Raw genomic sequence first — 256,068 nt, forward strand, 5'->3', positions numbered from 1 at the left:
CATGCTTCAGTGTCCATGTGCTCTGGTGTGGTCTTGTCCTCAGAAATCGACTCGGGCGTGTCTGGTCTAGGAAGCAGAGGAAGAGGTGTCACCTGTGAACTGCGCTTCACAGAGTTCCTTGAACCTCTACGGCGTCGAGAGCGTCGCTTTCTGACGACAGCAACAGCTTCCCGAGGAGACGAACGGTCTCGCACCATCTTCCTCAGGATCTCGTTTTCCTTCTGTTTCTTGGGGCACTCATTTGAACCCGCGGCAATTGCGGCACTTGAGGACCGTGGCACCTCAGGAGTCGGCAGCGTGTGGTTCGGCGCAGCGCGAGCAAATTATCGTGCTCTGACACACGGCGCTAACGTGTCAAAACCTCACACATTTGTGGCATTGGAGTGGCCTTGGAATGAACGGTCCGTACAGGATGCCGAAAGTGGCCTACCTTGACATGCGAGGGCAGAGATTCACCCTTGAATGTTAATTTTATACAGCGAGATGTGCCCATGCGCGACATATGTATTATAGCGATGCCATCTACTGCTGGCTTCACCAGACTGAGCAAGTCTGTGCTGGAAACAGAGACGTCCACATCTTAGATGACACCAGTAGTGGTACCACTGCCCAGTGAGATGTACGAGCGAACTTTTATGCCATCAAGTTCCGTAATTTTGCTCAATGTGTTCAGTGCAGTCGCATGTGCAACGTCGACAGCCAGGACATTTTTTTTCGTGAGTTGACTCTCACGTCCCTTACTTCATTTGGCACCGCCGCTTCGAGAAGCACCGAGACCGACTGTCTCTTGAGTGGTCTCAGGTTGTCGGTAGCGAGTTCTGGTACGAAAATAATCGTACCGACTGCGGTCTTCCGAGTAGACTTCAGGGTTGACTTGCCTGAAGACCCCCTGTCTTCAGTGTCTTCAAGGGGGACCCGGTGTTTCTTCGCTTCGCCTTACGGCTTCGTACGAGCTTAAAGTCGTCATCGGACCACTCCTCACTGCTGAGCGAGTAGACACTGGTTTCGTCGCTGTCCGCAGCACTATGGAGCCCAGTGCGCTTCCTTGAGACCGCCGCCGCTGACGCCGCCATTCCCGGCAGTTCCCGGGGATGTTTATACTTGCATCGGCGCCAGAGACGAGGCGGAGATGCAGCGGTGCAGGCGGAAATATTAAGAAACTAGCGGATCGGTAGTACTTATGCTAATAATAGTGGCCCTATATCTAACCCACGCAGTTTCTCCAAAAGTTCCTTACGGGCTCCCTCCTTATTTTTACAATGTAGAGAAACATGTTCTACGTCTTCTTCAGCCTCTTTAAATGAGCATGTAGCGCTCTTATTATCTCTTATCCTATACTTTTTCACGCTATTGTAGTATTGTGAATGGATCGAGTTGTCATGTGCTGCAAAGGAGTACAATGGTAATGGTGTCTGACAAGCTCGTCAAGATGCTAACGGCGCTTTCTTTCCTTGGCCCTCCCTGTGGATTCAATGAGTAAATAAAGAAATTTCAAACTCACCCGGGTAACAATGAGACAGAGGGCTTGCCCCTTGTGATCGTTGGCGGCTGTGGCGGCTCAGGTGACTTTCTGAGACTGAAGGACCTTTATATATTGCGCTTAAACAAGGAACTGCTTTGCACTGTGTACGTCCCAAAGGTGATACAAAGTACAATAGAAGCTATTTTGCTTGTTTGTTTGTTTTTTTTACTTTTTTAGACAGCGTGCACTCCTGTGGGTACTGTGTTTACAGGATTGAAACAATGGGCAAATGTGTGCTTTTAACACGCCACCGCACAGCAAAGTCTTTTGTGTGTGCGTTGCTGGGTGGAAAGTCCGTCTAGAATGGGGGCGAACAGGTTCGATGTAGCAGTGACTGCTATGTGCTTGTGTTGTTCATATATTGCTTGTTCGTACTAGGATAACAGCTCGTACCACTCTTGGGAAATTATGAAAGAATGGGAATGGATGAAGGGGTTCGTTCCTTTTTTTTAGACACATACTAATAAAGCCAACAGACTGCGATGCTGTGGAAAGCATAGGGAACATTAGTTGCAGCTTTCTATCTGTAGTGTGGTAATTAGGACATAAGTGAAAAGTTTTATTTTGTCGTTGTATCGCAAAATGAAACATGCACAAATACAGAACACTAGCGCGTACCATATAGACCGCGTGGTGTTCGGTAGTGTGTTACTTATTTTTGTTCGTTTTATTTCGCGCTACAGTGACTTCCTTAAGCGAAAAATAAAGCATAATAATTCATCCTGAAACAGTGCACAGTATTGCCTCGTGTTATTAATCACAAAGGCCAAGTAAAAGGCAGAATACATATTGAATCAACGATGAAGCTAGGAGGAAATAAAAAGATACCAGAACAGAACACACCTTTTAGTTGATACATTTGCACATATTGCGTAACGATAGCGTAAACAAGAACTCGGAGTGGATGAACTGCAAGGTAACCAAATGCAGTAACCGAAATTTAAAAATGCGAAGCTTCATGCCCTTGAAAACGCTTTTACATCCCACCCTCAACAACTAACAAACAAAACCTTCAGGGCTTATAAGCACGTTACAAGTGACAAGACCTCGCTCGTATTTAACTAAAAATTTTAAAAGTTGACAGGGTTCTTTGTGCCTTCGCCTAAGACTCGCTGGAGTCGTCTTAGGCATTCGCCTAAGAAGCTTCGAGTTGTCTACTCCATCGGGCCACACCGGATAGCGAAAGCCATCCGGTGTGGCTATTTTACCGCGCCTGCTATATCAATGTCCAACATGCACTAATTAACTTCCACTAATTAACTCAGTGCACCCTTATTTGTTTTCATTATCATTATACATATGCACAGTCATGCCTTCACTCGCTTTTTTATGGCTTTCGCTCCCTTCACGTCACGTGACCTTCTTTGCTTCACTTATCTCGCGCTGGCTTTTCGTTCAAGACCACGTTTGCATGAGAAATATGCCAAGTTTGCGTACTAAATTTGCCATGTGCGCGTATTAAGTATGCCAAGTTTGCGTATTAAGGCTTTCGCCTTAATACGCACATTTGGAACCCTCTCGCCGATGTTTGATAAATACGCATTATGTCGAGGAGTCGGCCCCTCTATCCTGCCATAATGTAGTTCAGCGCAAAAAACAGGCAATAGACGAGCGAGAGGACAAGGGCACAGCGCAGCCCTCTATCCTCTCCTAAATTCATTGCAAGAAGAGCTGACTACTCCAGACGTAATTTATGCGTTTTCCTTCATATTCAGTGCTGGCACGTGCAGTTCTGACTCCTTGTATAGCGTTATGTATAGTTGATATCACACGTCGTAATACTCCATGTAAGTGTGTCTTTGGTGGGTTTTTTTTTCTTCTTTTTTCTGTCTGCAACCGCCCCCGTGATAATGCGCCCTGCAGTTACCACGAGATTGAGCTGATGATGACCTTCGCGATAAAAATTGTAACATCACAGGGGAAAATGACCTAAAACAAAGCACAAAAGGGCAGATCGTTGTGTCACATCCGTCAGTAATACGGCGCAATCGATATAGGTATTTCGAAAAATGTAATGAAAGCCATCGCACCCGCTATCACGATTCATACAATTATGTGGGATAACGATAAAGAAAATTAAGCATGCTATTGTTTCGTGCCTGACATAGCTCAGATCTAAAAACGCTTTCGACACGCGTCGTCAACTTACCGAAGCGATTGCTCTTCTCAGTTATAACTCTCGTGCCGGCGTACACAGAGGCTGTCTTCTTCGCTAACCATAAGGTCCGACAGATAGAGCGGTGAGTTTGCGTAGTCCTTAGTACGCAACGTGTAGCGTTAGCACGCTAGACGTGTCGATTGCTTCATGTGCAGTTTTGCCTGCAGCCTTAATCACTTCTTCAAGTTTCATAGAAATGTCTTCTGAATAGCAACAAGAGCCACTATTACAGTCTACGTAGTGTAAGAACATTAAAAACGCTCTTGAAAAGCTTTAAGCTCTTGAAATTTTTTAAACTTTTCAAGTGCTTGAAAGGCTAAAAACCGGCGTTTACGGGCTTCATACGTTCACAGCAATTTCCCCTCATTTTTATCTAAACAGACAGAGAATGCGGTTCGGGAGTCACTAGGCTCTTATAGAAAAAGCACTGTTTTTGACATTTTGCCAAGAGTTCTAGCCTTTGCAAATGGAGTTTTCTCGCGGATTGAAGTGACACAGACATGCCACGTATCACTGCTTCGTCATCATCAGCCTCACTAAGCGCTAAGCAGGAAGACCTCTCCAATATTTCTCCCATGTTTCTCCCATGTGGGCATGCTGCGGCTGCGTTAGCCCCGCAAACTTCTTAGTCTCAGTAAAGTGATGACTGGGGCTAAATAGTTCATGTCGAAGTTCTGATTATGTGCTAAGTGAAAGCATATCACAACGAAGACAATCAGACGGACACAGGTTAACGGCAATTGAAGGTTGAAGAGTTGAAAGTTGCGCTTTGTCCCGTTATCCTCCGTCCGTCTGAGTGTCTTCGTTGTGATTCTTTCAATCAGCGCATAGCCAAAACTTTATTCTTAGTCTCATCTGCGCATCTAAGTTTCAGTCTCGCCCTCCCGCATTTGCATTCTCTTGGAATGCAGCCTGTTACTCTTAATGACCGGCGGTTATCTTGGCTTCTCGGTACATGCCCTGCCCGTGCCCATTTCTTCTTCTTGATTTCGACTTGTCCCCTAACGTTACGCCTACCATTTTTCTTTCCATGTCTCGTTGCTTCAGTTACATTAGCTTCACCTGCATAAGTTGTACAAGAAGCCAGAAATCTCCCGTTGTTACGTTCTTCACACTGCAGCGTAAATGATGTGGCCGTCACGCAACCACGACTGCTTGTCTACAGAGATACATTTATGTCACATCCTGTACTTCAGCCACGCTTAGCTTATGCAGAATTACTCGCAGACTAGAGAATAGAAAGAGCACGTATTGCGTCCTAGAAGGAGGACTTACGAAGATCAATGCAATCACGAACGTCCACCAACTAGTTCCGTGCATTGTTATGAGGACCGTTGATAAGCAGTGCCACTCATCTTCCCTGTGTTGGCACAGCCTCCCCTACAACAGCATGCGCGCATTCCATTAGGCTGTGTTTCGATGCAAACCCAGCACCGGGTCCATTTTACTGCTCGATAACTTTTTTTAATGCACTTTTATTGCGACGTTACGCCCAAACGCGATGCCCGAGAGTCGTGCACGATATGTATACCGGGTGTTTCAAGAAATGTGTCCGAAAATTCTCAAATAAAAGAATAAAAAAGTATATTCTCAGGCTGCCTTCATAATTATATTTTCTGTGGTGGCAGGCATCTTAAGATGAGTAGAGGCATAAATTACGACAGTAATTAAAGAAATTAAGTTAATTAACTTTTGAATTAGTGGAGACAGGTGGTCGGTTCAAGTGGGGAAATCGGAGCTCCTGCTACGGAGATCCTGTTGCCGCTTTCAAAAGTTCACAAAAGTAGCGGCTAGCAATTACTAGCGAGTAATGAAATCTGACAAATATCGCCGGAGAAACCGAAACCGAAACTCAGAAGAGCGCAAATGCGATACTCTTCTGAGACGTTCAGTATGAGCGAGCGTCGTTCTGTCAACCATCGAGCGTCTTCGCTTCGTGGTTGTGCGGGTTTCGTTTGCTTCGTGGTTGTGCGGGTTTCGTTTGCTTCGTGGTTGTGCGGGGTTCGTTTGCGACCGTATGGCGCACGTACGTTAAAAAATGCAGACCTAGTACCACTGTAATCGCCGTTGTGAACAGTGACGTCATCCTGGTCGTCTGCTAGTTGTGCTCGTCGGAGCCTCGGTTTCGGTTTCGCCGGTAAATATGGTTGTATTTCATTGCTCCGTAATAATTACCACCGGCCGATTTTTCGACATATAAAAGTGGCAATCGCCACATCGCAGGAAGCACAGCTTTTTTCCCATTTGACATGAACGCCTCTCTCCGCTTATTAAAAAGTTAATTCATTCATTTTATTTTGTCACTGTCGTAATCGCTGTATGTAGACATCTTAAGATGTCTCCCATCACAGAAAAAGTATTTATGAAGGCAGCATACGCGCTTTTCTCTAAAATCAATCTCACTTTCGCCCAAGAAACACGGTGGATATGTTCTCCTGGTTGTCGTAGTGGCCTAAAATCTCTGCACAAGCTTAGAGGATAGCGATTTAGTCAGATTGCTCGAGGTGTCCAAAAATTTATGTTCTTTTCTAACTGTTTTGCTGTGGAGAGGTTGAGGTCCATATTACCTCGGCTACTCCATATCACGAAGTTCTGCAGCGAAAAAAAAAGAATAATACTGAACGGTACCTAAACATGAACAATCACTGAAACCACTTCAAATATCATACCAATACACAGTTTGCTTGCAGCAGTTCACACTGTCATAAACTGTTCACCCGCACACCTTCCTTTTCTACTATCAGTATATGCACTAACACATTTCATATAAATCAATCCCTGGCTGTCTATCACAGGCGCTTATCCAGTCCGGTCTCCACTAACAAATCTGTCAGGAAGATGTTCGCCTTTTTCTGAAGATGCATCTCAGGCCATGGTCCAAGTAATTTCTTTAATGTGAGGGGCCGTCTGTCCAAACTTGCTAATTTTTTCTTTAATTTTTCTCTTTCATTCGCGTATTTAACGCACTCCAAAAGGATATGGCAAACATTTTCTTCTGCTTGACCACAATGGCATTCCGGGGAGTTGGATCGATGTATCTTGTGCAGGAAGCTGTTTGTGTAAACTACTTCCAATCGAAGTCTGTGGATTAAAGTCTCTAAGTGTCGTGGGAGATCTGTTGCTATGAAAAATTTTCTGTGTGGATCAACTTCATAAAGTACTGATTCCTTTGATTTAGGGCTATCAAACCACTTCTCCATCGAACAATGGTTAGCTCCTTGCGTTATGAAATGTCGAATATCCGCCCCAGACACAGGGATTGCGCAATTCCGTCCTTCGTTCAATGCTTTCTTCGCGAGGCTGTCAGCCTCTTCATTTCCCTTTATTCCAATGTGACTGGGTATCCATTGGAATGCGATGTTGTGGCCCTGCGCTGAGGCATATACCACTGTTTCTGCAATACATTGTGCTATTTCACCATTTTTGTAAAATGATCTCGCATTTCTGATTAGCTGAAGGGCAGGTTTGCTATCCGTGCATATCACCCACTTTCGTGGCTCAGAATTCTCGCAGATAAGCTTAACTGCTTCAAAGATAGCCACCAATTCTGCTGTCGTCGATGAAGATTTGTGCGATAATTTGTACATTCTCTTTTCCTGTATTTCGGGTATAAGAATTTATGTTGAATTGCTCGTCCATTTTTTACCACAGCTCAAACACCATGAACGCCTTCCCGATCCTGGTCCTCCTAATCCTGGGACATCTGTGTCGTGAGTAATCACACTGCATATCGTATACACAGGATATCTTCTTCATTTGATAAGTGAGACGCCTCAAGTATTAATGTGACACAAATAATCTGTGACAGCGTAAGCCACGCAAACGAGCCACCAACTAAACTTCATAGCAATTATGTGTATTTTTATTTTTAGCTGCCCCTTAAGAACACTCGACGGACGGGTACATGTGCGTCCAGGCTATGCATTAGCAGACCGGATAATTGGGCTGGTGGTGATGCAGAATCTCAGACTACGAGCTGAAGGTTTATTAAGGCGAAAGCCTTATAAATCTCATGCGAACGTGGCCTTGTACTAGTACGCTCTGTACTTGCACGAAAACTGCGGCAACGACACGAAACTGCTCGAAAATTATCACGTGACCACACGAGCTGCGTGCTCACTTCGTATTTGCGAAAGCGTGAAACCGAGACGATAAAAAAGAAGATTAAGAAGGCGATCCTCTGGCGCAGGTAGGTAGGTAAAAACTTTATTTTTCCTTTTAAAAGGAAAGGGGCAAAGGGATAGAGATAGGGGGAGGTTGCTACACACGGTAGTCCTCCGCAACCTTCTCTGCCCAACCCAGGATGGCCTCCTGGACGTCGGGTTTCGAGCTGCGCAAGGCAGCCTCCCACTGCTCCTCATTATTTAATATGTTTCGGAAGGACGGGGGAGGGGGGTGCTGATCTCACGGAAGGCTTCCATGGATCGGCGCCGGCTGCTTGAAGAGTACTAAAAAGAAAAAAAAAACGAGTGACATACGTATGACTCAGCCTACTGACAGCTACGAAAGGGCGCGCAATGGAAGATACTGAGCTGCGGCCTAGTGGACTCTGTGGTACGCCGAAAAGGTATGCAATGCCAGAGGAGGCACGAAGTGAGACGCGATGAACCAAACGGCTCGTCGGATTCTGACGTGGCGCTTCAGTCTTTAAAGGTACACTAAAGAGCAAAACGATTATTCTCGCATTGGTAAAGTAGTCTTCCACGATACCAAAAACACCACGCTTGCTGCGAAAAGACGCTTAATAAGCGAGAAAACGCGCAAAAAGAAAATACAGGTGGCGACGCCACCTTGGAACTCCCGCACCATTTGCCGTGACGTCACATATTTTTGACGGCGCCTGCTTGGGCCTACGTAGTTCCTAATCGGTTAAATCGGAGTGCATTGTCCTCTGAGGGGGCCAGAGACTTGACATAATGAGTTTGTGGAAATTTCGTCGAGGCAGTGGCGCCAAAATACGTTGAATGCTCTTTGAAACCTTTTACGTCACGAATTACAAAGTTCGGCGCGAAATTTAAAAATGAAACCTTGAACTTTGTTTTCTCCTCTAATAATAAACCTATGGTAATGAAATAAACTACAAAAGAGTTCTCCGAGCACACTTTATCAATCTAAACCAATTCATTGTTTCTCTTTAGTGTCCCTTTAATGCGTCGCCACTAAGGCTTTTGCCTTCGAGCCGTCTTAGCGATACATAGTGTGAGCCTCGAAATTTTTATTCCCAGCATACATTAGGCGTATTGTCATTAAACCTTCGGTTGGTAGTCTGCTCTTTCCCTTATTTCACCATCATGCACGTTCAACTTTCGCGCTGTACACCTAAACGGAGATTTCCTTACGATGAGTAGGAAACTTGTCATCAGAAGACGCACACGTACAGCGCTAAACTCCTTGTGTCCAGTTTTGACTCGCGCTAAGGAAAGCCAGTCAAGACGTTGTATCAGCAAGCCCACATTGCCACTCCAGTAGACCTAAGGTTAATTTTATTCTATCCTTGTGAGCTATTTGCAGTCATTAAAATAAAATAAGCTTGCCTCTGTTGTTACTATAAAGTTTGCTCAAATTGTTTTTGCACCATTCCTCTCTCTCCGTATTGCAGAAATTCAAGCTGCGACGTTGAACAAGCCTCCAAACAATGTGGACGCCCTGAAGAAACATCTGGTGGAAAAGATTGTCCAGTCTCTCGTGGACGGACGAGAAGACCACGGCGAAACTCTAGAGGCGCTGAAGACGACGCTTAGCGCCGTCATCGACGAAACGGACGAACAGTCCATCACTGTCATAGCTATCCTCATTGCTGCGGGAATCGCAGGTGGCCTCATAGGTGGTGCCGCAGGCGGCGCTGCTACATCTGCCGTGGCGGAGGCAATTGGCAAATAGGCATCACAACGAATATCCCGAACTGGTTTGGTTGTTACGGCGTATATGCTCCGAAGGTCCGTTGGCGACCATATAGTCCGTGGCCTCTTCCATAAACATTCTGTAATGGGTGCGAAGTTCAGTTCCTGACAAAAGTCATGGGCCAATCACTCACGCTATGCAACCTAACAGAACGTCTCGCTAAGTCACGTGGCTACAACTACCGTGTTTGCTTCATACAACCACCGTTCGTTCGCAGTGATTCGACTGAGAATAAAAACAAGAAGATGGCTTTCGCCTTCGAGTCGTCTTATTACGAACGATTGCCACCTCAATCTATATTTTTAAGTCCCTAATTATGATGATCAGGGTCGGCTGGCAAGAGTTGGCATTGGGGCTTCCTAACGCTTGAGAACAAGACGCACCCAACTTCTAAAATATGCCTTATATGTACGCTTACATACGATGAATCAAAATGATACTGTCCCCGCATAGCCCACATCGACAACTCGCGCTGTCGACATATATTATGCATGTCGATGCTTAACAAGCCTGGCGATCTAGTGGTCATTGTGCTCGACTGCTGACCCGAAGGTCGCGGGTTCGAATTCCGGCCGCGGCAGCCGCACCTCGATGGAGGCAATAATGCTACAGGCCCGTGTGCTTAGACTTACGGGCACATTAAAGAACCCCAAGTGGTCGAAATTTCCGGAACCCTCCACCACGGTGTCTCTCATAATCAAATCGTGGTTTTGGGGACGTAAAACCCCAATCGTTGCTATTATTATTTCGCAGTATCAAGTTCGATTTGATTGACACGTTTTATTCTTTGCGTCATACATAACGCTTAGTCATTTGACGCGATCAGCATAATAAATCGCTTCTATGCGGTATCGGAGACATATGTGAACTGTTGTATTCAAAGGAAAAACAATTATGGCACATTTGCTAACATGCAGCTGCCTTCAGTGATCCTCAAACCAATGTTCAGGTAATTCTAAGCAATTAGAGCAGCTACAGGGGCTAGTTGGTGTTGCATCTTGGAAATTCGCGCTTTTTTATCGTACGAGGACGGACTGAGTACACACACAAACACAGAGCGCAGATCGCAGATTGTGTGTGTACTCAGTCCGTCCTCGCACGATAAAAAAGCGCGAATTTCCAAGATAAAATTCTAAGCGTTATTAAAGCGTTCTGTGCAATGAGGGAATGTTACGCACGGGCACGCAAAGAACGCATTATCTTCTGCGTAAGCATGTTGTAGGCTATTGCACAAGAAAAACATTTGAACTCAATAAATTACTAAATAAAACAACTTAAAACAGCAATAAAACAACTGAAAGAAATGAGGTCTGCGGAAACCGTCTTGGGCGATAACACCTTGACTTCAATATGGCTCCTTGGGGCAATATACTTGTTTTCATTTTTTAATATTCATAAATTTAATGTGTAATATATCGAGAAAAATTCATGCTTTTAGCACATTCAGGAGACAGACGTGCTCCACATCTTAGTATCTGCATAAGAAAAGTATTGAATAATGTTCAAGCCATTGATTGATTGATTGATTGATTGATTGATTGATTGATTGATTGATTGATTGATTGATTGATTGATTGATTGATTGATTGATTGATTGATTGATTGATTGATTGATTGATTGATTGATTGATTCAACTTTATTTAGATTCGGCGGGACGTGCCCTAGCGCACAGCGGGATATAGCGCTGCCATAAAACAATTGCATAAAATATTTGCACAAGCTATACGAACATAACGAAGCACTAATTAACACACAGATTTGAAAAGCTGCAAAAATTGTGGTCCGTGCTCTGCTCTGCGCGAAAGGTTAATTAGGCCGCCAATAACAATCATCGATGAGGAAAAATAGAAGCCGAGGCAATGAGCACCTTGTTATATTCAATGTCACCATCATAATCATCATCATCGTGTTCCAATTCCTATGCTTAGGCACGTGCCGTTCGGTCATTGTTATTTTTTTACAAAAGGTTGTTTGTTTGTTCTATATATATTTTGTCGAGCTCTAAGATTTCCTCCATAATTTCGTAAATCTTCTACTCTATAAATTACCCTACATGTAAGTGTTATATAAATTTACAAAACCACTCAATTCTTGGTCATTCCCCACAGTGGGTGGGAGCCACAGTTAATAGGTGAACAAGAACAAGGGTCATCCAGGCACTGCGGCCTCAACAATAAACGGCAGCAGCTGCGTTGCGTAAGTACCAGATGAGTGTGTAATTGAGTATCTCGATTGTCAATACTGCCGTAATATCGCGTCAGCTGCTCCTCGTCGGTCTGTCTTCCTTACTGAATTATAACCTCTGAAGGTTGAGCAGGAATCGGGATTTCGCCGTGCATCGCACGAATATTACTTCATCACTTCTGGCGCTGCGTAAATCAGAACGCATTGAAATGGTCAGCTCTTCGTGTTCCACGTAAAGCAACGCAAGCGTATTTTACACCTCGTGCCTTGTATCCTGTATTTTCACATCGCCTCCGTACTCTTTACGCCCTGTGTGGGCTCGCCCCGTCGATTCCGTGTCAAAGTGTAAGAAACTGCGCGTGTGTAATCACGGTGAAGACGGTCTGTGGTAGAGGCATAGCGGTGATGTAGAGAGGATATGTAAGAGGTAAGTGCTAAATTAAAGCATAAGTGAGCCCAGGCCCGTAGCCAGGGGGGGGGGGTCTAGCCCCCCCCCCCTCCGAAATTTTGGTGGAGTAGGTGCTTTTACCAAAAATAAATAATAAAAATAGGTGTTTTTCTCAAAACGTCAGGGTTTTCAAGAAGTGGGCCGTCCCCGAAAAAAAATTCCTGGCTACGGGCATGAGTGAGCTTAATTGCATGCATTAAGTTTAGGATTCTGGGTGAAAGAAAAGTGCCGACCGGAGGTAGATTTATAGAGAGTCAGCTGCCAGCCCAAGTGGTCAGGTGTGGTTGAGATCGTAAATTGTGAAACAGAAGTAAAGGCTGGAAATGGGTACCCAGTACCCAAAGAAATACAAGAATGTAAAGATAAGAAATGGGTACACGACGGACTCGAAGTGTTACAGCGATAGTTGGGCATGAACCGGAATTCACGTGACAGAAGTGGGAGGTAACATCAAGGGGTAAATGTAAGTTTGAAGTGAGGTAACGGAATCTAAAGAGGCGTGACCTAATGCTAAGCGTATTTGCCGTTTATTCAGCACAGATATTTTACTTTGTCGCGTTATGAAAGAGGTTACGCTGATGGCCGCACGCCGTTCGCGTCCAGGAAGTAGCAGGCACACGGCGATAACGCAATGAAAGCACGCGAGACGATTATCACTGCGTGGCAGAAATGCGCCCCGAATACGCCTTTATTGTCTTAGAGTGTGGGCAAACGCTAATGCTTTACGTGCTGCGATTGACATAAAATTATCAGCGGAAACATGTCCAAACATAATCAGCAAATAAAATGTCAATAATTGCAATTTTTATTTACTGGTGGTATTTTTTATAGTAGTCCAGAACTTTTGCGATCGCTAGTGCTGTGGAGCTATAGGCAATGCTGCAATGTCATTATTTTATTTTAAAATTTTCGGGGTTATAGTCTAATGCAAGCTGGCATAATCGCATGGCCTGGCAATGTTTGAACTTTGAAGTAACCATTCTTAGTGTTATAAGTTTTGTTCCTTTTTCTATTTTACTTGATTGTGGTGCTCAAACCCGCCACGGTGATCTAGTGGTTATGGTGCTCGACAGCTGACCCAAAGGTCGCGGGATGGAATCCCATCCGCGGCGGCCGCATTTCGATGGAGGCGCTATGCTCGACGCCGAGTGCACCAGAATTAGGTACATGTTAATGAACCCAGATAGTCGAAATTTCCGAAGCCCTTCAGTACGGCGTCCCTCATAACCATATTGTGGTTTTGGGACGTAAAACCCCAACAATTATTATTATATCAGTGGTGCTCAAAAATGTGGCGCGCAATGCGTCTTCATTCTCAACTGTGTTATTGCCTCCTTTTGCAGGTGAGCACCGACACCCTGAACGACTTTCGCCGGAGCTTCCCCGTCGATAATTTTGCAAGAACGAAGCGTCCTCATAATCAGTCCAACGACCCTGTTCATGGCGAGACGCTCGCACCTTCTCACGTTTTTGTGCGTTTCGCTAATCCCCCTGGCGTCCATTGTCTGCATCGTGACCTTCCAAGGCCCCGTGGGTACGTATGCTGGAAAATCAAGCCTTCAATGAAACCTACTATACGTGGGCTGAACCGTGTGCCCGAGATCTGAGCCCAGGCCGCGTTTTTCGTTATTGTGAGGCTGACGTCATATACATAAATACTGGAACTTGAGGAGTAACAAGATCTCACGCTCTCACTGGCCATGGTTTATTTGCTGCCCTAGTTCAACAAATGTGTTAACGCACCGAGCAATAGGCTCGGTGCGTTAATCGTGTATCTGCCCATTCGTATATTACAAGGAACATATAAATCAGTTCTTTACTGTTTAGACAGAGCCAGTACATGGCAGAGTAACTGCGGATCGTCGGGATTGACCTTTCGTCGTGTAGTAGCCATAGAGACGACGACGATGCAGGAGCATGAGGATCATTTGACGCGTATATTTCAAGTGACCATCTCCATCAGTCGCTTCTTATTTTTTTCATCTTAGTTAAGACACGGTCCCATTGAGAGTATTGCGCACAGTTCAGTTAACGACGATGTTCATGATATCGTTGCTCAGCACTTGGGTACAGCTTTTTCCCAAAATAAACGAGGCTACTAAACGCGTGAGCGTTGCTGAGCTCTGGCCACATCATTATGCCCACTAAATGCGTACCGATGCGGTTGAAGCACGTTGGCGGGATAGCTTCATATCAGTGGCGTAGCGCCAGGAGGGGTGGGCGCACCGGGCCCGTGCCCCCCTCCTGCAGAGCCAAAAATGACACTTGGCCACACCTGCCTGCCCGACCCTCACTTCAAGTCAATAAGGTCCCCCCCCCCCCTAAAAAAAAATTTCTGCCTACGCCTCTGTTGCATATCTCCCCGATGTACTCCCCGAACTATGCTGCGCGACTATCGCACCGTATGTTTGCATTCACTTCTTCCGGTGTCATCGATTAGTCGTGCTACACATTTTAATGGTGGATCCGTTAAGGCTGTAGAGTGTGAGAGTGACGACACTTCTACTTACGTCTTCTTCATATAGAGAAATTTTGCTTCTTGTAACACTACACTTGCTAGATGGCCAGACGCAAGATCTCATTTAGTGTAAAGAAACTTCCTTTCTCTTGGCACACGCTGCACTTTGTTTTTGCAGACGTCACAATACCGACGACACGTTTTTCGAACGAACGGATGAGGCCGTCCACACATGACAGGCCTGCAATCGAAGAAGTCCCAGGTGGCAACACAACGGGTGGGTCTTTCCGTGTTCATCTGAACCCTAAAAATTGATAGATCGAGCGCTTGAAACTGTGACAGGAATTCAGTCTACCACATTTCACTAGACTTTTAGGATTTCTTGTACTCCCCGATGAAATGTGTTGCAGACTTCTATGCCTACTTTCTCTTAACTTCATCTGCATTTGAACTCTACTTCATCAACGTGCGTTTGGAGGCCAACTACCATCAATGATTGATCAGGCACTGACCTGAGGCATAGTGACCAAGGTAAAGTCGAAAGCAAGTTCACTTGCCAAGTAAATTCGAAATGTGGTGGTAACATCAAATAAATTTAACCAGCACTACACACTAGGCTAAAGTTTTGTTGGTTTTCTTTGCGATAACTGTATGCTGAAGTACTGGATGCACTGTAGTGGGGACCTAGGATTAACTTTGACCTAGTGATGTACACCTAAACCTATAGCAACGAGGGTATTGCTATTCTTGCCTAAATTTTGCTTGATTCATCATCATCATCATCATCATCATCAGCCTGTCTACGCCCACTGCAGGGCAAAGGCCTCTCCCATGTTCCGCCAATCAACCCGGTCCTGTGCTTTCTGCTGCCACGTAATACCTGCAAACTTCTTAATCTCATCTACCCACCTAATTTTCTGTCTCCCCCTCACGCGTTTGCCATCTCTTGGAATCCAGTCAGTTACCCTTAATGACCTTGCTTGATTAGTACATAGAAATTGATGTCTATGTATAGCTATAGAACTAGGCGGCCAACACAAGTTGACCTGGGTGCTTCCTTTCCCAACAGGCTACTTCTGGCACTTGACTGACCTTCATCTGGACAGGGACTACTCGACGCGGGGCTCTCGCAAGCTCTCATGTCACCGTATCGATAAGGGCCCAACTGGCTTGAGGACTGTCGGTCCTTACGGAGACTTCCTCTGTAACACGCCCAAACTACTGGCGGCGTCCACTTTTGCTGCCATGGAACGAATCAAGCCCGACGTAGATTTCATACTGTGGACAGGGTAAGCCTACTTTTGAATACAGCACATTTTAGTAATACAGCACTTTTTTCGTCCTCGCTACTTAGACGCATTGGGCTAACTAAGGTTTTGATTGATTGATTGATTGATTGATTGATTGATTGATTGATTGATTGATTGATTGATTGATTGATTGATTGATTGATTGATTGATTGATTGATTGATTGATTGATTGATTGAATCTGCCCTAGGCAACCTAGAAATTGTCTTATCTGTAAAATATAGGGCGCCACGCTTTAGTATGCTCTTGATTACGGCGCGTTATTTTTCCTGACGCCTCAATGATGAATCTTTTTTACCACGGCTGACAGAAATATCATTCGACGGTCGGCGCCTTCGTGCTGCCGTTTGCGCTGCCTGACAATCTTGAGACAGTCGTACGGTGTACATTGTTACGCGCCACTACCACGTCACAGGGACAACATGCCCCACGCGAACGGAATCACGTGGTCAGCCCTGTACAGTCAGACAGACTGGATCCGAGCTGTACTGTCACGCCACGCAATGCGACATCGTGCCCTGCTCGTGCCCACCTTGGGAAACCACGACTGGGTTCCGGCAAACGCTCTGGATTCTGAGGACGCGGTGCACTACCGGGCGTTTCTTAACGAAGCCGGCTTCAGACAACTGCTTCCCGTAGATGGATGGAGCACATTCGAGCGCGGTGAGCGATTAAGTCCCGAATTCCTTCTGGTCATTATGCTTCTGTAAGAGTACAGTCTATTGGGCTAGTTGGGAGAGACATTTACCATGCAGTGGGTGTAATCAGGATAATGATGATGATGATGATTGGGCTAGTTCGTTTAAAGCTTTTACCGATGAAATTAGCACGAAAATGAAGCGCGTGCACAAGTATAAACTGGGAACGAGTACAGGCGTTACTGCGAACTGTTTGTTCCGATCGACGCAACCTACGACAAAAAAACGATTCAAGAACGTCTGCCCCTTCCCCATGTGAAAGAAAAAAAAATACACAAGGCTGTTGCGCATTTCAGACATCAAAGTCCGAGAAGCCGACTCTGTTATCGTTTCTGCTTGGGACGGTGTCCTAATTTTCGCACTTCTTTCATTGGTAAATTTAGTGTCGTAAACACTAAAAGATTTTTCATAAAACTTGTAACAAGTCAGTTCTATGGAAGCTCGCGAGATTGATGAAAGAGAAACTTTTTCATCCACCCGTTTGTCGTACGAAGCTAAAAAGGAAATCAATGTGGATTTCTGATAAAGTTGTTAGAAAAGCGCGCATTACAACGCAGGTAATAATGAAAGGGCACCACCACAGTACTGAGCTTACAACAATTTTTGGAAAGCAATTCAGATATTTATATGTTCGCAACCACATCATTGCGCATGTGACTGCCTTAACGCTCTTGATCAGTTCCTAAACCTCGGAGGAAGCTGATTAAGAGCGTTAACTGACATGCGCAATGATGTGGTTGCTAACATATAAATATATGAATTGTTTTCCAATAAAGTTGTAAGTTTGACGTTATGATGGTGTCATCTTTTTCTTGTATGCGTCGTGATGTGCGCTGGTTTTTTTTTTTTTTGGCAGTGTTTAACCAACAACGCCAAGTTTTCGACATCTTGAAAGAAAGTTTTCTTCCTGAGACATCCGCATGCGACACCTTTGGCTCGCTGCTCGCTGTTCCAGGCGCGCGATTATAACCGAGTGGTCAGCGACTGACTCAAAGGATACCGCACACGCGTGCTAATATTATTATTTTTTGGCCGATTCAGCAGTACATTGACAAACAGGGATACTTCTATGAAGACAAAAGAACAATCATGCATCCGTTCGTAGCGTATAGCTACGAACGGAACGAATACGGGATCTCCAGGAAGAAAAGCTCCTTGTTGACAAAATATTTGTCCTGATCCGGGATTAGAAACCATATGGATATACTTCGTAGTTTCGGGCGGCACGCTGGTGGATTACCATTCCTCCCTTTCACAAATATCCCTGTACCTTGCAAGCTTAAGTCGAAATGATTTAGCACAATTGTCTTACGTAGCGTGCACGTTTTCCACGCAGGCGGCTACTACAGCCGGTCGCTCTCGAAGAATATTCGGCTGGTATGCATCAACTCGGCTATCTGGTACAGCATCAACAAGGGCCAGCGTCCTGGACCCAATGATCCCCAGATGGCTTGGCTGAGAGAACAATTGCACGACGCGCAACGTCTAGGACAGAAGGCACGGACTGCAGTGCTACACGAACCAATGATGGTCTTGCTTAGTTTAGGAATCATACTATTATGGTAGAGGCCCCGCCACGGTGGTCTAGTGGTTATGGCACTCGACTGCTGATCCGAAGGTCGCGGGATCCAATCCCGGCCGCGGCGGCTGCATTTTCGATGGAGGCGAAAATGTCTGAGGCCCGTGTACTTAGATTTAGGTGCACGTTAAAGAACCCCAGGTGGTCGAAATTTCCGGAGCCCTCCACTACGGCGTCTCATAATCATATCGTGATTTTGGGACGTTAAACCCCAGATATTATTATTATTATTATTATTATTATTATTATTATTATTATTATTATTATTATTATTATTATTATTATTATATTATTATTATTATTATTATTATTATTATTATTATTATTATTATTATTATTATTATTATTATTATTATTATTATTGTAGAGGTAGTTCACTGATGAGGCCGTCACGTTTTAAATTCTGTAAACTTAGCAGTTGTGGGAGCACACCACCGCGCTTGAACAACTCCCGCAGGTATAGTTACCATGTGCACGGCCGACTCGAAAGCTGCCAGGGCCGTCCTTACCTATGCACTCCTACATCGCAACGAGACTTATTGAGGTTCACGTCAACTGTCCTAAAGGGCCCCTAAACCACCTCCGATAATTTTCTAACATTTCAAGTAAACGCGCGCATCGAGTTCGGAATGCCGTCACGATCAACAATGCCAAACGCGGCAGCGCTACGATGCGTGGGCGCGCCACAAAATAACAAAAAAACAATCCTTTGTCTTCTCCGGGCCTTTCGGTATCCCCAGCGTTGGCCGTGACGTCGCCCCTCGTGTCTGGTCACGTCAGCAACAAAAAGAACCTGTTTTGTTTGCTCCCAGGCACGCGCGCTCGCCGCTCTTCCTCCTCGCACGGTGAGGAGGAGCGCTCGGCCAGGAGGAGAGACGAGCCGACGAACGGAGCGTAGCGAACTAAAAAACGAAGCGAATGAGGGCCGCTTTAGGATCATCAAACGCGTGTAACTCCGCTATTACGGCATCGTTTAAAAAAAGTTCTCGCAACTGCACGTTCGTTGAAGATTCGTGCACAACTGCAACACCTCAACTAAATTTCGACCTCTGGGTGGTTTAGGAGCCCTTTAATGGCATTAAAGCTGATCCCCATAATGAAGCTCTCCGTTTCTTTCGCAGGTGTTTATATCGGGACACATTGGACCTGGTTTCTTTGTCCGATCTATTGCCGACAAAGCCGCAAGCACAGTGCTGTTCGATGACATCAACGACAAGTATCAGGACCTGATCGCCGAGTACAAGGACGTCGTAGCCGGACAGTTTTTCGGCCACCAACACAGCAACACCTTCGTCCTCTTGTCCGACAGGAATGGTGAGCGCGACCCTCGTGTCAAAGTGTCCACGCTTGATACACTATAATGGGGAGCCCTATTATGGATCAAGTATAGGGAAGTTCCCTAAGCGGCCGATCGCGAGACAAAGCTTGCCGCACCGTGCAATCTAAGCAGCATTTGTTCTTCTTGAACAGCTTCATTGTGACTATGTCGGGCACAATTATTGTTAAACAACTTGTATGCGATTTGCAGCGCACAGTGGCGCGGCCACCACGCCTAGTTTGTCATATTTGACGCGTTATAGCTTGTTAACAACTCAAATTAGTGCAACCTTTTTTTTTTATTCAGAATGAGAGACAACGCCCTTGAATTCAATCGAGAGATTTTGAAAAAAATTAGAAGTGGCCTTTTTGAAAAAACTATTTGCAAACTTCGGCATTCTTGTTTGTTTTTTTTTTTTTTTTCTAGGAAGGGTAAACCACATGCGTTTCAGTACAATATTGAAGTATAACGGGGAGTGCAAAAGTATCTAAAATTATTTTAAAATAAAGTGAAAATATAAAAGTCATTCGCTACAGAGTTTTATTATCCTCAGTTGAACTCGTCCACAGCAATAAATTCCTAAAATACCGGTATTTGGCGCATTTTACCATGTCTCATATTTTTCCCTCAAAAGTCTTTCCCCAGCAAATGGAAATTAAACACTCACAATGTTGAATTTCACTTGGTCTTTGTTGGGAATAACTATTGTGACCCATAAGTTCGCCGTTCTTTTGCCAGGTGTGCTCAAAGTTCGGAAATTGTGAAATTGGTGGAAAAGATTTTTTGTGACCAAAATTTATATACTGTAAACGCTCGTTAATTAATTCGAATCTCACGGGACCGGAAAAAACATCCGAATTATCCGAATTCTGAATAATCGAAATTAACAAGACAATAAACAAGTGTATATTACATCAAAGCATTTTCATTTTCTTGAACAATACGTAGATCCTGTACTTATTTTGCATAATAGTAGAGTAAAAGCCGCAATTTTTGTCATTGGCGACTTCGTTCACAATATGACCACGGCTCGAGACCCCTCTGTCTTAAGGTGAAATGTGCTCTGCACCTCTCCCTTATTACGTGCCGTCACCAACAACACGCGCACGTGATGATAATTTTTTCGCCGGAAAAATGGCCGGCAAGTGATTGTTCGTCCATCACATTGTAGCAAGCGAGTTTTGTGCTAGAAAGCGGACCGTGGCTGAAGCTCATCTTTACCAGCTTCCACCGTGCTTGAGTTTTGCTACATTGCGCGCGCATTGCCCGAAGTCAAAACGAAGCTACTGAGGGCCGCATCCGCTGCATAAGTACGCGATCATAGCGCCCACACAGTTCTCAATGCACGCGCACGGCCTACATCCAGAGTCGGAACGAAACTGCTGAGCCCTGCATATCTGGTACTGAATCAATCTGGCTCACTAAAGCACAATCATGGACAGTGGCGTAACCAGGGAGGGGGGGTTGGGGGGGGGGGGGGGCAAACCGGGCCCGTGCCCCCCCCCCCTCCGAATTTTTTTTTTTTTTTTGCCATGGCATAGAGAGCACAAAATGGCACTCGATCACATCTGCCTGCCCGACCCCCACTTCAGATCAAAAAAGTCACAGTTTCGCCTTAACGGCGAAGCAATGAATGCGATAGCAATAAATTGGAATGTAACGCGAAGAACGGAAAGCAGCTCGACATTGCCAGCGCGTCGCTAGAGCCCAAAGGACGCACGAAAAGAACGCACACAGGACGAGCGCGAACTATCATGCGTCAGAGCTCGACACTGGAAGCGCACTGCTCAAACATAAAGCAGGACGCAACTGTCCCAGTTGTTACTTATTTCTGTTTGAACAGCGCGCTCCTTTCGCAAACGCGGCCGCTGCAGCGAGCGAAGCGACCTTCGTACGCTCTGTGACTTCAGCGCGGACATCGCGGGGAAAGCACAAGACATACAACCCCCGCTCCCCCCCGCCAGCCGCCCCCTTCTTTCCTCTAGATAAGCGCACGAAGGCGACCACGCCCTGTAGGTCGAAGAGCAACGGCGTTCGCAGTTACGGGGCGACGATCTTTAAAGCGCGCCACGCGTGCACATCGCGCCATCTGTGTGGTAACTAAGAAAGCAGGCTGATGTAAGTGGTTTATATAAATAGCTCGCCGTTAGCAGGCTGAAAGACGGTGCTGTTGGTGGCCTAACCATCTAACGCGGCGCGCTGGAAAGCGGGAGGTCGATCGTTCGATTCCGCGCGTCGGAAAGTTTTTCTGAATTATTTTTTCTTTGTGGCTTTGATTATATATATATATATATATATATATATATATATATATATATATATATATATACGGCGCATGACGGCGGCGACGGCAAAAATCAGCCGAGACTGTCCATATAATTGCTATCGCAATAAACGTGACCCCCCCCCCCTCACCGAAAAAAGCTTCTGGCTACGCCCCTGATCTTGGATGACAATTACGCAATTCTGAAGGTACGCGGCGAAAACGAAACTACCGCTTGCAACAGCTTTTACCCGAGTCGCTATCAACCCGATGTAGAAACCACGCAGTTCGCGCGCACCGCGTAAATTCGAAAACGAAGCAAGTTTGCCACAGCCGATGAAAAAATGGTCACCAACAACGCGATTATGTTAAGACTGGATGGCGACCATTCCTTTCTGAAGGGCTGTGGCCGTTTCGGTTGTTCGCTCCTTTGTGTCGTACATGTGCGGCGCTTCTTTCTTGGCGCGCTCCGAGGATCGTCCGAATTAACCAGGTCGCGGCCCGATATGACCGAATTAACGAGAGTTTGATGCCATTAATGCTTGCCGGGACCACAGAACACATCCGAATTATCCGATTTTCCAAATTGACGGGGGTCGAATTAGCGAGGTTTCACTGTGCTTTTCTTAGGCAAACAATTTTTTTTTTTCACAAAACTAACTACGAAATCATTGCTCCGGGTCTAAAACCTGCGCCTAAATTTCATCAAAATCGGGAATGGCGACCGGGACCTCGTGTTGGTTCTTATCTGGACACACCCGCTTATATTTGGATTGTTGTGTTCATTTCTTCTTTTCACCCGCCACGGTTTTCTGGTAGTTATGGCACTCGATTGCTGACCCGAAGGTTGCGGGATCGAATCCCGGCAGCGGCGGCTGCATTTTCGATGGATGCGAAAACGCTTGAGGCCCGTGTACTTAAATGTGCACGTTAAAGAACCCCAGGTAGCCAAAATATCCGGAGCCCTCCACATACGGCGTCCCTCATAACCATATCGTGGTTTTTGGACGTTAAACCCCAACAGTTATTATTATTTCTTTTCTGTTTGCCTTGTTATGGAGCTATAGGCTCCTGTGAATGGCGACGTGGGATGTCTTGCATGCTATATTTGTACGTAGGTACTCCGGTGAGCTCTGTCCAACTTGCTGGATCTGTGACGCCGTGGGGCAGCAGCCATCCTATCTACCGTACCGAGTCGGTGCCTACGAATCCCTGCGTGCGACTATACACCTACCGCCGCAACACTGGCGAGCTCCTCGACTACACTGTCTACTACCTAGACTTGGAAAAGGCCAACGTAGATGCCCTCCGTCGGGTAATTCACTTGTTGCTTCACCAAATGTTAAAGGACACTAAATATAAAACCGATTTTTCTTGCGTTAGTAGTCCGCCGCGGTGGTATAGCGGTTACGGTGCTCGGCTGCTGACCCCAAGGTCATGGGTTAGATCCCAGCCGCGGCGGTCGCATTTCGATGGAGGCGAAATGGTAGAGGCTCGTGTACTGTGCGATGTCATTGCACGTTAAAGAACACCAGATGGTCGAAATTTCCGGAGCCCTCCACTACGGCGTCTCTCATAATAATATCGTGGTTTTGGGACGCAAAACCCCAAATATTAGTATTATTATTAGTGTTAGTACATTAAAATTTCATATTATCGAAAGCACCACTCTTACCGCGAGAAGACGCTTGGTAAGCGAGAAAAACGCGAAAAAAAAAAAACACTAGTGGCGGCGCCACCTTGCAATTCTCGCACCAACTCGCCTTGACGTCATACAATTTGACGGCATCTGCTAGGGCGTACATAATCGTTTGTCTCTAAAAATGATTTACATTATGCTGTAGAGGACACAAAGCCTTAACGTAGCAAGTTTCAGAAATATTCATTGAACCAACGGGGGCAAAATGCGCAAAAAAGGCTGTGAAATTCGTGAAGTCACACTCACGTTCACGTGCCGAAGTTTCGGCGCGAAATTCGAACATGAAGCTTTTGCCTTCATTTCCTCTTCTAATAATTAACCTGTGGTGGCGAAATTGAAAACAAGCTAATTTAATGTTTCTAATTATTCTTCCTGTAAATATTTCAGCGAAGACTGTAAAGGTCGGGCCCCTGGCCAAATTTTGTCATTACAAACCTTATCGGTGCGCAGATGTCCTGGGGACGATTGTGTCCGCAAGTTATAACGCAGCTGGACCTTCAAATGAGAGCGGCCGCTTATCCTTGTTTTCGAATCTGCCTATTTCCCACTCCAGAAAAGAGTCGCATCACAGCTTTCGCTTACCACGTCACAGGTCTCAGCTGAAGCCCCCAAAAAGCTTGATGCGACACATTTTGACCGCTGTTTTCAAAAGGTTCTGCCACATCCGCCGCCATTGCGATGAGCGGTACTGGATAACGCACCACGTGGTTATAAATCTTCAGAAAAACACAAATACCCAAAAATACGGACGTGCGAACAGCCGCCGTCGTTGCGAAATCGGTAGAGCACGTGTCATGCGAAGTGTCTCGGTTCGGCTTCCACCCATAAGCGTGCGCAGGGTTCCCCTTCAGGGGGGGGGCGAAGGTTCGTCGCAGCGCCCCCTCCCTATTATGTCAATGTATGCGGCTGCCTTTGCGCCCCTCTTCTCGCCCCCCCTACAATGTATTGGCCTCGAGGAGTTACGGAGTCGCCCTCTATCGGACGCGCCTCGATTGCGTGCTAGGCAGGATGCCGCCGGCGCGCTCCCCATAGGTTTTGCTGTCGGCGCTCTACAAAAACACCTCGCGGAAGCCCTCCAGGGCATTTCTGTAAGTACTGTCGAAATGAACTGTGTTCTTTACTGTCAAGATAATCATTTTCGACGAACTGAAAGCACAAGAGTCTACAGTCGCTGTCTCTTTGCAGAAAACCGAGCACCCGCTTCACGGTGTCACCGCGTTGGAGACCCCTGAACCTGCTTCTTGCGTGGAAGGTAGTCACTCGCTGAGTGCAAACTATGTGAAATATCTCGTTAGAGTAGACTGCCTGTATAACCAAACGGAGCATAACAGAAAGAAGCCTCAAGCCAGCGATCGCACGGGTTCGCGACGACTGACGGTGCCTCTACATGTATGAGCGTCTGCATGTATGTTCGTACTGATGGTTTCGCTTTTGCTACGAGCGCGTTTTGGCACCGCGCCGCAAAACATGAGAATTTGTGAGTAAACAAACAACTACTGTTGCGCGGACGCTATCAGAGCAGTTCAAAAACAATTTCCTTACAACTGCGGCTTCGGTGCGCATGACAACTTTGTGATCTGCCGTCCCGACGATTCAGTGTTTTTTTTTCTTCTTCGGTCTAAATTCGGGTACGTTTCAATGTCATTTGACAAGTTGTCTCGCACTGCGTATTGATCGGTCTTCTCAGCGGGCAAACGCCGCTGCTTCTGTTTCTTTATTCAGCGCATTCGTTTCGTTTGGTGCTCACACAAAACGTGAGCAAATGCGACGCCTTTTTTTTTAATGCTCCTTAATTATCGTTCCGTTTGCATTTCAGTGAACTTGCCGCTCTCTGTCATCAACAAATTCATAGACCAAAGCTTCACCACTTCGAGATTGCTGGTGGAAGGAGAACCAGTCTACGAGACCGAGCATGTAGTAGCATGCGACGCCTAGGAAAAGAAAGAAAATACAGTAACGCGGGAGAATCAGTACATCGACTGACAAGAAGAAGATGGCTTTCGCCTTCTAGTCATCTTTAACGAATGCATAAGGAACCCTGTGCGTTTTTTAATTCAACGTATCTAAACAATGACTTGCGCATCTGCAGCCGATTTTGTGGACGCTGAGCGCGGGGCCGACGATCACGAGGTCGCATTGGAGGGTTCTGAGATGGCATCGCACGTGGTAAAATGTAGCGCTTTTACCATCCTGTGGCAGATAAGCATCATTTGCCGGCGGGAAGCGCGCGCGAGCCATCGTCTCAGTGCGCGCTGTCTGCTACTCACCGAACATCGCAGGCCCGACGCAGTAACAAAAGTCTTCGTCGCGGAAGTGCATGTTGCACACAAGACTCGTAGCGCATGGCTACTTGCCGGTTCTTAGCTTTACAATCCATGCTTCACGCTGTTTCTTGTCCTGCGGTTACCCGTGCAGGCTGACACTGGGCTCCTTTGCGTAAGCGCGGCGCTGCGGCACCGAGCGGTAGAGCCCCATGTTCGTCGCCTTCGGAGGCAGTCACTCCATTACAATGGTTTCAATTGAGTAGAGAATGAGAGAAAACTTCCGAATTTGAACAGACCGCAGCGCATGTGGGACTTGAAACTCGTTTCAAAGCACGCGGCAGTGCGCCACAAGCAGCCGACGCGGCCGCGGAGACCACGTGATCCTGCCAAGTACGTCACGCCGACGGTGGCGCCGGCGTTTCCAGTGGTGGGCCTCGAGGCCAATAGGGCTGACTTTGCGCCCCCCCTTCTCGCCCCCTTGCCCCCCCCCCCCCCCCTGCGCACGCCTATGCTTCCACCGTTGTTTTTTGTCCACGTTCATTTCTCTTTGCCTCGGCATTCGTACACTTCAACCAACAACTAATAATTTTCTTGTGCTTTTCTTGGATTCATTAACTGTTAACTTCATATGATTATGCAAAGTTATGACGAGATAATGCTCTAGGCAATAACTGAAAGAACGAGAAATCGTTGAACAAAGAATGTCGGTAGAGCCAACGTTTAGATAAGAGGCTTGTTTTCTTCAGCAGCAGGCATATAGTTGTGCGCAGGGTTCCCCGTCAGGGGGAGAGGGGGGAACGTTCATCGCAGCGCTCCCCCTCCCTACTAAGTCAAAGTATGGGGCAGACATTGCTGGTAGGGGGGTGGGGGGAGGGTGGCTATGTGTACAGAGAGTTTTCAGAAATATAGAGTGCTAAGCAGGGCTTTTTAGTACACTGAACTTTGGTTGAACTGTGCGAAGACGGAAGGAAGTAAAGTGACAAAAAAACTCGAGTTTTCTGTGTCTGCAGTCTTCTGGAAAAAATATGGGGGAAAGGGGTTGGGAGGTGTCAAGGTTCGGGGTGTAGGAATAAGTTATAAAGCGAGATGCACTGCAGAAGCACATACTTGCTGCGGCAAGACTAGGAAGATGACGGACCATGGGTTTTAAGGGAATGTGAAAATGTCCACCCGGCAGTATCCTTAGGCACTAGACCACATGGATTTTAGAGATAGCAGCGGTAATGTTAGCAGGTCCGCGATAGAGATCAGTAAAACACGGCTGCAGGATTTATGGCGGAAAAGTAGGGAGGAAGACGGAAAACGATATAGCCAGAAAACCAAATTCACTCTACCGTGAAGCGCGGAAAGTAAAGCTATTACTTCAGTCTTTTTATTCTTTAGCAAAAATATTTCATTCATGTAGTCAGGGTATCAGGTCAAATTCAAATTTGAACATGGTGCTTGAAAGACGTGGTGCAATGTTACAAACGACAAAGGAGCCATGCGGCGCTCTGTTTGCCCTCTTTTTTTCTTCTCGTTCGTAATGTTGCGCCACGCCAGCCCAACACTGCGTGTTGTTGAACTCACAGGCCACCGCCCTTTTATAAAGGAAACGCTCATATATTCATCCCTTGTCGAAATGTTGGCTCAGGTGGCTTTGGTTGTTAGACTATTTCTCACATAACTTCAAGCCTCAGCCTGACACTGAGCTTCTGTCTTGTTAGGAAATCACTGAGTTGTTCAAATGTGTCTACATTCTGTCTCCATCGGGCGTCCAGGAGGAGCCTCAGTGGGAACTACTCTACTCAGCGAGGAGTTACCTCGGCGTACCCGACCTGAGCACGGCCTCGATGATCGATCTGGCCAATCGAATCGCCCGTTCGCCGGACCTGCTGTCGCGCTACATCGCTCTCAGTTCGTCCCTCAAGGACTCCGGGCCGTGCGGCAAAGTGTGCCGGCGAACCATGTTGTGCGCCGCCCTCGCATCGCGATTGGATTTTCACGCGGCATGTCTCGCCCAGAGAGACAGTTCCCTTCGAGTTCGACTTCGGAAGACGAACCGCGCCGAAGCAGCCATCCCCACGTGTTTGGACGTGGCCATCCTGTTGTTAGTAACGGTCACCGGACTCGCTTTTATCGCGATCGTCAAAAGGAACAGCATGATACGGTTGTATCCGCGATATGCCAGATTCTGGTGATCACGTGCCGTATACGTTTGGTCACGAACCCTTCTAACGTGATCACAAAAACGCGCGTTTTCTTTTGTTTGTACTACTCTCACGCGGTTTTGCCGGATGCACATATTTGTGTTTCCTGATTTTTTTTTTTTTTTTGCTCGAATTACATCCTTATTGCTATACACGAATGTCAGCTTTTAAATTCGGCAACTTTTGTCTGTTGCTGTCATATGCCATCAGTTGATACGAGGGCAGTCACACCATCGAGCCTGCCTCAAACCTCACCGAGAAAGCCTCAAAGCCAGCCTCATCACTGCCAAGAAACTATTTTTGAGTGTTCAACTTTGCAGAGCTGCGCTATCCTGTCATACACCCGACTATCTTGCTGGCTCTTTTCGTCCTGGGAGATAGCCCCAGCGATCGAATTTGGCTAGTTTTATTGACGAACAATAATCAAGACATTGGCATTGTATATATAATAAAAATAAGCGAAAATTACAAGTGTGTCGTAGTAAACTACTATGTACGGGATATCCTTCAATATATTGTCGCACGTATGCGCCAGTGGCAACGACAGTGAAGCAGCGCGAGTGCCCTTGGTCCAGAGCAGGGACGAGGAAGATGTTGCTGTCCTTGCAACGACTAATAAAATGTATTATTGCGATAGCAATTATATGGACACTCTAGGCAAACTTTTGCCATCGCCGTCATGTCCCGAATATGTATATGTTGTAGGGTTTTGCGGCTGCGGTTAGCCCTGAACCCTTAAGAGGTGAGACCAAGACCCAAAGAGATATATCTTTACTGCATCGAGCCTCGGCCGCAACTGCCAGCTGCCGGCAGCTGCCGCGTGACACGAGCGCACACGCGATAGTCGTCGTCTTCTACGCGCTCACAGCCGCCGAGCGCCCCCATACTGCCCCCTCCCTTCGGAATGAAGTGAGCGAAAAGTACGGGAACTTCACAACGGTAGCCCGCGCAAGTGTCCTGGCTATCCTTGGCCACGGCGGACTGCGCGTGGCACACAGGACCACCTGCCAGCACTGTCCGTCCACAAATGCTTGTAGGACCTCATGGGCTGTCGGATGTCATAACCGCTGACTTGTGCAGCGGTTGTGCCGCTGACTTGTGCAGGCTCACCGGACTCACTCAGGTTGACGACCACGTTCACTCGCGAGAGCAGGACCGCGAGAGCCCGGTGCAGCGCCACACCCACCGAGCGAACGGGCACAGAGTAGTCACGGTAGACCTCCTGGCGCTGACGTTGTTGCTTGGTGCTGGTGCCGTTGTCGTAGATGTTTCGCTGTGTCGCTCGCTGTGTCGTGTTTTTCCGTTGTAGCCGCCAGGACCAGTCACGTCGTGGTGGCGGCCACTCCTCCAGGTGGTAGTCGTTAAATGCTGGCGACCTCAGTTTCTTGAGCTCGTTCTGCCGCATTCTCTCAGAGCTTGCCGCATTCACTCGCTTGCAGAGAGAGAGCTGTTTTATAGGCGCTTTCCAGAACCGTTCCTGGCAGGACTGGCAGAAGTGGTGCTACGCGAATCTAGGTCGCAAAGAAAAGAAGCCCAACCGCAAGTTGACAAGGCCAAAGTTTCCGTCATCCTCTACCTGCATGGCGTATCCCACCGGGTGAAAAAAGCGGCTGAGCGAGCGGGAGTAATTGTGGTTTAAAGCTCTCTCTGCAAGCGAGTGAATGCAGCAAGCTGAAACCCGCGTGCCAGAAGAAACAAGCAACTCGGTTTGTTCCCTGCAAAACAGGAGTGGTGTACGAGATCCCGACGTCCTGTGGAAGATTGTACATCGGTCAAACAGGCCGGTGTGTGAATGACCGCCTACGTGAACACGCCAGCAATCTTGGAGCGAAGACCGGCAGCAACTTGGCAATTCTTTGCGCTAGGTGCGGGTGTAGCCCCGATTTCCAGCAGACGCGCGCATCGTTCGCAGTTATCGGGATTCCCGAGCCCGAGCAATCTACGTATGAAGCCTTCGAAATGCATAACGTCGGGTCAGCATGTGTCAGTTCACCTTCGATAGCGTTAACAGACAAAGAGATTAGCTATCTGCACCGTTAATTTCATGCGTTGTATAGGGTAGGGCGCGTGCGTTTTTCAATATCACTCCCCCTCCTCTCATGTCTCTCATGTGAAAAGCTATTCGTGTTCACACAAATAGAAAGCATTGTTGGTAGTCAGCGCCTGGTCCTGTCTGTTTCTTTCTGTGTCCTCGTACTTTACGCGCTGTTTCGAACCATGACACCGAAAACGGTTTTCAGGTCGGAGGCAGCGCGAAGGAACGTAAGCAACTTTATTATTATTTATTATTATTATAATTATTATTATTATTATTATTATTATTATTATTATTATTATTATTATTATTATTATTATTATTATTATTATAAATAAATATTCCAAATCAACATAGTTTTCTTGCTGGCCGCTCAACTACCACAAATCTTGCTAGTTTCATGACGCAGATCTCCACACCTATTTCTCAGAGAGGACAGGTTGACGTAATCTACTGTGACCTGAGCAAGGCTTTTGACGTAGTCAGCCACACACTGATTATGGTTAAACTTGCGAACTTTGACGTTGACTTGTCGATTGTGAATCTCTTGCACAGCTATCTGCTCAATAGGTCTTGTTATGTTGCCGTAAATGGCCAAACCTCTTCTTTGTATAAAGTGACTAGTGGGGTCCCTCAAGGGTCGGTATTAGGCCCACTCCTATTTTTAATTTACGTTAATGATGTTTCTTTTGCCATTCGTAATTCTTCTTTCCTCTTGTATGCCGATGACATCAAGATATTTAAGGAAATTCATTCAGTTAACGACTGTCGCTTGCTGCAGTCAGATTTGTGTTCTTTTTCCGAATGGTGCAACGGCAATAACCTTTCTCTAAATACCTCAAAGACAAAATTCATGCCTATCACTCGCAAAACATCTAGCGTGTCATTTCAATACTTTGTCAATTCTGTGCCATTATGCAAGGTTTATGAAATCAGTGATCTTGGTGGTGTTGTTGACAGTGCGTTCAACTTTTCTTCTCACGTTAAGCGTGCTGCTATGCGGGGCCTTCGTTCTCTCGGATGTGTTTGTAGAATATCTCGAGAATTCAGGTCTCCCATGGCCCTACAAAAATTGTACACGGCAATATGTCTTCCGCAACTTGAGTATGCGTCCGTGATATGGAATGGCGTTGCTCAATCCAGCGGTAACACCATTGAACGAGTCCAGAAAAAATTCCTCAGCATATATAACCATCGTTTTGCTAAAAATGACTCTGGATCTCGTTCAAATACTGCTGAATCATTATCACTGCCATCACTTCACTGCCGACGAAATCGTTCTGATCTCTTATTTCTCAACAAGCTAGTCCACGCTATCATATCCTGCCCTGTACTTCTCAATTGTGTTAATTTTCGAATTCCGCGTAAGTTAACCAGAGAGAACAGACCGTTTCATGTACCCGCCTGCTTCTTCCAACACTCTACCGTTCACAGAATACAAAGTCTTTATAATATTAACTTTCTTGATCTTGACGTTTTTCATAGTCCACATTCATTGTTTTTATCCGAGCTTTGCACTGTTTTGACATAGTATGGCACAATGTACAAAGTCTTACCTTCTCCGTCTTTCCGCATAGTTGTATATGTGCAATCTAATTTTTTATTCCCCTTCAATATTTCTCATATTGTCTTATTTTACTCCTCCCCTTTTGTGTTCATTTCTCTTTGTCTACGTGTTTTTGCTCTTTTTATTTCTGAAGACTGTCTGTATTGTATTGTTTTTTTTTTAATGATTTTTTTTTGCGTGCGCCTGCACAAAGACCTCACGGTTGTTCCTGGGCACGTTAAATAAATGGATTGATTGATTGATTGATTGATTATTATTATTATTATTATTATTATTATTATTATTATTATTATTATTATTATTATTATTATTATTATTATTATTATTATTAAGTACCAAAGTCCACTCCGCCATAGTCATAAGCGAAGATCGACGCGAACGCCGAAACGCTTCGTGCCTTTTACGACTTTATTGCCTTTAATCTAGCGCTGCGTTAGCCGCGTACCTTCAGAGCTCGTAGTAACTATCGATGATCATGTCGATAGCGAGCGCGGTTTTGTGCGCGGCGGTGCAGCAAACGGTAGTTCAGTTTTCAATCCACGTGCGCTGGTCGCGCACGTGCCTTCAAAACTACGTCGTTTGTTGCTATTTATGATCGCATCTGCCACGGTTTGTCCACAGCGTTTGCGGAAAGCAGCGTCGCTTTGACTGGGTGAGCGTTGGACTCGCGTGTACTTTCGGAGTTCCGTCAGTTTCGTCGTCGCCGTACATGATCGTGTAAAGATCAACCGCGGTTTTGCCGACAGCGGTTGTGGCAAACGATAACCACAGTTCTGACAGTGTGTACGCTGGCCGCGTGCGTACATCCGAAGCTTCCAGCACGCTGCTCTCGGCCGTCACTCGACGGTTTCGGCACCAAGTTCGTATCACCCGCCGCGATGCGGAAAAGTGTTCGGAACATCCGACTGGGGAATTTCACGAATCCGTGTCAGCCTCGCAAAAAGCCTGGATCGGATTGGGTTGGATTTCTGTCAATGTGGCCATATCACGCACAGGAATTCCGATTTCCAGGAGATTTTCCTGCCAACCGTACAAACGTGAGAAATTGTCGAAATCCGGGAGTCTCCCGGAAAATCCGGGAGACTTGGCAGGTATGGAAATTTCTTTCCGTTTCACGTAAAGGCTGCGAACTTTTTTTACACGGGATATAAAGTATGTCCAGGTCGCCAGAACCGTCACAGCATGACAACATTTTGAAACTTGTGCAAACAATGACATGTAGCGACACGGAACTGATATAACGTATTGACAAGAAAGAAGACACGAGTGCACAACAAGGGCCGATATGAGCGCCAGCTTCGTGACAAGGCTGGATGGCCAGAAGTACCTAACTGTCACCTGGAAGGCATAGAAAAGGGATACAAATAAAGCTATCTAAAGAATTAAAACGCTCCGAAACGTATTCGGTACAGACAACACAGCGCGGTCAGAATGATTTTGTAACTTCCATTGTTTCCTAGTTTTCTTTCGTTCAGTAACTTCTGTTGGAATGCCTTGTCAATAGACATATATGGCACAACCTGTATGCCACAATTTTCCATTTTAGAGCACAGCTCTTAGGTGCCTGTCCTGCGTTGAGCGTCAGCGTGCCTTGTCCGTCGTGGTAGCAAAGAAAACACAGCGAAAGATGAAAGCAGACGTGGAGAGGGTGGTGAAAGGGTGAGAAGGAAGAGTGCCGCGTGAGACTACAAAACGGCGCCTAGTATTTGCAATATGTGCTGCCGAAGCAGAAGTTCATCACCACTGCCATTAGGGGGCCCTGCAATTTGCACTGCTTAAACTGCAGTTATGCACCATCGCTGAGAAGACTGCGGTGTTTTCACCGTCGAGTCCGAAGCTTATTGTCGCCTCTGCCAAAGTACCCAAGAAAAAAAAAAAGAAATGCGTGCAGATGCACTTGAGTATCACACTAGGGAGTATCACAATCGTCGGCAATTCTTCCGCCTGCACAAGGCCAATCTGTTTACGATCTGAAAGAAAAAAAAAGCTGCAAAAGATGTCATTTGGAATGTCACACCAGGACCAATACTTGCATTCACAAGTCATATGTTTATAAAACAAAGACTAAATTACATTGTCCGCCGCATAAAACAGCATCATAAATGTACAAACATATGCCACTGTTAATGAATGCTCACAGTATTTTTACCAACAAACATGAAAAAAAAAAAGTCATTTGGGGCAATTCTAGCAAGGGCTAATTAAAACCACAAAGCAGTTTGGCAAAATTTACAGAAACCAACGACGACTAGCTTCAACAACTGGCAGGGGTAGTACCCACCCTAGCGGGCATCCACAGCAACCCACTATTGCATCAGTATACACATATCAGAACATTATAAATATTCCCGGACAAATCAAACAAGTTTTTGTTGTTTCCTAACAGTTTAGAAAGTCCTACAACTGTAATGCACTCCGAATGAGAAATGCCTGCTATCAATGTACAGAAATTAGAACAACTGCTTTGCCTTCCACATAGGCAGAAAACAATAACTACTGTATATCCGTGCATTTACAGTCTGAAAATACAGCTCTCAAGCACTCCATGTCACTATCAAAGGATGCGAGCTCCCCAAATTCATTTGGGCAATAATGTTCTCATCAAATGATATAAGTCCCTTCATGCAGGAGCCAACTGATAGCACTAAGTTCACACATGCATTGCATTCTATATTTCTTTGTCCTGTCTGCACTGTTTACTCTGCTATACACCAGAAAAAAAACTAGCTCGGTTTTGTACAGTGACATTAAATGCAAGTGTTACACTATACAAATGGTACTGAATCTTCCCATGTCACGTGGCTATAAATAACTCATCACTTGAACATCTAGCTGCAAGTCCAGCTAGCTACAAGACATCTTAGATCAGTGTTAAATGGCAAATCAACAATGTTCATGCGCTAACTACTCCAGAGTCTACAAGTATGCATGCAAGTCTTGCCACTAAGATAATAAACGTATTGCAGTACTAGCGCACATCTTAAAAAGGCACTGGCACAATGACAAGGCTGAAGCCTTACGTGTGTGATGGAATATCCTGACATTACAAGTGTGCATGACAATCAACTCTCACTGTCATCGCTGTAGATCGTTTAGCCGCACAGCTGCAACAAATGTAATAGTGCCATCCCAGCCCTCGCACGACTTTGTTGTAGCCCTTGCACAGCCAGCAACGCAGTCAGCCAATTATCCATTATTCTGAAATATTCAACAGGGATGCAACAGCCAAAATAGGATTTGGAGCAATTTTTGGAGCAGGAAAATCTCTCTTTTGGAGCAGGAAAATCCAAATTTGGTGCAGGTTACGGGAAAGAAAACTCTGTTTTGGAGCTCAAAATTCCAAATTTGGAGCAGCTTCACAAACAAAGCTTGCTTTTGGAACAGTAACAAAAAAATATATGCAAACATTTCGATGTCACCACCACAATCTTGTTTTCAGTGCATAACATGCTGAACCTTGTGCCTTGGCCTTGTGCATTGGTGAATTTGCACCAAGGTCCTTTACACCTGGCCTACGCCACTGGCTGATCACGTCACTGTTGCAATCCACTTCATTCAGCACCGATGCGCTGAATTTTGTATTCCGCCCTGCTAAGAAGATCTTAAGGAGAAAGTCCATTTTAAAGAGAGCCGCCATATGTGTATATAGTTCAAGAGAAAAGTCTTAAGTCCGGTGTTTATATGTCATGCAACGTCTAAGACAAACCAGCCAATAAGTACAATCTTCATAAGTGCGTCCTCCCCCTTATCTTTATTATATATATATATATATATATATATATATATATATATATATATATATATATATATATATATATATATATATATATATAGAGAGAGAGAGAGAGAGAGAGAGAGAGAGAGAGAAAGGGAGGGAGGGAGGGAGGGAGGGAGCTATGCACAGCGAAAGTCGGCATCGTTTCATTGAACGCAGTGCCTGTCGCCGCGTAGAGCCGAACCCTTCCTAGTTTCGTGCAGCGCGTCTCCAACAAAGCTGACACCATCACTCACGGGTCGGACGCGTGCTCTACCGTACGACAGCTTTTCCCGAGGAGTATTCCTACCCGCTCCGCTCGTGACCGCATGTAGGGATACGGCAAAGATTTCATTGGGTTAACAATGGTGAGCTGCTTTCGTTTCTGCAAGTGACACGCAATCTGCGTTTCCGCTCAGGTGGCGTCAGCCAACGGCATACTTGGGTTCGTCGCCTATATTATGCGTGCAATATATTAACAGTATAGTACCAATAGCGCTATGCCGCACGTGCTACTGAGCAGATATAAAGATCCTGATTGCGATAAGGTTGCTGGCGATAACTTGTACTGACGTGCTCGTTGGTATCTGCCATGAAGCATTCGCACCAGGAAAGCGGTGACCGCACTCGCGTCGCCGTCTAAATGATTAGTCGACCAATGTCCACATTTCCAAAAAAACGGAAGGCCTTTTTCGGCACATTGTGGTGTCGGCCTCACCGCGACCGGGGGGGAGCAAGTACCTTGATGAACTCTTTCGGCTAAGGCGGTCAGTGTTTTCGCGTGTAGTACTTCTCTAAGCAAAACTTTACTCGTCATCAAGTAGAAAACAGCGCTACGAGACGGGACAAAGAAAGGGCACAAACACGGCGCTGACTATCAACCAAATGTGCTTTTATTCCACCAGTCCGCATATTTATACTCCTATCAACCAAATGTGCTTTTATTCCACCAGTCCGCATATTTATACTCCACCATGACTATGGTGGAGTATAAACATGCGGACTGATGGAATAAAGCACATTTGGTTGATAGTCAGCGCCGTGTTTGTGCCCTTTCTTTGTCCCGTCTCGTAGCGCTGTTTTCTACTTGAAGTCATGCACCAACCAGCCCAAATCCGTACCCTACTGCAGTTCATTACTCGTCAGTAGATTTAAAAAGACTTTACCGTATACAACCCGCGAATTCGTGCACGTGAGTACTGCTATTTGAACAAAGGCAACGTTGAACCGGATTCCACCAAACAATAACGACATCCCCACTAAGATTTGCAGCACGTGTTAAACGGCTCGTTTGTCAGTTAACTTTCTTTATGCGGTGCTTCCACATAAATGGGCGTTCACCTTTGCTCATGCTGAATGACCCTGTAAAGCAGCGTTTGAACCAGCAGTAAAAACTTCATTTACGCCCACCGGCCCACCAGCAAACACACCGGAACAGATTAACGTCCTGTTTGAGTCAAGCGCCACTGGGTCGAATTGGATTGGATGAAAGTGCCTCTGGTGCTTCTTTCAACATTAGGTCGCCAATACGGGCTTCGTTTTGCGTTAAAACGAGGCTAAAACTAGCGCAACCGAAAAGTTTTGCTTTTACCGGGGGCGTTTTGGCGCAGCTCGGCGAAGAAAAATGAAATTGTATCAAAATGGCGCAATTGGCGCAGCTGTTGCATCCCTGTATTCAATCAAAAATACGCAAATTGGCATCAGAAACTAACTTGAACAAGAGGAACCGCCAACACATAAAAGCAGCAGCACATCCACAAATATGTTTAGTTAATCAGATGACAAGGTCACCTCAAAATAAGAGTGAGAATGTACATTTATGTGACGTCATCTACACTTGGGGCAGACACAGCTCGGTATCTGAACACCAGACGCACATGTGCCCGACTGTATGTCCATGCATCAAACCAGCAGTGTCATCGCATTGCGCAGCTTCTGGCATATTCCATCTGCAGTGGGATAGAATGCCACGGTGCACGACGACAGCAATCATGCCATGCCGATTCTTAACTGCACACCGACTGTCACATATGAAACAAGCGGCAGTGTGTTTTCTTCAAAGTGTAGATAGCATGCGTCAAGCTGTTATGCTCGCTACATCCAAGCCGACCAATAATGCCAGTGGCTGTCAGAAAGTGCATGTGAACACTTGCATTGTTTGCATTACCTTGTGTTGCCTATTCAAATGCTACTAAAACCTTGAAGCATCCATGAACTCTATCGACCTGCTTATTGATAACACATTCAGGTAGCAATGCATGCCCCCTTTTCACTGGGAATTTATCTTTACAATATTCAAAATCATCCTGACAGTGAATTATGAAATGTGTCAATGGTGATAGGGCTGGCACAAATTTTCAATCACAGCTATCCAGCAACACCTGCTACTGATGGTGGGGTATCTAAATTTCTTACAGATACATATCTCTTAAATGTGCACGATATTTTGTATTACAAGTTCATTACAATGAAGTGCTACTAACCCAAGAAATCATCCAATTTCAGCAATTACTTTGAAATACTTAGTGTCTTGAAATCACTAGTATATTGAAATATTTTTACATTGAAGAATAGGCTTTCCACTAGAAACTTTTCCAATGTTCGTTAATACGGCCTCCTTCGTTATAGCAAGATCTTAATATACATACTATACTGCTTGAATTTTTCTTTGCAATAACCTTACTTCTATACTTTTGTCCTTTTACACATAATTTTCTAGTTACTGAATTCTCAAAACAAAGGTCAATAATAAAATAATAATAATAATAATAATAATAAGCTGGTCGTGGATGCTGGGATTTGCAAACATTATTCTTAAGTAGCCAGGCTGTACAAAGCACACAACCACATGCTACTAATCTAGAAAAATATATCATGAAATCAAAACATCACTCCAGAAATTGTCCCCAAAAAATGCAGCCATAATAAATGTGAATTAAAATGTCTGCATGCCTTTCAACTACAATGTTGGCAAGTAAGCTGGCAAAGGTGAGCCAATATCATATCACTCTTCGCTTGATCACAGTTCCAGAAGGTTCACTTCCCTTCAGCTAGTACACACACAAGCATTTGCAACATACCAGTGCACCACAATATCCCATCTAAAAAAGAGTAGCATACTGCCAACGTGCCAAGGAAAAGACCTTAGCTAATAAATGTCCAGCACAAATGTAGCAATGAATCCAACACGGATGTTTTAAATGACCAAGACACAGGCAAACTTGATCAGAAGCCGCGATGTCAGCAGCAATAGGAGTGCAACTTTGAAGGCTTCCAACAGGCGCGGTAACAACAAAACACAAACCTCAACAGTCTACTGCTGCGTACGCATCACCTGAAGCGTCCGTAGCGTGGTCCCTGCATCATGCGTGCCCTTTTGGCACGCACCACAAGCACGATGCCTGCCACAATTACAATAGACACCGACAGGCCGACAAGCACGTCACGAACAGTTGTGGTGCTCCTGCCATGGTCATCCGTCTGCACGGCAAGAGTGTGAACTTTGCTTTCCTGGGAAAGGCAGGCAGTGTGCGAATCATGGCGGGATCCCAGAATGGCGCAGAGCATTGTCTGACGGCAGGTGGCATCGCACGGGCTGGTGTCCTTGAGTGCTGAGCTGAGGTTGATGTACCGAGAGAGTAGTTCTGGCGAGGTGGTAAGTCGGTGCGCCAACTCCACCATAGATGCCGTGCTGAGATCCCGCTGCCCAAACTCCTTGCTAGCCGAGTACAGGAACTCCCACTCGGCCTGTTGCTGCATCAGAAATGGAGACAAGCACGTGAGTGTGGCTTACCTTAAGGGGCCTTGAAACGTGTCTCTAGGTTATCATAGGACGAGCTTACTACTGAACTCTGGTGCCCGGTACATACATGAAGTGAACCATTCGTAAAGAGTATTTGAAAACGCGTATGATAGTGGACACAAACACGTATGATGCTCTGAAAATAGACTATGGATGCCTCCATTGCACAAAGCAGCACAGTCCACATAACACATAAGGGGCAGACGGGTACATAACTTTTCGTGATTCTGTTTAAGTGGTCTCTAGGAATGGGCGAATATTCAGGCGTTTCGAATATTTGAATGAATATTAAAGTATTCGAATTCGCTTCGATACGAATTTATATTATTCGAAATTTCGAAGTATTCGAAATGAACGAATATATGTATGTTTGACCGCACATAAGCCCCTGTAAAGGTGGTTTCACTGCAGCGTCGGGTTGCTTTGCCGTGAAACTACCCATCCAGGGGAAATCTGCCCTGCCGCGAAGCCAAACTTCAAGGTTAAGTGTACATATTTTTTTTAAGTTTAAAAGCGTATTATATGGGCTTATATGCGCCAAGGATAGTAATTTTTAAATTGCAACATATTGTACCCCTTATAACTTGCACTCTACTGCTATTTAAATCTTGATAATATTGAAACTTGCTTCCACTTCATTTCAAACCAAAAAAGTGACATTCACTAATGCCTAGTTCCAATCCTTAAAAATATTGTGCAAGGGTCATGACAAAAATGCTCATTTTTCTTAATAATATGCGGTAAATACTATTCGAACTATTCGATTCGAAATTATTCGACCAAATCGCTATTCGCTTCGAACCTCAAATTCACTATTTGCCCATCCCTAGTGGTTTTCTTACATACTGGACAAGCCATTTCGGTCCAATTTTTTCGACTGTGCAAAGAACACCTGACTTCTTTGTACCAAATATGCAAATGACATTGTCCTCATTGTGAATTTATTTGTTCACATCTACCCATTGTGCACCTAGTGCCTGTACCGTTGTTGTCCCCACTGCTCAGGCTCAGTCTGGCAGCACAGTTGTGGTCACAGTTGTCCCTAATGCCATCCAAGGCATTAGACATGCTTTTGATTTTAAGGGTAATATCAAACTGGTAATTGACTGAGGGTGCACAATCGACCAACAATGGTGAATGAAAGCTACTCACAAGGTGAGTGACCTTCTCATCAGCTAGCACGATCAGCTTTTTGCCACACTAGAACATCTCATGATTGGTGGAAGTCACATTACAGCATGCAGAAGTCGTAGTGATAATGATAACAGGTCTGTATTGCATCGCACATACGATGCAAGAAAAGGTGCCGCAGCAGTATGATTTCAAAGCCAAGGAGGTCAGAAACAAGTTGCCGAATGATAAACTCAGATGGAAGAATCTCGCGAAACAATGACAACCTATAACTGCCAATAGACGACCAGTGCATGAGCACATTGTCGCAGGCAGTCACCTGAGAAGCAGCAGCTGCATTGGCCTTGTCCAGGTCGAGATAGTAGACGCTGTAGTCAAGAAGTTCTCCAGTAGATCGGCGATACGTGTACAGTCGCACGCAGGGGTTTGTGGGCTCGGAGAGAGTGCGGTAGACAGGATCCTTACTGCCCCATGGAGTCACTGACCCACCCAGATGCATCGAGCTGACCGGCGAGCCTGCATGCGTGCCATCGTTTAAGATTGCCTCTTACAGAACTTTGCACTTTTCACAACGAATATTTGCAGATTCGAGAATACAGAAAATGCCAGTGGCCGGCAAGAGGTGTTAAACTGTTCACCTGACCTCACTTTCTACATGTGTCTCAAGGGCAGAATACAGGAAGGAAGCTTTCTTGATTAACTGCACGAAGCATGGCAGCATAACAAGGAATTTTTGCTGGTTCGCGCTATATTGTTAAATGAACTGATGAAGAAGCAGACGCTACCAAACATTCTCCCCATTGCTGCGACTTCAAAAGGTTAGCTTTTAATCGTTAGACATTGAAAACCTTGAGATTAAAATTACCATGTTGTCAGAGCTTTTATTCAGCCACAATGGCCCTAACATTTGAAAACACTTTGCAATCCACACCAAAATCAGTAGTTGACTGGTCTCTGTACTTACAGAAGAGACAGAGGACCTGTTCAGGGATGTTGCGGCATTGGCGACATAACAAGTTGACAAGTGCAGTTAACCTTTATGTGACACTACAGCTTTAGCGGTTGGCAAATACATTAGGCTCTATGGAAGCTCATAAGAGAATTCATAATCGTTGTCCATCAAAAGTGGGTACATATAAATCAGGCTTTATTGTATATATGTAGTGCAATTGCCAGTTGAATGAGTAGTGTTCAAGTTGCAAACACAACACAACCACGTTTGTTTTGACAAGTGCAATTTGCCATTCAGGCAGGAGTCCCAATGTCTGTTCACTTCAAACTGTTTATAGCACACACCCCTTCTTTTTCCTTCTATATTCAAGAAGCTGCACTCAACGCTGCCACACAAATTCAAGATGAGACACAGTTTTGAAAGCATAACACTCGGCATGTTACAAAACCTATACAGTCGAACCTCGTTAAAACGTACCCGCTTTAAGCGTACTAACGGTTAAAACGTAGTTGCGACGAATCCCCGACCGAGTCTCATAGAGCCTAATGCATTCGCCGACCGCTTAAGCTGTAGTGCTTCGCCCTACGCCTACCGGTTAGTGCGTACCCTGCGTACCGCAATAACGTTTTGTGCCATAAAATTTTACTGCACCGCTGAACTTCCTGACGCCACAATGTGCCGCCAAAGATTTTCCATCATTTCAAAGAAGTGCGTATATCGGTCGATCGCTGATTCCGACTTCCGCGCGATTGCGGCGACGCCTTTGCGGGTAAGCATCGGGAAAGAACGAAGGTGAGGCGGCGGCCACCGACGAACGCACCAGCATGACTTATCGCCGACAACCTTATCACAATAAGTATCTTCAGATATCTGCCCGGGCACACGTGCGGTGCAGCACTGCTTTAAGCATACTGCACGCTTTTAATAGGCGACAACCTGAACGTGCTGGGCCGCCGATCTCTGCCGCCTCGTTGTGCGGGGCCGTGTTCAAGCGCGCGCCACTTTGTAGAAACGAAAGCACCTCGCCGTTGCGGAGTTGCGCGTTGCTAGTCGTGGGCGACGAGAAACCTCTTTGCATAGACGCTATCACGCTAAACGCATGCGTATGGTACAGCAAGCGTAGCGCTGTTGTAACCATACTGCACGCTTTTATTGGGCGAGCACCCAAACGCGCTTCCGTCCGCTGCCAGGACCGCTTGAGCGTCGCGGAGTGCGCATCGCTTGCAGGAAGTTCGTCATCGCCGTATTAACCGAACAAGCTCATCTGCGCTCATCACCGCATCTGTGCACGGTCTGGGGCGAAGTGGGTACGAAGAACACTCCCACGACAAATGCGCGCGTGCAATACAGCAAGCGGCGCTGCAGTGACGGCGTGAGCCGAGAAGGCGACACGCTGCACGCAACTAGCCAGGAGACGATCGGCTCCACGCAGCCGTACAGCGTTTCACTGGAACTGTGTCAGTTTTCATTTAGTAGCAGATCACGGTACAGACGCACACACATATATTGCGGAAAGCCGACAATGTCCGTTCTGTCGCTACGTCGGTCACTGCGTATACCAGACCCTGTAATAGTTCCGAAATGCTCCTTGGCGTCGCCACCGCGCGCTATCGGCACTATCGGACGGTCGTGTGAGAGTACCAGAATCTTTTCTCCAGTTTGGCAAAAAGAAAGAAAAGGCTTTGCAGTGGGTACTTTAGGCAATATTTGCTGTGGCACTGTATTTATTTCTTTGCTGGCGGCGATGGCGTACGCGAGGAGATGCAAATTTTTACTTGGTGGTTAATGCGTACTACCGTTTAGTGCGTAGTTATGCGGCGTTCCCGGCAGGTACGCATTAACGAGGTTCCACTGTACTTAGGTCTGAATTTCTGTAAGTGCTAATATATAACAAAGAACTGTAGAACTCTTTGTGAGACACCCTCTGATTTCACTATGATACACAAAGTGGTACAAGCTTATTTTGAAAATTACACAAGGAAACACTTTTAAGCACACTTCACGAGTCTCTTCTCAGGGGAAAAAAAAGAGAAATACATAGGATCCCTAAAGAACATCTAAGGATAATATGGCATCAGCAAAAGCACTTGCCATTCTTGTCTGAAATGATGACAAAAGCATTCATGTGCTGGTGGCCAAAGAACTGCCCAGCCACAATGTCCTTGTACTGAGCGATCAGGTCCTGGTACCTCTCGTTGATGTCCTCAAAGAAGACCATGGACGCAGGCTGACCAACAAGGGAGCGGCTGTAGTAGCCCGGTCCAACGTGACCCGATATGAATACCTGTCAACACACGGTCAGCAAGAAAATGTGTCTATTACCTCTAAAATATTGTCTGCTCGCTGTCAAGTAAAAAAAAAACATGCTCAAAACAAGATAAGTAGGGGTGTGCGAATATTCGAAATTTCGAATATTTTTCGAATAGTGTTTGCTATTCGATTCGATTCGCACTGAAATTTTACTATTCGAACTATTCGAACTTCCCAAAGACAAATGCAGTCAACGTCCGGTTGAAAGTGCCCCTTCAGATTTTTAATATGCTTCACCTCTTTACACTGTCGTACTGCGGCAAAGCTGCTTTTCAAGCTCCGTTACGGTCGAACTTGGCCAAGAGACAAAGTCTGATTGGAAGTGGTCCCTAGATTTTCAATATGCTTCACCTCATCACACCCCCGTATTGCGGCAAAGCTGCCTTTCAAGCTCCGTTACGGTCGAACTGAGGCAAGAGACAGTCAACGTCCGATTGGAAGTGGTCCCTAGATTTTCAATATGCTTCACCTCCTCACACCTCCGTATTGCGGCAAAGCTGCCTTTCAAGCTCCGTTATGGTCGAACTTAGCCAAGAGACAGTCAACGTCCGTTTGAAAGTGGTCCCTATATTTTCAATATGCTTCACCTCATCACACCCCCGTATTGCGGCAAAGCTGCCTTTCAAGCTCCGCTACGGTCGCAAATGTATTAACTCAAGAAAACGCTGGTTCCAATATAGAGATGAAAGATGTGGCAGAGTTGGGGGCTCAATTAATGCTGTTTTGGACCTGAAATTTGGGCAGGAAGTCCGAAAAATCGGACGCCGAAGCTTTTTAGCATCCAAAATTTCAGATGTTCTTATATATCGACGTCTACGAGGCAGATTTGGAACTCCGGACTTGAAGGGAGCACACCCTTGTCTGCCACATCAGTTGGCCTTCCACAGCAGTTGAAAGAGGAGGAGAGGCTGAGGAAATGGCATCTTTGCCTATCACGTGTAAAATGTTGTCGGCAACACTTTGGTCGCACCAAATCATGTACATAAATACAATTCGGCCTCTACATTGCCTCATTCTTGATAAGAAAGACAACTATGAAATATGACCCCACCAGCGCTTCATCAACCTAGCGAAAAGAAACACTTTCATGTTGCTATCTCACAAGAACATACTTAGGGATTCTCTGCAACTTTTTCTGTAATTTCACTTTGAATTATTCGAAAAATGTTTGAGAAATATTCGAAAATTATTCGATTCGATTCGCACTCAATCTTTATTATTCGAATTCGCTTCGCACCCAAAATTTTGCTATTCGCACAGCTCTAAAGATAAGGCTTAATACTGACCACAGTGCATAAAGTTTGTAATAGGACACAAGTGAATGCTTCTTTTTCTTCCTCTTCTGATCGGGTCTATTTATATTTGATCTATTTATGCTCCCCCAACACCATATGACATTACAGAGGAAATTCTAGTAAGAAGTACAGACACCATGGTACATAAAATTAAACAAATATGTGCCAAGCTAAAAATTCTTTTCTAATAGGCAACATTATTTTCATTGCAACTGCACAAACTAAGCTAACCTGAACATTCTCAGTCGGTGCCATGAGGTGTGAATTCTGGTGCTTAAGAATATTGCATTAAGTCCTATGGTGCAACAATAAAAAATTATTCCAATAGTATGTTGCTATTCTGTATCCGCCATTAGCAAAAACTTCAAGGCCCATGCTCACTGCACATATTTGTCGCTGGTTGCAATGAAAGCAACGGAAATGCCTCATTAAGTTACTGAGCCAAACGGAGTACTGATATGCTGTATAAAACAAACTTTTTCAGAATAGCTGGAGAATGCCCCATTCCAAATGGAAGATGGCTGCCCGCTGATCATTCTGGCACTGAATACTTGAAGCTGGCGGCGAGAACCAATTTATTTGCATGTAATTATACTTTGCATGGCTGTTTAACAGCCATCGTGCCATTTCTCTTCTTTCAGAACAGAATTTTCCGCCACTTTCTATACCATTCTGGAACAGAATTTTCTGTTCTGCAAATTTTCAAGCTTGTCAGGCAGATTTAGCATAATCTCTGCACACTCATCATTTTAACATCACAGGTCTAAACAGTTTCCAGTCACCGCTTGATTGACAAGTGAAATGGGACTGGGACAGTCGGCAAGTTTTCAGCCAGCTTGACTAAATCATGGGTGTAGGAAGCTGGAGGGGGGGGGGGGGGGGGGGGCAATGGCTGATTTGGAAAAAAGAAAACAGAACATAGTTATGTTATAACAGCCCTGGAATGAACAAATGATATGCAATATGATACTATACAGTCGCCGACCGTTTATTCGGACGCCGAAAATTCGGACATGTTCGTTTATTGAGACACCTTCGCGGCACCGCCACTCGTCCCATTGAAGTAATATAAACTCACGACCGAAAATTCGGTCGCCCCACAGTCCACCATTCGATTTTTCAGACTCCAGCTGGCTGATCGAGTGCGACGTTGAACGCCATGACAAACTGTCAGCAATGTTGCACTGGCTTTAACTGGAGATTGTGCCAGTGTCAAAAACCACGCAGAAATTACTGATCTCGAAGGCTATGTTTGTTGGCTACACGTAATGGTTGCCTTTTGGCTTTAGCCAGTCAAGTATCCATTGAACGGCTACCACGGCCAAACAGCAGGCCAAGCCAAGCCAAGATTAGAATCTGCTCGATGCGGCGTTTGAGGTGAATGACAGTGCGTACGAGTACAACGCGGATTCTAATTCGGACAAAGAGAGTACAACAGATTACAGAAGCGCTGCAACATCAACTAGCCCATAGTCGTTTCCTTTTGGCGTGTGAGGGTTTGCGTTGTCATATGTTTTGTGGCTAGGCCTGATCTAATGAAATTGCTCCGACGCTGCCCGTTCCATGTGCGCCGTCGGAACTAAAGAAACGCGGCAACTACAAGGCCCCGACGATGGCGAAAAAAGCGGTGATTATTCACCAGGTGGAAGTTGCTTTGGAGTTTTCACCGAGTTGGGCGATGAGATCATCCGTCAGCTACTCGAACCAGCGCATGTGGACAGTGATTGCCGTGACGACGCACCTCATACACCACAGCCATCAAATGCGGATTTAGCTTAGGCCGTTGCAGTGCTAATTGCCGACCATCAGGGGTGGCCAAACATTGGCTGAAATACAGGCCGACTTCGTCGCGCGTAAGCATACATGTGTACAGACGCGTACTAACAAGTTTTTTCCGGCCGCTGGGCCAATAAAAGTGTTTTTTTCTGGTGAATCCTTTTTTTTTTCGGACTCGCGATTATTCGGACTTTTCGGCGGTTCCCGCCGAGTCTGAATAAACGGTCGGCAACTGTATATCTATTTTGAGCAAGCAGTACAGTGATGGTGCTGTGTATCCAACATTTTCTGTACATAATTTTCGGTGCAGTATACTACGTACTTGTTTAAAATGTACCTCCTCCTGCTGCTTGGACAACCCATGAGTGGCCTGTTGAACTTAGTACATAAATAAATGAAATGAGCTATTCCTCTTTGGCTCTCTATCGTCTGTCCATATCAAAACGTCTTTGCAGCCAAGACTGATCTCGTAAGCAAGACAATACTAATGTGGCGAGGTGTACAGCAAAGTGAGACAAGCGTAAGTGTGTTGCTTGTCTTCCACAACACCTTTTGTCCTTGTTGATGAGCGTCGTGCAGTTGGTCTCGCAGCCAGGCCATCTGGGGGTCACTGGGTCCCGGTCGCTCCCCCTTGTTTGACGAGTACCACAGGACCGAGTTGAGGCACACCAGCCGGATTTTGTTGGACAGCTGTCGGCTGTAGTAGCCGCCTGTACACGCGACACATGGTCCCAGTTATTAGGGCGAAAACCTTAGATGCGTCATCAAATGTGAAAATTGACTGTCAGCGGCGTCCACACAAGTGGTGCAAAAAAACGCCATCACGAGATAATGTCACGATATGACGTCATCATGACGTCACAGACTGTCGAAGTTTTGTGATGTCACCAAGACGTCATCACATGACATCACCGCTTGGTAAAAGGTGGGTCGATCACGGAGGCAGTGCAAAACCAGGTGGTGTACACAAAGCTAGCAATGCCTCCAATCCTGGAGGCAGTGCAAAACCTCGTTAAGAAATTTTTCAGAGGGGAGCAGGGGAGCATCAATACATCGACCAAGAAGAAAAAGATGGCTTTCGCTTTCGAGTCGTCTTAGGTGAATGCATAAGAGACCCTGTGAGTTTTTAAACATACAGGCCACCAGGATTGTACAGAGGTTACAATGCTTGGCTGCTGACCCAAACGACGCGGGTTCAATCCCAGCCACAGCGATCACATTTCATAGCCCTTCACTACAGCGTGCCTCATAATGAAATTGTGGATTTGGGCACGTAAAACCCTTAAAATCGTTCTTAGTTATTAAACATCTGGAACCTACCTTTGCTGAGGCCAGCAATGCTGCATCGTATTTGTCTGTGTATAACCTTAAAAGGACACTAAATCAGTTTACACTAACAACTTATTCCTTGAGAACTCTGTTCTCACTGATGTTGTCATCACAGGTTCATTATTAGAAGACAAAATAAAGAACAAAGTTTCATTTTTGAATTTCACGCCGAAACTCCAGGCACCCGACTGTCACTGTGATGTCATGAATTTCAAACTTCTTTTTTTTTTTCAATTTTCGCCACTTTCGCTCTATTAAACTTGCTGTAAGCCTCCCTTGGAACACATTGTGTTTCATTTTTATTGATAAAGAATTACATAGGTCTTTGCAGATGCCATCAAATTCTGTGACATCACGGTGAGCTGGCACGTAAAAGAGCATATTAGCGTATTCACACTGGCATTTTGAGCGCTCTGAAAAGTGGTTGCACGTTCAGTTAGTAGAATTCGAGCACTCGAACTACCTTCAGTTGGTTCTTTCAGAGCGTCAGCCTCCGACTCAGAGCGCTCCTGACCCGACTACTCTGACTTCAACGTGAGAGCGTGGTGCCATCTGGCCGGGAGGGCGGGTCACGTGACAGTAGATGCCCCGTTTACCGGCAAGTGACAGGGTAACAGCGCGAGCGTGCATTTTGGAAGGGGACAGCATCAGACGTGTAATACTTCGTGCACGTGTGTTGGATTGTGTTCGTGGCATTTTTGAACGTTTGTGTGGAGAGTTCGCATCTACCAAGCCATAGCTGCACCATGTCGCAACGGAGGCGCCTGTGAACAACTGAAGAGACGCACAACAGCGGAAAAGATTTTTTGTGTCCGTGTTTGTACGCCCTGTCTTTTTAGAATGAAGCCAATAAGTTCCAAATCAGTTCCCTAATTGCTTAATCCATGAACAGCAACCAAAGCTAACCTTAAAATGTATAAAAAAAAAGAACTTGTAAAGAAGCGGTTCCAAGACGAGCACAAGAATGCATGCAAACCAATTAAGTAAGAGGCATGTACACAAACATGTGCTTCTATCATACTGGAGTCACCACCAAGACAGACAGATCAGTCAGGTTAGCAGTACAAACAGCATCGCATGTGTAAACCATAAGTAATTAAGCAAACAGCCTTGCCTTGTTCAAATGTTGCCCAGGCATCCTCTGGGAGCAACTGGTTGAAGCCACCATGGGTAAGGAAGGCTCGGTAGAGGGTATTGTTCTTAGCCTCCATAGCGTTTGCCGGAACCCAGTCATGGTTCCCCAAGGTGGGCACAACGAATGACTTGTGTCGCTGTACCCAGTGCCACAGGAGCTCTCCGATGTAGCGTGTCTCGTTGTACATGTCGGCCCAAGTGACGCCGCTCACGTGAGGCAGGTTGTCACTGTAAACATGAATAACATGCGTGACATCAGGGGCCACAAAAAACTGTACATTTACTCAATAGAAACGGGGAATTTTGAAAGAAGATTATGAGGACACTGCAATTACGCCAAAAACCAGACGGTGATGTCCAATGCCCTTGAAGAGTACATTGTGTCCAATGAACCTGTGATAAACTGGGAGAACGCCTTCATCATAGACACAAAAAAGAAACTTCTTCTGCACCTGCATTTGTAATCTTTCAATATTCTAATCACTGTGCACATAACAAACAGGAGCACCAGTAATCTGCCCCAATACATGCGCACTTCTTGCAACAAGTAACCATTTTAAATGAGTGTGCTGACCGTTCCTGCTGTTATCATGAACAAGGTTCCTGTGCTGAAGCTAAAACGTCTTTTAAGTGAAAATATTTTGACCTTGGTTGGTGCTGTGTGTTTTCTTCGTACAGACGCTTCGAGTTGTCCATTATTTCGCCCTCACGCTGCCAACTGCTAGCCTCCTGGTTGGCTCAATTGGCAGAGCGACCGCCCCAGAAAGGCATTGGCCCCGGGTTCAATCTTTGGACCAGGACAAGTTCTTCGGCAACTAAGAGCTTTGTTTCTGCGAAATCCGTATGGATTTTCCTATGGCTTCGTGCTACAAACGGGTAGCTGTCAATTTCCCTTATAGATACATTTACTGAAACAAAAGTACTCCTCCTCCATCTCCCTTTTATCTTTATTTTTTTCATGTGTATGATGGCCCGAGTATCAGAGGCTGCTTAGAGTCAAAGCTCATAAAAAATCGTGCAGATCCCATGCATAGGGGGGAAGTGGTGTAAGTGTAGTGCTGGTAAGATGGCAAGATGAACCGACGCATCGAAATAACAGAAGCGCAGAGCCAAGAGATGTGCAAGGTTGACCTCTATATCAATCAAGTTGCACTTAGTGCATGGCGAAGAATTCCCATTTCCTCATACCTGCCATCAATGAGTAACACCTCAGGTTGTCAAGTTAGGTGAAATGAGGCTTACCCTGTCCACAGCACAAAATCTGTTGAAGGATGTATCCGTTCCATGGCCTCAACGGCCGACTGAGCCAGCAGTTTTGGAGCATCACAAAGGAAGTCACCATACGCCCCAATGTCATCCAAGATAGTATGGTTGGCGACAAGGTGGCATGCCTGGTCACGACTTCCTCTTGTCGTGTAGTCCTTGTCCACATGGAAGTCAGTCACATGCCAGAAGTAGCCTGCAACAAGATAAAGGTGGCGGCACTTTATATACAGAAAGATGACAAACCTTTATGTGCATTTGTGAATCTGTTTGTATGTGTCTGCATATATACACACATGCAAAATTGAAAAATTTGGGGAGGAAGGGGTTTAACCCCCCCTGGCTACATCAATGTACTGTACGACTTGTAGGAATGAGAACTGAGTCACGCCGAGGAAAGTATAGGGGATGTTATTTGTAGTAATTATGATATAAGTGTGAAGAAATTAAAGTGTAGAAAAAGGACAACTTGCTGCCACCAGGCAAAAAAAAAAGTGTCATGGCTACGAGTGGCGTGACTAACACACCCAGATTTAAATGCACAGATATAGTACGGGAGGATGACCACTGCCATTGCTCAACTGTTAGAACGTAGGACACGTTATTCAAAGGCTGCAGGTTCGGCCCCTGCCAGCGGCAAGTTATCATTTCGTACACTGTAATTCCTTCACACTTATATCGTAATTGCTATAGATAATATCCCCTATACTTTCCTTTGCTTGATTGTCTGTGAGTTCTCATTAGCGTTGTGTCTAACAAAGAAAGAATGAGCTCTTAAATTCCCCTTCTTTCGTTCATTTGTAGGAATGAGGTAACCAGAAATACAAGCCCATCACAGTGAATTCTATCACAATTTCCATCACATTGAATGCCACCTCTCACTATCAGAATGTTGTGAGAAACCCATTTGGCACTGTAATTTACAGAATCCTTATCTATTCCACCTTTATCACTAACTGGCAACACCGAAAGAAACATCACTTAAGTGGCTTACAGAAGCATTGTGAAAGGGAGGAAACGTGTAATCTACTTATCACCACCACCAGCAAGGGTAAAACAAGAAGGAAGGAAAAAAATCAATCTTTTTAGCTATGGCTTGCACTGGAACCTGATAGGCAATGCCCTTGCATAAGCCACTTATCTTTCCATCACTTATCGCCAACAGAGCAGTGGAGGCCACGTATAGCGCTCTGAAAAGCGGGATGTTTAATGCTATGCGTACCATTAGCATGTACACATTGAGCTTAACGCATGTTTCATCGTTCCTTCTACTCTCGGTGTACCTTATGAACAATGCTATACGTGCTAATGGCACACCAACAGGCCCAAGTAGTAACTCTATGTGTACATCTGCTATACTAGACATTAACATCAGTGCAATACGCATGCATTCTACTGTTATTGCGAAAGCGCTGCATTCATTATTCCGCTGAAGCCACCCATGTGATTCTCATAATTTAGGTTGTGGCATGCAGTTCTGTGCTGTGCTTTTTATCTTTCCTTTTGTAAGAGCGAAAGTACTACAACTTTGAGTTCCTGGCCAGTTCGGCGCGTAAGCAACAGTAGCGCTGAGCCGTTATAAAATGATTTACAACGTGCAGTTTAATGAGAGATCTCTGCTACCAGCTCAACTTCAGCTTTGAGTGTGCAAAAGCTTCTTCATTCGTTTTCCTCGTATAAATGACTCATAACCAAATGCTATGGGGGATTGGCCACGATTCAGGAAGATATGCTTCACATTTTGGAAAACTTCCGTTCTACGCATCCGAACTTTATCATCTACGAGCCTTCAATATTTAGTGCCTGAGGGCACTGACGATTTCAGACGCGTGTGTGTGTGTGTTTCTTGAGACTTCAAACACCGTCATGGCATTAAATGAGCCTTAAGGCTGAAGAACAGACGGGTATCTACGCAAGCACTCACACTTAGGCACTGTTGCCAAATGCTTTAGACTACATGGAGCTCTGGTCTGTGCGGTCATCATCTCGACTAACGCGACTACTCACAACAAGCGCGAACTTGAGTATCTGCCATGACAAGCGATGATAGAATTTTCCATGCGAGCGAGCGCCTCGAAACTGCGCACGATCGCACGTATATTAAGTTTCCGTTCACGCATCTCCTGTCGGATTTCCTTCTACCAGGCATAGAGGAAGATTACGCGCGTTATGCGGTGCTGGTATATTCAATTACAATAGTACAAGGGAACGTTACAACTACGCTACGTTACAACCACCCCTTGACCTTTCAGCGTTTTGCGGACGATGACAAAGCCAACAAAGCAGCGATCGTTTAGGTACGGGGTGACGGACACCGACCGTCTTTCCGAGACATGTTACTACGTACGCACCAACATCGTCTTGAGGTCTTGTCACGTACACTGTAGACGCAAGCCGCACCAACGCGACGCAGAAAAACAGCAGGAGCACAGCTCTGATTGCCATTGTATTCCTCACAGCGGCACCGACGATGAACCGCCGTAGTCGACTTGTTTGTCGACTGACAAATATTTTGGCCATGCGCCAACTCTCGCCGTACTTCAGCACCACCACCCCGCGCGGCGAAGCCGCGCAAAGGCGCAGACTCTAGCAACAGCTGGCGTAAAAAGGCCACGACACAGGTCATCGAGCAGCGCGTACGGCGCCCTACACGTTTTGGAGGCTAGGAAGTCATGATTTTATTGTCATGGTGATAAGTCTGTGGGGAAAATCACTCTATCCCCGCTCGAACGCTCGAAAACCACCTTGAGGGCGCACTGCAAAGCCTATCAAACGTGTTAAGGCCTCCAGAAGAATCAACTTTCCAGAATTTTTAATTATTTAGAACATGCTGGATGCCTTAATATACGTATGTCTAAACTCTGCAGAAATAGTTGTAGCCTCCGAGATTCTACCAGTGACTTGTTTAATCTCAGAGGCTTAAAGTGTCTTTTAAATCCGCTAGGTGTCGTTAAGCGCTATTCCGGAAATGGTTGTAGCCCTCACGGGCCTCACTTCCGTCCCATGGCGGAGGAGTGAGCAGAGAGCGAGCGATCTGACAGGAGTAGAGTGACCTAGAATAGGGGGAGTGTCCAAAGCGCGGCGCGAATACATGGGAGGAGCGAGGGCCTTTTGCGGTGAACTTCCGCGCCGCGGCGCTGCCGTGCCGGACCCGTGGGCTTTCTCCGCGGCGGAAGCCGCGGCAAAGCGGCGAACGTCTGCTACGCGCGTGATATTTTGGCCGCTATTAGCTAAAATTGTGGAAATTTGGGCAACATTTAATACTGGGTCACTGAAACGTAATACTGCAGCGACTTATCACACAGAGAACGCGTTTGTGTGTTGTGAAACGGGGTTTTTGTATATATCCTTTCAGCCGGTATGTCACCGCATTGCTCCACACTTCCGCGGCTGTTTGAGGAACGCATCCTGCGCGCACATCATCGTGAGAAAAGGCTCTTAACTTACTTTCGTGTGGAATGACGAACGTAAACTTGCTGCAGGAGAGAATAAACTGGAGATAAACAGGAGAACGTAGCACATATGCACGTATACGTAACTAGCTCATGCATGCTAACGCGTTTGCACCCTTCATATCCTATCTTTTATTTCGTGCATACGATTTGTTTTACAAGGCTGCCTCCGGCGCTCTGCTGTTTCAAGCCATTTCATGCGAAGCCAAATGTGTCAGTCGGCGTGGCCGCGGTACGAAAAGTAAAAAATTACTCGCGGAACTCGCGTCTCGTTCACTTGGTATACACGAAAATTGGCACGGAGGGGCACGAATGTACGCATGCCCAACACGACCGATAGGTCATGGCATCACAAATTTTACATGCTTGCCATTTGCGTAACGACTAGCAATAATAATATGGTGTATGGCGCGCAAACCCGCTTTCAGCCAGAAATAATTCTGACGATGTGTGGTCTGACGATTTGTTTCCGTCAGGTTATAAAAAACGTCGTGGTCACCAATATCGATGTCAACATGTTACACTTACACATACATATTGAAGAACTGACAGCGTAGGTAAAATGTATGCGAAAAAATTACATGAAAAAATGCATTCGCCTTATGCATTCGCCTGAGATGACTCGAAAACGAAAGCCATCTTTTTCGTCAGTCGATGCATTGATCCTCCCCCGCACCTCTCCGAAAGCTTTCTGCACATAACGTGGTTTCGGACTGCCCACAGGATCGAAGGCATTGCAAGCTTTCTGCACCTCACCTGCTTTTACATTGCCTACATCGGGGGCCGATCACGGAGGCAGTGGAAAGCGACCATGTCATGTGATGGCGTCATCATATGACGTCACGTTGAATGACGTCATAGTGACGTTACAAGTTCTGTCGACGTCATCGCGTGATGATTTTGTGCATCACTCGTGTTGGCTACGCAGGATGCCGACGGTCAATTTTCGTGTTCGATGAGGCATCTAAGGCATTAGCGTTAAAAAAAAAAAGACAAACCAAAGACAATGAAACGATAACAGTGCAACATCGTGTATGCCTCACTTCATGTTACGAGCGATCGCCCGAAAACAAACGTGATTCTCAGCTCAGAGCAGCTGATTGCACGCGTCTGCGGGACAAAAGAGGCTTGCTTTATCCGTCTGGTCATCTCTTTATATTTATTGAAGAGATGAGCAGACTCGCTATTTAAGTACTCCGGAGCTTCAGCACGAAATTGTGGTGGACGGTATATTGAGGTCATCAGGAAAAAGCGGGAAATTGCGGTCGGGTGCCCTATTGGCGCGCACTCAACTGCCGCAGAAACTTTTATTTTATGTAACTACTCGTCCACATCTTTTCGTAATGTCTCTGAACCGGGCGAACGCTAACCTCCGAGAACCGTGAAAACATCTGAAGTTGAGAATGAGTTGTTTGAAACTGTTTTCATTTCGTATGGCGAAGGCTTGAAGCAATGCACGCATCTCGCGCGAACGATTCATACTGACGTTCAGCGATGCAGTGCAACATGCGATTTTTATATATATATATATATATATATATATCTTCTTGCCGTATTATCGTTCAGGCAGCTTGTACAGCAAGGATGGGGGCATTTGCAACTTTGTTTCATGATATCTGGATATTTGTAAAGCATTTTCTATATTACGCCTTTTATTCAAAAACTTGTGGACTAAAGTTAGATTACCTGGCATTGCTTTTCTTTCAATTGTTTGCGCACGGTGAGCCTTGTTGTACGCTACCTCAGAAACAAAAATAAGCCAACAGCATTGCGGTCGTATGGCCGTCTCTACTCTTTCTTATCTTTTTTTTTGTTTCCCTTGCGTCTTCCCGGTGTGCTCCGTACATAATAAAGAGCTTGTGGAGGCTAATGAATTGTCAAATAAAGCGGTGCGCATATATGGCTAGCAAACCAGTGGCTACTATGAGTAAAAAGCTCGTGAAGTCACTGCGCGCAACTATTTCAGCTGACTGCGCGTGCAATTTACTTTTTTTATTAATCTTATTTCGTTCATGCGTGATGCTATTGCCCGATTACTCGTGCGAATAGGTTTTTTTGTTTTCGTTCTTTGCGTGTGCGTGTCCGTTTTGCGCGTTTTTACACACGCACCAACGTTTTCGAACTCTGTGACCGGAACTAGGCCACGCTGATGCCGCTTGACACATGATTTTTTTTCCAATCTGTTGTTGCCCCAGCACTAACACAACGCTTAAAGATGGATAAGCTTCATTCCGCACCGCATTACTAAAGTTAAGTAGACTTCAAGTGCCCTGTGTAGAAACGCGGCGCAAAAAAACTACAGCGCGTAGCAGACGCCCCTCGCTTTCCGCGCGCTTCCCGAGCGCGGAAAGCCCACGGGTCCGGCGCAGCAGCGGCGCGGCGCGGGAGTTCACGGCAAAAGGCCCACGCGGGAGCCGGCGCTTTGGACACTCCCCCTGTTCTAGGTCACTCTAGACAGGAGGAGTCGCGAGAGTTGTTGCAGACTGCAATAACAAGTCAGCTTGTAGTTTGGCAGTGGTACTCGAGAGGTTGGTGCTCGCTAAGGGCTTCAACCTTTGATATTTCTCCACCTATGTGGAAGCAGCGAACTGTACAGATGCGAAGTTCTACAGTGGGACAAGCCGGGTGTTGCTGCCGTGAGTGATGGATTTGATGCCTCCGCACTCGGGACATCACCGGTCACGTCAGGGTAAGATGCAACAGCCGCCCTTCCACGTTACATCCGTTGGCTGGCAAGCTGTGGATACCCGCGGTCGCTCGCACACTGGTCAATGGAAGAGCAGTGTCTCCGACATTGCAGTTTCATCGACCTCGCACGGTCCGTTCAGGAACGAGCCGTGTTGGCCGTGCGCTAAATCGATTTCGGACAGCTGTAGCCGTTTTGGCCTTCGCCGTACTCAGCTGCCGCCTCCTCCCGTTGCCTTCGCGCGTCGCATTTCCTTCAGAGAATTGTTGGCTCAGCTGATGACTTCGCGATGCTGTATGGTTTGGAGTACGGCCAGCAGTGTTTACACGCCGTCGGTTCCACAAACGCCCGCGTCTGTACAAACATGCGGTTGCTCGATGCCTCGACGCTGGCCATGGCTGTTGCCCCCATCTCTGTTCTCGAACAGTGGGTCCCGACTCTAATCAGAGGATTCACTTTCCGTAAAGGAAGCTCTGGCGCGATTACGCTCGAGTGGGAGTTCACGACCGCGCCTTTCTCGAGGGAAAGCACACGCAGATAGTGGTGCGGAGATATTTCTCGGAGATAGCAACTTGAAGGGTCTCCTCTGTGCTGCGTGCGCGCTACTCGTCCCATCGCTTGTAGTTGCAGTACTCTTGAGCTTCTGTCTGCCTACTACGTCTTTTGACTCTTCAGGTATTGTGTACAACCGCCACCGCCGTTGCAATGCAAATGTTACTCTGCGTTCTTATTTGCGTAACCGCTGCTCTAAATTCTTGCGGTTCCCAGTTGTGCGCTGTCCGCAAACAAACGATGGATCGAAGGAGAGTCTCACGTTACACTTGTTGCATTGTGGTGTTTTGTATTTCTAGCGCTCACAGGTTTTCGACGGTACAACTGCGCTTCTATGCAGTGGGACGAGTTCATATACCAGTCAAAAGCGCAGCGCGAGAAGGAGACAGTCCCTTACAAGCAGTCCTTTACAGCCATGGGTATTGCGTTTTGTTGTTAGCTACATGACCATTTATAAGTCTGTCTGTTTTTCTTTCCATTGACCAAGATACATCAAGCCACTAGTTGTTCATGCTTTCACACACTAATATGGGTGCATGTTTAGGCGCTCCAGATGGTTGAAATTAATCAGGAGTCGCTCAGTTGAGTCATCTCCTTGATAATGGGGTTCTTTACTTTTCCCTCTTTTTTTCCTGGCATAGAAGGCGACAATTCTTTTTTCCTCGTATGATCTGCAAGTGAAAGCTTCGAATCTTGTGTTCTGTTGTTTGTTCTCCCCTGCAAGAGTGCTTACAGTTCCAAAGTCTCATGTTCTACTAGAATGTACGAATACTAAAATACAAATTGATAGTTTTCACTCTTTAATCCACAAATTAACTCTTCCTGAAAGATGAGAGCACTTACATTATCCTAGAAAAGGAAAGACCCATGCTAGTTGTGGCTGTTTTAATGAAGCAGTTGTTCCTTGGAGGCACAGATATTGGATGAGGCTGATGAGGCATGAGGCTGATGACTAGTGCTGAATAATATTAATTCGTTCAAAGGTAATGCTTTGTATTTAGGCAGCTATGAACTTGTTCTCTTGATTTAGGCACAGCAAATTATTATTTGGCAATCTTGCCATGTTTGCATCCTTTTAAAGCAATGTCTGTTGCTCTAATCCCCTTCAACAAACACAGCTGCTGACACCCTGTTTGATTACTTTAATCCAGAAGTGCACAAGGGGACTGAAAGCAATTAGTCATTTACAGGGCTCTCACTTGGCTGGATGTTCAGTTGTAAGTGGCATAACAGCCATTTATAAAATTATATAAATATGCCTTTTCTAACCATATGGACAGCACATATATTTTAGAAAATATTCCTATTTGGCTCAAAAGTTTCACCGTCTGGAAACAGAGTAATAATAAAATTCATACTTATATGCAGCTTGCCCATATTCCCATTGAGGTTTCTCATAATTTTCACAAAAAGAAGTTTAGTAGCATTGTTAGGTTGGAGAGAAAGTAGATATCTCTGCTGGCCTGTGCCTTCTATGGCCCAGTGGTACAAGCTTACATCTAGGAAGTGGGCTGCCTAGAAATCTGCTAAGTACATACTGGTCTAAAACATTGTAGATGCATTCATCAGACATGGGTATTGGAAGGCAGAGCATCCAGTCTACACTGTATGTTCTTGTTTGCTATAACTGTGACCAGCAGACCGTTAGAAAACCTTTGATATCTTGGTGAGGCCATGGGGATTACCTGGATGATGTGTTGTTCACAGGTATTTTCAAGAAATTTGGGTTAGCTGTTTGGCATGGCTCCTTGCAACCACCTATTTGGTGCTTACAGGAGGTGAATTTTGCAGGATCCTGTAGTGGTGTTCAGCACAGTTTTGAGTCTTGAAAGTGTGCCAGCTTTTCCTGTTTTTTTTTTTTTTAAGTGTGGCCTATTGCTTCTTTGTGGGGCTTTGTGTAATGTGTAAATGTGGTCAAGGGCTCTGTGGTGGCCAACAGTTTCGAACTGCCATTGCACATTACTGCTAATTCATGCCTTGAAGCATGTCATTTTGACTTCAGTAAGCCATACAAGCAAGAGTTGCAAGCTCTTTGTACTTTAGAACCCCTTCATTGGTTTCCACAAGCACTTCATCACAAACTGTCACAAGTAAGTTGAGTGACTATGTTACTGCTTGCTGAACCTTCCGCCCCTCTCAACACAGGACTCGGGGACCTCCCTTGGCTGGCAAGGTGGCAGCGGGCACGTGGGCGTCGTGGTCAGTGATGGCAGCCTCCGTGCACGCCTGCTGCCCGACACCGCTGCAGCCACGAGAGCGGAGACTGTCTGCCCAAGCTGAGCTTGGTGCTGGGGCACACCCACGGCCACCCAGGCCACGCAGTCATGCATCAGCTGAGCAGCAAACTCCCGGTGAGCAATTGTTCTGCACTAGCTTCTCAACAGTGCTTTTAAAGAAGTGCTGAAATGACATATCAAACATTTAATTCTTTGCAGTAAATAAAGGTCTTCTACTTTGAAAGCCTAGAATGAGTGCTCACAATCCTGAAGGTATTCTTCAAGCAAGTCCACCTATGAGCTAGTGATTGGACAGACGCTTATAATCAAAAATAACAAATTTATTCGCACCTCACTGAGCATTTTAATGACACAGCAGTGGCTGAAAAGGGCTTAATGAGTTTCATTCATATGTCCATATGTATGTGTTTGTGTGTATATGCACATGCATAATTGGAAAGGTTCGGTGGGGGGGAGCTTGAATTCTCCCACCCTTGGCTACACCAGTGATGAGTTTGTCACTTTCCTTGCACCGGTGCTGCAAACACAAACTTCAAGAGAGGTCAGGACATCCAAACACCCCTACTGGATCCGCACATGGTGTCATAACATGGGAGGTGGTAATGTAGGAACAGTTTTGCAATTGTCAGGCTCTCTCACTCATTCTGCTTGCACAGACCATTCAAACTGCAGTCAGTGTCAAAACTTCCATGTGTGGCTTGTCCCATCGTCTCGTACTCCTCCAAAGGTTTCAAAATGTACACCATTTTGTGGTATTATGGTTTTGTCGCTGAGGTCACGGTGTGAGCCAATAAGGAGCATGAGCTTGCAAGTTTGTATGGTCTTATACTGTATTTCAGTAAGTATCCCTCTCATTTGCTTCATCTCAAGATCCAGAGTATGGTCACGCAGCTTCAATTTAATACCGAATATAGAGTTGTTCTTGTTTGTTTCACACTGTGCATGAAGATGCTGAATTACAATCTTACTGAATCCTCCATCTGTGTCTTGCATAGCACCGTCTCATGTTGTTTCACATTTGTCAGTTGCTTAACGCTACATGTGAACAGAGCGTGTATGACACACTAAAATCTACCAGAAAACAGGTGCTGCATGTGTAGCAAGCCTAGGAAGTTGACTTGTTGCACTTGCATTGTACTCATTTGCGAGTAGCTCAGAGAAGCATAACTGGACGAAAATACAGTAGCAGTGCAGGCAACCTTTTTTGCCATATTTCCTACAATAGTGTATTCTGGCGCAGTTCAATACCACTAAACAGCAACTAAACCATTAATTATGTCGAGCCTTTGTATAGTGACATGCTTTCAATCGATTTTTGTACCCTTTTTGATGTTTCAGAGGTGCCAGTTTGCATTGGGAAAATGCAAAGGAAGTGTGATTGTTAATTAACCACATGGTTCGTATTTGGAGATATTGAGGTTTCTCTGAGGTGTCAATATGATGAGAATGCATAGCATCTTTCACAGTTTCCTACCCATTTCCTTCTCCAATACTCTTGCCACTGTTTGTTGCTGTGATTGACTGGTGCTGCAAAGTGGGCTCCATGTGGAATGGAAGTAGAATAGAAAGTGAGGGATGCCTGAAGAGACCCTCACAAAAGCTACATTGCAAAATTTGGTTGCACATTGGAAGCGTGAGGCGCTATCTGGAGAATGGTTTACCAAAATAAAATTTCGAATCAGTTCATTTTCGGAGAAAAAATTTAGCTGTCCCGTTGCCTTGCTTTCAGGATGCGAGAGCCACCTCAAAAGAGACACTTTCCCCTTTTCCTCGGCTAGCGTTTACAAGTAGCATTTTTCAATGTTCTACAGCTGAGAGTGCATACGTAATATTCGCGTGGTCAGCCACCATCCTATTCTCTTTCTCTGTCTATTTTGCTTCACGATGTATTTCCAGTGGCACCATTGCCTGTTGCACGTTGGATGACAAACCAAAGTCATGTGCCATGGTCAGTGATGTTCCAAGTAATGTGTGTTGCGTAGTGCATTTGTGCATGTGACTGTCACTCTCAGTAGAAGTGCAGCTTCCTCAAAAAAGAGGACATGTGGCCTTCTTTTTAAAATTTCAACCATTTTCACACACACCACTCTGTCATTTCATACTTTGCGCGATCACCGCTGTGCAGTCTGCATGCCATGTGTTTTTGTTTGCACTGCCCAAACTTGCGGAGGGCCCTTTTGTTGAACATTATGGATGTTTGTCTGGAAGCAGGTATACTGCGATAACTTCAAATTGCAAGTATAATTGTAATAATTTACACACTGCAGGGTCACAGGCACAGCATGCAAAACACACCGTAACCTGTAGCATGCAAGCAAATCACAGTACCTCATCGAGACCAGTGTCTCTTGGAAGGGAATGTCGCCCAGGCAAGCTGGTAATAGCAAAGAAGAGTGCAGTAAGGACAGACATGCAGGGAGGATAATGGTGGTTTTTGCTCCTGTGTGCACTCTTTCTTTTTTTTCCAAGGGTGTAAAGGTTCTCCTGCCTTGTTGCTAAGCACTGCATATTGGGCCAGGCAGTAAAATGAAATCATTTATTGGCCGACTGATTTGTTAAAGAAATGGTGAGACGGTGGAAAAGGGCGGAGCATGGTGGTAATGTGGCTACACCATTCTGCTACCTTCAAAGCGTGCTTGGCATAGGCTATTGTGACTGCGATGACATCATTTTATATATGCAGTTGTATCTAGTGTTCAGTGTGTGCAAGCTGTGCCAGTGTGCTTTATATATGTCCCTAATATTTTGCAAAACCTTTCATGATATTCAGTGGCGTAGCCAGAATTTTTTTTCGTAGCCAGAATTTTTTTTTTCGGGGGAAGGTTCATCCGTACTTTTTGCATGTTCGTGCATGGGTTTTTATGTGTGCGTGTATATACACCCATGCAAAACTGAAACATTTTTGGGGGGTTAGAATACCCACCCCTGTGGCTATGCCGTTGATGAGATTTGGGCATTTGTGTTGACAGAAAACAGGCTTTCACTGTCATAGATCGGCAAAAGGTGTGGAGCTCACTCGGACTCAGGCTCACGAAAATTTCCTTCAACCGGACTCACTCGGACTTAGACTCACTGAAATTTTTGTCAGCTGGACTCGCTTGGACTCAAACTCACCAAAATATTACTCACCCGGACTCGCTCAGACTCACGGCTCTATCCGAGTCTGAGTGAGTCAACTCACGAGTGAGTTTGCCGACCTATGTTCACTGTAAATGAGCCAATGCATTTGCACTGCCTGGTACCCTCAGTGGAAATAATTGAACATAGCCCCGGCACAATTCTTTGCTACTCTTTAAAAAAGAGAATTTTGCTAACCGGAACGCGGTTATTCTTTAGCGCAAATCCGTGAAGCCTTAATCTCGGTCAAAGAAAGCATTGTAGGACCCTCGTTAACCGTGTCACCGATTTCATAGAAAAACACGCGTCGGTGAATCCGAGCCGGCGCCATGCGCTACGTCCCAGCGTGAATCCGATTAGCCGGTCGCCACTTGTCACAGCTGAGGTGAATGCCTGCGCGTTGAAAATAAAATAGACAGTCGTCGCGGCCTCCGTTCTTTCGTGTTGCCGGACTCGAAAAGCCTCGCGAATTCAACGCGGTCAGCTGGATCGCCGCGCGGTAGGGCCCTTTTTTTTATCCCCTTTTTTGCTCCATTGTTATAAAGCGGGGGTCCGGCGACGCGCGCGCCCGCGTTGTTGGCGCTTCTGCGCTGCGCTCGCGTTTGCTCGCTTCACGGCACGCGATTGTCGCGGCGCCGGCAGCAGGCAGACACGCCGGCTCTCGCCGCTCCTCATAGTGCAAATGGCGTGTTTAATTTTTATTCTTTCTTCCTCTCTCTCTGGCCCGCTTGACGTTTCCCGGAGTGCCGACAAACTCCCGGCAGCGTACGCACTGTTTGCTGCTACCTCGTGGGGAGCTGGCGGGAGCGCTGGACCGAAGCGACGGCTGCGTACGCTCGCTTCATCTCGCGCAACTTCTCTCTCTCTCTCGTTTTTCTCAATAGCATTTCCCGGCTAGAACGGTGCAAGTTGCCGAGAAAGAAAAAAAAAAGCTGCAGAAAAGCAAAACGAGGAGTCGTAGTAAAACGGCGTTATATGCTGGTTGCGCGCCGCACAAGAAAACTTCCCTTTCCGTCGTGCGCGCAATCGCGCACATTCCGGGATCGGCGACTTGGGCAACGACTTTTTTGTTGTTGGGTGAAAAAGACCGATTACTCGCGTTTTACCGGCACCGGTCGCTGCAAACGACCCTTCGGAGTATAGAGGAATGGGCCGGGAAAGAAATAACAAGAACGTTCGAGCACGTGTGACCTCTCACACCTGTCTAATGGAGCGCCAGCCGATCACCGACTCCGTGCAGCTTATTTCGCCTCTGCGCGTGCCGGCTAGGCGCACATATATGTCGATCGTCTGCCGTGCTTCGGGCGAACTAGGCCGCGTGGCGTCCTTTAGGCAGCGAACCTAACGAGGCGTGCCTTTGGGTCGTCCCGCGCGCTTTTGCGCCGCAAATGACTACCAGAACGGTGCAGAAAAAGACGTTCCAGTTGCCGGAGACCGCGAATGCACGCGCGGCATCTTGAAGCGTCCACAGCCGAGCTCGGGCGTTACGAGGCCCGGCACGCGAGCCTGGCCGTCAGTAGGTGTAGGTGGTTCCGACGGCACCGTGCATGGTACCGTAGGCCAGGCAGACTTCATTCATTTATTCTTTTAGGGTCACGAGAAATGCGTGCGCTTCCAGATGCCGCCATACTTGGTAGAATTATGTGCTCCTCATTCCATCTCATTGTATTCGCTGCACTGTCGAATGCCAGTGAAGTTTCCACTACGGTAATTACCAAATAGCTGAGCTCTACAAATATGCAAATGTAGCGCAACGTTTGTCGCACAGTGTCCCACAACCAGGGCCGTACGCAGGAATTTTTTTCGGGGGATGTTTGTGTGTAGAACGGCCAACTTTGGCAACACGTGGTAGCTGTGAAGGCATGCAAATATTTGACTATCACCCGAAAAGTTAAAGAATGAAAAAATTTCGGGGGGTGTCAGAACCCCCTTAGTTACAGCCCTGCCCACGACCCAAGCATCAGAAATGCAGCTGTTTAAAAGGGCTCCTCACCAGGCCCCATTGCGAATTTCAATTGCACATTTTAAGGTACTGTCTCGTGGGGGGGAGGGGTCTTATTGAAATAATTTTTCAAACCTGTTCATTATTGTACAGGTTAGAAACTTTTAACTGCGTTTTACCATGACTCGAGAAGGTAGGCTTCCAGGACAGACACTTTATTTTGCCCACAAGCGCTGTGCGCTGCCAGCTGAAGGAGGCATGGAGCGCATCATACTCATGTGAAGAACTCTGGCCCATCTCTTCTTTTTTTTTCCTGTACTCAGTGGCTACCTAGGTATTTTGTATAAACACTGTCTGCAAAACGGCACTGCAACTAACGTCTGTGCTTGCATGCTCCCAATCCTCAAGAGACGGCAGTGCTGACAGTTTACCTCTACACTGATGTTGCAGAGGTAAGCAAAAAAAAAAAAAGAAATTGGGGCAGCTACGCGTTAGTGGTGAAAAGACTGAGGAAACAGCGGAGCTGGTGGCTTTACCCTCTTCCTTTCCCTCCTCCTCACTTCTCTTTCCCTCTCCTTGCTATATCATCGATTAACGTGAGTGTTTGCGCGAGTTGATAGTTCATCGTGAAGGAAATTTCAACAGCGCGGGATTGAACACGAATGCACGAAAAGAGAGCTGACACGGACAAGCGCTGATTATACTGTACTATACATGGCTATACATGGCCATCACCCTCCTCCTGTCTCTCCTTCTCACCCTCACATCCCTTCCCACCCCCCTTGCACTGTACATGGCTGTGCAATGCTTCACTCTCTCCCCTCCTCCATTCTGTCCTTCCTGCCCTCACATCTGTCCTCTTCACTTCCCTTTGCCACCACATTTCCCAGTATGCAAAGCAAGGCACAGCTGTGCCAAGTGGTTGCAAGGCAATGTGTAGTGATGTCATATCCAGGTGCCATTTCTGGTCTACGCTATACAGAAAACAAAAAGCGTAAATGGCTCCACTGTTAAAGAATGTTTGACTGGTTCATCTACACAACTTCCCTTTGAGATGGACGTTGCCATTTTTGCCATTGCATTCTTTGTCTTAAGAATGAAGCTTACAGCTGCCATGCCGTCCAAGAGAACTATTTAAAATACCACACTGCAGAGCAGTTACAGCAATCTTATCTCAAAGAGTGTGTGTACATGATAACATTGGCACCACCATCGGTCTACACTGCATAAGTTCAGTACGATATTTCTCAACAATAAATTGAGGGGCCAGATGGTTCACTTTTCTTCTATCTTGCAGTATCTTTGCATCATAAAACTGCTTTTTGTCATTATATGCTACGGCTGGCCTTGTGCCCAAGGTCGCTAAGTGCATGATGTTTGCCATGGTGGCTTGCAGGGGAGCAGCGACGTAGCGCAGTGGAACGTCTGGAGGAGACCAAGGCGCAGTACGTCAAGTCGGAGCGGGTGCTGGACAGCCGCCAGGGGCTGCGCAGCCGTCGTTCCGAAGGGGCCACTTTTGAGCCGCCGTTGCTAGCGCGGTCGCCCTCAGCCTACGAGCTTGTCGAGCGCCTGAGGGCCTCGCCACCAGCGGCACTTCTTGCGCGAGCACCGTCGCTGAAACTCCGGCGAGCCCCGTCACCACCCATGCGTGCACGTGCATTGTCAGAGACGCAGGCAAGGCGGCTACTCCGGCCATCCAGGTGAGAGAAGCGAGACCTGACAAACAACCCTCGTTGACGGAGTTCCGAACTGTGGTGATTTGGGCCTGTTGGTTGTACATTCGAAACATTGGTAGTGCAGAAAACACAGATACGAAAGAAGACAGGAGACGACATACGAGCAACATAGGTTCTGTGATGGAGAATGTTTAGAGCATGAGAGAGTTGATGAAACAACTTTTATTGAAAACAGCAAATGTCATCAGAGGAGTTTCTCCCCTCCCTTAGATGGCAGCTAGAAGTCCTTTGGTCCTAGAGGCACCTTTAGCTTGTCTCATGACTTGTAGTCTGTCCTGGCTGTGGGAGCTAAGCATTGCGGTCTCCCACTGCTCCGGATTCAATATGTGTGGTTTGGCCCCTTCACTATGTTGGGACAAGCCCATATTATGTGTCCAAGGTCAGCCCACGGATTTCAGTCTTTACATATAATCTGAGTAGAGTTTTGGGTAACAATGACTATAAGCGATCAAGTTTGGGAAGGTGCAGAGAAATCAACATTTATTAAGATCAGGTAATAATCTGTAGGGTGTCACACCCTACCGGTTCATAGTGATGCCGGTTCATAGTGATGATAATTTTCTATCTACGACGCACAGCAAACCTCGACCATAACAGCTCTGCTGTAAAAAAAATTGAAATTCCTGCCAGAATGCCCCACGTTCATCGTATCATTAAACAGGGTACTGCCTTCACCAAGGCCATCTTGTGTAGAAAACTATATAAAGGAACCTTAGGCAAGAACAATGCATAGTTTACCAATAGCTCAGTGTTTGCAGACTCTTCCTTGCCAATAGTGCACAGAAATGGCAAGTCGCATCTCCAAATGAGGACACCTCGTTGAAAGGGTTAATTCAGGCAGTTACAAACATTTCATTCCGTGCACACTTGGCTGAGTACATCAGAGTAAATCTAGGACGTGTCAATAATAATCAACTACATTCTTTGATGCCACTTGTACCATAGGGTCCTCGACATTTACAGGCCATACGAAACGGAGTACAGTCAACTGCCGATTTTTCGGACTCCCTAGAGACCGCGAAATCGTCCGAAAAATCGGGCAGTCCGAAAAATCGAATTCATGCTTTTTTATTTAGCTGAAGCGGTCAAATAGCCCCAGCCACGTCCGAAATAGCTTTAATGCCTCCCAGTACAATGATCAGGCATTTTGGTGCGCGCCCAGGCTCTCGCAAATACATTCGGTACCTGCCGCGAACCCCGCTTAACTACGTACGTGCCAACCGCCACTTTTGCATCTCGTGATGAGCGCCGCTGATAACAGCAAGCGCGGAATAGATTACGGCTATGTGAATAGATTACGGCTGTGTGCGCATGTAAACGATGCGCACACACATCGCCGAATCGCCACCGATACGCAGCATTTGCTGCCGTGTCAAGCCGATCGTTTCTAGTTGTGTGCAGCACATCGCCAACTAAGCTGACGCCGTCACTTTACTGTTGCTGTATCGTACGCACGCATTTATCATGAAAGGGTTCGTGATGCGCACTTAGTTCCTGACCGCACACGGGCGCGGCAATGGCGAGCTGGTTTCGTCCGCGAAGACAACGCGTCTGTGCGGCGCACGACGCAGCAGGAATGGCGGCGCGGCGCATTTGGGTTCTCGTGCAGTACGCATGCAACTGCGCTAGGCCACGTGCACTACGGAGCAGTTAACTGAAGATGCTTATCGTTAGGGTTGTCAGCGATTAAGCCGTACTGGCGCGTTTGCCTGCTGCGGCCATCACGCCTCCGTGCATTTTCGCTGCTTATCCTTAACATCACCGCACGTCGCCGCGATAGCGGCCCCTTTGAATTTCTGGTCTGCTTCACTCCATAACGCTTCGGCATTGCGGCAAAGCTGACTTTCGGACTCTGGTACTGTCTCTAACAGATCGACTCGCGAAAGCGCTGGTTCGAACCTACGAGATAATAGACGCGGCAGAGGTGGGGGCTTTAAATAATGCCTTTCGGACCTGCAATTTGGGCAGAAAGTCCGAAAAATCGGACGCGAAATAGCTTCAGCGTCCGAAATTTCGGACGTTCTAATACATTGAAGTCTATGGGGCTGGTGACGGTGCCGCGAAAGCGTCCGAATTTTCGAGCATGTCCGGAAAATCGGGCGTCCGGAAAATCGGCAGTTGACTGTATTCGGGACTGGACAGAAGGTGCACAAGTTATTGCAGGTGGTAGCTACATTTCAAAGAAATAAGATGCCGTGAACGTGGCTGTTGGTTTGCAGCTTGTGGAGGTTTATGGAATCTTCTAGAAAGAGGTTTATGAGGAGACCTTGATTACTGCCCAAACAATCACTCATAACTTAGTTGATTAAGAATATATTATTTTTTATGCTGGGTACATTCAACACAAGTGAAAACTAATGCAGCTCTCTTAGCTTGCTGTATAACCGTAGCATAAAAATTCTGTGAAAATACCGTCATACTATTGTACAGTAAAAGCTCGTTAATTCGAATTCCACGGGAACGCTGAGCAATTTCGAATTAAACAAAATTCGAAATAATGAAAGTGAGCAAAAATGGGTGGATTTCGGGGGTGGGGGCACGAAAAATATTTATTGGCCAAAAAAGTCGGTGATGACCATCTGCTTCTTTTCTCTGAATGCCACAGCTGCGGCTCTCTGTTCCAGCGCGCGGACGCGGCGCAGGGAATCCTCTTCACCCTCTTCAAAGCTGAAGAAGAGACGCGCCACATTAAGTGCCTCCATCACCGCAGAAGCTGACGGGCGCACAGGCGCTTCGTCATCTTCGTCTTCCTCACCTTCTGGCTCTTCAGCAACAGGCTGCGCACCGGCTACTTGAGCGATAATGTCCTCATCAGTAAGGGCACCACACACCGATGCACCGGTGTCAACTTCAACATAATCGGCAAAACGTACGCCCCGAAGAGTGTCGCGCAATGCCACTGGCATGAGCTCCTCAGCCCCGTCCACGTCGACGTCACAACTATCCTGCGCACTTCCAGCTGCAAATCCACTGTGGCGGAAACAGTTTGCGATTGTGGTCGCGGTCACCTGTTCCCATGCGCGCACCAACATGTGCATGGCAGTGAGCAGCGTAATGCCGAAGTCCTTCCTGTCGCCCGCGCACAAAATCATTCTCTCCAGCATGTGACGCCTATAAAAGCACTTGATGTTCCTTATCACACCCTGGTCCATTGGCTGTAGAGCCGCAGTCGTATTTGCTGGAAGGAACACTAACTTTGTTGCTCTCAGCTCAACGTCGACTTTGTGCGCCGAACAGTTGTCGACGACACGAAGAACGCGTCTGCCGCCCAGTTCCATTCGCCTGTCGAATTTCAGTAGCCACTTCCTGAATAGGTCACCTGTCATCCAGGCTTTCTTGTTTGCGGCGTACTCCGTCGGCAGTGACCGAATGTTTTTGAAGCGCCGTGGCTTGAGTGCTTTGCCAATCACAAAAAGGGGGACCTTTTCCGTACCGGTCATATTTGCGGCGACCAGAACAGTGACAAGCTCTTTGCTGCGCTTGCCGCCGGCACAGCTGTCTCCCTTGTAGGTGATCGTCTTGTCTGGCTGCAACTTGAAAAATAACGCTGTCTCGTCAGCGTTAAACACATCCTGTGGTGAGTAGCTCTCCAAGTACTGCTGCAGGGTGTCGCTTCTCCAAGTAGCGCATGTTTCGGCGTCCACTTCCTTTGCCTCGCCGGATAACGTGCGGAATACGAGATTGTGCCGCTCCCTGAAACGATGAAACCATCCCTCGGAGGCGACAAAGTCTTCAATGTCCAAGCGCAGGGCGAAATCGGCTGCCTTGGCCATGATGATAGGGCCGCTCAATGCGATACTCTGGGCTCTCATTTCTTTAACCCAGATAATCAAAGCCGACTCCAGTTCCGGGAACTTCGCTGTCCTTAGCCTTTTTCGACTGGCGCCAAAATCCTCGGCTTCATAGGCGTTTTCAATGGCCGTCCTGTTGCGTATGTAGGTTGACAACGTGCTCGGAGGTATGCCGTGCTTCCTCGCAATTTCGTATTTGCTCGAGTTCCCTTGGTCAACCTCTCGCAAAATCTCCACCTTCTCCTTGACAGTCTTCGTGCAGTAGTTTCCCCGCGGCATCTTGCAACTTCGATGCGGAATAAGACGGCTTGACGGCGTGAACGAACAACGTGCTTGAGGAACAAAGTGACGCTGCCGGGTGCGGCCTAGGACTGCTAGGACTACTCCGCCGACTCCTCAGCGTCCCTCGGGTCCCGCGTATACAAGTGGCGCCAGGCGCTGAGATAGCGGGAGGGCTACGGAAAAAAAAAAAAAATTGCTCCCTGGATTTCGGAGGCCATACTTTGCTCACCCTTTGCTCGGAGGCCACTTGAAGCTCGAAAAAACTGGTCGTGCCACCTATCGTTCGGCCGTAAAAGCTCCACTAGTGTTTGACGATGATGACGCTCGGCGGCGCGCGCTTCGAATTATCCGTAGAGGCGGCAATTTCTGTTCGAATTAACGAATCGTTTTACACATGGTCTCCTATGCACTGCGGACCGGACTGCGGCGACCATTTCGAATTATCCAAAATTTCGAATTAATGAGGTGTGAATTAACGAGCTCTCACTGTGGTAGTGTGGCCATAGAAGTCACGAAGAACTTTTTTTTTTCATTTACTGTTCGGCTCCCTTTATTGCATATATGTAGTAGAAATTTAACCGTGAAGTATTCAGACAACAAGGGTTCAAGCTCCTCGAAAGCAAAAACCCAATACTATTGCAGACTGCTCATTGTGTGATTCCTGGACTGTCCATTGTAGCATAGCGGAAAAAGACAGGGATAGACAGATGATACAGATAGCAATGTCCACTTGCTTTTAAGTATTTACGGCATGACTAAACCCACATTTTATACTGTGAACAGTGCTTAGCAATCGATACAAACAAAATTTTAATTTCATATTGCTGTGTGCACACCGGTTCACTCTTTGTCATTGGTTGCTTTCACATGTTATGTTGCCCCTCACACGTAGGTCAGCAAAAAAATTGGAGCTCACTCAGACTCACTCACGAAATATACTTTGCTCTGAGGGCTCACTCGGACTCAGACTCGCCAATGTTTTCCTCACTTGGACTCAGACCAACTAAAGTTTTCTTCGACCGGACTCACTCGGACTCAAGCTCACCAAAATATTACTCACCTGGACTCACTGAGTCTGAGTGAGTCGACTTATGAGTTTGCCGACCTATGTCCTCACACATGCTGTATTAGAAGATTAGTGAGTTTTGCTGCTACATGGACTGTAAGGAGGTCCAGGCTAGTCGAGTACATATGCACTGAAGGTACTGTAGCTCATTCACACTGGGGAATCCACAGTCTACAGCGAATGGAATTCCCCTGCCGTCGAAATTCTGCTTGTGTGAACGATGCAGACTTTTGGCTTCATGTCACAGCAACAAAACCTATGTATGCAGATCCAGTACACACGTTTATTTTCATCCTATGCAATGCAGTCTCCTGAAATGTGTATACAGTCGAACACAGATATATCGAACTCGAAGGGTATCGCGAATTAGTTCGATATATCAAAAATTCGACATAAAAAAAATACAGGCCCTGAGACCTTACCAGTGGCGGACGATCACCTACAATCGGCGCATTCAAGAATGACAACTAATTCCACACACAAAATGCAACAGAATATTTTATTTGCGCGAATAAAAATCGCTTATCTTGTCCTGCTTCTTCGTCTTCGAAATGAGGTTGGAGATGCTGGCCTCGATCTTATCGAGGCTGTCCAGGTGTGACAGCCCGGTTCACTCCATGTCGGCTAAAAAACGGCGAATCGAGCCGAACGCTGCCGCCACTTCAGCGGCGGAGATGCGCGTGTAGCCGCCGCCTTGTCCAGACGATCTTCGTCGCCACTTGAGCTGCCAGCCTGGGCATCCTGGGTCCCTGCGACCGCAGCTACAATGTCCTCGTCAGCGAGGCTCGCAACAGCCTGAGCATTGCAGTCCGCTTCCTCAAAATCGTACGCAGACACTTCGGGTGGAATGGCAGCCGGGAAGAGGGACGATAACTCGTGAAATGCGTCGTCTACGCACTTGTCGTCGCTGTCTTCACCGGTTTCTGCAAGTTCTGCCGTCACGAAGCCTGCCTTCCGGAAGCAGTTGGCCACTGGGTCTGTCTTCACGTCTTGTCAGGCGCCCGCCACCATTTGAATGGCACCAAGCAGGTCAACCTTCAGCTTGGTGCCCATGCGGAGGTTGACCAGCAGCCTATCAAGGAGTCGCCTCCTGTAGCCCACCTTGAAGGACTCGATGATGCCTTGGTCAAGCGGTTGCAGCTTCGCTGTCGTGTTGACCAGCAGAAACTTCAGTTCGATGTTTTTGAGCTCGCAGGGGAGCACGTACGCAAAAGAGGAATGCGGTGGTATGCGACAACTTACGGAAGTGAACTTCGCCAACAAAGCGCTCACGATCAGTCGCGATGACGGCGATGGCTACCCGGGCACCCGGGCTACCTGCAACGGCAGCAGCGATGTATAAAAGGCACGAGCTGTGGTTGGCTGAAGAAATACGAAAGGGGCAGGCTGTGGTTGGCTGATCAAAACTCAAAAAACAGCAACAAAAAAAAAAAAGGCGAAAGGAGGAGGCCGCTGGCTCCTTCGTTCCTGCTCTCCGAGCCGACGGTAACACAGAAAAGGCATGAGAAAGAGAGAAAAAAAATTTTTAAAAAGCCGTTCCCCAAGTTTGGAGAACGTGCCCAAGAGGAGTACAGTTCGAGCCCTCTTGCCCTCACGTTTTTCTAGCGTTCGGGTGTCGGCTGAGGCGCGGTGCCGTGAAGGTCGCGGGGCTCAGTGAGTGCTGAAGCGCGCCTTCCAGCTCGCGCGGCGTTCAATATATCCGATGGAGGGTAAAAATACCATTTGATATAGCCATGTGAATTTCTATACTCTTACAAAATATTTTCAAGGGGATTATTTACGAGTTCGATATAGCCGAAAATTCTATATATGTGGGTTCAATATATCCGTGTTCGACTGTATTTATACCTATATGATTGGCAAGCTATCCCAATATGCAAGCAGAAAGGAAGCCTTGCTTTAAAGTTGAGCCCATCAGTTCTCCCTATTTTTATTACTAGTTCCTGCTTAATGCACAATTGTTATTTCCAGATAAAGGCATAATTGAAAAGGTCACTGTAGTTGTTCCATTGTTTCTGCATTTCAGAAGCCATGGTACCCACTCACGTGCTCTGGTGCTTTTCTCATTCACAGCAGCGGTGCACTTGTTAATTTATAAGCCTAATCTTCCAATTCTCTTGGCTAAACTTGTGCATAAAACTACTGTTCTGGAGGTCCTCATGGAAAGGGGCTTCAGTTGATAGTCAGCATTTGTGTTGTCTCATTCCCTTCTCCTGTGTCTATGTTTGCACACCCACCATCCTTCATGATGAATACTTACTAACTAGCTCAACTTCGTCATGCTATACTGGAGGTCTCTGGTAGAACTGATAATAAGAACTGTGTAGCATTGCTGTAGTTGGTGCAGGATAGTCTTACAAAAAATAGTAATCTATGCAATACACCGAACCAACTGAAAGTGGGGTGATCACGATCGTGACAAGACTCTAGAGCACTGAAGGGAAAAATGTTTGTTTCAGGACTGACCAAGATGTCCAGCACCAACTGAGGCGACTCATTGCTGGCGACACTCCACCATCCCTCACTCAGTCATCAGGTCTAGCCGTGGTCCATAAGAGCCTACCCGATCTCTCGCCATCCCGAACGCGTCGCGCCAGCACAGAGCTTCGAGCGGCGGTCGATCTGTACGGTGAGCCATCTCCGGTTTACGGCAGAGACCGCTACTGTCGCAAGCCCCGGCCTTCGTCGGAGACCGTGGTGGGCCGCAGCCTCTCGTTCCGGCCCCTCGACCTACCGAGCCGAAACTGCATTCTCGGAGGAGAGGCGGCCTCTTCTTCTCGGCGGCCCGTGCTACGGTCCAAGTCCGACGTGGCGCACCGTAGCCAACCGGATTTGGGGACGGGAGTACGGGACGCGCAGCGGTCGCTGCCCGACCGCTTCTTCGACACCCTGGGCTTGGACGCGAGCACGTGGCACAGCGTCCTCTCACCGTCGTCGGGGTCGGGCTCGTCACGCTACTTCGACAGCGTCAGTTCTGCGGACTCTATGGGTCGGTCGTGCAGTCTGGCTGGTAGTGACACGTCTTCGGTCGGCGGCGGCTTTGGTGGTGTCGAAGGTGGTGCTGGCCTGCGCAACCGAGACCTGGTCGACCACGGTCCGGCCGAGACGTCCATTGTGGAGAAGAACGCCAGGGTGATCAAGTGGCTGTTCAATTGCCGCAGGGCAACCATTGGCTCCTGACCACCGTCGCCAAAGATTCAAGCTAGCGTTTGTCCAGGGGTAATGCATGCAGTGTCGTATAGTTTTCCTGCAGTGTGGCTTTAAGGAAGTGGTCTTGGGCGCTTGTGACCTAGGGTTTGATAGTGTCCACATGAGGGAGGGGTTGCCCTAGATTAAGTGGTTTTGTTTTGTACAGTTCTTAAAAAGATTGTTCTAGTTTTTATTCTAACATTGTACAAACAGTTTTCACCTTCGCATCTTAAGATAGGGCCCATCATAATATGGATTGTTTGTGCAACAAAGCCTCCGGGACTCAAACAGAAACTAAGTGCTTCTGTTGTAACTTTCTAAAAACCATTATGTAATCGACCTAAACTTAATGTTGATGTGTTCTGTAAAAGCCAGGTAGCTTTCTTTTTGTTGTTGTTGATTACTTGAAGCACAAAACAGTGTATTTTCTTATTTTAGTATTACACATGCATACTTAGAGTTTTGCTTGTAACATTAGCAGATAATCACAGCAACATAAGGTGAACATAGGCATTTGTACATTGATCATGGAGACACTTCTGACGCTGATCTCACTACGTCATGCCAAAAATCAGCCCACCGGAGGCATAGTTTCAATCTTGTTTCACTTTAATGTGCGCCAACTTTGCAGTAGCAATTCAGATTGCTTCATTCATGCAAGCCCTTGCATTGTGAGCATTGGCATATGTTCCAGGCAAAAACCGCATAAACACAATCATCGTCACAGCTCATCCATCCACTTTCCAGTCCTGCTTCCTTTCGCTAGGCTCTTCTGCCCCTTAATAAATTAAAATGAGCTTCTGATGTTTCGATGGTAAGCCATTTTGATAATCCTGTAATATGGCAGGTTGCTGGGGAACACCATTCTCAAACGCCGAGACGAGATTTCTCGTTTTATTTGTTGTCGTTTTTTATAACTTGTAGTGTCAGGGGTTGAGGCCTTATGTTAGTGCTTGCACTGGCTCTGGTTTGCAGCTTTGCTTTTTGAAGTGAAGACCATTTTTCTTTATTTATTTCTGCGGTGTTAGCATCCCTACGCTCCCATTGGTCCCAGATGTTTCTTCAGAATGTCTTCTGTCATGTGTGTTGGCTCTCTGAAAAGGGTTCCCTAATCAAATGAAACAAAAAATGAAAACACAAAAATCAGTTACAAGATGAGCTTGCTTTAAGTTTTTCTCTATCTCGTGTTCCTCTTCATTATGCAAGTGTGCCGACTTGACCAGTTTTCTATCCTTTTGTAGCCTCTTGCTCCTTGTTGTCAACATGCCTTGCATCCATTCTAATACAGAGGCATGTGACATCTTTCCCATTTGTAGAGCTCTTTATGTCTTTGCATCATTCCATACTTACTCGCATGATGAAAGCTTTTTCATCCTACTAAATGGTACGTGGAACTTGAACATGTGTTCTTTACAAAGAGCAGTGTTTTGACCAAATGTACAGACACCCTAAAATGTGACAAAGATTTCTGTAGAGGGTTTCTCACTAGTTACTTTAAAGATATAATTGCCTTTCATGAACCAAAACAAATTTACGTTCGAGCCCATATATAATGATCCCATTTAAAGCTATTTTATCGCTAACTTGCACAGTTCCTAAACGCTTAATATGTTTTGCAAGGATTCTGAGAGAGCTGCTTTCTTATAATTACCATGCGCCCTGGTCAGTTTGGTTTTAAAAATAGTTATTGGGCTTTATGTGTCAGCACCAAGATATGATTATGAGGCACACAGTAGTGAGGGGTCTTCAGATTAATTTTGGCAATGTTGCCTTGGTAAACGGCAGCATCGGCCATCATTCCATCATTCGCTATGGCAGGAATATCAAATAGGTGTAGTAGTTCTTGTCAGCTTTATGGGATGTTATCACAGAGGCAGCAGCAGCACATATTACGGTCAGCTGATAAGCGAGTAGGCAAAAACAAGGCATGTGTATTTGAAGAGTCTAAAAGTACCCACGTTTAGACCACACAGCTTGCAGTTGGAGGCATTGCTTTCTCCCCATGCGCCCAGTGCATTGACACTGCTTCAGTGGGCGCATACAGTAAGAGCATTCCAATTTGTCATTCCAGCCATGCAATTGTCAGTTGCATTTTTCACCCTTTCTCTTTGCAGGTTAGCAAACCTGACATATGTCTGGTTAAAAGAGTTGAATGTTGGGCAAGTTGGTGTTTGGACATTAACATCATCATAAGTACCGTCTATTCCTTTCTATTGTGCTGTTTCATTGCACTACTTATGATGATATTAATGTCTGGTTAACCTTCCTGCCTTTACTTCTACTTGTCTGTCGTTTTGAAATCAGAGAGACAGACTACATTGACATGTTTACTGTTCAACTGCACCGACGAGCATTCTTTGATCTCGGCAATGGTAGCCATATTTCTATGAGTGAGGTGCAAAACCTCTCGTCTGCCAATCTTTGGGCATATGTTGAAGGAGCACTGAAACTCCTTTAGATTGCAGTAAGAAAAAGTTTTTAACCTGTAGGCAGTGTAGCTGTGAACAAGCTATGCAAGCTTCGTTCCACTGCAAGGGACTTCCAGTTTTGCTGAACAGGTCACTTGCTCTCTCTACCATAGCTTCTGAAGCCACCCATTCATCTCTTTCCTGGCTGAAAATTGGGTGATTGTTCATTGTCATGACTTACTCATAAGTAAAAGCTTATACACACGTCCTACTTCTACTGCTACTGCTACTTTCTTGCTCTCAGGCATCTTCTTTATATGCCAAATTCACACTGGGGCATTGCTATTAGCAGTGCCTCAGTGTAGGGGAGTCATTCAAGCTGAGTGGGGAATCGCAATAGTATAAATGTTGTACTTGAAATATCTTCATTCATATTGAATCCTCTGAAAGAAAAAAAAAGCCCTTCAGGAGTGTTCCTTTAAAGTATCACACTGATTGTGGCATGATGCTCGAGTGTTATGAATGGGTGTTCCCTAGTTTATCTATAACTAATCTGAATAACTCCACTTTGCAACCTGTTATATGTAGCCCCTGTTTCCTTTGGACATTGCTAGTTAGTTGGTGCGTAATTGGAATAGAATCAAAAAGTGCTTCAGACAAATGAAGTGAAGGCAGTGTCATATCCCTCATCTTTGCAACGTCCTGCCTGAAATGCCATTTTGATTGTGTTGCAATAAGGAGCATGATTTGTCAGTCTAGCTATACTTCACATTTGCCTTTGGCGTGGCTCCAAATGTGGGCTGTGCGTCAACATGACGTGGGAAAAGAATCAGTTACCATGTTTGCCATCACTTTAGGATTGCGCGCCTTTGATAGCAGCAGCTGTGCATTGTTTCCTACGTGTACCAAAGGAATATTTTGGGACTGACCACCTTCCATAGCCACACTGCAGGAAGGGCCACTGTGCGAGTTTTCTTTTTGTAAATGCTGTCTAGTCAGGCACCCGGGCCCGTATGCAATGGCTGCTCTCCTTGTCTCCTCAGCAGGTATGTGGGCAGCTTTTCCTACACAACATACACCGGTGCTAGTATACAAAGATAGACTTTTGTGGGCTCTCACACACATTTCTCCAAGTCTTTCTCATCTATGTCACGCACTTTTCCGGTGTTTTAACATGTAGCTTTCAAGGGACCCTGCAACGCACTTCCAAGTAATTGTCGAATGGCTTCTTAAAGGAGTTCAATGCCTCGCGAATAGACTGCCATAAAAATTTTAGAACCCGTCAATCATGAGCAGAGTTACAGAGATTTGTTACACGCTTTTAATCGCTTTCCATCGCGTTTCTTACCAGCGAGCACACTGCGAGCTACGCAGGGGTGTGAGTGACAAAGGGGCAAGAAGCTACGTTTTTTCTTCGAATGTGAGGCTTCCTTTCAGTGAGATTGCGAGCACGCGCACGAGCACATCGCGACATCTCGCAGCAGCTGCAGTATCTATGCAGCTCACAATGCTCAAATCAGCCAATGGCTGCGGACTTTGTGTTTATGGCCCAGTCATTTGGGTTTATGGCATCATTTGTCAAGAGAAGAGCGAGCGATTTCTAGCTGACTTTGAAAATGAATTGTAAATTCCAGGCCGCATGCTGCCCTATAATGTTTGGTTCACATGTTCTCAGAAGCCTCGACTACCGATCAGTAGCGTTTTCTGACCATGCAGAAAAAGTGTTGCAGGGTCCCTTTAAGTGGACCTTGAGGTGGTCTCTCAAATAGCCGAAGATGACTTTTAGCCATGTCGTAGCTCTATCCATTGGTGACATCATCGCGAATCTTCCTTTTTTTATGTGTGCTTTATCTGTGTGCAGGTATGAATTATTTGATGTACAAAGCCACAAGTACCTGTCGATTTTTGAGCATCAAGTCAGCGTGATGTTGTGTGGCATCTGTCACACTGCAGGTAAACCATATGCAACTTAGTATGCGGCAGCAACTTTTCAACTAAAGTTGCTTTGTCAATTCCGGGGTCATGGTATGCTGGGTTAATTCAACATGGCTTGATGGCACAAAGATAGCTCCAGGTGCTTGTGGCTCTAGTGTTATTCTTTGATCATTGTTGCTTGGCACTATAGTTTCATATGATTGCACTACATTAGTCAAGATAGAGAGAAAGGATCACTGACGAGTGATTTCGAGCTTTTATAAGTATTTCTGCTATGACTTTTGGAGCCAGTGTGAGCAGAGAGATGAAAATGAGAGGAATAATATTGATTTGAAATTTAAAATGTTATATAGTAATTAATTTCAGGGTCCTGTCGAAGAGTTTGGTCTGTCCACTGCGACTGATTAGCCTTTATACTGTCTCTGTAAGGCAGGTCGCTGCACTTCAGCTCTTTAGTCTGAAAGAATTGTTATAGCCTATACGGGATGCGCTGGCGCATGTCTGATACACCTTGTTAATGTGCTTTTTGTTTTTCTACTTGCTTATATTTTTTATCAAAGTATTAAGCAGATTTTTATTACAGTATCATTTTCTACGTATGAAGTCTGGTCGTCTGGAATGAGCTCTTGCTTTTTTATATGCATGCATTTACTTTTTTCTGCGCGCTGTTTGCGTGCTTTCTCTTATCCGTTCTTTGTGGGCAAGTTGCGTCGTGTGTGTGACAAGAGCGGCGAGGGTCAAATATTTTTTGTTTTGCCCTTTGTCATCCAATCCTGCACGATCCGAGGTGAGGACTGTAATGTATAGCAACAGTGCCGTAGCCACACAGAACAAGTACTCGAGAGAAATAGGCCAAAGTTTCTTCAAAAAGGCATCGTCTCGATGCATTCCAGGAGGGCAACAAAGTGCAGGGTCCATGGTGTGGTGTTGGTAGTGGCGTCAGTGCACTCCGTCTATGGTGCATCGTCCTTTTTTGTGGTCCTGTACCCCACAACTTTTGATGACCGCATGCGCTCCCACCTTGCACCTTAGAGGTTTTCCTGTAAGTGCTGGATTGCTCATTATGCTGTTCTATTCCCCGCCAGCCACTTCCACTGAGTGAGCGCTTACGGTAGTCATCGTAGTGTTGGTTTCAATCCCCATGGAAACAATCCTGAATAAACACGGTCTTGTTGCTTTGCACAGCAGTTACAGAGAAAAGTACTCAGGTTTGGCAGAAAGCACAAGCACACCGTCAGACTATTTTCTCACCATACTTGCTGGCACCGTCAACCAGCGCTAGCTTCAGTTTGCTTATAGTAGTACTTAGTTACATTGGTGGCTGCCTTGCACTAAGGTCACGAAGTGTTCATAATGCAGTGACAGTACTGTGTTTTACGTGGGATTGCTGCTTTTGAAGAAACGGAACAGTTGTACAGTAATTTTTATGGCTGTAGCTACTGTGCAAATGTAGCAAATACGCTCTCCGGCGTCATGCTCAAACACCCAGGATTATGCGGAAGCGTGGTTACGAGGCAGCACTCGGCTTACCATTCGTGGAGGCCCTAGAATATAATATGACTTCCATCAGTGACTGACAGCCGTGGTTCTAGTCTGAAATGAGCCGGCTTCCATTGCTTCAGCCCACAATGCCGCACTGCTTTGGAATTGTGTCCTCAGGGATGGGAGCCAAGATACAGCCCCAGATCAGCCATGCTGTAAAAAAGCGTTCAACTTTGTGCACACATATGCACCACTCTTGTTGCTCACAGATGTGTCGTCCATCTAGGGACTCAATGCTCACAGCCGAGTGAACTATTTTGGCAAGCCGCGTTACTGTAGGCTCACACATGCTCGTCGTGTCGCTTTGGCCATAGTGCATTATGCCCGATCTGCACAGGACTGGGTTCTGTGTCAACAACGAGCCATTTTTGTTGGGATAATTTATATTCTGGTGAAAAACTGTTGCTCCAGCGATTGACCTGCAGCATTGCTGTCAGCGGGAATTTTTATCCCTGCTCGTCCTGGGAAAGGGGGTCATGTGCGTGAAAGAATAATTGCAGCAATTGGAAACGTAACACTAAGAGTATGAGAATAACCACAGTCTGAAAAAGCTATCTCCATTTTCCACAGTTTTCAGAGTCTAAAATGCTCCTTACATAACAAAGTACAAGCGGGGACTGATGGATGGAAGCACGATGCGATTATAAGTGCTTCAGATAGGCTGGCCGACGTTTCGATTGGTGAGCTTATCTTCGTCAAAAGCGCCTAATCATCCTTCGCGCGTTTTGTTCTGAAAGGCCTAATGACGTCATGTGGTGTCGCTGTCAGTATCTGTCACCTGTAAAAGAAAAAGCTGGACAAAGAATCAGCATGTTCATTTCACACATTTGCAGGTGACAAGTACCGACAGCTACATCATGTGACGTGATGTCACTGACTAGCCCTTTCAGACCTAACTCACCAATGATGATGAAGTACCTTTGACGAAGATAGGTCCACTTATTGAAATGTCAGCCAGTCTATCTGAGGCACTTATTCCTGCTCAGAGAACTTGTACATCGCATACTTACACCTCAAGCCCTATAGGAAGCAACAGTTCTGGCATGCTCACATGTGCTGTGGCTTGTACTCTTTTGGCAAAGGCTGTAATTACATCTGAAGAACCATAATAGCAGTGTGGACATCTGAGTTCCATTATTGCTGTTTAAATCTCAAAAACGAGTGTCGAGCAACTCAGCAGCACCTAATGACTCATCAAGTAGGTTTTCTATCTTTTTTTTTTCTTCTTTTTTTCTTTTTTTTTTTTCTTATGTGTGATGTGGTGTGTTGCTGGTGACTTGCGAAACACATTACGAAATCACAAATCCTAACTGCTGTGTGAACAGAGTTATAGCAAGAGCCACACACACTGCACCTCATATCCATTCTCCATTTGGTTGCTTGACAGTTGCTTCAGTAAAGGAACACTAAAGAGAAAAACAATTTTTTTCGTATTAGTAAGCTGCTATTTCATAATACCAAAATCACCAGGCTCGCCATGCGTTGATGCTTGGTAAGTTAATAACGTAAAAAGAAAATGCACGTGATGACACCACCTTGAAATTCCCACACCGATCGTTATGACGTCATGGACATTGATGGCATGTACTAGGGCATACGCCATTCCTAATTGGTAAAAATGAAGTGCATTGTTCTCTGAGGAGACCACAGACTTAACATACGAAGTTTTAGGAAATTTCTTTGAACCAATGTCGCCAAAATACGAAAAATACTCTTTGAAATTCATGACGTCGCGCGTGGAGATTCCGGCACGAAATTTAAAAGGGAAACTTTGACCTTGATTTTTTCCTGTATTAATAGACTTATGATGGCGAAATTAGTGTCACTAGAGTTTCCAAAGTACAATTTATCAATCTAAACTGACTCATTGTTTCTCTTTAGTGTTCCTTTAAGCAGAGCATCCTCCCATAACATTACATGATCTTTAAGCTGCTTCTAGTAGCTGGCATTGTATCAGTTCTGTTTTCACAGCAAATTTCTCATCGCTTAAGCTGCTTAAGTTGAATGTGTCTTCTCGTTTTCCTTTTGTTGCAGTAGTAGGGCAGAGAGATTTATCACCTGTGAAACTGTCCTGTGCAGATCTGAGCCCACCGCCGTTTTTGTATCGAACTTTGTGGAGCTCTGTCATAGCTGTAGGGTGGTGATGTATTGTCATTGTTGTCAGCGTCATGTGAGCGAGCCAAGATTCATGGCCGTGGCTTCTTTTAAGAGTCTCAAGCAGTGCTCTGTGTACTGCCTCCGTTTGTAAGCATGTTGAGATATTGCAAAGTTAACACCCTACACTCTTGGAAGTTTTACGTGTCTTGAAGTGTATGTTTACCAAATGCCAATAGAAACATTCAATCTCAAACATGTACTGCTCACTCTGATGTCTAGTTGTTGGAAGCACCTGAACTTGCTTGAAGTTGTGACCCTTTGGCACCACGCTTTCAATTCTGCAGGACAAGTTTACACTTCATGTGTAGAAGCATCAAAGAAATTGATCAGGCATGATACATAAATTTGAAGACAGCTGTTAGACAAATTTGGTTATTCTTTGTGGAGTATTAAACGAAAACACAGGACGATGCCTGGCTGACTTATGGGTCCGGTAGTGCAGAATATGTTGAACTGTTGGCAAAAGCCTGCACTGATTGCTATGTCAGGCGAGTTGTCTTAACCCCTTACATGCTTTGGTTGAGCCTAGCTTGTCAACACATTCCTGGTAAATTCAAATTTGGACAAGCTCAGCTCATCGAAAGCAGCTTAGTACTTTCATCCATGCCAATATTCCTGTATTCAAAGTGATCTGGATGAACGGCATGCGTCCAGTTTTAGTTCTTCTTTTATGCATAGATGGCTGCACATTGTCAACATTTGAAAGGCTCATTATTGCATTCTTTGAATTTATTTTGTCACTCAGGTGGCAGCACGTTTTCAGAGCTCCAGGGCCTTGTTCTCGGAGATGTGCAAACGTTGCCTCACAGAATCAAGTCTGAAGATGTTTTAAAAAAAAAAAAAGCCTTTTTTGTCCACATCTCATCTTCTTTCCATACCAATTCAGCACTCATCTTCCTTCGAATATCGCACCAACTATGCCAGCAATTCACTATTCTAAAGTTAAAAAACAAACATTTTATTCAGTTCTAGTGTACCATCTGTGGTAACGACAAACACATAGTTATGTTTAATGAAGAGTTCAAATGAAGTTTGCAAGTATAGAGTATGAAGTAAATTTGTTGAAAATACTTTAGGAATATCTTGTAATTTGGAAGATGTGCTACAAAAGAAAAATAAGGTCATTTTAGCCCGCGAAATATGTCTTGCACACGCACAAAACTCTTTTTTTTTTTTTACGTGAGATATCTTTTCAAGCAGAACATCTTCTTTAGACATCGAATATTGAAAAAACCTAAATTTTATTTTTCTACACTGATGAAACTGTCTAGTTACTAGCAGTCACGTGACCTAAGTATTCTCTTAAAACCCTCATTGGCATCTGAAAGTATGTGGATGTATAGGGTGGCAATCATGTGCTTGGGACGGTGTAAAACCTTCCAAGAGTGTAGGGCCCACAGACAAGCCAAGATGTCCAGATAGGTGGCCTGAGCACCCCTTTTGGTGCATGTGGCAGGCACAGAGCCAAGAATGCTTTGCTCGAGTGCTTTCCAGGCAGGGATATGGCATTTGACTTGTAAGATGGTTGATTGAGTTGGCTCTGTGTGTTTTGTAGCAGTTGACGAGCGATACCCCATGTGGCAACGACATTTATCCTAGCCATGCTGCTGGTAAAGCCAGTGTCCATCGAATCGCTGCCCAATAATTTTTTTTTCTTTTTCAGGGTGGCAGAGAGTGTCTATCACAGCTTGTTTGTACTCTTGAGTAGCGATTATTCTTGAATAAAATTAGTGAGTAATTTACTGCTGGAAGTCTGTGTTATTTTGACATGTGAGCTACGAGAGCACATTGAGTGAAAAAAAAAAATCTAACAGCTCCTACGCAGTGTGGGTCTCGATGATATGCAAAACAGTCAACGAGAAGCTGCATACGCCACATTGCTTGGCGATGAGACTACTCATGTCATTCATGCAATTCGCTATCGCATTTTCATCGTAAGGGAAGAAATTCGGCCTTGTTGGTAAGACATTAGAAAAAATTCAGCGCAAAATGACACAAGGACGAGAAGGGGGGACACAACACGTGTGCTCGTGTTGTGTCCTCCCTTCTCGTCCTTGTGTCGTTTTGCGCTGGATTTTTTCTAATCTCATCATAAGTTTGTGTACATCACATTCTGATATATTCCATGCCAATGAAACGACCGCGCCACCTTCACAACGCTTGCATGATGTCATTTGTGTTGTTCTGATACAGATCACTGGCGTAGCCAGGGGGCACAGGGTTTTTCCCCGAAAATTTTCAATTTTGCATGTGTATCTATACACACACAAACGCATGCACGAACATTCATAAGGTGTGGCTGAACCCCACACGAAAAAAATTTTTGACTATGCCCGTGATACAGATGATATATGTCATGAACGTTCATGTCGTCAGTTGTAATTCATGCTCGCCATACACTCATGTCACGCCATGCTAATTTTGATTTCAAGTTAATGAAACAGCTGCTAGAGATCTAAGGCCGTGTCATGTGTATCCTGACGTACATGACGCGATTTTCATGTTATGAGCTGTCATTTATGTTCCTCACGCGCATATTATGCCATGTCAGTTTCGGTATATATATCAAATTAAGGAAACGACCGCGAGTGCACGAAGACGTAGGTGGTTAGATAGATGCGTTCAGTGCAGGGGCGTTGGGGGGGGGGGGGGGGCACTTCCCCCCCCCTCGCCGCGATGCAACACAGGTTTGCACCCCCACCCCCCAGACAAAATCTTGCCGACGCCCATGGCTCAGAGTGATTTTGGTCCGCCGAGAAATGTTTCGATTAAAATAAAATAAAATCTGCGACAGCCTCCGTGCCGTACTGGCAAAAGCCGAGAGTGCGCGACAGGCTCTGTTACCACTATCCGCCTTCTTTCGTGATGAGTCACAAGAGCTGCCGCGCGCAAAACACCTGTGCTTTGTTGCTCAAGGTCGCCAGAGACCGCCGCCGCCGCCGTAATCGCGCTGCGTTGGAGCGTGAAAATTAAAACGCCTAGACCTACCGTGAGATGGTGCGGCTACGTTATTTAACGAAATCGTTAAGTTAGAGCAATATTTTGGGACAAATGGGTCTGAACAGTTTTATGAATTTATCTACAGGAGCTACCGATGATCTGTTGAACCGTGACCACAATTCACGGTTCATTTCTGTACCATTGTTCCATCAGTAGTGGGGAAAAGGCGCATCATTGCGCAGTGCACTGGCAAAATTACGTGAAGGCTCTGTAACAGTTAGTGAGGTGTTCAAGGACTGCGTCCACTGTGCATAGATGTCGATGAATAGTTGAAATATATTTCTATTTTCGCTGCAGTCGCATAGTTCGTGTGCAAAAGCGCGGTGCGCTTGTGTGGCACCGTCACGCCCCTGTGAAAAGCCCTTCGTCCGTGGCATGCTCACATCGCGTTACATGTGCCAGTCCGAAAATCGAGAGTTCGACAGAAGCCTGTCTGGTCGCGAGGAAACATGGTAAGTACACCGACTAAAGAACCTAGCCAAAAAAAAAAAAAAGACGTTTCGGCTTCCATATTCTTTTCTTGGCTAGTACGAAATAAGATGAATTGTTCGAAGGCCTCGTTACTTCGTTAGACACAACCAATAAAACCAACAGACAGTTAAGTCAAGGAAAGCATAGGGGACGTTATTGTGTTGTTTTTTAACTGTAGTGTAGTGATCATGACCTTAATTGACAGGAAAGTGCATGGAAAAGCACCTATTCCGTCGGTGGTATCCGAACCTCCGATGCTCTACCAACTGAGCTACGACGGAGGGCGCTCCCTCGTCCACTGGGTTTCTTGGCTAGGTTGGCGAAAGCGCGCACCCGGCTGGCGTCCGCAAAAGCCTTGTCCGGAAAGCATGTGACCTCTCAGAGCGGAACTGACGCCGGCGCCAACAACTGTCGCGGCAGCCACCAGCAGCCGTCACCGCGTTTCTTGGCTAGGTTGGCGAAGCATGGGCTTCAGGTAAACATCGCTGTCAAAAAAAAGACAAAATAAACATGTCGTTTCTCTCTCTCTCTCTCTCTCTCTCTCTCTCTCTCTCTCTCTCTCTCTCTCTCTCTCTCTCTCTCTCTCTCTATCTGTGTGTGTGTGTGTGTGTGTGTGTGTGTGTGTGTGTGTGTGTGTGTGTGTGTGTGTGTGTGTGTGTGTGTTCGTTGTTTGTTAGTAGTCTATCATGTATAGTCAGTAAACTTCCACGTCAAAGCTGGCTTCTCTGCATCAAGAAACCTCGTGAGGAGAAGCGTGCTTTGCTCGGCCCCTTGGGTTCGCAGGGACCAGTCATCACTTGACCTGTTTTGGTAAAAACTGGTTAAGTGACGACTGATCTAGAGTGCTTATTTGGGCCGGTTGGTACATGTCTATAGAAAACGAGCAGCAGTGAGAACCACAGGACAGAGACGGACTAAGCGCTTATTCCTATGTCCTGTGGTTCGCACTGTTACTCGTTTTCTATGGTGTCTGGCGCCTGCGAATTTTATTGATTTCGCACAAACGTTTGCCTCGTCATGTTGTTATACTTGACGATAAGGAGACACTAGGCTCTAAGTATAGAAAAATCTGATATTTATGGCACGATGATCTTCTAAGCCGCGCTGTCTAGATTTTGCTCAAGCATTTTTCGGAGCGACCACTAGGAGAACATGACGTATCTGCACTTTGCGGTGCAGGTCATTCCGGTGATCTACGCACAGACCGACACGAACAACAACACTTCTCGGACGCAGGAAATGCTGCTCCCTTTTTATCAACCTTGCTTTAAAGGGACACTAAATGTGAAACAATGAATCAGTATAGACTGATAAATTATACTCTGAGAACTCTACTGTCGTTAATTTCACCATCATGAGCTCATTAATAGAAGAGAAAATCGAGGTCAATGTTTCGTGTTTAAATTTCGCGCCGAAATCGCCACACGTGACGTCACGAATTTCAAAATATATAAGTGTTTCTGCCACACTGGCTCAACGAAATTTTATGAAACTTGGTATGCTAATTCTGTGGCCCCCTCAGAGGACAATTTACTTACTTGCTGATTAGGAACTACGTAGGCACAATAGACGCCGTCAAAATCTATGAGCTCCTGGCGACTGGTGCGGGAACTTTAAGGTGGCCTCGCCACCTGCATTTTCTTTTAGATGCGAAGCATCTTATAGCGGCGGCATGTCCCGCGGCGTCGTCGGCGTCCGCACTCACACTACGCATGCGTAACTCTCCTTCCCTCTCTCCAACAGTTGCGCGTTACTCTCTCCACTTCTACCACCTGCTTGCGCTTCTTCTGCGTTCTCGCTTCTGCTCTCGCGGCGCATACGCTACTCTCCTCCTCTAGTCTCCTCTCCTTCAAGTGTGAATATAAAGCGGGTAGAGCGCTGCGCGCGTTCAGTTCAGCGCTTGCTTCGGTTCACTCCGCGTGACTCCGTTGATGCTTCCGATGAAGTGTGATGCGGGCTGGACATGCAGATCTCTCCTGCGCAACGCTGCGATGAGCGCCAGCGCACGCGCGTCCCCTCCCCTCTCTCTCCTCTCCTACGCTGCCCCCCTCTCGCGCGCCTGTCGACTGCGTTCCCCGCTCGCCCTGTGAGAATAACCGCCAGGCTAGAGGGAAGGCACGACGCGCGTAGCGTTCCTCTTCGCGTTCCACGACGCGAGGTCGGCAGCTTGCCCGAGGTCGGTAGCATGCCCAACGAACGCCAACGGAACGCGATCGTGCAAGTGCTCCGGCTTCGCGTCGCCTCATGGTCCCCTTTAGCGGGAGATGGTGTAATTTTTTTTGCGCGTTTTCTGGCTTGTCAAGCGTCTTCTCATGGCAGGGGGTGTTGATTTTGGCATTGTGAAAGAGCAATCTACTAATACGAAAAACAACATGGTTTTTTTCTCTTCAGTGTCCCTTTAACGGCAATGTGCATAATCATATCTGACCTTTATCATTCAGTTGGTAACACCCACGACCTACCGGATCGGCGCGTTTATGAACATTACTTGGTCTGCATAAATCTTCCGGCGCAGTATATTATGTGACAAGCATTCCAAAACATGCGACGCAGTACACCGTTGTCATTGTAATCTGTCACCTATGCATGAGTAGCGTGTGCGCATGTACGTGCGCGGTTCGAGGAGCGATGCCAGGTGTAATATCCCTGTAGACAGGATCGAATCCTGTAGCTGTGTTTTCTTCGCTTATGGTGCATTTGATATGAGTTATATTCAGCGTCGTACATTATATATATATATATGTGATCAGTCAGCCAAGGGCAGGTTGTAATAATATCTAGGGTTTTACGCGCCACAGCCACGGTATTATTATCAGACACGCCGTAGTGGAGGGCTTCGGAAATTTCGACCATCTGGTGCTCATTAATGCGCACTGACATCGCACAGTACACGGGCCTCTAGCATTTCGCCTCCTTCGTAAACCGGCCGCTGCGGCCGGGATCGAACCCGCGACTTTCGTATCAGCAGCCGAGCACCGTAACCAATCTGTACAACCTACGTAACACTTCAGGTAACAGTTTAGTGTTGATGTGCAGCAATCCATTTGCATTATCGCACCTTCTTAGGGATGGGATGTCTGATGGCTCACTCCTTAACCTTGCGGCGGCCAAGAAGTACCCGGTAAGGCCACGTGAGCAAAACGCACGAGCTACGAAGGGTCTGGTCACGCGCTCCGAATGCAGGCCAGGCAGGCCACGTAACTAAGACGTAACCTCGCCCACGACCAAGCACGCTTTTTCCTTCACGCTATACGCCGAGTAGCCGCTGACCATACGTCGTTGTGTGTCGATCGTGCGAATATGTCCTGTGTATAACACGCTCTGCAGAGGCCCTAACTTGAAGGTCGATCACTGTAAACGTTCAAAAGAAGTTATATTGTCCCTCATCACCATCGCATGGCCGGCCCAGCAAGAAATGCGGTCTAAGCCACAATACGGTGGTCATATTTCGATTGAAGCTTATTAGCCGTGTCTAAGAAGCGAAGTGCGCGGATTGACGTTCGTTACAGACTGATCTGTTCTGCAGAACTGACGTTCATGCGTCTTCCTTCTGCGTTCATGGAAAGATGAAAAAAAAATGATTCTCCGTTCATGAAAGATGGAAGCCACCGCCCCTGGCTTCCATCTTTACAATAGTGGAACGACTCTGATATCTTTTCTTTTTTTTTTCCATCGGGGCCTTTTATTTTCTCTCACGGCTTTTTTCGGGTGCATTCGGGAGTTGTTATTGGATCATATGAAAAGATCTCGGATGGGGCCCGTAGTCCAGACCCTCTGCTGCCACGTCCCATTCTCCACGGACCTGCCCTGACTGCTTCCGGTATGCGCTCGGCGTCCTATGCAGCATCTCGCACGCACTGCACCACCTAAGAGCTTGCACCAGCGCGCCTACATTTGAAAAGTCAATGGCGATCGCCTCCAAAAGTCTCGCTCACCTGTGGCGTTGTCACTTGGGCTGAGCCAGCGTCCTGAGCTGACCACATGGGCGGTTGACTTGGGGAATTCATAATCTTAGTGTCGGTCTCTTTTGTTCTTAACAGTGGCGTAGCCAGGGGGTAGCGCACCGGGCCCATGCCCCCCCCCCCCTTTCCCCCCGAAATTTCTTTCTGCCAATAGATGCAGAGCACAAAATGACACTCGTCCACATTTACCTGTCCGGACCCTACGTCGGATCAAGCCACCCCCCCCCCCCCCCCACTCCGAAACAAATTTCGGCCGACGTCACTGGTTCTTAATGAACTTTCTTTGTTCTCTTTGATATCAGTGCGACACGTTCTATTCTGGTTTACCCCAAAGAGATTTTAAGAAAGCTGGAGTGGACGCTCTTGCATCGCCTTACCGGCTGATGTGAAGCCAGCGCTTGCCCGAGCACCCTTTATCTCGGAAACATGCTGTTTTCAGGCGGTGCCCGCGTTTAGATCAAGTTGTTTCGCTCTGTTAATGTAAGCGCTATGTTGATTCTAAAATCAGATATCGTTCTTCCCGACGAAAGTAACATGTCGAGATGAGTATTGACGACTTGGTCTCCAATAAAATTTGCGAAGACTTCGAGGTTTCTTGAGGAAACCAGTATTACAAAGACATACATTGACCAGTATCTGTCCAGAAAGATTTGCCACATTAAACTTCTAGGGCGTGGAAGAAAAAATGCTCGTTTTTCATCGCTGAACGCTAACATGTTATCCTGCATGCCCCTACTAAGATGGCGTCCTCGGCTGCCATTTTATGGTGGGTACGGCTTCTCTCTTGAGGCATAATTTCTAATCAGGCAATTTTTTTTTAATCTCCTTGGTTTACCCTGTGTGAACAGTGTGCCAAAGAAATATCGTGACAAGGGCCTGGTACGTATTAGGGCGTGATTCGGAGGAGGAGAAACTATTTGTTCCGTATATTTTGTTGGTGTTAGTAATTACGATGGCTGCTCTCCAAACTCGGCGCATTGCTTCTTGTTCTTCATTTATTTATTTTTCGTGATGTTAGCCTCCTCTAACGTCACTTCATTGATCGCATTTTCCTTTTCTGACTATACCGGTAGATTTCTATTCTGGTGGTAGCAGCTGGAAAGGCTTATACTCCTGACAGTCCAGTTGTTTGAAAGCGTTAAGCCGATAATCCACAAAACGTGCCAGAATTGGAGATATCTGCCATTTCAACAGCCAAAGAAAACGCGGAAATAGCGATGGCGTTGAACCGTTGTCAAACATACGTAGCCTAACGGTATACCCTCTTCGTGTTCTGTCCCGTCTCGGCGCGCTGTTTCACGCTCAGTATGTACCAGCTGGCCCGCCACCAATCTGTGTCACGTTCATACACCTCGTAATAAGTGACTAGTGTCAACAATAGAAAGCAGAACTTTCGAAGGGCATTGACGGACCAGCAATGGTAATGCATTTCTGGCTCGATGGTACGTTAGGGTGGTTTAGAATAGGTGACAGTTTTCGTAACTGCTATGCAAATCTGGCTGTGACTTTACACACACACACACACACACACACACACACACACACACACACACACACACACACACACACACACACACACACACACACACACACACACACACACACACACACACACACACACACACACACACACACACACACACACACACACACACACACACACACACACACACACACACACACACACACACACGTTTATGGCGCTCGAGTGCTGACCCGAAGGTCGCGGGATCGAATCCCGGCCTTGGCGGCTGCATTTCGCTGACGGAATAATGCTACAGGCCCGTGTGCTTAGATTTAGGTGCACGTTAAAGAACCCTAGGCGGTAGAAATGTCCGGCGCCCTCCACTATGACGTCTCTCTTATTCATATCGTGGTTTGGGGACGTTAAACCCCAACAATTATGTTAGTACAACGTGTCTCATCGCATGGCGTCATGTCGTGACAGTAAAAGCACAGAACAAGATGGCGTGGGACCACGATTACGGGTTCAGGACCACGTTAAACAAATCTGGATACGGCAGCGACATCTACAGAAGCTGGCGATTACAAGTGGATGCTGGTGCGCTATGCTCGACGTTGTCCAATTCCGCCATGTTGTCAAATTCGCCATCTTGTCGACTCTAATTGTACCAGAGGGCTGCTATAGGTCTCTCTGATTGGCTTAAAATACCGCCATTACGAAATTTGACAATATGGCGGAATGCGACGGTGTCCAGAATAACACACTGTGACATTAAGTCGTCTGTAAGAGTTTATGCGCATACGCTCACATACACGTATATTTACGCAGATAATTATTCTTGTACTTACCGGATTCGAAAGAAACATCGATCGACAGTTTATTCTGATTCGAGCTCGCTCGAATGAACACCTTATTTTAGTTTCCATAGAAACTGAGCAGTGTACTGCTTAGTTTTTTCCCATAATACTGCTGAGTTCTTTCTTTCTTTCTTCTCTCTTATCGTGTTTTCATGCCTACATACGAGAAAGTCAGGGTGAAGAAGTGGGCGATGAGACTATAGTTGAAGTATTTTGTGACGTCACATCTCGGGCGCTTCGGCCTAGCGTGGTCCTGCGCCGACGCAAGACACCGAGTTCTCTGAAAGATTATTCCTGAACGGCCAAGGGGCTTCGCCAAGGCAAGCAGCCGTCCGCGTCACCTCAACAAACAGGATCTGTTCATGGCTCCTTTATGCCAGAGTTGCCGTGACTGAAAATGGATTCACGCACGCGGCAGTGATGGACGGCGATGATAAGCGTAATGAGCAGTTCCGTTTCAGCGAAAACTGATATAAGTGGCACATTATCGTGACAAGCTGTACGATACAGAGCTCACTTGCATCGACGCTGAAGGTGCAAGAGCAGTTCTTTGAGGCCTGCTGGTTGCACAGTATATACACACGCATGTCGCGATGTAAAACGCGCTGACTCAAAAAGAGGAACAAAACGCGCTGCGCGCGCGTGCTTGCGTGTATAAGTAAAGGTGTGCGCTCGTCTGTTGCACGTGGTATTTATTTCGGATTGTAGTTCCGGGCAGAGCGGACGGAAAGTTCAGGAGGGCGGCATTCGTGTCGAGGACAGGTCGCCCCTCGAAAGACAAGGTCGTAAAAGCAGCGATGCGAGATACAAAAACTGGGAGCTATAAAGCGTGCGAGCCTTCCCTTCGCTTTGGTCAATGAGCTGTAAAAATAACGGCGCTCCGATTTTCCGGAGATTGAACGCGTGGCTCGCGGTCTCAGCAGAGGGTGTTGTCACAGCGCGGCCCGGCGTCCATGGAAGCAGCGATCGCGGTAGCTAAAACGTCGGCGTGTGTTGCGCTTCTTTCGAAACACTTGTCGGTAGCGAGTATCGACAGGAACCGCTGTGTCGAAACGCTTTATCGAGCGGATCGCCGTGGGAAGTTGCGATCCTTGTGGACGAGGCAGTAGCTACGGCCGAGCGACTGTGTCGGCGACAGGAATGCGTGACTTGTCCACAACCTGGCGCCATCTGTACGTCATACCACGTGCGTGAGTATGGGTTACGCAACTCGTAGACGCAATCGAACGCGCTCAGGAATGCTTTAACGCGTGCTATACTTAAACAAAAGGCGCACGTTTTCATGCGTATACGTATATAAAGTGGGGGGAGGGGGGGAGCTGGGTATAGAACAGTAAATGTAGAAGATACACAATGACAAAAAAGGAGGAACACAACATGTGCACTATTTTATTTCATGTGTTGTGCCCCTCCAATTTTGTCCGTGTGTCGCTTCTGCGCAAAAAATTTTTTTGCCATGTGTTACCAAGGCCAAACGTGTGTCCTCGTGAAGTGCTGGGTAGATTTACTAGGCTCACCTTATTTCTGACTTACGACTTGTGAAAACTCGCTCTCGAATGTAGAGCTTTTTTTATCGACAAAACTGCCTCTGCAATTTCTAAGGAGCTGCGCATGCGCGGACACCATGCGTGAAGCTGTTTCCAATTTGTTCCACAGAAGCAAGACGATAACCAGCCTTTATGTATGTATGTATGCGTGCGTGCGTGTGTGTATGTATGTATGTATGTATGTATGCATGTATGTATGTATGTATGTATGTATGTATGTATGTATGTATGTATGTATGTATGTATGTATGCATGCATGCATGTAGCCGGGGGGGGGGGTTAAATCTCACCCCGCCAACGCCTATGACGCCAAGTCAATCAAAACACGTCTTAATTCCTTGCGAAGAAAAGCTTAGCTCTTGATATTATCTCAGCCAGCGTTCGTTCGGCTGCAAACTCTGAAAAACCGAAGAAAACATCCGCAGGCATCTCATGCTCAGGACCCCACGGGAGGGTGGGGGAGATACATGGAGCACGTCCACGACGCGCGATCTCTCGAGGACAGCGTTGCGTTGCGACACAGGCGGCACACATAAAGGCCACTAACGAGAGTGCTCTGCTGAGCGAGCTCCATGGTATCTGTGCGCTCCAGATGCCCGAGTACAGACAGTGTCGCTATTGCTAACTTCCGCCTTTCTAGGAGTTCAACAAGCATACAGAAAAAGAAAAAAATATATATAGCGGGTCTCTTTGAAAAGCGATTGGAGACCAAAGCAGCAACGCCGGCGTTCGTCTTGGAGGCAGTTGTCACAAATTCACAACACATTGATTTGGTCTTCATTTGGTCTGTGTCTTATCGTAATGCATGCACTCTACCTGTTACACTTTCTGGTAAATCCTGACTTGCCCATTATGTAACTCTATTTAAAGATGCACGCTAACTCTAGAGCCTACGTAGTCGCTTCGGAAAATTTCACTGAACCAATATGGCCAAAATACACAGAAAGACCTTGAAATTCGTGATGCCACGCTGGCGTTCACCTGCAGAAGTCTCGGCGTGAAATTCACGCATGAAATCTGATGTTCGTTACCTATTCTAATAGTTAGCCTATGATGGCAAGATTATTTACAATAGAGTTCTGAAAGAATAACTTATCTGTCTGTAAACTAATTTAATGTTTCGCTTTAGTGTTTGACGGCCGAGGTTGTGAACGATTCATGAGAATGACGTCGATGCCCGCTCGGCCGTGCAGAACCTTCATGGAAGGCACTAAAAAAACGTTGAGGCGAGGATATAGAGCATCGCCTGACACAGCTGAACGGGGCACAATTGGGTCCACTTTGCAATTTTCTCTCCACGAGAGCTCGTCGTCTTTCGAAGGCATCGTCTACGGGAGTGTTCCATTTTCGTCGCACGGACGTTTAGTCGCAGATAGCTAAGCAGGTAATAGAGGAAAAACAAAGGGCCGAAGCTGTAGCTGCATATGTATGAAAGAAAGAAAGAAAGAAAGAAAGAAAGAAAGAAAGAAAGAAAGAAAGAAAGAAAGAAAGAAAGAAAGAAAGAAAGAAAGAAAGAAAGAAAGAAAGAAAGAAAGAAAGAAAGAAAGAAAGAAAGAAACGAACTCGGTACGCCCACTCGAATGGTTATTATAGAGTGAAGGAAGGTAATCGAGTGAAAGAAAATGGCCCCAAGTGGCCATTACTCGCCCTACTTATGAAGCACGCACGCCTCTTACGATGATAACCGAAGTCGTTTTTCCTTTTTCGTAATCTCTACGTTTCTGTTCAGTTTTCTCTTATTTCGCTCTTTCCAGCGCGCAACTTCTTTTTTTTTTCTTTGGCGGTACAAGAGGCTTCGAAATCGCTAAAGGAAAGCTGTACAAAGGCAGCAGCCGCAGTCATTCTGCTGACCGAAGCCCGACTTAGCTCATCGCAAGAAAAAAAAAAAAAAAGAGAGAAAATGCCTATACGAGCGCAGGCACACACACATGCTATATATATATATATATATATATATATATTCGTATAGGCATTACTGTCCATTATTGCCATGCTCACCGAGCCACTTGACTTCCGTAGACGCTTATCAAGAGCTCCGACATATATATATATATATATATATATATATATATATATATATATATATATATATATATATATATATATATATATATATATATATATATATATATATATATATATATATATATGTGTCGGTGCTCTTGATAAGCGTCTACGGAAGTCAAGTAAAGTGGCTCGGTGAGCATGGCAATAATGGACAGTATGTACATACGTGTCTTTGTTTTCAAACGGTCGTTGTGACTTTACGAATGATTAGTTTCCAAACAAACATAATATTACGCTAAATGCGCAAACTACCGCCATTATATCCCGGAGACATGATGACTGCTTTGCTGTCCTCGCATTTACGAGTGCGCGGAAAACTTGCTAGGACTATCATAAAGATGTAAGGTCGCCTGGAGCTACAAACACGAAGAGTATACGAATCGACGTATATTACTTCTGACTACTGTTATTGTCTACTTCTTTCACTTGTGTTCCGTCCCCTACAAAGTTTTACTTCAGTTTCAACGAGTTATACTGACCGTCATTCTTGTATATAAGGCGTCGCAGCAGGGCCATATGCTTCCTTGCTCCTGTAGAAAACTACGGCAATATACTGACCATTGCTTAGCGATCCTGTTCCCCACTGCATATTACCTTTCTGCCCTTATGACATTATTTTCCCCAACACGAATCTCTTCCGGCAGCACTAATAATATCTGGGGTTTTACGCGCCAAAACCACGGTTTCATATGAGGCACGCCGTAGAGGAGAGCTCCGGAAAGTTCGACCACTTGTGGTTCTTTAACGTGCATTCAAATCGCTGCATTAAAATCCATTGGCTCCCTTACATGGGCCTCTGGCATTTCGCCTTCATCGAAATGCAACCGCCGTAGCCGGGATCGAACCCGCGTCTTTCACGACAGCAGCCGAGCACTGTAACTGTACCTCGCGGCGACTGTCTGTTCTACGGCTGCGTTGGAGGGAAATCACGTTAAAAATGAAAGCGCACAAAATATGCACCTTGATCGGTACCACCGGTGCTCAAAAATATTTTCATTTTCTTTTTTCATATCCCAGGTGAAAATATTGCAACTGGAAACAACTGGCCCCAACTGGGACCAGTTCAACTGGTTTATGGTCAAATTCCCAGTTGGGACCCACTGGCAACTGGTCCCAACTGGGAATTTGACCATAAACCACTTGACCTGGTCCCAGTTGGCACCCACTGACAACTGGTCCCCACTGGGAATCCTGCCATAAACCACTTGATCTGGTCCCAGTTATTTCCAGTTGCAATTGGGACCAGTTGGCAGTGGGTCCCAGCGGGGGCCAGTGGCTCTTACATGAGATCTCAATAAGAGCCAGCTGCCCGTTGCAAATGTTGTCCCATTAGGAACTACTGTCTGAAGCTGGTCCCATTAAAAATTAAACCTGATGTGGCTATTTAATTCCTGGAGCTCCAGTGCAAGATAAGAAAAGAACAACCTTGGATATACTCCATCAAATGTTTATTTTACAAACATTACACAGCACTCAAATTTTTTAGTGTTTGGCGGCAATCCTGAATTTTTTCCGTGAGATTCACGTACCCGTGACCAATGGGAGAGCGTTGCTGCAAAATAAGAGGTAACATATGTTACATGCATGTCTCAGAATAGCCATATCAATTTAATATACACAGCAGACCAGCCTTCTAAAAATTCACAGTACGAACACTATTCCAGAGATCATGCCGGATGTAATCCGACTTTTTTTTTAAGTAGCTTACCTCAGCGGCAAAAACATAAGAACTACGGGCAGTAAGGCGATCGAAAGCATATTTGTTTCCACTCGAATGTATGTACTACCTACATGCAACAGGTTCGGGAATATCCATTTGCAATGCAAAATACGGGCCCCTTTGCGCTTTCTTTAAAAGTCGCGGACGGAGCTACAAGTTTGCACGAGTATACTTTACAGTTATTTAGCATGCCTTTCAAAATACTATTGCACGGCACTCGTTTTCTGTGATGCTCCAAAACAAATGGCAGAAAATAAGCAGGCACTCCGCACAAACCCCTAAGCAAACAACTTGTTTACAATGCGGCGTTCCATCGTCTGAACACTCAAAACACTTTGCATTGCATTATATCTAGATGTTCTCTAGGATATTGAACAACTAGCACTCGAAGCATAAGTGATATATAGTTACCTTCAAACGGCTGCATCGCCGACAAGGCGCAGGCTTGCACAGCATTCCGCACACAATGGATCCACATATCCGTGTTGTCACAGAATAAAACACTTGTCCGGCGTTCACCCATAATATGACTTGCAGAGATGAAACTGTCGAACACTAATTCGACAAAATCTAAATTACGCACGCCATGACTGCACGTTCCTTTTGAAAAACAGGACAACTAAGCACCGCTTCCCCGGCCCACCACCACAGAACACTTCCACCACTCGGCAGCTAGCCCTCGTACACATGTGGTGTACGAAACTGGTACGGCTGCGTTTCTAAATTTTCTGCCTTTATTATCGAGCTTCTTTCTTCCATTAAATAGTGCGGAATTGGCATGAAATAATTCTTTTCAGTTTATTTTATGTGTAATCTTTATGTTTCATTACTTTACTGCTTCATTTGTTTGAGCGCGCGTATGAGATACGAAACTGATGTGACGGCTGTCGAGGCAGTTGGGGAGAGAGCAGAGAGAGTGTGGCGTGCGTTTGTGTCGGCAGCATCGTAGCAGCATGTCGGCGGCAGTCTCGCAAGTGGTAGCTCTCGGCTCTGTTCGATTTTTCTTTGTCGTACGTACGGAAGTAATCGCACACAAGCCAATCGAGCAGACATGCTCTCAGTGAGACAACGGCAATATTAACACCCCGACGTCAATCGGGCCCGCTTCGCCTGCGGGTATCCGCGATGGACGTAAAAATATTGACAACAGCTGATGACAGCAGTATTGATGCTAAAGCAAGCGTACGTTTGAGTGCACTGTGTTGCGCATTTGCGCAACGGAATAATCGACGATAATACACGATTTTAAAAAATACATATCAGGTCAGCTAAGACTGTTTATATTATTGTAATGCGGTTAAAACAACGCGAAGAGGAGGACGACGTCTAAACAAGAAAAGATAATTCATTTGCAAACCATGAGACGCTATTTTCTTATTCTCTCATCGTCCTATCATTTGTGTTCATAACGGCCCCTTACAATACTAGGCCAGTGATCAGGTACCCTTCTGTGAGTATGACACAAAAAACTCTTGGATAAAACCCATTCGCTCAAGTCCAGCAATGCTACGTCGTATACATTCGAGTTCAATTTTTTTTTTTCGTTCACTGTGAAGAATCGTACAACCAGAAAACTGGTCGCACTTCGTGTTAGCGCACAATTGGGACCATTTGCTTCCAATATAACTGGATATGGTTTCCAACTGGGACCAGCTGCCTCCAGTTCAACTGGCCATGGTTCCCGTTGGTGGCCAGTTGAGTTATAACTGGGACCAGCTGCTAACTGGAACCAGTTGCAATTGGAATCAACTGGAACCAGTTGAGTTGTAACTGGGACCAGCTGCTAACTGGAACCAGTTGCAACTGGAATCAACTGGGACCAGTTGGTTTCCAACTGGGGCCAGTTGGCCCGCAAATGGGACCATTTGATCCCAGTTAACACCAGTTGAAAGCAGTTCGATTCCCATTTACACATTTTCACCTGGGATTCGTACTTACATTAGTTTATCAAGAGGAAAATCTAACATGAGAGTTCTAATGTTACATTCCTCGCTTGATAAAACAAGATGAATCGACGTAACAGCGATAGTGTTTCCGCTTATGTCATCGGTGTTCCATAAAGTTAAGAAATTAATTCCCGATGTTTATTTTCGTCATCTAGCATGTGCGGCGTCCACTAGAAGACACCGGATCGATCTGTGCTGATCAACCCGTTACATGAATTGCCCTATGTTTCTACGCCGTGGCTATGACAGCTTACTGGGTGTCGTCATGATGACGTCTGAATCGCTAGGGCTCAGCGCCACTCCCCAACGTCCTCCTCAATAACTCCCTTATGTTACACCACGCAAACACATGAGAATTCGCGAACGCGGGATGTCGCTGGAGCCGGCGTTTCGACAAGCGGATCTGACTTCAAGGCTGCAACTGCAGCCTTGAAGACAGTCTTGGAGACACGTCCGCTTGTCGAAACGTCGGCGCCAGCGACATCCCGTGTTCACAAATTCTCATCTCTTTAAGCTTCCATCCTCCATTGAACTTCTGCCTCTTTTTTTTTTTTTGGATTGTCACGCAAACACAGTAATGTATACCGCTTGAGGCCTGCATCTCCAGCGAGACGCAATGTCCTCGGTCGGGCGTACTTTCCGACTCTGAATGTTGACGGAAAAGTTACAGTCTTTCATACCGATGTCACACGGTCACTTGTGATCACGATAGGACCTGGTCCGGATCGAATATCTTGATCATGATTGGCTACCTTACGCAAGCTGCAGATGGAAGCCGTTAACTGTTCAGAAATTTGATCCCATTCGGCTTAATAGCGATCAGCAGAATGGCAGCGTGTGACACTGGTATAATATAAAGCTAATCGATAATTCCCGAGAACTGGTCACGTGCGTATTTACAGTTTGCTCAAAGACGCTGGAAAGAAGGAGTGCTTCTTGACCAGCATCCTATAGCGAGCTTTGAAGACCAGTGGTCATTTCAGTCGTGAGGCGGCGCCACTTGCGCTGGATGTGGAGCAAAGTGCGAGTCTTTCCTTGTAAGTCCAGCAGGCACGTGTTAACGAGCGGGCGACGGACAGTCGCCATTATACGGCTATTTAACGAAGGAACACCACCAGCCGCTTTGATCTGCAGGTGCACATTTTTATTCAGACCAGCCTACATACGGGCCCGTCTCAAGTTTTTTGTACAATCGCTGGCCCATCGTCGACCCGCAACACTGCGCTCTCTCTGCCACGTCGGCATACACTGCGTGCTGATGAACGCACGGGGTACAACCACAGCGCCACACATGGTCGCGCACACACAACATGCGGCGCTGTTCAAACGGTTCAGTCGGCGCCCACGCCTCCCTATCCACTCCCTCTGTCTCGCGACGGCTCGTCAGGACAGCACGTGCAAGGCAGAACAAGTGGAAAGAGGAACGTGAGCGGCCTCTCATTTTAAAGAAACAAAAAAAAAAAACACATCAATGTCACGGAACCATGCACGAACAGTAAGGCTGAACCGACACGACTCTGGTCACACGGTAAGGCCTCGATCGCAGGAAAGTTCACAGCAATGACAAAGTTTACGCTATGAGCGTGTTTCCTACGCAGCTGCGGCATCGCCGTCAACCGCAGCATTTTCTTTTAGACAAAACGTTATGTCGCGGTTTTCGTCATAACGAGGCTTTACCGTAGGACCTCACAGATAAGAGCAGCGGGCATTACCGAGGCCGGTGAAAGGATTCAACAACAAACGTCTATTCAACGTGGTGGTAGATATGTGGCGAGACTTAACGATTATCCAATCGGGGTGGAAATTCTTGGAACAATCGCTTACGATGATTGTTCAGCGAACATGGCGCTTTCAGCTCTTTAATTGTCACGGCTTTGCAGTGTTGGACTGGCTGAACGCCACTGAATTCCATTTGGTGCCACTGATTCCAATGGCGTGCAGTAACGACCGATTGCAACGACTCTTTGATTACCGGAAAACGAGGAACCAGCGATAAAGGTGCATGCAGCGTTTGCCGAAGAAACGAAGCTGTCGGGAGCGTGGATGTTCGATGTGCCGTGTCACAGGACTAATGGCGACATAAAATTTTGAAAGGCGGTGTTTGCCTTCGTCTGCAGGGCTCCTGGACAGTGCGTATATTACACAATCGCACATATAGACCTGTCAATGTTGACGCTAGTCGTGTCCGCGTGGCTCCGCTTGTTTGGGAAGACGCTGCATCTAACTATTTCGCTGAATGATCACCATGCACAGGAAACGACCCCACTAGATTATGTTCCACACACTTCGCCTTCTTCCCCATAAAAAAAAAAATTACTGGAAAGCTGCGTCAAGCTGACAGAACAAACCAAGTGCCGCTGAAAAAGCATTGTCAACGTGTGAAACGGGCACAGCCCTCGTCAATACACACATTCATCTACAAGTCCCCGTCGTTTGCTACGCTGTGCATACAAATCACTGACGTCACAATCCACTACTTGTGTCACACCATGTCATAAACCGACAAGTCTGCACGTGCAAAAACCGACACGCGTGTTCTCACACTTTGACGAGTCCATCTCGTACCTATACGCAAGAAGGTTGCGTGCTCTTTCGACACTCGCGGCCACACACTCAACCACACAGACACGATGACAGAAAAAAAAAAAAAAAACGCCTTCGGTACGTTCGGCTATGAAGCGAACACGTCACCGTATACAAGCGGGTCGCGGTAACACCAAAGACACCAGTGGAAAACACGGCACAGAGTTGTCATCAGGCTGCTACACAGAGGCGAACACGATCTTGAACACGAGGCTGCCCTTGATCATGCGCTGCATCTGCCGGCTGTATTCGCTAACGACTTTGTGTGACAATGAAGAGCTGCAGCTTCTGCAAGTACGATCATAGGCGTATCAAATTAAATCAAATTTCACACTTAGTGGCGTAATTTGTCTCACATTGATGTCGTATAAATAGGATGCATATATGCTCCTTCACAAGCTTAAACGATGTCCTCTATGCATTCGCCTAAGATGTCTCGAAGGCGAAAGCCACCCGGTGTGGCTATTTTACTGTGCACTTTATATCGACGTCCAAGGTTCACCAATTAACTCACTTAATTTATTTTCATTAGCATCATATACATGCACGGCCATGCTTTCACTCGCTTTTGTGAGGCAGTAAGACGCCCCAAATACTCCCATTTGGCTTAGAGTGCAGCGCTCGCCTTATAGCCGATTTTAGCTTAAAGACTGCGTGCTGCCTTCGGCAAAAGCAACCGATAAGGATCTGCAGGCCTTCTTAAAGATCATTTCTTACTTGTACGAGCGGTGGCGGAAGCCTAGCCACGTCGAAACGCATGCGACTTGACACCGCATGGAGTTCACATATCGCGAGAGGCGTACGACGGGCTCGACTGACGCGACTTTTTAGTGAGCGCCCGCGGGTGGGGCTCGTCCGGAGACAAATTGCGTTTTTAGATTAAGAAGGCCTAGCGAGGCGGTGTTTCAAAGGTGTAATGCTAAAGGCGCGATCGACTGGACCAAAGCCGGTGTTCGCAACGCAGTCAATTCAAAGAAGCGCTTCGAACAGACGCTGACCAATCAAAGCAACGAACGCATTTGCCAGATACAACGGCTGACGATTCATCCTACAGAAACAAACAAAATCAGAAATTTCTAGCTATCGATTACATTGAGCCGTAATTTAAGGCGGAAAACGTACTTAAAAAAAAAATGTTGCCCCAATGCATTCCTATATTTTAACCGAGTAGACGCCACAGCAAATCGTCCTAATTACTCCTATCGTGGACGCCGGCTTCACTTGGCCACAGCCATATCGTGATCCAAATGTCGCCGCGTGCTCGTGACGTCACACTTCGCAGCTAGTGAACGTGGAGGCCATATTGTGTTCGGCACCAGCGTGAAAATGATAGGACAGGGGACGTTCCAAAGTACGAGGAAAATCCTAAGCACGATTTCTTGCCACGAAAAAAAAAAAAGAAAAATTGAAAACGTCACGACGAGAGGTCGTACTTGAAACAAGAGTCGCTGTCTCCACAACCCTTTTGCCTCGTGACGACGCGTTCCACTATTTCTGCCGCTGAATCTCTTTCGCAAATGAGAGCAGTATACGCCTAAAAGTACAAAAACATGTTCAGTTGTTGTCACAGAAAAACAAGCAAAAACAAATCGCGGTGTCCTTTTCGACTGTCTCGGCGAGTGCCACCGTTTCTAACGCACTGGGCTGTAAACGCTCGTTGCGCACAATAAAGGCCCAGCGGGCGCGCTTCTCCGTACGCCAAACTCGTTTGTCGATTGGCTCTAATGCCAGGCGGCGTTAAATAAGTTAAAGAAATAAATCTGCGACATTAAAATCACGTGGGCGAGGTATAAACCGAAAATAAAAATCTATATCTCTGCGAGCAAACGGCGAAAAAAAAAAAAGAAAAAGAAAGAAGGTTACACGCCGAGAGCTTGAAATTAAAATCCTCTGTACACACATAAACCGGGATCGATGTGACTGCGTAGCCGTATACGTCAGAGGCGCGCCCATGTGCGGCGTCCTACGACGGGCCATCTCGACGAAAACAACTGCTTTTTCAAAGGTGCGACTAAAAACAGCCAACGGGGAAATAGAACGAAAGGACAAAATAAAGGAGGGCATCAAAGACGTTGTATAGACATTTGCAATAATGGAACCTACAGGAGGAAGTGGGGAAGGAGAGAAGCCTTTGTACACTCTGCCACCGCGCATGTATGGTGGCCGCGGAGCCTGTAAAATATTACAGCCACGGCTACATTAGCGAACAAAACGCGCAGCACGAAGCGCCCGCGCAGCATTAAAACGAGCGCCGTGACAACAGGCGTGCGGCATTTTCCTGCGTGTAGCGCGCTGCCTGGAGACCAGTGAGAGCGGTCTATTGATTCACGTGGCCAAGCAGCAATACCAGCCTCTTTGCTTACTATAGTCAGTGCCAATTCCGAATTCCGGCCACTCTGTACTAGGTGGCGCATGTTGTATTGAATACTGCTGTGAAGGCATGCCTTAGTCACAGAGGTCGCATCGTTTTCCTTATAACAGAATGCGCAGAGAGTAAGTGAACGCACACGAAAGAGCTTCTGTAAAGGTGCATACGGGATGTTCGCCTACTGAACTCTGTCGCGACTCGGCGCGCGTCTGTCCGCTGGTGTAGCCATTCACTTCTGATGTTTCACGTGCGATATGCACGAGGGCTCGAGATGGAGGAAGCAGAAAATCAATAATAAAAAAAAAAAACACGGGAGAGAGTGAGTAGGAGGGGATGGTGCCCGACATAATGTGTGCAGCTGCCTTTATTTACACCTACGGTAACACGCAAAGCAGGACAAAATATATTAACTGTGTATGTGTGTCTGTGTGTGTTTCTTCTTCACGTCGTATATATACGCGCTAAACGGCGATTGCGCGAGGAAGGGTCAGTTGGCAGTAAAGTCGCTAGGCACTGGAAAGTAGCGCATGGTTTTCGCCAGGCAACACATGTGGTACACCGGCAGTACACATACATATATAGATTTCGGGGAACTGCGCTCGAGACAAGGCGTGGCGGCGGCGGGAGTGCAATTTGCTAGGCCGACGCTAATCCTAACAAGTCGACGAGCTGCGAGAGGGTCTTCGATACCGACGACAGCGCCTGCTCAGCAAACAACGAAAAGCTGCCCTGGCGTCTTTGCCATGCGCGCCTGCCTCAGTTTCGGGGTGCCGTTGTCACCTCAGGACGCGAGTGACAATCGCAGCTGCTGCACTCCGAAGCGCAGTTCTGGAGCGCCTTTTTTTTTTTTTTTTTTTTTTTTTCGGGCCAGAAAAGAGCACTCTGCTTCGGAAGGTAGGGCGAAAGCTCAGGCAAAGTAGTCTTCACCCGTCGTCGATGGTGCGCGTTGTTCTACACTACATAAACGGGAAGCCATCCAGCGCTTAAAGGGCCCCTAAACCACCATGTTTTTAACATTTCAAGTAAACGTGCTCAACGATTTCAGAATGCCCTCACAATGAACAATGTCAAACGTGGTAGCGCTACGAGCCGCGGGCGCGGCACAAATTCCAAGAAACAATCCCTTGTCCTCTTCGGGACTTTCGGTGACCCGCAGCGTTGGCTGTGACGTCACCATTCGCGCCTGGTCATGTGATCCACAAAAAGAACCTGTTTGCCTGCTCGCAGATACGCGTGCTCGCCCTCGCCGCTCTTCCTCCTCGCACGGTGAGGAGGAGCACTCGGCCAGGAGGAGCGAAGAGCCGACGAACGGAGCTTAGCGAAGGAAAGAGCGAAACGAGCGGGAGCCGCTTTTGGATCATTAAAACGCGTGTAACTCCGTTATTACGATACCGCAATTCTCGCGGCTGCGTGTTGCAGACTCGTGCACAACTGCAACACCAAAACTAAATTTCGACCTCTGGTTGATTTAGGGGCTCTTTGATACCTCGAAGACGCTCGCCTCTGGCGCCTACCGCTGCCTGTGCGGTACCCACTGCGACGTTCCTCCGCTGTCGGAAGGGGACTCCCCTCGACTTTCCAGTGTCCAGCGACTTTAGTTGGCAACACACGGCCCTCTCAAGTCTCTAAAATAAAAGGTAATACATACGTACACTTCGCGCGCATGTCGCTTCCGACGAACGCGCCCAATAAACGCACGTCGCGGCTGCCCTCGTCTCTCCAAGTTCGCGTCGGGATATACGGGAGTGGGGCGGGCGGGAGAACCGCATATATCACACGGCAGTGGTGGCCTGGCCTGCGTCCTCTCCGCCGACGAAAACAAGGTGTTGAGCCAGCGCGGGCCGTGCCTCGCAGAACTACGAGACACAGTTTCACCGTCCGCGTCGGGGACGGGGAGATCTGCTGCCCTCTCCTATCACCGTGTCTCGTCTACGACGCCGATTGGTTACGAAAGGTCTCTTCCCCCACGTCGACGGCCACGCGCGAAAACTCGTAGCCCGGATCGAGGCCTGGTCCCCCTGAACGGCGAGGGCCACTCGGACGACGAAAAACCACGGCTTCCTCTTTCTTCCCGTCGTGTGGGAAATGATTAACGACCGTGCAAGACTCGCACTTGTATAAGCTGCCAAAGACGTACCCACCTTGTACTACACGCGTATTCATCGCGAAGTAGTTGTTGACTTCTTCGCCCTTACGATAACCTTGAGGACGCGGCGACGTCCCTGAAGATGGAGGAGGCATCGCGTACGTGTCGAGTTCCGTGAAAAGCCGCCACTGTCACGATTTCGCATTTAACACAACGACGTCTCAAGGTGCGAGCCCAAGTCTCGTGGGACTGCATTAATCGGCGATCGAAAAAAAAATATAGAAGGAATAAAAGACAGGCCTGAGGGAGCACCTTAAGATGTCCACGTCACACTCACGCCAAGACCACGGGTCTCGGCTTCCGCCCAGGACTGTCCACGCGACGACGCGCGGGCGAACCCGCGTCAAGAACGACAAGCTCAGGACTTCCATTCAGGACTTAACGGTTTCACCGCTTTTTGCCTCGCTAAAAAAAAAAAAAAAAATGGGAAAGCCAAGCGCCTCTCTTGTTCTTATTCTTGGACGTTCGCGACATGTCCGCCAACGTGCGGCCGCGCCCTCATGCGCGCCCGCAAGAATGTGCCACCAGAAATACGACTGACAGAGCCGCGCATGCCGACTGCGGCATCGAACGCTCGGGAACAAAAAAAAAAAAAAAAAAAAACCGTGGGTTTTGGAAATTCACTGGGACAGCCCTTGCTCCTCCTCGCACAAACTTTGGAGCAGTGGCGGTGGTCAAAGGCACGCTCGGATCGCAAAAACACGACGCATTTTTTCACTTTGACGACGACGACGACGACATCACCACCTCCCGCTTGGTCGGCGCGGCCCGCAGGGTTGGGGGGGCCGCCCTAGTCCATCGGCTGCTCAACAGCTTCAGCTACGGGATGAATAAATAAAAAAAAGAGAGAGAGAAAGCTCGAGGAAGCCAAAGAGAGCGCGAGAGGGGTAGGAGAGAGAGAGAGGACACTCATGTAGAGGCACAGAGCGAAGCAGCAACAGTCGGCGCCCACAATGTCCACAACCCGACGGCGCCTACTGGATGACGCAACACTTGCACTTTGGCTTCTTCTTGATCATCACCTGCTCCACGGTGGAGGAGTCCGAGGGCGGCACCACGATGCCATGTTGCACCTGCGGAGGGGCGAGAAAGAAACAAACACTGGTTGATTATTGGATTAATACCGAATGAAGACAGTATCGGTGTTAACATAGGCTGTGTTCCAATACTCGCGGTAGACGCATAAATAGACGGCTTCGCGCAGAAAGTGGGAGAGACAAATACGATGCTGGCTACATTGCTGCCCAGACAAGATGGCGGCTGAGAGGAATGCTCGAATCTCACTGGTACGGTCGCCTGCCCGCAAGCAGACGCTGTCTTACACGTTTAATGCAAGCTACGTTCAGTTTTTCATATATTCGAAAACAAGCTCAGGAAATAAAAATTCTGCTTGTTTTTGTTTTTTTAGCTCTCTCTTGTCGACGTCCGTGACGTCACGTCGCACAGACGTCATCCAGACGCGTTCCATTACTCAGGCGACTCGGGCTCGATGCTGTGTTCTAAGCTGTCAGCATGGACCATCTGCGATGCTGGCCAGAATTGGAACACACCCATAACAGCGGACAACCAATACTAGCAATCATTCAGCCAACAATGCTAACCAGTGCTGGCAGCATGCCAGTGAATGCGGTAGTTGGAAGTCAGCCGATTTGGTTAGGTGCTCTGTTATCTGTATTGCCTTCGAGATCAGCGCATGTTTTATTTTTATTTATTTAATTATTTTTTTTTGGTCAGGAATCGAGCATCGGTCGTCGTCGTTTGAGAAAGCGAAGCCTCGGAAGACAAACTCTTCAAATGACGAGGGCTCAAGTACAAGTAGGGTCACTACGAACCTTCCACCGAGGATATGCCGATTTTACAGTTGTGAACAAGACGGGTAGCTCGGCGCTCGATAAATTCAGTGGCACGAGGGCGCGATATTCGTCACGAAAAAATTACCCCGACGACGATGATGACGAATGAACAGTGAGTGACTTCCACCAACGTTGCCCAAACGCCCCATTTACAGCATTCAGTTCGATCTGCACGCGCAAACTTCCGAGGCATGCAGCGTCACTGGATGGCCAACGCCCTCAACGAAGACTCGAGTCCTGCGTTCAACCATTTCAGCTCCAAGTCATAAGTGTCCTACTAAGATAGAAACGAGCGAGCTAGGAGTGCGGCAGCTAATTTCAGGCTCGTGTCAACGGATAAAACCAGAACGTCGTAATCTGATGTAGTCGAGAGGGGATCCGAGAAACGTGCGGGGTCGAACTTTCTATAAAACTATGACTAGTGCTGAAAGTGGAGCAGGTCGGGAGCGGAGTGCACCGCCTCGCTTTTAGGCGAAAGCAGCTGCGTACAACGCTCTCACTGCCAAAAGAAAAAACAATAAAGATTACCCATGTATAGCTACAGAACGTACTGTCGTCAATTGCTCTTCTGGGGCATTCACCTAAACCATTCTTCTAAAGTCTGAGATACAGCTTGCTGCTCACAACCTCGAACCTTTTTCTAGATCGCAGCGGTGGAAGCCGAAGTTAAACGTGGTTGACTGTATACCTTCTAGCCGACGTTAAAGCTTGAATACTTCGCGAGTGCGGTATGAGGCGCCCCTACTTATCCTACAGACACAAGAACGCATAACGAAACTGGACAAGAAGGCACTCGCCGAGGCCTGTAGCTGCACCGAAGCTGACAGCAGCGCTCTCTTTAGATAAACAATGTATGAACAACGGTCTCGTGCCGCTCTCCAATGCACCCGGGCAGAAGCAGAAGCCGCTTTCGTTGCAGGACGAGCACTACGCGTGTTTCCCCCCCAACCGAGTCATCAGCAGCGATAAGATCTAGTTCACGCAAAAACAGGTTCGAGCACCGTTTATGTAGAAAGCGCCGAAGTAGCTTTCTTTCTTTCTTTCTTTTGGCAGCGTTTTGCTCGCGTGCGGAATGCGCTTTCTCGAGTTAGGTTAGCTCTGTGTGGTGTGACGCATGGCGCACATGCACAGAAAACCTCCCGCACAATGTATATAATATGCATCTGTCAGGAGCTAAATCTGCAGTTGGTTAGCTTATGCGGTTTAACGTTCCAAAGAAGGGGGATGGATCAAGGGCTCGTTTTTTTTGTTAGACACTCCCTAATGATACCGTCAGACAATGAAGCCAAAGAAGGCTTCCTCGGATTCATTAACGTCCCAAGGCGACTCGGGCTCTGAGAGACGCCGTAGTGGAGGGCTCCGGATAACTTCGTCCACCTGGGGTTCTTTGACGTGCACTGACATCGCACAGTACACGGGCATCTCGCATTTCACCTCCATCGAAATGCGACCGCCCCGGCCGGGATCGAACCCGCGTCTTTCGGACCAGTAGCCGAGCACCGTAACCACTGGGCCACCGCGGCGACTTTGACGCACGTGCGTTTACTATTTAAAAACCACATCATCATCATCGGCCTGACTGCGCCCACTGCGTGGCAAAGGCCTCTCCCATGTTCCGCCAATAACCCGGTCATGTGCTCGCTGAGGCCACGCTATACCCGCAAACTTCTTAATCTCATCTGCCCACCTAACTTTCTGTCTCCGCCTCGCGCGTTTGCCTTCTCTTGGAATCCGGTCAGTTACTCTTAATGACCAGCGGTTATCTTGCCTACGCCCTACATGCCCTGCCTATTTCTTCTTGGTTTCGACTAAGATGTCCATAACACCTTACAAACCGTGGTGTGCATATATAAAGAGATCAAAGTGAGTTGCACGTACACGTACCTCGACGACGCCCTTCTTGACCCCGGGCGGCGCGGCGGACCCGTTGGTTCCGGGCCTGTCGGCTGCCACGGGCGCTGGCGCCTTGGCGGGCGAGATCTTGGACTCGCCGTTGGCCTGCTGCTGCTGGTTCTGCTGCTGCGGCGACGAGTGGGTGACAGAGCCGTCCAGCTGGGAGGTGAAGAATCCGTCCGGCTCACCCTTGACCGGCGTAATGGGCTTGCCCTCCTTGATCAGGCTCACGATGGTGTCCGCCTCCCGGCTCAGTTCACCATCGGGACGAAAGGGGTTGTCCAGGCCACTGTCCGTGCTGCGAACACAATACGCAAGTTTACCTAAGGCAATCGTTAGCCGAGAAAGTGGGCACGAAAGCTCTTTACTCAAATGCAAAATGATTAGCCAGAGTATGTTCGCTAACTTGTTACTACTCTACAGGGAACGGATGGGATGGAGGGGAAAAGAGGCCCTAATAATCGTATACGCTATAGGGAATGCAAAAGGACAGACTGATGGGCTATCGCGTATTCTGCACGTTGCGGTTGCAAGCCCCTGTTAAACCGCGCGCATCAGCTGGCCAGAAATTCTGACCAGCTCACGAGGGAAATTGTTGAAGCGGTAGAGATAAAAAATATAGAAGCTGTAAGTTGCCCATCAATGTTTATCAGAGAAGGAAATGCTATTTTTGTCGCGTCAGCCGCCTGTTTGATTTTGCTGGGTCGATTGATTTATGTGCTTCCTCCCGCTTTTTTCGTTTGCGCGTTGTTGGATATATATATATATATGTATATATATATATATATATATATATATATATATATATATATATATATATATATATATATATATATATATATATGCGGTCACGTGCAATAAACACCGAGTTGTTGGCGCTGTGTACCGTCTTGCGCCGTCCGTGTGACTCTTTGCGATACTGCCTGAATTACGCTAGGGAGACTACCGATATTAGAACATTTAAGAAACAAATTGTCAATGAAATAAAACAAATCTGTCGCGTCATCTGAGTGCATTGGGTTATTGTTTCCATTTCATATACTTATTTGCATGCATTTCAATACATGGTAAGTTGTGCTGCTTTCATCGTATCTTGTCAAGAATGTGTTTAAGGTAGAATTTGCGTGTGTCTCCGTCTGTATGCTGCCTCGGTTAGGAACAACGCAATTCGAGGTCATTTAATGCGTGTCTCCCACACTGCGGCTTGCAATGTCTCGCTAGAAGGACGGTGCCTAACTAATTGTATAACTTGCTACATTACCAAGTGTGCGGCAGCCTTTCGCCTTCAAGTGTTACAGAGAGTGTAGCACGCTGTCCAATTTTTTTTTTCGACCCCTTTTACAACTTTCCGCAAAGCGCTCCTCCCTCTTCCCTCCATGCACGCGCACCAGCAAGCTCAATTACAAAGACTTCGCAGGCCGATTGGTGCGGCGTTGCGTGTTACATTATATCGTGCTCGATATTCGTGGCACGCCGGTCAGCAGTGGTCGGTGCACAGCCGGTGGTTTTCTTTTCGAGAAAGTAGGCGAGCCACGCATGCCGAGACAGCAAATTACCGCTCTCTCGCGAGGCCGACGTCTCGCCGTATAACGTCCCCTTGCGTAGAATAAACTTTCGCGGCAACGGACCGCTGAACTAGGCGAACGTAATCGCGTTGAATCTGATTTATTACTTTTATTTCAAGGCGCTGAAGATGACGGGGAAGCGATGTTAGATCGAAGTCAGGATTCTGCTGGTAGGAACGTATACGCGCGTCGTGACATTTAACGGGAGCGAGCAGCACGTGTGCGTTCTGAATAGAAGATTATTGCACACGCTACGTGTTCAGCCGCTGGACACAAGGACGCGAGTTCGATTCTTGAATTTGATTCCAGGCAGCGGCTGCCGCATTCTAATAATAATAATCGTAATATTTGGGGTTTTAGGTTATGATATGAGGGACGCTATAGCGGAGGGCTCCGGAAATTTCGCCGACCTGGGGTTCTTTAACGTGCACCTATATCTAAGTACTCGGTCTCTAGCATTTCGCCTCCATCGAAATGCGGCCGCCGCGGCCGGGATTCGACCCCGCGACCTTCGGGTCAGCAGTTGAGCACCACATCCACCACGGCGGGTGTGCCGCTTTCTAGATGCTTCAGAATGCACCGATCGATGCTTACGCGCCTGCTGCGCGATATTCAGTTGTCTCTATGCACTGATCGCTCGCTTCTAGTGTGCCGTAGTGACGTAATATGCGGGGCAGCCCACTCTTACAAGGAGCAACAACAGGCCGTGTTGCGTAAGCATTCTTTTCCATCGATATTTTTGTTCCTGTTCCATTCTTTATTTATCCCACATCGTAGCGAGTGGCCGATGCACAGCAGGAGAGAGAGACGTCCTCAAAGGCAGATACGCAGGGAGTTGGGGGGGGGGGGGGGTAGTAAAATGAAAAGTGTTACGTCATATAAAGCATTCACTCAACCGCGGCAACCTCAACTTTCAACGAAGGTATTCGAATAGTCTAGTGGTGATGCTTTTTCTCCAGAAAGTAGCAGATAAGCTGATTATACTGGACTGGACTGCCCTACGTCTGGGTTTGTTAAGCGTGGCTACAAATAAAAATGAAAATAAAGAAAGCAAGCACAAACCAACACATAGATAGGCGACCCACAAAAGCAAGAGCGTTGCGTGTCCGACGTATGGCTGCTCAGTGTATGATTAACTCCGCCACGGAACGTGTAACGAAATATTGTAACCTACTTCGATGGCGAAATTACAGCGCTGCGCAAGCCAGAGGTGCTAATACACACACACGACCGCGCTCGGCTAATTACGCGATCCGTCATCAGTTTACGTAATTACCCACCGCCGGTCAATGCGAAGCATCTTAAACGATGCGGTCGGCAACACTGTACGCGTTGAAGTCGTTCGTTCACTGCAGCGAAGTTAACCGGCCTCCAGAAGGGGTGCCCTGGCCGTGTCGCGTGCTGATGCAAGGTGTTCATAACATTCATTCTGGCCACAGGAATCAGCGTGACTCCGTAAACTATGTCGACATCGCGTGCGCGTTTCGCCGTATGCGTGCACTTCCATTCTGCTCTTTACTCGCCGTGATAGCATAGCCGTTATGCATGGCGTTGGGCTACCAAGGAGGATGTGGGGCTGTCGCACCCCCTGTAAAGTCGTTTTCGCCTAGTGGCGACCGCGCATCCTGCGGCGTAGTTACCGTAGTCGCCGCCGTACGAAGGATGGCGCTGTTCCCGCGGTGGCACCGAAGCCGAAGCCCCTTGATCTAGGTGGCACCGGCCTAGAGGCGAGAGGTTACGCGGGCGCGTGAAGAAAAGCAGTCACTCTTTTTTGTGGCTTGGCACGCTAGTCGACGGTCGTCTCTCGCGGGAGGTCCGTGGGGACGATTCCGCGGCTCGTCCGCGCGGACTCCCGCAGTGAGTCGAACGTCGGCGACGCCGCATTCGCGGCACATTGTGCGCGTTACGTTATTTGTGTTAGTTATATTGGCATTCCATTGAGCTATTGGTCACGTTTAATTAGTTATTCGTAAGATTCGCCTGGCGGGCTCGCCGATACGTAAAAGCTACTCATAAATGTCCATGTTTTCGTTGCACTACGGTGTAGACTGCGTCCGTTTGTTCCACGAGCGGCGCTTTCCTTCTAGACCCCACAGGGAATGCGCAGATTCGATAGCTGTCAACGGCGGCCTCATTTCAATGAGGACGGAATGGGAAATTATCCCGTGGCTCTGATCCTTAAACCCTCACACTTAAAAGAACTCCTTCCTATAAAGAACTCTACATATATTTCGTGAAAGAAGAAAAAATGGGACGGGTGTCAAAATCTCGCGACTCACTGACCGAAAACCATAAACATGCCACCTAAGCGAACGTTTCACGCTCGATGAAAGGCTATTTGACTCGACCCCAAGTATCGGCAAAGGTCGACGCCTATGCGCTATACAAGTAGTGCTAAAGAATCAAACATCCGGAAATTCCGCCGCCCCTGAAGACCAAATGGCGCGTAAGGTGTCTGCGGTGTCGCGGCCAGACCGTGGTATATGTACGAACGAACGTTGCCCTGGTTTTAGTCGCCACCCGTTTCCCGGTGCTTTGGCGACAGTCGATACTCGATCGATACACGCAGCACCAAGCCCGTCACGCACGCGGCGCCGGCGTATTTTATTTATCTTTTAACTGCGGCAACACGTTGACGAATCGATCGGGGCTCAACGAGTTGAGTACCTGAGATATATGACCATCAAAAATTTAAAGAAAAAAGTGGGGGGATTTGGGTCGTGTCGAAAGCGAAACTGCCGCATCCGTGCTGACGGATATATATTATACGACCGACATACGTGCGGTGACTTCGACGGTCGGCTTGCGGTGAGCCTATTCTTGTAATTTGTCCAAAGCCTTTACGACAGACCTCGGTCTAACGGTCTTTACGAGGTGTAAAACATTGTTCGCTCAAGTAAAACTTAAGTTGAACTATTGGCTGCGAATTGCTAAATAGCTGAGAGGGACATACAAATACACGTTAATTATATGCTGGAGAAGTTAGCCACGTTCTCACGGTGTTTAGCCAAGCCATCAATACTCTGCTGATTGATACCTTTCATAGCTACTACTACTAGTAGTAGTACGTTTACTATGAAGCCACTCTGGCGTTTCCCGTCTTTTCAGCACAATTCGTAAGGACAGCTGTCTATTCGCGTGACATCATGAGGAAATCAGCTCTCGATTGGTCCCTATACGAGGGATATCAGTTGTGAATTGCCTCCCACCCTGCTTTGAAGTGAGATCGCACGCCCTTTCTGCCTTGTTTCGCATGACTATAGTGCGCGATCAACTGGTTTCACATCGCATGCGCGTTTTCGACTGCGCAAGCGGAGATAACAGCGTGTGGCCGGAAAGCGCCAAATCCTGATAGGCTCAACGCTTGCTGCTGACATTGACCGCGTTTTTTATGAAGAAATGAGTGGCGAGGTGGAGATGGCGCCTGTATACGAAGGGTAGTGAGTGAGTGCGAGGAAGAAACCACTTTCTCGTCTTTCAACTCGGAGCGGTTTAGCGGACTACGCACGGAAGCCGAAAGACACGCGGTAGATGCATCACTTCCAACTGCACAGAAAACATGTGACCTTTTCCCTCTCTCTCTCCTGTTTTGCACATGCACGCTACGCACGGACGTGACGGTGCGGAAAACAATGGAAGCAAACTTTGTGAAAAGAGGGAAATAGGCGCATGCGCTAGCGCCGCGTTAGCTGACCTATCGCCCAAAGAAACACGCTTCCTTGCAAGCGAAGGCGAGAGTGTTTTCGATAAGAAGGAAAAGGCGATTGGGATATTTCAGACACGAATTTCGGGGCCAAAAGTCAGCTGGAAGTGGGAGCGTGCACCGCCACATATTTACCGTGTTCAGTACTCGCTGCTGGGCTAGTTGGTGCATGTTCAGTATTAATAGCAAACTTGGTGCCAAAAACACGACCAAGTATGAACACACAGCTCCTGTCTATGTCTTCATGCGTGGTCGTGTTTTTTGGCGCCAAGTCTATAATTACCGTGTTCTTTTACGGTGGCGTTTGAACCAGTGCGCGTGCTCAAGCAGGGGTTCCATCCACGTCTTCGAGGACTGCCCATCGCCGACACCGGACACGACGACAAAATCGGGGAGTGCCTCGCAAGGTAGCCGTTGCCGGACTCAATTGCAGCGAAGGCGCGGACGCGTAAATATTCAGGCAAGGTTTCTTTTCTTTTTCTCCATTTACAGCTACTTACGCAACGCAGGGTTTCACGCACGTGGCAATATATCCTATACAGTTTCAAAGTAAAATCCGCCGCAACATCGCCAATATGCAGAGATGTGCGTAGTCAACGCGATGCAAACAGAAAGCCAGCCTGCTCACGTATACACGTAACGCAGGAGATGGCGCAAACACCTGGCCAAGCAAGAACGTCATCGCCCTTGCTCACAGTCGCGCAATTTCCTTCCTCAAGTGTAAGACGTGCGTGTGTACGTGCTTGACTAAGTATAAAGAATTCGCTGACACTGTCACATCCAATTCCCGACAGCAACACGAAGTATACGTTCATTCTACTTGAGTCCAAGCACTGTATTTTGTATGGAGTACACGGAACTAGCACTTCAAAGTCGAATTCAATGTGTACACGTAGTTAAAAACAGGCACAGAGGCACTGTTCAGTTCGAACAGAAATCTCGGACCGTGACTACGTTCTTTCGAGAAATGCAGTATACCTTCATTTTCTACCTATCCTCTGCATTAAACTGCGTCAATGGTAATTTCATTCACTGACGACAAACGCTGGTATTTCCCAAACTTGTACATTTCAACGATAGGCCGCCGCGGTGGCGTGGTGCTCGGCTGCCGAGCCGAAAGCCGCGGGTTCGATCCCGGCCGCGGCATTTCGATGGAGGCGGAATGCTGTAGAGGTCCGAGTGCTGTGCCATGTCGGTGCACGTTGAAGAACTCCAGGTGGTCGAAATTACCCGAAGCCCTCCACTACGGCGTCTCTCAGCCTGCGTCGCTTTGCGACGTTAAACCCCATAAACCAGCCTTGTAGTGCACTTGAGTAGGATTCCTTTATCAATGATGTATCTTATTATACACTTAATATTTCTCGCACGGACGACATTCGTCCACGCAAATGAATTTGCAAAACGCTTACGATTCAGCAGTCTAGCAAAAAAAAGAGAGAGAGCGACTTCCGCCGTACCATTTAAGAAATCTGATCACATGAGTGTCGAAGAGCAAGAACAGTTATAGAAGGAGTCGTGTATTCGACGCTCTAATTGAGGGTCACTGCTGGTCCACCTCAGCGCGCGTACTGTGCAGGTAACACAAGCCTCGTGCTACGAATGTCTTGTCATCAGGCGTCGTTGAATCTGTTATTATTTTAAGTATAAAATGAAGAAGGCTTGTAGATTTCGCGTGTTGTCACGAGAAAAAACTTAAGGTCAAGTAAAAACTTGGTGCAGCGGGAGATACTGACAGCATGGCGGTGTTGTTCATGTAACAATAATGTTGCGCAACGACGCATCAGTGTTACTGCTTCCCGTGTGGTGTAGCCGTACCCTTTTCTGCGGTGCGTAAAAATGCTGCAGATTGTGTACTGTGATCGTATTGAGACGAGGGTCACAGCGTCCGCATTTTTCTGACAGAAACGAAACTACAGTTCCGCGCAATTCGTCGAATGACGCCGAAGATGTTCCCGAATCGCGCCCCACGAGGTTGCGACTAAGCGAAGGATCGCATGGCGCCGTGCGCTTACTGCGAGCTGTCAGGCGTGCGTACAATATCGCTCGCGTCTTCAGTGACAACCCCCGGCTAATATGCGCAGACAGGCGCGAAACAATGTTATCAATGCGGCCGTGATGGGAGTGCAATTGGTCTAGCGTGTACGTGCACGCTTCCTCTCCGGCGGGTCTCGCATCAGGGAGCGCGACACACGGCTTGGGAGCCGGGGGATATGGAGATTGCGCAACCGCGGCATCGCGCTTTCGAAAACACGAAAGGGGACCGCGATCCAAAAATGTAGCAAGCTGCGCCTGCTGCGTCAACAAACAACGCGACCCCACACCCCTTTAAAAAAGCAAGAAAAATGAGAGCTTCATCCGAAACGAGGCTGAACAGGAATGCCCGGCACAAAATAACCACACACGCTCACACACACACAAACACGATGTCAAAGGCCGGCAGTGCCGGCGCCAGACGCATGCCAACGCGACGGCGAAGCAGCCATTCGCGTCGTGTGATTGGAACTCAGCTCTGCTCTGGCGTCGTCGCTAGCCGCGTCAGTCAGAGAACAGCTGGCGCTTAACTGCACGCTAGGGTCTCTCGGTCACAGGACGGCGGCACGGCACCCACACACACACGAGCGACGCTAACAACACCGATCACGTGACGCAACGTAGGCGGGAAAGCGGCAGGCTAGGAGCCAGTGCCAGCGTCGGAATGCGGCCTGCAGTACGTACCGGGCCCGCGGCACGACCACGCAGTAGAGGTGAAGCCTAGCGTCGACGCTCATCTCCGGTAGCAGCAGCAGGACATGGGAGCCGCGTTCACACGCACACCACGGGGGCTTCTCAAACACGCGCACCCATTGCGTCAAACGCGGGGGCAGCACTGCGAAGGAGCGGCCGGCTAAAATAAAGGGACCCGGGTGTAAGCCCCCTCCCGGTGAGGCGCTATTTCGAGACCTCGGGAGCAGACGCGTCGGCCGACCGCTCGCGAGGTTGGTTGGGCCCACCCGACGAAGACGACTTCTCGCCGACCGCCGCAGAACGGTCGTCCGCGGAGGGTGAAGGCAGCAACAGGCCCGGAGAGGAGCAGCAGAACGACCTATTGCGCATGCGTCGCACACACCCTCCTCTCTTTTCCCTCTCTCGCGGTTTTTCTCGGGAAAGGGAGAGGATACACCGGGTCGGGACTCGTTCCCTCGCCCGCACCAGGTTTGAACCCACCCTTCACTTCACGCGCCGCTGGCAGGACCCACCGCCAGGAGTCGCCACGGATGCAATATCGGCGGCCTCAGCGAACATTCGCGCCAAAACAGCCCGTACTGACAGCGAGAGAAACGCATCAACCCGTGTGGCGACACCATGAGGAGGCACCGGAAACGGGCAGCGCGAGCTCTATCAACCATTCATGTATAACAGGAGCGTAGCCAGTGGGGAGGGTTCAACATCCCCCCCACCGAACTTTTTCAGTTTTCCATGCGTACATATACGCGCACACATACAAACGCACGGGGGAACATACACAAAAAGTGGTTGAACACGCCCCTCACCCACCCACCCCTCGCCCCCTCCCGGGAAAAAAGTTCTGGCTACTTTACTGATGTACAAGTACTTGATTTAAGCCCCGTTCTTAGCACACCTAACAAATGGAGAGAGAACTTGAATGTTCATGCGCAACAGAGGTAAAACCTTTTCGTCGGTGAAGGAAAGGGACATGCTAAAAAAAAAAAAAAAAGCTTCTTTGGCAGTTCTTGTTATTGCACGTCTGAACTCTGTATTTGCTACACGCTTTCAAGAGCCCACTATTCGGAACACTACATAGACACAAGCGCGGATCCAGGGGGATGTCTGCACGTCCTGACTCCACCCCCTTGAGGTTTGTGCGAGCACTGCCATGCAACGTATACATATGGCACATGACAAATTCATGGAGTCCTTTCGTGTTAGGGCTCAGTGGTGACGCGATTAAAATTATTGATTGTAAGCATCTGTGCAACTATAGCTGCATCATCAATCGCCGTCTCATGGTAAGAATCCCCCCACCCCCACCCCACCCTGGGAAAGAACAAAAATAAAGTGTATCCGCGCCTGCTTACGTATGACGTGTTTAGCAAAGGAAGTCACAGCCAGCAGGAGTTCAGTGATGCTCCAGCTGTTACAGTGTTGCGCCCTCTGAACGAACCTGCTGCTCCACTAGGTGTCAGTTCTGGCCGATCTACTTGTGGTACTTTCCCGGCCACGCAGGTCGCAGCCCACGCAGAGAGCTTCATCGCAGAACGACCCAATGCCTGTGGCCAAACTCTCTTGACGCACGGCCGACCGCTTTCGTAAGCCAGTTTGAACATTTTTTCTGGCCTCGCTTCAAAACGCGTGGGCGCTCTCGCGGGCAGTAGTATACGGGCGTCTTGGTTAGTCCGCAGCGGGGCTCGTCCAGACAATGGCCCAAGAAAATTACTTCCGCCTTCAAGGCCACCCAGAAAACAAAAGCCGGGTATAAATAAGCGTCAATAACAAAAGCCGAGTATAAATAAGCGTCAATCAGATCCGCTACGCTCGGTTTTTCTCGACCGCCCACACCACACCCAACGTTAGTTAAGCGACAGGCGGTCCCTTTGGCTGCATTCCCGCGGGATTTAGGATTAGCGCCGAAACGCACGCCTTATGTCTACATATCCTAGATTGAACTGTCACTCAAAAGCGCCGCCGTTTGCAATGCCAGACGGGCGGTAGTTGCGAATGCATTATTTTTTACTGTGCGGCCTTTGAGATCATCGCAGGGGTATAATCGCGAAGCTCACGACTCTTCCACTGAAAGTGTGCAGGCGTCACGGAAGCTGCCGCTGACGTAAAGTGATCCATGGAAAGAGTTCTTATAGACGAAGGCGTCAATCACAACAGCTTATAACTAAGGCAGTTGACTATTATAAATTGACCTAAATAAGATAGCTAGCTCTCTTAACATGCCACGTAAAGCAGTTGTGTTCTTTAGTTATGGAAGTGGCAGCGCAACGCAGACCACGAAAGAACCCACCCGTCCCTTGTTCTTTGTTCGTCCTTGTTTGTGTTGCACGTTCGCGGAGCCAGGCTGTTGCAGGCACGACGACGGCTGTAAATCTTCACAAGAGTACACGGCTTCGACAACCGCACTCAGGCCGTGAAAGAGGAATGAGTGATACCGTGACGGTCACGACGCACAATGTCTTCTGACGTCACTACATGATGACATTCGTCACGAAATCATGCTGTCGCGAAAAATAACCTTACCGCCCGGTAGGCGAGAACTGTGAATTCCACTTATCCGTGTCTCAACAGCATTACACGTTATCATTGAGAGGGAACGTATAGAACATCGCCCTCAACACAATTAACATTCAGTTGCAACAATATTAATCAAAGTGCTGTAGGACGCAAATAGTTAACAAATCGAGCGTTTGACATATAGCTGCGGTCATAACCCGTGGAATCCTCTCCACATTAGGACAATTCGTTAATCTTTCACCGGATGATACTTGGGAGCGGCGACCGCATTTCTGGTCTGCCAATAAGCTAAATAATGAACCTGCTGCTATACACTATATCCCGAACCGAGACAACTGATATCTGCCCACTTATAATCTTGGGGTGTCTTTCACAAATACCCCGGTATCGAGATGGGTGACCACTGCGGCAGCGAGGAAACCTTCGAACACGCCCTCTGTCGATGTCCTCGCTACAGCTCCCACAGACAGCCCCGTTGCGACAGCTTTAGAACGCCTCGACGACCAGTCGCGCTTTACGAGCAATCAATTTTGGAGTGCCGGAAGGTACGATCGGAAAGCGACAAGGGCGCTACTGAAGTTTCTACGAGCAACTAGCTCGCTGAACGACAGTGCACACTACTTTGTTTTTTTTTACCCAACGCCCCGCCCTCTTGCTATTTTTATTCTTCTTTTTAATATCTTTCCATTTGCTCGCATTACCCCTTCCCCGCGGCAGTGTAGTAAATTAGACATTTATATTTCGATTAAGGTCATCGCTTTTTGCATCTCATTATGTATAGTACGCTTTGAGACAGATTGGCTTGTGCGAGCTTACACGTTCTGTGAGAACATGTGTAACATGTTACACATATTCTCACAGATCATGTGTAATGTTCTTAACATGTGTAACATGTTACACGTGTTCTTACACCAGCACAGCACCAGACGCCCAACTGTATTCGCTATGTGACCGATGGAATTCAGTCCGCGCCGGTAGCTTCGTACATCGAAGAAACCGAACCAAACCAGAGCACATGGCGGGCCAAGAGCGAAATTATGCCGCTCGTGTTCGCGATGCTTTCGTCCTGACAACTGCGTGCCGCTATCTGAAGAACCAAATCCGCCTCAGCGGATTACCCGAGTACTCCACGCCTCTTTAGCGCGGCAGTCGCTATCACCGCGGGACGCGCGCGCCTTGGAAGCGGTCCAGAACTGTCTGGGGCGCAAGACAGGCAGGCCCGTTTTCTGGCCGGACGTCTCTAACGAAGAGCCCGTTGTCTCCACAAATAGTACTGACAGGGACCGAAACCCTTTGTGAAGAAACGTCGCGATGAACAATCGCAGCCGATGGAACTTGAGCGGTCTATGATATGCCGCCAGAGATTAATACACTACTGTCTGTCTCGCTGTAGTGTTCGCATACAGCGTGAGTCACTGCTGCGCGCAATGCATCAGCCGACGTTAATATCTTATCCTACCGGTCAGGTACATAGAGGCTTACGAAAATGGTTCAACCTAAATTAAGGACGACGTAGCGAACCAGGGACAGGAAGACTGTAGGTGCAACGTGACGGGACAAGAAGAGCGAGAGCGAAGTGTGTCATGGAACAAACGCGTGTTAAGGCCTTCTTGGTCGAAATCAAGAAGAAACGGGCAGGGCATGCCAGCGCAAACAGAGATAACCGCTGCTCATTAAGAGTAACTGACTGGATTCCAAGAGAAGGCAAGCGCAGCAGGGGAATGCGGAAACTTGGGTGGGCAGATGAAATTAAGAAGTTTGCAGGAATAACGTGACCACAGCAAGCACAGGACTGGGTTAATTGGAAAAGCGTGGGAGAGGCCTTTTCCCTGCAGTCAGGCTGATGATGATGAGGATGAACATTTTATCCAGGAATCTGAGGACCAATGTTTCTTCTCACTTGTCTCAACACCAAGGATCTTTGTCCATTCTCCTTTGCCGAACTGAATACGGATGGCAGATGTTTCGGTGCACCTTGACTCACTTGTTAAAACATGTTGCGAAGTGTTGGCATATTACTGTAAACCTGCAGCACGCACTATCTGACGTGCCAGTTCTTAGAGCTTTCTTTTCCTTCGTTTTTTAAAGAAAGATCTAACGAATGCCAGAGCGAGATCAAAAAGTCAACGTGGACGCAACTCGCCTGTCATGATTTCGAAAGGTCAGGGCGTCGCCTGACAGTCCGTTGCACCTTCTCACTGGTCGAAAATAACTGCGACGCGAGAAGCGCTGAAGAAACGCAGGCAGGCTGCAGTGTTGCACACACTTTTAGGTCCCTTAACATGACGTGCGCATTTCTGGTACAAACAAATCTGGCTTAGCTGTAGACGACCGCGTGTCCTGTGCGCAAGCCTTGAATACTAACTTGGGGGCAGTGTAAAAATAAATCCACTCCACACTGCCATTCCCCTCCACATGGCCACAATGACTGTACGCACTATTATGCATCAATTCACGCACTATACGAGAATTACGATCTTCCCTGTACATAGCTTCGAAGCTCGTGCAGACACTTATTTGCGCAAACCTATCACAGCATTTGCAAGAGCCTTGAACGCGCAATAAAAAAAACTCACAGGTTGTCTTATGCCTTCCCCTATGACGACTCAAATGCGAAAGCCATCCGGTGTGGCTATAATACCGTGCACTTAATATCGACGTCCGACGTTCACTAATGAACTCAGCACCCTGTTCGCTTTGATTATCATCATAAATGTGCACAGTCATGCTTTTACTCGTTCTTGTGTGGCTTTCGCTCCCCTGGACGCAACGTGATCTTTCTTGCTCTAATCCTATCGCGCATGGCTTTTCGTTCAAGTACACGTTCGCGTGAGACCTACAAGGCTTTCGCCTTCTAGTGGTTGGTTGATCCACTACAACCTTGTAGTGGGCCAACCACCCACTACCATCTTGTAGTGGTGCGCATAGGTTGGCCCACAAGGATTTAGCCTTGTCATGGGTCAAGCAATGCGCACTTGGAAGCCGTACCAACGACGTCAGACTACGCTTACTGGCGTTTCTACATTATGCACCATTCACACTATTATCCAAACAGTCTACAGACAGGCACGCTGAGCAGTACGTGTGCTTGACGCGTTATACATACTTTCTGCTGCAACCAGATAACGGTGTCGTCTCACCTCAGCATCGCGCGTTTCGCCCCGCACAAGCAGCACCGAAGTATGCCTTCAAACAGTTTAAAGGTCGTTTTCTTTTAAATTAAAATTTCTTAAATTAAAAGTTAACTTCTTCGTGTCGGACCTTGTTCGTAACGTGCCATCGTAATATTTACTAACAGTACATTAATAGGCCCAAAATAGCAACTTTGGTGAATGCGACGTCCTCGTTAAAAACAATAAAAACGCGACACAGGGAAGCAAACGCAGCACAAGCATATCATATAACAACGGTAACAAAAAGAAAGAGGAAACCGGTGCACGTACGTATACAGTAGTGCTCCAAATCACGCATCAACACTGACCTCTGCTGCCTGACGTATCCGTCCGGCTGGCTGGCCATGTTAGCAGCGGAGTGGGCCAACAGGGGGAGCTGGTCTGGCCCGACGGGCGACTCCGGAGTCGAGACCAAGTGCGGTCGCTGCGCCTCGTACAGGGTCACTCGCACGCGCCACGCCTCCTCCTCCTCGCCCCTCCTGCGCCACAGGAGAGAACAATAATACGTCACACTTTGTCTCTTCCTCTACATAACCACAAACAACAACTCGGGTATGCTTGCGATCAGATCAGCGAACGTGACAGCGGCACTAGGCCTCCCTGAAGCCTGAACAATCGGGCAATATCGTGCGTATTACAAGATTCCGAGGGAGCAGGGAAAGGGAAGCAGAGTTAACCAGATATAAGTCCGATTTGCTACCCTGCACAAGGGATAAAGGGGGCGCGCTAGTCGCGCTCCCCCTTGAAGCTGCACATCAAGTCTACAAGCGGTCGCAGAGACCTGCTGTGATTGCAAACGCCATAGCAACGCTCTCTCTGCTTTAGTCGTTTCCAACTACAGTGCTAAAGAGTTGTCTAAATAGGAGTGAGTACTTCAGACAGACTGGCAGACGAGGTCCACCTATCGAAACGTCGGCAGGCCTGTATGAGACACTTATCTCTGTTAAGACAACTAGTAGATCACACTGTGGTTCCATATGTCAATATCCACCTGCACTTGGGATTTACAGTGCTAAAGACGTTAGACGTCACTCTATATCAGTACAAGAGCATGCCACGGCCCCGAAGCGTCGAGCCACATTCATCTGCTTCAACACTGCAGCTACAGTCATACAAATAAGTCATGCTCACAATCCAGTAGTAAGAGACGCGTATAGCAGCGATACGAGAACGGCATGCAACTCAAGCAACATTTCCAATTCCCAATTGGCCGCCACTTATAAAGTGTGAAGCCACTTGAAAGCTCAGTGTCGCCTACCTCACCTTGAGGCAGATACAGCGCGCATTCCGAGCATTTCACGCGGCAGTCGACGGCGCGTTCTATAAGGACAACGCCGCACGACGTTTGCGACGCAGCTGTGACTCAACTGAGTGGAGACGCTCCTCGCGAGGTGGCGCAGCCGTCGCGAACGTTTGACGCGCTTAATTTCTTTTGAACGTTATTTAGGGTCATCGCCTCCACCTTGACCTTCCCTGGACTTTATTCGATGCATGAAAATGCTATTTAAAGTAACCAAAGAAAAAAGAAGCACCGATAAGCTGACCTTTAATCAGCTGCCTTTAGCTAGCCCTGTCGCTATGGTCGACACCAACGGGAACTTGCCAGCCCAGAGAAGAAAAAAAATCCACATTCCCTACACATACATATTTTACTCCTCAACGTCAAATGTCCATTCCCCTTGACACGCTTTCTTGGTTACGCAATCTTCGTCTCCTGCGACGCTGGATAACAGGGCCCGCCCTGCTGCGCTGTCGGGAATTGCGAAACCGCGAAGTGCCACCTTTTTTTCCCATAATGCCTCATTCTCGTCCACTATGACGTTGTCGTCTTTGGCAACGCCCTTGTACGACGTCAATCACAGCTGCTCAGCTGCTCTGACGCAAGCATCTCCGTCGATAAGCTTTTCAAGCCGTGCACGCGACGTTCAGGCATCGATTGGAGCAAATCTCCGATCATCCGCTTTCCCGGAAAGAAATGACGGACACACGCACGCTATAGATTCCAGGACGGAGTATATTTGAAGCTTGCCAACACGCTGGTTTGTCCAGCGTACGAGAAGTGCAAGCCTTACAATTCACGTAGAAAAGGATGACGACGATGATGATAATAATTGTAATAAAGACACGCGATCCCTAATGCGCTTGCCTAAGACGACTCGAAGTCGAAAACCAAGGATTTCTTTCTGTCAGTCGATTGTATACCCCCTCCCTGAATGCTTTCTGCAGCCAACGTGGTTTTGCATTGCCTCCGGGATCGACCCACCATTGACAAAGCGACGATGTCATGTTATATGACGTCATCATGTGACGTCATAAGATTTTGCGACATGTGACGTCATCACAATATGATTTTTTTCGTCACTCGTGTTGACGTCGACGGTGGCTTAATAAACAATCATAATAATATTGAAGGAAAAAGGCGAAATATTGATCTAAGGTAAAAAGCGCGTCGCCGAACTGAAGGTGACGGCATTACTGGACGAGCAGGGACGTTTAGAGCGCGTGAGGGCGACCGACAGGTGTGCCGAGTTACCTGCGTGGGAAGCGAAAAGGACCCCCCCCCCCTCCTATGTCGTCGCGAATCCGAAACCTCCAATCACCACCGCCCGTCCGTCGGTCGTCGTCGGCAGAGTTCGTGAAAGTTCCGCCTAAACATGGGCGTGTCCCACTGACACTTCCCGCGGGGCAAAAGCAACAAAACCCGAGCCATCTCTTTTCGCGGCCCACACGCGCGAACGCCGGGTTAAGGTCAAGGACGACAGTATCCCGCTGCACACACACACACACGACAGCTGCAGCGCCAGCAAGACGACAGCGCTGAAGTCAAGGCCGTGGGGGTGTGACACGCGCCTGCTAATTGCCACGTATGACTGGAACCTGGCAACAACAGTTAAACACGACTGAGCATTACTATAACAGAGAGCTGAGCTAGTATGTATAGGTATGCATATTAAAGAGACCGGACGCGCAAACACGGACACAAAAGTCAATAGACAGATTTAGTTGGGCGTCCGCAATAACGTACGGACGCAGCCTGCCAGCCATTTCCTATGGCAGGCTGCGTCCGTACGTTGTTGCGGACGCTCAACTAAATCTGTCCAATAATTGTCTTCACTTCTCCCTTGTGTCCGTGTTTGCACGCCCTGTCTCTTTAACATGAACATCAATGTTAACAAAATATACGCAACACGAAACCACAGTATTATTGGAAATGTTGTGAACAAGTGCAGTATGTTCGCAGGCTTCTCCACACGCTCATTCAAACGAATTCAGGATGGTTATAGGTGAACTACGGCACCTCTCCGAGGCACCGTCCACATTAACGAGGTTGAGAGGATTTCCTTCTCACATACCAGTTACATCCAACAAGATTACTGCTGACCCGAAGACCGCGGTATCGAATCCCGCCACGGCGGCTCGCATTTCGATGGAGGCGAAATGCTATAGGCCCGTGTACTTAGATATAGGCGGACGTTAAAGAAGCCCAGGTGGTCGAAATTTCCGGAGCCCTCCCCTACAGCGTCCCTCATTAACCATGTCGTGGTTCTGAGACGTAAAACCCCAACAATTATTATTATCTGCAAATGAACGAATGAAAGATGGCTGCAGGTGAAGTAAAACCTTCAACTGCATTTGTTGGCGCCATGTGCCGTGAGATATAAAGAAAAATTCCATATTAGTAGATGAAGTGCGTCTCCAAAATACTTTGTTAATTTGTACTTGGAGGCAACGTCCACAATAACGGAGTTGAGAGGATATGTGAACGACTGTGAACGTACATAGGATATGTATATAGGATATGTGAACGTACAGAGCGAAATTTGCATAATCAACCTATGTAACACGCAACATTTCACTTGCACGTGCGAGTTACATCCAAGAACACTACACCACACCCCTCGTACGCACGCAGGCAAAAGCGCACGCACCTCTCCGATAGACGCGCACCAATTAAAACGCGCTCGCGAAGCGCCAAACGATGCGGTCAAGTTCAACCTCGCCATTAGCATTCGAAAGAAGGGCGTTTCCAAACAAACAACGCCGAGATTTCGAGCGCTCGCAGAGAAGGTGCCGCCCCGCTATCGCGTCGTCGGCGGGAAACACACCGCCGCCCTATTAATCGAGGCGCGGACCCGTATATCTGGTTTCAATAAACGCAGTTCCGGCGGCAACGGGCGCGTTCGCCAGCTCATTATCCCACTCATTAGGTGTACGCGGCGCGTGGCAGAGTTAGGCAGGTCGCGGGGATGAAGCCGAGATCGCCGGAAATGCTTACAGCAGTGCACTTACAGTGCACGCAGAGAGCGATATGGCGTGCACCGGGAAACGGCATCACGCAGGGAAATGCGGCACCAATCTCTCTCTTTCCGGCTTCAAACACAGAGGCGCGCGCAGACACGCGAGCGTACGCGCTCGAGCGTGGTTGTTGCTGTACACTGGCTGTAGGAAAGCGCACATGCAGAGCAACCGTGCCCGCGCACTGCACGCAGAGGATAAATGGGGAACCGGAAGACGAAACGACGCGGTTCGGTCGGTCTCGCCTCGATGCGACGACGAACTGCACCGCGCCCGACGACGGAAACGTCGAGTTTTTTTTTTTTTTTTTTTTTTCATCGTCTGCATATGCTGTCTGTTTAGCCTCGTCTGTTCCCGTTTTCTTATTTATGCCCCCTCCCCGCAGCGTGAGCCGATAAAAGTAAAATCTGTAAAAAAGGAGGACTGTGGCACCGGCCGCCTCCGACACGCTGCACCGAAGGTCCGAGTCCAGATAACGGGGCCAGAGAACAAGGAAAGATAACGAGCGCCGCTCTCGACACCTAGCGTGCGAAGAAGTGTGCGGAGACGTGGGGACACGTATATAGACACGTATAGTGCTGCGCCGACCGGGCGGGATTGGAAAGTGCGAGACGGTTTATGGGTATCCAATGCACAGAACGAGAAAAACGGGTCGGCTGCGAAACTTTCTAACGAGCCTTGAGCTTTCCGAGCGTCGAGACAGCTTTAAAATGGAAGAAGCCTAGGCGGGGGAAAAAAAAGACAAAGAAAAAGGAACGAGTACCAGGAACTGACGCGAAGGGCAACGCTACGCGAATGAAAATCGGTTGCGTTGCGTTAACGCGTGCAACCAACACGGAAGGAACGTTCTGGGAGGACACAGAACCGTCGCGACAGTTCCTGGAAAGGCAGATTTCAGCGGGACGCCTTCATTCAGTTCGAGATTGAATGAATGCCACGTACACACCTTAAATGCATGTGTACGCTTCTCGATACAAAAACAACGTGATGTATCGTCGAGGTGACGAAGCGACAAAGGCTCAGAACGTTATAATCCAGACTTTTGTCTGGATTATGCGGGAAAAAAAGTGGACACGACATAAAAACGGCACAGTCTGTCAACTGGATGTATGTATCAACGACGAAAATAATTTTTGCGCAAATGACGGCCTCTCTCCAGGTGGCGCAATTGTTTCCTCCATTTACTTTAAGCCGAAAGCCTCAAATGTCCCATCAGACTAAAAATAAGGCGTGACCACGAAACGGCACAACACCACGTGACCTCTCAAGCGTGGCTCGAGGATCGCGAGCTGCGCGTTCACTTCGCGCTGACAATTGTATACGCTTTCGCCTTCAGGTAATCTCAAGTGCATAAGCAACCCCGGTAATTTCTTGGCTTCATGAAGCTCGTTTCGATCCTGTCACCTTTTCGTCCACACCTGATTGCTTCGTGCAGCATTCATGAGTTCCCGCGAGCGTTCTTTGGGCTTCTCGACGTTTTGATGTAACGAACATATATCCTGTCGTCTTCACTGGGATATGTCGTCTTTGCTTCGCTTGCTGCAGCCGCCGCATGTATCGGTGTCACGTTCATCATCATACGTGTTAATTGATCGTTTCAGGTATACCCTGCAGTTCCGTGTCATTAATCGATTAATGCCCGAGGACGTTAGCGATGATTACGTATTCATTTGCTACGCTAATGTCTATGCATTACGATCCAGTCCTCATCAAACACGGACGGCGTGCCCCGTGCGCGCTCGAGGTCAGCTCTGGCATTGAATATTTCAGTGGCGCCAGCTGGAAGTTATACGGCGACGCCACGAAACTTAGCTTCGGCCGCCTTTCTTTGCCGACAACGAGTACATTTATTTCCACGCCGAAAACGAGTACGTCGGCCCTGGTCTGCACAAAAATTCCATCCTTTGAAGGCCATCAATCCAACCTGCGTTCCTCGCATCCATTTGAGAAAACGAAAAACAAATATAGAAACTATATATATATATATATATATATATATATATATATATATATATATATCCACACACACACACAGGTGCTACAGGTGATATATAACAAAGAACCACCAGATTCTGACGCCACACTTCCTTTTTGTTTTTTCCATGTCGCAGTCACATATTCGTATGCTTGGTTGCAGGCACTGTACGCAGGGGAATAATGGAATACGTAAAAGCTGATGAGCGGAATGGTTTCGAAATAGCCAACACAGCTGCGATTAGCGACGTTTCTGTAGTCAGCTCCGCCAAATGGGGGACGCGCGCGCATCGTGATTATTACTTTCCGATGGCATGCTGTAAGGGCGGTTGTTTTCTTTAAGTGGGCTTCGTACTTCCACGTTTTGTGCAAGTTTTCCATCACAACCCTCTTTCCGTGCCGTGGCCATGGCAAGAGGTCCGAGTCGTCAGTAGTAATATATATGGGGCGAGAAAAAGGAAACAAAGAAAAAGAGAACTCGCATGTCGCTTAAGCATTCGCCTAAGACGACTTGGAAGGCGAAAGCCGTCCGGTGTGGCTAGTTTACCGCGCAATTTATATCGAAGTTCAAAGTTCACTAGTTAACTTTCACTGATTTCAATTCCCCGAATTAACTCACTGCGCGCTCATCATGTAGTATATGCACAGGCATGCTTTCAGTGGCTTTTGAATGGCTTTCGCTCCCCTAGAGATCACATGATATTTTTGCTTCGTATCTCTCACAACGGCTTTTCGTTCAAGGTCACGTTCTCATGAGACAGACAAGGCAAAACTTGTTGCTGGGCTAGTTGGCGCATGCTTACTGAAATATGTAAAGACCCGTAACCACCAAGGAAGGACGCAAGACAGAACCCCCTTTTCTGTTCTCTATCGAGTCCTTCCTTGGTGGTTGAGCGTCTTTATGTAATACATACAAGGCTCTCCCCTTAAGATGTAAACAGTACAGACAACTCGGTGCTGAACTCCGTGCATATTTAAGGCTGTAGCTGACCAGACTTCTATGTCTTTTGAGACTCCGTGCGATGGATGCTTTGTGCGTATCAAAACACAGCCGATTGTGCCAAATTATAGCAGGCGTGAAATCCATCCGAATGTTTCTTTGACCGGAAGTACACTACGCGTAATAGTGAGTGAGCCAGCTGAACGCCATCCGCTATCTCGGCCTTCAGAAGCGCCACGCCGGAGCGCTTACCCGGCACGCCCACGCGAGACAAAACAAGAGCGAGCACTGATCCGACCAACCGGAACGAGAATGCAGAGCAAGCAACGCACCGTCCCTGCCTTGAGCAAAAGTGCTTTGCCGGCTCGGCCGGCTAGCGGGAAGAGAAGTACATACATTCTCGGCTTTTACGTGCCAAAAGCAAGACATGATTACGTGCCAAAAGCAGGACGACGGACAAGATCGAGACACGCACACACAGGGGGAGATTGCAAGTGTTCGCCGGATTTTCGTGTCTGTTCTGTGATCGCCAGGAGTCGTGATAAATGGACAAGATTAATAATTGAGGCAAAAAAAAAATATTGTCGAAGCAGGTGATTGTTGCGTGAGTGTGGCTTCCATATCATTATCGCAAAAAGAGCTGCATTTTCTGAATGCGACTGGACAACGATGAAATGTGACAGCGCTACCTGTTTAAACAGCACCCATGTTTTTCCCGAAATAAACATTGTTGGAAGTGGCGCCCTGTGTGTGTCTCTCTCTCTCTTGTCCGTCGTCGTCTACGCGCCTTTTGCCTCGGATCATGTTGCTCTTTGTTTTGTTTTGTTTTTAACGCACACCTCAATCTGAGCACCCGGACGTTTTTTTGCATTTCAGTAATATAAATAATTGTTGGAGTTTTACGTCCTAAAACCACGATATGATTATGAGGCACGCCGTAGTGGAGGGCTCCGAAAATTTCGACCACCTGGGGTTCCTCAACGTGTACCAGCCTCCAGTATTTCACCTCCACCGCGGCCGGTTTCTGCATTTCAGCCCCTTCAATATGCGACCGCCGTGGCCGGGAATCGAACACGCGACCTTGCGCTTAGCAACGCCGTAGCCGTTATGCTACCGTGACCATAGCGAAAAAAGTAGCAGATGGAGCACACCCTGTCCAGCGCGAAGTGCTGTAGCATAGACACGCGCAGTGCGCAGCAAACCATCCCCCGCTCGCTCCAGAACCGGCAAGAGCCGAGCCATGATTTGTCAGGCAGCGCGAATATCTCGCCACCATCGTCGAGACCTCGCAATGATCTCGGCCGAACGGACGCAACCGGCCGCTGCCTACCTGCCTGCTGCACCGCGGAGAATAAGCGCGCCGCTGACCGGTCCCTTCGAGAGGCACGTTCATTTGGAAGCCGCGGATGCGCACCGGAATGCGCCTTCACGGCACACCGAGCACGTAACGAAGACGCACAGCTGCAGGCACAGTCGCGCGCCGCTGCTGCCTGCCAGAGCGGCGTAAGCAGTGTTGCCGCTGCCAAAGCCAACGCAGCGTGCAGAAAGTACCTTGTGTTATTCTCTAAGGCGCATGCACTTCTTAGAATGAAAGCCCTCGAAAACTGCGCAGGATAATGGCAGAATGACGGTCAACTGAACAACATTTGAGCGGAATTCTCCAATTATGGAGGATGAGTTGCAACATCAGCGCGTTCATTACGAACACCGCGTGCACCGTTCGCTTGTGCGAACAGTTTCTTATGTACAGTGCATATTTGGGCCGGTTCGCACACGTCCATAGACAAAGAGAAACAGCATAAACCACAAGACAACAGGTCTGAGACGGACGGCGCTTGTTAGTCCGTCTCTGTTGTCCTGTGGTTCATGCCGTTTCTGATTTCTTCGGGTCTCGCACAGTCCGTTTTATATAGTGAAACCACAAGAATGGGCAGCGCTGCTCATGCTGAGTTCGCGTGGCCTTTTCTTGTATGCGGTATATATACCCTCATCTCGGAGTAAACCGTGACCAAGTTTTACTGCTCACCGCGGAAAAATGATAACCAACTGCACAGTCTATCCGTACAGAGATGTTACAACTTCTTAATGTAACCACTTACGAAGGAGCGCTGCGTTACCTTTATTATACCTAACCGTGGCAGAGGTTCAGAGGAAGGCGGAGACTTGTAGAGATGAAGAAAATCGCTGAATGGAGAATGTCGCTGGAGCCCACGTTTCGTATCTTCGTCAAGACAGCATTCACGAAGTCCACTTTTCGAAACGTTGGCTCCCAGCGACATTCCCCACTCAGCGATTTCGCATCACTAATTATACCTCTTACTTTGAGTCTTTAATTAGTCCAATTTCAAATGTTTCCCAACCAGAATTTCAATAGAACGCCAACCTCCGATTCAAGTGCATGCACTCAAAACTATATACTTCACCGCGACGTGGATGTAACTCGTTTCGACGCAACAGCTGGAACGCCAAACTGTCTAAACTATACGTTAAGCCGAGACGGATGAAGCCCGTGTCCCTGCGCGCTCCGCGTCTGCTGCACGCAATTAACGGGGCCGACGTAGACGAAACAGCACTGCCGAGCCGCGCTGGCGGCCAGTTCCGCAACGCACGTGCGCCGCGGCCTTGCACGGGGCCGCATCAAGGGCGGCTGCTTCGAGCGGAGGTTGCGTGCAGCGCTTCGCTGCCCTCTCTCCGCCTCATACGCGTCGTGTATGTGTGTGCTCGAGCGTTGGCAAAAAACACAAACACGAGAAAGAAACGAAACCGCGTGGCCAGAGCAGTGCAAGCTTTTGTTTTCCCTTCCCCACCACCGCAGTTGTTTATTTTTGCGCGTCGAAGCCGCCATTGCGGCCCGTCACGCGCAAGATCACACGGTGCAACTGGGCACAGACGCGTCTGCCGTTTCTAGTCCAGCACAGTTTGTAAGCACTGCCCGCGCGCTGTGCGTGCGGCGTACTGCTGTCTGTATATACGTTCGGCCCTGCATACATTGCTCGCGGTGTGTGTTATTGTAGGGTTTGCCCGCCTGTACTGCGAGCCAAGTACTACTCGTGCACTGCGCTTAGTAGTGTGTTCTCGTAAACACGCAGCCATAGGCAGCGTGTCGGACTGCTGTGTCCACCTGGAAATCACTATTCGTGTACTTCCGTCCTTGAACGTGACTGAAAAGAGCGCGCGGGACACGGCCGAATCAAAGCAGGACGATTCCTGCGTTCTGTCGCGGTGCTTCTTTGTTCCGCGCTTTTTTTTTTTCTTATCATTGCACCAGTTGGCCATGCTGCTGACCACGACGTCTAGACGCTCCATATCTCCCGACAGCACCGTACTTCCGACAGACGCGTTTTGACTTGGTTCTGCGACTGCATGCATTTGCAGCGAGAGAAGCCTCGTCTCGACCGGTATTGGCCGTGTGCCAGGAGAATATAAGAAACGCGCTATCACGAAGCTTCCAGGAGGGTAGCACAGTGTGCAGGCACACCCACTGACCCAAGAAGACGTACGTGTCCCTCCCTACCATCGACTAAGAAGATGGCTTTCATGGAGGTGGAAATGCTGGAATCCCGTGCCCTTAGATTCAGGTTCACGTTAAGGAAACCCAGGTGGTCAAAATTTCCGGAGCCTTACACTACGGCGTCCCTCATAATGATATCATGGTTTTGGGACGTAAAGCTCCCAACAATTATATATTATATAAGAAAATAGCTTTCGCCTTAGCTTCTTAAGCAAATACATAAGGACCTTGCGACTTTTACAGTTTTTGATTTCTCCGTAGACTTCTTACTGTATACGTTTTTAGGGGTTACTGAAACGGTATGCATGATATGGCCAACCCGTAGCAACGCCTGATAATACGGAACCTAACCATGACGCACGAAGCTTATTGCAGTCACCTACACACTTTACTCAACTGCTGGTACAAAGCATTGTCAGTTAGGCAATCATATTAAGTTACAATACTTTCATTATTCTGCGTCAACGAGAACATTGACGCGACTGAAAATTTTCGCGAACGCATTGTAGTTGGACAAACGCCTTACCTCCTTTTATGATGAACAATACCAACCAGCTCAACTGTCTGTCGATAGCACAACCTTACTCCCTCAAGCAGCATACCAAAAAACCATCCTTTATAAATGAAACGTCTTTTCATCACTACATCTTGTTACTGTACACTACACTGTAGATTGCACCAGGCGGTTCGATGCTACTACTGCAAACCGAGCTACCCGCCACGGTGGTCTAGTGGTTACGGTGCTCAAATGCTGACCCGAAGGTCGCGGGATCGCATTCCAGCCGCGGCAGCCGCACTTCGACGGCGGCGAAATGCTAGAGGCCCGTGTACTTAGATTTAAGTATACGTTAAAGAACACAAGCGCTTGTCCCGTCTTCATATTGTCTAGTGTTCGTTTATATCGTGCGCTATGGTTTCTGAACATACGGTAAAGAACACCAGATGGTCAAAATTTCCGGAGCCCTGCGCTACCACGTCCACTCGTAATCATATCGTGGTTCTGGAACGTAAAACCCCCAAAATTATTATTACAAACCGAGCTGCACGTTATTAAGCGAGCATATTGCCGTAATCGTAACGTGTCAGAAGTAAGGGGGTATAAACGTACAGCTTCAACACTCACTGCGACGGCTCTCTCTCTCTCCCTCTTTTATGAATGAAGACTGTCAACTAGGAGCCTCGCATTGACTGAGCAGACAGACGGCCATGCTCCGAAACAATGGCTGCATTGAATCCGCGCGAATACCACGATGTAAGAGAGAGAGAGAGAAGGTACGTGCGATGCTGTACGCTGACGAGTCCCCCGGCAAAGTGCACCCACGATTGTTCCTGCTTGGTGTGCAGCTTTTCGCTGGCACAGTTCCGTGGGTCACGTGTCAAACAGTCCGACGTCGAGCGTGCCCAAGACCTCTTTCGCCGGCTATTTCTGGGTCCTTCAGGCGACACCAAATGCTTACTGCACGCGTGCGCGTATGTAAGCTTTTTTCTTTTTTTTTTTCCTATGCAAGCCGGACAACGGTCCCTTTAACCTAGAAAATAGAAGCTACCGCACCTGTCCAAAGAAGCTCCCGCGGACAAGTTTTCATATCCATTCACGCATGAAAGATACGGAAAAAGTGAAGCAGATCTGCACGTACCCAAGAAATGTGTCGCTAATATTAATTGGGGTTTTACGCACCAAACCCACGATATGAGGGACGCCGTAGTAAAGGGCCTCGGAAATTTTGAACATCTGGTGTTCTTTAGCGTGCATCTAAATCTAAGTACACGGGCCTCCAGCATCTTGCCTCCACCGATAAGCGGCCGCCGCAGCCGGGGTTCGATCCCGCAACCTTCGGGTCATTGTAGTCGAGCACCACTACCACTATAGTCACCGCGTTCCAAAGTCACGTGTATTGTTCCAGTGATAGACTTATACAAGCTTGACTCGGATAAAAGCAGCAGACAATACTGCAACACGAAGCGGAAAGCCAGACCGAGATGAGAACTCGCCGGTCAAGTTGCACGCAGCGATTAAGTTGCAACGACTGCGGGCTTACCAACCATCGCACTTCATGGGGGTCCCAATCGAAGCTTCTATCGCGTCCTGGGTTTACAAAAGGCAGCACATCACAAACGTTTCCGGCGCACGATCGACGTCGATGTATCCCTCACCCCGTCATTCCCGGCAGGCACAGGACTCTTGGAAGACGTGTAGCTGCCCGCAGAGTACATGGCTTCGAGCAGTCTAAACAGCCACCGCGAGCCAACGCGTCTTTGTACGCGGTACATAGAGACATCTGGGCGGAGCGAATGCAAGGCACAAACGGCGTAGGCAAGGAGGCCGTGGACCCGGCAGATTGAAAGGCAACAACGGCAACAAAGAATGCAGGCAACGACGACAGCCGCGCGCAGCGGGACGGTAGCTGTCAATGCACGAAAGATCGCCGCCGCTGCGCGCGTAGCGGAAGGATCGAGTAGCGATTTTCCGGTCTCGCAGCGGCCCGTGCCGGCCACCGTCGGCTGCGTTCCGATCGCTGCCGCGCACGACCGTACGATCGACGGCTACTGCACACTGCCGGCGGCCGTCTATCTAGACGACGGCTCTGCGTCGCTCGAACCGTGCACCGTTGCGGAAGCCACAAGTGCAGTGGCAGTGGCAGCAACTTGCCACAATGTTGCCAACGAGCGATGACCCATTTGCCGACAGCCGCGACTGCACATTAAGCGAGAAGTTATAGATAGATTATGATGACTTATTAGGAATTTAATTTTTTTCATTGTTTTAAAGTATTGTTTCTATAGAAGTTAAGCTTTACGTCCCCACCTATGGTATCGTGTGAACGGTCGGAATGCTCGAGTATGAGTTCATTCCACCACAGTTGTTCACATTGCTTACATTGTTCAGGCACTCATACATATAAAAAATACAAAATATGGTGTGGGATGCAGGATAAAAATATCTGCGATTTAAACGTAGCTTGACTAGCCCCCCATACCAACAAAAGAAGACAAGAAAATTACAGCAAAATTGAATTCACACACACTTCCTACATATAAAACGCATACGCATTGACGCTATTAATGGCGTGACACGAACTCGGCACGATATTTTTCCGTGCACTCGGCGAAAAAAGGTTCGATCCCGGCCTCGGCCGTCGCATTTCGATGGAGGCGAAATGCTATAGAGGCCCGTGAAATGTCAGTGCACGTTAAATAACACCAGATGGTCGAAATTTCTGGAGTCCTCCACTACGGTGTGTCTTATCATCATATCGCGGTTTTGTCACGTAAAACTCCAGAAATATCAAAACTCTTAAGGGAAATGCTGTGTCACTACTCTGTAGGGTATAATTGCAACATTTCCTCCATTTTACAGTGAACCCAGTATGACAGCTAACTTGTGCCGGTCAGTCATCACAGAAATGGTTAGACAATTCATGGTCAACCGGTTGTCTATGGATTGTCTAAGAGGGAAAATGTTCTGTGATGTTTCCATACTTGCAATCGACCGCCTGAACCCAAGGGCTAGTGTGTTTTATTGGGCTGATGTTGTCGAACGTTCGGCAAAACTGCTGGAAGAGAGACAGGAAGAAATGCGAAAGGCGGGGTGGTTACCGGAAGTTAGTCGTACATCTATTTAGCTGCCGAGTCTGCTAGCAGCTAGATCGGAGGCAGAGAGAAGCATGAAAGCAATACGGTGGAGTGGAGCGCAGAAAGAAAGAAAGGCAGAGAAAAATAAATACGCCTGCGGACCACAAGAGTAGAGAATAGACCCACTTGTTACCGACTTCTCCGCTTTTATAGACGTACCTATATGTAGCCAAATGTAAGTATTTAAGGATGATTGAAGTCTGTAGACAATCCATAGACTGTTTAAATTACGTTTGTATGCGGTTACATTCAAAATATATGCTGGTACGGAGAAAGAGAGATTCGACAGGCAAGCTGAGAGGTCGGCCAGAATTAATTTTCTGGCTTGCTACTCAGCGTTAGGAAAGTGGTGGAAAAGAGAGGAGGAGAGGTGGCGATGAAGGAAAACCTTGAATGTCCCAAAACTATTTACAATGTCATCTCTAGTTCTGTCTCACGCAAAAAAAAACTTGTTCAGAGCTTGCAGAATATGGCGCTGATGACGAGGTGGAGGTCCAAACAGAACTTTTTCCGATACTTATTGCTTGAAACTTATTGGCACGAGTGTACAACACCGAAGCGCCTCTATAAAGCGGACGACGCAAACACAGTCGCTACCTGTGCAGAAGCGTGCAGGCTCCGCGATGTGCTGCACGCTATTAGCGATGGAGAGGCCCTGTGGGTGAATGATCCGGCGAGGACGCAGGGAGGAGATGATGCCGTCGAGCTGCCGCTGTTCTCGGGTGCGTTCACCTTCGCCGCGAGGGAAGGAGGAACCCACCTGTGTGAGCGCGTCGTCGACGTCTTCCTGTGAGCGCATCGAACGGAAAGGAACATCCATCGATGCACGAGGCAGCTTGGGAAAGCGCGCCAGCTCGTTCCCACCCGCGGCACAGAAAGTACCGTCTATTATCGGAGATTCATGCGGTGCCTGTGCGCACCGTTCCTTTGTCCAAGGCGACACAACCGCAACGAAGACGTAAACCAGGCGGCTTTTCGAAACCAAACCGTGGACTAACCGTGAATCGACCAAGAAATGGCACGTAGTTGCACCTATATAAACTTCGAAACAAGCTGTTTTACTAAGCCAGGCAATTGTTGCCTGTTTGGGCACATAATCATGCAATCGAAGCTGAGAACACTATAACAATGCCGGATAAAAGCATTCCTCCCTGCACCTCTCATCGAACTAATGACGACCCTACAGTGCAGATTCATCTGTTACGCGTGGATGAGAGAATACAGGCGAGGCGTGCAGGTTAATCACATAATAAGTTTGACTACACTGCGTGTGCGACGGAGAACCGATGAATCTAGCATCGAATCGCGAAAGTGCAGCGGTGTGAAAACGTGCAGTGTTTAAATGTCGAGGCAACGTGCAAAGAGGCAGTCAACACAATCGCGATTCCTCAGAATGTGCAGTTATATAGAAGACATACGCAACTTTCAGCAGCTGCACACCTTGAGCAGAGAACATATGTCACGATGACGCACTTTGATGAATAAGCATTTGAATATGTAGCGATTTGTTAAAGGACACGCAGTGATGACGTATCAAGCGTATCAAGTGCGCCTCTGATTCATTTTGTCGAAGTTATTTAGGCAATCGCTGAACTCCGTGGGTATAGGGCGAAGTTTTGACGCGGGGATTGTTTGTTGATGCCTTCCTCAACAATTGTGCGATATCCTCTCGTTCACTGGTTCGATGCATGCATTGGAATACAACTGGCTCGCGCACTGCAACTGTCCTGTCAGCCGCTGCTAGGCATGCAGCACCAGAGCTTTATTGACACTGCACTGTATTTCTAATCGATTTTAACAAAAAGGAAGCCCATCGTCGTCATGATTCTTATGGTAAAAGAAAAGGGGGAGGGGGGGTCATTTCTCTTGCTGACACGCGTGCTGAACTGTTCTCACTGAGTATTTGCAGCTGTTAAATAAAAAGAAAGGGGAAAAAAACACGTCGCAATGAACCGCATGGCCACGTCCATTTGCGCGATGGGACGGAATTGCACATCGTACGGACCGACCTGTCTGATATTGGCAGCCAGTTCGTGTGAAACGTAATCGCGTACAACGCCGCAGCCGTTTCCGTGAATGTAGCCGGCGTACGCACAAGTGGGACGGCGAAAGCCAGGGAGTCAAACGCACACGTTCAACTGAATCCTGTTTTGCGAAATCCTAAACGTATAGATGGTACGTGGCGTGCTTCCGGGTGGAAAACACGTGACATGTCGTCATCAGCTCATGTTATGTCCACCGCAGGACGAAGGCGTCTCCCGATGATATCCAACCCACTCTGCCTTGCGCAAGCCGATTCCATTTTACGCCTGCACATTCCTTAATTTCGTCGCTCCACCCAACCCTTTCCGGTCCTCGGCAGCGCTAGGCATCCATTTCTTCACTCTAATCGACCATCGGTTGTCTGTCCTCGTAACGTGACATGTCCAGATCTTTCTTTCTCTTAGTGTCTACTATATATCGACCCCTGTTGTGGCTACACCTGCGGACCACAATAGAAGAAAGTAAATTAGCCTGTTACTTACTTTTATTCACACAAAGCATAAATCTAGCCAAATGCAAGTTTTAAAAAGGACGGTTGTGCGTACATGGAGTCCTTAAGGATTATTGTTGTCGATGCTCTGTCACATATATCATCAATGCATAAAACAAGTCTGAGCTTGTGATTGACTACTTCATGGATTTTGTCGTCCTGCTTGTACTGCGAGCGCAAGGCGTCTACAATTACGCGCTGCCACCAGATCAGTGGCCTACTCGTTCCCGCAGGCGCGCTTCGCACGTCTGGTGGCAATGGCGGCCGATTGAAAGCACGCGTGATAAGACGCGCTCGCCTCGGCTGCATCCGAGCGCGACTGAAATGCGGAAAGAGAAATCGGCGCTACGGCTTTTGCCGGCACTCGAGCAACGAGGATCCCGCGACTGCCGCCTTTGATAGGCGTTCACGCGTATACCATACCGTATATACAAGCTTCTTCCCCGCCCATTGCGTAATGCGCGTTCTCCCGATGCGACGATGCGCTGTCGCGGGTCGTTGGCAGCGTGGCTTCCGAAATCACGCGAGGTGCAAGCCAAACGACTGCTCGGCCCGTGCCCAGCTGTGCACCACATCGCGACCAATGAGAGTTGACACACGGAGTCACCGCGGAGGGCAACGACGTTGTCGCCTTTATTATTTTTTTTTTCGGGAGGAGTAGGATCGGGTGGAATTCGACTCCCCTTTATGTAGTTCGTGCTTATGTTTCTGTGTGCGCGTATGCACACACAGAAACACAGAAACTTACGTGTAGAGTAGATCATGCTGTAACTCATATTAGGCGCCCGACAGTTTGCTTACAGCAGCAGGTGAATACCGCGGCCTCATCTAACCATCTTCAGAACCAAGGGCCTGTGAACACTGTACCATGTACTGTCCATATACTCTTAAGCATAAATTGCGATCCAAGGCAACTCGCGAGCTTAGAAGGAACGCCGCGTCCCGAGTTAACTTTTGACGACCTGGACTGTTAAAATCTGCGCCAAAATCACGGCACGACAGCGCTTGCAATCATCCATGGATAGTTCACCACTCTTAGGAATGTGTACCCGCCGCGGCCGGGACATCGCGCAGGCATAATTAATCTTATTACTTTGAGCTGATAATATGGAAGTTCTTGCGCGCTCACTCACAGTGCGAACAGCAAGCTTTTTTTTCCTTCGTTTCTAACACACCACGACGGGCTCGAGGTAGAGACTTTCCACGATTTGTCACGCGCTATGGCAACGTCCATAATTGCGTCACTGCCAAAGAAATGTTGATCTTGCGGTAAAAAGAATGGACCGCGAGAAGAATCAGTACAAAGCACGAGAGCAGAACGATATCTGTAGTAAACATATAGGAGAATCTCAACACTTTCTTTCGATCGGCACAGTGAGAAAGACCGCGACACGAATACCCAGTAAAGCACAGCGAAAGGTCCAAGAAAAACAAGCACAAAGAAGAAATCTGTCGGAAGCCGGTTACGTGAATTCATTCCAGGCCAGCTCGTAGGCGACAGTGTATAGACTCAAGGACGCCTGCCTCGTAAAAATACCTTCGCGACATGCGCGCTCACAGAACGCGCGGTGGCGCCGTCTATCGGCAGCGAAGACTGTACGGCTCTCTGGTGTGTGCCGCTTGGAAGAAGTTCTCGCTGCAGGACGAGCACACGACAACGACGCCGTCAAAAGGTGAGGATCGTCAAGCGGCACTGGCGACCGACCTCCGCTGTCAGCGTGCCAAGGCTGTTTACCGACGACGAAGACGCCCTGCTGACACGACAGAAGGAGCTCCAGCCATCGGCCTCGACGAAACGCTGTAACGGCGTTGCGGAAGAGAGGAGCACTTTTACAGACCTATACGCAAACCAGCTACAGGAAGTAGAACGGCGTGAATTGAGAGAAAATCCCTTAAGTGTCGCGAGGATTTTTACGGAAACCTATAGCGTCACAAACATCCCGTAAGCGATGAAAAATCATTGGAAAACTGTGTGTCGCTGAAAGAATTTATCATCGTCTCAAGCTTCAATCTTTCCCTGAACTTCTAGCTTACTTAAAACGTCACGTAAGTTACACTTCCGAAGTGCCAGAAACTTCAGTCCTGTCAAGAACACTAGTTTCCAAACCAGAATAACTATATAAATACGGGCGCCAACGCCATGCACGAGTGCCTGCCACGGGACTGTGGTGAATACGGTTTTTTTCTTTTTCCACTAACAGTTGGCGCTACATTAACAATCGGTGTCACGTATCGTGCTCTGATACTCTCTTCGGTACCTTACGACTGGAACTAGCGAGAGCACTTTCTATCCGCGATATCAATGACGTAACGGGTTACTTTCAGGCAATCCAGTTATCGTCTCGCAAAAATCAACGTCAAGCCCTGGCCTTCATTATCCCCCCCCCCCCCCTCTCCACTTATGTTCGCAAGGAATACTTTAGCGTAACAGTTTTCAAGGGATGCTTCAGCAGCGTATAAACACATCTATCGTCTCTCTTCATCATTTCCTAGGCCTAAATAGCGGTAGTTACGTGCTCAGACTCGACAGGTCGGTGTATAGCGAGGCCGCGGTGGAGGACATCGGCGACCGCTGTGCGAGCAGCGCAGATTTTTCGCGACGAAAGGTGGTGACAACGGCATTAGAGATAAGATCCCGTGTACGTCCCCGCCCCCCTCTGCCACTTGTGCAAGGAGGGAGCAAGATAACGGTATACGGGGGCCGATAAGCCTCACTCGCTACCCAGGTGAGCGCGTGCTCCTTTCTCCAGGTAGGAGGAGTGAAAGAGAGGGAGCGGCGTATGCCAGAGACAATGGCCGCGCGCTCCGGCCGGCATTCTCTCGGCTTCCTTTTCTGGAAAAACGAGTCGCCCCAGTTTGCCATAGACGCACTGGAGGAGGACGGCGCCCACGAAGAAAGAAAGAACGAGAGAACCGGAGCATCGCCTCCGGGGGGCCTCCTCGGTGCTGGGCATTCCTCCGCGTGCGTGGCTGCCGCTTGCCGACACCATCTTCTCCGCTATTCGATGGCCCGTCGGCGATGTCTGCCAAGGGATTCGCTTTTATATACGACGATCGCCAAAGACGCTCTCCTCGCTTTCCCTTCAGAGTCCAATGTATTGTCCTCCCTCGCCGTCTAGTTCGCTTAGGAAATCTCATGTTTTAGCCACCCATAGCCGCAGTTCTTAAGGCGAAAGCATTAGATGCCTCATCACACGCGAAAATTGATCCTCGGCGGCGTCGGCGTCAACGCGAGCAATGCAAAAATAAATCATCACGTGATGACATCACATATCGCCAAAATCTGTTACGTCACTATGACGTCACATAACATAACGCCACATGACGTCACCACATGAAATCGTCGCTTGGTCAAAGGTGGGTCGATCACGGAGGCCAGGTGAAGTGCTGAGAGTATTTGCAGTGCCTACCATCTGGAGGCATTGCAAAACCGCGAAAGCTGCAGAAAGCTGTCGGTCACGGACTCCTCTTGTCTTTCATTCTTTAATGCTCTCTTTCCCATGTGCAGGGTAGCCAAATGAAGATCTCCTCTGGTTGACCGGCCTACATGTCTTTAATTCCCCTCCGTTTCTCTTATTTATTCGCTAGTGCTAACATTCCCACAACTGTGTGACCTCTCCTTCGTCTTGATATCTCACCATGGCGACAACTAGCTCACTCACACGGAGCGGAAGGAATGGCAGAACAGAGAGGTTCGCACACATAAGCCCAGGCCTTGCGTTGCTGTCACTTTCTTGCAGGCAGAACCCGCTGCCTTCTTTAGCCACTTTGTTTTTCATTCTTCCATTCTTTCTCAAGCACTTTTACGACCTTCCTCGCCAACTCTCTCGGTGGCACCAGCTATCTAGCTCGTCTATACAGCTCTCAAGTGGTGCGTGGTGGGTATGACGTATAAAGTGAGAGGTATTTGCGAAACGACGCGGGTATATACACACAGGCAGCTGCCGCTTCGTGCGCGGTCCCCGACGATAACAAAAAAAAAACGCAGAAGAAAAAAAACAAGAGGCAAACACTGTGGCCGATAGAGAAAAGGGCGCGCCACACGCATCGTCGTTGCACATCTTTTTTTCGCCGTGCCGCAGCCACATGCGGGAGAGCTGCAAATGGGCGCGATTAAGCGTTTCCTCCCTTTCAGGGTCACTCAGCCGTCAAAACGCCTGCCGCGCAGAGCGCTTTCGCCGCATCATAGCGCGCACGGTATCTTGGAATAGAAGCAGCAGCGAGACAAGCATGCGAAGTGCATCTTGCTTTCGAAAGGGTCGTGCGCTCTTGAAACGCACGTGTCAGTCGTTTCGTGAAACGCGAAAGCACCCCAGCCTACCGGCGTGTCCACAGGCATTCAGATGAGTTCGAGTTGATCTAACCGCACAGCTGTATACAAGGACACAAATACCGCAAAAATGTGTTTTTTTTTTCTTCTTTATCATTACATTAACACATCTGAAAACACAAAAGGGTTTCCTAACTCACCGAGAAGACAAATCTCTAACCATCTCGGGTAAACTGCACAAACGTTCCCATATTTCGTTTACTTGGGATTGCGGTCGCAATTGCCAGCAATCAGGGGCGAAGCCAGAATTCTTTTTCGGGAGAGGAGGGGGGGGGGGGGTTTAGACCCACCCTTTACGTATGTTCGTGCGTGTATTTGTATGTCTGCGAGCATATATATACACATACCAAATGTAAAAATATCCGAGGGAGGGGTGAGGGTGTAGGTTCGACCCCCAAGTCATCCCCCCCCCCCCCCCCTCCCGGCTACTGGTTACATCTAGCTCGGTATACAGGACGGAGGTAGTGATGCTAGTATAGCGTCACACGACACCGGCAATGGCGGTGGCGGCGCTGCAATTGCTGCAGCAATCAGGAATGGATGTAAATCAAAGGACGGTGGACCGCCTCGCGTTGGGCGCTCACGGGAAGACGACAAATGAGGCGGTAAAGGGTGATATGGGATGGACAGGCTTTGAGGTGAGGGAAGCGCAGAGCAAAATGAGATTCGAAGAGAGGCTGAGGAAAATGAAGAAGAGTAGATGGGCAGAGAAGATTTTCAGGTATTTGTATAGAAAAAGCGTTGACACGCAGTGGAGAAAAAGAACTAGGAGGCTCACCAGTAAATATACGGCTGGCAGTGCGGGCGATATGGCAACAAGGAGCATTAAGCGGAAGGTCAGAGAGGCGGAGAGGACTTATTAGATGACAGCGATGGAAAAGAAGCCGGCTCTGAGTAACTACCGAAAAGGAAAAAAAAAAACGAAATAAGGAGGGAAAGGTTTTATGATAATTCAAGGGGAAGTGCTTTACTGTTTGAAGCAAGGACGGGCTGCCTTAGAACGCGTAGTTATAAAGCGAGATTCAGTAACGAAGAAGAACAATGTACATGCTGCGGGGGAACTAAGGAAACGATGGAACATGTACTGATTGAATGTGGCGATATTCACCCAGGGATACGTGTGGGCACGAGTCTACATGAAGCCTTGGGTTTTAGGGACAACAATGGAAAGCTGAACACGCCCGCGATAGAAATAAGTAAGAGACGGTTAGAGTATTGGTGGCAGAAAAGTAGAGATAAAGTACAAAAATAAATAATTGGGGAAAAAAAGGTCATTCTGCCTTAAGAGGCAGAGATGGACCGTGAATTTATATTTTTTGGTATAATAACATAGATTTAATCAATGTAGATAAGGCATTAGGACAACATGAAACAAGGAAGTTTTTTTTTTCTTTCTTTTTTTTTCGCCTTCGAGCCTGGTGGCAGACACGTCACCGCCCCGTTATAAAGGGGACGCTCATAGCATCCATCCATATAAACGGTTCAATCTGTGTGCAATACGCAATGTTCACGTTATCGTGGCGTTCAACTACCTCTTAGGCGAACCACTTTCAAGCAATTACCACATTACAGTTAAAGACCGCAATTAATGCCCCTATGCCTTCCTTGGCTTCATTGGCTGTTGGTTTCATTAGGTTTTATATAACAAAGAACACGAGCCCTCGATCAATTTCCTTCCTTCGTTCATTCATAGCTAGAGTCTCGTTCCCGCAGACTTGATGCCTTCAGGTAGTATGCGAGGGATTATTCGTCAGCTCCCAGCTCGTAACAAGATCACGTGCTACGTGAAGCCAGCTGGCAAAAAAAGGCTGTTCCACATTCGCCGTCATGGCTACGAGCGGCGCTGGTTAACACACTCAGGATTACATAAACATCAATACCCAATAAAGTGGACTGGATGACGACCGCCGTTGTAGCTCAATTGGTAGAGCATCGAACGCGTTATCCGTAGGTTGTTTGTAGGTGGGGTCCCTACCGGCGTCAAGTTGCCTTTTCGTCCACACTAATTTCTTTACACTTATATCATAATGGCAACATTACTGTTAAAGACTACAAATAATGCCCCTATACTTTCCTTGGTTTCATTAGGTTGCAAGCAAGTTAGAATCTTGACTTAGCCGAACGGGAGATGGGAGTTCCATTGATGACAGCACATTCTGCTGTGGGCAGTCAGCTTTCTGTAGTGCAACACGGTCATTGTCCGCGCTTGTCGCGCGAACAAAAGCGATTGTTAGTCAACGTATCCGGACACACGTTCAACCCACTTGCACCGCCAAAGTGTGCCGCACGGTGCGAGCGAAAGTCGCCGCCCATGTCTGCTTGGCGCGAAAAGGTCGAAGGCGGAAACCACGTTTTCTGTTTTCCCTCCGCAGAGACGAGGCTGGCGATTTCGCAACGGCGTGTTCTTCTTCTTCAAAGCAGCGCCGCAGCGTTCGTCACACATCGCCTCTCCGGCGGAAGGCCGAGAGGTTCAGTTTTCCCAAGCACTCGTTTCCACGAAGCCGAGGGACGAGCCAAGACAAGCGAAAAGCATGGCGGCCGCCCTGATGCGTCAGTAGGCAGCCAGCGCAAGCAGACAGACATTCTCCCTTCTCTGATTCGCTTTTCGAGATAGGTCGTCGCGGATATAATCTCGAAATGGGCCACTAGCCTAGCCTCGGGCGTATGTTTACCGCCGACCGGAGAGAGAGAAATGCCAGCAGAGATTAGAGCGACTGATGGAGGCAGCACAAGAGCAAACACGTGAGTCCTTGCGTCGGGGAGCCGCGCGTGCGCGAACACAGCAAAAGAGACAAACACACGATGCACAGAGGCACGTGACTTGTTGCGTCATCACACGCTCGTTTAGCGAGGGTACAGTTGTGCGCGAGCCTGCGCGAAAAGCGAGTTATTTTCAGTGTTTGCTCGAGCCCCTCCCTATCTTGAGGCTCTCAACTTCTTCCTTAAAGAAGTGCTGAGGTAAGCGGTATAACACATTCGCGCGCGCGCACACACACGTAATCACACAAACGCCCATATATTCACACACACTCACACAAACGCGCACACTCGTACAGACACCCCCCTTGAGAATCCGCGTTAAGGCCATCCCGCTCTGCCACCCTCTCCCTCTAATGGGAGGAGCGACCGGACTGGAATAAATTGCGCCACGGGTTCATAAGACGGCTCTCGGCGGCGGCGGCGGTCTTAATGCGAGTCTCATTCTCGGCATCGTGAGACTCGCGGTGCGAACGGCGTACGTATACACGCGAACTGCATTTCACCCCGGTCTCGTGTCGAGGAATGCAGTAAAAGCAGCAGCACGGCTCTCGATTAAACAGGAGAGATTACGATATACGAGTTGCCGCAGTGACATATACTCGGCCTTAGACATTTTAGCGCAATGAAGGAAACAAAAGAACTGAGAAAGAGTGGTGGACAGTGGACGTGCGCTAATATCAACCGATTCACCTCGGAAAAGGTACCGCGGCAGGAAAAGAACCAAACACGCATGCGTGCACGCGACATTAACGCAATGTCTGAACACTCGAATTCACTGCTAAAGAGATAAATCGATGTGCCGTCCACACTGCCCTTCTTTCGAATGTGATGAGCTTCCAGCAATTCCCGTCCAAGCGCGAAATTACTTCTGCCTATAGTATTTTAATTTTCAGCGCTCGACCTGTACACTGTTTTCCTCCTCCCTCTAAGCGCTAGAACGCCTTATGTCGACTATAACTAACTCGCCTGATTATCTTGCGATAATTTCATCCAACTATTTACGAGGAACACCTTAATATCAAGCCAGAACGACGCTTAAACCGTCGCTTCTTTTATAATGCCCTCAATTTCTATCCCTTCTCTCACTACGCGCGCGCACACGCACTCGCACACGCACTCGCACACGCACACGCACACGCACACGCACACACACACGCACACACACACACACACACACACACACACACACACACACACACACACACCGATGATATCAGAAAGTGGTCAACGCACTTACTAATCGAACCAGCTATAGTTCTGCGCGAGGTTCAGGCTAATATATATTATTAGCCTTAAGATCGAGCCTAACTACCTGTACGATGATGAAAGGCATGGCTAAACACTTTGCACTGATTATGACAACCTCGTGTGCATAGAAATATTTGATACAAAAACTTGGCAGCGATAGCTAAGAAAATTATTGCACTTCTCGTATCATCCGTTGCAGCTATCATAAATTTACTTGCAATAAGAAGGCAGCGTACAAAACAAAATGTATTTTCTTGTACTATGATGTGATCAAACCTGTTAAACATTGAGTGTTAGCCGCTGACTAACCAAACACCCTTTTTATACCTTTAAAGGTGTAAAAAATTACACCTCTAAAGCGAAATGTGTCTCGACTAAACAGTGCAAGAAAAGAACGCGTCATCTCCGTCGTACTCACATTCCTTAATGCGTGGAACACGGCGTAAACTCAAAAGTAGGACGACGCTAGTATCCCAAGTCCTTTCTGCGCAGTGAGCAACACAGACTCGCCCAGCTGTCCACCTAGCTGCGTATAACGGCCTTCGCGTGGTCAGAAAACTATATATACAACGAGAACGTGCTCTCGATTGAGAAGGAAAACAAGAGAGTCCAACGAGCTCGGGTGTCAAAGGCAGCGGGAGACAGGTGGATTTCACGCGGTGTCAAGGGACGCTGCACGTACTACTCTATGGAATGTCGGCGCACGTGTTTTTCGCGGCGTGCGCTGAAAATGACGCGGAACACGGCTGTGTTCGTTTCGAGCGGAGATCACACATTTGGGAATTCAGCACGGAATTGGACAGCTGCCAGACCGCGACCAGGTAAAGGCCGATGGAGGAAAAGTGCGCACCAACACATATTGCCCGCGTGCCACGCAATAAGCTCAAAGACCGCGAGACGAGTTATCGCCGCCTACTGGGTGTTTACCAGCTCGCCCTCGCAGAACACCAAGAGCGTGTAAATATAGCGCGAGTCAGTTGGACAGTAGGCGAGGCACAGAGGCACGGTTTTAATAGAGAGCCATCTCCGGCGTGTAAGCAGCACCATACGTAAGTTACCAAAAACGATAAATCCGCACGGACAACTGAAAATGAAATGTTCGCCATTGTCACAAATTAGCGGGTTATAAAGCGCGCGCGAGGCCGCTTTCAAACTGCTACGAGACAGAACGGCGCGAACCGCTCGCCAAGAAGCGCGAAAAGACGAAAAAACAAGCATCAAAAGACGCCGGCGCGCCGCATCCTCCTCACCCAATCGAGCCAGGCGCAGACGACGCGATCAAACGCCCGGCAAATCCTGGATGTTTCTAGAAGGAAGGGGGGACGCATCCGCGAGCGATGCCGCCGCGATTCGAACCTACGAGAAAGCTCTCGCCCTTTCCCCAGGCTTAGCTGTACTGCACGCAGAAGAAACATCCCGACGCTTCTAGAAACCGGGGAAGAAGGGATAAAAGCGTGCAAACGACGAGAGTCGAGTAGTGCAGACGGGAGTCGAGAAGTCGGCGAAGGAGTGAGCGAGTCAGTCGGCCCGGTGATGGTGAAGTTATGCGAAGTGTGGCTCCGTTAGCCAAAGAAGACGTGTTTATGATGGTGTGCGGTCCGTCGATCGTCAATTTGGAAGAATTGGATGACGACGCCGTGTGAACCGTGACAAGTCACGACGACGGTTGAGCTACGACGATCAACGCTGGAGCTGGCGTGAGTGTTTCCTTGAAGAGAAGCATTCGATTACCGTCCAAGTATTGTGGACTGGATACGCCATTATCTATTCAGGACTTTAACTGTCGTTGAATAGTGGTAATGCATGCGATTGCATTTGAAGCGTGTGATCTGTTTGTTTAGCTCCCATTGTGTAAACACCATCTGAGTATTATTGTGAAGCTGTAACTGGTACCAGCCGAGTGTGCATGTGTTGGTATTATTTGTATTGCCTTAACTGAGAATATATTTCGTTTTCGTTTGTGTTATCGACTCTCGGCTCTGACTCGGTCTTTGGACCACAACCGGCGTTCGCTGGCGCACCAAAGGACCAACTCTAAATTGTCCGCGCTTTCGTGGTGCGTTTTCGGAGGGCCTTGACGCCAGTCCTTAGAATCCGCCCGGCGATTGCCGTCCCGATTAACGGGATTAGTGACAATTATTCTGGCGTCCGCGACACAGGACCTTTTTGGTGCAAAAGTGTGTCCAAAGTAGGGAGAAAGAGCCTTGAGACGTTGATAGTGCTTGCGAACGATTTTTGTGGTTGCACCGCGTTCTCGTTAACCTGTGTGCAGAGAGTGTTTGGTATTCGAAGTTAGGCAGAGATTTTGTGCACGCGGCTAGGTTTTGTTTGACGGGCATGATGGATCTTGAGAAGTTAGTTGCCCTTGGTGAGAAGATGGGTTTGTCTGGGGCCGAACTACGGAAGTGGGTCAGCCAAAAGGAAAAAGAAGAAAAAGAAAGAATTAAGGAAGAAAAAGCAGCAGAGCTTGAAAGAGAGAAGTTGGCGGTTGAGAGGGCCAACAAGGAGAGAGAAGCAGAACTTGAAAAAGAGAGGTTGGCAGCTGAGAGGGTCAAGGAAGAGAGAGCAGCAGAGCTGGAGAGAGAGAGGCTTGCAGCTGAGAGGGAGAAAGAAGAACGAGAGGCGCAGATGGCTGAGAGAGAAAGGCAACGGCAGCACGAATTGGAACTCGAACGGCTCCGTTTGCAGCAGCGCATAGAGACTCCCGTCCAGGCTAGAGTGGAGAGCAGTGAAAGGGAAGATCATAGCTTCCGATTGAACCCAAGCAAACTGCTTGTGGCGTTTGATGAAAGAAAAGATGACCTTGATGCATACCTGCACAGGTTTGAGACGATAGCTAGAAGCCAAAATTGGCCGGAGCAGCAATGGGCAACAGCTTTGAGCACTTGTTTGAGTGGCGAAGCGCTCAGTGTGTACGGTAGGCTGACACCTACCGATGCAGCTAATTACACGAAAGTGAAAGCTGCTTTGCTGAAGCGATTTCGATTCACCGTGGAAGGCTTCCGTGATCGGTTCCGTACGGGAAAGCCAGCTGATGGCGAGACGGCAACGCAATATGCCGCGCGACTCAGCCATTATTTTGACAGGTGGATCGAACTTTCAGAGACGGCACAGGAGTACGGTGAGCTTAGAGAGCTTCTAATCAGAGAGCAATTTCTCACCAGTTGCCACCCGAGCCTGTCGCTGTATCTGAAAGAGAGGAAAGCTAAATCGCTTCACGACATGCTTGAGTTGGCCGACCAATTCTTGGAAGCGCAAGGTGGCACGAATCTGGCCAAAGTAAAAAAGGAGGTTCACGAGGAGTCGAAGAAATCGGCACCTGACGAAAAGAAGCGTGCACCGGAGAGTGTTCCGCGATGCTTTCTGTGTAACCGGGTGGGCCATCGCGCTAACAGTTGTCGGACTAACTTCTCACGCCCCAGTGTGATGAAGTGTTTTAAATGTGGTCAGACTGGCCACAAAGCAGACGCGTGTCGAATCGATGCGAGTAAAGCCCATCAAGCAGCTTGTGCGTATGCCCCGCCAAACGAGGGAACAGAAGCGATCAATGATGAATTGGCCGAACTGAAAAGCGGGAAGAAGATGGATTTCATTGGTGCTGCGGTGACAACAGACACAAAGAAAGAAATGCCGACAGTTAAGGGGAAAGTTGGTGGAAAGGAAGTCACGGTATTAAGAGATAGTGGGTGCACCACTGTTATCGTACGAAAGAAATTGGTCCGGGAGAGCGAATTCACAGGCAATACCCAACCTGTTCGCTTGCTTGATAGTTCCATTCGAATGCTTCCCGAAGCCAAGATTGAGGTTGAGACCCCTTACTTCAGCGGGAGAGTTACTGCCCTGTGTATGAATAACCCCCTGTTCGACCTAATCGTGGGAAACATCGACGGAGCTCGAGGGCCATACGATCCTGAACGTTTGGGAGAAGCCCCGAAGATGGAGCCCTCGTCAGTTCGGGAACCGCGACAAAAAGGAAGCGCGGAAGGGAATCCCATGAAGGATGCCGCCCGGGCTCAAATTGAGGCCGAGGTATCACGGAATATCAGTGATGAGGCACCTACGGTCGCTGTACCGCCCGTGAAGACGCGCCGAGCAGGTGACATTGCAACTGAGCGGCCACCGTCATCTGCGGCTCAAAAGATGACGAAGGTGGTCGTCCAAGCAAAACACCACGGCGCGCAGAAGTCGGCGAAGCACCGCGAACGTTCTAACGAACGCGACCACGCCTTGCCGGTGTCGAATGTGTCGACGGCAGCAGAGACGCCCCCTCCGGCACCGTCAAATGGAACGGCTCGCAAGAAAAAGAAGAGAAACAAAAAGAGAGCGAGCGAGCACCGAAAGAAGGGGCGCAAGCGCGAGTCTATTTGAGCAGGACAGGGTGTTGTAATTGAATTTGTTTGAAGTGTTTTGAGTTTGAAAGTGTTTGAAGTGTTATTATTCCCTGTGTCATGTGTGTAAGGCTAGTGAGCCCAAGGGTTACTTGCGTTATTTTATGTGTACAATGCTATTGATATAATTGTATATGCATTATAATTGAAGAGCTTTGTTTTGAGCGTTCGCATTGTTTTATACGAAATGTATAATGGCGTCTTGTACTTATGTACTTGAGTTTATCTTTTGTATGTCGTGACATTGAAATGCCCTGTGAATGGTACTGAGAGTTCTATTATGAATGTGACGCGCATTCTGTGTGGACTGAGTTATGGACTCTGTATGTGGGACATTTTTGGATGTGTATGTGCGCGCTAATTTGTGTTGTTTGAATATTATGTGATAATATTCTTGAAGTGGGGGGCAGTGTCACAAATTAGCGGGTTATAAAGCGCGCGCGAGGCCGCTTTCAAACTGCTACGAGACAGAACGGCGCGAACCGCTCGCCAAGAAGCGCGAAAAGACGAAAAAACAAGCATCAAAAGACGCCGGCGCGCCGCATCCTCCTCACCCAATCGAGCCAGGCGCAGACGACGCGATCAAACGCCCGGCAAATCCTGGATGTTTCTAGAAGGAAGGGGGGACGCATCCGCGAGCGATGCCGCCGCGATTCGAACCTACGAGAAAGCTCTCGCCCTTTCCCCAGGCTTAGCTGTACTGCACGCAGAAGAAACATCCCGACGCTTCTAGAAACCGGGGAAGAAGGGATAAAAGCGTGCAAACGACGAGAGTCGAGTAGTGCAGACGGGAGTCGAGAAGTCGGCGAAGGAGTGAGCGAGTCAGTCGGCCCGGTGATGGTGAAGTTATGCGAAGTGTGGCTCCGTTAGCCAAAGAAGACGTGTTTATGATGGTGTGTGGTCCGTCGATCGTCAATTTGGAAGAATTGGATGACGACGCCGTGTGAGCCGTGACAAGTCACGACGACGGTTGAGCTACGACGATCAACGCTGGAGCTGGCGTGAGTGTTTCCTTGAAGAGAAGCATTCGATTACCGTCCAAGTATTGTGGACTGGATACGCCATTATCTATTCAGGACTTTAACTGTCGTTGAATAGTGGTAATGCATGCGATTGCATTTGAAGCGTGTGATCTGTTTGTTTAGCTCCCATTGTGTAAACACCATCTGAGTATTATTGTGAAGCTGTAACTGGTACCAGCCGAGTGTGCATGTGTTGGTATTATTTGTATTGCCTTAACTGAGAATATATTTCGTTTTCGTTTGTGTTATCGACTCTCGGCTCTGACTCGGTCTTTGGACCACAACCGGCGTTCGCTGGCGCACCAAAGGACCAACTCTAAATTGTCCGCGCTTTCGTGGTGCGTTTTCGGAGGGCCTTGACGCCAGTCCTTAGAATCCGCCCGGCGATTGCCGTCCCGATTAACGGGATTAGTGACAGCCATCAAAGAAAACTTCGTCCTACCGACGTTCTAAGTGTTGGCTCCATGCAGCGACATTCCGTCTTGTCCGGATTTCTCCAAAAGGAAGAAAAGTAGGGTCAATAAGCATCGTATAATAAAGCTAAATTTAATTAAGTCATCTGATTTTACAATGAGGAAGAGGATAATGGAGCGCACATTTAAAAAAAAAAACGCGATTTTTATACATGAATGAAGGCGTGGAGAATATAGAATGGATGGTGAAATGTATAGTTACCAGGTGAATTGAAAAAAGGATCAAGTAAATCGGTCGTATACAAAAAGAATGCCGTGACCTTTTGCAAAGGGGACTGCGAATGTCACCTGAGAGAAACTTGAATGGACGTCTGACACAATGAAATTGAATTTCATTAAAACGTAGGCACAGGACGTGGGTGGATGGTTAATATATACATGACTACGCCCGCATTACACTACATCGGAAGCGAGAAATGCCGTCAAGTTGCTTTTCCTTACTTGTTCAATTTTCCGCAGTAACTCCTGTAGTTACAAGTTTTACGCATTAAACTAACATAAAATTCAATTATTTCTTAGTATAGTGCGTCTTACCCTCTTGTACGGCACCGATATTTCAGCCACCTCGCGCGCAGTCTTCCCTCGCGTGTTCCCTCAAATACATTTCACCCACTGCCCCACGGCTTAGCAGCAGGGCCAGAACTTCGATTCAGGCTTATCTGTTAGCATTCCTACCGTAACAAATCTCTCTCTCTCTCTTTCACTCAAACCTAAGGCTTCACGCAGGCATAACTAAGCGCTAGTATACTGTTAAATACCTGCACTCTAAGAAAGAACAGACCAGACTTGCCACGTATAACTCTCCTTAAAGAGACAAGTGAACACTCTTTGGAGATCATTACACTCTCTTCGGAGAGTTGTGGGACCCGAAAGAGAGTTAACGTTTCTCTTTAAAGAGAGTCACATACGAGGCAAGTCAGGATTCGCCGAAAGGAGTAGCACGTGCTCTTTTTTTTTTTTTTTCTTAGAGCCTACATCTTCTGAATGAATATCCTGCCAGACGTCCTAACAAAACTTGCTCAATAGTTCCAAGCCCTTCGCACGCAATGTGCAGGAAAACTGTCGACATCGGCGGTCGCATGACAAACCCGCGCCCGACCCGTTCGGTAGCGCCGGTAGGGCTTGGCGAACATGTCAAGTAAGATTTACGACGATAGACATTACCTGCGGCGTAGTCGGCAAACAGCTACTAAATATACCTAGACGCGTTTGCGACGTCTAGCACATCGTGAGCGGTCGAAAGGGACGGCGACGCTGATATTATATACACATCCGGCTGTTACATGGAGGCCACCGCCGCGGAAAGACGACAACAGGCGATATCAGAGGCACGCCGAGCAGCAGCGCATGATACGAGACCGGCCATAGGATCGCATGCCTCCACCGAGCCTTGACGAGGTTGGTCGAGTGAGCGAGCGATGCAGGATCCACGCTGGATGGACTTCCAACCAGTGGCGGTCCAAGAACGCTGTTCACAAACGCTCACGACCTTCGTGGCGCTTAATCAAAGTCCTTATAACTTTCTCTTTTTTTTTTTTTGTCCCAACAATCCTGTTTAGATCTTGAGTTCTTTCAAGCGAAACAGAAGTTCAAGGGAAGCTGGAGGCCTGAAGAGATGAAAAAAATCGTTGAACACGGAATGCCGCTGGAGCGAAGTTTCGACAAGTGGTCTCGTCTTCGTCAAGGCCGCCTTGAGGAAGACAAATCCACTTGTCGAAACGTTGACTCCAGCGACTTTCCCAGTACAAGGATTTCTTATTCAGTTGTTATACGATGCAGGGGCTGGTCGCTCGCTGTTTTGGTAACTCGACGTGTCAAAAAAAAAAAAAAAGTTATGCGGTTTCACGTGCCGAATTCCCAATATGATAATGACTCGCGCTGTAATGTGGAACTCCGGATTAACCGCCCAGAACTCTCTAACGTGCACCTAAATCGCAGGCGAAGTGCACAGCTGTTCTTGCACTTTGCCCACACGGAAACGCGGTAGCCGGGGTCGGGATTCGAACCGACGTCACCGAGCTATTAGCAGCGAGACACCTTACCTGCTAAACTATACCAGAACGGCATAACGTGTCAGCCCGTGCAGAATGAAGCAGGCGTGAGGGCAAGAAATTTTGATAGTTAGTGCATTTTCCGAACTATTTTCCGTTTGTTCCTTCTCATCCGTTACCTTTTCTCAAGCTTCAAGTGTCAGCCTCTATAACCGTCCAGGCCGGAGAAATGTAGCTAGTCGTATTCCGATTCCTTTAAGCGGCAAAATAATCGAAGGCCCTATGAAATATCCGACCTATAGAACACACACAAAGAAAAAGACCGTTATGCGCCGTATTAAATTCAGATATCATAGAAGTTGCGGTTAGCGTCACTCGCAGCCAATGAATGCGCGATCCTTCGTTCCACCACTGCCTGCAACAATCCACAGCCAATTACGACAAGCCGATGTGCGCCATCGACGAGTTGTACATTTGCTACAGTTGTAGGAACTCTATAGAACACAGAGAAACATTAGGAAACGCTTTACCTGATGATGTACCGCTGCACAGGCGTGACTTCAAGTTCATCGCGTAATGTGAAGGTTGTGGGCTCGGGCCTCACCGACAGCGAGGGTGTCATTTTTGTCCACTACAATTAATTTCCTTTTATGTCGTAATTACTACACTACAGTTAAACATAACAAATGATGACCCCTACGCTTTCCTTGGCTTAACTGTGTGTTGGATTCAGCAGGTTTTGTCGAATTCATCTTGCAGTACAGCGCAGCTTCGAATACTCCGAATGCTACAGAACGTCGCCGCGGAACAACTAATCAATACAGAACCTCGCGCTACGCAGAGCCATAATGGAGCCTGTCCCAAACAGCCGGGAGTCAAATGAGTCAGCTAGAGTACATAAACCCAGTAAACAAAAATTTACTTGCAACTCCAGGTGCATAGGGAATACACAGAGAGACAAAGAATAGCTGCTTGTCGAAACATACTGGTAGATAAGGTCACCGCGATTACTGCTCTCTTATTCGTTATGTGGACTCAGAGCCGCCCAGCAACAGGACGGTGTCGGGCGGCGCTGCGTTTGTGCAGTTTGACGATGCGTTTGCTTCTGCTAGAGCGTTTGGAGGGCTAGGCGATATGACCGTCGTCGTTTATCATCTTAATTTCTCGCAAGTTGACAGCTGTCATCCCCGAAGGGAGAGGCACTTCGAGCTAACAGTGTGCGAGTGGAGCCGTTTGTGCGTCGGCATTTGGAGACTCACACAGAGGATTCTTCACTACGACATACAAAAAAGATGACGGGGAATTGCGTGGCCGTCCTAATGAAACGGCGCAACTGCAGAACTTGTATCAACCTGCAAAGCAGACACAATTTTGACAAAGTAAAGCCAGTACGACAGCAGTTCCATATAATGTGATCTCACAAACGAATGCGAAGACCGGTAGCAACAGGGGAAATACAGTATCTGGAACACGGAAAGTTAAGCTTCAGTAACAGATGTCCGCAATAATAAAGCCGGGCAAATCAATTACTGCACAGAGCTGCGTGGTTAGTGCTACCGTTCAACGATTTGTCGTGTGCAGCGTTAGTTAGTCTATACAGCATTTCAGCTTCGTCGGTTTTATATGCTCCGCGATCTGTACGCAAAAAGATTCTAATTAAACCCGACTATCATGGCGAATGGTACTTGATGTATTCTTTTTCCTCGCTGACAGTAACACGGAAGTAAACCACGAAATAAAATGCAGATGTGGTTTCCACTATTTGTAACACAGTGAAAGAAATTGATCGTATAGCGACAATCTCCCGACATTGTCACCACAGTGGATGCTGACAAATCGACGGCCCGGAAAACTGAGCGCGACCACCCGTACACGTTACAAATAAAGCTTGCAGCACTGGCTATTCACGCAGGCGGCAGAAAAAAAAAAAAACTAGGGAATAACAAGGAACACGCTTAAAGGAATGGATGCCGTAACAATGGCTACGTCTCGACAACACGACTGTCGTCCGTCAGACATTTTTCTTGACAGGGCTTTAGAATGTGCGCTTCAGCGACCCATTATTGGCTGAACGTATTGCGACGCTGCGAAGCGAAAAACCGAAAGCAGGTCACGAGAGAACCAGTAACCAAGACGCAATAACCATGTTTTCTCATACAGCGTTTCAGCTGTCATTCATCAACGAGACACATACCAAAACCAATCCGATTGTCATGTCGAAAACTTAGAGCTGAAACTGTAATCTGCGCATCGGCTGTGTATTATATGACAAGGAAACCGCTCACTGTCAGGATACTAAACTCAGCAATCTTTTCTTTCTCTCCATAATATGCACTCTTCCACGGACGTATGCAACCAAATGTCGAAATACTCGCACGATGATGCTGAGAAACTGTACAACCCAGACTACGAACCCGCGGCCTTTTCTTTTATTGCGTATATCTGAACACTACAACTCTTGAGCAGGGTTTATCGATGGAGGCAACGTTTCGACGAGTGGTCTTGTCTTTTTCGCGGCAGCAACTGAAGAAGACAAGACCCCTTGTCGAAAAGTTGGCTCGAGCGGTACTCCCTGTTCAAGAATGTTCATCTCTCCAAGCCCACATCTCCTGTACTTCTGCCTTGTAGCACTATCAAGCCGTCATTTAGCTGCAAGGTGCTCGCGAGTGACAACGATGCCCGCTGTTATCGCATACACAGTACCCACTATAAACGCCGGAAACCTGTAACCGAATGAATGTAACGAAAAACAGCGCAAGGACTCGGACAGGTACGGAAGGGGGCACACACACGAGCGCTGACTCACTACTGTTCCTGCGTGTGCCCCTTTCCGTTCCTGTCTTCTTGTGCTGCGTTTCGTTACAACCCTTCAAACCAACTAGCCTGCCAACAAGCATTAAAAAGAACTGCAACCGAAACTCGAGTTACCTGCGTTCCTCCCAACGATGTCGTGTTGCTTATACGCGGGAAGTGCCTCCGCTTCGCAAGAGGGTAGCGCCTCGGACACCACGACCCGGTTACGGGGCCCGGGCTAATAACCGGCGACCGTCGGTCCCAGCCGCGACTAGACGGCGGCACTCGGGACGATATTTGTGTCACGCAAGCAGCCGGTCGCGGCCCCGAGCTGGCCGAGTATCGATCCGGCCTCATGCGCCGGTCCCTGGGCTCGACACCCAGCATTTACACGAACGCACGCACGCACACCACACGGCGCCTCGCGCGCGGCCCAAGCGGGAGTTTCGCGCCTAGGACGCCAAGCAGGAAGCGGCCACATGCAGAGAGCGCTAACGACAACGATCCGGCCAGCGAGACAACGACGACGTTGGTCAAAAAAAGTAGACGACGCTGTTCGAAAAAGAAGAGCCGCCCGGGGAAGCTTCTTTCGTCATGTTTTCCTCGCAAGGCGGCGAAAGTAAAGCAACTAACAGCGCGCTCCCGTCAGCGCCTCAAGGAGCGGAGCGGGACCACGCCCGATCAAGCCGGGACGGGTCGCGGAGTAGGTAGCGTAGTACGTGGCGCGCGGGTTCCTTCGCCTCGCGGTCGTGCGTTCTCGAGAGCCGTTGGCGAGAGGCGATCGCGTCACACGCCGTTGCAAACGTCGCCGAATAGACCGGAAGGACGAGACGGCCTCGGCTCTGCGTGAAGCAGCACGGGGAGAAAAACCTGCGCTCGTTCGCCGGTAGAGCGGTCCGGCGCCCCAACGCTACGTCCGTGACCGTGGCAACGCGTCGGACGAAGCATCAACGCAACAAACATATGCGCAGAGGGGACGCGTGCCCGGGCCACGCCGCTACACCGTTTTCTGTCCTCTCCGAACGCAGGCGCAACGTTTGCGCCCCGAGGTTTCGGCGCCAGAGAAAACCGTTGGTTGAGAGACGCGCTCTCTAAGTGGTACTCACAGCCGTGCGCGCTTTCCGAGGAGTATTCCGTCGTTGCGGCTTCGATATCCTTCGGCTTACGGAGAATTCTTATCCAGTCGAATGCTGAGCTTGTCGTCGGTGCAACGTCGCCTTCCAGTCGCCGCGCCTTGCGGTGCGTGCAGCAAAACCGCAGAACTACCTGACGTTCCCGTGGCCGCTGTTCACCGGCGCGTTCGCGTGCTTGGCTGCTGCCGGGTTGGCCTTCACCGCTGTCTGACGGAAGCCGGGGGCTCCCATTCGGTCGTCCTGAGGGGAGGCGACGCCACCAGAGCACGCCAGCGTCGTCGTAGCGGCAACGCGGGACTTTCAGGAAGCGGACGCAGCCAGCCAGCAACAAACTCGCTTGAGCGACTCGCTCAAAACCAGACGGGAAAGCGAAACTGAACGCTGAGCATGGTGCTGCCATCTGTCGCGTGGCGGACAACACGCGACCGCCGCGGGAAGTTTGTATCGCCGGCTGGCACGACTCAACATGTATGGTCCAGTGGTATGGTCTGTTACGGATAACATGCGTAAGTGCACAACGACTTGTATGGCAGTGAACGGCCATCGACTCTTCTCAACTTCGCCCGGATCTGTCCCGACATCGACTACTTGCGTATGGCGTGAACCCCGACATCGTCAGGAGTTGCAATGTGGGCTTGCTGACGAATAATAAAAAACAGCGCATGGACACGACGCTGTGTAGCGTTTTCTTGTGCCTTCCCACGTCCGTGTGTCGTTTCGCGCTACATCAAAGTTGTCGCGACGTCGTATTCGTAAGAAAACGTGGCTTGAGAGAAACCGTGACTCTCTGGAGATGTCGCAAGCTTTTGAGATTATTTAATCGCTCTGACCCGCCACAGGCACGCCTACGCGGCAGTGGAAATGACCGGCCGGAAACACTTAAGCATATTTCTATCCTATACCCACAAACGGTCAGCGTCAGAAAAGAAAGTAGTAATATAATCGCTGGCGTTTCACGTCCCAAAACTACGATATGATTATGAGGGACACCGTGGTCCGGAAATTACGACCACCTGGTGTTCTTTAACGTGCACCTAAATCTAGGTACACGGGCTTCTAGCATTTCGCCTACATCTAAATGCGACCGCCGCTGCCGGGATTCTATCCCGCGACCTTCGGATCAGCAGTCGATCCCCATTACCACTAGACCAATGTCCAATTGACTGCACCTCTGCTCCTAAACTTGTTCTAAACTTGTTCAATTGACTGCACCTCTGCTCCTAAAATTGTACCGATAACTAGCCACACGGGCCAACGGTCCAAATATTTGTGTAACGATGCATCCTGTATTCGTTGACAATAAAACTTGAGAAAAAGGTCGTTTACAAGGATAGGGTAATTTTTATTCCCAAAATGTGGCCAGTTATACCAGTGAACAGACAGAGACACAGAGGCCCCATTTCGAAATAGCCCACGACCTTGTAAATGACGCGCTTTGACGACCTTTTGTCTCCATAACTGTATGCTGAAGCACGCGCGCCGCTCTCGTTTGCACATAACGGACAGGTGGCGTAGTAACAAAAACAAACGAGGTGCTCGTGACCTGGTGCAAACTCATCGTCGGGGCCCGGACTGATTCGTCCTTGGGAACGTCCGAGTGCACTACAACGAGTGCGCAGCGGCCAGCCAGGGCAAATTGCCGGCCCTCGTGTCGTTGTCGTATCATCATCGAGGTCGGGCCGGTCTTTCTCCAAAAGGGCGGGTCGTGTAGCCGTATAGGTGAGGGGGGGGGGGGGGGGGGGGAGGACTCACGGCAGGCTTGGTATCGGCGTGCCAGGCGTGACACGAGGTCTCCACGTCCACTTGACCTGGCCTCGCCACAGTGCAGCTCTTACATACCGTACACTCGCTTCAGCCATTTCTTTTTCTTCTTTTCTAACGGACAAGCGATCGCACTATGGAAGATCTGGACAACGGCGGTCGGCGAACCACGTTATGGTCCCGAGCGCAGCTTTCTGTTGCTGTCGTTTAGACGGGACCAAAATGAATTATACACTGCCAAACACTGGCGTAATCCGGGCAGTTCGGGGTTCACACTCCCGAGATTTTTCAATTTTGCATGTGGATATATATGTACGCATAGGCGTGCGCAGGGTTCCTCATCAGGGGGGGGGGGGGCGAAGGTTCGTCGCAGCACCCCCTCTCTTAAGTGACTAGGGTGGGGGCGCCCCCCCGACCCCCCCCCCCCCCCCGGTGTGCACGCCTATCAGGGGCGTAGCCAGGGCGGGGGGGGGGGGGTGTTGGGGGGTTCAACCCCCTCCGAAATTTTTCAGTTTTGCTTGGTCACACGCGCACATACACTAACGCGCACATACAAACACGCGCACATACAAAAGCACGCACGAACATACATAAAATATGGTTGAACCCCCCCCCCCCCCCCCGAAAAAAGTCTCTGGCTACGCCCCTGACGCCTATGTATCCACGCACACATACAAACGCACTCGCGAACATAATTCATGTATGGTTGACACCCCCCCCCCCCCCTGCCCCAGAAAAATTTCTAGCTACGCTTCTGCTGCCAGTGTGTGATGTACAGAGAACTTTGGCAGTTCTCTGGAGAACTGATGCGCAGAGAACTGCAAAAGTTGTCTGTGCATTACACACGATTTTTTACTTGCTTTGTTGCTTCGTTGCTCTGTTAACGCACTTTCGTTCTGTATTTCCCCCTCCTCTTCCCCTTATGTTAAACCCTCAGCTGAGATCCATGTAAGGGCACTCAGAACAAATAAATAAGTTTATACAATAAGTGGTAGCGTTTAACGTCCCAAAACCACGGACCAAGTGCACCTAAATCTACGTACACGGGCCAACAGCATTTTCGCCTCCACCAAAAATGCGGCCATGCTTGAGGCCCATGTACTTAGATTTAGGCGCACATTAAAGAACCGCAGGCGGTCCGAATTTCCGGAGCCCTCCACTACGGCGTCCCTCATAAACATATCGTGGTTTTGGGAGGTTAAACACCAATAATTCTGATTTGAAAATGCGGCCCCGCCGCGGCAGGGATAAATAAGTTAGTAATAAATCATTCTATGCGAGTTCCTTTGGTCAGGTGCTATGGTCGTTGGCGTAAGATGGAGGTCATATATTACATGCAGCTGCCAAATTCCGATGCACAAATAAGCAGCCAACAGGCACGTGCCGGGTGTGCCACCCCCTAGCTATACGCCATGCACTGCCAGCAATGGCTCATGTTAGCTATAGTGTTCGCTAAATGATGGCCAGTGTCGGCTATCCGCAGTTATAACAAATACATTGTCTTCGTTCACCTTTCCAATCCAATTATTGAGTCGTCTATATACCAATATCAGCGCCCGTATGCACTTTCTCGCGCACAGCAACGAGGCATCACGTTGCCTACCGAGGGCGCTCCTTCGCGCTGCAGTAGCGCCGCTTTCCGGCGGCGATGTGTAGGAAGCGACTTTCGCCATAGGCGGCTCGCTATTCATTCCTGGAAAGCCTCGAGAATGATGTCCCGTGTATAAGAAGCAGCGAGAAAACTCAAAGTGAAAAAAAAGGATGAAAAAAAAAAAAAGCCGTAGCAATCGGAAAGCTGCGCAGACAGGCAGCCGTTCCACTTGGCTGCTTAGCAAGGCTACGACGCCGGCAGCTGCAACGGAAAGGTGAAAATCCGGCGGCTGGCGTCGCACCTTCGGCATCGCGGGCTTCGGCAAGGCGGCCCTTGCTGCGTGGCCCACACCAGGTGGGCAAGGAATTACAGAAAACGCTGCGTCACGGCGTGTTGTTGTTTCGGCTCATTATATCGCGATGGATGCGGAAGATAGGCTACATCAAAGCGCCGGCTATGTCTCACCGGCTCGTCGCTCATGGAACAGTATACCGTGCGCATGGAGCAATTAGCATTTACATACGATAAATTGGTTCTGTGCGTGAGTGCGCCGCGTAATTGTCGAAGGATAAAAAAAAAGTGAGCGTTATTTCAGGGAGGATTAATTAATTTATTTATTCCTTCATTTTCTTTCACTCAGTCTACTAGCGGTATAGACGGGAAGGGGACGAATACAAATGCACGCAATATTGTTTCGGGGAAGACGCAGACGGAAGGCTATTAGACATGTACCCACGCACGTACGCCGCCACGGTTTAAAAACACATCACCTTAATGCGCTAGCCACATGTATTTGTGTTTTTTTTTTCGCGGGCTTTCCTTGCAGCTTGGAAAAAACGGTACACGTGAGACTTTCGCAAATGATGCAATGAGGGTTTCTGAAGACGCTCTCGAACTTTGAAAATCCCATTTCTTGCCTAAATTCAATATTTAGCAATTTAGTTAAATAAACCTAATTAACAAAGTAATTCATTACAAAACAAAAGAATTGTCTGTAGTGCGCAAGGTGGCTGTCAGCAATATGCAATTGATTTCACCACTCGCCTGCCGCTAATATTGCATTTTTTAACCCTTGGCACAAGTCAGCTGGAACACACGGTATATATATATATATATATATATATATATATATATATATATATATATATATATATATATATATATATATAAATCATGCACGTAGGAAAAATTGTTCTGTAAAGGACTGACGTTTCGGCCGCGGGACCGGCCTTCTCCGACGAAGGCCGGTCCCGCGGCCGAAGAGTCAGTCCTTTACAGAACAATTTTTCCTACGTGCTTGACTTTTTTGAACTTTTACTTCCGGGTCCTTTTTAGCACTTCATTGTTTATATATATATATATATATATATATATATATATATATATATATATATATATATATATATATATATATATATATATATATATATATATATATATATGTATGTATATATTCGCATCTCAAAGGTAGCTTCCCGTTTTCGCTGTCTTCGTATTTACTACATTGCATCTTTCTTAAGGCGACCACCTAGCAGCAACATCGGGAGTTGTTAGTACCATAGTTTGCTAGCGCCGAGATTTCATGTCTTTTTTTTTCTTTCACGTTTCTTTCATGTTGTTTTTTCCCTTCGCGCAACAGGTTCGCTAGGGCAGCGACGCACTGGAAGCCTAACTTCACACTGTATCCGCGTCTCGTCTCTTTATATATATAGAGTAACGCATACAAATTCGTTAAGTTGCAGATATTCGTGGTGACTCATGTGAACGTCTTATGCTATCTCGGTACACCGAGACTGGACAATCACAGCCAACAAAACCAGCACGAAATGAATGGCTAGACGAACGTGCGCTTTAAAGCGACGCCTACCTGCTGAGTGCATGCACATCTACATCTCATTAAGATTCACAGACTATCAAACACTCTGACGATTAGCTCTTGCCAAATTGAGAGCAGCGCGTGCCTCGTCATACAGAAATTAGAACGAATCCATTTAATCCGGCGGCGGAAGGGATAGTTGCCAGGAAGTCTGCAGGTGGTGTCGGCATACCGCACCAGCACATCTTCGACCAAACACGTGTTTCGCATGAGTAATTTACATAGTCGAGTAATTCACTCGGCGCACGTACGAAACTGGTTCCCTTCCCGTTCTGACTGTTCGCTTCCCCTGTCCAAGTTGTGTGTGTGTGTGTGTGTGTGTGTGTGTGTGTGTGTGTGTGTGTGTGTGTGTGTGTGTGTGTGTGTGTGTGTGTGTGTGTGAAATTTTCTTGGGGGGTGCACCAACCCCCCCCCCCCCTCCAGGTCAACTAGAAGGCAAAAGCTGGTATGCTACACACAGGGGGGGGGGGGGGGGGTTGAGGAGGAGGTGATGTTGAAAGATGTAACTGTATTAGGTGGAATGGATGGATGGACTTACGGACGGATGGATGGGAACACTTACAACAATAACGATGAAAACAAGGATTCTAGCTGATAAGCAGATGACAACGCGCCGTCAACCGTGCCTGGCGAACAGCCCATCAGCTCCAACTGCTCATTAGCTGGCACCGCCTACGACATCGATAATGCTTACGAGAACTGAAATCTGGGCGATGAACTGAAACCTGGCACCTTCGCTTTCCTCGTGATAAAGGCTCGAGTCTGAGCATGCGTTACGTAATCGCAAGCTTTCAGTGTTTAGAAGAGCTTGTGTGGGGGCTAGTTGGAACATTTTGTAGGAAAATTTTTAGCGCTGCAAAATCTGTGTAGTCCACAGACGAAGTCTACACAGACGAAGTGCGTCTGTGTAGTCCCAGTCTTTGTCTTGTCCTTTACTTTGCAGCGCTACAAACTTTCCTTTCAGTGTTTAGCGCATTTAACTGCGTCGCTATTTGCTTGTATGATTGTCGTTGTCAGGTCCGGTTAATATGCTCTGGCGTTTTGTTATTCATTATCGTCGTGGAAGTGGAATGAGACGTCCTTTCTTGGGAGACGATGTGGTGTTCTAATCATTATTGGGTGATAAATATGCCTGGATTCTGAGAATAAACTTTAGGTTTAAGTTGGCCCTCGTCTCGTGTCTCTGTTCCTCGATTGTGTCTTCGTTTTTTGCGCTACCTGCTCAAGTATGCAATCCATAATGCTGCACAATCCATAATGCTGCATCTAGCGATGCACAGTGCAGAGCGCTTGTTGAAGGGTGTCCGCCCGTGCGGAAGAGAAAACGGGCAGTAATTTTTTTTTTTTTCGTTCTCTCCCTCGTTTTACGGCCTGTCCGCTCCAGCAATAGCAGCAGTGAGTGGCAGTCGTTTACGCGAAACGCAATAAGGCAGCAAGGAAGGTCACGGAGTGAAAATAAACAGCGAGAACTAGCAATTGCGGCGACGCCCCTCAAACTGCGCGTCCTGTCCGACCGAAAACCGTTCAGCATTTGGTATGCTAGTGGTGAAATAGGAATCATTACAAGCACAACTTGAATTGTCGAATTGAGATACAGTATCAATTTCAGTGTTCATTTGTAATACGTCGCCTGATCAAAACGGAACCTGTGTTGTTTCGTAATCTCCTCGCAGAATTCGTGGCATGGACGTTTTACACTCCACCGGCGACGCGAGTCCCTCCCCGTCAACCGTCACTAGCGGATGCGGTCCTCGTCATTTGGTCGATGGAGATCGCATACGTCTGAACGGCCGCTCCGAATGTAGGTTCGAATCTCCTGCCTCCTCTGATCTATTTTTATTGCGATAGCAATTATATGAACACTCCAGGCGCAATTTTTGCCGTCGGCGTCACCGTGGTGTTCCATATGAAGTTCAGATCGGTAACATCACCCCATGCGTCATACGTTTTATGTCCGAATGAAAACATACGCACGCTTCCGACGATCGCGGCTCGAGCGGAGAGGAAACGTGCCGGCCGTCTGCGTTGCGCGAAAGGCGCACGGAGGGGTCACGTAGCTCCGACAGGAACTGCGTATGTTGACCGGCCGGACGTGCGCCGTATCATTACTAGGATCAGCAGGATCATATTCACAAAGACTTCACTGGATCGCATTTTTAACATCGTGGTTTAGCGCTAAAAAAGACAGGCACACGTGAGAGACAGGACAGGCGCTACTAACAACTGGTTTATTGCGAGGGTTGCAATGTATGAATAAATAGCAAACTGGTGCGCAGACGTGACGAGCGCGTAACAAGGCGTCACCACTTATCAAGCTACAGGCATGTGGCATCAAAAAGCCTAATCTCGTTTCTATACAAGCAGATAGATGTGTCGCTGACACAGTTAGTACCTTTTTTCTTTATATGATACGCCTCCCAAAGTTCACGGGCTGATTTGTTCCAGCTTCTTCCTAGAATCACAATTTTGTATGCGCTGTGTTCTCATCGTAAAGTTTGCTTCGAAGTCATAGACAGCACGAAAGCCGCTTCGGTCACTGCAGGGGTCACGTTTCCTTACGCCGGATCGGATGCTAATGGAGTCAGCTGTTAGCCTCACTCATTCCAATTTGTTGCTATCGCACCCACTGCTTCGCCCTTGCGGCGAAAGTGACCTTTTTAATTCCATTACTCCTTTCCGTGTCGCGTTGAGCCATGCTCCCTTAAGGGCTGCAGAAGTTAGCGTAGCTTTTCCTTTTTTACAGCGAATCTGACTTAGTCCAGCGTGTGTTGTCGTCGTCGTCGTCGTCGTCAGGCAGGTCACGTGACCAGAGGGGGAGTGACTAAAGAAATAAGTAAAACGTAATGATGATGGGGCTCGAAATGATGATGAAGATGCTGAGTGATGATGATTAAGATGCTGATGATGATGCACGTGATCTCGCTAGCCAATCACATACATTCACGCGCTTACAGCTTCGCTGTACGATGGTTCTCACGGCGTGTCACTGGGCTTTTTTTTTAGTTACATGTCCCATTGGCGATGCCTACAGCTCTTGAGTTTGGTCTCTAATTAGCGAAACCGATCTCGGTTAAAGCATTCACAAATTTGCACGATTTGGAGTGATACACAGACGTACGGAGGGCAACAACAAAAAAGTGTAGCACGTAGGCGTGAAGGCGGCCCTCCCAGCGCTGTACTCGCTGCGTCGTATTCCGGTGTTTCGAAACGGAAAGCCAGGAAGTCGTTCCTCAAAGGTCGATGGTTTACGCCGGCTCTGTTTAGACAGAATGGTTAACTCGTTGAGTCCCGACTTCTACATCTTGTGGCAGGCAAGCGAAGAAAAGAAGGAACTAGGGCGAAAGCTTATTATTATTTCTTTTAACCAATGCACCCTTCTGCCCCACAGAGCTGCAGCTGTTTGCGTCAGCCCAGGGCCAGTGCGTGAGCGATGTTTTAAAAATAATGCATGCGGAAAACGAGGTCTGCTGTGCCCGTTTTTCCTCTGTCCCTAAAACAGTGCAGCACCGTCAGAGTTGCTGGCGTCATGCGAGTCTGGGTTTAAAACCTATAGCCGGACCGCCCGGCAGTGATTTGTACCGGAACTCGTTGGATACACGTTGCAAAGTGGTTGCGACACATGGGCTTAGACGTCAGAAAAGAAGGCACGACTCCAGAAAAGTGTCGTGTGTCTGGTTTTTCTTTTTGGTAGCCAGTTTATTTTTTCCCATTTGAAAGCTGATCATTTGAATAAAACGTTCGCGATTGGTAATAAGTTGTCTTACAATTGATTAGCAAGTTGGAGGCAAAATGCTAGAGGTCCGCGTGCTTAGATTTAGACGCCCGTTAAAGAACCCCAGGGGGTCGAAATTTCCGGAGTCCTCCACTACGGCGTCTCTCATAATCATATTGTGATTTTGGACGTAAAACTCATATAATTATTATTATACAATTGATTATAAAGAAGAATGATGTCATGGTCTTCATCTCCTATGGCGTATACAGGCAAGGAACGCAGGATAGTAAACGGAGTGTCAACAAACCAAGTGATGATGTCCTGAATGCTTTAACAACCAACGTGTTTCCGAATCCCCAGCAGTCAGTGAAATGGCTGTTCTTGCAGAACTGTATGTTGCAATATAGACGTATACGCTATACAGTGAATGATAGCGTTTCTCAAAGTATAGTCACACGGGACGCGGATAAATATGAATAGGTGCCATAAAGACGTGTATGGACGACAGTTTAACCACATCTTCGAACACAAAAGCGAATCATCGGTGCATTTTGTCAATACTAACCATTTGTCATGAAACTCGGAGGATAAAGAAATCGATAAACGTGTGGTGGAACGAAAAGTTATATGCAGACCTGATGTCCGCCGGGCGTATTAGATAGAAAACAGGTGTGCCTGATACTCCCGTGCAGACAGAGATGATGAAGTGGTGTTAGTTAGGTGCATTGTAGCGGTGTATATAACCAGCGGGCTGTTAGAGTAAACGAATCGGTGCCAAGGAAATGGAAGCGCTCAATATAAAGCGCAGAAGATTAGTTCGCGCGAATAGATCCTTTTCAGGCAATGGTGAGCCGGCTAGCGAAAGACAGATGGGTTGAATGGGCGTTCCAATGACAAATGACGTTAGCAGGCTCGCGATTACGGTGACCGATCACGCTTACATGGCCGCCTCCTCCTGATTTTAAAGGGACACAAAAGTGAAACATTGAATCATCGTAGACTGATAAGTTATTCATTAAAAACTGTACTGCCGTTGATATCACCATCATATATTTATTAATAGAAGGTTTATTAATAGAATTTCGCGCCGAAGTATCTGCCTATGAACGTCAGCGTGACGTCGCGGGTGTCAGCGTTTTCCTTTTTTCGTACTTTTGTCGCACTCGCATTGGCTCAACAAAATTTCGTCAAACTTTGTACGGCAAGTCTCTGATTCCCTAAGAGGACAATGTACTTCATTCAGTATTGAAGATTAAGAACAACGCACGCCCTAGCAGACACTGTCTAAATCTGTGACGTCACAGCGTGTTGGTGCAGGAACTTCAAGGTGGCGTCGCCACCTGCATTTTCCTTTTGTGCGTTCTCTCGCTTATCAAGCGTCTTCTTGCGGCAGAGGTTGTGTTTTTGGTATTGTGAAAAGTTACTTAACTGATACGAGAAAAAAAAAACAATTTTCTGTTTAGTGTAAAATTAACTTAATAGCACATACATACATGCCACACAGTAAAGCTGTTTGGTGGCTCGATTCAAGGACGTAGCCAGAAATTTTTTTCGGGGGGGGGGGGGGGGTTCAACCATACTTTATGTATGTTTCTCCGTGCGTTTGTATGTGTGAATGTATATATACGCAAGCAAAATTGAAAATTTTCGGGGGGGGGGGGGAGTGTTTGAACCGCCCCCCCCCCCCTTGGCTATGCCCCTGGCTCGATTGATATGCAGCAGCTTCGGCAACGCTGCACGCATCTAAGGCCGAGAGAGGGGATGCAGTCAAGCAAAGTATTCTACATGCTCGAGCAGCAATTCACGCTCGAACTATCACAGAGGCCAATCGGTTGACCGTCGGGGGGCGGCCGCCTGCTGCGCGTGACACGCGCGAAGCAGTCAGGGCCGAACCAATGTCTCCTCGTTCCGCGATGTAATTGAGACACGTGGTATGCGGCAGAGGTCGCGCTGTACGCACACTGCTGCTGCTGCTGCGCAGTTGCATAGTCGTACGAGGGGCTGCTTCATCAGACTATAGGGCTGCGCATACTGATACTCACAGCACGTCAGTTGTGTAGCGAGAAATTTTTTTTCGGCGGCAGGGGGGTGGGGGGAGTGAGTTCAATCATACTTTATGTATACGCTCGTGCATGAGCTTGTATGTGTGCCTGTATCTATACAAATTCAAAATTGAAAATATTCGGGAGGCGGGAAAGGGGGGTTTGAACCTCCCCCCCCCCTTTCCTGGCTACGCCAGTGCAGTACGTATACCGTGTTCTGTCCTGCTGACAAAAAAGTGTCGCCTGGACGGATGTTAGAGGGATAAGAATGATGTCCGTAATTTATAAAATATTTTCGGTGTACAGGGGTTCCGACCATGACTTTCATATCGTTTCCAAATTTTCGCGCGGAAGTCTGAGCACCTGAATGTCCGAATGACTAATGAAACGTTGGGGTTTAACGTCCCGAAACCACAATATGATTACGAGGGACGCCATAGTGGAGGGCTCCGGAAATTTCGACCACCTGGGGCTCTTTAACGCGCACCAAAATCAAGGTACGCGGGCCTCAAGCATTTTCGCCTCCATCGAAAATGCGTCCGCCGCGGCCGGGGTTCGATCCCGCGACCTGAGGGTCAGCACTCGAGCACCATAACCACTAGACCACCGTGGCGGTTTGAATGTCCGAGTTGACGCCACGGATTTCAGCCTTTCTTCGCATTATGGCCACATTGGCTCTATTAACTCTTTCCTGAACTCCCTATGGTAAATCTGTGGCTCATTTAGAACATAATGGAATTCATTTTTAGGGACAAAAGATTATGTAGGCTCCAGCGAATTGCACCAAAATCTATGAAGTCAAAGCGAGTCGGCGCGGGAACTTGAATGTGGCGTCGAAGCCTGTATTTTCGTCCTGCATTTTTTCTCGGTGCAAGAGTAGTGCTTTCGTAACAGGGTCATTTATTACTGCGACAAAAATCGTTTCTCTCTTTATAGTGTGCCTTGAAGAGTTTCTACGTTGTTTCGTATTGAAAGCATAGACATCTCTGAAATCAAAGCGGCGGTGAACAGTGCACACGGTGTGACATCGACATCGCCTGCTATGCACAAACATATTCGAAAATGGATACAGTTGCGCAATATCGCCTCACCACGCGCTGCCGCTCTTCGACATAAATTCTCGCGCGCGGCCACCGCTACCGTGTCATCACTCAGTGTCGCAGATGACTGATGGGAGCGCAGGCAGACGATGTATACGAGGACCAACGCTGCAAGCGCGGCGTTCAGTTACACTGCGGCATATACCGCGCTGTGGCATATGGCCGGAGTATTCTGAAAGAGCTCAAATAGGGTAAGATAGAAATGCCTTGTAAACACCTTAAGTAAACCATCGTGCGGTGTCCTTGGACGAACCCAGCAGTGAACACAGAGAAAAAGATGGTAAACCATCTTCCATAACACTCCAAGCCGATCCGTGGGAGTAGCCGCGTGGCGCGTGGTCTCCCATGCGTCTTCTCTGTATTGAAACTCGCTCGCTCACTCACTCACTCACTCACTCACTCACTCACTCACTCACTCACTCACTCACTCACTCACTCACTCACTCACTCACTCACTCACTCACTCACTCACTCACTCACTCACTCACTCACTCACTCACTCACTCACTCACTCACTCACTCACTCACTCACTCACTCACTCACTCACTCACTCACTCACTCACTCACTCACTCACTCACTCACTCACTCACTCACTCACTCACTCACTCACTCACTCACACCATAATACTCCACTAGACATACTATGCTTGGCGACCATGAAACAGTCAATGGATTCAGTAATAACTGATATAATGATTATAAATTATTGATTAGCGAGCATAATGCCCCGGAAGTGTAGTGTCGTTTGAGGGTGCAGGCCGGCAATATAGAAAGGTGCGGAACAACCCTGAAAGCTGGAATCTAGAACGAATTCCAATACCACGTTCTCAGAGAGATATTCATATACAGTCAGCGCGTTGGGTAATCTTGAAGAGATTTCGTTCATTTTTTTTTTCTTATAACGCCATTTTGTTGTTGTTGTTGTTGACAACATGACCTTTGTGGCTGAGTTCACGAAACTCTCCGCTAATTACGGCTGCTTCGATGTCCATCCTGCTTCGCTAACCTTTACATGCTCATTCTTGGGACAGACTAGCACTTGTTCTTACGAACAAATACAGTGTGCGTAGCTATAGCACCTAACTTTTACAGCACTGCACAGTTTTAGTGTCCCGAAGGGCATACAGCTCAGCATGGGCGGTTCGTTCCCACGACTTCACCTCGTCACCTGAAACCATGACTGGAATGATGAGTGCTGCGTATTGAATTACTCGTCTAACAAAGGCGGTGGCGCCAGGGGCATTTCTTCTTCTTCGTTCTCTCATTTTCGCTCGGCTCGTGTAGATTGATGGATGAAGAGCGATGACGGCCTTCACCACGAAGAAGCACGCCAACACTCCCACGCATGCGCCTCTCTCCGCACGTCGAGGAATTTGGCAAGAACATGCCGAGCGCACTGCCCTCTCATGAAGCGGGGCCCTTTTCAATTTATACGCTTGTCAGTGTGCGTGTCTCGAAATTGGCGTTGTCTCAATTACGGAGCAAAATATAACCAAGCTGCTGTTTCTTTTCTTAAATCGCTGTATGAACTAGAAAATAATGTAAAAATAGTGATGGGCGTCGTGCCAAGCTCGAAATTCTAAAATGCTATGTCACACTTTTCAGTATGACGGCAAGCACTAAACATATACTGGGTGTCCCAGCTACCTTTAGCCACAGTTTAAAAATATGCCAACGCATGCACTCGATAACGACGCGATCAAAAGCATGTTGCTGACTATTGCCTGCAGTAAATCAGACTATTTCTTGTGTTTTGATTCATTGCTTAATTAGGCCACCTTAATTAAGTAACTTTTGAAGCAACCAAGCTGGGCAATAAGTTCCAACGAGAAAGTTGTAGATCGGTTAGCAAAACGTCCGATTAGAAAGTTTCTAACTTTCTCTCAATAGTGGCCTAAAAGGAGAAATACGTCCGGCGACAATTGAAACAAATCTGCGTGGTGATGTTTACGTTCGTTAAATGTGTGATAGAGATCATGTAATAGAAATAATTTATTATCATTTCATATGAACTTAATCTTCTCGCTAATTCGTATTAACTTTTCTCGTGCTAGAAAAGGGGAGTGCAGCGATCGCAATCACATAGTCTGAGTGGTATTCTGGACACTGTCAAATTCCGCCATTGCTCAACCGTGATTGGTCCAGAAGGCTGCTACTGCTTCTCTGATTGGCTTAAAATACCGCCATGACGAAGTTTCCCAATATTGCAGAATTTGACAGTGTCCAGAATAACACTAGATAGAGCGTATGCATGGGCATGTTGGTAATTCATGTTTCACTTTTTGAGCGCACTAAAGAACAGGGACGAAAAACGACGCGGACACAGCGCTGATTTCCAACATATGCTTTATAGGGCAGACGGGACTGTGTGCCAATGACAGGCTGCGTGAGCACGCAAATAACGTGCGAACTGGAGGCGTGGGACATTTGGCTTTCCACTGCAGGAAGTGTGGGTGCGATCCCATGTATTCGCAGTGCACTGCGATAGGAAGGAGCCAGGCACAAACAACACGTGAGATAATTGAAGCGGCGAAGATTGCAAATTTGGGAGACACGTGCATTAGTGCACCTTCAATTGACCTATCCAAAAAAGAACTAGACTTTGTAAGCAAGCCCCACAGGGTGACTCGACGATAGTGGTAGTCAGGAATGACCGCTTGATCTTTTAAAGAAGAAAACAAAATCCGGTATCAGGTTGTTTGATTGCTTATCACGCATACTTATTTGTGGTTTTACATGAAGCCTTCCTGTACAATGCGCCTGCGTTCGTTGCTTTCTGTTATATATATATATATATATATATATATATATATATATATATATATATATATATATATATATATATATATATATACCACTGTAGAAAATAAAGCATATGTTGGAAGTCAGCGCTGTGTCCGCGTCGTTTTTCGTCCCTGTTCTTTTGTGCGCTCAAAAAGTGAAACACTAGATCTCGCGCGCGATTCACGACACCGTGCCAATGTTCATGGCGCAGCGGCTGGCGCGAGCATTTTAAGCGTGAACTTTGATAGGCCACCATTTTCTCCCTTCGCGAGAAACTTCGCCGAGCAAACACACGAAGTGTTCCGAAATAGTTATCAGCGACACCAGCCCCCAGAATTAGTACATTGCAGCAATGCTGCCAAGGACGCGCGGGTTCCTCTGGGTGCAACAGTAGCGGCGAAGCCAGTTGCGTTATCGTCTAGTGAGCAGTCGTCGGGGTACAACACGCCGCATCCGCTGGTTTAGCTGCTCGCTAGGGGGAACCACAGGCGTCGGCCACTTTCGCGAGCGCTCGATTTTCCTTCTGGGAAAGAAAAGCGACAGCGTCCGCTGCCACAGTAAACAAGTTTCATCAGAGCAGCCTCGGCCTGACTAAATTTACCCACGCCAAGTTCAACGGCGGCAGACACGCCGACACGTAACCCAGAAAGAAAGAGGAGGAGCTAAACGCGCCGAAACAAAGGAAAAAACACGAAGCCGGCTGGCCAAATGTGTTTCTCGCACGATCCGTGTTTTCGCAGTGTACGCGGCGCCACGCGTGCGTCGTTCCTTCTTTATTTTCTTGCCGAGGCTTCTTTTCCTCGGCGGCATCCGAGCGAAAAGTCGTTCGGCTAGTTATGTGCAGGGCCCTTGTTGATACCAAAACGGGGTTACTCCGTAAATATTTTCGCTCTTAAAGGTGAAATCCTCAGTAAGTAAACCAGCAATCGTAAGTGTGTGCAAGGCTCGAAACTGCACTTACAGACGTTTGCTTTCTCCACGGCTTCCATACTCATGATCTTGGATGGATGGATGGACGGACGGACGGACGGACGGACGGATGGATGGACGGACGGACGGACGGACGGACGGACGGACGGACGGACGGACGGACGGACGGACGGACGGATTACCCTACACTTGGGAGGGGAAAAAGGGAAATAATAGATAAAATACATTGAAAAAGAGAAAGTGAGAAACACAGCAGACAGGTAATGTGTAACCCTTACCCTTCTGACATGCAGTACCATCTCGCAGGATCATCTAAGAGCAACCTTGCGTATGACGGTCTCGTTACAGGACGCAGGAGACGCGATGCAGATTGTCCACTGGCGTCACAAGCTTACTTCTTAAACATACGACCTACCGACGCGAATGATTAACCGCTCTTCAGCCACGACACTTGGTGCGAAGGTAATCAGAGGCCCTGCAGTGTTCTGTCCAGTGACTGGCACGCCTAACGGCTCGAGCGAGTTTTCCGGCCTTTGTTTCCCCACTCATAACTACCACCCGCCACGGTGGTCTAGTGGTTATGGTGCTCGACTGCTGAACCGAAGGTCGCTGGATCGAATCCCGGCCGGGGCGGCCGCATTTCGATGGAGGCGAAATGCTGGAGGCTCGTGTTAGATTTAGGTGCGCGTTAAAGAATACCAGATGGTCAAATTTTCCGGAGCCTTCCACTGCGGCGTCCCTCATAACCGTACCGTGGTTTTGGGATGTAAGACTTCGTATATCATTATTGTTACTCACGACTAGCTACGGATTAGTGCGAAAAGCGCAATGGTTAAGCCTAAGCAATACGGCCGCCTGTAAAGCTCTAGCTATCATATAATCATATGCTTCCTCGCACGCGAAAAAGCCAGTCTATGAAGTAGACTAATTTTTTGTTTACGCTAACATATATGGTTGCTGATATTATCCATCTATATTTACTGTGTGACGATAAGCGAAGTGAGCTGCGAGAGTGACGAGTTCCTCTAGTGCATGGAATAGAAATGCATGCGCACCGTTGCAATGTTCACCGAATAAAGTATAGGCACAGACGCCAGTTCACGCCACGCTTATGCCGTGAGCTCATCGTGTGCTCCGGATTCCCTGTTTGTTTACAACCCATTTTAAGGTGCGCGCAACAATTCGGAACGCGCCTATGGGACAGCCCGGGAGCACCCCTGCCAAAACACTCCTCCTCCGACGCCGCGTCACTAGGGTGTATACACCTTTGCAAAACACCCAAGGTCGTTCGTCTGGCCGGCGCACTTGTTTGTTTCCGCCGGGCCGTTACCCTCCAATCCTGTGCACGCGTCAAGGTGCACACATTACTCACAGCTCCATATATGTGTATATGGGACACTTTTCTAGAAACGCGCACCGCTCCCCTCGCCTTCCACCGCACTGCACGCAACAACAAAAGTCGCGCGAAACAGAAGCGAAAAGGAAGGGTTCGAGAGGTGGCGGCGGCGCCAGACTGAGAGGATGCCGGGGATGAGAGACAAGAGCACCGAGAGTGGTGGATGGAGGCCGCCAGATGCTGAGTTCGTCAGCGAAGGAGCCGTGAAGACGGCGTTTCGGAATGCGAGCTTCGCAATATTTCTTTTGCGGGTTGCTCGTTAGTAGTGCCGCCGCTGGATGGGTGCTGCCGGACTCAACGGGTTAAGCCGGCCGTCTCTCTCTCTCCTTCATACCGATGCACGCAACACTAACGCTCCGAAAGCGGAGCACGCGAGCACGGTTTCGAGCGCTGCTATGCCTGTTACGTATATAAATATACACCACCGTGCCGACAGCTACACCACCACTCACCAGCGGAGCAAGATCGCAGCAACCGATATGCTATACGAACAGTGCGCGCTCTACGGTGGTTGGACGCATTCTTTCGCGGGGCGCTATTGTCTCTGGACGGTGCGCTTCTGCATCGAGCGAGCGTCGCACAAACCTCGAAGCCACTGCGGCGGGTGGGCGTTCGCGAGGGTGTGCAAGAAGAGACCGGACAGCAGCAGGGGGTGCCGGAGAACAGGGAGCGGCGCTGACCGTTATAGAGAAATGGTCCTTTCGTACAGCGCCCGCCCGCGTTGTCCAGTCCGATGCTGCAGCGCCGTTTGCGGTGGGGCTCGGAATGAGAGGCCTCTCGATTCCACACCCAGTGATCGGCCTACATAACAAGACGATCACGCGTTGCGTTTTCACGCGACGTCTTCGCGGGTTCCTTTATGCGCTTTTTTTTTTTTTTCTATAGCCTTCTTCAGTGAAGGGTTTCGCAGTGGTCCAGCGCGTCGTCCCGGTGTCATCAGAATGAGGCACAACCGAAGCAGTGCTATTTCTGTCTTGTAAGGGTTCGGGCTAGTTGTTACTTGTGGTCGTTTTCTGTGGAGGCCGAGGAGGCTTGTTTAGAGGCAGTCTTCATGCGTTACTACGGATGAAAAATGGGCCACGTAACCAGCGTGAAAAGGAGCATGTCTTTCGAGAAAAGGTGGCCGATTCATTGTTTGGAGAAAGTTGAAAGGCTGGCCCTGAAATAGCACGTGCGTCCTATAGCCAGCTATATGCTCGACTTCGTGGTAAGAGAAAAACAAGCAACAAGAAAGGGAAGTAATGATCATGGTGACAGTAAGGATTCGGGAGGCTAAATGCGTAGATTACCAGGTACATTCTCTAAAGCAGGTGTCTCAAACACATCTTATCGGGCCGCATTACCGAAATTTAGTCCCGCAAGGGCCGGGCAGTAATAAAGAGTAAAGCAAGTGGGGGGGGGGGGGGGCAGTTTGGACAAAGTGCCAGCTAATGCTGCCATTCGAAAGAAGGCCTTTTTCCTAACTAAAACTAAAATATAGGTGATTTTACGAAGGGGATTTGACGTCAGACTCGAGAAACATGGATGCCGGTCTTCAAAAAGACAAAATCTGGACGTTACTTCTTAAATATAGTTGTTGCCACGCATATATTTTTACAAATGATGACCGCGTGGGGTGCCTCACAAAAAATACAGGCAGTAAAAAAAAAAAATGTCAAGTGAGGACCGGGCCGCTAGCGATAGGTCCGCGGGCCGCGCGCTTTTGGGACACCGGCCCTAAACTCTGACTCACTCTTCGCTCTTTCATAAATCGGCAACGACAATCACGTCACGTGACAAACACAGCCGACATCAGACAATAAATGACAGGTGCAGTTTTTCATTTCGCAGACGGCGACCTTTGTCGCTAAGCGTGTCGAATCTTTTACTGTGCGTTTTCTTTCGGGCGCTGACACAACGCCAAGCGCACGAGAGCAAGCAACTCAGTGCATAGTCATTCCAACGGGCAAAAACATCGGTTCCAAGGTTCTTAATATAGATGGGAGACTCGCCGTCATTATCAGTGTCTACAAGCTTTTGTTTTCTAAATCGAGCTAGTGACTTTTCTGACGTCATCGGATGCGGAGCCAACGTTGAGATGCTGGCATTTGACCAGTGGGTTCGGAGGGATTTGTTTGTGCAACCGGATTGCCGCAGCTACACCTGGCAGCAGTGGAGTGATCTTTTATATCTCGCATTGTGCCGGCGAGCAAAAGCTTTTTGTTTTGAATTTACACTCGCGCCCAATATGAGTTGCAACATGCTGCCCGTGGTCAAAGCGGCGCAGCACTGCATGTTTGCGCCGACATATATAAAACAACCAGAGACGTGAACTCTGTTTTGACTACTGGTATTTGTAAAACCAGCTTCACGTTTGCCGGTGTTACAGTGTAGGCATGGAGCCCCTTCTACCATGGCCACCTTGTTGCAACTCATACTGAGTCTACAGTGGGACAACCAGCACCGACTGCAACTTCCCTTGTATTTGTAATTGCATGTGTCACGGCTAAGTTAACTGATGCGTTATGGTTGAATCGAGCAGTCACTGATCGACGTAAGAATACAGTTGAATTCCTATACAACAACTGCCTCTGCACTGAAATGATCAGTATGACGAAGGATTCCTGACATCCTGCCTAAATATTACGATGCATGACCTTTAGGGCGCAAGCCACTCTCCTCACGCTCAGCAGCTCCTATGTATTTCAGTCGAGTCGGTCATTTGGCCGCATGCCTGCGTATGCGAGGAACGTGATACGAGAGCGCCGCTTCGCCCGTGTTCGTCAGGTAGGTACGCGGCCGCGTGCAATTTGGAATCCACCTCTCGCACCTGTGGAACGCGAAGAATTACACGCACTCGGCGCAATACACGCGTTCCCGAAGCATGCCGCCGACGTTGTCATACAGTTTCGTCGCTCCGTTAACTGTGACAGCCTTGCGGAAAATGGAGACATTCCCTGCCTCATCGCAGCGCACTCCACTGAGAGTTCTGTGCAGTGTTTGCGGCGCCACAGAGGCTACGTACCACTGGTGTTCCGGATAATGCAAATTAGACCCACTTTTCAATAGCCATGATGACTCCGCTTAGCTCTGGTGCCAAAGAATTGACGATGCATTCTTGAGCTCGGCATCTCGCGCAATCTCGTTTTACTGTGCGTTTTCTAAATATTTTTTCACTCGCGTAACGTCAACCTTTGCATGACTGAGCGCTTCAGGCAAGCATTGAAAAAAAAAAAAAAATAGTACGATCGCACGGAGTGGCTGGTGCGCTCCAGGACTTTCGCTTTTTTAGACAAGTCACTGCTCACGGTAGCAACAATGACAACGGCAAAAAAGTGACATATATAATAATGAAATAAAAAAAAATGGGCATGGACATTTCGCATGGCCATACCCAATTTCCTTTCCAGTTTCTTGCGTATATAGAGGATTTTACGTAAGACATGGGAACTGCAACCTTGGGCTGTTAAACGAATATTTTCTTATTTTTGTATCTCGTGACGTGAATTTTGTTAAGGTCAGGAAACTTCTAATGCACCAACCCAACCGTTTTCAGGTGTATACGTCCACCGTTCCACTTCTCGCTTAGTTAAACTTACAAAACGGCAACGGTAGCGGTCCAATATGGCGGCACCGAAAGCTGTCCGCAAAATAGTCAGGCTATAACAGATATTGACAGCGACACCACGTGACGTGACGTCGACGGCTATCCCTTTAAACCTAACACGCCAAGGATGACAATGCACCTTAGACGCAGATGAGTCCACCAATAAAGACAGCCGCCCGCCCGTCTGAGGCAAACCATTCCTGTTTATGGCAGCCTCTTTAACGCATATTTTCTAGCGCTAATGCTTAGCGTACAGAGAGACACGGTAAAGAGGAAGAGAAAAAAAAGACGTTAAAGGGAGTGAGCCTTGCGTTGGACTTGCCGCCGCAATATAGGCTGCGTGCGACTCTGTTGTGCAAGAGTCGCTGTTTAGGACGCACGGGTGCATCGATTCGCGAGCTGTTATCGCATGCAGCCCTCGCCGTCGGAATGCCGGGACACGAATCGACGACCTCGGGCTCAGGTAGCGGAACGCCACAACAGCTGAGCCGACGTGGCGGAAGTGATGGCGCGTTAGTTATACGCGCCTCCTAACGAGCACCAGGCATCGCTGCTTGTTAAGGCAATCTCCTTCCTGTGTCACGCGACGCGCGAAGGCTGGCGCAGCCAGGCTTCTCTCGTTCCTGTAGGTGCAACGGGGCACAGCGGCAGTATACTTACACACGTGACTGCGTACGCAAACACACACCATCGTGAGCTGTAGTAATAATTGTTGCAGTTACGATATGATTGAGGGACGCCGTAGTGGAGGACTTCGGAAATGTCGACCATTTGGAATTTTTTTTAACGTGCACCTCAATCTAAGTACACGGGTCTCTAGCATTTCGCCTCCATCGAAATGCGGCCGCCGCGTCCGGGATTCGATCCCACGACCTTCGGGTCTGCAGTCGAGCACCGTAACCACTAGACGACTGTTGCAGGTCGTCGTGAACGGTGTGTGTGTGTGTGTGTGTTAGTGTACTTTGTCACGTGTGTAAGTACTACCACGACTTTGTGCACTTAGTTACTTAGGCACACTAAAACAAAAACAAGCTGGCAGCTATGGCTGGTTGGTAATACATTTTTAAGGAAAGAAAACTTTTATTTAGCGCACGTAAAGTTGAGCGCACTCTGTCCTACGACTTTCATTTCTTTCGGTTTCTTGCGCACTGAAAATGTTTCACTTGGCTGAAAAGCAAGTACACACGCGGACGCATACACAGGATTCTTCCCGGAATTCTGCATAATGGATAAAACGAGAAAAATATGGGTTATCTGAAGTTTCGCTTCCCTCTTTCTCAACGCTCGGCTTATGACGTGCCTTTGAAAAGAAGGGAGGGAAAGAGGTGCACATGTGTCAAACATCATCAGTAACGAAGAATAGTCTGTATGAGCAATGTTAGTTCACAAACTCGCCGCTGAGCAAACAGACGACAGCGCGAACTTCACTATTTATTCCCCTAGAATGACAGGAGCTCGCTGTGGCATTTTTAAAAAAAAATCGTTTCTGGCAATCTTTCATGTTCCATTAATAACGCCGCGTACGTGCCCGCGCACATAGTACGCGATGCCCAGGGCTCTTAAAATGAATTAGTTAGGGTTGGATGCAGGAGTATGAAGACAATATAAATAAATAGCGGAGCCAAGCAGTGGGAGATTAAAAACAGAACAAGCATAGAGTATACAAACCGAAACACACGAGTGTCCGCATGCTGCGCACAAATTGAATTCCAGTGAAGCTGCAGGCTAATCACGTTTGTGTGTGGACCGATCCCGTGATTACAAGTACACAACGAACGGTCGTTGCCCTTAGCGCCATGTATGAGACAAAACTGAAACTTAACCCACCTACGCTGATATCAATCCCCCTTCTCTGCATTTTTCAATGATGTCTCGATTTTAGCAAGGAAACGTAGTCTTTAAACGAGTGCTTCATTGGACGATATGTGGTGCCACTTTAGCGACACAAATTACGCTCCCCTACACACACCTCCTGCACGTACTCAATCGAAATCGGACGATTTAGCGACTATTTTAGTTTGTCCTGCGAAATGCAGCCAGAAAAAATGAGGCTAGGATGTAATCCCTAATTAATGGGGCCTCCTTAACCGGGGATTAGAGCGACTGTGTCTTAGTTTTATTTCGTCTACGTTTGGGAGTTCCTGGAAGGCTCCTGAGCTTTGTGACCGCGCGAAGATGAGATTTTAATGGGATGTCGTGTTGTTTTTGCCGTATTCAACGAATTCAACCGTCTTCCAGAAACATGTACGAATACACCTACACCTAGAGTCTACAAAGATACTAAATTCAAATGAGCCAGGTAAGTATATTGTGTCTAATGCCAATTCACCTTTTTTTTTTATTGGTTGGAGGGGGATATCTTTAGCAATCCTTGTCAATTGTTAGGGCATGTTTTCGCAGGGATGCCCGCTATCTGACCCAATGAGCAACGTAACACCATCGGAATAATGCATCTGTAATGGAAAAGAAAACACAAAAGCAACCGCATTACTGCAGGCACGTAGCCAGGATTTTTTTTCGGGGGGGGGGGGGGGGGGGGCAAGGCCTAATTGTTCGGAAGAAAGTATTTCCATGGCAAAAATAAAACAAAAGTTGCCCAGGAATATAGAAGGCCGGACGAATTTCGGGGGGGGGGGGGGGGCCTTGCCTACGTGCCTGCGTTACTGAATGCTCAGAGAAAGCGCCCGATCATTGAAACTACTCGAAGAGAAACTCGCAGGCTAGCGAAATGCATCTTGCTCAAGAGGGCTGTTACCTTGACCATTTGAAAAAGTGGATTGGCGCGGAAAATAGGTTAGACAACGAAGAAAAAAATGAAATAAAAAGCAAGAAAAGCGACAGAATCGAGCGCGGTTCGGTGGGGAAAAGAGCCCGCATTTTATTCGCCGCGTTTTTTCAAAGCCTTAATTGTCAGGCTTCACGTGAGTACGCAGCAGGGCAATTGGCTTCCTGAAAAAAAGAAAAATCGTAGATAGAAAACCCATTCGCTCGCTCGTCGCTTCTGTCCTGTTGTTCGGTGCTAATGACTTTTTCGAGAGGGTCTTTCGCCCGTTTCTTTATGTACAAATATTTTCCTCCGTCGTCGAACAACCACATTTTTTTCGGCATGCATGCGGGGCGGCGCGAAACACTCGATTCGCGCAGTTTGTTCCCCTGTCACTTTTAATCGATTCCCGTTGGACGCTTACAAGCGGCCTCTGCGGAGAGCATCATTACTCTGGATGCGCGCAGGTCATCGTTCGCTCCGTTTTAGCGATGCTGCTCCACGGACCGGGCTATATACGCGGTAAAGAGGACGTGTGGGCGCACATCTACAGCGCGGGGAGCTTCCGACGACCGCATATTCGTAGGCGCGGCACGTTGGCCAAGTTCGAATTCCCCGAGAGTATTAGTTCTCGTCGATTCTCGCATCGGCGACGAGATCTACGCAGAAGGGAGGGGCGACTAAACGAGCCGATACTTGGTAGGAAGGAAAGAGTTGTGCGGAGAAAGCTGCTGACCTGGGCACATAGGCGTGCGCAAGGGGGGGTGGTATACAGGGGGGCTTCGTTACGGAAGCCTTGTTCACAAATGTCTTGAAGTTTTAAAACCATTTTACCTTTGGTCGGCGTCTGTCTCTCTCTGCGTCGGCGCGTTTTCATTATGCCTCCTCCCGACCGGACTAATTATCGTCAAACCAGCGTTCTCATCAAGCTGTGACTAGGGTATTCATATATTGGCGGAAAATGTTCAAGAGAATCAACACCCCACACTACAGCACTGGAGAGATGGTCCTGAACACGGGATTTCGCCGACGTTTCGGCAAGCGGACTTGTCTTCGCCAAGGCTTCAGCTGTAACCTTGAAGAAGATAAGTCCGCTTGTCGAAACGTCGGCTCCAGCGACACTCAGTGTTCATGACTTCTTCATCTCTTCCATCTTCCCCTGAGCTTCTAACTATAACACTGAGTAAGAAGTTCCATTCTTCAACTATAGAGCAGCGAATCCATTCATAACCGAAGTGCACGATAATGTGCAGAATCGAAAGACTGAGCAGAGTGCGTGTGAGCGAGGTGCCCTCAGTGAAGGCATCGGCCGCTCAACTTAGCCCCATCCGATCGATAGCAGGTGAGTTGGCCGCCGGCATCTCACCTTCCCCTCTGGTGCCACAGCGTCACGCCACGAGCAGAGAGGCCGCCGCCGCTATTCGTGGAAACGCCCGCACGTCGAAAAGCATTTCAGCGACAACGACGCTAGAGCAGCGCCACGTGCCGACCCTTCCCTCCCTTGTGCGCTCATTCTGTGGAGACAATGGAACATTTCCTCGTATTTTTGTACTAAGTATTCAAATTTGCGAAAAATTACTCTAGAAACGCTGTTCCACCTGCTTCTATAGATTGCATTCAAATGTTCCAAATTTACTTTCTCTGAGTCCTCAAGCACCCGCCGCGGTGTTCTAGTGGTTATGGTGCTCGAATGCTGACCCGAAGGTCGCGGGATCGAATCCCAGCCCCGGCGGTCGCATTTCGATGGAGAATGCGACCGCCGCGGACCTCTAAGTACACGGACCTCTAGCATTTCGAAATGCTAGAGGTCCGTGTACTTATATTTAGGTGCACGTTAAAGATCACCAGGTGGAAATTACCGGAGCCCTCCGCTACGGTGCCCTTCAAATACATATCGTGGTTTTGGGGCGTAAAACCCAAAAATTATCATTACTGAGTCCTCAACCTTTGTGACCCTAGGATGCAGCTACAGGAAGAAAGGCTATGCCACACCGGAGTCTCTTGCTGAATCAAGGATATTTAGACTCTGCAGAGACAAATGTTAAGCGTTGTTTTCTTCCTTCCCACCAATTTTTCAAATCTTGATTTCAATTTTTCATAACTTAATTCATGCAATCCATCCCTGTGTCTCATCTTTCTACTTTCATGTTTTCTTTGATTTATATTACGTTTCTTCATTATAGCTGAAACTTTACGTCTTGTAATTTCAACACTTCTTTTTTTCAAATAAAACTACCCGATTCTTGGCCAGTGCAGCTGTGCGCCACTAGCGCCTAGGCTCAATACCTACGTCTGGATATATGCTAACGATGGTGGCCGTGCTCAGTGTAGTCCACTGTTAAAGTGCGGCTCCCACTCTACTGACGCTCTGGCTGCAATTACCAGCTGCGTCAATGCGCAGCACAGCTGTACTGAACGTTTTCGGAGCCACCAGGTATACAAGTACCGGCTGAAAAGCCGGGCAACTTTATACTTGACAGAGAGAAATAAATGGCCGTGCGCGCTCTGCAGTCATTATCATCGTATCGTCATCAGCAGCAGCCTAAGTTATTTCTACTGCAGAACGAAGACATCTCCCAATCATCTCCAACCCACGCTGTCCTGTGCGAGTTGATTCAATTTTATGTCCGCAACTTTCCTAATTTAATCACCCCACATAAACCTTTGCCGTCCTCGGCCGCGCCTCCAATCGCTTGGTATCCATTCCGTCGCTTTAATTGGCCACCGGTTATCTGTCCTTTTCGTGACGTGACTTGCCCAGGTCCATTTTTTACTCTCAATATCTCCCAGGATATCAGCTATCCTTGTTCGTTCTCTGATCCGCCCCGCTGTCTCCCTATCTCTTAGAGTTACACATATCATTTCTCGTTGCATCGCACGCTGGGTGGTCCTTTACTTCACGGGTTTCTTTGTTACTCGCGGTGCGCGTTTATTCCGCTTCGAATAAGTAACGTTTTGTAAATGCGGTGTCAAACCGCCACGTGATGTGCGCGCTGTCATTGAGCATGCGCCAAGTATCTGTTCCTTGCTTTCTGTCACATCCTTTACCTTTCCACTTTGCTTATATATATATATATATATATATATATATATATATATATATATATATATATATATATATATGCGTGCAAAGACGCTTTTTGGTTGTTCTCGGCTGACACGGAATCATCAACGTCTCCGTCCTTTCATGACGGCAGCTAGGCTGACTCCGCGATGCTACATAACGCGACGAGCATAATAATAATAATAATAATATCTGGGGTTTAACGTCCCAAAACCACCATATGATTATGAGAGACGCCGTAGTGGAGGGCTCCGGAAATTTCGACCACCTGGGGTTCTTTAACGTGCACCTAAATCTAAGTACACGGGCCTCAAACATTTTCGCCTCCACCGAAAATGCGGCCGCCGCGGCCGGGATTCGATCCCGCGACCTTCGGGTCAGCAGTCGAGTGTCATAACCACTAGACCACCGTGGCGGGGCAACGCGACGAGCATAGGCCACATACGTTGACATACTCAACTCGTACACAGCAGCTATCTAAATCAAAGTCACAAGCACTTTGCTGATTTTTATCAATTTTCATTTAGTCCTGATTAATAGGGAGTTTTAGAGTAGCGTACGCAAAGCTTCGTGTTAGCGTTTGTCGCCACTGCGCATGCGTCGTACGCTATCCCCTTGCGGTCCCCCGTTAAGTGACCAAAATAGCGGGCGACCGCAACGAACGCTATCTATGCGTAAGCTATTCCAAAGTGTGTCAATAAGTGTAGCAATGTGGGCTTGCTGGTGCATCTCGAAAACCAACTAATAATTCAGATTTTTTGTTTTATCGGCGTTGATACGATTGTATTCAGCGTATACAAAAGCGCAGTGAATCTCGCACATTTTTTTCAACTCTTGCATTTATCTGTTATTGCTGCATGTTAGTTGAAAATGCTGTTTATTTATAATGTAAGATGACAATATTACTTTTCATTTTGTCCCGCACGTAATGTATTCGCTGCTGCCTAATCTATGAACGGACAAGGAGCCTCTGTCAGGCCTCGGTGCCTTTTGCTCTTGTCACCGTTTCCGTAATGTTACACAATAATAAAATCTTTCTTTCGTAAACTTCAGTCAACATCGTGAAGGCAGAATGGCGCAGTCAATTTCAAAGACCGGGCAAGCCGCTTGATTGAGATCACCGGCCCGTACGTTGGCGTGACTGACTGCCTCGCCAACAGGGCTGTCGCACATCTCCTTCGTGGCTTCCACTCCCCGATTTGCGAACAACGAGGAGCACTTTTCTGCGCCTCGATAACACCTTTATGGCTTTATAGAGCTTCTGGCTTCGCAAGACGTCTGAGGCTATATACAAGGGCCGCTTGGCTGTATTACATGCGAAAGACGGGCATACAGCCAGCACAGACGCACGAACAGTGTTCTAGAGTGTAGCTCGGCAACAACTCATATAGACGAAATAAGAGCATATATGATTGTCGGAATGCTGAGGCATGCAGAAATGAAAATCAAGCGATGGCGTGTTTCTCACAACGCCCTGCCTTTGGTCCCCGGCGTTCCGGGGGCATAGGTAGGAAGTAAACAGTTCTTGGAGTGCAATATCAGGGCTCCTCGGCAAAACCTGCATTTCCTTAATGTTGCGCATTAAACAATGACAGGGCAGCTCCGACTTACAGGGAAGGGGTTTCCCTTGCCCCAAACTGTTCACACGCCTATATGCCTACCCTTACCTTTTTACTTTTCTCTCGCTTCCCAATTGCTTTTATAAAAAAATATCCGTTTCGAGCATTTCGGTCACTCTATAGCAGCCTCATTCGCTATTCGCAAAACTCGGACTCGAACATGTGTTGCGCGATGATGAGCAATGAAAAAAAAAATGTTTGCGCGTTCACCATCACTTTGCATGCCTCTGTTTGCTCACACTGAGCACTTCGCGCAATCATCGATCGAGACGCGTTCGTTGACGCTACGTTTATCCTCCTTAGCGCGTGCAGCCTAAAAATATCTACCGCCGTGTTTGCTCGGACATGTGCTGGCTCATTAATTGATCAAGAAGGTTCCATATCTCTGGCCGCGTAGGAGATGCAGAAGCCGCTCTCCGGGTAGTCAGATTCGGGAGAATACTAATGAAATTACGGTGGTATGAATTATTCACGAGTCCTGGCTCCGGTGGTCTTCAGCATCCTATCTGTTTTTCTCGCGTAAACAGGTAGTAAACGTGTTTCTTGACATTCGGCTGGCTTTTCGTGACTTTGTTTTTAATCAGGTTTGTTTTTCGAGGGCCGTTGCAAGCACTTAAGGCGGCCTTCAGGTTGTTTCCATGAGCGTTAACACGTACATTATAATCAAATTTATTATTTATTACCAACGACGTAGTTTCGCGGACAGGCTTCGCTATTCGATGTTCCGATCCTCAGAATCTGACACTGCTTCTCCATAGGTGAAAGCATTTGCATTGTCGTAAAATCTTCATCCTGGTTTGTTTACTATAGACCTTTGAGACGCTATATACACTATTGTGTGCACCGCTTGTTTTTGCTAATTGTATCGACTAGTGGCTAACAAAGAGCAAGATACATTGAGCTTTGGATGAATTGAACCTCCTAGATAATAAATTTGTCCTCATTTAGCTTTATTTTGCAGTGTACTGTTGCATATGATCATTTTGCTGAATGCACCACAATGTTCGACGAGTCGTTTGACATGCCGCTTCCGGCGAGCCACATCAAAACTATAATTTTTCTTTGCTCAAGGACATAACCGAAAACGAATTTGCACCATATTTCTAGCCTGAGATTGTATTCTACTTATGCAAAGCAGAGCATGAAAGAGCATGAATACAAAAAAAAAAAAAGAAATCGGCAGATCCCACGCATTGTGGGAATCGGTTTCATGCGAAGCAGTCATGAGCACTTATATATGCTGTATTTCATGGCTTTGAGCCACGAGTTACGAGGTGGATCGACATGTTTTTGTAAGTGTAGTAGCTGTGTGCACATCGTGGGCTTACCAGGCACGTCGACGACGACAACACTGGCGTTTAAAGGGTAACTTATGGTGCGACGTAACTTCAGCCCTCACATTAGAGTACATACGTCAATATTATCGAAACTAAGTGCACTTGATGGTGCAATCATGTAAATATCATACGTAACTTTCGTTAATGTATTCCTCCGGGATGGAGCAATGCTTCAATATTGCTTGCTGAATCATAGGAATACAAATGTTATGTTTATTAGACTGCTATAAAAGCGGATCTAACACTGGAACCGCGGACTTTAATCTGATATGACGCCTTTACCGTAGAAATACATATGTAGTGTTTATTGCTTTCTTGTAAAATTAGATAGCCAGCACCACAACCACTGCTGACGTTGCACCGACATTACGCCATCATAGGCTGCTTTTTTTTTCCAAACCTGTTTATATACCTGGCGTGGCTCGGCGGTAGAATGCCTGATTGCCACGCAGAATTCTTGGGTTCGATTCTGCTAGTATCCTAATTTTCATGATTTGCATTCGTCGGTCAAAGCTGCTGATGTCGGTTTTTCTTAACTCTCTCGCATTTAAATTACAATGTCTGTTCTCACCCGCGCCTGAGATCTGTCAATCACCTGTGGCGCATACCCGTACACCGCGGCCCGTGGTAAACGGGCATGTGCTACACGTCTGGAGCAAAGGGTTTGACGACGTACGCGACAGGATTTTCACGTTACTCATGTCATGACCCGACAGTCATATTCGTCGAATCCTCTTACCCTCCCATACCAATTTTTGTCTACACCAAGTTAAGGAGGCGATCATGAGAGCACCCAGACGATAGATAGATAGATAGATACGCTCAAAGTGGCAAAGGTTCGCTAAGAAATGCTTGGTATTTAAAATATAAGTGCGGAGCACTTTAGGGGCCCGGGCTGTCGTATGCTGTCGTCGCTTGGCGTAACGCAGGCAAAACCACATATAAAAATAGAAAAATAGAGGAAGCAAGCGAGAAATAGAAGGAGAGAAAGGGGGAAAATAGGAAGAAAAATAGAAATCGCAAGAAAGAGAAAGAAATATTTAAAGAAAGAGGAAGAAATAAATAGAAATAAAGAGAGAAAAAAAGGCAAAAAAACGAAAAAAGAAAGAAAGGAGGAAAGAAAGAGAATATTGAAGGGAAACAAAGAAGGCTGCCCAGCCTTCCTTCAGGCTTGGCAGTCCTAGTGCGAAGCTGCCTTTTTAATTACATTTAGGATTCATTACAATAACACACACAGATTATGACATAATTATGACATTATTTTTGTTGCAATAGAATATGGAGTGCCTTGAAACAACGTTGTATCGGTTTGACGCATTTACAGACAGTTCTTTCTAGGTGGCTTCTGAAAGGGCTAGGACGAAGGCTCCTGACGTAAGTTACCGCTCTCGTGCATAATTAGCTTACTTTGCCCTATTTCTTCAAGTTTAATAATTTCTTAACGGCTTTCCTTGCGTTAATTACACGGTCTATTATCTATCGGACGTTATCGTCATTTGTAAAGACGACACACTTCGGTTGCGGGGCAGCGCTTGCCGAACGCAAGCTTTTCTTTCCGCCTAGAATTCTTTCTATCAGCGATTACCGCTCTGCCGTTCTTAGCCCGCACGCCGATAAACTAGTCCGTGTATCAACGCGCCCACTAAACCGCACGCATGCCACCGTGACCCTGTTACCGAGGCCCTAATCTGCTGGTTTGCCCATCCGCACAACATACGGTGCTAATCCCGTACTCAGTCTTCTTATCTACCCCGCCTCTGCAGTGCGCCTAAATCTGGCTCATCTCCTCGAGCTGACCTCCGAACCCTCGTGACAACGAGCCCTGGAACAACCTACTTAGCCGAAAATTACAGCACGCCTTCTACGCTGCACACACCGCCGCCCGGTGCATGCGAGATGATTCGCGATCAACAATGCCGAAAAGCGGTTGCACTGCCGCCGTGACTCTAGCCAACCGGTCCGAGCCTCATACGCACTTCTGGACACGTTTCGGCGTCGCTTTGTATCGTGTATTTTTCTCGCCTTCGTTATTTTTTTCTCGCTGCGCGCGCGTTCAGTATACCTCGTTTCAAATTTGGTAAGCGCTCACCACGCGGTCCAACAGCGGGAGCAAATTCCCTGAGGCGCGCCGCAGGTCGTGCGCGTTTTCGCTTCGCTAATGGATGTGAACGGTCCCGTAAGGAGTTCACGAACAAACACAGCACGGCGGAGCAGAAAAGATGGTCCGTTAAGCCGTTGAGACCCGGACTCACACGAGTTCTCGACTTGGAGAAACGCCGAAACTGGTCTTCAAAAGCGGCGTACGCGTTTTCTTCCTCTCTGGCAAAAAACGATTCCCGCGCCGCCCCGTAAATAAATGCGCAGTCATCGTGGTTCGCCCGAGGGTGCCGGCTTAAGGAGGCACTACGTGCTTTACCTCGGTTGCTCCTATTTGTATATGGTAATAGATTGCTCGTGACAAGACCAGCTCATTTGAATGATGACAGCGCGGGGGTTTACCATTTCGATAACTCATAATGCCGGACGAAAAATGCGAGATTATAATATTATGAAGCGCCGATGCTCCAGCCAGATGACTAATACATAAATATTTACGCTTCATCTATGTCTGCCAGTGAACAATTTGCAATGAGTTCCAATAAGTACTAGCTTTACTTTATTAATGAGCCTGTCTAAAATCGACAGGTTACTAAATTGACGCTCGTCCCATTCAGAAATAACGCAATAAAAGAAGTGCGAAGCCCGCATGGCGTTTCTGCAAAAGAGATTATCAGCGAAGGTTCCAAGTGTTTAAATACACCATCAGTTTTGTTGTCAACAACGATAATTTAGCGTCGCGTGCTGTCAGTGTGTACCATGTTGTATATCCGCGAAAACCTGAAATATTTAATGAACGTATGTTGCCACAGAGTGCTCTCGTATGTCTTTGTGTACATTCGTTCTGTCCTTACAAGGTTAGGTTAGGTTAGCATGAGTGGGGTAGTAAACTGTATTTAAGGTTCCGATTTATCTTTTTCCATTTCTTTCGTGCCTGCGTGATGATGCAGCTTCTGTCCTTTGAAGCTCTTTCTCTTTATCTCTGTTTCTTCAACGTGCACTGACATCGCACAGTACGAGCGTCTCTAGCAATTCGCCTCCATCGAAACGCGAACGCCGCGGCCGTGATCGAACCCGCGTCTTTCGGGTCAGCAGGCGAGCACCATAACCACTGGACCACAGTGGCGGCTCTTATTGCAAAGGTATGTCCATACACACTCTAATATAGCAGCTTCTAAAGCTTCAACAGAACAAGTTACATGGTCCCTTATGTATTTCCTTCAGACGACTCGGAATGTTTTCATTTTGCTTGCGCATATATACACGCGCACATACAAAGGCACGCACGAACATACATAAAGTATGGTTGCACCCCCCCCCGAAAAAAATTTCTGGCTGCGCCTCTGGCGACAGCCATCTTTTTCTTCTCAGTATTGATCAAGCCCGAAAGCTTTGCGCACCTCGCATGGCTTTGCAGTGCCTCCGTGATCAGCCCACCTTTGACCAAGCGACGATGTCGTGTAATAACGTCATCATGTAATGTCTCGTGATGTGACGTCACGATGATGTAACTAATTCAGGTAACCTGTGACGTCATGATGACTTCATAGGGTGACGTCATTACGTGGTCACTTTTTGCATCGCTCGTGTTGACGTCGCCGATGCCGACGGTCACTCTTCGCGTTTTATGAGCCGTCTAAGGTTTTCGCCCTAAAACCTGCGTATATTTTCTTCGGAGCTAGATTTGAACCGTGAGGCCAGGGCAGTGCGAACGAAAGCGTTACCTCAGAGACCGCCGTGTTGCTCTGGGTTTGTAGATCTCAGAGGCCGCTGGTGCGGACGCGAAAAGAAGGAAGAGTCGCGTGCTCTCGCGCGGCGCGCTATTTGCGCGTGCACGCTCCTTTGCAAGAGGAGGGTGCCCGTTCCTCCGCTCTGAATATAGATCGCCTCGCCAGGAGGACGCAGTACGCGCAGCCGTTTCACGGTTGCGCTACTTTTCTTTTCCTTTTCGCTTCATTGTTCGGGCTCAGGGAGCGGTGCACCAGTTTACCGCGGCGTCTCGGCGCCACGGACGCGACGCATAGCTAAACGTTGCGGTCCGATGCTGCTGCTTTTCTTCGTGCGTGCTGACCGCGCGTGATGTGTCCGTGCTCTTATGCGCCGTAGTGCGCGTGCACGCTTTCACGCACGATGCTTCGGTAGTTCGCTGCAGTTAAGTGGCACGTCAGGCGTTAGATGCATGCGCTGTCTACGGAACGGAGGTACACTCGTATGTCGGTGCTCGTAAGGCGAATGTACACCGAGAGATGGTTACATTTCATACCTATGATTACCTACAGTTATACTCACTTGACCTCACACTGACCCCACCTACAACATATCGCTGTCTTTCAAACTGTTTGAATCTTACCGCTTATCAGGAACAGCGCATGACTTCGCCGCGTGCGGTTATGGGTGCGTTCATGTGACGTCCTTCTTACAAAACTATTCTCAAGAGCTACAAACATGACTACATATACACACCATTATGTTGTTAAGCACAGGACCACGTGTTCGGATGCCACCAGTGAGCACGACTGCATTTAGATGGCGACGAAATTTAAAAAGGCGTGCTTGTATACTGAGATTTCGGTGTAAGCATACTCGGGGGTCATTAGTAATTCGAAGAACATGCTGTCCTACGCCGTCCCACAATGAAAGTTGCCCCATGCGTGCCACTCAATCAATCAATCAATCAATCAATCAATCAATCAATCAATCAATCAATCAATCAATCAATCAATCAATCAATCAATCAATCATAAGCTCCCTGGCAGAGCTAAACTTTACGTATAGGCACGTGCTGTTCATTGTCAAAGCTGCTCTATAAAACAAACTGTTGCAAAACAAATATGCAGCAACAGACCAATACATTTATGAACCACTAAAGACAAGTGCTTTTGTCCACACACTGACGATGTGGTCGTGCAGTGTCCATACAGCAATGCCTGCACAACTTTTGTCCGCACAGCGAACATCACGCAAGCGCTACCGCGTGCAGCACTGCGCTGAACTTAAGCGGTAAAGCACGGGGTGCCCGACCGGCCGGGATGTCTGTCGAAGAAAAAAAAAACACGCACACAAGAGAGCAGCAACCGAGGTGCGTCAGCGAGGCCGCGATAACGCCGATACCGTCGGGCTGCTGCGGGCAAGAAAGCTTCTCTCGTATCGAACGAACGAGCCGTCGCTAAGTGCGCGCCACTTGCCCCTTCTGCCAGCTACGGAACAGAAACAGCTGTGAGTAAGGCAAAGCAAGAACCTATGCAGGACGATAACGAAAACGGGAAATGTGCACCGCTATGGGGAAAAGAAACTGCGGCTGCGTGGACGAGATGCGAGCGCCGAGACAACGACGGCAACTGCACAACGCGAAGCACAAAACCGAAGACGCGCACCCCTCTGGAACGAACGGGGAAAAAATAACGCACCGTGGACAAATATGCCTTCGCATGAAAATACACAACCTACCGGGCTTGCTTCGGGGAAAGGAGAGCCAAACACGGAGATCCTTGCGTTGGACGGAGTGCATGTATATATTGGGTGCGCCGAAGAAGAGGCGTGGAGCTCGAGATAGCGGCGAGAGGATGCTGTATACAGAGTGCAACCCACCTCCACTACAGCAGCTATACATTATATGCGCGGCGTGCCGGTTGGCGGGATGCATCTGCGCACTCTGCTACGTGATGGCTATGGTGATCCAGAGGCACACTCGTGCAAATACGTACTGTAAAGTCTCGCGTATAATACTAACTCATATACACGCACTCGAATTCTGGAACACTTTTCGGTCGCTGCAGCTGCTTTTGGTTGTTGTAGCAGCAGCAGCAGTAGTAATAGTAGTAAACGAGCAAGAAGAAGAAAGGAACCTATTGTCTCATGTAAAACCAAGAAACAGCCCTAAATGTTGTACACTCAAATATGACACGCACAAGCACACACACATGATGCCCCACATGGATATCGAGACCAGTACACTTCTCATGATGCCATATATATAGGTCATAGCGCACGCGTGTATTGTGACTTCTCGGGCAATTTTTTTGTTCCGTCGTTTGCATGCCTTCGCTTGGGGTTTTTGGCGTCAAAACCACGACATGATTATGGCACGTGCCATAGTGTGGGGCACCGGATTAGTTCAAACTACCTGGGGTTATTTGCTGTGCAACTGAATCTAAATATAGCGTTGCTCCTATTTTTGGCCCCCATCGATACGATGTCTCCGTGCCCGGCAATCGAACCCGCACCCTTGAACTCTGCAGTGCAACGCCGTAGCCGCTGAGCTTCGAAGGTGAGTCGCGCAAAGGAACGCCATATAGTTCATACGTTTGCCGCGGCCTCTACACCGCCACTATGCACTGTCGGTCGCACGTCAGCCACCCCCAGCAGCATCCCGCTGAAGATATATTCGCCCCCGCTGAGCTATTTCCAGAACGTGGGACGTGATGTTGAGTTCCACTATGCCGTAGGGGCGTATAGGCGCGTGCAACTAGATCGAACGTGCCGTCGTCGAGAAGTCAGACGCGCGAAGAGCATGAATCGGAATTCCGGTCACGGCATTCATTCCGGTAGAGCGCCCTCTGTTCCCGAGTTAGGTCGTCCCACACTCACACCTCTCGTGTAGGTGACAGAAAAAAAAGAAAGAAAGAAACACCTTATTTCATTGCGCTCAACCATCCTCCCGACGACGACGATAACAGTAGGGCAGCTGGCACATCTCGGGAACGTTGGTCGGAAACAGATTGAGAGAGAACGAGAGAGAGAGAGGGAGGGAGAGCCAAGTTTATTAAAATAGTTCAGTTGAGTTACATGGCTAACATATTACAGCAGGTGCTCGCAAAGTTTCGGAGAAACTGACAGGGGGACCTCTTATGATTGCATGAATGGGGTAATTACAAAAATACAGCGAAAGTACGGGTAAACAATGAGTAGTAAGCGTGATTAACAATAAAATGAATGCATAATTTAATAGTGAAACTTACTATTGAAGAAAAATGACACGAAAATAATCAAAAGCAAGAGATAAAATAGATTAATTAACAGCACAACATGACAAATGCAACTCATTTCATTATCAGTGATATGAGTTACGATATCACTCATCATAATCAGAGAGAGAGGAGAAAGCCATCACATAAATGGGATAAAATCAGAGAAGTCGGCTTGAACTTGTATGCCCTGCCTTGCTGCCCTGCGCAGGGCAAAAAAGGAAAGAGGGACGAAAATAGTGATAAAGGATGGTGATGAGGACAGGAATAAGTCATGAATACATACAATAACCACACATTGCGGTGGTTTGCTTACAATGTTGGATCTAGTACAGTACTCTTCAGCAACTGTAGCAGTTGTTGATTGCATAATGCGAACGAAGTGCAACTGAAAGTTACACTTTGCCGTTTCACAGCCCTCTGGCAGCTGTATTAACAGAGAGGTGTACGTCCGTAATGCATCGCCTTTTTATACAATGATAAATGAGAAAGAAAGAAAGAAAGAAAGAAAGAAAGAAAGAAAGAAAGAAAGAAAGAAAGAAAGAAAGAAAGAAAGAAAGAAAGAAAGAAAGAAAGAAAGAAAGAAAGAAAGAAAGAAAGAAAGAAAGAAAGAAAGAAAGAAAGAAAGAAAGAAAGAAGAAGAAAGAAAGAAAGAAAGAAAGAAAGAAAGAAAGAAAGAAAGAAAGAAAGAAAGAAAGAAAGAAAGAAAGAAAGAAAGAAAGAAAGAAAGAAAGAAAGAAAGAAAGAAAGAAAGAAAGAGGACCCCAACGTAAGAAGATTAGGACGCCGCAATTAGTAGCGATAAAACTGTCGCCGCGCTGGTCTTACAAAATCGCCACACACGGGCGCACATCCGCGTGCAACGGATTCACGCGGCAGTCCAGACGGTATATATAGGCCATCGCTACCGGCTGTGCCATCCGTCGAACAGCGTGGGCCTTCCAACGAGCGGCTGTGCAGTTTCTCCGCCACGCGCACCACATCGTGGGATGAGGGCGACCGACTGCGCTGCACAGACGACGACGATTCGACCACCACGAACCGTTCCGCGGTGTTCCTTTTATAGCTCGCAGATAAACCACTCCTTTGGCGGTCTGCACGTGCAAAGTGGGCCTCGATCAGTAGGAATATGACGTCACGTGATTCGTATCTATCTATCCGTTTATTTTTCTGCGCCTCTCACCAGGAAAGCAAGAAGTGATAGTAAAGTGGTCTAATTCTTGCGAAGTTGAGGCTGGGTGTCCGTGCGTTCGAGACGTTAGAGCGCCGCTTGTATACCGCAGAAATCGATAGCGGGTCAGAGACCGCACACGGCTAAATATAGCGTTGAGGGCATTACTATTCCAGCAACGCTGGCGTTTAGAAATCGGCAAAGTACCGGAGGCCCTGTGTAAGTTTGCGGATGTGAGATTCGACTGTGCATTCGCTGCCTTAATTACTTCTACGTACTGCACTCTGGTGTGCACGGGTGTACACGCGTTTCGTCTTAGCTGATTTAGTAAAGTCTGTTAATTCAAGTTTATAAATTCTGGCAAAGACAAATACAGGATGTGTACTGTAAGCATAATCTGAATTCCTCCATTACGTGATGTGGACACAGCCTGATTAGCCGCTCCGGCGCCTCGAGTATAGCGAGCATTTGATTACGGCGCATAATATAGGACTTGCTTTTTTTTTAGTTTTTTGAAGAAAGATTTCAGGCGTACACTGCACCGCGTGACACGGAAAAACACAAGAAAATGCCTGACAGAGGCCGATGTACCGATTATTTTACAATCACGCTCAAGCGGCCAATAGTAAAAACAAGGCATGTGGGGTGACAGTATAATTTTATGAGTACTAGTAATGAGTACTAATAAATACAGCAGTAATGGACACAGCGCGAAACGGAGTGATGACGGTATCAATCAATCAATCAATCAATCAATCAATCAATCAATCAATCAATCAATCAATCAATCAATCAATCAATCAATCAATCAATCAATCAATCAATCAATCAATCAATCAATCAATCAATCAATTTCATTTTTATTGGCCAATCCAAAAAATGATTACAAACTATCTGGACCATTAGCCTACATTGGCTAGTGGTCTGTCCATATTAGAGTACGTCATACAGGTTATGTACACAACCTACAAGCAGTATGTTGTGTACCATAAGCCATATACAAAAAAGTGACGCGCACATAACTGTGTTATGTTTCATAAAAGCAAGAAACCACGGCATTCATTTTCAACCACACATTCCAATCGCAGTCTGCGCAATACAGTTGAAGAATCCAGGGCTGGTGGCACTGGACTGTTCAGCTGAAATCGCACGACCTGATGAGGGCGGTCAAGACGACGGGAGACACACGAGCACGCGTTTAGCGCGTCTCCGTTCTTCTTCACCGTCCTCGTTCGGCTGTGCGCTTTAAAGTTTTCGTCATCGCTTACCAAAACGCCCAAAAGCCACTTTATCAGTTTGATTCTATAAAAAAAAAATAACAGATCAGAGCGACGAAAAGCAAGGAATTCAATATAAACCGATGGGCTAGTTGGTGAGACATAATATTGACGAAGCAGACCACAAAAGACACGCTCACGCACGCATGTATAGAGAGGACACGCATACAAGCGCTGGAACACAACTGCTATAGCTGGTTTATTGTTGAAAGACCCCCCTTGTGTAGATTAACAAGCGTATGCGCTTGTTAAAGCAGCATTACAGTCCAACGCTTGTGTCTGCGTCTTTTGTGGGCTTTTTCGTCAATATCAAGAAATTCAAGGTCAATAGTTAAGCCCTGTTGTCACATCGTCCATGAGCTCTACGCTATGCATAATGCATTAATTTATTCCCTGCTTTGTCCCGCGTGTCATAACAGCAAAAGCGCGCTTCGAGCGGTGTAGTACATGCGCAGTTTGTGGCTCGCCGTCCCGGAACAATTAGCCGGACCCAATTGACCTTGTCATCGCCGTGACAAGAGAGCACGCGCGGGCGTGGGCCATGCAAACGATGTGACGTCATGTGCGGGTGTGTTCGAGCGTGCTGCTTCCATCTAACATTCCGAGAGCGTGCATACACGCACCGCCCGAGTGCCTCTCGACGTGAATACGCCCGTCTCATTAAAAGTTCCCGAGCTTGGCTCATTTTCACTTGCGCATGTCGCGCTTTCTTTTTCCATTTTTTTTTCGACGGGCCTGCAGCGATTCCCCGAAAGTGCGCGCGTGTGACGTCAAACATAACATGCAGTTGGCGCTGTAATATCATCAGGAGCACTTCTTCCACGGTATTGTAAAAATTAGGAGCCTATCGGGAAAATGGGGGCAAGCGAAGCTTGCAATGCTCCTTCCTAACTTTTTCCTTCCTTCATGCCGGGAATTGGACCTTCAGCCACGTGCTCAGCAGTACAACCCTTACGTTGCTACCGGCAAAAACGACGGTCATGCGTGAAACGATGAAATGCAGCGATGAAAGGCAATGAAATGAAAGTGTCCGCGATAAAGGATCAGGTTGCCATATCAGGAACAGCTGATCGCCGACAAGCCTACGATCGTGAGAGCATCAGTTCGTGGAAAACGCGCACACAAATACGTGTGTAACCGGCGTACCTTCGAGAGCGTCATTTGTGTACACCCGCATTTCTGTATACTCACGGGCGTCGGGTTTTTCGTGAATTATGTCGCCGCCGTCGCCACCGACGTCTGTAACTCACGGAAGCTTCGCTTAAACGCTCGTCACAGTGAGCGCTGCAAAAAGCTCATTTCTGAGTCACTCGAACGACGGTTATTCCCTCTGTACAGCAGTACATAGTGCATATAACTTTCGGCTGCACATCAGCCTGGGGTGATCCAAAAATAAATGCAGGTCCACAATTACAGATGACACCAAATAACACGGAACTCTCGGAACCCAAGCTGGAACATCTCTCGCTGTCATCTCACAGTACAGATCCGTCATCATCAGGCGGACTACGCCCTGTGCTTGCTGCTACCACGTTATACCCGCAAACTTCTTAATCTCTTCTGCCCACCTAACTTTCTGTCTCACCCTCGCGCGTTTGCCTAGATAACTGCTGGTAATTAAGAGTATACATGCTTATACGGTATTTCTCTGTTTTCTTTGCCATTAGATATCACTGGGATATGAAAATTATCTTAGCCAAAGTGTACGCAGATTCTTGAATGTTTACGAGCGGCGTTATTTATTACGGAATTAACATGAGACATGTGTAAACAGGCGGGCAGTACAAGATATGGCTATCGCCGATTGTGCTTGCCACGGTGTCGCGATTCAGTGTTGCTTGTATATCTGGGCACAACTTCCGTGTAGGAGCTAGCTAACTCTTACACGGCAGTATTTGGCTTTTGACAGTCACTGTAACGAGACGAGATAGGCTATACCTACAAACGAACGGTCACGAGCAAAGTAATGTGCGTGCTTCCGACGCAAACTGTTCCTTCGAACCCCTCTCGTAATGAGCGCTTGAAGTTCTGTACATATCGTTCTCCAGCGCCGCAGTTGGCCCCCACTCATGTTCGTTATAAACATCCGCACGCGACTACCTTGATCTGTGCACGGACACGGGTTAAAGAGGCGTGCGTGGCGTATTAATTTACACAAACGAAGGTGTCGGGCTGGTGGGCGTGCGCCGCCTCACCTGCTCACCGACGATACCGCCGCACGTCCAACTCGGAGCGTCGCGCGGCAAGGGTACGCGCCGCACGACGCGCACGCGCTGACACTCACGAAGCGCCTTGACCGCTTCTCTCCCCGCATACATCCTTCGCACGAATTCGCCACGCGAGTTGAATACGCCCCGCCCACCGGCGCTGCTCCCGGCGTTGCCTGTATTGACGGGCTACGGCTGAGGGATCCAAGCGAGCCGCGTTCGGAGCGGATCGACCGAATGATTGTGTACAACGAATTTCCGCTGTACAGAAGATCCCACGCACTGTGGGAATCGGCGAGGCGTTGCTTGGTCCCACACTCACCCTAATCTTGTCATCATAATCATCGCCCCGCAGCTCAAATGACGGTTACGATTGGTAATCGTGATTGGCTCTTGGACGCGTTGTTCGAAGTGCACCGAAAGGAAATCAAGGCAACGTCAGTCACCCATCCAGTGGAGCCAAGAAGGCTGCATTCGCGCCTCTCCGGTTACCGTATGAACTTGCATGATCGGCCTGTATGAACTGCATGATCGGCAGGGTCGCCCTGTGTCTTGCATGGTAGTGGCTGTGTGCATGTGCTATGTTTATCTCTCTATCTCTCTTTCTTTCTTATTTGTCTAGTGTCATCTCCCATTGCCCCCCTCACCGTAGGGTCATGCCCCTCCGTAGCGTAGCATTGTACCCCCCCAGTGTCGCAAGACGGATATCTGTCCTAGTTAACCTCCCTACATTTCCTATCATACCCTTTTCTCTCTCTTCTGAGCTTCCACAAGCCTTTTAATGGTATCTAAACGATAGCTGGTGGGAAGATAGAGTGGTTAACTTGAGAACTAAGTGTGATTTTGTAGCCTGCGTCTGTTGCCTCTAGAGACGGAAGATCGAACATTGAGGTATTTGAGGCTAACCATCACTAAGCGACTTTTTGTATCATCGAGAGGCAACTATCTCCTCCGTGTTCACTAGCTGTGCCTGACGATTTTCACCACAGTGACTCTGTTCATCTGCTCGTGATTGTTCACCCAGAGTTAGTTCACGAACAGGAACTTACGGGGACCACCGCAGTGGGAAGTGCATGAACGTTTATATTCACCCATGCGCACGTACCTACTTCCGGTCCACTCAGCCGACCATTTCTTTCTCTTTATTCATTTCTCTCTTTTCGCTCTTTCAGCGCTTAACTTCAACAGCTTCTCCGCACTTCGTGAGTTCCTGATGGGCCTGCTCTTTAAATTGATAGGTCGATGGGACTAACCGGTGGTGATTAATAACGAACCTATTGATCGATCACCGATTATCGTCGCTACAAATTAACGAGGGGGCGTCTCATTCCTTGCAACGTCCATCGCATATACGCTCGCTGGCACGTAGTGCAGCGCTTATCTTTCGGCCCGCGCGCGCATGGTAATAAAGGAGAGAAAGAAAGAAAGAAAGAAACCCGGACGCGTGCTTTTACGTGCATTTCTTTCTCGTTGTCGATTTTTTTTTTCTTTCTCTACGAGGTTCGCGCGCGCAACAGGGTGGATTAAAGAGAAGCGACCGAAACGTACGTCTCTCGTGCTCGCACAAGGAAATCGGTGGCCTGCTCCCGTACACCGCTGAGAGAGAGGATGCCGAGAGTGGCGTCCTTGCCTCGTCTTCGGCTCTCTCGGATGGGGCTGCACAAACAGCGTCTCTTCCTCCTCTCCCTCTCACTCCCCGCAATCGCGCGTAACTCGCAGTTCGGAAGACAAGGTTGGCAGTGCGGAACACGCAAGACAGCAATCAGACTGCTGCTTCTGCGCAACTCGTCTAGCAGCGAAAAAAGGCAACAGAAAAAAAAGTCCCTGACGCGTGCAATGCCGTGTACACATATGTGGGCGTCGTCTGTAGCCCTTTTTGTTGCCTCTTTGTTGACGCCGTTGTCGTTGTTGTTGTTTCGGCGGCGTCACGAAATTCTGCGCTGCGTGCGCTGCTCGTCTGTGCACGAAACATCGTACGACGCGCGCTAGCCGCGACAGGTGACAAGCAACACACGACGCGATCATCCCACCTCGACGTATGTAGTCTTTCCGGCTAAAACGGTGCAGTGATCGGATAGCTGTGCTCCCTGTCGTTCATACTTAAGTCGTGCCTATCGACTTCCTTCATCGGCCGCTATTTGTTCCTTCGATAATCAATTGACTTTCAGAGTGATTTTTTTTTCTGTAGCAGGTACTAAATAGATACGTAGACCGTGAACTGTGACGAAGTTAATGGGCCCTGAGCCGTCGTCTTAATTTTTTTCTCCGGTCACCAACATACGAATAACCAATATAGTCAGTAAATGGTTGATGTGGAAAACGCTTTCGACCATTAAATAATTGAGTCAAACTTAATGGGATGCTTGAACATGTTAAGAGCGCGTGGTTGACCTGAAGCTTGTCTAGTCGTGAACCCCCGCCAGCATCTGTTAATCACACCTTGCACAACGCTTACTTACGTCATACTTGCAACTTTGCGTTGCGTTGAGCATATTTCTCATCTTATTTTTGTATTTATTTTTTATCCGAATGACGTAATCCCTTCCAAACTTTGCAAATAGCTGCACCTTTTTTTCCTTGCTCCTAATTTATTTCCCGATGCGTGCTTCAGTCGCCGCGCTGTGAAGTGGATCGCGGACACGCCCCTTCCATGCGTGCACGTCTACTTGCTTCGCGGTCCGTTGCCATTGTAGCTGTAGCTTTTATATACGTACATATGCACGTTCGCTCACTTGACAGTGCAGCAACGGCCGGTTGAGATGGTGTGGTCAGGAGAAAAAGAAAATAAGTGGGCCACGGTGAGCCAATCTATCGTATAACTAAAGACGACGCACAAGCCCGGTGGCGCTACGCAGCGGGATGTGGACAGCGTTTTCGGACTACTGGAGAGCCGTATTGGGAATCTTCGAGTGGTCAAGCTAAACTATGTGCGAAAACAGGCGCTCGTTTACTAGCGGTATTTCGATGCGGCCGACGCCGTCGTAAGGCGAATGTATAATGTTGCGATGCTATTAACATCTTCAGCGCTCCGATAGACACTGCCGTGAACCCGCGAAAGCCCGACCAATGTGAAGTGTTCGGAAGGTGTACTCGACAATGTATGTAGGCATCGTGTAATGCACATGCAAGTGTGTCGTAGAGGGTCACGGGGACTGCGTATACATGCAGTGACCCTGTGCCGCACATTAGCTACTGGCTTGTCGAAGTCTCTGACGCCGCAAAGACAGTATAGGCAAATACACCGAGTGCGGTTTTCGCCGTGTAATTGGTATCCTACGCCAGGCACGTAGCCAGGATTTTTTTTCGGGGGGGGGGGGGGGGGGGCAAGGTTTAATTATTTGAAAGAAAGTCTTTTCATGGCAAAAAGAAAAAAAAAATTGCCCGGGAACATAAAAGGCTGGACGAATTTCGGGGCGGTTATCAACGCCCCCCCCCCCCCCCCCCTTGCCTACGTGCCTGTCCTACGCTTACACGTTCTCCTGCTTAAAAATAAATAAATGAAATAATCCGTAATGCTGTTCAAAAAAGCAATCTTCTGAAGCAATTTGTCGTCACTAGGCTGCGTTCGAGCGTCCACGATTTCGTAATACAGGAGTCACAAGGCAGTCACTGCGGTATAGTGGTCAGTCACGTTCATAAGCGGTCACGTGACTGCCGGTGACGCGTTATAAGTAATTATGTCAAGGTCAATCTAAATAGGTCGCGAAAGTCGGAACGAAAAGTGGTCGGAAACCTATTGCGACAGACATCAACACCCGCGTGACGATTAAAGCGCTACTAGGTGAGGGGGGGAAAAATAATGAAAACAAAAAAAATTAAATAAACGTTTATTTTCATTAGTTTTAATTTTATTTGTCACGAATTAAATTAATAGATTACTTTAATCAAACTTTAGTCTTGGGTATGTGGTTGAGTGGCCAATTTTTTTCGTTTATTTTCAGAAACAGCGGGCACATGCAGGCAGTCTGGTAACATGGGCCAACGGTTTTGCGCATTTTCAGATGCAAATGGCGTCGCTCGTTTTTGCGCGGTAGGTTTGTGCCTGTCGTCCGTAGGTGATTTCCTCGCATAAGCGTTGTTTTCTAGTCGTGGTACTTGGCAGAAGGTAATATAGCCCGTCGCAGCCATCGGGAACCGTTTCAGTGACTGTGTTTTGCCAGCGCACGGCCGGCGTGCTGTCGCCCTTCGGGACGATGAGTCCGCCACGCTACGCGAAGAAACTCTGCGCTGTCTACGGATGCAAGAGCAACATGTGTGCAAGGTTTGTGTGCACGTTGAATTATTATGCTACTTCTGATTTCTGTGTTATATATTTTGGGGTAATATCCTGTTCAACTGCAATATTTCGCCAATAAAATACACCTTATTTATCAAATCTGTCTTTTTCGTCTTCCCGTTATCTTGCAGGCTTCCATTATGGAGCCGTCATAGTGATAAGAAAAAGAACGTGCAGCTATAAAAAAAAGTAAGAAGAGGCGCCCTGTCAAAAAATTTCATAATTTCGCGCCCATCGCGTTAAAACGTGACGTCATTTCCGCTTCCGGTTGTGACGTCATCTTTTTCTTTTTTTAATTCTGTTTGTCCCCTCCTCACATAGAAGGCGACTGTTGCAACAACTAGCCACCGGCTTGACACGTGGGCTTCTACGGAAGTTACGCTACCAGTTTACATATACCTTGATTATGTTCTGAAAGTTATAAGCACGGAGCAACACAAGGGGTCGCTGTCGTTGCAAGAATGTTGCGTAGGCTTAGATGTATATTAAATAAAAATGAAATAATTTACACATTCTTTTTTTTTTTTTGCTCCCGAAACCGTTCTTCTTGGAGCATATCTCTGCGCAGGTAACCTTGACGGTTTGCCTGCCGTGTCCGTGGTCATCTCACCGAGCGCGGAATGGCCGCACACATGGCCGAGCAGCTGCTCACGCGTCGGCGAGTAACACGAACCGTGTCATTCGTTACGCTCGGTGCCGTGCGCCCGCATTTCAAAAACGCGCGTATGGCTGCACGTGATGGACGAATGCCTTAAGGATCACGATACACGCATGTGTGGAACCGAGTCTAGAGTTTCCAGGATCAAGAGCGGAGAATTGCCGATGAATAACCGCACCGACGAATTATCCTGTTCGACGAGTTCATGGTTTTGAGAGCTCACCTTCTCCTAACTTGCCTCATCGATAAACGACGTTGAGATAATGTAGATGACGCCAGGTTCGTCATATCGAGACCAGCTTTAGCATCAGATAACTTGGTTCCCAACCTTAATAGGTGTTTTCTTTTTCTTTTAGTTCTGAGAACATGCGAAGGTAGGCTGCTTTAAAGCCGCCTATTCCAGCATCATGAAATCGATATCGAATCAATAAACAAACAAGAGAGAAGCCAGCGTACAAATAGTTTTTGTGGGCAGAGTCCAAAACATAAAGGGTAGTGACACAGATTACCGCTGATAACGTACAAATATTTTTTCGTGCACCCATAGGTCAAATGATCACGACCTATGTCCGTTATCAGTGCGCAGTGCGAAAGGCGTTGGATACAGTTTCTGCAACATCTGAAACATCTCTTACGGTACTCTTAATCCAGAAATGTGTTCTTGTTCCCCGTGCAGTCTAAGCGTTTCCGTTGATCCTGGCGACTAAATATGTCGCTCCTTTGTCCCACGAACGAGAAGCAGCAGCGTATAAACCTCGATGTAGATATAACTCACCCGTTGAGAAGTGGTGCCAGTTCGTGGGCGGGTCCTTGGTCCTGATACACGAGCGTCTCTACCATGGAGCCCTTGAGGCTGCCGAACGACACTCTGCGCAGAAAAGGGGCCACCGGCGTTAATTTAGAACCGAGCAGTAAATGCCCCCATCTCTGCTTTAATGACCCGGAATCAAAGCTAAAGGTACATTAGAGAGAAACAAAAATTTTTCTCGTATTAGAAAAGGAACTTTTCACAATGCCAAAAGCACCCCTATGAGAAAACACGTAGTAAGCGGGAAAACGCGCAAAAAAAGGAAATACAGGGGGCGGCGTCACCTTGACGTTCCCGCACACACTCGCTGTGATGTCATTGGTTTTGACGGCGTCTATAAGAGCCTATGTAGTTCTTGATTGGTAAAAATCAAGTACACTTTCCTCTGGGGGAGTGGGGGGGGGGGGGGGGGGGGCAGAGGCTTCACGTACCAAGTTTCAGGAAATTTCTTTGATCGAATGTTGCCAAAGTACGAAAAAAAAAAACCACTTTGAAATTCGTGACGTCACGCTGACATCCATGTGGAGAGATTTCGGCAAGAAATTCAAAAATGAAATCTTCACCTTCGTTGAGGTCCCGCCCGCGTTCTTAGTTTTGTAATAAAGTTTCTCTCTTTTTTCTCTTCTAGTGTGAAACCTTTGACAGTGAAATCAACGACAGTGGAGTTTTCAAAGAGCATTTTAGCATTCTAAACTCACTCACCATTTCACTTTAGCGTCCCTTTAAGTAGCGCAATTAGCGAAACATTCTTTATAGATATTGATGATAATGATGAGAAGCAATATTAGTGTGACGAGTGTTGCTCGTTAACACAACATCATACGCGTAAGCAATAGTCTTGGGCTGTGCTGAAATTACGCCACGGCTCGTGTTAGGATAGTGCACCTCAGAATCCCAATATAAAGAGAGAATCGATAACAACTTTCGGTGTTAGGCCACCTGGGTCGTATAACGGAAGCACAGCTGTAGGAGACCAGCTTGCCTAAAGTGGGTTTCCTCGGCCAGATGGCGTTTGCAGAAGCAAGCCTCCGCGCAACGCATCCTTTCGACAGCCATAACAAGTCTGCGGAGCCCTCTCTCAAATAAACGGACGAGCCGGCGCCGAAAGAGGAGGACGATGAAGAACAAGCCAATCGCCGATGCGGGCACACATTTCCGTTGGTCTCTTGCATGTCTCTTGCATATAAGCTTACATGGACGCTCAACGCAGTCTAAAAAAAGACCGTCGTTCTTCTTGTTGTTCTTCTTCTTCTTATTTTTATTGATACGATGTAAAAGGAGATGTTGACACACAAATAAGGCGCCGGCTACTCCTTAGATCATAGAGGTGTCGAACATACAACACACAAATGTGTCACGGTATCACATGACATGAAGCAACAGAACATGGTGATTAAAAACTGTCAGAGTTCTCACTGTAAAACCGGGACACGGGAAGAAAGAAACACACGGATAAAAAAACCCACACAGACACACATGTCAAACAACGTTCTCCCAGAACATCAAAACATAAATAATGCATTAACACGGCAAGTTGGGCGAGCTCAACCAAGTAAATGATGTATTGCACACATGATAGATAAAAGCCCGCGTTTTCCATTTAGAAACGTAGTATAACAATTCGGTCAATAAATCAGTGATCAACATTTTCTTCTGCATTAATTGATTGATTGATTGATTGATTGATTGATTGATTGATTGATTGATTGATTGATTGATTGATTGATTGATTGATTGATTGATTGATTGATTGTGTTATATTACTGAGTGAAAAATGCGCGCTCCCTGCCGGTGCAGTAATTTGTGCATTCCTCACCGCCTCGCATGCTGTAGCGAAGAACAGCCCATTCTTGAGACACTTAAATATTTACGTCGAAAAAGTGGGTCATTTTGGTTGCATCTTGGTCCCATGTCTTTTGAATACGTTGCATTTTTCGCGAGGTCTGTTGGTGAGCTAGCTAGGAAACGTCCCTCGCTTATTTAGAATTACTAAATGCCGGCACACAAAAAAAAGAGAGAGAGAGAGAGAGAAATGGGTGGGAAGGGGGGTACGAACGGCGCTGGCTTTCAACTTAACTGATTGAAGCAACGCTAGACATTACACGACATCCAAAAAAAAAACATAATAAGTATCTCGAAAGCCAAATAAAATCAATAAATATTGATTACTTTGTCAGCGGAAACCAAGTACATCAAACAATATGACAGATTATTCAGCCACAGCCAAATTTAGATTAGTCAATGTGTACACTCTGAGAAAGAAATGGATTACCTACCACTCTTTTCGGCAAGTGCTGGCTTGCGACGTGTGTAACTGTCTTTAAATATAGACGTTAAAGGGCCTCTCACCAGGTTTGACAATTTTGAGCTAACGAGCGCAATGCATACACTGGGCGTTCACGAACACGTCTGCCAAAATTTGCAACGCTACGCGCCGCGGAAATGGGTCAAATTTCGAGGTGAACGCTGCTTGCCCTTCCTCTCGCGGGCGCGCTCTTTAGAGAATGAGGGGATGACGTACATGAGAAAATGGCCCTACGTAGATGGTAGTGCTGTGATGTTGCTCCTCTACGTAGATGACTGTGCTCTGACGTAGCCAACAGTAGCACGTGACACTGCGATAATTATTTGACACGACATGTGTAGTTTGTGTAATTTGTTGCTTGAATAGATTAATAAAACTTGAGAGAAATAATGAAACACACAAAGGGAATGTGTGCGTCTTTTTTCATTTTTTTTTTCGTGCATTGCAGCGAGATGCGGGGCTAATGTGCCTCCCTTGCCCATGCGTTCGTGTGCCCGCGGTTAGCGCATCGAGCAGACGCCAGCCCTGGAAACGAAAGTAATGTTCTGGCGCGTTCGAGCACTCATTATGCTCATTTATTCTACCGCGTCCAAGTAAACGTTGATGCGGCACTGGCTCATGATACCGCCACTCTCGTGCCCGTACAAATGTCTAAACTTTCATGCCCGTCCCTCAGAAAGAGGCAGTACACCACAGAGAACGCCGACAAAACGCCCACGGCCTCTACATAAAAACAAAAGTAGCGGCCGTGCAACGCCGCTCGCGTGCTCGGGCTGGCTCGGGCACGTCATGCGCACGTGACCATGCATGCGCATGACGTGTTCATGCGTATGTGTCAAGTGAAGAGGGCAGGGAAGGGATTTCGCTTGCTAAGGCTACACGGGGCGAGTGGCAAGGGTTTGAAATTCGCCTCCTCGCATCATGGTTTCGCGCCGCTGCAAATTATTGTTTTTCTCAGCTCGTAATGAACCGATTTGAAAAATTCTTGCGGCATGCTGCTCTTCATTCGGCACGCAACAACTTCCAGCGTCTAACTAAAATTTGCTATGTGGCCTGGTGAGGGGCCCTTTAACTCTCTTTTCAAGATCATTATACTCTCTTCTGAGAGTCATGGAAGGCGCAACTTTTCAAAAGAGAGTTAACGTGCATATTTAAAGAGTGTTATACACGTGGAATGTCAGGACTCGCCGAAAAGGGTGCAAGTAACCCCCCCCCCTTTTTTTTTTCGTAGAGAGTACGCAAAGCGGCCCCTTAGACAAAAGCTCGGAGAAAGTGTTGACGAGGCCGCGCGCTGCTGCTGTTGCTGATATGCGTAACCAGCGCTTTCTCGCGCACCTCCCCGACAAGTGCAAGTCACACAACTGCAGGCACACATTGCTGAAGAGATTTGAGCACGTGTGTAGAACGATAAACCTCGCGCACGCCGCCGTGAGAGTTTGCGTAAACAAGTCCGCGGGTCGCGAGCTTCCTTCCTGTCTGCACACAGCGACGACTGCGTTCGCAAGTTGTTCAAGCGGCGCGCGCCGCACCTTCGTAAGCGCACGTTTCCTCAAAGACTATTTCGGTCGCTGTCACTGTATACGGTGCGATAATACACTTTGCGTCACGTTTTGATGTTGTGGCCCGATTGCCTTGTGGCCAGATTGCGCTGCCATCCTGACAGCGCCCGACCACTAACACGTAGGATTTACGTTACTTACCTCCTAATGTACTTATAGCGCTCCCTTACTTGAGAGAGTGAGAGAAAAAGAAACTTTTATTTTAAAAATCGGTCAGTCACGTCAGGCATTGCCCGTCGCCCCTAGCCGTTGGCCGGAATCCCTTGAGACACGGCAGCAGCAAGGGCTTGACTGATAATGTCCCGCTGGACGTTTGGGTCTGGGCTGCGGAGCAGGGCCTCCCAGGATTCTAGAGTGTGGGAACCATCGTTCTGACTCGGACATGTCCACACCTTGAATAAACGCTTTTCATTACCGGACTGCCGGCCTACTTACAGGTATCGTGAGCCCGATTGATGCGCTAGCGCTCAGTTGAACATGCCTCGCCCAATCTTCATCAAGTTATGCCTGCAACTGGCAGTTAAGGGGTGCGGATTCGGTGATAAGGATTGGGACGACGAAGCAGTGTCCTTAATTAAACGTGAGACTAATTTACGTCGTTTCAGGAATACATGTAATTCTCACCGCGACTGATAAATAGAAGCTTGTGAACGGTGAACAACTGCTTTCACTTATGAGGCAAACAGTGACAGGCGTGGATAATAAATAAAATAACGACACATTATAACACGTACATAGTGCGTTGCATTCGTTCAGAGAGCCAGGTAGGATATTATAACCCTGCATACCGCTTTAAAAAGATGAAAACACAGCAAGGCTTGCCTATAACTTGTTTGACACAACTGATACCACAGATTTTTATATTGGCTGGCTGGAAGCCAGGTATCCTTGTTGAATGACTGCCAATTGTCAAGCAGAAGTCATTTACCTAGCTGTATTTCGCTCATGAATCGATGCCTCTGCGGATCTATTTATGTGCGACTTTCATGCAGAATAATCATCCGAGAGAGTATTTAATTACTTCGCTGGGTGTTCGAGTCGACTTAGAAATACTTGGCGAGAAGAAAAACTTGGGCGCGCCGCCGGTAGAGTTTCACCTTTGACAACCAAGCACCAATCCGACGAGGAAAGAAGATCGCGACACGAGCTCTGACTTACAACTACAAATAAAAATTTTCTTCAAATGAATTATTAGCCGTGAGTCAGCGCTCCTGACACGATCTTCATTCCTCGTCCAATTAGTGTGGTTGGTTTCCAAAGATGAATTTCCGACGAGCTGACAGCGAGCTTCCAACAAGTTCTAACAGCGTACGCATCCATCAGACGCGTCGACTGACGCATCGGACGGTTTGAATGCGCGTGCGATTCCCACTCGACTACACGTACAAACGTAAACTATTACGTACGGCGCGTTTCTCTCAGATTGCATGCTCGCGTGTAAACAGTGAACGACTGCGTCAGCATGTACCGGGACAGCTGCCGGGTATAGCTTTAACCAAAGTGTACGCGCACCTCACCCAACCCGTACGCTCCCTAACGACGGGGCAGCCAGCGGCGGCGCAGGTGAATGTCGCAACGGAGGCGTGGAGGGAGGGCGTGCTGGTGCGCTTGTTTTGTGCGTGCCGAGCACGCGGCATTCTCTGGCCGCGATGACTCACGCGAGTCTGGCGAGAATCCAGACGCTCCAGCCGCCGTCGCGTTGGTGGCTCGTCGCGACCACCGCGCGGCGCGTATTTCACCCAACGGTATACCGTCGCCTCGTCCCATTTAAACGGTATACATTGGAAAGGCTCCGAACACGCTTCAATCAATCAATCAATCAATCAATCAATCAATCAATCAATCAATCAATCAATCCTTTACCGTAAGATTTACTATCATAACCCATATCTGTCTTCATTGTTGATACGTGCCACACCTTTAATATCAGCGCGCCTCGACGATCGTCAGAAGGCTCATGTCCCAAAAAGTAAGACAATTGCCCATTCATGGTCATTTTTGCTTATGAGTGACAGAAATCGGAACCAGCTTCCCGGGTCTATAACAAGTATCTATGCCCCCCGTACATTTTAAAAATGCCTTGTTAACTAATTAATTACCTGAACTTTAACAATTGTGTAATTCTATCTCTCTGTTGTATCCTCCTCCCTGATATTTTTCAATTTTGCACGTGCACATATACACGCACACACACGCAGGAATATGTACAAAGAGTGGTTGAAGCCCCACCTACCCCTCCGAAAAAGATTTCTGGCTACATACGCCCCTGCCTCGAGCGTTTCTTTCGTCGTTTTAGCAGAACGCCTTGCTATTTTAACATTTTTGTTCTTGCATTTATTCACGTGAAAGCCTTACGTGTCTCATGCGAAGCGACCTTGAACGGAAAGCCGGTATGGGCGAAGTCAAGCAAGAAATATCACGTGACCGCGCGAGCTTCGCGTTCACTTCGTCATTGCGGCGTTCGCGTGATATTAAGTGGACGGTAAAATAGTCGCCCAGATGGGTTTCCCCTTCGAGTCACCTCAGGCGAATGCGCAAGTGACCCCGTGAGTTTAATCGTGTACACGCAATGCGTGTTAATGTCAAATTTAAAACGACAATTTGTTGATAATGTTACGTGGAACTGGGACTGGTCCGTAGCAATGTTGGCTAATATCACCAGATTTCTGATTCCCGCTCCGAACATACTAATCGACCAGCAAAAATGTTCGTTTTGTCTCAAGATACCATATTTAAAAAATACTTACCTAGTGATGTTGCGCCTCAGGTATGCGTAATGCTTGCTTTTTGTCAACAATGTACACAAGTATGAACCTTGTCAGCCGTTCAAGATGGCTGGCCCTTGGGCAAGTGGTTCAACTTTGGCCGGGTGGCTGAATCGAGTGACGTGCCGACAAACAGAAAGACAGACAGAAAGACAGACCAAAATTTCTGCGGTTAAGCTCCCCAAGAAAGACTATCGTCTTTAAAAAATTCGGGAAACAGACTGTCGATGACATGCGTGGCATACGTATGCGGTGCAACAGATTTGCGTCGCATTCGGCAGGCACCCTCAAATAATTGCAGCATATCTGCCGCTGTCATTAAAGCGAAAAAAAAAATAGAATCGCTGCATACTTACTATGGTCGAGGCTTGGGCTAGTTGGTTCATGGTTAAACTTGGCAAAAAAACAGCGCAAAATTGAGACAGGACACAAGACGAAGAAGGCACGACAACTGCATACTGCCAGTACTAACATATTGGGCTGCAACATGCAGCGTGACAAAGCAACTAGAGAAAAAGTTGAGGACCACGCAGCGCACAATGGAACGAAAAATGGAAGGAGTGGCATCAAGTGACCGGAGGACGGCAGAATGGGTCAGGGAACAAACAGGGGTCGCTAATATCCAAGTTCACGTCAAGCGAAAGAAATGGACCTGGGAGAGAGAGAAACAACATTTATTGAAAAAAAAAAAAGTGGTTCATTGCGGGTGGGGCCCTTCTTCCAAGGCTCCACTGGCTATAGCGGCTCGGCGGGCCTGACTTAGGGTTGCCAGTTGACTTCCCAGGGTCCGTTCAGCGAGTCGCGCCTCCCACGACCACGTGCGTGGCCACGTAATGCGTAGGACTGACATCCCGTGGACAGTAAGAGCCACAGATTGGTTACCAGGGGACGGGAAACACAGTCGAGGAAGAGAGAGAGTTAGATGGAGTAACGAAATCGAGACGTTCGCAGGGAATCCAGGGATGAAATGGAATCAGCTCGCACAGGATATAGGGTATAGCTGGAGATTGTTGGGAGATGCCTTCGTCCTGCAATGGACTAAAACACGCTGAGAATAGTGGTGATATTGTTCTATTTAGCGTTCACAACGACGCATACATATCGCACATAGCCCAAGAGGAAGGGTGAGATAGGTGTCGCGTTCAGCGGGGTTTCCATGTGAGACCCAAGTCTGCCATCTGCGGCTGCCTGTTCCATTGTATTCCGCTGGAGGCCCATTAGAATGCACGGGTCGTCGTCGTCGCCAGGCTACGCGGGGGCGCAAGAGGATCCGCGTCAGTCAGCGACGCCGCTCCGGCGGCGCGATATGCTACCACTACCCACCACTGCCACCAACCGAGAACGAGGCACCCCCGTCGCGTTCTTGGCGCATGACTGCGGCAGTGCGAAACCGAGAAGGTATTTCCTTCTCCATGTGGAGACGACACCGTCTGCGTGCACGGTGTGCGTGGGAATATAGTGTAGCCCGCTGTGCGCGATACACGACCACCGTGCGCGCCGCGGTCTTCGCTCGCTCTCAGCCGCGAGAAATAATCCGGCATACGCCGAGAAAGACACAAGGTGCGCGCGCGTTATGCATTAGGCATCAGCGGGCGCCCCCGGTGGGCCCTGGAAGCGAAGCGTGCGGTTCACCTCCTTCCTGAATTTGGAGTAGATAGTCGCGGAAGAAACGCTTCGTGCGCGGCATTGCATTAGCACCAACAACCTGCTGCTGAGACTGTAGTCCTCCAGGGAACACCGTTGAATGTTCGCTTCCGTGGTGTACCACCTACCGCGTACACGCGTAGCTCGTTCACGTCACCACGCGGTGATGCGCTTACATTCGAGCGTGAAGGTGTCAACAAGGTGGCCACGTGAAGTACTTGACTAGCTCCGAGCTTCTCTATCGAAGGCCATTCCTTCGTCTCAGAGCAGGAAGACAAGGTCGCTCACTGTCCTTAGCCAATAAAGTTCACAAAGCTCAAGGTGGTCCAAGATTTGGGTCTCCTGCCTACAAGGTAATAGATGGCAAGCCGGAATTTAGTTCCCGCCACATGGACATTCCGCTGTAGAAAACGTAAACTTTTGGCTTTGGCAAATGATCGCCTTCGTTGGGACTCGCCAAACATTTTACTGCTTCAAGTGTTTGGCGATGGACGCCACATTTACTATGACACCGCGGACGGTCGGCGTACTTGGTTTGATGCTGATGCTTTTGGTAGGATGAAGGTGATGACGATAAAATAATCTTTATTCGATACGATAGAGCCGGCGATGTTGCGTATGTCGCTCTGGGATCGGCGGCTTCATCAGTCCGGAATTCCATGGACCAAGTATAGTAGAGGAACATACATTTCAGGGGCGTAGCCAAGGGGGGGGGGGGGTTCAACCCCCCCCCCCCCCCCGAAATTTTTCAGTTTTGCTTGCGTATATATACACGCACACATACAAACGCACGCACGAACATACATAAAGTATGGTTGAACCCCCCCCCGAAAAAAATTTCTGGCTACGCCCCTGATACATTTATAAACATAAAGAAATTTGTCCCAGATACTGCACCCGTTGGTTAAGTAATTTTGTGCCGTCGATTTGCACAGCCATTTGTATTAAGTAAAATCATGTTGTATGCTCTGTATTGTGTGCTTTTCAGTTGCATGGTACCAAGAAGTCATCCTGTTTGACATTCACCGTAAGCAAAGAATGCCTCCGGTCTTAGTTCAGCGCGTTTAACGTCTTTATGTCCTCGCGGTATGAAGAACTTACTGTACCTCGTCACTGTGTTCGCGATACAGCTCGCTATGTCTTTGAAGTCGCAATCAGTAGTTTGCGTGTTTGCCATAGTTCAAGGACGCCTCGAAGTCTCTACAGCCGGGTTCAAACAAAGCCACAAGCTTGCGCGGCCTCAGGTCACTACAAGTGGTCACTCGGCTGAAAGAATGCTCCAAGTACGATGCAGAAGCATGAACGTACCGAGCCTACCGTAATATTCCTTGAACAAAGCGGTAAGCCCAAGAGAAAAAAAAGAATCCCTCTTTGCGTCATCCCTTGCTATCTTAATGTTGTTGTTTTGCAAGTTGACATGTTAATGTACTCCACCGCTGAAGATAACCTACACGGAATATACATAGCAACAGCTGACAATAGCTTTATAATCAGTCTTTGCTTGTTTGTCTACTTCATCTTCATGTGTCTGGCACATGAAGATGAATTGAATTGAACTGTTAAATAAACACAGGTGGCAATTGTTCAGTACAATGACGCTCGAAGTACGAGAGCGTACCTTGACATTCGTGACATATAGCTTATTGGCTTTACGCCAACAAATTTTCAGACCAAGGTAGTTCTAGGTAAAGGCATCCCCTTTGCCTAGAGGCTATAACTATGTACCAACTTGCCCAACAAACCACCCTAATGAATACTAAGGTAGCGTGTTCACCTGAGTTAAAAAAAAAAAAAAACGACGCCGACATTATAAAAAAGAACACCTGTCCATACCAAATGATGTAGACACGAAGCAGATAAAATGGTTTTGGCTCGAACTGAACGAGTGATCGATACTGAATAGATACGCTCCAGCGAAAGTAAATTGGCATATTGTGCGTAAAGGGCGCGCGTGTTCTTTTGCTTGCCAAAGCAGCAGCCCTGTTGCCAGGCGCGATCGACACCGTAGAGACACGGCAAGCACGCGTGCTGTCGCCGGAAAGGAATTCGCGCGCCTCGCGCTTTTGCGATAAACGCCGCCACGGCAACGCGCCATAAAGCAGACGCAGCTGTTTTTGCGTTAGGCGAGGGCAACGCGACGATGAAGGAGGTGCGTTGGTCGTATCTTCGAAAGCAAGGGCCCGCTCTGCCAACAGGTGCGCGCGTTTACATACATATAGACGGGGTGGGGAAACCCACGCGACCGCCGAGGCGGAAAAGGGGTTGTTGAAAAATAGACCGCGGCCTGGGAGCAAACAAAGCAGAGATTTTGCCTGCGAATGGTTGCACGTGTAACAAGACTGTATCTGTAGGATGGAACGCCGTTAGGAAGTAATTTATAACCATTCGCTCTCAATACGCAATGCAAATGGCAACCGCAAGGAGAGGTGTCGTAAAATATGTAACGGACATTTGCGGGCTCGCTGCAACAGTTTAAATCCCTTTAATGACGAATACGATAGATAGATAGATAGATAGATAGATAGATAGATAGATAGATAGATAGATAGATAGATAGATAGATAGATAGATAGATAGATAGATAGATAGATAGATAGATAGATAGATAGATAGATAGATAGATAGATAGATAGATAGATAGATAGATAGATAGATAGATAGATAGATAGATAGATAGATAGATAGATAGATAGATAGATAGATAGATAGATAGATAGATAGATAGATAGATAGATAGATAGATAGATAGATAGATAGATAGATAGATAGATAGATAGATAGATAGATAGATAGATAGATAGATAGATAGATAGATAGATAGATAGATAGATAGATAGATAGATAGATAGATAGATAGATAGATAGATAGATAGATAGATAGATAGATAGATAGATGAACGGACAGATTCGTAATTGTTCTCCGTACTGCCTGCGAGCAACACAAAAACATTGATTCCGGAAGTCAATAGCACTTACTTTTCTGGCCCACAGCCAGCAAACCCCGTTAACAAACCTCGTTGACAACACGACATGAGTGTTGTCAACGAACAGTTGTGCCCGTCGGTAAGGACAGCAGCGCGTTACCAGTCGTGGAGACGTTATTGAAAAGAACAGCGTGGACCACTCGCAAAACGCAGTATGTATGCGCGTAAGTAGATTGAGATGGAACATCTGCAATAAGTTGCTTCCACATGCACAGCTGGCGGTTGTTGTATGCGACAAGTGTAGAGGTGAATCCGAACAGTGTTTGAAAACGTCACACGCATACAGCGACACTTGTGTTCGCATTGTGTCACATGATGAAGGCAGCTCGTTGTCTATGAAAAGATTAGATGACTGACAACGCGACCGATCTGGTTGATGTTATTGAAAGTTAAGCAGCATCTGTCATACTTATTAACTATTCATTATTACCGTTTGGAGGTCAACCATCATGCATCAGCTTTTTCTGGCTCGCTGAAAACTCCGCGCACGTCATCGTAATGTCTATGCCGCGGTATGGGAGATACGCATTAAATTACTACGACATTCTCAGTCGATTGCATTCTGAAAGCCCCTTTGACAGCCACTGGTGGTTTCTCGCAGTTCCTATAAAGGGAATCGCCTAAGCAATGCATGGCCTATAGTTCCTAATTCCGTAATTGCAATGTTTGGTCTGTCAAAAAGCATCTCTACTTACTTAAATTTCCTGTTTTTGATATTCGAACACGGCTGCCAGGCGGACCACCCCTAAATATATACCGGTTGCTGTCGTTGGCTGCTTATATGCCCCGCGGCGAGCACATCATGCTTGTCCCGACCCCGCAGTAGCTGTGCGGAGAACACGCATCCCGGAGCGTACAAAGCAGGCGGAAATGAGCGTCGCACAGTGAACAAAATGGAGGGGGGCGGGGGGTGCAAACGCAGATCAGTCTCGAAGGAAAAGGAAGGCTGACAGCGAAGCCGTCTAGCGGAATAATTAGAGAAAAGAAGTGGTGCAAGGCCAATTTCCTTAAGTTCTTCCGCACCCCCTCGTCTGCAGCTCGCCCGGTGTCAAGAGCATGTCGCGCGGGTTCGCATACGGTGAGGCCCCAATTTGCCTCCCGCCAGGCCATGCGCGTGCATTGTTGCGAGGAATACAACACAGACTATATCTCGTTTTTACTTTTGCCCTCTTTGTGTTTGCGCCAGTATAACGAGCGCGTGTCGTCGCGCGCGCCGGTTTCTTTGTCCGCCATGTTTCCTATTCCAGCTCGACAACGTCTCATTGTCTCATCGCCCCTCTCTGTGCCCGGTGGTGGGTTCGTCCACGCGCTTCCTGGTCTTCGCGTTGCTGGCACCAGGGCCTTTTGCGAAGTGCGGTGAGAGGGCTGACAGCCGCACCCCGCGAGGCAACCAACCCGCGACAGACAGAAATGAAAAGGCGTACGTGCGCACTTCTTTGTGATTACGAGACCATTACACGTAGGAAAAGCGGGACTCGAAGTAGAAAACTGCAAAACCTCATCTCGCTACACTCAGACCACGTGCTCTGCTACTTCAGATGCCCGGATAAGACAGTGCGCGAAATAACTGAAGCTCGCGAAATGGACAAGGCTGGTTCATACAGCGTTAGCGCTCCTCCAATGCTGTTTTAAAAAAAAATTAGCACAGCTTTCATTAAGTCGCGCAAGGCTGGATCACAGCAGAGCTGGCGGGCACCTTGCTGGTCCTGGATTGGCTAGGCTTTTACCGTCTCACATCTCTCTTTCCCACCCCTTGCTGTACTATACAACACATGGCTACGCTTGCTCTCGCCAAGAATTTCTCTTTCTCTATATTTATTTTTTTTCTCTCTGTGTACTCGTTCTCTCGTCCATCAGAGTTATTGCATCCCACGCCGGAGAACAGGGGCGCACGTGTTCTGGGAGCGAAGCACAAGACGACAATGAAGAACAGAGCGCGTGCCGATTAATGATGATGATAATTTGCTATCTACGACACTCGGCCAACTTCGAGCATAACAGCTATGCTGTAAAAGAGCATGAGGAGGAGGAGGAAGGAAAGGCAGGGAGGTCAACCAGACGCGCGTCTGGTTTGCTACCCTACACTTTTATCATTGCATAGGAGGTGAATGTTGTGCTCTGCAGTTGATGATGCAGGGACGCACGTATTTGTGGAAATGTTTCTTTTTTTTTATTTTCTTCTTCCTTTCTTAGGGGATATCTTGTCTGATATTAATGGTTTACCATAGATATGCAAGCTGACCCCAAAATAAGCTTAGTTGAAGTCAGCACTCTCTTCTGCATCTTCCTGGTTTCTTGTTACGCTTGTGAGGTTATATGTATACGAAAAACTGGTGTTGCAGGGGGGGGGGGGTGTTGAAGGGATTCAACCTCCACCCCCCCCCCCCCATAAAATCTCGCGACCAGACATAAAACAAGCATGGATGAACACCTCCACCCCCCCCCCCCCCCCCGGAAAAAGTTTCTGACTATGTCACTGCTATAAACTATGCTCTGCTAATTCACGTGACGAATTAGAATTAAACAGGCTGCGCGATGCTGTATGCTAATTGCAGTCCAAGCGAGCAGGCCTTGTTTATTTCTGGTACTTAACGGTTCTTCTGCTCTTGCATCGAGAATCATGCGTTCTAACGAAAGCGCAAGGTACGTGACCCTTAAGCAATGTCTGTTGTCGATCCACCCGACCAATTTAGAAACTTGGTTTGGCCAGAAAAGGAACAGTTCCATGTGCGGGAGCATCGAAAAAAGATTGCCGTTAGCCTAAATCAGATAGCGACATTGTAACGGATGTTCCCTTGCCAAACCGGCACTGGTTTTCTTCGTTTCGATCTCAAAACGTTCCTTCACTTCGTAGTGGACCAGAAGTGTTTTCTCTCGCTCTCACGGAGGCACACGCGAACAAAGAAAGAGACGGAGAATATAAAAATAACATAAAATGGGGTCATCCCTCAGCCGTGATTCAGGGTCATTTCGGTGGTACTCCTACAAACGACTCGCTTCTCCGTTTCTCTCAGGGCAGCAACTCGTCTATATAACGAGACCACCCGAAGCCGCCATTAAAGGCGGGCCGCGTTGATCGCGCAGCGAAAACGGCAGCCACCCAGAGCCCGGCTTTCTTTGGATTCCTTTCTTACTTTTATTTCGGCGCCCCTGGCCTAACAAAGGTGCGCGCCCCGCTTGGCCTACGGGGCACGAACTGGCGATACAAGCGCGCGGGAGCGTGCCCCACCATTCAGAGGTGGTCCCAGCGCGCAACATACGCGCACAAATCACACACACAGCCAGGCACGCGCACACTGCTGCATCGTAGCCGGACACTCACGTGGCAATATAAAAGTGGCGAGGAGTAAGAATGCGCCTATGTACAGAGTCCATGTGCGCACAAACACAACGAGCAGCTGGGGCGGCACGCGAGCGTCCCATATAGGGCGGCTCGCTTTCAATGGGGGCCCGCTTCATTCGGCTGGCGTACGACCCGTCCTTGGAGGGAGGGAGGCTTCACCACGACACTCCCCCCTCGCGTCTCCCTGTCGTAGAACCCCGCACGGCTGACGCTCGGCTTCTCAAAGCGTACCCCTCTGTAACCCCCTCCCCCCTGAGAGGAGCGCAGGGGTCGTCCCCTCCCCGCCGGCTTCTCTCATCCACAGTGAACGAGATGGAAGACGCAACGGTTTCGAGCGGCTACTGCTGACAGCGCCAACTGGTCAGGGACCGTTTTGCCCCTGCCGGCTTTCTTTCCCGCAATCTAACATCTCCCGTGCCGCTTGCGCGACGGCACTTTGCGACCCTCCCGCGTAGCGTGCCGAGCGATAAGCAGGAGACGTTTAGAAGCAGAGGTTGCGGGGACGGGGGCCGAAGGCAAGTTCTTGCGACACGCGCGTATGCGACCGGGCGACCGCAATCTGTCGCGCGCAGCGGTGTCTTGGTGGCGACAACGCTGGCGTGGTATATAGGCTGGCTGCTATAGTAAACGATCGTTCGCGGTGATCTATGGCTGCCCCGCATAGCAAGCGTGTGGCACAGAGAACTGTCTCGTAGGGAAGCTGCGCACGCACGCTGACATCGTTTTCGTAAAACGAAGACAGCAGGAGGGGTACCACATTAGAGCTAACAAAGAAACAAATACTCGAGAAACAAAGTCTGCTTCATGAGATCAAGATAATAGGCAGTAGTGACACGTTAGCGCGAGAGTTTATTGGAGGCTGTTCACATTAAAGGAGAGAGGCACGTGTCGCATTAGTGATGTTTTCGTTTGTCTTTTCGAATACCAGATGCAGCTCTTTGATATGTCACTGTGCCTGCTTTTTGCCGATACTGACGCACGCATTTGAGCACTGTTGTATTCTCCTGGCTTCACTTTTGGAATGAACAGTTGAAGTTTAGCGGCCGACGTTACTACTTCCTCATCGTGTGTTTGTTTCTCTGTTTGCGTCTCGACAGCGGATGCACGAAAAACAGCATCCCCATCACTTACGCGCACCTCTGTAGGAGATAAGCTTATGTCTTACGAGGCGCGTAGGGTCGCATATGCCTCTCGCTTAAAACGCTGAGCAGCTTCGAAACGGGACAGCGACCTTAAGCAGGAAGTTGTCCTTAGCGGCTGTCCAGTACCAGACGCTTAAATTCAGTAGCGAAGGGAACGTGCATATAGAACAACCGGCGAATTGCGAGGCCGTTAAGTTATACGTTGTCTTCATGGTGATCAGACAGACGGTATATGTGCTAGGAAAAAACACTCACGGTGTCCTTTACGCATTCGCCTGAGACGACTCGAAGGCGAAAGCCATCCGGGGTCAAAATGCCATTTGGTGTGGCTATTTTACCCTGCACATTGTACCACACGAACGCCGCGAAGATTAAATGAACGTGCAGCTCGCGCAGTCACTTCGTCTTCATTTTTTCACGCCGGCTTTACGTTCGTGTGAGACATAATGCTTTCGCCTTAATAATATGCAAAAAATATTGAGGCTAGCAGGTGCTTACGACGCACAAAAAACCTAAAGCGGCTCGAGAAAGTATGCAGGAAGCATACCCACCGCGGCGGTCTAGCGGTTATGGTGCTTGACTGCGAAGACCTGAAGGTCGCGGGATCGAATCCCTGCCGCAGCGACCGCATTTCGATGGAGGCAAAATGCTAGAAGCCCGTGTGCTTAGATTCAGGTGCACTTTAAAGAACTCCAGCAGGTCGAAATTTCCGGAGCCCTCCGCTACGCAGTCTCTATTAATCGTATCGTGGTTTTGGGACGCAAAACCCCAACAATTATTGTATTAAGCAGCTGTAAACTCCACAAAGCATGACCCCGGTACATGGTCGGCGTCCCTAGTCCGGGACACCGCATGACGAGGCCCCGTCTCTCTCTCTTTTTTTTTTTATAATAAATGTTTTTTCATCATCATCAAACTCCACAAAAGAATCCTTGGATTAAATCGCCGCGTATACAACGTGGCAACGAAGTCGGCCAAATAAGCCGCAAGTTTTCAATTCATAAGCGGATGCAGAGACGAGCTTGACATCCGGCCTCGTTACCTGTGTGCCGCATTCACACGCTATAACGTCATCGGAATAAACACGCGAGCCTCGGACGTTGGAGGCCGTGCGGTAGCGGGGTTTATCGGTCAGCCATTCACTTCCGCTGGACACACAATCGCGTCCGCTGATTGGTTATTATCGCACCGCCCGTCGTCGGAGACGATTACCGCGCCGCGCCAATATGCAACGGTAATTACAGCTTCGTGCGAATGACAACCGCCTTTGTCGCGCGTGAAAGGATTCTGGCGCGGTGGTCTGTAGACCGACATTTGCTCAGGTGGCTTGCACTGGTAATGCTGCGCTTATCGAGGTCATTTCGTGTGCGCGATAGACTGTGACATTCGTGATAGCTTCTTGGCCAGTGAATGTGCTCTTTCTGTCTCTCAAGTTTCGTTTTAGAATGGGGAAGAAAAAGTTTATAATAGCTGGAGAAGTCGTCCGTAACACGGTTGCTACTCCATGTTTAATACTATAACATTTCATTTCTGTGTGTTGTTCGCTCTCATTATATGCAAAGGGGAGAGGGGTATAGGGAAGGGAAATAAATATGGCGTTAAGATTGATTACGGAGCGAAGGACAGTCCTATTCATTCACTATGCAAACCCAATATCTTTTTATAGAGCATTATAATAATGATTGTTGTGCTTTTACGTGCCAGAACCAATATATGATTATGAGGGACGCCGTAGAGGGTAGTTCCGGAAATTTTGACCACCTGGAGTTCTTTAACGTGCATCTAAATCTAAGTAAACGGGCTTGTAGCATTTCGCCTCCGTAGAAATGTGGCCGGCGGGGCCGCGATCGAACCAACGACTTTTGGCACAACAGCCGATCACCGTAAACACTGTACGATCGACGCGGACACCATCCTCATCTGGCAGTGCGCTTTAAGCTTTCCGAACTCATAAGTTGAAAGGTTTTCTGCTGACCTTAGTCCAGCCCAGCACTGCTAGCCAGTAATGTGCTCTTTCTGTCTCTCAAGTTTTCTACTCTACTGCGCCGACTTCGATTGGAACGCGTGGTTGAAGTGGACGTCCTGGTATCTTAATTTCTGAAACATGATACTGTTATGCGCGCACCACTTTTCTGTATTTGGCTTATTTTATATACTGTCACTGCGTCTCGCACTATGTCCATTTCTGCCGGGATTCGATCACGCGACCTTCGTGTCAGCAGTCGAGCATCATAACCACTAGACCGTCGTGGCGGGTGGAAATACAGGTAAGGGAAGACCACGAACAAAATGCAAACCCGCCGCGTTTGCCATCCCACACAGTGATACGTTGTATCGAAAGTGAACGTACCATCCGATCGCAAAGTCAACGAACTCTTGAGGAAAACTGCACACGACTTAATAGAAAATCTATAAGGTGTCAATGAATGGTTTCCTCGCGGGCGGCGGAGCGGATCAAGTCTACCGAGAGTGCAGAGAGAGGCATTCCTGTCTGGGGAGGCACTCGTTATCGTCAGCGCCACAAAGGGGTTGCCGAGACAGAGAGTGTCTGGCGGCTCACATCAAACGAGATCGCCGCCGCCGTCGATCCGTCACAGCCCGGCCGGCTTTGCTCCTCGGGGCCACCGGGTGCACGTACTACAAAGGCATGAGGCAACGGCGGTGGTCGCTCGCCCCGGACGTCGGTTGTAGCGTAATTAACGGTTGCAGTCACTTCGTCCTCCTTTTGCGACACACACGGAACACGTGATCTGAGAGTGTAGGGTGTTTTAGCCGCTCCCGTTTAGCGTACGGTATGTACGGAAACATGTACGAAAATGTCACAAGGTCCCTTATGCATTTATTTGCCTATAAAACGACTCGAAGGCGAAAGCCATCTTCTGGTTCTTCTCAGTCGACTGTGTTGATCCCCCCTCCGAACGCTTTCTGCACCCAACGTGGTTTTTCACTGCCCCCGGGATTGGCCCGCCTTTGAACAAGCGACGATGCCCTGTGACGTCATCATGTAACGGCGCGTTGTGTCGTTACAAGTTGTGGCGTCATGATGACGTCGTGGGGTGACGTCATCACATGATTTTTTTTGCGGCACTCATGTTGTCGCCGACGGTCACTTTTAGCGCAGCATTGTGGTCGGCGCGTCGCGACTTTAATCTACAAGACCTGTGTCAGAGCCACTATGATCATCTCATCTCACTATGATCACCCTACGTATCGAGCAAGTCGCGCAGCTAAAACGTTCTCGGATCGCGGTACATTTGACGCGAAACGGTATAATACCGTAGCGTAAACGGTACGGTTCTGCCGTTGCTCTACTAAAGCACGCAAGTACCGCTCCTGCTGCACTGCAACTCTCGCGGGAAGTTACACACCCGCGAGACACAAAAGAACTCGGTCCACAGGATCCCCCGCATTTCGCCGCTTGCCCATTTCGTAACAAAGGCTCGTTCAAAAGAAGGGCTAAATAACGCCGCGAGCAAACATCGCAGGCATTGGACGGAGACATATGGAGGCACAACGTTGTGCGCCTTTTCTTCGTGCCTCAATTTGTCTTCATCCGATTCCCGCGTTGCTTCCCATGACAACCAACAAGCACCAGCGTTGGCGCGTTTCGCACAACGCTGATGGTTTCCCCAAGAGTTTCATTCGGGTAAGCCATGGAGCGCGCTGAGGTGCTCGGCGCGTTTCCACAACGCTGACGCATACGTGGGTGCAAATGAGTATACCTTCACAAACGCGTCACGAAGGGCGAGTTTCCAATGCCCTGCGAATTTTCCTCGTTCATGCAAAATACGTGAATCTCCGAGAGAGATGGAGAGGGATGGAGAGATGTAGAGGGAAGCGATGGAGAGGGAAGCGTACTACACGCATCGGCTGTGACAGACATCGATAGACGGTTTGTGCTTTGCATTTTTGTTTCGTATACAAGTAACAGACTACAGGGCACGGACACAGACTTGGTCCTCGTTTGTAATTTCGACCTTGGCCTACGATTTGGTACAAGGCCACCCTATTGTGCTTCTTCCTGGAGTTGATCGGACAAACGTTTGTGAACTGCTAGCGCGTGCACGTTCGTGTGGTGTGTGTTCGCATAACTGTCCATTTGTTATCATTCCTACTTTTTTTTTCTTATCCATCCTATCTATTACTCCCCCTTTACCCCACTCCAAATGTAGGGTAGTCGACCTAACACGTGCTTGGTTAACCACCTTGCCCTTCGCCTTGGTTTCTATCTTTCTGTCTCTCTAGAAGGAATCCGTTGATGGGCGAGTTGGTACATGTCTTGATATATACTGAGTATGTGCAGCGCAATGAAACGAAAAGTATAACGCCAGTCTATGTCGTTTGTGTGTCTTCTTTTGTCTTCGTTTCATTGCGCTGCACATACTCAGTTTCTATCTCTCTCTCTCTCTCTCTCGTTTCTTGTCTACCGCGATGGCACAGTGGTTACGGCGCTCGGCTGCTGACCCGCAAGTCGTGGGTTCGATCCCGGCCGAGGCGGTAACATTTCGATGGAGGCGGAATGCTTGAGGCCCGTGTACTTTTAGGCGCACGTTAAGTAGCCCCAGGCGGTCGAGATTTCCGAAGCCCTCCGCGGCTTCCCTCATTATCATATCGCGGTTTCGGGACGTGAAACCCCAACTATTATTAGTATTATTATAATTATTCCCTCCCTACGCGTAGGGTAGCCAACCGAGCACGTGATTGGTTAACCTTCCTACCTTTCCCCTTCATCTCTCTAATTTCTTCGGGGTTACATAATCAGGCGCATTCCTTGCATTCCTTCTAATCAATAAATGAGGAATGACCCAGGGAAATGATTCCGCCCTGACTAGGGTGTAAGATATATACTCTGGCCCTGACTCACCGTCCAGAATCGACGGCGCGTTCGCGACGGCGGCGAGCGTCTCGGGCGCTGCGCAGCCGCAGCGAATCCCCCAGGCGCCGCTCCAATTTGCCGAGCGGCCCCGGCGGACGTGGCGGCGGCGGCGGCGCATGGCACAGCAGCATACGTCCCTCCTCCGCCCGGCACCAACGGCGCGGCATAAGCCCGTGGGCCACTTTCCCTCGCGGTCAGGGAAAGGCACTCCTCCGGCAGAGTGAGAGCCGCATTCCCCGAGGCCAAGAAGGCCAATTTTAGCAGCTGCTGCTGCCGCATGGGCGACAAACTTGCCTGCCGGGTTCACTGACATACACTGCGCGTGCAGCGCGACGACGACGACACGAGCGACCCGGCTGGCCGACGTCCATCTCTGTTTGTTTGCGAGACCGGACGCCGCCTCAAACAGCTGACACGCTGACGAACGTCGTAGCTTGCGCTGCTGCTGTAAAACGCCGACGTCGTTTTCGCTGGCGTCGCGACGGAAGGCCGGAAACGTCACCCCTCCTGCGGGAGGGCGCGGTCCCTTCGGATTCAGGACGCGGCTCTCTAACGCTAGCTGTTTTCACAGCGCTGCTTCGTTGCAGCTGCCAGCTCCCCTTGTCCCCCGTCGGTGATAATTAACCTTCGCGCTTCTCCGGCTTCTCACGCATCATTGGCGTGCCCGGGAGTGGGAGGAGGGAAAGAACCAGCACTGCGTCTCAAATAAGAAGACACAGTGAGGCGACGTCTTTTTTCTCTTCTTTTTTAGGGGAAAAATATAGCATTGTACTTGACTGGTGCCACACCCGACCTTGCTACGACATGATTTATTGTAACGGCTCTCCGCAGGAACAGGATTCTACATGACGCATAGATCGCGCAATCACACACAGAAAAAAAATAAAACTCCCAGGGTCCCCTCCCTTATGCATTCGCCTAAGACGACTCGAAAGCGAAAACCATCTTTTTATTCTCAGTTGATGTACTGATCCTCCCTCACCCCGATCCGAAAGCTTTCTGCACTTAACGTGGTTTTGCACTGCCTCCAGGATCGGAGGCATTGCAAGCTCTCGGCACTTCACCTGCTTTTGCACTGCCTCCGCAATCGGCCCACCTTTGACCAAATGCCGACGGCATGTGATGATGTCATCATGTGACGTCATCACAGCGTCATAAGCACATCGTGATGACGTCACAAATTTTGGCTATGTGTGGCGTCATGATGACGTCATATGGTCACGCCATCACGTGATTATTTTTTGCATCACTCGTGTTGACGCCGCTGACGCCGACGGTCAATTTTCGTGTTTGTTGTGGCATCTAACAATTTAACATAAATAATCGATAGTACACGAGATATTACCGCTCTGTTAAGACTTAGTTATGATATCAAAGATTGCATAATAATAATAATATAATAATAATAATAATAGTTCGGGTTTAACGTCTCAAAACCACGATATGACCATGAGGGACGAAGTAGTGGAGGGCTCCGGAAACCTGGACCACCTGGTGTTCTTTAACGTGCACCTCAATTAAGTACAAGGGCCTCAAGCATTTTCGCCTCCATCGAAAATGCGGCCGCCGCGGCCAGGATTCGATCCCGCGACCTTCAGGTGAGCAGTCGAGCACTATAACCATTAGACCGCTGTGGCGGGTACAGCTTATATCAGAGCTCGCCAGCGCATAAAAATAATCGTGTTTTCGCTGAGGAGAATGCACACCACGAAGGATTGCCTCAGCCAGTCCCCGGTAGCGGCAAAGTTCGCCGACACACACATGGGAGACGCGTGAGAGCTCCGCGACACGCACCTCAGCTGACGTCGATCTTTTCTTTTTTTTATTCTGAATACGCCGACGATGCTGCTCTCTGCTCGGGCGCCCCGCCAAGCAGCGTACAGCTGACGCTCGTGCTGACCAAGGTGCCAAGTGGCTTCCCCGAGAACTGTCGCTATCCACACCTGCTGTGTCGGTGCAGACTATTCTTCGCACCTGCGACGGCTATCCGCTCCTCTATCAGCAGTGCACAGTCAAACGGAACGAAAGATAGGCACGACAACTGACAGCCAGTGCACTAAAAAATAATAAATAAAAATGCGTGTTACATCTGTGCCCTGACTTGCCATATATATAGCGTTCTATAAAGATACACGTTAACTCTTTCGCTGAGTCGCGCTTCCCTCGACTCTCCGAAGAGAGTATATAATGATCTCTAATAGAGAGTTGAAGTTTATTCCTGAAATGTTACATATGTGACAAGTCAGCGAGAGAGAGAGAAAGAAGCAAGGAAAGACAGGGGGGCTAACCAGACGCACACCAGGTTTGCTACCCTGCACTGGGGAGAGGGGGCGAAAAGAGAGACACAGGAAGAGAAGAGGAATGGACAGAATCACAAGCGCACTTGGGGTAGCACCGAGGAGACAATCGAACACGTCCTGTGCAGCGGCGCTCGCTATGGCGCCCAGCGATATGCCCGCTCCGGCTGCTTTTGGACCAACTGGACTCGAAACCATCTTCTGTAAACAAGATTCTAGGACCTTGGACATGTGATTCGAGGGCGCAGAAGGCAACTAACGCGCTACTGAAGTATCTAAAATCGACAGATCTGAGTGATCACCTCTGGACTGATTGACAAGTCAGGATTGATTCACCAAAAAGAGTAGCTGGTAATCTTATTTTTCTTAGAGTGTGCCTCTGTCTCCGTCATTCTGAGCACTCGTATTGTTGCAAGTAAAATCGGGCATGGCAGCAACAGTGAGCGTCATACAGCGGAACACGTCTTAGCTCTTTTCGAGCAAGATAATCAACCGATTTAAAAATTCTGGCTTTCCACGTACCTTAAAAAACACTTTCGGTTTTCATATCGAGGAGGCGGCTTCTCAGTGACGTGTCAGTGCAGTGTGACGTCACGGCGAGGCAGCAACTCGGGACGTACTAGCGGCAGATTCGTCATCTGCTCGTGCTGCACATATACACCGATGCGTGAATTATCGTCCAATGACCCCGACAGCGATTTCTGCGATTTAGGCTGCATGCAGGACGCAGCTGGAGTTCGCAAACTCAGTCGAACTGTGTTGGCTCGTCGGGATAATCTACATTGCGGTGGGGCTGGCTTGCTAATGCTCAGCGACGAAAAGTTTAAAATCAAAGTAAAATATTTTATACGTGTTGTCTGACTCCGGTGTCTGAAGAGCGTTAACACTGCATATCAAGGGAACGAAAAACATCCCTTTTACGATGTCTCAAAATCATGACAGTACTCCTTTAATAGATAACATATGCTCATACCATTTCATAACGTAACAAGAAATGTACACAGGCAGCCAAACGATGCGTTTTATTCTATTTATTTCTTCTTTCTTTTTCTTAAGTGATCGACTGCTTTTGTAACGATGCCAATAAATTCTCGCCACTCATATCTATCCTACCTTTCTTTCTGCTAGATTGCGATACAATGTTAAAACTTTACTCTTCGCAGTAATTTTTTGTCATTGTTCTATTTGCTTTTTTTTATTTCTATATTCTAGTTTAGTGTCTTCCTACAGTGCTTCACTATGGTTCCGCGTTTTGTACACTAAATACTTGTAACATTACTGAACCTTCCATAATAGATTGCGATTCCAAGGCCACCCTGTCGCTCTACTTGTAAACGTAAAATGCTTTGCGAGCGGTAATGTGAAGGTCCACCATTCGACGTTCAAGAGTGATGCGAGATTATGAGACTAGTTATCGCCTATCGGGCAGGACAGTGCACGGTCGAGCGTGATTTGAAGGTTATCGCGCGAGCGTCGACCGGCATAGCATACGGGGGGCCTATAGCGGCGCGATTCGGAAAAGTGAAAATCAAGATTTCGCGTTCTTCTCTCCCTCGTTGGCTGTTCCATGCTACAACGATCACCCCTACGACGGACTCTTCACCCTTTCTCTCAATTTTAAGTTTTTCATTCGTTGCGGTCAAGAGTATAGTTCACTGTCTCTTACCTCCGCGGATGATAGCGAAATTGATAGGAAAGATCTGCTTCTGCTTGGCACGGTTTCGTTTGAACGACTTGCTAAGCTGCACAAAATATAAACATCGCGTCGTCATAAAAAAAAATGTAAATGCGCCTTCCTTATACAGGAGTGATCGCAGCTTAAGGAACAGCAAAAAGTGTGACGGAAGCTTGTTGATACCTTCCTCTCTTCGAAAGGATATTCTGGGCCGTGGCGTTGTTTTAGTTCTTGGGCGACGCTCGCGCGATAACCTTCAAATCGCGCTCGACTGTACCTTGAGCGTAAACGGCTATCATTTAACCCCAGACGAACCGCCACGGTGGTCTGGTGGTAACGGTGCTCGACTACTGACCCGAAGGTCGCGGAATTGAATACCGGCCGCGGCGGTCGCATTTCAACGGGGGCGAACATTCTTGACGCCGGTGTACTTAGATTTAAGTACACGTTAAAGAATCCCAGGGTGTCGAAATTTCCGGAGCCCTCCACTACGGCGTCCTTCATAATCATATCGTGGTTTTGGGACGTTAAAGCCCAACTATTATTATTAACCCCAGGAAAACTTGCTGTTGTGAACCTTTCTGCCATGGTGATGGCGAGAATAATAACGAAAAGAAACGGTAATTTTAAGGGAAAAAAGATCAAAACATTTACAGCCGAGGACACGTTGAATACATTGTTTCTAACGCGCCTGTTATCATCTGGAACACCAGTCCCGCCCGGCTATCAGCAGGACATCTTGGAGACAGAATACAAGAGGCCGTACGCACTGACCCAGATTCCGGCAACTTATACAGCGTCGCCCTTATCAGCGTTTTTATTGCGTTCTTTCCTTGGCTGAAAGTGCTGCCGGAACTGTAAACGTCTCTTATCAATTCGCCTACGCACTTCAATATTTCTTTACTTTTGCATCTTCAATTCAGCGGTGAAGTCGTTTGTTCGTTATTTTGGTATGCAGGGCCCTAGTTTCGCAATGCGTCTCTCACTCTTTCCTACCTTCTTTCTTAGATTCCAAAACAGCTCGAGGACATTACCTCTCTTCACAGCCGTTCTTGTCAGCAAATGGAATGTTAGGAACGTCAAAACACTTTTTCTTTGTTTAAGCGTTACATTTACCTTCCGTTAGCAGACAAAAGCAGCCCCGCCGTACGAATGGACGATGTATTTGTCTCCTCATATTTGCAGTAATAAGCGGCGATTTTCCTAACACATACGGTGGACTGTAGTATCACATACATATCACAATATGGCATCACATACAGTGCACAGGGCTCTTTAATATTCCTTCGCTGCGCTAAAAATGTCGCATGTGATTCGCCACCAACTCAACCAACAGCAACCAATATTGTAATACAGTACGCCGGGTTTCCATATTAATGTGTAATCCTAAATCCTTCTATATTAGTACGCGCTACCCAAGACGCATTTTATCAGCGTTGCTTTTCTCGAAAGCTCACAATAAAACAACTTTTGTACAGTTCTTCATTCACGATAACTTCATATCCGGGTCAATGTTTTAATCTCTTCGTTAATCTATCTCTCTCTCGTTATCTCTGCGTGATCTCCGCCGAGTTGCTCGGAAATATGACTGAGGCAAGCGCGCGTCTAATGATCAATGTGTCTCAGAAGTGCACTCGAAGAACTGTGTCCAGAAAAACAAAACAAGAAGATTCGACCGTAGTCGCAGGACACGAAGAAGGCAGGGGACGTCATTACCTCTTTCTTCTGGCCACGCCCCTTTCCAGGGTGGCCCGTGAGAGAAATCTGCACTGCCGCAATGTATCCTCCATTAGCGAGCTCTCGGTTTCAACCGTCTGTGTTGAAGCGGATTGCGAATTCGCGCCGATCGATCGACATTCCGTGCGTCCCAGAAATGGACCAACGACGCTTTATGGAAAGACAGTACCGTTGGCCTTAATTAAGAATACGGCTTGTTCGATTGTCCCTGCATTTAGCAACGACGGCAACGAAAAAAAAATGACAAAGGAAACGAGGAAACGGATTATTCTCTGCAATGTGGCGATTCGGTAGAAGTAATTAAGCAGCCGATTACGATCGAAAGCACGGATGACTTTTACCGGCGGAAGTAGTAAAGCTTTATGCGTACCAACTGCAAGAGAGAAAGGGAGAGAGAAAACACGTACCGTGTTTTCGAGTCTAATTGAGCTGATGGGTGAACGATTGTTGAAAGCTGTATAAGTTTTTCAGAAGCGCCAGTTATCACTTGAAAAGAAGCTTAATATCTTGGATTCCTAGCAGACACTGAGTTGGTGTGAATGACTGGCGTAGTCAGGAGGGGGGTTCATACTCCCCGCCCCCAAATATATATATATATATATATATATATATATATATATATATATATATATATATATATATATATATATATGTATGTATGTATATATATACACGAACATAAATAAAGTTAAAGTAAGGTTGAACCCTCCTTCCCGAAAACAATTTCTGGCTACGCCCTTGATGTGTATGTTATAATAATAATTGTTGGGGTCTTACGCCCCTGGATGACAATATGATCATAAGGGACGCCGCTGTGGATGGCTCCGAAAATTTCGACCAGCCGGGGTTCTTTAACATGCACCTAAATCTAAGCACACGGGCCTCTAGCGTGTAGCCTCCATCGAAATGCAGCCGCCGCGGCCTGCATTCGATCCCGCGACCTTTGGGCCAGCAGTCGAGCACCATAACCACCAGCCCACCGCGGCGGATGGTGTACACGTGATAATGCGCCTCAGCGACATCGTGAGGAACGCACGAGCGAAGCAATTACCGGCCTCCATCACCAGCCTCAACAATCTCGTTAAAGGCTCATTCATACCTGCGACTGGCACCGTTCGCGCGACCATTTGCAACTGGCGACCAAAAAGCGACTAAAGGCGACCGATGTTCACACCTGCGTGCGTCTTATATTAGTCGCCACACAGAATCCACGTCCGATCGCATATAGCTCGCACTGCCGCATTGGTTCAAGCCTTAGAGCTGTGCGACTGAAAAATCAAGCAGCGAGCGACTGAGCCAAAGCAGTCGCTTTGCGACCAAAGCGACCATTTGCGGGCAGTCGCTTTGCGACTAACCTGTTAGCGTGACTGGTGCTATAGTCGCAGGTGTGAACTATAGCCTTAATACAACCCACCACCACAATTTGGACGTGAAAGCGAACAAACTGTTTGGGTTCTGACGCACGTTGTGTGGAGTCGAATGTTATCAATGCTATAGGCCTAACTCGCTCAAACTTTTATTTCGTTTTCACCATATATATAAGTTCTCTATACAGACCCAACATGCTTTTCCACAACACAGTGAAAAGTAATACCGAGTATTGCACACGTCCTGAACACACAACATAAAAAAATAGTCAACTCTCAGCTCTTCAAAACTCGCTGTTTCTCAGTGTTTTTGTGCGTCGCTTTTGTATTTATAATATTCCTGATAGTTGTGCAAGCAGACATTCAGTGGACTTACACGTGGCATTTTAATAAAAACCGAAAAAGCTTCTCGTGCGCTTGTTTTTTCTCTTTTTGTCCGACAATACATTCAAATCTCGAACTATACGCGATCCGCAGGCCTTTCACTGCTTCCTACGAAATAGCGGAAACAACCAGGGAGCGGCATGTATTCATAGCGTACCGCACTGATTCCGACGTCGTATCCTTCCGGATTGCCCCACATCCGGTTTCTTTGAAACTCGCTCTTCCGCACGTGCGCCGTAAAAGCACGGCGTCCGGAATATGCGCGACAGTGAACTTGCTTGTCCACAGCGAGGTTTTCCGACTGTCAAGCGGCTGTCCTAGGTATAACGCATTGCTGCGGCCCTGTTCCAGTTTCGGCTAGCGAAATGTAAAGCGCGTCACTGGTATTGCTTCACTCCTAAAACCTCGGGTTATTGTTGTATACATCTAGCTAAGTTAATCATATTAGGCGTAGGCAGGATTTCAATTATGGGCGCGCGTCTGTGTTTGCACATCTGCGTGTATGTGCTACATTCACGGACTATTAGACACAAGCAAGTGAAACCAACGGACAATTAAACGAAAGAAAGCATAGATCACTTGTAGTTTTTAACTGTAGTATAATGATTACGTCATAAATTGGAATGAATTGAAATGAATTAAATTCGAAGGTTCGGGTTCGGGCCCTAACGACGGAAGGGATGCTTTTTCATCCACTTTAATTTATTCCAATTCGTGTCGTAATCACTACACTGCAGTGAAAAACAACAAATTATTTCCCCCATGCTTTCCCTGGCTTCAGTGTCTGTTGATTTCATTACGTTGTGTATAGGAAAGAAACGAGCCCCTTGGACGATTCCCCTTCTTTCGTTAAACTATTGGAATACGAACAAGTTAGTGCTAAGTGATACGCGTTCTTTCGTTTTTCTTTCGTAATTTTGGCTAGCACACTTAGTGTTAGGCACGAAGAATCTTTTGCAACCGCATAATTACCGATGTGACGTTTCGCATTCGAGCTATCGCTTGCGGAAGCTGCTCCACTTTGTCATTTCTCGCGTTTCATTTCTCCATGAGTTTACGTATCCTTACAAACTGTAAAGAATTCGGGGAAGGGGGTGTCGAACCCTCTACCCTCCATCACTCTTGTCTACTCATGTAAAGCATCAACGCAGACAGACGTCATAAGAGCTAATGTTATTTTCGAGAATGCAAGGAATGATTCGCTACTCGTGAAGGTCAGCTGACGTACACAGCCTTAGGACAACATTTATTGTACAGCTGCGTATTGACCTTAAATTGAGCGTCGTAGCTCAGACAATGTTTATAAGTACGTATTTGTTGCCTCTTCGCATTTTTTAAAAATTATTCTATATGTTACAATCTTTGATTGTACTTTGCTTCCTTAAGCAGTGCCTCTTGGGGCAAGCAAGGTATCTTTCAATTAAACAAACAAACAAACAAACAGATAAATAAATAAATAAAATTTAATAAATCGACAGCACCTACTATGAGTTAGACGTACAAAAATGTCAGAAAAGCATAGCAATTTACAGCTGCCATTGGAACAAAGGTGAACAAGTGCAGTAGTTTTAAAATATAGACGCCGAGTCACGCAATGCTAAGCATGCATGAATGCATGAATAAGCCTTATGCAAAGCCGGAGAAGGGATTTTTTTTCTTTTTTTCTTATTGACGGAAGCACTTGAAAAGTCACTGGCTTTTGATTAACACACGGTGGGACGTTCAAGGCTTCAGCAAAACATGTGCTTCTTTGCGTGCATTGGGCTTCGTAGTGTGTATTATAGGAAGCCCTCTGAGCTCGTGCATTTCGGGTTGATAAGTGGCGGCCCTTCAATGCCAGTGGCAGTCTTGAGGATTCAGCGCTCAAGGCAGATTGATTTCTCTATAGAGAGCTACTACACAGGCTAGAGTAGCATATATACGAATATCTTTTCTTACTGTAGCACGCAAGAAGTATGTTGTGGAGAGGCCGAGCTGTAGAATATGCGGCATACGCTGCATAAGCCGTGGCTATACTGTCCTCGTCAGACTTACACCAACAAGAAAAGTATTCATAATGGGATAAAACAAATTATGATTAAGAAAGATTACACATAAACATAAAGAGAAAGAGCGAAGGTTACTTGTACTCTACCAGTGGCGTAGCAAGAAATTTTTTCGGGTTGGGGAGGGGTTGACTCCTGCCCCCCCCCCCCCCCCCCCCCTCATGGATACGTCAATGTACTTTATGCAGTTCTTTTTATTACGTTAAGCTGAAGTCTGTAGACTCTGCAAACAAGTATCCAATCTTAAAATTCCGCTTCCATTACATACAGCATATTTATTTATTTATTTATTTATTTATTTATTTATTTATTTATTTATTTAATCCGCGGTTATATTTTAGGTCTCCAATAGTTAGTGAAATGGTTTAAAGGCGTTCTGACAGGACGTTTACGACTACGAATTCTAACCCTATAAAAATGCTAGAAATTGTCGGATCTCACTGAATAGTTTACTGCAACTTCTTTATTTTTTTTTTCTGCGGCGCAATTGGTGGAAGACGCGAGATGACGTCACGAAACACCGGTTCGTTCCGCTCCTGCTGCGTGCCCAGAGGCTGACACACGTTGACGCAGCCAGAATAAATGGGTGTGGCAGTCTCGCTTGCATTTTTTATATAGAAACAACATCTGCATAGCCTTATTGCTACACGTAAGCATATATATATATAGTGTTCCGTGTCATTCGGCCACAACACGGCGATGACGTCAGGTGCGGCATTTCGAGGTCAACTTTAAACTTCAGACGTGCTATATAATTGGTTTGCAACCTGCATGCTGGCAGAGTGCAGTAAATTTATGTAAGTTGCACGAAGCTAGGGGTCGTGTTTTTACACATTCAAAAACGTTTGTCAATTAGCCACCTCAACCCTTTGAGACACTTTGTACACAATTGTGTATACCACTTTTTTTTTTGTCAATTGTGTTGACTAGTAGTGGCTATAAGGGACACAATGAGGGTTGGATAAATTGAGCCTCCTGCGTACTAAATGTGCGTTCATTCAACTTCATTTTTCACTCTACTGCTGAATGCGATCACTTTGCCGAAGGCACTACCGCGTTCGACGAGTCATTAAACGTGCCGCTTTCGGTAGGCCACGTCCAAAGTATAATTTTTCTTTTCTCGAAATCAACATAACAGAGAATGAATGTTCACCATATTTCTCACCTGAGATTTGATTCTATTTATGCAAAAACAGAAGATGTGCGAATTTAGAATAAATATATATTTAATTGCAATTTAATTCGGATTAATTACTATAGAACACGTAAATCGACATATTGTCATATCAGCATTGTGTTTGTTGCTTCATAGGTGGCGTCCGATATGGTGATGCAAGGAAACGCAGGATAAGAACGTTACTACCTTTCCGCGCTCTATATAGAAAGGCTCGAAAAACTGACTTCTGAAAGAGTACGAATGCGCAAGTCAGATGCATGCCTAAAAGATACAAGTTATTTTTCTCGTCCATCTTATCTCTCTTTGTCTAAGCTGGCACAAGTGTCAGTGCTGCGCGCGACGGAAATTTTAGCTGTTCAGTGTTTCACTCGCGACGTAATCGTGGGGAACGGTGTGCGCGCGGATAGCATTGGTATATCACAGACAGGGGCGTAGCCAGAAATTTTTTTCGGGGGGGGGGGGGGGGGTTCAACCATATTTTATGTGACAAACCCCCCCAAACCCCCCCCCCCCCTTGGCTACGCCCCTGATCACAGATAAACCCCACTGTATCTCCTGCCTGCCTCGTATTTTTGAGTGCCTAAGCACTTCTATGCCGAGGAAACTGTCCGTCCCTCCCTTCCTCTGTCACCTAAGACGACCATCGCCAAAAGGAAATAAATGTATCGAACAAAATAAGCTTTCTACCCAGTGCTGGGTTTGAACCCCGGCTTCCACGCTCTGAAGACAAGTTAAAGGCTGAGGTTAAATTTTAAGGCGAAAGTCTTAGATGCCTCATCAAATGCGGAAATTGACCATCGGTGACGTCGGCGTCGGTGGCGTCAACAAAAATTATCGTCACGTGAGGACGACACCGTATGACATCACCATGGCGTCACAAGTCACCACAATTTGCGGCGTCATGGCACGACATCGTCGCTTAATCAGAGGTGGGTCGATGGCGGAGGCAATGCAAAAGCAGGTGAGGTGCGCAAAGCTTGCAGTGCCTCCGATCCTGGAGGCAGTGCTAAACCACGTTAGATGCAGAACGCTTCCGGAGGGGTGAAGGGGATGATCAGTACGTAGACTGAGAAAAAAGAAAGAGGAAATGGCTTTCGCGTTCGAGTCGTCTTAGGCGAATGCATAACGAACCCTGTGAGCTTTTTATTCAAGACTCATATTGCCAGTTCACTTGACGAGACAATCTACAGTGCGCTATCTGAACTACTTTACGGTATAACTAGAGCTATAAGCACTGGTTTACTTACGTAGTCTATATCTAAAGGACTGACCTACCACAATGCCGCCTAGCTCCGTTACTCATTTTTCACGCCATCTATAGGTTTTCGCGCCATCTATGCACGAATACCTAAGCGATAGGCGTTTGGTATGAGATTCATGAACAGTGAAAGAGACGAACGCGTGGATCGATTGCGGGCTCATATTTCAGGCTAACCGCAGCAGAAAAAACGACACTTAGATCAATCAACCCATCTTGACGCTTCCAAAGATAATGTGCGCGACCACCTCGGCATCTGCGCAGTCCAGGCAACGATGTACAGGAACCACCTCGCGCGGCATCGATCGACCGGCGTCGCCATGTTGTCTCGCGGGTCGTGCGGGGAAGCCCCCCGTTCGCTCCGCGCACTCCGGCGAGCACCGGCGTCATTCCGCGCATCGTGGGAGGGCGGGAGGATGCGGAGCAGGAGAGTGCGACCGACACCGGTGGACGAGGAGAGGAGGAAACACCCGCTCCTTTATTTCATTTGTGCCGCTGACACAATGGACTACGTGTCGGAGAGGTTGATCGGCAGATGTTGTGACCCCTATACGCCGATAAGCCGCCTGTGGCTGTTAGGGATGCTGGACCTCTCCGGCTTTGCAGCGAAGCCGAACCGGTGGTTGGAACGAACGTTACACACTCGTAAACCTTCTTTACCTTGAATAGCGGTTGCTGCACGTAGTCGCTGAGACCGCGGTTACGGAGCGCGAAACTAACGAAAATACAAGCATAGTAAACGATTTCGAGAGAGCTCGAAGCATGCACCTTATATGTGCACGGCAGATACGTCCGAACACATGGACCACAAAACAAGATGCGTAGTTCACGTTAGTTTTTGGAGGTGTGGATATGCTGACATAACTCCGCATATAGAACAGCACAATACCCTACGCTGTAATGAGTGTTTTGGCCATGCATAACAAACAAAGAGAAGACGTATGACACGATCACGAAAGCACGACAAACGTTTCTCCTGACGACACCTAAACGAGAAATTGTAGAGAGGCCATTTCGGCTTGTTTGCTGGATATGGTAGGAAATAGTAGTAGTCAACAAGGCTCAAACAACGGACTTTGAGGCCCGCAGTACCCTCTATCGCTCATTCCCTCGTCACTCTGCAAAAGCCTCTTATGATACGCCATCCTCAACTAGCACGATGCGTTGGACAGCCTTGCTCCTAGCGCGAAACCCGCGAACACTTACGTTCGAGGCCCCTTGAGCTTTACTGCGTATCTACGAACTTTACACGTCCGAATGCTGAGTGATGGATGCATAAGTTATGCTACACAATGCGACGTGCAAGTCGTACTGACGTGAATGTTTCGAGGCATCGAAATAATAAGCAAATTGGCGCTCTTTCCCGCCCGTATTCAATAGCGTACGTGACCACTCTCGCCTGCGTGAATGCGAAACCTGCCGTCGGCAGTTGCTCTCTCGAGAAAGCCCCTGCTCCTGAATGATGGGCCAGCTGGCTTTCACTGGCCTACCGACATGCGCGCGTGTTGTGCGCGTCGCGTATAATAAACAAAGCGACGCTCTATCTCTTTCACGGAAGTTTGCACCGAGCTTTCGAGACGTACTCTGTTGGTTGTTCTCAATTAGCAGCTGACTGTTTACGAAGTAGTGCTTATGGAATGTTGATTTATCATCCTCGATCGACGGTGAAAGCGACGTTCTGTCTACTTTGTCTGAACTAGCTCAGCACTAGAGCACTGCAAGAGCTCATTCGTGTGTAGTTTCCTCGATGTGTGAGCGGGCGAGCCTACGCAAAATTCCTTCGAGCAGGCGAGAGTTACTGATAATTATCCAACCTCGGTAGATCAGCGGACGCGCCTCTCGCTGTAAAAAAATCTGTTGGTTCTTGTTGCGGTTTCAAATGTATCCGGCACTTTAGCGCGAATAGCCGTCGGGGCCGCGACGCACCGTTTGAGGTTGCCGCTGGTCCGGCTGGCTGCGCGCGGCGGCGCCGCCGGTTCCTGCTGATCCTGCGCCATGGAGGCGGGCTCCGGAGTCATGGCCGGACTGCCGTCTTCGCTGCTGTCCGCAGCATCACCGCGGCGCACGGCAGCCCGCTGGCCACTGGACGCTGAAGCCACCGGGCGCCCCAGATCTCCACACTGTGTGCGCTGGCGACGACGCGGACGACACCGCGCGCACGCCGCTTACGCTCGACGGCCGGCCACACACACGCGCACTCACTCACTCGCGCACCAACTCGGCAGAGGGAAAAACGAGACTCCGCAACCGCACACCTGGGAGCGAGCTCGCCGCTGCTGCAGCCGACGTCGCCAGTCGGGTCCACCTCGTCGACCGCTCGGCGGCGCTACCGTTCCCGCGCTATTGCGCATGCGCAGTCGCTGTGCCATCTGGAGGATTGTGTTGGAAGCTCGAGGAGGAGCATGTAGACCTTTCCGAGGAAGAAGCGAAGAGGAAGAGAGGGTGATGAAGTAGCTGCGCCGCTGCATTCTTTTCTTTTCTGGCGCCCAACGTAGGATTTTTGTATTGCCAGCTCTCCCTCTCTGCGGCGCGCCTGACGCGTGCGTGTGCACGGTTCGATGGTTGACCCAGAAGAGACGACTTTGCTGTGACGTCATTCAGGGAGGACGCTGGGGTGAGAGTATTACTCTGGCTGAGGTAAGCAAGGAAATAACTCTGACTATATGGCGAAAAATTGAAGAGCTTCCGCGTGGTCGATGCAGTGGCCTTTGTTGTCGATGGGTTTGAAGATATTTTTTTTTTTGTTGTTACTCTATCTCATATTTTCGGCTTCTTTCTGTTCCATTTTTTTTTTTTTTTTGCTGGAAAGGAAAGTTGTTAAGAGGCCCCAGCCGAAAGCAAAAGTCATGCTTAGAAACACCGTTTCTTTGCGTTGGTATGCCTTCTCGCAAAACTATTTGAAAGAAAAAGGTAGAAAACATGGATTCTTGTTGAAAATTCATTATCTGCTTGCCCCGATGTCTTGGAGATTTCACAAAAGAATGTGTTTTCAAATGTATTAAGAGCTTCGCCAAAGAAAGTACATCTCGCTGAAATGCTTGAAAATAAATAGCATTGCTTTTCCTGATTTTATATTGTTTCTCGTGGAAAGAAGCTTGATGATTTGCGTAAATAACTGCACGATTAATAAAGAAAGAAAGAAAGGAAAGAGATCATTATTCGCGTTTTGTCACCCAGTCATGGTCCTTTGGATAGTAGCATGACTTCAGGAATGCACTGCTTCAAATTGCATAAGTTCTTTCAGAGCTTGTAACCAATATTTCTTATGCTCCATATATGAGCGGCGCTCTGGCCTATACATTGGCAGAAGACGTATAAAACGCTACTCACATCAAGCCTGCACATAAATAAACAAAATAGCACAGGTAAAACTATGCATAATCAAACGCATTACGCATTTATGGTGTGGTACAATTCCGTTGTCGCAAAGCTAGTCAACATGTCTCCGCTCCTCCTGAGTGCGGCAACGAGTCCTGTTGATAACGTCACTGCTTCACCCGATGACATTTGGCCGAACGCAATCGATGACCCGAGAGCGCCAACGAAGGCGCCGCAAAGGAAGCACTTATAGCACAACAACGCCACGCCCTCCTTTCGGCTATTGATCTTGAGCGCCGATGAATTCAAAAGGGTTAGGAGCAGATCCAAGCATAACTATGAATAACATCAATCCCCAAAAGAATAGTGATTCTAAAGGAGTCGCCATCTGTGAACTGCCAATTACCTGTGAAAAATCTACATTTGGCAATAACAGAGTCTGGCAGCTTTCAAGAGTGTAAGATGGTCTTGGCAATCGCCCTTTGTCAGAAGAAAGGGTCTTAGAACATTGGCCGAGACCGTCCTCAGCACAGAAGGCCTTGAAGAGCGTTGTTGCGGACAACTAGTCTTAGAGACAGACTTTAAGCAGTGTCGTTTATCATATTGTTCTCTTGTTTCCTTTTCTTCTTCTTTTTTTGTAACATCTATTTTCTATCGCCTATTATTCCCCGTACCCCATTCCGCAGCACAGGGTAGCCAGCCGGTCTAAGAAGTGGCTAACCTCCCTGTCCCTCCGTCTTCTTCCTCCTCCTCCTCCTGGCAGCGTGCTTACAATGTGAAAAACGGATGCGCCAACTATATGGCATTGCACTGCAAGGAGTGCTTTAAACACTTGAGTTTATATAACGAGAACTTAAGTCTAATTACATGAGTGTTTCTTTTTTTCACTTCGCCTTCATCGAATTGCGTTCGCCGTGGCCGGGAATCGAACCCGCTTCCTTGAAGAGCCAGGGTAAGGGCCGGTTGGTTGTTCATAGTGTACACTTTACTGCGCTGACGATAGACGAAAGCTACGTAGAAGGAACGACACGGGACAACACAGCGGGACAACACAACCGCTCTTGTGTTGTCCCGTGTCGTTCCTTCTACGTAGCTTTCGTCTGTCGTCAGCGCGATAAAGTGTATACACCGCTTCCTTGATTTTAGAAGCGCAAAATTTCAGTCACCAAGCTGTCACAACGGGAATCCCTATTTTTCAGAAAACAAGGTCTTGAAATAAAGCTAGAATGAAAAAAGAAACATTAGATTTTTTTTTTCAGGAGCACATCGATTCCAGCACATCATCGCTTCGCTTATCTGGCAGGGTTTTCGTTTCTAAACCAATATATGGAACACAGATAACGACGCAACAACTTGCAAGTGTTCCTGAGCATTCGCCCTGGCTTGCGCCCTGTACAGATTGTATAAAACGCACCGCGTTTTGTACAATCTGTTCCTTCGGCAAAACAGCACTCCCGTGCAAATTCGTGTGTCGTAATTCAGACGCTTCGCACGTTTCTTCACCGCGCACTGCTTCGTCGCGACGGATGTACCGGCGAAAAGGCGAATGTTAGACACGCCGGAGATGCGCGTGAGAAAAAGACAAGAACAAAAGTCTTCGCCTGGGGGAAACAGAACCTCTTTTGTTTCGCGCTGCATGGGGCCGCGATGAGTTCTTGCAAGAAAAATGGCCGTACGGTCAGGGTCACGTGAGAGAAAGGGTAAGGAGCGCAACGAGCGGGAAGCCGGCGGGAGGGCATTCCACCAGGCGGAGCTGCCGTAGCTTGCACTGTTTTGCTGCAGTTACATGCAGTGTTCAGGAATCTACAGTCGCGGTCTATTCCATTAGAACGAGTACATAGAAAAACACGGAGTCCCTAGGTCGCAAACACGGACGTCGACAACTGAGAATACATCCTTACGGGTTGACTGCGAGCACCTTCCAGGATGTATGCGTTGTATATGAAGTCGTAGCGCCCTCCCGGGTTGCGCGTGACAAAGCGTCGTGCGACACGAAGCGATAATTCAACTCGACCTCCTTGCGATTACTCTGCGCATGCGTCGTATGTCATGTGACTTGATTGAACGACCTGTACTGCACACAACCTTGCAGTATAACGGCTCTGAGGTAGCTGTTTGTTAACAGCACATAAAGGTTTGTGTAAAGATGCGGCCACTGCTCACCGAAAGCGGTTTCAGTAACTGGAAGTTACAACCTTTTTGCACATGTCTTCAAGCGCGCTTCACATGCTCGCGCAACCTTCGCACAAGCAACACCACGTTTGGCTGCCAGGCAGAAGTTCGCATGATTAAATTAAACAAGCCCACTCCGCACTCTAAAGCTTCAATAACGACACTTTGATCTTAGTTTCGATAAAGGACAGCTATTCGGCGACTATTATTGCTAACTCTGGCAATAATAGTTGCGAAATTCCGTACGTCTGAGTCGATGTGCGTAGCTTATGTCGCCATTACGCGACAGGCAAGCATCAAATATGAGCATGCGATTTGCGACTGATAACGGGCTTGCCGCGAGAGAGAGAGAGAGAGAGAGAGAGAGAGAGAGAGAGAGATAGAGGGAAGGGTATACGTTAAAGGCAGGGAGGTTAAGTAGACTGTGTCTTGTTTGCTACCCTACGCGTGGTGTGGGGAATGAGTGGTAAAAGAGAGAGAGAGAAAACATGAGTGCACATAAGTGATAATACACATGTACAATGCAATCTATAGTGCCTTCAAGTATGGCTTTCTGGATTGACGATCTGTGAGGCTGCATGGCTCCGAAGATCTTTTCTTCGGTAAAAGGCCGATTACCAAGTCTGCTCAGTGCGCACTGGATAGTCTGGCGATGTCGGTCAAACTGGAAACAGCGGCACAAAAGGTGATGTATGGTATCTTCACATTTGCAGTTAACGCACGAGGGTGAATCCGCCATTCCAGTGCGATAGCTGTGTGAGTTGGTGAATGCTGCGCCGACCCACAGCCGACACAGCATTTGTAGCGTTATGACACTGAGGAATGCTTGTTTGCAGTTGCAGCTGTAGTAATGTATCGAGGTTGTATAAGCGACGGTTGGAGTTTAGCGGAGAATTCCAGTGGATTAGCGCTTGCCTAAACGTCACGTTAACTCGCAGGACGCCGGATCGAATCCCAACCGCAGCGGACGCCTTTCGACGGAAGCAAAATGTTAGAGGCCATCGCGGTTAGATTTAGGTGCACGTTAAAAAACACCAGTTGGTCGAAATTTCTGGAGCCTTCCCTCCACTACGGAGTCTCTCATAATCATATCGTGAATCTGGGACGCAAACCCCAACAATTATTATTAAACGTTACGCTCAGTTTCGAATAAAAAAACGCCCCCCCCCCCTTTGAAAAAAGAGGGCGAGCAAAAAGGCGTGTGGATTCTAAACACGATTTCTCCCGAACCTACCGCGCATCTTTCGCGGAAGAAGACGTCAATAAACCGATAAAAGGCGTCGCCCCGCGTATCGATCTGTGGCGTAGATATGCAAATCATCATCGGTTGCGGCGCCACTTCCAGGAAAGAAATTACTATCGGTATAGGTTAGAGAAGAGTAAAAGTATCGTATATGTTTAAGTGCATCCGGCCGCGGAGGCAGCGTCTCCTGTGCGGTTTCCTTCCTGTCTTCACTGCAAGAGCATTGAGTGGAAGCAGGGGAAACAACACAGTACTTCAAACAATGAAAAACCTTTCTGAATCTCAAATGTAGGTCTGCACGTCAAGTAACATGACTGAATTGGGAATAGGGCATCGTCATCAGAACTATCAACAACAGCTTATTTTTAGCTGTAAGACGAACGCATCTCCCAATGATCTCTAATTTTCCCTGTCCTGCGCGAACCGATACAACCGAATGAGAACGTCAAACTAATGTTTCGTGGGAGCGTAGGCTTTCGCCTGTGCTCTCATTGGCGTTGCATGAAGGGAAGGTGATTTTTCGTTCTCTTTCTCGAGCTTGGGAGCGTTCTCGAAAGTGGGACCGCACACGTGTCACAACATGGCGCTGGCTCAGAGTTGAGGAAGCCGAGAGAGCGTGTGTGTACACACACACACTCGCGTGTCGGCGTCTTGACAGCTCGTGACGCAACGTTAAGAAGCAGAGAAAGGTGCCGTCGTCACAGCGCGCCATTGTCGGCCTGCCGGGAGTTGTATACGGGCGGCACTCGCCGTGGACGACAATGGGGTCCCCGCCGAGGTTGAATGCCAGCGAAGGCGGCTAATGAAATCTCGACCGGCGTGCCAAGCACACGCCTCTTATACATCATACTATATACCTACACGCTGGCCACTTATTGCGCCATGCTGCTGCATAGATGAGGAGGATGATAAGTGCGCGCGAGGGAGGGAAAGAATGCACTGCATGAACCGTTTTGTGTGAGCCGGCCAACTGCGCAGTTTGCTCGGAAATCCCTGCCTGCCTGCTGCTAACTGGTCTCCGTCGACCTTACTTCCTGTCACTAACGCTGGACAAATAGCGTTAGGTGCATTGTCTCGTTTATTACAGGGCGAAAGCTTTAGACCTCTCATCAAACGCGAAAAGTGACCGTCGGCATCAACATGAGTGATGCGAAAAGCCATCATCATGTGATTACGTCACCATATGACGTCACGTGACGTGACAGGTCGCCAAAATTATTTGCGTCACATAACGCGAGACATGATGACGTCATTGCATGACATCATAAAAAAAATCATTAGTTGTACATATGCGATGATTTATACAAAAACGAATGAAAGAGAAGAAGAGACTGTGGCGACACTAGGCGACAAAACAAACGAATGCTCATGACTATAGCACCGTCCAAGTACTACACACCAACGTTGTCTTTGAACAGTCGCAATTTATCGATCACGGAGGCAGTACAAAACCAGGTGAGGCGCAGAAATCTTGCATTGACTCCGATCACGGAGGCAGTGCAAGGACACGCTAGGAGTAGAAAGCACTCGGAGAAGGTGGAGGAAGAAAACGACGACGAAGAAGTTGGCTTTCGCCTTCCAGTCGTCTTAGGCATAAGGGGACGTGTGAGTTTCTTTCTTTTTCATTAGATTTTTTTTTATTATCCATCTGAGTAATGAACACTTTACAATACAGAAGGTACATTTTGCGTCAAAAATATTTTCAGACCACTGATGTTTCTCAATTCTACGAGAAATAAAATCAGCAATTAAAAAAATCGTCATTTTGGTCCGAATTGACACGTAATTTACACCACGTGGTGCTTCAATTAAAAATCAGCTTATACCTCAATCGAAAGCAAATAAATAGTTTTTCTTGTATGGCAAATTTTATCATTACAATTGTTATTTTAAGGAAGAAAATAATTTCTCGAGTTCCCCATTGACGGCTATCTTCCCATTTGGTCATACGGCAGCTTCCTCGTTGAATATCCCCATCGCCGTCGATGGGGAACTTCCAAAAATTATTTTCTTCCTTAAAACAACAATTGTAATGATAAAAGTCGCCATATAAGAAAAACTATTCATTTGCTTTCGATTGAGGTATAAGCTGATTTTTTAATTGAAGCACCACGTGGTGTAAATTGCGTCTCAATTTGGACCAAAATGACGACTTTTTTTTTTTTAAATTGGTGATTTTTATCGCAGAATTTAGGAACATCAGTGGTCTGAAAATATTTTTAAATCAAAATATACCTTCTGTAGAGTAAAGTATTCGTTACTGAGATATTCATACATAGCGGAGTATTAAAGGGAAAAAATACAAACATAGAAGATTTTGGCGAAATTTTCAGAGGTGTGTATGGCAGAAAAATTGCAGTAATATTATTGAGCTTCGAACACCTTACGCAAACGCCTTTGCTTAATATCTCAACCAAATTTGGTATTGAAACAAGAAACGGTACTCTCGGAATAATTTTTCTGGCAAACCACACTCAGACGACATTCTGCGAAATTCGAAAGGCTCCCACGTGACCAAAAATTTTGTTCTCTCCGAAATATTCTATAGCATTTCACTGTTTTCAATGCACTAAATGAGCATAATTTTTCTCGTATGCATTTGAGATAGTCGCCGGAATGTCTGGGACATTTGGCGTGGAATGACCCTAGTGTGACACGCAGAATACCCTGTTTCTCTTTGCGTAAGCGTGGGACATAGTTTCTAACACCGCGAGCTCAACACATTCTCTCCTAGGCATTAGCTGTGGAACGTTCTTCCAGGAACGCGCTATCGTTTGAGCCATATAAAGCGAGTGTCTTCGTTTTGCAAGCACACGTGCCTTGCTTTCATGGGAGTGCAGCTAGTAACAAGGGCTGCGCACAGGAGAATGCCGTCTGCTGCGTTTCGAATAGCGCAGAATTGCATAGAAATTCAAACTCGCCCTCATTCGCCGTAAGAAACTGCGTATCTACTGCGTTCACAGGTTCAAATATCGTGGGTTTAGTGCAAATATGCTCTGGGTGGGTCTTTTCAAGTCTATCGTCGTACTCTATGTTGCTCATTTGTTTGTTGCCTTTTCATCTCCTTAGGTGAAGGACTTTATATGTCATGGTCATGTATCGCAGGCGAGGGCGTCGCTATGTACTGGTCGTCAAGAGCTTCCCTCTGTTCGTCTGCTTAATTACGCCTTCTAAGTGATCTTCATATTTGTTGACGTTTCTGTACATCAGCGCCGGGTGCGGCATATGAGGAGGAGTTACGTCATGACGTCCTTGTCTGAATTTGTGCTCTCAGTTGCTGCCAAGTTAACGGTTGGAACAGTATATGGAAAGAGAACGTGACAGAAGCAGCTTCGTGCAGCAGTAGTAGCGCGAACTTGACCAGCTTCGTAAGTCCGGCGCTGTATGCAACTTTCCTTTGTAGTTTCATATATATATATATATATATATATATATATATATATATATATATATATATATATATATATATATATATAGGCATCGATCGTGTCTCAACAGTGTTTATAAACACGGGATCGTTCGAATTATGCTCCGAGTTAATGTGGACATTACACCAGCTATGCATATTTCCCCATCATGCATTTCTATGCATATTGCCCCATCGACGCTGACGCAGCGTAAAGACTCGTACTGACTACGCAGGTTTTCTTCAATATGGAAATATACAATTTAATGTGACACTTAGCTGTTATAAACTGTGTCCAAACATCACGCGTTTACTAAAATATGCAGAAGGAAAGACCATGGTCGGCTCCCCTAAAAGAAGAGAAGAACCGATAAGAAAGAAAAGGGGATGCAAAGAAAACTAGTTAGTTAAATCAGGTTACATGGCGCGAAGGCAACTGAGGCTATGCTGCCACAGCCACACGTTGTTAGGTGAAAAATAGTAAAAGTTACGTAATTCTAAAGTTTATCTAAAAAGGCATTTTTCTTTAAAAAACTGACAACATCGAGGTAAATAGGCATGGCGCTGAAATGACGGGGAAATCGACAAACAGGGGCGCCAGCTTCCAAACTTCCAATTTCAAGTTGAATTGAACTGGGTTGAATTTATTTGCAACTGAATTGCCGTGGATATCCAGGCAATCAAAGCTGCAATTAGCAGCTTGAGGCGAGCGTTGCCACCACATACGCAGGGCAACTTCACAGCGGTCAAATAAAACAGACTAACGCAGTATAGTACGCACAAGCAGTTATGGTTCAAACCAGGCCTGTAGCCAGGGGAGGGGGGCCTAGGGGCCCGCACCCCCCTCCCCCCGAAATTTTGATGGAGTAGGTGTTTTTACCAGAAGTAAATAATGAAAATATGCGTTTTTCTCAAATAGTCAAGGTTTTCAGCAAGTGCCCCCCCCCCCCCCCCCCGAAAAAAATTCCTGGCTACGGGCCTGGTTCAAACATCAAACCTGAGTACTAAAAAGAGAAACTTTTTGTACCAGCGTAACAAACAATATATGAACCGACTAGCTCAGCAACCTGGCTTGTTGATAACATCAGACAGGAGAATGAGTAGCTCATCTCCTACAATTAGGCTAAGGTGACAGGGTATGTGACGTTTGTATAATTCTTAGAAATATCTGTTGTTTCACCGTAAAGGTTCGATAATCGGAGGCAAGAATGCCACCTAAGTGGTGTAAACGAGAGCGCAATCTGTATGCATAGCCAGCATGGAGGAGCACCCATGAGGCAGTAGAATCAGTCAGAGGTGAACACGAAACGTGTTAAGAATGGTCGCGTAGGAATCAAAGAAAGGGACGTACGCATAATGCTTGAATAGACTTGCAAAAGCCACAAGAACGAAGTGGCGCTTTGGCATCGCCTAGAAGCGAAGTACTATGATTGTGACACTGAAGACCTAAAATGGCAAAATTACTCCTTAAAAGTTATTAAATCAGATGAATAATTAATCTTCTAATTTTTTTTTCAACGTATCTAGGTTACATTACAAAATACAGCTGTCCAGAAGCAATGACATTAAACTTAAACTACTATTACTTTTGAAAAGTAATGAAATTACCTTGAAATTACTTTGACGTAACGTTTCTTGAAGTTATTCAAGAAACATTACTGAAGGGTTCGAGTTCGGATGCTATGCGGCTTTTCTGTGGGCCTGCCTCGATTGTACGCTTCAGGCTTCGCGCTTAGACTGACTTGTCCTGGCTTTTTTCCTTCCTTACTTTTTTGGTAAATATTTTATGCCACAGGGGAAGCGGACGTGCTATATTTTCGTCAGAAGTAATTGGGAATGTAATGAGTAATTTTGTTAAAGTTATTCGCTTGAAGTAATTCATTCCGTTACTAAATTACCAGAAAGCATAAGTAATTCATTACGTTACTCATTACAGCAAAACGTAGCTTAATTACTGTAATTTCATTACCGTAGTTGAATTACCGCCAAGTCTGAAGTACAAGGACCATCACTGAAGGCACGTAATGAGCGTTCCTCGGTGATTACACCAGTGCCGCGAGTTTCGGGTTAGCTCTGCCCAGCGGTGATGACATTCGTCGCGTCAACAACCGGCCCTCACGTTCTGTCGCAGCGGCGTCGCAACAACATTCCGGAAGTCGCACAGATCGCAATGCTCGCTCGGAGCAAGTGCTGCACCTCTTGCGTCGAGCGGCACTACTTTATTATTTCTTTTTGTCCGTTGCGCAGCTGGGTAAACACACTTTCCCGCTTCTAATTGCGCTTTGTAGGCTGCACGGGCCTTCGCGCGGAAGAGTAGGAGCCTGCGAAATCGCTTTTAAACGGTGCTGCACGCAGTCATCTGGTTCTTTAGAAGTGTTCGCGGCGCCATGCTTCGTTACTGCCCCAGTTTTAGTCTACAAGGACTAGCACACTCGACTGACGTTAAAGTGCTAGTCAGCCGCCCCAGAGCAAAAGCGTTCCGACCCGTTTGTCCATCACAAAGTCAGCGTTTGAATTTTAAAAGTGGGCCCCGCTGCTTAGTACCTAATAACACGATATTAACATGTAAAAAAACTACAGTTGGATAAGAAATGGAATGTTTGGCATTTTTCCTTCTTGATGAACGTGAAACATAAAGTATGAATGAAGTCTATTATGTAAAAAAAAGGGGGGGGAAAAAAGCTGACAGGGTCCCTTATACATTTGCCTAAGACGACACGAAGGCGGAAAGCCATCTTCTTCTTCTCGGTCGATGTAGTGATCCTCCCTCTCGCCCCTCCTCAAGCTTTAATTTCTGCACCACACGTGATTTTGCACTGCCTCCAGGATCGGCCCCCTTTTTAACAAGCGACGGTGCCATGCGGTGACGTCATCATGTGATGTAACTTTGCTTTATTCCACAGTGGCGTCATAGTTTTGGCATCTACGACGTCATCGCGTGATGATTTTTTGCATCAGTTGTGTTGACGCCGCCGACGCACGACACCGACGGTCAATTTCCGCGTTTGATAAGGCATCTAAGGCTTTCGCCTTTAATATTTTTAAAACTTCGGCAGCATGTTACGCCGTATGTATACACTTAAAAGGCGAAAGCCTGCTGTACACTTGATAACGCATTAACTTATACATTCAGGAACCAAACTTCCTGCAAGACATGACAAGCCATAGTGCGAGAGTCAGGCATTAAACCACCTTGACGTTTTCAGTCAATTGCATTGGTCCTTCTGACCAATGACCTAGTTGTTTTCTTGAGACGCATACTACAGTCTTGGTTACAAAGCGAGGCGAAAGTATTACTGCGGAATAATCAGCAGTCTCTCCATGTCTTTTCTATGCCTGTCCCTTAACCGTTGCGCCACAATTCGTATATATAAAACACGCGCCCACATTAGTCCAACAACGTCTTTTATAGAGCAAATCGGCAATCATTGTAAATACTCTGTGCACTGGTCAAAAGCAATTATAACAGCATCGTAACATTTCTGTTGTTCCCCGATTGAGCGCTTTGTGACGTCGTTGACAAAAAAATAGCTGCTGTGCTGTTGCGTGGCCCAGGCCTTAATGAATGTTACCGTCCGTGATTCTGTGGTCCGGAGCAATGGACCGCTAAAGCAATTTTGCTACAAGCACAGCCTCGTACAATAGCGAGCTGCATACCCAGTTTTACAGAAGGTCAGACTGATCATGGTTCGGTACCTTACCGAACAGATAGAAACGCATGGTGAACAAGCTTTCCTCGAAAGGTGGCACACACGAATTTTGTGATGCGGAAGGGGAATACTGAATTTCCTATACTGCCGTTTTAAAAGCGCCTGGCTCAGGAAAAAAAAAAGCCAGGCCTGAAGCGGTGACACGCGGGATCGCCGCATGTTTTGAGTACAAATGTAGCATTTCTTCCTTAGTTATATGTGTATCTGTGCAAACTTAGTCTGTTTTTCTCTTCTTTTCTAATACGGCAGAAGAAACAGCCATAGCCCTGGCCATCTCAACCTGTGCTGAGGAAGCAATAATACTAGCCGATTTTCAAGCAGCTTGTCGAAATTTTTAGAAAGGAAGAATTTCCAGGCAAGCCTTCAAAGTTCTCACAGCTACAGCAAAAATGAACTTTCCAGAAACGTACATCGTCTGGACTCCAGGTCACGAGTCCCTGATGGGAAACGAGGCAGCCGACGCTTCCGCCCGAACTCACGTTCACGGGGCCTTCCCACAGGACGCACTAACGAGGAAAGATGTACCCAAAAAGTACAGCAACATCTTGCAGCACTACTGGCTAGGCCGAAGAACTTATCCGCCAGCTCACCCCAGTCTAACTAGGGAAGATACAGTAACCCTCAGGAAATTGCAAACAAACGCTTACGTTCGCTGTATATTACTTCACCGTATCTCACGGACTGAGCACTCGTATCTGCAAAGTACTGTGATGTCCCGGACACTCATGACATATGTTATGGGGGATGCATACAAAACCCTATAGCCCCGCTACACTGACCGAAGAGCAGTGGGAGGCCAAGCTATCGGAGCCAGACCTGAAGAATCGGCGAAGCCTGGTTCAACGGGCACGAGAGCTGGCGAAGGCCCGCGGCTACCTGGAATAAGGAGGCCGCCCACCTTGGGCGCACAGTGCGCTTGCTCAAAATAAACGCTTACTCTCCCTCTCTCTATCAGAGATCCGTCATCTGTGATCGTGTCTGCGTGCCATAAGTTACATCGTGCCTGTGCCTTCCTGTTTGTACATGCCTTTAAAGCGATTTTTTGTTACCCGGTGCAGTTGTACTCACCTGACCTGTTGTTACTATGCAATAACTTCCTTGTGCATACTAGGACGGCATACTGCTCTCCCATAGCAGAGTAATCGTTCACCTTTTGTTCTAAACACACAGCAATGAGATCTACTGCTGCTATTTTCTAATTAGCTACAGAAGCCACAAATTTGCACGCTAAGGGTCATCGCAAGTGGACGGTATCGCTAAATTCAAGGTGGTTTTCAAAAAATTCGCCAGGCCGCAACATTTCTTTTGGGGATGGCTAACCAGCGAAGCTGTATTCACGTTCCGGCTGTAGACGCCTCTCTGCTCGTTTTGTCCGGCCTGAGCGACTTTGAGACTTTCGCCCGAAGGATGAAGCATGGACAGCGATAGAAAGATTTAGCATTGACCTTGGAATCTTGCGACTGTGTTCTAAACAGAGAAAGCTGTATTGTTTTAACTGTACCTGCCAAGGTGGTATAGTGATTATGGTGCTAGACTGCTGACCCAAAGGTCGCGGGATCGAATACCGGCTGCATTTGCATAGTCGCGAAATGCTAGAGGTCCGTGTGCTTAGATTTGGGTGCA

At 47.7% G+C, this 256,068-nt stretch overlaps 5 protein-coding genes across 6 annotated transcripts; 3 read left to right on the forward strand and 2 right to left on the reverse strand.

Moving 5' to 3' along the window:
- The first annotated feature begins 7,336 nt into the window (after positions 1–7,336).
- Positions 7,337–9,827, forward strand: LOC119372339 (uncharacterized). The gene is made up of 2 exons (XM_037642812.2): positions 7,337–7,390; positions 9,280–9,827. The coding sequence occupies exons 1-2, from the start codon at positions 7,342–7,344 to the stop codon at positions 9,558–9,560; spliced, it is 330 nt and encodes a 109-aa protein (XP_037498740.1). The 5' UTR covers positions 7,337–7,341; the 3' UTR covers positions 9,561–9,827.
- A 5,061-nt stretch (positions 9,828–14,888) lies between these two features.
- Positions 14,889–28,503, forward strand: LOC119372310 (acid sphingomyelinase-like phosphodiesterase 3b). The gene is made up of 7 exons (XM_049419831.1): positions 14,889–14,949; positions 15,742–15,961; positions 16,397–16,644; positions 18,016–18,209; positions 19,380–19,572; positions 22,958–23,154; positions 27,563–28,503. Exons 1-7 carry the CDS (start codon positions 14,889–14,891, stop codon positions 27,980–27,982), a joined length of 1,533 nt encoding a protein of 510 aa, XP_049275788.1. The 3' UTR covers positions 27,983–28,503.
- Positions 28,504–35,432: 6,929 nt separating this feature from the next.
- Positions 35,433–53,019, reverse strand: LOC119406900 (acid sphingomyelinase-like phosphodiesterase 3b). The gene is made up of 7 exons (XM_037673672.2): positions 52,691–53,019; positions 50,319–50,535; positions 49,057–49,304; positions 47,163–47,323; positions 43,324–43,516; positions 40,600–40,796; positions 35,433–39,100 (listed from the first exon to the last, which is right to left on the reverse strand). Exons 1-7 carry the CDS (start codon positions 52,857–52,859, stop codon positions 38,678–38,680), a joined length of 1,608 nt encoding a protein of 535 aa, XP_037529600.1. The 5' UTR covers positions 52,860–53,019; the 3' UTR covers positions 35,433–38,677.
- Positions 53,020–56,250: 3,231 nt separating this feature from the next.
- LOC119406901 (protein FAM110A) lies at positions 56,251–84,173 on the forward strand. The gene is made up of 4 exons (XM_037673673.1): positions 56,251–56,480; positions 59,175–59,380; positions 65,722–66,025; positions 73,660–84,173. The coding sequence occupies exons 2-4, from the start codon at positions 59,236–59,238 to the stop codon at positions 74,378–74,380; spliced, it is 1,170 nt and encodes a 389-aa protein (XP_037529601.1). The 5' UTR covers positions 56,251–56,480; positions 59,175–59,235; the 3' UTR covers positions 74,381–84,173.
- Positions 84,174–100,588: 16,415 nt separating this feature from the next.
- Positions 100,589–242,865, reverse strand: LOC119406905 (uncharacterized). Of its 2 annotated transcripts, none has more exons than XM_037673679.2 (5): positions 242,523–242,865; positions 208,006–208,098; positions 124,297–124,467; positions 110,295–110,607; positions 100,589–107,636 (listed from the first exon to the last, which is right to left on the reverse strand). In XM_037673679.2, exons 1-5 carry the CDS (start codon positions 242,612–242,614, stop codon positions 107,538–107,540), a joined length of 768 nt encoding a protein of 255 aa, XP_037529607.1. In that variant the 5' UTR covers positions 242,615–242,865; the 3' UTR covers positions 100,589–107,537. The 2 variants fall into 2 exon arrangements, with proteins under 2 accessions (XP_037529607.1, XP_037529609.1); XM_037673681.2 differs by having other exon boundaries at positions 110,301–110,607; positions 242,523–242,861.
- Positions 242,866–256,068: the final 13,203 nt, after the last annotated feature.

The sequence above is a fragment of the Rhipicephalus sanguineus genome, chromosome 10 (genome assembly GCF_013339695.2).
Source record: "Rhipicephalus sanguineus isolate Rsan-2018 chromosome 10, BIME_Rsan_1.4, whole genome shotgun sequence".
Classification (NCBI taxonomy): Eukaryota; Metazoa; Arthropoda; class Arachnida; order Ixodida; family Ixodidae; genus Rhipicephalus; species Rhipicephalus sanguineus.

Coding starts and splice junctions, on each gene's coding strand:
- LOC119372310 (XM_049419831.1), top strand. CDS start 14,889: ATGAGGCCGTCCACACATGACAGGCCTGCAATCGAAGAAGTCCCAGGT. Junction 18,210..19,379: donor TGCTACACGAACCAATGATG/GTCTTGCTTAGT, acceptor TTTCTTTCGCAG/GTGTTTATATCGGGACACAT. Junction 19,573..22,957: donor CCTCTTGTCCGACAGGAATG/GTGAGCGCGACC, acceptor ATTTGTACGTAG/GTACTCCGGTGAGCTCTGTC.
- LOC119406901 (XM_037673673.1), top strand. CDS start 59,236: ATGGCAGCCTCCGTGCACGCCTGCTGCCCGACACCGCTGCAGCCACGA. Junction 59,381..65,721: donor AGCTGAGCAGCAAACTCCCG/GTGAGCAATTGT, acceptor GGTGGCTTGCAG/GGGAGCAGCGACGTAGCGCA. Junction 66,026..73,659: donor CGGCTACTCCGGCCATCCAG/GTGAGAGAAGCG, acceptor TGTTTGTTTCAG/GACTGACCAAGATGTCCAGC.
- LOC119406905 (XM_037673679.2), bottom strand. CDS start 242,614: ATGACTCCGGAGCCCGCCTCCATGGCGCAGGATCAGCAGGAACCGGCG. Junction 208,099..242,522: donor ACCAGCGGCAACCTCAAACG/GTGCGTCGCGGC, acceptor TTTTCTGCGCAG/AGTGTCGTTCGGCAGCCTCA. Junction 110,608..124,296: donor GGATACGTCAGGCAGCAGAG/GTCAGTGTTGAT, acceptor TTGTGTTCGCAG/CACGGACAGTGGCCTGGACA.
- LOC119372339 (XM_037642812.2), top strand. CDS start 7,342: ATGAACGCCTTCCCGATCCTGGTCCTCCTAATCCTGGGACATCTGTGT. Junction 7,391..9,279: donor AATCCTGGGACATCTGTGTC/GTGAGTAATCAC, acceptor TCCGTATTGCAG/AAATTCAAGCTGCGACGTTG.
- LOC119406900 (XM_037673672.2), bottom strand. CDS start 52,859: ATGGCCAAAATATTTGTCAGTCGACAAACAAGTCGACTACGGCGGTTC. Junction 50,536..52,690: donor AAGACCTCAAGACGATGTTG/GTGCGTACGTAG, acceptor ATCTTGTTGCAG/GCTACTTCTGGCATGTGACT. Junction 40,797..43,323: donor CATCATTTCAGACAAGAATG/GCAAGTGCTTTT, acceptor GCACGCATGCAG/GCTCGCCGGTCAGCTCGATG.